At 45.3% G+C, this 288358-nt stretch overlaps 3 protein-coding genes across 5 annotated transcripts; 2 read left to right on the forward strand and 1 right to left on the reverse strand.

Annotated features, from left to right (window-relative positions):
• Positions 1-4496: 4496 nt before the first annotated feature.
• Positions 4497-141029, reverse strand: lrrc2 (leucine rich repeat containing 2). Of its 3 annotated transcripts, XR_011593421.1 has the most exons (10): positions 140926-141014; positions 115944-116095; positions 115359-115590; positions 113209-113365; positions 82064-82200; positions 68215-68360; positions 59417-59569; positions 45247-45383; positions 42340-42579; positions 4497-4703 (listed from the first exon to the last, which is right to left on the reverse strand). XR_011593421.1 is itself a non-coding variant. In XM_070881946.1 (9 exons), the coding sequence occupies exons 2-9, from the start codon at positions 116066-116068 to the stop codon at positions 42530-42532; spliced, it is 1137 nt and encodes a 378-aa protein (XP_070738047.1). In that variant the 5' UTR covers positions 116069-116095; positions 140926-141014; the 3' UTR covers positions 29515-42529. The 3 variants fall into 3 exon arrangements, 2 of the variants coding, with proteins under 2 accessions (XP_070738047.1, XP_070738048.1); XM_070881946.1 differs by lacking the exon at positions 4497-4703 and having other exon boundaries at positions 29515-42579; XM_070881947.1 differs by lacking the exons at positions 4497-4703; positions 115944-116095 and having other exon boundaries at positions 29515-42579; positions 140926-141029.
• A 2776-nt stretch (positions 141030-143805) lies between these two features.
• Positions 143806-181128, forward strand: LOC139229076 (cryptic protein-like). Its single transcript, XM_070861071.1, has 7 exons — positions 143806-144115; positions 167677-167788; positions 172242-172288; positions 172388-172558; positions 175459-175573; positions 175672-175784; positions 180697-181128. Exons 1-7 carry the CDS (start codon positions 143806-143808, stop codon positions 180813-180815), a joined length of 987 nt encoding a protein of 328 aa, XP_070717172.1. The 3' UTR covers positions 180816-181128.
• Positions 181129-185641: 4513 nt separating this feature from the next.
• On the forward strand, positions 185642-216966 carry LOC139228956 (protein FAM240C). Its single transcript, XM_070860579.1, has 4 exons — positions 185642-185692; positions 188446-188511; positions 190852-191000; positions 211873-216966. Exons 1-4 carry the CDS (start codon positions 185690-185692, stop codon positions 212006-212008), a joined length of 354 nt encoding a protein of 117 aa, XP_070716680.1. The 5' UTR covers positions 185642-185689; the 3' UTR covers positions 212009-216966.
• The last annotated feature ends 71392 nt before the right edge of the window (positions 216967-288358 follow it).

Raw genomic sequence — 288358 nt, forward strand, 5'->3', positions numbered from 1 at the left:
AAAGCAGTGTATTTAAGATTTATTTTAATGGCAGCAAGACCAAATGTGGTTAAAATGCTATTGATTTAGCTTTGAAGTGATTCCACCACAGCCTACATAATAAGCAATCTGTTTCAGTAATTAGTAAGCACTTCACATCCATTGTGTTGAGAGATCTCTGATTCTGGATGTCTGGCATCATCATCATCATCATCATCATAGACAGTCGGAATCGAGGAAGACATGCTTCCACTCCTGAAGTGAGTTCTTTGGTGGCTGAACAGTCCAATACCAGAGCCACAGACTCTGTCACAGGTGGGAGAGATAGGCGTTGAGGGAAGGGATGGGTGGGACTGGTTTTCCGCATGCTCTTTCCGCTGCTGTGCTTGATTTCTGCATGCTCTCGGCGTTGAGACGTGAGGTGCTCAGCGCCCTCTCATAGAAAATAGGTGCAGGAGTAGGCCATTTGGCCCTTCGAGCCTGCACCGCCATTCAATAAGATCATGGCTGATCATTCACCTCAGTACCCCTTTCCTGCTTTCTCTCCATACCCCTTGATCCCTTTAGCCGTAAGGGCCATATCTAACTCCCTCTTGAATATATCCAATGAACTGGCATCAACAACGTTCTGCGGTAGGGAATTCCACAGGTTAAAGGAGAAACTGAGTGAGGAAGTTTCTCCTCACCTCAGTCCTAAATGGCTTACCCCTTATCCTTAGACTGTGCCCCCTGGTTCTGGACTTCCCCAAAATCTGGAACATTCTTCCTGCATCTAACCTGTCCAGTCCCGTCAGAATTTTATATGTTTTTATGAGATCCCCTCTCATCCTTCTAAACTCCAGTGAATACAGGCCCAGTCGATCCAGTCTCTCCTCATATGTCAGTCCTTCCATCCCAGGAATCAGTCTGGTGAACCTTCGTTGCACTCCCTCAATAGCAAGGACGTCTTTCCTCAGATTAGGAGACTAAAACTGAACACAATATTCCAGGTGAGGCCTCACCAAGGCCCTGTACAACTGCAGTAAGACTTCCTAGCTCCTATATTCAAATCCCCTAGCTATGAAGCCCAACATACCATTTGCCGCCTTCACCGCCTGCTGTACCTGCATGCCAACTTTCAATGACTGATGTACCATGGCACCCAGGTCTCGTTGCACCTCCCCTTTTCCTAATCTGCCGCCATTCAGATAATATTCTGCCTTCGTGTTTTTGTCACCAAAGTGGATAACCTCACATTTATCCACATTATATTGCATCTGCCATGTGTTTGTCCACTCACCTAACCTGTCCAAATCACCCTGTAGCCTCTTAGCGTCCTCCTCACAGCTCACACCGCCACTCAACTTAGTGTCATCTGCAAACTTGGAGATATTACACTCAATTCCTTCATCTAAATCATTAATGTACAATGTAAATAACTGGGGTCCCAGCACTGAGCCCTGCGGCACTCAACTAGTCACTGCCTGCCATTCTGAAAAGGACCCGTTTAACCCGACCCTCTGCTCCCTGTCTGCCAACCACTTCTCTATCCACGTCAGTACATTACCCCCAATACCATGTGCTTTAATTTTGCACACCAATCTCTTATGTGGGACCTTGTCAAAAGCCTTTCGAAAGTCCAAATACACCACATCCAATGGTTCTCCCTTGTCCATTCTACCAGTTACATCCTCAAAAAATTCTAGAAGATTTGTCAAGAATGATTTCCCTTTCATAAGTCCATTATGACTTGGACTGATCCTGTCACTGCTTTACAAATGCGCTGCTATTTCATCTTTAATAATTCATTCCAACATTTTCCCCACTACTGATGTCAGGCCAACTGGTCTATAATTACCTGTTTTCTCTCTCCCTCCTTTCTTAAAAAGTGGTGTTACATTAGCTACCCTCCAGTCCATAGGAACTGATCCAGATAGACTGTTGGAAAATTATCACCAATGCATCCATATTTCTAGGGCCACTTCCTTAAGTACTCTGGGATGCAGACTATCAGGTCCCGGGCGGGGATTTATTGGCCTTCAATGCCATCAGTTCCCCTAACACAATTTCCCGCCTAATAAGGATTTCCTTCAGTTCCTCCTTTTCACTAGACCCTCGGTCCCCTCGTATTTCTGGAAGGTTATTTGTGTCTTCCTTTGTGAAGACAGAAGCAAAGTATTTGTTCAACTGGTCTGCCATTTCTTTGTTCCCCATTATAAATTCACCTGAATCTGACTGCAAGGGAAGATGTTTGTCTTCACTAATTTTTTTCTCTTCACATATCTATAGAAGCTTTTGCAGTCAGTTTTTATGTTCCCAGCAATCTTCCTCTCATACTCTATTTTTCCCCTCCTAATTAAACCCTTTGTCCTCCTCTGCTGAATTCTAAATTTCTCCCAGTCCTCAGGTTTGCTGCTTTTTCTGGCCAATTTATATGCCTCTTCCTTGGATTTAACACTATCCTTAATTTCCCTTGTTAGCCACGGTTGAGCCACCTTCCCCGTTTTATTTTTACTCCAGACAGGGATGTACAATTGTTCAGCCATATGATCTTTAAATGTTTGCCATTGCCTATCCACCGTCAACCTTTTAAGTATCCTTTGCCAGTCTATTCTAGCCAATTCACATCTCATACCATCGAAGTTACTTTTCCTTAAGTTCAGGACCCTAGACTCTGAATTAACTGTGTCACTCTCCATCTTAATCAAGAATTCTACCATATCATGGTCACTCTTCCCCAAGGGGCCTCGCACAACAAGATTGCTAATTAGTTCTTTCTCATTACACATCACCCAGTCTAGGATGGCCAGTCCTCTAGTTGCTTCCTCGACATATTGGTCCAGAAAACCATCCCTAATACACTCTAGGAAATCCTCCTCCACCGTATTGCTACCAGTTTGGTTAGCCCAATCTATATGTAGATTAAAGTCGCCCATGATAACTGCTGTGCCTTTATTACACGCATCCCTAATTTCTTGTTTGATTCTGTCCCCAACCTCACTAATACTGTTTGGTGGTCTGTACACAACTCCCACTAGCGTTTTCTGACCTTTAGTATTTTGTAGCTCCACCCATACCGATTCCACATCATCCAAGCTAATGTCCTTCCTTACTATTGCGTTAATTTCCTCTTTAACCAGCAATGCCACCCCACCTCCTTTTCCTTTCTGTCTATCCTTCCTGAATGTTGAATTCCCAGCCTTGGTCACCCTGGAGCCATGTCTCCGTGATGCCAATTATATCATATTCATTACTTGCTTGCGCAGTTAATTCGCCCACCTCCGAATACTCTTCGCATTGGGGCACAGAGCCTTCAGGCTTGTCTTTTTAACACACTTTGTCCCTTTAGAATTTTGCTCTAATGTGGCCCTTTTTGCTTTTTGCCTTGGGTTTCTCTGCCCTCCAGTTTTACTTTTCTTCTTTCTATCTTTTGCTTCTGCCCCCATTCTACTTCCCTCTGTCTCCCTGCGTAGGTTCCCATCCCCCTGCCATATTAGTTTAACTCCTCCCCAACAGCACTAGCAAACACTCCCACGAGGACATTGGTTCCGGTCCTGCCCAGGTGCAGACCGTCCGGTTTGTACTGGTCCCACCTCCCCCACCGGTTCCAATGTCGCAGGAATTTGAATCCCTCCCTTCTGCACCACTCCTCAAGCCACATATTCATCTGAGCTATCCTGCTATTCCTACTCTGACTAGCACATGGCACTGGTAGCAATCCTGAAATTACTACCTTTGAGGTCCTTTTTAATTTAGCTCCTAGCTCCCTAAATTCGTCTTGTAGGACCTCATCCCATTTTTTACCTATATCATTGGTACTTATATGCACCACGACAACTGACTGTTCACCCTCCCCCTTCAAAATCTCCTGCAGCCACTCCGAGACATCCTTGATTCTTGCACTAGGGAGGCAACATACCATCCTGGAGTTTCGATTGCGGCCGCAGAAACGTCTATCTATTCCCCTTACAATAGAATCCCCTACCACTATAGCTCTCCCACTCTTTTTCCTTCCCACCTATGCAGCAGAGCCACCCATGGTGCCATGAACTTGGCTGCTGCTGCTCTCCCCTAATGAGTCATCCCCCCCAACAGTACCCAAAGTGGTGTATCTGTTTTGCGGAGGATTGCCGCAGCGGACGCCTGCACTACCTTCCTTCCACTGCTCTTCCTGTTGGTCACCCATCCCCTATATGGCTGTATAACCTTTATCTGCGGTGTGGCCAACTCACTAAATGTGCTATTCATGACATCCTCAGCATCGTGGATGCTTCAGAGTAAATCCACCCGCAGCTCCAGTGCTGCAATGCGGTCTGTCAGGAGCTGCAGCCGGATACACTTTCTGCACATGTAGTCGTCAGGGACAATGGAAGCATCCCTGAGTTCCCACATAGCACAGGAGGAGCATGACACGTATCTGAGCTCTCCTGCCATGACTTAACCCCTAGATTAACTTAATTTAGCAACAACAATGATAAAGGTTACCTGCTGATAAAGGAAAAGAAAAAGAAAAACTACTCACCAATCACTTACCCCCTTGGCTGTGATGTCACCCTTTGATTTCTTTCTACTTCTTTGCTTTCTCTCCCTGCTGCAGCTGCACCAGCTGCCCTCCCCAAGGTGCCGCTCCACCTCCTCGATGTCCCGCTGGCCTCCCGACGACGTTGGGCCTTTTATAGGCCTCCCCACGCTGCCGCTCCGCCTCCTCGATGCACTTCCTCCACTCTTAGTGCTGCAGTGGCAACCTAAGTGATGTGAGATGTCCTGGATTAGGTTTGAATCCACATCACTCTGACTGAGAGACAAGTGTGCTACCAAATGAGTTGATTTAGCTTCTTACACCATGATTAACGTTTTTAGTGGCCTTACAGTTGTGCTTTGGTTATACGAATGAATCTACAAACTGATGATTTTTTAAAAATTGCACTGCGTTTGTAGTATTTGTATAAAATGAAAGCTCTGGAGTAATAGTATAGGTTACCTTTGTCTCAAAATATGTGTTTCAGAAAATATATGGGAGTGCCTGAGTAAGAATGTAACTTTAACCAGAGATTGTGTTTGACAAAGCTCATAATTTGCTGGCACAGCAGTAGGCGTGGTGAGATAATATTTGTCTTTTGCAGCATAACACACAATAATGTTAATGAGTGCAGCTAAAGGTTATGATTTGTACAAACAAAATACCACTTCTATTGTATCTAAAAGCTACTGTTAAACCACAGTAAGTTGGACTTCATCCCATTTTCAGAAAATGTAGCCAAGTTAGTAAGTACATCCAGCTTTTATTTTACAAGTTTCATCTGTAAATTATTTACCTGACACAATTTACTTGGAAACTGCCTTGTTAAAGCAGAATTCCTTCAATTTGTATGGACAGCATTTTGTAGCTCAGTGCATAATGGTTGCAGTTAAAAACTCAATCTATCCTTGGTTTGGTACCGCAGTGATTTTGTTCATTTGTACACTGTGCTACAATGTGATGGAGGTGAACTTGTTTTCCCTTGAAATTTCCCCATGCAGTGAGTTATCAACCTCAGGCTATATGTGGAAGGCAACACACAAAGGTGAGATATGGAAAGGAAATGCTTCTGCTGAGGAAGGGTGAGAAAATAGGACAGTGAGTCAACCTGTGTCACAGTTACAGAATTCTGTTGAAAGGAGCATCACCAGAGACCTGAGGAAAGGCCATCAGTTGAGCAGTGAAGCATGGCTTAGACATTTTTTTTTTTAAGTTGGGGGGAATGTTAAAAGCTGAACCTCTCATATCAGAAAACTTGATGGCATTATTACAACAATGTGTTAAAATGTCTATAGTTAGAAGAATTAAACAAAAAAGAAATTAAGCATAAAGGTATAAACATAGAGGTTGTTTACTAAAATACATGATCAGAAACACTAAATGGCATGAGCTTAAAAAAATGTGACAAACACAATTCTACCTGTTAAGTGTGTACGCGTCTCTTGTGATTCACTGTAACAGTGATCCCAATGCTGTCAGACACTTCATTTGGAGAAAGAGAGGGAGAGATGCAATAAATCTGGAAATTACCTATGATGTTATGCTTGAGGATGCTTGAATAATTCACTTTATATAACATTATTAAGTTCCCACTTCCATTATGGGATTGAGTTTGTTTCTGTTTTGCAGATAAGAGGGTTGAAATTGCCTGTTAACACTGGAAAGCAGCAGCCATGCTGCGGAGTGCAATGGCCGCTGACTTTTCGTGTAATGGCCGCCATTATCAAAACTCCACTCCTGCGGTATCCTGGCAGTGACCCGCTTCCGCACCCCCCCACCCCCCCACCACGCCACTGCTGCCAATCCATGCTAAATGCTTCATCGCAGTGCGCACCGCCGATCTACCTCCCCGCCCCCACCCCGACAGCGAAATTCCGCTGTGAAAATCTTCGGCCCGCCCGGCGGTGCCAAAATCTGTTTTTCCCGGTGGTCCAGTGAGGCTGAGGCCTTCTGCAATGCCAGTGCGGCTTCCCTTAAAGGGGAGGATGCACTGCTGCTGCTGCCATGTTTTTTGTTGGCAGCCGACAATTATGCCCCCGGGGCTGGAGGAGATTACAGAGATAGGGAGGGGCAGGGCAATTGAGGGATTTGAAAACAAGGATGAGAATTTTGAAATCGAGGCATTGCTTAACCAGGAGTCAATGTAAGGCAGTGAGCACAGGGGCGATGGGTGAGCGGGACTTGGTGCAAGTTAGGACACGGGAAGCCGAGTTTTGAATGACCTCAAGTTTACGTAGGGTAGAATGTGAGAGGCCAACCAGGAGTGCATTGGAATAGTCAACTCTAGAGTTAATAAAGGCATGGCTGAGGGTTTCTGCAACGGATGAGCTGAGGCAAGGGCAGGCAATGTTACGGAGGTGGAAATAAGCGGTCTTTGTTATGCTGCGGATCTGTTGTCGGAAGCTCATTTCCGGGTCAGATATGACACCAAGGTTGCGAACAGTCTGGTTCAGCCTCAGACAGGAGTTGGGGAGCGGGATGGTGTCAGTGGCTCGGAAACGGAATTTGTATGGAGCGAAAACAATGGCTTTGGTCTTCCCAATATTTAATTGGAGAAAATTTCTGCTCAGTCAGAACTGGATGTCAGACAAGCAGTTACACAATTTAGAGACTATGGACGGATCGAGGGAAGTGGTAGTGAGTTGGGTGCCATCAGCGTACATGTAGAAACTCACACTGCGTTTTCGGATGACATCGCCAAGGGGCAGCATGTAGATAGGAAATAGGAGGGGGCCAAGAATAGATCCTTGGATGACAGCAGAGGTAACGATGTGGGAGCTGGAATTGAAGCCATTGCAGTAGATTCTCTGGCTATGATTACATAGATAAGAGTGGAACGAGGCAGGTGCAGTCCCACCCAACTGAACGACGGTGGAGAGGCGTTGGAGAAGGATGGAGTGGCCAACCATGTCAAAGGCTGCAGGCAAGTCAAGAAGGACAATGGAAGTATAATTTACCTTTGTCACAGTCACAAAGGATGTCATTTGTGACTTTGATGAGAGCCATTTCGATACTGTGGCAAGGCCGGAAACCTGATTGGAGGGATTCAAATATGGAGTTGCGGGAAAGATGGGTATGTTTCTGGGAGGTGACCCTCAATCAACGTAACAAAAACATTATCTGGTCATTATCACATTGTTGTTTGTGGGAGCTTGCTGTGTGCAAATTGGCTGCCGTATTTCCAACATTACAACAGTGACTACACTTCAAAAAGCATTTAATTGGTTGTAAACGCTTTGAGACACCCGTTGCTTGTGAAAGGCGCTATATAAATCTAAGTAGGAAAAATAAAAAAGCAAATTATTATTTAACTGGGGAGAGATTACAGAATGCTGCGGTACAGAGAGATCTGGGGGTCCTTGTACATGAAACTCAAAAAGTGAGCATTTAGGTACAGCAAGTAATTAGGAAAGCAAATGGAATATTAGCCTTTATTGCAAGGGGGATGGAGTATAAAAAAAAGGAAGTCCTTCTACAACTGTACAGGTGTTGGTGAGAGCACACCTGGAGTACTGCATACAGTATTGGTCTCCTTATTTAAGGAGTAATATACTTGCACTAGGTTCACTAGGTTGATTGCTGAGATGAAGGGGTTGTCGGATGAAGAAAGGATGAGCTGGTTGGGCCTATACTCATTGGAGTTTAGAAGACTGAGAGGTGATCTTATTGAAATGTATAAGATTCTGAGGGGGCTTGACAGGGTAGATGCGGAAAGGATGTTTCCTCTCGTGGGGGAATCTAGAACTAGGGGGCATAGTCTCAGAATAAAAGCGTCGCCCATTTAAAACAGAAATGACAAAGAATTTATTCTCTCAAAGGGCCATGAATCTTTGGAATTCTCTACCACATAGAGCTGTGGAGGCTGGGTCATTCAATATATTTAAGGTGGAAATAGAAAGATTTTTGAAGGATAAGGAAGTCAAAGGTTATGGGGAGAGGGCAGGAAGTAGAGTTGAGGACAAGATCAGATCAGCCATGATCTTACTGATGGTGGAGCAGGCACGAGGGGCCAGATGGCCTACTCCTGCTCCTATTTTTTATGTTCTTATTGTCTTTTTTTTCTCCCATGGCTCAGAGAATTTAACCAGAGAGTAAATCAGGAACGTCCCATTTCAATTCCTAGTCTGTCCTCAGATAGTTTGATCTCCAGTGGGATTGAGGTAGGGGTACCACAATTGCCATCAGAATCTCTGGATTAGGGAAGAGAATATTGGCCAGTGTTCCTGATCCTGGTAACTAAGCAGTGACCCCTTGGTGGAAAATGAACATGTGTGGATGTTGAGTGAGGACAAAATCTGGCATGGTTGTGACACTTATCATAGAAACATAGAAAATAGGTGCAGGCCCTTCGAGCCTGCACCACCATTCAATAAGATCATGACTGATCATTCACCTCAGTAACCCTTTCCTGCTTTCTCTCCATACCCCTTTATCCCTTTAGCCATAAGGGCCATATCTAACTCCCTCTTGAATATATCTAATGATATGCCATCAACAACTCTGCGGTAGAGAATTCCACAGGTTAACAACTCTCTGAGTGAAGAAGTTTCTCCTCATCTCGGTCCTAAATGGCTTACCCGTTACCCTTAAACTGTGACGCTGGTTCTGGACTCCCCCAACATCGGGAACATTCTTCCTGCATCTAACCTGTCCAGTTGCTTCAGAATTTTATATGTTTCTATGAGATCCCCTCTCATTCTTCTAAACTCCAGTGAATACAGGCCCAGTTGATCCAGTCTCTCCTCATATGTGAGTCTTGCCATCCCGGGAATCAGTCTGGTGAACCTTCGTTGCACTCCTTCAATAGCAAGAACGTCCTTCCTCAGATTAGCAGACCAAAACTGAACACAATATTCCAGGTGAGGCCTCACCAAGGCCCTGTACAACTGCAGTAAGACCCCCCTGCTCCTATACTCAAATCCCCTGGCTATGAAGGCGAACATGCCATTTGCCTGCTGCACCTGCATGTCAACCTTCAACGACTGATGTACCATGACACTCAGGTCTCGTTGTACCTCCCCTTTTCCTAATCTGTCGCCATTCAGATTATATTCTGCCTTCATGTTTTTGCCACAAAAGTGGATAACCTTTCATTTATCCACATTATACTACATCTACCATGCATTTGCCCACTCACCTAACCTGTCCAAGTCACCCTGCAGCCTCTTAGCATCCTCCTCACAGCTCATACCACCACCCAGCTTAGTGCCATCCGCAAACTTGGAGATATTACTCTCAATTCCTTCATCTAAATCATTGATGTATATTGTAAATAGCTGAGGTCCCAGCATTGAGGCCTGCAAGTCACTGCCTGCCATTCTGAAAAGGACCCATTTATTCCGACTCTCTGCTTCCTATCTGCCAACCAGTTCTCTATCCACATCAATACGTTACCCCCAATACCATGTGCTTTAATTTTTCACACCAATCTCTTGTGTGTGACCTTGTCAAAATCCTTTTGAAAGTCCAAATACACCACATTCACTGGTTCTCCCTTGTCCACTCTACTTGTTACATCCTCAAAATATTCTAGAAGATTTGTCAAGCATGCTGACTTGGACCAATCCTGTCACTTCTTTCCAAATGCGCTGCTATTTCATCTTTAATAATTGATTCCAACATTTTCCCCACTACTGATGTCAGGCTAACCGGTCTATAATTACCTGTTTTCTCTCTCCTTTTCTAAAAAGTGGTGTTACATTAGCTACCCTCCAGTCCATAGGAATTGATCCAGAGTCGATAGACTGTTGGAAAATGATCACCAATGCATCCACTATTTCCAGGGCCACTTCCGTAAATACTCTGGGATGCTGCCTATCAGGCCCCGGGGATTTATCAGCCTTCAATCCCATCAATTTCCCTAATACAATTTCCTGACTAATAAGGATTTCCTTCAGTTCCTCCTTCTCGCTAGACCATCGGTCCACTAGTATTTCCGGAAGGTTATTCGTGTCTTCCTTTGTGAAGACAGAACCAAAGTATTTGTTCAACTGGTCTGCCATTTCTTTGTTCCCCATTATAAATTCACCTGATTCTGACTACAAGGGACCTACGTTTGTCTTCACTAATATTTTTCTCTTCACATATCTATAGAAGTTTTTGCAGTCAGCTTTTATGTTCCCAGCAAGCTTCCCCTCATACTCTATTTTCCCCCTCCTAATTAAACCCTTTGTCCACCTCTGCTGAATTCTAAATTTCTCCCAGTCCTCAGGTTTGCTGCTTTTTCTGGCCATTTTATAAGCCTCTTCCTTGGATTTAACACTATCCCTACTTTCCCTTGTTCGCCACATTGAGCCACCTTCCCCGTTTTATTTTTACTCCAGACAGGGAATTGCTGAAGTTCATCCATGTGATCTTTAAATGTTTGCCATTGCCTGTCCACCGTCAACCCTTTAAGTATAATTCGCCAGTGTATTCTAGCCAAATCACATCTCATACAATCGAAGTTACCTTTCCTTAAGTTCAGGAACCTAGTCTCTGAATTAACTGTGCCACTCTCCATCTTAATAAAGAATTCTACCATATTATGGTCACTCTTCCCCAAGGGGCCTCGCACAACAAGATTGCTAATTAGTCCTTTCTCATTACACATCACCCAGTCTAGGATGGCCAGCCCTCTCTTCGACATGGTTCTTCGACATATTGGTCAAGAAAACCATCCCTTATATACTTCAGGAAATTCTCCTCCACCGTACTACTACCAGTTTGATTAGCCCAATCTATATGTAGATTAAAGTCGCCCATGATAACTGCTGTACTTTTATTGCACGCCTCCCTAATTTCTTGTTTGATGCCATCCCAAACGTCACTACTACTGTTTGGTGGTCTGTACACAACTCCCACTAGCGTTTTCTGCCCTTTGGCATTCCGCAGCTCTACCCATACAGATTCCACATCATCCAAGCTAATATCCTTCCTTACTATTGCGTTAATTTCCTCTTTAGCCAGCAACGTTACCCCACCTCCTTTTCCTTTCTGTCTATCCTTCCTGAATGTTGAATACCTCTGGATGTTGAGTTCCCAGCCTTGGTCACTCTGGAGCCATGTCTCCATAATCCCAATTATATCATATTCAATAATAGCTGCCTGCACAGTTAATTCGTCCAACTTATTATGAATACTCCTCGCATTGAGGCACAGAGCCTTCAGGCTTGTCTTTTTAACACACTTTGTCCCTTTAGACTTTTGCTGTAATTTGGCCTTTTTGATTTTTGCCTTGGGTTTCTCTGCCCTCCACTTTTACTTTTCTTCTTTCTATCTTTTGCTTCTGCCCCCATTTTAATTCCCTCTGTCTCCCTGCATAGGTTCCCATCCCCGTGCCATGTTATTTTAACCCCTCCCCAACAGCAAACACTCCTCCGAGGACATTGGTTCCGGTCCTACCCAGGTGCCGACCGTCCAGTTTGTACAGGTCCCACCTCCCCCAGAAACAGTTCCAATATCCCAGGAATTTGAATCCCTCCCTCCTGCACCGCTCCTTAAGTCACATATTCATCTTAGCTATCCTGCAATTTCCACTCTGACTAGCACTTTGAGGTCCTGCTTTTTAATTTCACTCCTAGCTCCCTTAATTCGTCTTGTAGGACCTCATCCCGTTTTTTACCTATATCGTTGGTACCTATATGCACCAGGACAACTGGCTGTTCACCCTCCCCCTCCAAAATGTCCTGCAGCCGCTCCGAGACATCCTTGACCCTTGCACCAGGGAGGCAACATAACATCCTGGAGTCTCGATTGCAGCCGCAGAAATGTCTATCTATTCCCCTTACAATAGAATCCCCTACCACTATAGCTCTCCCACTCTTTTTCCTGCCTTCCTGTGCAGCAGAGCCATCCATGGTGCTGTGAACTTGGCTGCTGCTGCCCTCCCCTGATGAGCCATCCCCCCCCAACAGCACCCAAGGCGGTTTATCTGTTTTGGAGGGGGATGACCGCAGGGGACCCCTGCACTACCTTCCTTCCACTGCTCTGCCTGATGGTCATCCATTCCTTATCTGCCTGAGTAACCTTTACCTGCGGTGCGACCAACTCACTAAGCGTGCTATTCACAACTTCCAGAGTGAATCCACGTGCAGCTCCAGTGCCACAATGCACTTCCTGCACATATCGTCGTCAGGGACACTGGAAGCATCCCTGGCTTCCCACATAACACAGGAGAAGCATGACACAGGTCTGGGCTCTCCTGCCATGACTTAACCCTTGAAGGAATAACCCAGAAATACTCCCTGTTGAACTTCAGCCATGAAGAATGCCCACTTGGGCAAGGTACCAGAGGGTGCTTATGGAACTTCACCTCAGCATTGAGGCCGAAATGCACCCCCGCCAGAAACGGGTCGCACCTACTATTTTTGATGTGTTTTGGTCTTCAAAATGAATGCGGCGGCCCATCTTGCGAATTTCAGCTCTTTGTCGTTTTTTTTCGAGTGGTATAGAAGTCGGTCATAATGGGGATGGAAGTAGGGGCGGAAACGGAGAAACCGTCATAATGGTGCCGGAAGTGGAAGCGGGTTGGACTCTCCACCGCTGACAGTCATCAGCACCGGGCTGATGACATAATCACGCTGTCATGTCAACACGTCTCTCCCCTTCAGTTAAAGGGGAGAGCCACTGCGAGCTCTGCAGCTTTTTAAGTTTTGTCCACTGGGCCACCAGAGAGGGTTTCGGCCGGGCCAATGGCCTGGCACCCAAGAGTGGGTGCAAGGCTCCTGTTGGCAGTCCGGCCGAACCCAGGGACATAATTGTCGGGCCGACCTGGCAGTCGGCCGACAAAAAAAAATAAGATGCTGGCCGCGGCAATGCGCCCTCCCCTTTAATGGAGGCCGCACCGCCATTTTACACACAGTGCAAACACAGTGCACCAACAGAAAAAATTGTTGGGAGCATCGTGCGGCAGCTGGAAGATTTTCTCCGGTGAATTTTGCTTGCGGTGGTGCACGTTTGATGACGCCTGTAGGAGGTTCGGCAGCAGTGGGGCGGAAGTGGGGGGAGCGGGGCGGATATGGTGACCGCCAGAAAAACCACCATTGGGAATTTTGCAAGCAGCGGCTATTCGATTACAAATCGGCGACCATTCAACGCCGCCATGTGGTCGCCACTTTCCGTCGGTAACAGGCCTTATTAGGAAGGCTGAATTTCAGCCCCATTGTCTTCAGTGGGGTGTGGGAGGCAGGGGGAGGGGAAAATTGATAAGAAAAAAAATTAATACAGGGTATGTATATTGGTCAGGATACTGCCACAGCACATTGCAGCAGCACTCTAGTTGCTGGACATTGATTTCATCCTCCGTTACAATAAATTTTTGATCTCAGCTGTGTTGCTATGCAGAGAATTAGCACTTCCCTGCAGGGAAGGAGGGGAATTGGACAGGGATTACTCTTGTGCTCATTCCAGGGATTTCTAGTTTGTGTGGACCTTCCTTGAAGTGTGGGGCCAGAAAAGGAAAGCCAGCATTACAATTTTTACATAATCACATGCACAAGCCAATTGAATTTGTGTTGCTCTGAAATTCGTTCTGCAACATAAAAGGGCAAATTCTAGAATATTGGCAGCAAGGATTTCTGGGTCAGCAAGTTTCTACAGTGAATAGTTGTGTCATATAAAGCAAGAAGGTCTCTGGTTCAATACCCAGCCATTGTAACAGATACAGATGCTCTTCATTAGTTCATATTTTATACACCGGTTAGCCTGACATCGGTAGTGGGGAAAAGTGGAATCAATCATTAAGGATGAAATAGCAGCGCATTTGGAAAGCAGTGACAGGATCGGACCAAGTCAGCATGGATTTATGAAAGGGAAATCATGCTTGACGAATCTTCTGGAATTTTTTGAGGATGTAACTAGCAGAGTGGACAAGGGAAAACCAGTGGATGTGGTGTATTTGGACTTTCAAAAGACTTTTGACAAGGTCCCGCACAAGAGATTGGTGTGCAAAGTCAAAGCGCATGGTATTGGGGATAATGTACTGACGTGGATAGAGAACTGGTTGGCAGACAGGGAGCAGAGAGTCGGGATAAACGGGTCCTTTTCAGAATGGCAGGCAGTGCCGCAGGGCTCAGTGCTGGGACCCCAGCTCTTTACAATATACATAACGATTTAGATGAAGGAATTGAGAGTAATATCTCCAAGTTTGCAGACGACACTAAGCTGGGTGGTGGTGTGAGCTGTGAGGAGGATGCTAAGAGGCTGCAGGGTGACTTGGACAGGTTAGGTGAGTGGGCAAATGCATGGCAGGTGCAGTATAATGTGGATAAATGTGAGGTTATCCATTTTAGGGGCAAAAACACAAAGGCCAAATATTATCTGAATGGCTGCAGATTAGGAAAAGGGGAGGTCCAACGAGACCTGGGTGTCATGGTTCATCAGGCACTGAAAGTGGCATGCAGGTACAGCAGGCGGTGAAGAAGGCAAATGGTATGTTGGCCTTCATAGCTAGGGGATTTGAGTATAGGTGCAGGGAGGTCTTACTGCAGTTGTACAGGGCCTTAGTGAGGCCTCACCTGGAATATTGTGTACAGTTTTGGTCTCTTAATCTGAGGAAGGACGTTCTTGCTATTGAGGGAGTGCAGCGAAGGTTCACCAAACTGATTCCAGGGATGGCTGGACTGTCATATGAGGATCAACTGGGCCTTTATTCACTGGAGATTAGAAGGATGAGAGGGGATCTCATAGAAACGTATAAAATTCTGATGGGACTGGACAGTTTAGATGCGGAAAGAATGTTCCAGATGTTGGGGAAGTCCAGAACCAGGGGACATAGTCTTAGGATAAGGGGTAGGCCATTTAGGAGTGTAATGAGGAGAAACTCCTTCACTCAGAGAGTTGTTAACCTGTGGAATTCCCTGCCGCAGAGAGTTGTTGATGCCAGTTCATTGGATATATTCAAGAAGGAGTTAGATATGGCCCTTACAGCTTAGGAGATCAAGGGGTATGGAGAGAAAGCAGGAAAAGGCTACTGAGGGAATGATCAGCCATGATCTTATTGAATGGCCTACTCCTGCACCTATTTTCTATGTTTCTATGTTTCTATGTAATATTAATATAAGTAAGCCACAACACATGTTCCATAGTAAATGAGCTAGATAAATGCAGTTCACATTTGTTAATTAGCATCACTGTTGTCAATAAGTTAGACATTTAAATACTTTCAAGTCTGAAGTCACAGTAAAATCTGTCACACAGAATAACAAAATCCTAATTATGAATCCAGGAGGCCGAACTAAAATCCATCAGTTCCTCAATACTGTGGTAAGTGGACTTTTCAAAGTCATTGTAAGGAAGCTGTCAGGCTTATGTGTCTAACACCCAATTCTGTACCAACAGCTACTGTGAAGCCATTCAGAAAAACTGGAGTAAGGTACCTGAAGACTAGCATCTCTCTGACTGAGTCTGAATCAAATTATATCAGAATTTCACTTGATGCTAATTATCATGCTGACTGGATTAATTCCATCAAAATCTTCTTTCACCTTTTCTGTCAAAAAGGTAGCCATTATTGCCAGGTAATTCACTTTGAAACAATGTTATGCATGCAAATTCTAGAATTCAGTAACAGCAGATCTCGAAGAATCAAATCACAATTCTATTTCTGTACACACCAGGATTGTCAAGACCCACCACAACCATTTGTTAAAGTATGTTTTTTTCCGTCAAAGAAACCTACCCTGTCTGTTGATTTGTGCCTTACTACATAATAAGTAGGATTCTGAATGTTGAAATGCCTCATCTAACTGATTAGAACTCTTCAAAATGATCATTGCTGTTTGCTTCCAAACTAAAGAATACAGGACTATCAATAAATGGCACTGAAGATTTGAATAACATGCTGATCAGTAATCAGTTTGATTTCTGTATTGTTTTGTAGTCCACGGCTTGGTTACGCTTTAGGGTTCAGTCATTCAATTTAAAAATTGATGGCAAACTATTGAAACATTTTCCCATATTTAACAATTTTATGTAAAAATAATGGAATCACAGGGAAGATTTTGTAGTGAAATTAAGGGTCAGGTGAATTACCTAGGATTACATAGGATATACAACACAGAAACAGGCCATTCGGCCCAACCAATCCATGCCGGCGATAAGGCGCCACTCAAGCCTCCTCCTGTCTTTCCTCATCTAACTTTATATCCCTCTATTCCCTTCTCCCTCATATACTTATTCAGCCTCCCATTAAATGCAACTATACTAATCGCTTCAACCACTCCTGTGGTAGCAAGTTCCACATTCTCACCACTCGCTGGGTAAAGAAGTTTTTTCTGAATTCCCTATTTGATTTCTTGGTTACTATCTTATATTGATGGTCCTAGTTTTGCTCTTCCCCACAAGTGGAAACTATGTCTGTATCTCCTGTATCAAATCCTTTCATAATTTTAAAGACCTCGATTAGATCACCCCCCAGCCTTCTCTTTTCAAGAGAAACGAGACCCAGCCTGTTCATCCATTCCTGATAGGTATACCCTTGCATTTCTGGTATCATCCTTGTAAATCTTTTTGGTACTCTCTCCAGTGCCTCTATATCCTTTTTATAATATGATGACCAGAATTTACGCAGTACTCCAAGAATGGTCTAACTGAGGTTCAATACAGGTTTAGCATAACTTCGATACTTTTCAATTCAATCCCTCTCGAAACAAACCCCAGTGCTTGGTTTGCATTTTTATGGCCTTGTTAACCTGTGTCGCTACTTTCAGTGATTTATATATTTGTACTCTGAGATCCCTTTGCTCTTCTACCCCATTTAGATTCGTATTTTCCAAGTAATATGTGACCTCCCTATTTTTCTTTTCCAAAATGTAATACCTCACATTTATCTGTGTTGAATTTCATTTGCCAATTATATGCACATTCTTCAAGATTATAAATGTCTTCTTGTAATTTGTTGCAGTCCTCCTCAGTATTGACAATTGCCACCCCCCAATTTGGTATCATCTGCAAATTTCGAAATTGTGTTTTTGATTCCAAAGTTTAAATCGTTAACAATAGTCCCGGCACTAATCACCACTGGAACACCACTACCTACTTTCTGCCACTCTGAATAGTTACCCTTTACCCAGACTCTCTGCTTTCTGTGTTGACGCCAGCTAGTTATCCATTCTGCTACTTGTGCCCTGACTCCACATGTCTGACCTTATTCATTAGTCTATTATGTGGTACCTTAGCAAAGGCCTTTTGAAAATCTAGTTAAATTACATCTATTACATTACCCATGAATACTCTCTCTGTTACGCCGTCAAAAAATTCAGTTCAAGCAAGACTTTCCCTTTTGAAATTCATTTTGGTTTCTAGATGTTCTTCTACTTTCTCCTTTAGTAGGGATTCCATTATTTTCCTACCAGCGATGTTAAGCTGACTGGTCTATAGTTCCCTGGACATCTTCTATCTCCCTTCTTAAATATAGGTATTACATTAGCTATCTGCCAGTCCTCTGGCACTACACCTTGTTCTAACGAATTATTAAATATGTGTAGTAATGCTTCTGCTATCTCTTCCCTAGATTCTTTTAAAATCGTAGATGTAAACGGTCCAGACCAGGGTTTTTTTCTTCTTTGAATTTGATTAGTTTATTTAATAGGCCATAAATCCCAGCCTCCCGGGCCCTTACGAAGTTTCTACGGACCCTGGAAGACATCGGAAAAGCCGGTTTTCAGCGCGCAATGCACATGCGCTGAAAACCGGCTTTTCCGATCTGTCAAACTGGAGCTTGACAGATCATCTGCAGATTGGGAGCGAGGATATTTGCTTGGGCAAGATTGAGGGATTTATGCATATTTTGCCCAGCAAATGTCCTCAAAATTCTTGCACCTGATAAAAGCAGGCGCATAGCCTATTTTTACAGGCGCAAGTGTTTTAAAACATACATAAACACAATAAAATGAAATTAAATAAACACATTTTATTGTTAAAAACTCTGCCCACTATGGTAAGTTTATTTAAAACTATAATTTAAAAAACTTTTAAAAATCGGATACATTTTTTTTGATAAGACATTAATAACTTTAATTTAAATGAATCTTAAATATGTAGTGTATATTTTCTATTTTTTATTAGTGTTTGGGGAGGGGTTCTCAATCATAATAATGGGAACTCCAACTTACGGAGTTCCCATTATTATGAATGAGAAAATACTGTATCTTGATTGGCTGCCCAGAGCCATGTGACTCCTGCTCCAGCTTACGGATGTCCCAAAGTGCATGCGCTGCGACGTGCAGGGAGTGAAGACCTCAAGACTGAGATCACGAGTGGGCACAGCAGGAAGAGTTAAGTGCGCGTTTATTTTCCTTTTTTCAGTCGTTTGCCCGCAGGAAGACCTCGACCGGGAATTTTAGGCCAATATATCTCCTCTTAATTTTAAATGTGATTATATCATTTCTAATCTGATCTTCCGATGTCATGCTCACCTGATCTGTCTCCCTGGTAAATACTGAAGCAAAGTAATTATTTAATATTTCCACCATTTCGCTATCGCTACCTGACCTTCCCTTGGTGGCCCTACTCCCATCTCAACTTTCATTTTTTATTTGTTTATCCACCTGTAGAATAGTTTACTATTTTGTTTTATATTCCTTGATAATTTAATTTCATAGTTCATCTTTGCCTTCCTAATTGTTTTATTTTTTAACTTCTCTCCTAATCTCTTCATATTCTCTCTTGTCATGCTCTCCCCTGCTGTCCATGTATTTAGTGTAAGCTTTTTTCCTTACCCACAATTTTTCCCTTTATGTCATTATCGATCTATGGTGTCTCATTAATGTTTAGCTTATTCTTGTTTTTTAGCAGAATATATTTTTTCCACATACTGTTGGACACCGTTTTAAATAGTCCCACTGCTGATCTACATCATTGTTTGCCAATATTGTTATCCATTTTATTTTCCCAAGTTCTATTCTCAGCCCTGCAAAATCAGCTTGTCTCAAATCTATTGCCCTGGTCTTTGTCATACTGATGTCCTTTTCAATTATTACCTTAAACATATTATATGATGGTCACTGTTGCCTAGATGTTCCCCTACTTTTACTTCTTTTATCTGCTCTGGTTCATTCCGCATTACTAGATCCAATAGCAAATAGAAACATAGAAACATGGAAAATAGGTGCAGAAGTAGACCATTCGGCCCCTCGAGCCTGCACCGCCATTCAATAAGATCATAGTTGATCATTCACTCAGTACCCCTTTCCTGCTTTCTCTCCATACCCCTTGATCTCCTTAGCCGTAAGGGCCATATCTAACTCCCTCTTGAATATATCCAATGAACTGGCATCAACAACTCTCTGCGGCAGGGAATTCCATAGGTTAACAACTCTCTGAGTGAAGAGGTTTCTCCTCATCTCAGTCCTAAATGGCCTACCCCTTATCCTAAGACTATGTCCCCTGGTTCTGGACTTCCCTAACATTGGGAACATTCTTCCCGCACCTAACCTGTCCAGTCCCGTCAGAATCTTATACATTTCTATGAGATCCCCTCTCATCCTTCTAAACTCCAGTGAATAAAGGCTCAGTTGATCCAGTCTCTCCTCATATGACAGTCTAACCATCTCTGAAATCAGTCTGGTGAACCTTCGTTGCACTCCCTCAATAGCAAGAACGTCCTTCCTCAGATTAGATGACCAAAACAGAACATAATATTCCAGGTGAGGCCTCATTAAGGCCCTGTACAACTGCAGTAAGACCTCCCTGCTCCTATACTCAAATCCCCTAGCTATGAAGGCCAACATACCAATTGTCTTCTTCACCGCCTGCTGTACCTGCATGCCCACTTTCAATGACTGATGAACCATGACATCTCGTTGCACCTCCCCTTTTCCTAATCTGCCGGCATTCAGATAATATTCTGCCTTCGTGTTTTGCCCCCAAAATGGATAACCTCACATTTATCCACATTATACTGCACCTGCCATGCATTTGTCCACTCACCTAACCTGTCCAAGTCACCCTGCAGCCTCTTAGCGTCCTCCTCACAGCTCACACTGCCACCCAGTTTAGTGTCATCCGCAAACTTGGAGATATTCCACTCAATTCCTTCATCTAAATCGTTAATGTATATTGTAAAGAGCTGGGGTCCCAGCACTGAGCCCTGCGGCACTCCACTAGTCATTGCCTGCCATTCTGAAAAGGACCCGTTTATCCCGACTCTCTGCTTCATGTCTGCTAACCAGTTCTCTATCCACGTCAGTACGTTACCTCCAATACCATACGCTTTGATTTTGCACACCAATCTCTTGTGCGGGACCTTGTCAAAAGCCTTTTGAAAGTCCAAATACACCACATCCACTGGTTCTCCCTTGTCCATTCTACTAGTTACATCCTCAAAAAAATTCCAGAACATTCATCAAGCATGATTTCCCTTTCATAAATCCATGCTGACTTGGTCCGATCCTGTCACTGCTTTCCAAATGCGCTGCTATTTCATCCTTAATGATTGATTCCAACATTTTCCCCACTACTGATGTCAGACTAACCGGTCTATAATTACCCCTTTTCTCTCTCCCTCCTTTTTAAAAAAGTGGTGTTACATTAGCTACCCTCCAGTCCATACTCCCTTGTTGGGCTTCTTACATATTAAGTTAGAAAGCAGTTCTGTACACAATGTAGAAACTCCATTCCCTTATCCCCTTTACCTACCTCTTCTAGCCAATTAATATTGGGGTAATTGAAATCCCCCATGATTATTATTTTATGTTTTTTACACATTTCCCTAATTTGTTTGCATATTTATTCCTCCACCTCCCTTCCACTATTAGTTGGTCTGTAGTTGTAATTCGTGTGATTGATCATTTAATATGTTTTATCTCTTTGTACATATTCTACTTTTGTCTTGCTGATGGTTGCGTCACTTTTTTCTACGGCCATTGTGTTATCTCTAATATGTAAAGCTACTCCACCTCCCCTATTTCCCTCTCTATCTTTTTTAAACATGTTATACACTGCAATGTTTAATTCCCAGTCCTGATTGTTCTGTATCCATGTCTCAGTAATCCCTATTACATCTGGTTCCCTGCAATGTATTATTCTCTTCAGTTACTCATTTTATTATGGACACTGTGTGCATTGCTGTACAGAGAGTTTAACTCATTTTTAAAAGCAGTTCCTCTCAATTTATTGTTAACCATCTTTTTAAACTCCTGTTCTGTAACACTATTCCTTGGCCATCAGTGTTTTCCCTTACTTTATTCTTTCCTGTGCTCTCCTTTCCTGTTTTGTTTATATTTCGGCTGGTTTCATTTGTTGTAGCTCCCTCTCCCTGTCTTACTAGTTTAAAGTCTTTGCCACCTCCCTATTTACCCTTTCCGCTAGGACATGGGTCCCATTCCGGTTCAGGTGGAGCCCGTCCCATCGGTACAGCTCCTTTCAGTCCCAGCACTGGTGCCAGTGTCCCATAAAAAGGAACCTCTTTTTCCCACCACTTTAGCCACGTGTTAATTCCCCTGATCTGACTGCTTCAGTGTAAATTTGCGCATGGCTCGGGCAATAATCCAGAGATTATTACCCTCAAGGTCCTGCTTTTAATTGTGCTCCTAACTCCTCATACTCCCTCAGCAGGACTTTCTCCCTGTTCCTACTTATGTCATTTTTTTCTGACATGGACAACGACAACTAGATTTACCTCCTCCCTTTCTAAATTCCTCTCCAGCTGCCTCGAGATATCCCCTACCCTTGCAACACACTCTTCGGCATTCTCATTTGTGGCTACAGAGGATGCTATCTATTCCCCTAATTATAGAATACCCTATCACTACCACACTTCTATTCTGCTTCCCGCCTCCACCCTCCCCCCTCCCTCTGCCCTTGGACAGCCTTCTCACCATGGTGCCTCGGTCTGCATTGTGGGTAGGGATGGCATCAAACGGGAAATTAGGGATGTATGCAATAAAGGTACAGCAGTTATCATGGGTGACTTTAATCTACATATAGATTGGGCTAACCAAACTGGTAGCAATACGGTGGAGGAGGATTTCCTGGAGTGTATAAGGGATGGTTTACCAGACCAATATGTCAAGGAACTAACGAGAGAGCAGGCCATCCTAGACTGGGCCTTGTGTAATGAGAGAGGATTAATTGGCAATCTTGTTGTGCGAGGCCCCTTGGGGAAGAGTGACCATAATATGGTAGAATTCTTCATTAAGATGGAGAGTGACACAGTTAATTCAGAGACTAGGATCCTGACCTTAAAGAAAGGTAACTTCGATGGTATGAGACATGAATTTGCTAGGATAGACTGGCAAATGATATTTAAAGGGTTGACGGTAGATAGGTAATGGCAGACATTTAAAGATCACATGGATGAACTCCAACAATTGTACATCCCTGTCTGGCGTAAAAATAAAACGGGGCAGGTGGCTTAACTGTGATTAACAAGGGAAATTAGGGATAGTGTTAAATCCAAGGAAGAGGCATATAAATTGGCCAGAAAAAGCAACAAACCTGAGGACTGGGAGAAATTTAAAATTCAGCAGAGGAGGACAAAGGGTTTAATTAGGAGGGGGAAAATAGAGTACGAGAGTAAGCTTGCAGGGAACATAAAAACTGACTGCCAAACCTTCTATAGGTACGTGAAATAAAAAACGATTAGTGAAGACAAATGTCAGAATCAGGCGAATTTATAATGGGGAACAAAGAAATGGCAGACTAATTGAACAAATACTTTGGATCTGTCTTCACTAAGGAAGACACAAATAACCTTCCGGAAATACTAGGGGTTCGAGGGTCTAGCGAAAAGGAGGAACTGAAGGAAATCCTTATTAGTCAGGAAATTGTGTTGGGGAAATTGATGGTATTAAAGGCTGATATTTCCCCAGGGCCTGATAGGCTGCATCCCAGAGTACTTAAGGAAGTGGCCCTAGAAATAGTGAATGCATTGGTGGTCATTTTCCAACGTTCTATAGACTCTGGATCAGTTCCTATGGATTGGAGGGCAGCTAATGTAACCCCACTTTTTTTAAAAAGGAGGGAGAGAGAAAAACGGGAATTATAGACCGGTTAGCCTGACATTGGTAGTGGGGAAAATGTTGGAATCAATGATTAAAGATTTAATAGCAGAACATTTGGAAAGCAGTGACAGGATCGATCCAAGTCAGCATGTATTTATGAAAGGGAAATCATGCTTGACAAATCTTCTAGAATTTTTTGAGGATGTAACAAGCAGAGTGGACAAGGGAGAACCAGTGGATGTAGTGTATTTGGACTTTCAAAAGGTTTTTGACAAGGTCCCATACAAGAGATTAGTGTGCAAAATTGAAGCACATGATATTGGGGGTAATGTATTGACGTAGATAGAGAACTGGTTGGCAGACAGGAAGCAAAGATTAGGAATAAACGGGTCCTTTCAGAATGGCAGGCAGTGACTAGTGGGGTACCGCAAGGTTCAGTGCTGGGACCCCAGCTATTTACAATATACATTAATGATTTGGATGAAGGAATTGAATGTAATATCTCCAAGTTTGCAGATGACACTAAGCTGGGTGGCAGTGTGAGCTGTGAGGAGGATGCTAAGAGGCTGCAGGGTGACTTGGACAGGTTAGGTGAGTGGGCAAATGCATGGCACATGCAGTATAATGTAGATTAAATATGAGGTTATCCACTTTGGTGGCAAAAACAGGGAGGCAGAATATTATCTGTGTGGTGATAGATTAGGAAAAGAGGAGGTGCAACGAGACCTGGGTGTCATGGTACATCAGTCATTGAAAGTTGGCATACAGGTACAGCAGGCGGTGAAGAAGACAAATGGCATGTTGACCTTCATAGCAAGAGGATTTGAGTATAGGAGCAGGGAGGTCTTACTGCAGTTGTACAGGACCTTGGTGAGGCCACACCTTGAATATTGTGTACAGTTTTTGGACCCCTAATCTGAGGAAGGACATTCTTGCTATTGAGGGAGTGCAACAAAGGTTCACCAGACTGATTTCCGGGCAGGCAGGACTGACATATGAAGAAAGACTGGATCGACTCGGCTTATATTCACTGGAATGTAGAAGAATGAGAAGGGATCTCATAGAAACATATAAAATTCTGACCGGATTGGACAGGTTAGATGCAGGAAGAATGTTCCCGTTGTTGGGGAAGTCCAGAACCAGGGGTCACAGTCTAAGGATAAGAGGTAAGCCATTTAGGACCGAGATGAGGAGAAACTTCTTCACTCAGAGAATTGTGAACCTGTGGAATTCTCTACCACAGAAAGTTGTTGAGGCCAGTTTGTTAGATATATTCAAAAGGGAGTTAGGTATGGCCCTTACGGCTAAAGGGATCAAAGGGTATGGAGAGAAAGCAGGAATGGGGTACTGAAGTTGCCTGATCAGCCATGATCATATTGAATGGTGGTGCAGGCTTGAAAGCCGAATGGCCTACTCCTGCACCTATTTTCTATGTTTCCCCGCAGTCTTTCTCCTTGTCCTCATAGCGAGTACATCGTACTGTTGGACAAGGCCAGTGTCTGTGGGACCTCCTTCTCAACCTCTCCTAAGGCTCCCTAACAGGCACATCCTCCCTTTCTTAAACCTGTGCTTTCCTCTGGGGTGTGACCGTTTTCTGAATGAAACTATCCAGAAATTCGTCCCTCTCCCTTATATTTAACTCACACTCCAGCTCAATGACTCTGAGCCGGAGTGACTGAAGGCAAAGACATTTCCTGCAGATGTTAGAATCCAGGACAATCTCCCATATACTACAGTCCCGACACATAGCCTGCCCTGCCATCTCGAGTCTTTTTTATTTATTTGCTTGTTGATAACCTGAATTAATTTATAGTTATTAAAGTTTTTATTCAAGTGATTATCGATTGTTGCATTATTTCATTCATTTATCTAGTTAAGTTATTTATTTAATAAAGTATTAGTTATAGTTCCCCAGTTCTTAGTTTAAACCATTGCCTTGCTTAGAGAAAAATAATGTTGTAATACTCACCAACCAATCACCTGCTTGCTGTCCTGTGGAGGCAAAAGCAGTAGCTCCTTCCCTTTTGCTTCGAATTCCCACTCTCTCCAAATTCCCAAGTTTAACACTTTGTTTAAGTGCACTATTTAAGATTACTTTGTGCAGACCACGATTACTCGTGCCGACCACTCCACACAATATTAGTGTATGATCTTCACTAAAACAGTGAGCCTCGGTAGTCATTGGAAGCCCGATCCTTGCTTTAAATGAGCTTGCAATGGCATGTTGGTGCCATCTATTTCACCCTGCACTTTGGAGAAACCAGTAGCACAATAAAACTGCCTGGCAGTGCTGCATTGCTGACATGCCAACTGGATGAATTCTCCAGCTCTCCTAGAAAGTGTGTCAGTTACCCACCGATGGCCCATGGGCGATATTACACAGATCATCCTCTGCTGCTGGAAGTAAGATTGTGGCATAAAAGTTCAATGCAGTCGTAACATTCACAGCCGGAGACAGAGGTGGCCGGAGATGATCTTGGCCGCAGGTCTTCATAGAATAGCTGCCATAATCCTCATATTGCCTCACAGCTGAAGCAAACTCTTCTAACACAGAGCTCCTCCTTAGGGTCTTCATAGGATCTATGTGGCCTATAAATTCTTTGAGTGGGCAGCAGGGGAATTAATATCTTGTAGGCAAGGCTAGCTTCCCGACAGAAAAGGTAAAAGAAGCTTACGATTGAAATAGTTCAGTCGGCAAGATGCTTAGCTTCAATTGAGATTGTGACATAATTTGATTCAGACTCACATTCAGAGAGATGCTAGTCTTCTGATTTTTTTATTCCAGTTTTTCCTCAAAAACTGTCTCACTTTCCTTTCAATCATCCCACACTGGTCCTCCTTCTCCTCCTCCTCCATTAAAATAACAAACAAGGGAATTCCCAGAATTCCATATCTGATACTCAGAGCCTCTTATTTTGGGTGGGGACATAAATCTCCCAGTAATCTCAGAGGCCCTATGGCTGTCAGTGGCCAGTCCTGCATTTTACAAACTCTATGGGCTAGATTTTACACTTTTGTGCATATCACCCAAAAATGGGCATTATTTCCAGTGTGGGCGGTAAAAATGGGTTTTCGGATCGCCAGCTTCTCGCCCATTCTCAAAGCACCTAGTCTCCATTTTTAAAATTGGGCGTTACCGCGAGCGATATGAAATGGGCGGTAGCGTTAAATCTCTCTGACCTTCTGCTGTAAAGTGTCGCCATCCTTAGCAACGGCATGGCAATGCTCGATTCCCGCAATTCAGGAAGTCAAGGGTCGGCATGACATGCGCAGAAGAGGAGACAAAGAGGGAGGGAGCTGAGAGGGACTGAAAACGTGTGTGGCTGTGATGTGTGCTTATTTGGCTGTGGTGGGAGGCACGAGGGAGATTTACCAGCAGCAAAATGCCTACTAAGCACCAAGAACATAGTTGGCACCGAGTTTTTGTCCAACAAATAAGATATAACATGGAAGGGATGGAGGAGGCCCTGGAGCTGGTAGCCAGGAACACTGGTGGCAGAGGGCTCCCAGTGGTCCCGGAGCGCCGCAGTGCACCCCAAGGTGCTGCACCCCCATTGCCAACCACACGAGAGCCAGCAGCAACACCTTGGCTCGGAGCACGTTCCCACCTCGGGACCGTCCTCTTCCGTATTCGTCCAAGCAGCCTTTCGGCCATCATCCGCCCCCCCCGCAATGAAGCATCGCCTGAGGAGCTCCTCGGCCAGACGTTTTGGAGTCAAGAGGGGAGGAGAGAAAGGTTGGTTATTACAGAAATACTGACGATTTCAGACAAATGTTCGGTTTAAATGTTTTTTATTTAACAAAACCTTGTTGCACATTGGCTCAGTAGCTGCACCATTACACGCTGGTGATTCCTTAACATCAAAGGGTATAATTACACTTAACTTTAATCAACTTAAACTTTAACTGTCACCAAGGTGATGCCCACCATTGATGTATGACCTGCACACCCAGCAGTGTGTCAGCCTTGTAAATAACACCAACGTTCTCTCAGGCAAAGCACTCATTGATTTCTCCTGACGTAAGGCTCTTGCAGCTATCATGCCACCACGGGCCCTTTCGTGCGGTCTACAGGGGGGTGGGGGCATGCTGAAGCGTCAGCCTGATTGTCTGGGCCGATGTCAGCGTCTGCCTCCTCGTCCTTCTCTTCCTCTCTCTGGTGAGGTGGACTGTCAGACTCTTCGGGCAATTCTTGTCCCTTCCTGATAGCCAAGTTGTGCAGCATGGAGCACACCACCATGAATTGAGCTACCTGCTCAGGGTGGTATTGGAGCTCGTCTCCTGAGTGGTCCAGGCATCTAAAGTGCTGCTTAAGCACTCCAATGGTTTTCTCCACGATATTGCGAGTGGCTCTGTGGCTCTCATATCGCCTCTCGGCCTCGGTGTGGGTGTCATGCAGGGGGATCATCAGCCAGGTGGCGAGGCCATATCCTTTGTCACCAAGCATCCAGCATTGACCTTGTGGCTGATTATTAAACAAGTCAGATACAGTGCTCTCACGCAGGATGTGTGCATCATGGATGCTGCCCGGAAATTTAGCATTCACTGCCAGTATAATTTTCTGCTGGTCAACAACCAGTTGGACATTCAGGGAGTGGAATCCTTTGCAGTTCCTGAACATCTCTGCATCCTGAAAAGGTGCCCGCATCGCGATGTGCGTACAGTCTATTACTCCTTGTACCTTGGGGAAGTTTGCATTCTGGAGAATCCTAGAGTCCTCTCAGTCTGTGCCTCACTGGTCATAGGGAAGCTGATCAAGTCCATCCTGCATGCGTACAGGGCTTCAGTGACCTGTCTAATGCAGCAATGTGTGGCATGCTGAGACAGACCGCAAATGTCGCCAGCTGAGGCCTGAAAAGAACCCGACGCATAGAATGACAGTGCCGCGGTGACTTTGACCTCGATGGACAGTGCAGTACTGATGGTGTTGGCAGGCTGCAGATCTGCCTTTATCAGCTGGAAGACCTCAGTAATAACCTCTTTGTGGAAGCGCAGTCTCCGAAGGCAGGTGGTGTCGGGCAAGTCAAGGTAAGACTACTTGTCCCTGTACTTGCGGGGGGTGTAACGTCTCGTCCTCATCAGTCTGGCACGTCTTACATTGGGCACATAATGCTGTGGAGTGTACCTTTGGCCATCTCGAGGCTGCAGGATGTAATTGGTCATCAAGAGAAGGTGAGAAAGGACAGGCCCCATTGCAATAGCTCTCTGTTTTCCACCAGTTGGTCACAAATAATGAATGTCCCGATGAAGACACCTATTAAATTCCAATCGGATACAGTATGGTGAAGATGTTTGTACAGATGTTCACATCAACTCCAACGACCTCCAGAGTACATCCAAACTCCCCCAAGGTTGAAGCACAGCAGCCTTTTAAAGGATGCGACCTGTGATGTAGAACATGGCGTCCATAACGTTGTGATTAGTTCCAGTTAGTTCCACATTTTACGGACGTTTTTTGGGGGAACGATATTGTGGGCGATATGTGTGCGAGGTGGTGAAAGTGACGCTGGACGATCTCATGGCCGTTAGTTTCGGCCATTCTGATGGATTCCGCCCAAAAAAAGTGGGCGGGCGGTATTATTTTTTCCCGGTGTTATGCACATGGGAAAAATAACGCTCGGCAATAAGTTTCCGAAAAATGCCCGTCAGTTTCCATTTTGTGGCTAAATGGGTGATATATGGGGGTTATACATCATTTCAGCGGTAAAGTGGACGTTAAGCATGCAAAAAAAGTGGAAAATCTAGCCCTATGTCATCTCCAGTAATCACTCTTGAAAGTTTCTTCAGGCTGTAGACTTCAAAGTAAAGCATTTCCATCAGTCTCAACTGATATGGGCGACAGGTATTATCTGTTATTGAACTCTAAATTATCCTTGGTGCAAGCCATCAGAATGGGGAACCCTAATATCATGTCTTCTCATTATAATGTATGCTAATGAACTACCAGCAGTATTGGTGAATGTACATATGGCAGGCATCAGATCACCTTGCAAACTATCACGCAGCCATTAGGGGGTGAAAACCCAGTGGAAATGGATCCAAGCCCAGAATCTACCCACAAAATTTCTAGTATACCACTTTCAAACCCTAAACATACCAAAAATGGCAAGCAAATTGAAGGCCATGAACAATATTTTTTAATAGCATCACTGAATATCTCCATGGAAAAGAGGAGTATTTTTACAGTACTGTAGTTTTGCTGCCTTAAAATTAAAAAAAAACATTCACACTTGAGTAGGTTAATAAATCAATCTGTGCCTCCTGTCTTTTGTGGCACACTGCAAAAGAGAATTGCACTGACAAACAAGGAGATCATATTTGTCCAATGGTAAAATGAATTTATGCATTGATTGCAATACAGTTTTGATGTGCCACATATATAACATTTATCGCCAAGTGATTGACAAACTAACATGTAAAATACCCTAGGAAAGCTTAGGCATTTTTTTTTGTATACATTTAATTGAATTCCAACTATTAAAGAATAAAGCAGGATATTTTGCAGTAAGCACATGGCAGTTTATATAAAGGCAAAATACTGCAGATGCTGGAAATCTGAAATAAAAACAGAAAATGCGAGAAATACTCAGCATGTCAGGCAGTATCTGTGGAGAAATGAACAGCGTTAACGTTTCAAGTCCATGACCTTTTGTCAGAACTGGAAAAAGTTAGAGATGTAACAGATTATAAGCAAGTGCAGGGCAGGGAAAGGGGGAGAGGAGGAAAGAAAAAAAAAGGAAGGTCTGTGACAAGGTGGAAGGCAGGAGAGATTAAATGACAAAAGATATGATAGTACAAAGCAAAAGGAGATGGTAATAGGACAAGTAAAGAAAAAAAATGGGTCTAGAAGAGGTATAAATGGGCATAGCAGAACCATCAACAGCTGCCATCTGAAAAAATAGGGGCAAAGGTTATTGTCTGAAATTGTTGAACTAGATGTTAAGTCCAGAAGGCCTAATAGAAAGATGAGGTGCTGTTTCACAAGCTTATGTTGAGCTTCGTTGGAACAGTGCAAGAGGCCAAGGACAGAGAGGTCATAGCGGGAGTCGAGCATAGACTTAAAGTGATAGGTGACCGGGAGCTCAGGGCACGCTTGCGGACTGAATGGAGGTGTTCAGCAAAGCCGCGTTTGGTCTCCCAAATGTAGAGGAGACCACGTCGTGAGCAGCGAATAAAGTATACTAAATTGCAAGAAGTACAAGTAAATCGTTTTTTCGCCTGGAAGGAGTATTTAGGGACCTGGATGGTGGGAAGGAAGAAGGTAAAAGGGCAGGTGTTGCATCTCTTGCGCTTGCACGGGAAGGTGCCACAGGAAGGGGATTTGGGGGTAATTGAGGAGCAGATCAGGGTATCGTGGAGGTTACAGTCCCTTTCGCAATGCTGAAAGGGGAGTGGAAGCTCTGTTTTGTGGTGGGATCATGCTGGAGGTGGCAGAGGATGATCCGTTGACTGTGGAGGCTATTAGGTGAAAGGTGAGGATAAGGAGATCCCTATCGTGGTTCTGAGAGGGAGTGGAAGGGGTAAGAGCAGAAGTGCCGGTAATGGAACGGACATGATCAGGGGCCATGTCAACCACGGTAGAGGAAAATCCTCGGTTGAGGAAAAGGGAAGACATATCGGAAGCACTGGTATGGATGTGGCATCCTCAGAACAGATGCGACGGAGATGGAGCAATGGGAAGAATGAAATAGAGTCGTTACATGACGTTACAGGGTGGGAGGAAGTGTAGTCTAGGTAGTTATGGGAGTCAGTGGGCTTATATGGATGTTTGTCGATAGCCTAGCCCTAGAACTGAAGACAGAGAAGTCAAAGAAGGAAAGGGAAGAGTCAGAGGTGAACCATGTGAAGGTGAGGGAAGAGTGGAAATTGGAAGCAAAGGGAATGAAATTTTCCAGTTCTGGGCGAGAGCAGGAAACCGCACAGGTACAATCATCACGGCAGTTTATACTATCAGTTATTAATGTTAAGCGGAGTCAGTATGTTTCTAAGTAATTTTCATACATTCCAATACAAAATTTATCATAAACAATCATCATAAATATATTCTACTGTGAAAAAACTGCAAAAATAAATCTTAGAAAGAAAGATTTGTATTTATATAGCGCTTTTAAGGACCACCGGGCATCCCAAAGTGCTTTACAGCCAATGAAGTACTTTTGAAGTGTTGTCACTGTTATAATATAGGAAACACGGCAGCCAATTTATGCACAGCAAGCTCCCACAAACAGCAATGTGATAATGATCAGATAATCTGTTTTTTGTTATGTTGATTGAGGGATAAATATTGGCCTGGACACTGGGGATAACTCCCCTGCGCACAACAAGCTCCCACAAACAGCAATGTGATAATGAACAGATAGTCGTTTTTTTAAGTGATGTTGATTAAGGGATATATATTGGTTAGGACACCCGGGAGCTCTCCCCTACTCTTCTTCAAAATAGTGTCATGCGATCTTTTACGTCCACTTGAGAGAGCAGACGCCGGGACCTTGGTTTAACATCTCATCCAAAAGATGGCACCTCCGACAGTGCAGCGCTCCCTCAGTACTGCACTGGAGTGTCAGCTTGAATTTTGTGCTCAAGTCTCTGGAGTGGACCTTGAACCTACAACCTTCTGATTCAGAGGTGAGAGTGCTACCAACTGAGCCACAGCTGACATAGAAAGCTTATAATATAATTGCAAAATTAAGTTGCTACATGTTAATTGTAATATAATAAAACTTTGCAAAATGTTAAAAGATATTCAAGCATATCGAGTATTATTCTTTATTTGATATCTTTTGCAATTCAGTTTTCTTCTATTTTCTCCTCTTAAGCTACCTCTACTGAAGGCAATAGAATGTAGGCCCCTATTTTCCACAATAAAGATTTCTGGTGCCCATGTACATTAACGTATGTCCCCCGCAACCCCCCACCCGCCATTAGCGGCAAAAAAAAATGGCAGTTTCCACGACCTAAAAGTTATTTTTAGCGCCGCACTATCCGAGTCCATTTCGGGGGGCGGAGCTTATCGTGTGCGTCGAAAAATCACTGCGCCTGCGCTGTAAAGAAAAAAGTCACTGCCAGGGATTGCAGTGGGTTGGGTCGGGTGCGTGGAAAAGGCTCTAATGGATGTTGCAATTTGCCTGGAGTTTGTTCTTCAGTGGAAAAGGCTCTTCTGTAAGTTTCTTTTTTCCTGGTTTATTTTTACCTGGAGTTTGTTGTTCAGTCTGGCGTGGAGGACCTTTGGCCAGGGATAGAAGTGGGCCAGCACCAATTTCATTAACTTAAGGTAGGCTTCTAAAAACAGGCTCTTAGGTCTCTGTGCGCCATTTAAAAAAAAATGGGGAAAATGGCCTAAATCGCCAGAAACAGCGCGGAGACCACTGTTCTACATAGACCAGCGCGAATATATCTGGAGCCAAAAACTCTGGCGCTGATAGTCGGCGCCGGCGCCAGCACTTTGGTGAAAATTTAAACTGACCCACCTCGCCAAAAAAATCACTGGCCGCCAAATAATCGGCGCCCAATGATGGCGAAAATAGGGACCTTAATTCTATAGCTGGCAGCAACCCTCTGGTAGCTCATCCAAATGGCTATTCTTTATGTATGAGCCTGGATGGTGAGTGTTATTGGGCTATCACAGTCAACATTAATCCTGTCCTCATCTGACATTCTCGCACATACACTTCCAATAAGAGGTTACTCGAGGACAATCAAAACTGGGAATCTCCGCCAATGTTCCTCCCCTCATAGCGACATTGAAGCCAATTATAACACCACCATTGCTACCTTCTGAGACTGGCAACCTCAACATGGGCCAAAAATTGAACATGGGGGCTCCCTAGTCTGTATGACCATGTTGAACCGTCTTTATAATTTCACTTCACACAGCACACAAATTCAATCTTTTCCAAAGAAGAGATCCACTTATTTTAGTAAAACAATCCATTTAGTCTGGAATAATAAATTTTGATGGAGAGTGTTTATTAGTGGTATAAAGAAATGATTTCGTTTCGCTTACCTGTGTGTTATGGTATTAAACAAGGTTCATGAGCCAAGTCAATGGCACCATGGGTGGCTCAGCTGCATGGGGGTGGGGGGGGGAGGAATAAGAAGGGAAGAGCTATAGTGGTAGGGGATTCAATAGTAAGGGGAGCAGACAGACGTTCCTGCGGCCGCAGACGTGACTCCAGGATGGTATGTTGCGTTCCTGGTGCCAGGGTCAAGGATGTCACTGAGCGGCTGCAGGGCACTCTGGGGGGAGAGGGTGAACAGCCAGAGGTCGTAGTCCACATCAGTACCAATGACATAGGTAGGAAGAGGGATGAGGTCCTGCAGGCAGTTTAGGGAGCTAGGAGAGAGATTAAAAAGCAGAACCTCAAAAGGTAGTAATCTCTGGATTACTCCCAGTGCCACGAGCTAGTGAGTACAGAAATGGGAGGATAGAGCAGATGAATACGTGGCTGGAGAGATGAGGCAGGTGGGAGGACTTTAGTTTCCTGATGCTTCTGGGGGAGGTGGGATCTGTACAAGCCGGATGGGTTGCACCTCAACAGAACCCGGACCAATATCCTCGCAGGGGGGTGGGCAGAAGGTGGTGGCTGCTAGTGCTGTTGGGGAGGGTTTAAACTAGCTTGGCAAGGGGATGGGAACCTGAAAATAGATTCAGTAGGGAGGGGAGTAAAGCAGGAATTAGAAAGCAAAAAGAAAGAAAGTAAGTTTGAAGGAGAGAGGAAACCAGCAGGAAAAAAGGGTGAAAAAACAAACTTAAAGGTACTTTGTCTAAATGCACGTAGCATTTATAACAAAATAGATGAGTTGACAGCACAAATTGAGATAAATGGGTATGATCTGATTGCCATTACAGAGACGTGGTTGCAAGGTGACCAGGACTGGGAATTAAATATTCAGGGGTACTTGACAATCCGGAAGGACAGACAAAAAGGAAAAGGAGGTGGGGTTGCTCTATTGATAAAGGATGGAATCACTGCAATAGTAAGAAATGATAGTGGCTCAAATGATAAGTGTGTTGAAACAGTTTGGGTGGAGATAAGGAACAATAAGGGGAAAAAGTCACTGGTGGGCATAATCTATAGGCCCCCTAATAGTAGCAACTCTGTTGGTCAGAGCATAAACCAGGAAATAGTGGTGGCTTGTAAAAAGGAAACAGCAATAATCATGGGTGATTTTAACCTCCATATTGATTGGACAAATCAAATTGAGCAGGGTAGCTTTGAGGAAGAGTTCCTAGAGTGTATAAGGGATGGGTTTCTTGAGCAGTATGTAACAGAACCAATCAGGGGGCAGGTTATCTTAGATCTGATCCTGCATAATGAGACAGGATTAATAAACAATCTCCTAGTACAAGGATCCCCTCGGAATGAGTGATCATAGCATGATTGAATTTCAAATTCAGATGGAGGGTGAGAAAGTTGGATCTCTAACCAGCGTACTAAGCTTAAATAAAGGAGACTATGAAGGTATGAGGCAGAGTTGGGTAAAGTGGACTGGGAAAATAGATTAAAGTGTAGGACGGTTGATGAACAGTGGTGTACATTTAAGGAGATATTTCACAACTCTCAAGAAAAATATATTCCAGTGAGGAGGAAAGGGTGTAAGAGAAAAGATAGCCAACCGTGGCTAACTAAAGAAATAAAGGACAGTATCCAATTAAAAACAAGGGCATACAAAGTGTCCAAAACTAGTGGGAGGACAGAAGACTGGGAAGCTTTTAAAAGCCAAAGAACGACTAAAAAAATGATTAAGAAAGGAAAGTCTATGAAAGTAAACTAGCACAAAATATAAAAACAGATAGCAAGAGTTTCTATAGGTATATAAAAAGGAAAAGAGTGGCGAAAGTAATTGTTGGTCCCTTAGAGGACGAGACCAGGAAATTAGTAATGGGGGACATGGAGATGGCAGAAACTCTGAACAAATATTTTGTATCAGTCTTTACGGTAAAGGGCACTAACAAAATTCTGACAGTGGATAGTCAAGGGGCTATGGGGAGGAGGAATTTAACACAATCACAATCACTTAGGAGGTGGTACTCAGTAAGATAATGGGACTAAAGGCAGATAAATCCCCTGGACCTGATGGCTTGCATCCTAGGGTCTTAAGAGAAGTAGCGGCAGGGATTGTGGATGCATTGGTTGTCATTTACCAAAATTCCCTGGATTCTGGGGATGTCCCAGCAGATTGGAAAACTGCAAAAGTAACGCCCCTATTTAAAAAAGGAGACAGACCAGTTAGTCTAATATCTGTGGTTGGGAAAATGTTGCTCCATTATTAAAGAAGCAGTAGCAGGACATTTGGAAAAGCAAAATTTGGTCAGGCAGAGTCAGCATAGATTTATGAAGGGGAAGTTGTTGTGTATCTGTAAAGCATGCACTCCCATGTTCCGCCACTAGGGAGCGCATCCCCTGAAGTGCCAAAGGATTCCAGCATCCCTTGGGAGCACTGTATATAAGCCGGCCCCTAAGGCCTGTTCCTCACTCTGGAGTGTCTTAATAAAGACTGAGGTCACTGTTACTTTAAGCTCCCTGTGTGCAGTCTCATCTGTGTCAGGAACACAATAACTGGCGACGAGAATACGAATCCAAAGCAAAGATGCAGCAAACTGTGGGCACCCTGGAGAAGTTCTCGGTGGGTGAGGACTGGGAAGCCTATGTTGAATGATTAGACTAGTCATTGTACCCAACAAGCTGGACGGAGAAGGAAGCGCTGCAAAAAGGAGAGCGGTCCTCCTCACGGTCTGCGGGGCACCGACCTACAGCCTCATGAAGAATTTTCTGGCTCCGGTGAAACCCACAGATAAGTTGTATGAGGAGCTGTGTACACTGGTTCGAGAGCATCTTAACCCGAGGGAGAGCGTGCTGATGGCGAGGTATCGGTTCTACACGTGCCAGTGATCTGAAGGTCAGGAAGTGATGAGCTATGTCGCCAAGTTAGGGCGACTTGCAGGACAATGTGAGTTTGATGGCTACCTGGAGCAAATGCTCAGAGACTTTTTTGTACTGGGCATTGGCCACGAGACCATCCTATGAAAACTTTTGACTGTAGAGACACCGACCCTCAGCAAGGCCATTGCGATAGCACAGGCGTTTATGTCCACCAGTGATAACACCAAACAAATCTCTCAGTACACAAGTGCTAGCAATGTTCATAAATTAACTGGAACTGTGTTTGTGAGCAGAAATGTACAGGGCAGAAACCATGAGTCTGCAACTGCCAGCAGGCCTCAGGTGACCCAGATGACTGAGAGTCTGCAACAAAGGATGAATGCAAGGCAATTCATACCTTGTTGGCATTGTGGAGGCTTCCATTCAGCCTATTCATGCCACTTCAAAGGGTATGTTTGCAAGAGCTGTGGAACAATGGGGCACCTCCAACGAACTTGCAGACGAGCTGCAAGCTCTGCAAAACCTGCTAACCACCACGTGGCAGAGGAAGATTGGTCCATGGTGGATCAAAGCAATTTCGAGCCTCAGAGAGAGGAGGCAGATGCTGAAGTACATGGGGTGCACACATTTTTGATGAAATGTCCACCTATAATACTAAATGTAAAATTGAATGGCTTACCCATAGCCTTGGAACTGGACACTGGTGCTAGCCAATCCATCATGAGTAAAAAGATGTTTGAGAGACTGTGATGCAACAAGGCACTCAGACCAGCCCTGAGCCACATCCACACAAAACTGAGAACGTACACCAAAGAGCTTATCACTGTCCTGGGCAGCGCCATGGTCAAGGTCACCTACGAGGGCACGGTGTATGAACTGCCACTCTGGTTTGTCCCGGGCGATGGCCCCACACTGCTTGGAAGGAGCTAGCTGGGCAAAATACGCTGGAACTGGGATGATATCCAAGCGCTACCACATGTCGATGAGGCCTCATGTACCCAGGTTCTTAACAAATTTCCTTCCCTTTTTGAGCCAGGCATTGGAAACTTTTCCGGGGCGAAGGTGCAGATCCACTTGGTCCCAGAGGCACGACCCATCCACCACAAGGCACGAGCGGTACTTCACATGATGAGGGAGAGAGTGGAAATCGAGCTGGACAGGCTGCAACGCGAGGGCATCATCTCCCCAGTGGAATTCAGCGAGTGGGCCAGCCCAATCGTGCCATCACTTTTGAGTACTGGAACAGTCAGGATTTGCGGCGATTATAAAGTAACTATTAATCGTTTCTCGCTATAAGACCAATACCCGCTACCTGAGGCAGATGACCTATTTGCGACGCTGGCAGGAGGCAAGACATTCACCAAGCTCGACCTGATTTCGGCCTACATGACGCAGGACTGTTCATTTGGGGAGAAAGATTGCGGCGGACGGCAATCGGCCCACAGACGCCAAGACAGAGGCTATCAGGAACGCGCCCAGGCCACAGAACGTCATGGAGTTGCTGTCGTTCCTGGGACTCCAACTATTTTGGTAACTTCCTACCGGGGTTAAGCACCCTCTTAGAGCCCCTACATGTGTTATTGTGTAAAGGTGAGAACTGGGTATGGGAAAAAAAACAAGTAATTGCTTTTGAGAAAGTCAGAAACATTTTATGTTCCAACATGCTGCTTGTATTGTATAACCTGTGTAAAAGACTTGTGCTAGCATGTGGTGTGTCGTCGTACGGAGTCGGGTGTGTATTACAATAAGCTAACATTGCGAGGAAGTTGCAACCTTTCGCCTATGCCTCCAGGAGTCTATCTAAGGCCGAGAGGGCCTACAGCATGATTGAGAAAGAGGCAATAGCGTGTGTGTTCGGGGTAAAGAAAATGCATCAGTACCTGTTTGACCTCAAATTTGGTCTGGAAACCGATCACAAGCCCCTCATATCCCTGTTCGCTGAAAACAAAGGGATAAATACAAATGCCTCAGCCTATCAGCGTATAACTATACCATCCGCCACAGGCCAGGCACCGAGAACTGTGTGGATGCTCTCAGACGGCTACCATTGCCCATCACGGGGGTGGAAATGGCGCAGCCTGCAAACTTATTGATGGTGGCGCAGCCCGCAGACTTGTTGGTGGTCATGGAAGCGTTTGAAAATGATAAATCATCTATCACGGCCCGCTAAATGAGGACTTGGACCAGCCAAGATCCTCTACTGTCCCTAGTAAAAAAAACTGTGTACTGCATGGGAGCTGGGCCAGCATCCCCATTGAAATGCAAGAGCTAATCCAGCCGTTCCAGCGGCGAAAGGATGAGCTGTTGATTCAGGCAGACTGCCGGTTGTGGGGTAACCGCATAGTGCTACCCAAAAAGGGCAGGGCGACGTTCATCTCGGATCTCCACAGCACAGACCCAGGTATAGTAATGGTGAAAGCAATAGCCAGATCCCATGTGTGGTGGCCCGGTATTGACTCTGACTTAGAGTCCTGTGTATGGAAATGCAGCGTGTGTGCTCAGTTGAGCAATGCGCCCAGAGAGGCACCACTAAGTTTGTGGTCCTGGCCCTCCAGAACTTGGTCGAGGATCCAAGTCGACTATGTGGGCCCGTTTCTCGGTAAAATGTTCCTGGTGGTGGTGAATGCTTTTTCAAAATGGATTGAATGTGAAATAATGTCGGGAAGCACTGCCACTGCCACCGCCACCATTGAAAGCCTGAGGGCCATGTTTGCCACCCACGGCCTGCCTGACATACTGGTCAGTGACAACGAACCATGTTTTACCACTGCCGAATTTAAAGAATTCATGACCCGCAATGGGATCAAACATGTCACCTCGGCCCAGTTTGAACCAGCCTCCAATGGGCAGGTAGAGCGGGCAGTACAAACAATCAAACAGAGCCTCAAACGAGTCACAGAAGGCTCACTCCAAACCCGCTTGTCCCGAGCACTGCTCAGCTACCGCACGAGACCCCACTCGCTCAAAGGGGTGCCCCCGGCTGAGCTATTCATGAAAAGGACACTTAAAACCAGACTCTCGCTGGTTCACCCCAACCTGCATGATCAAGTGGAGAGCAGGTGGCAGCAACAAAATGTAAACGATGGTCGAGCCACTGTGTCATGGGAAATTGATCTGAATAACCCTGTGTATGTGCTAAACTATGGACATGGTCCCAAGTGGATCGTGGGCACAGTGATAGCCAAAGAAGGGAGTAGGGTGTTTGTAGTCAAACTAGACAATGGACACATTTGCAGAAAGTACTTGGACCAAACGAGGCTGCGGTTCACAGACTGCCCTGAACAACCCACAGCAGACACCACCTTTTTCGAGTCCACAACACACACGCAAAGGATCAACGGCACCACCCCGGACCAGGAAATCGAACCCATCATGCCCAACAGCCCTGCAAGGTCAGGCTCACCCAGCAGTCCTGCAGGGCCAACAACACGCCAGCCCAGCGAGGGCACAGTCAACACAGCAGAACAGACATTTGTACCGAGGCGGTCCACCAGGGAAAGAAAGGCTCCCGACTGCCTCACGTTGTAAATAGTTTTCACTTTGACTTTGAATGGGAGTGATGTTGTGTATCTGTAAAGCATGCACTCCCATGTTCCGCCACCAGGGAGTGCATCCCCTGAAGTCCCAAGGGATCCCAGCATCCTTGGGAGCACTGTATATCAGCCGGCCCCTAAGGCCTGTTCCTCACTCTGGAGTGTCTTAATAAAGACTGAGGTCACTGTTACTTTAACTTCCCTGTGTGCAGTCTCATCTGTGTTAGGAACACAATAGAAGTCATGTTTGACAAATTTGCTGGAGTTCTTTGAGGATGTAATGAACAGGGTGGATAAAGAGACGTGGTGTATTTGGACTTCCAGAAGGCATTTGACAAGGTGCAACATAAAAGGTTACTGCACAAGATAAAAGTTCATGGGGTTGCAGGTAATAGCATGGATAAAGGATTGGCTAACTAACAGAGAACAGAGAGTCGGGATAAATGGTTCATTCTCTGGTTGGTAACGAGTGGGGTCCTGCAGGGATCAGTGCTGGGACCCCAACTATTTCTAATCTATATTAACGACTTGGAAGAAGGGATTGAGTGTAACATAGCCAAGTTTGCTGATGATACAAAGCTGGGAGGAAAAGCAATGTGTGAGAAGGACACAAAAAATCTGCAAAAGGACATAGATAGGCTAAGTGAGTGGGTAAAAATTTGGCAGATGGAGTTTCATGTCGGAAAGTGTGAGGTCATGCACTTTGGCAGAAAAAATCAAAGAGCAAGTTATTATTTAAATGGAGAAAGATTGCAAAGTGCCACAGTACAGCAGGACCTGGGGGTACTTGTGCATGAAACATAAAAATATGCAGGTACAGCATGTGATCAGGAAGGCCAATGGTATCTTGGCCTTTATTGCAAAGGGGATGGAGTTATAAAAGCAGGGAAGTCTTGCTATAGCTATGTAAGGTATTGGTGAAATACTGCATGCAGTTTTGGTTTCCATATTTACAAAAGGATATACTTGTTTGGGAGGCAATTCAGAGAAGGTTCACAAGGTTGATTCCGAAGATGAGGAGGTTGACTTATGAGGAAAGGTTGAGTAGGTTGGGCCCATACTCATTGGAATTCAGAAGAATGAGAGGTGATCTTATCGAAACGTATAAGATTATGAGGGGGCTTGACAAGGTGGATGCAGGGAGGATGTTTCCATTGATGGGGGAGAATAGAACTAGAGGGCATGATCTTAGAATAAGAGGCTGCCAGTTAAAATAGAGATGAGGAGAAATTTCTTCTCTCAGAGGGTTGTAAATCTGTGGAATTTGCTGCCTCAGAGAGTTGTGGAAGCTGGGATATTGAATAAATAAAGACAGAAATAGACAGTTTCTTAAACAATAAGGGGTTATGGGGAGCGGGCAGGGAAGTGGAGCTGAGTCCATGATCAGATCAGCCTCGAGAGTATGGCCTACTCCTGTTCCTATTTCTTCTGTTTTATGTTCTTATGATAATTTACTTTACATTATTTAAATTGGAGAATAAGATGACAATTTCTAATTGATCTCATTACAAAGCATCTGCTACAAATGTTAATTTATTGTGACATTATTGAAAACATGAACATTATGGACATATTTTTGGCACTGGTAGGTCGTAAATAGAAAAGCAATAAAGGGGTTTACACTTACCAGTGGTAGTAAAAAGGCACTTCCACCAGGCTTCTGCTTTTCCTGCTCTCATAAACAGCATTCACAGAGAAATTCCATCCAAACACATTGGCATTCATAGTGACCTGCCATCCTAATTTCTCCTCTGTTCAGTAATGCTACTGTTAACTGAGACAAGACTGGTTAGTATATTGTTTTATGCCAGACTCATTTTGCTGGGAGCCACTCGATTTTGAAAGTCCAATTATTGTCCATTCGGAGAAAAAAAACTTGACAGATAATTCAAAAATGCTTGCAATACTGAGCTTACTGCAGAGCTGCTGTGAAATATGACCAGTGAATGAATAAAGTCATTTATGCTTGTCTTTGCAGACTATAAGAGAGCAGAGAAATTATTGAAGGGGGTAATAATGGACTTTCCTCCACTTGAGAGGATTAATAGATGGTGGAAAGTTACCTTAAGTATTGAAATCGTTTTAGGAACTTTTGAGAGGATCCTAAATTATACTGTTGGATTTTTAACATTAATTAATGTCTCGTATAAAGAGGAATAAAGGTGTGAGTAATTGCCCAATGCAGATATAAATACTCTTATTTTACAATAAATGAAAAGAAGAAAATATCATGTATGAATATATGGCTTCAGGTAACATCCTAAAATATCTTTCTAACTGTGACTAGATTCTGCTGCAACATTCTGAATTAAAAATCAAGCCAAGAATGGCACCAAAAGTATTACTTCACAATCTTTCCATTATAACTAAAATAACTATTATACATCCATGTTAGAGACATCCAGATGATGTTATTGCTCACCATTAACATTTGGTCATGTAACTCTCCGAGCATTTTCATTCAATCAACAAACCACGTACTGGTCAGTCACTGAATCGTGCCACAAGTAAAAGCAACGTACCCGCAGCAAAATCATGTTCCAACTGTCCTCTATATCTCTAAATCTGACGCAAGTGCGTTCTAATATTCCATGGCAAGCTGTCTGTATATCATTTCATTAATGGAGTGGATAGTTCTTCACAAAGCATCACGCATCTTCTGTTATCTTGAGATCCTGTTCATGTTTTGATGAATTTTGGTGGTGCATGTTGTCAGAGCTGTAGGCTCATGGATACCCTTGTAGTATAGGCAGGAACTGTTTCTGCAGCAAAGCAAAACAAAGATTGTTTGATACTATCAGCCAATATTGCTGGTGTTGATGGATTGGGGATCATTTTTAATTTTTTCACCTGGGCAGTAAACAGATGGAGTAGATTGCCTGCCCTTATTGAACCCGTCCGATTTTCATTCCCAGGATGGGTCACAAATTGCACAGAGTAATTTTTTATTGAAGTGAATTAAGATATATTATGACGAGAACCAGTGATAAAATTTTGCACCAATATATTTGTTACAATGTTCCAAATAGCTCCAGGTGATGTACACAGTCTCATTAAGTTAAACTACTTTTCTAAATCCTAGAACCTAGCCATCCACAAAGTACAGTATTTAAATATCCAGCACAAGTTGGAAGACATGCTAATGTTTTTTTTTAAAAAGGGGGTTTGGTCATGTAAAAATAAAAGCAACTACTGCTGAGAAATCTGGTAACTGCTACCAGGACTGGGGAGGGTAAATATGGAAGCCAACCAACCCCACCCCCTGTTTCCAACCACTCTGATAAACTGCTCTTAATTACTAAGAGGGATCTTAATGTCCTCCACGCTACAGAAAGCGGGCAGGATGGAAGTGAAAATGAAAATGGTACACTGTTTCCGCCCACGGTCTTTTTTACACTGCTGTTGTTTTATGGACTAATAAGCAGATAGTCTGCCATTAATACTTAGCTTAACATAAGTAATTGGAGTAGTAGCAGAGGTCTTAAAAAGCAAGTACAAAACTTACCTTGTTAAGTTCCTCCAGCCCCTACAAAGAAAATCCGGGCCGCTATTGCCCCAGACTCACCCCATCCTTTCTCACTCTTGGTACACTCCCAACCCTCACCACCTTGATGACTTTCCTGAGGGCCAACTGGCAGCATCCAGACTTCCCGATATTCCCCAGTCAGGACCCAGCGAGCTGCCTCTGGACACTAATTTTAGGCAGGCAGCTTGCTTGCTGCATTTAAATGAACCTCGGCTGTTAAAATAGAATTAGAATTCCCCTCTAATCTTTGTTTCCTTCCTTTTAACCAGTTTTTAATCTAATTTGCTGCACTCCCCCAATTCTGTACTCCATAAGCTTTTCTAATAGTCTCCTATGTGATACCTTGACAAAGGCTTTTTGAAAGTCTATGTACACTACATCAACTGCATTTCCCTCATTTATGATGTTTGTCACTTCCTCAAAGAATTATATCAAGCACAATTCTCCTTTCTGAAATCCATGTTGGTTGCTTTTAATTATTTTCTCTTCATTTAGATATTCAGTAATATCATCTTTAATTAAAGATTCCAAAATGTTCCCTGCCACAGATGTTAAGCTAATTGGCCTATATTTACCCAGGTTGACTCTGTTTCTCTTTTTGAAAATGAGTATTAAATTGGCCAATATCCACTCGTTATGCACCCATTCACTCACAATAGAACTGTGAAGTATAATTTCTGTTATTTCTTCTTCCATTTCCCTTAGGATCATTGGAGGCATCCCATCAGATCTCAGCACTTCGTCCTCCTTTAGCTTAACTAAATTATCCAATCATTTCCTCTTATTTATTCTAATATCTCTCATCTCGCTATTAACCAATTCAGAACTTACCCCTCCCCAATATCCTTTTCTTCTATAAACACTGAAGCAAAGTGCTTGTTAAGTATCTCCGCCAATTTCTGCTTAGCTGGCACGGGCGCGACGGGCTGAATGACCTTCTTCCATGCTGTAACCATTCTATGATTCTATGATCCTACTAACTCACTGTGCTGAAATTGACACTCATTGCACCATCTCCTAATCTAACTCTATTTCCTAGAAGTTAAAACTATGGGACTTAGTTCCTCCCTTTGTCTTTCTCTCCTACAAGTTGTTGAAGACTTTAAAACAAAAGTTTGCTGATGCCTAACTACTCCTTCTTGATTTTACTCACCTTTTCTACTCTTTTTACCCTTCCAGTTAAAAACCAAACCTGCGATATGGGTCTTTACCTAGTTTCTCAATGGAAAGAAAGCTCCAATTTGCATGCAAATGAACAAAGCTATGGCAGCAAAACTTAGGGTTGGATTTTCCAGTCCTTTGCACTCCAGGTTCACCGAGCAGCACCATGCGGAAGAGCTGCGCCCGGTGTGCAACACCTCTGGTTGCGACACCAGCACTAGTTTTGAGTCTTGCCCGATCTGTTTGCCCGGAAATGCGCCCACAATGACCGCCTGGGAAATCAGTGTGGTCCTGTTGGCGGAGAGGAAAATAATGGACTCCAAAAGTAAGTGTGATTGTTTTATCTTTCAATTTTTTTTGTGTGATTTGTGTTGCAGTGGCGTGGGCTATGTTTTGGGTATGTTTTTGTGTTTATTTTTATTAGGTTCCCCCCACCCCGCCCCCCCACTCCAGGCCTCTCTGAGCGGTCCCTGGCTGGCTGTTCCGCTTGGGAGTTTCCCATCCTAGCGCCAAGAGTGTACAACGTATCCCTTAGTGTTGTGTCCCCTGACACAGGACCCAGATGCCCAAACTTAACAATTAAGACACAAACTATTCCCAGCTGCTAACTTTCCCACCCCGTCGTCATTATCGTCCCGAAAACATAAGCACCTAAAATCCATCCCTTTATCTTTACACCACTACTTCCCCTTACTGTTATTTATAGGCAGACAATGTATTGTAAAGATAATCCAGCAGTTACCTCTTTCTTTCAGATCCTGAAAGTACATTTGCATCAAGTCTTTTTCAAATTCTTCTCGATCTTCATCATTTTCAAAGATTTCACCGAGCATCTCGTCTTCAAAACTGTCAAGTGGATTTTCCCGCAGATCAATATATCTGTTCATAGGAAAGGGCAGCGGTTTAATCTATTCGGCTTATAGATTGGCCTCTTATTCAGTACAATCATTTCAGCCCAAGGACAACGCTGCAGGGGTTACTCAGTGCAGTGTCCTAGGCCCAACCATCTTCAGCTGCTTCATCAATGACATTCCCTCCATCATAAGGTCAGAAGTGGGGATGTTGACTGATTATTGCACCGTGCTCAGTTCCACTTGCAACTTTTCAGATAATGAAGCAGTCCGTGCCCACATGTAGCAAGTCCTGGACAACATTCAGACTTGGGCTGATAAGTAGCAAGTAACATTTGCACCACAAGTGCCAAGCAATGACCATCTCCAACGAGAGAAAATCTAACCATCGCCCCTTAACATTTAACGGCATTACCATCGTTGAATCCCCCACCATCAACATCCTGGAGGTTACCATTGAACAGAAACTTAACTGGATCAGCCACATAAATACTGTGGCTACTACAGCAGGTCAGAGGCTGGGTATTCTGTGACAAGTGACTCACCTCCTGACTCCTCAAAGCCTTTCCACCAACTACCAGACACAAGTTAGGAGTGTGATGGAATACTCTCCACTTGCCTGGATGAGTGCATCTCCAACAACTCTCAAGAAGCTTGACACCATCCAGGACAAAGCAGCTCGCTTGATTGGCACCCCATCCATCACCTTAAACATTCACTCCCTCCACTACCGGTGCACCATGGCTGCAGTGTGTACCATCTATATGATGCACTGCAGTAACTCACCAAGGCTTCTTCGACAGCATCTCCCAAACCTGCAACCTCTATCACATAGAAGGACAAGGGCAGCAGGCACCTGGGAACACCACCACCTTGAAGTGCCCCTCAAAGTCACACACCATCCTGATGTGGAAATACACTGCCATTCCTTCATCATTGCTGGGTCAAAGTCCTGGACTTCCTCACCAATGTTTCTGCTAAGCTGCTGCATGTGTTGCCGTATAGTAATCTAAAAGGTTCCTCGCAGGCCGCTCTCCGCTTTTACAATGTACATACCGCACATGCGCAGAAATCTAAAGGGACCATGCGTTAAAAACAAAGCAGGCCATGCAGAACAAAGCTCAGCTTAAAGGGAACATTGCTTCCTACCTAACAGCATTGTGGGAGTACCTTCACCGCACAGACTGCAGTGGTTCAAGAAGACGGCTCACCATCACCTTTTCAAGGACAATTAGAGATGGACAATAAATGCTAGCCTTGCCAGAGACACCCACTTCCCGTGAACGAATAAAAAAAGCAAAACATTAAGCACTTTTTTCTGGAGGATGAAAAAAAGAAGAACCATTTCTATACTGCAGAGTTTCAAAAAAGGCACATGACCTCACTGTCTGACTGCCAACTCTCCTTCAACTAATGCCATGGGACTTTTTATCAAGAGAACCGAATGATGGGGCCTCAGTTTAACATTTCAGTTGAATGATGTGACCTTCAACATTACAGCACTCTCTCAACACTAGATTATCTCTCTTCAGCCGAGATTATATACACAATTGCTGGAGTTGGTCTTGAGCCCACAACCAAATGAATCAGAGGCAAGAGTGCTATCAAATGAGCCAACCTGTAAACAATAGCAGAGGCAAAAGCAACGTTAACAATAGCCAAAAGAAAGTGCCAGCACCAGAATAACCTTCACAAAGCCTCCAACTGCTTGCTCACCTCCACTTCTGATACCGTGCCTCCTACACAACTCTTCAAATCAACAGGTGAAAGATATTTAAAAACAGAATTAAATATTGTTGATGTAGATTTGCAGAGTTACAGGAAGGCATGACACCAGTAGATAGTGGTAATAATGTTGTACATAGAATGTTCAACACAGAAACAGGCCATTCGGCCCAACTGGCCAATGCCAGTGTTTATGATCCACACAAGTCTCCTCTCACCCGTCTTCATCTAAACCTATCAGCATAACTTTCTATTCCTTCCTCGTGCTTATCTCGCTTCCCCTTAAATGTATCTGTTATTTGCCTCAACTACACCTTGTGGTAGCGAGTTGCACACTCTCACCACTCTTTGGTTAAAGAAATTTCTCCTGAATTCCCTATTTGATTTATTAGTGACTATCTTATACTTATTGCTGGATTTCCAGCATTTTATGTTTTTATTTCAGATTCCAGCATCCGCAGTATTTTGCTTTTATATTTATTGCCTTAGTTTTGGTCTCCCCTACAAGTGGAAACAACTTCTCTGCATCTACCCTATCACATCCTTTCATAACTTTAAAGACCTCTATCAGATCACTCCTCAGCCTTCTCTTTTCTAGAGAATACAGGCCGAGCCTGTTCAATATTCCCTGATAGTTATAACCACTCAGTTCTTGTATCATTCTAGTAAATATTTTTGGCATCTTCTCCAATGTCTCTATATCTTTTTTATAATATGGAGACCAAAATTGTGCACCGTTCTCCAGTTCTGACGTAAGGTCATCGACCTGAAACATTAACTGTTTCTCTCTCCACAGATGCTGCCTGATCTACTGAGTATTTCTAGCGTACAAACATAGAAACATAGAAAATAGGTGCAGGAGTAGGCCATTCGGCCCTTTGAGCCTGCACCACCATTCAATAAGATCATGGCTGATCATTCACCTCAGTACCCCTTTCCTGCTTTCTCTCCATACCCCTTGATCCCTTTAGCTGTTAGGGTCATATCTAACTCCCTCTTGAATATATCCAATGAACTGGCATCAACAACTCTCTGCGGTAGAGAATTCCACACGTTAACAACTCTCTGAGTGAAGAAGTTTCTCAGTCCTAAATGGCTTACCCCTTATCCTTAGACTATGTCCCCTGGTTCTAGACTTCCCCAACACCAGGAATATTCATCCTGTATCTAACCTGTCCAGTCCTGTTAGAATTTTATATGTTACTATGTGATCCCCTTTCATCCTTCTAAACTCCAGTGAATACAGGCCCAGTTGATCCAGTCTCTCCTTACATGTCAGTCCTGCCATCCCGGGAATCAGTCTGGTGAACCTTCGCTGCACTCCCTCAATAGCAAGAACATCCTTCCTCAGATTAGGAGATCAAAACTGAACACAATATTCCAGGTGAGGCCTCACCAAGGCCCTGTGCAACTGCAGTAAGACCTCTCTGCTCCTATACTCAAATCCCCTATGAAGGCCAACATACCATTTGCCTTCTTCACCGCCTGCTGTACCTGCATGCCAACTTTCAATGACTGATGTATCATGACACACAGATCTCGTTGCACCTCCCCTTTTCCTAATCTGCCGCTATTCAGATAATATTCTGCCTGTGTTTTTGCCACGAAAGTGGATAACTTCACATTTATCCACATTATACTGCATCTGCCATGCGTTTTCCCACTCACCTAACCTGTCCAAGTTACCCTGCAGCCTCTTAGCATCCTCCTCACAGCTCACACCGCCACCCAGCTTAGTGTCATCTGCAAACTTGGAGATATTACACTCAATTCCTTCATCTAAATCATTAATGTATATTGTAAATAGCTGGGGTCCCAGCACTGAGCCCTACGGCACCCCACTAGTCACTGCCTGCCATTCTGAAAAGGACCCATTGATCCTGACTCTCTGCTTCCTGTCTGCCAACCAGTTCTCTATCCACGTCAATACATTACCCCCAATACCATGTGCTTTAATTTTGCACACCAATCTCTTGTGTGGGACCTTGTCAAAAGCCTTTTGAAAGTCCAAATACACCACATCCACTGGTTCTCCCTTGTCCATTCTACCAGTTACATCCTCAAAAAGTTCTAGAAGATTTGTCAAGCATGGTTTCCCTTTCATAAATCCATGCTGATTTGGACCGATCCTGACACTGCTTTCCAAATGCGTTGCTATTTCATCTTTAATCATTGATTCCAACATTTTCCCCACTACTGATGTCAGGCTAACTGGTCTATAATTGCCCGTTTTCTCTCTCCCTCCTTTCTTACAAAGTGGTGTTACATTAGCTACCCTCCAGTTGATAGGAACTGATCCAGAGTCGATAGACTGTTGGAAAATGATCACCAATGCATCCACTATTTCTAGGGCCACTTCCTTAAGTACTCTGGGATGCAGACTATCAGGCCCTGTGGATTTAAAGCCTTCAATCCCATCAATTTCCCTAACACAATTTCCCACCTAATAAGAATTTCCTTCAGTTCCTCCTTCTCACCTAGACCCTCAGTCCCCTAGTATTTCCAGAAGGTTATTTGCGTCTTCTGTTTTTATCATAGTACTCTAAATGTGATCTGGACATGGTTCTATACAAGTTGAACATAAGTTCTCTGCTTTTCAATTCTATCCCTCTATAAATTATCCCCAGTGCTTTGTTTGCTTTCTTTTTGGCCTTATTAACCTGCGTTGCTACTTTTAGTAATTTGTGTTCCTGTACCCTTGGGTCCCTTTGCTTCTCTACTCCACTTAGATTCTTATTTTCCGAGGAGTATGTAGCTTCCTTATTCTTCCCACCAAAATGCACCACCTCACACTTATCTGTATTGAAATTAATTTTCCAATTACATGTCAATTCTGCAAGTGTATTACTATGAATAAGAGGATGATCAGAATGACATATAAAAGTAATATATTTTTATTCTGCCTACCCAGGGAAATTCCACCAGATGTGCCACTTAGAGGCCCAACAGGACCCAAGTCTCCTGGGAGCAGGCATAGGACCTGTTGCAGGCCTAACTTAGGCCCTGACGCTGCAAAGGCAAAGGGCAATCGATCCTTGAAGGAGTGGGTACCATTACTGCAGGGGCCATACATTACCGCAATCTGGAATAATTTAAAAAATCCTGGCATTTTTCTTCAGCGTGATTTAGGCTTCCCCTTTTGGAGCAGCAGGATGCCAATTTGAGTTTCAGCTACCTCCGCGAGGTGGGCACCACTATTGTTACTTCTAGAGACACTGATCCCTGCACAAATTATTTCAATCATCCCATTCCTGTGATTTGGGATGGGCTCATTGGTAAGTGAAAGTACCAGGTGTAAATTCTGCCCCACTGCACAGTGGAACAATGGTGCCACAAGATTTTTAGGGCTAGAAACTGTGTCATCCTAAGGAAGCAAACTGTGCACCTTACAATATAATGCTCAACTAAATCTAACTGCATTACTCTTAATTAACCATGATAAAGAGAGGGAAGCTAGATTATGAAAGTAAACTAACACAGAATATAAGAGTTTCTACAGGTACATAAAAAGGAAAAGAGTGGCTAACGTAAATGTTGGTTCCCTAGAAGATGAGACTGGGGAATTAATAATGGAGAACAGGGAAATGGCAGAGATGTTGAACACATATTGTTCTTCACAGTAGAAAACACTAAAAACATCCCAATAGTGGATAATCAAGGGGCTATAGGGAGGGAGGAACTTAATACAATCACTATCACCAAAGAAGTAGTACTTGGTAAAATAATGGGACTAAAGGCCGACAGGTCCCCTGGACCTGATGGCTTACATTCTAGGGTCTAAAAAGAAGTGGCCGCAGAGATAGTGGATGCATTGGTTGTAAACTACCAAAATTCCCTGGATTCTGGGGAGGTCCCAGCGGATTGGAAAACCGCATGTGTAACGCCCCTATTTAAAAAAAGAGGCAGACAAAAAGCAGGAAACTATAGACCAGTTAACCTAACATCTGTCATTGGAAAAATGCTGGAGTCCATTATTAAGGAAGCAGAAGCGGGACATTTGGAAAAGCATAATTCAATCAAGCAGAGTCAGCATGGTTTTATGAAAGGGAAATCATGTTTGACAAATTTGCTGGAGTTCTTGAGGATGCAACGAGCAGGTGGATAAGAGGGAACCAGTGGATGTGTTATATTTGGATTTCCAGAAGGCATTCCATAAGGTACCACATAAAAGGTTACCGCACAAGATAAACGTTCACAGGGTTAGGGGTAATATATTAGCATGGATAGAGTATTGGCTAACTAACAGAAAACAGAGAGTCGGGATAAATGGGTCATTTTCCAGTTGACAAATAGTATCTAGTGATGTGCCGCAGGGATCGGTGCTGGGGCCTCAACTATTTACAATCTATATTAATGACTTGGATGAAGGGACCGAGTGTAATGTAGCCAAGTTTGCTGATCTTACAAACATGTGTGGGAAAGCAATGTGTGAGGAGGACACAAAAAATCTGCAAAGGGATATAGACAGGCTAAGTGAGTAGGTAAAAATTTAGCAGATGGAGTATAATGTGTCAAAATATGAGGTTATCCACTTTGGCAGAAAAAATAGACAGCAAATTATAATTTAAATGGAGAAAAATTCCGAAGTGCTGCAGTACAGAGGGACCTGGAGTCCTTCTCCATGAAACACAAAATGTTAGTATGCAGGTACAGCAAGTAATAAGGAGGGCAAATGGAATGTTGACCTTTATTGCAAGGGGGATAGAGTATAAAAGCAGGGTATTGGTGAGGCCACATCTGGAGTACTGCATACAGTTTTGATCTCCGTATTTAAGGAAGGATATATTTGCATTGGAGACTGTTCAGAGAAGGTTCACTAGGTTGATTCTGGAGATGAGCGGGTTGACTTATGAAGATAGGTTGAGTAGGTTGGGCCCTTACTCATTGGAGGTCAGAAGAATGAGAGGTGATCTTATCGAAACATATAAGATAATGAGGGGGTTCGACAAGGTGGATGCAGAGAGGATATTTCCACTCATAGCGGAAACTAAAACTAGGGGACAATGGGCTAGAACCTCCACTTTTTTTGCATTCTTAATGCCCACTTAACACTCATTTTACTGTTGAAATGACATATAACGGCCATATATCGCCCATTTTGGCACAAAATGGAAACTGACAGGCATTTTTCAGAAACTTATCGCCGAGCGTTACTTTCCACATGTGCTTAATGCCGGAAAAAATATTACCGCCTGCCCACTTTTTGGGGGCAGAATCGGCAGAATGGGCGAATTCAACGCCCATAATATCGCCCAGCGTTACGTTCCGCACGGAATTAATGCCGAGATTCAATATTAACGCCTGCTCACTGTTTTTTGTCATAAAGAACATATTTACCCAAACTAGTGGCCATGGAGATTACCCATCGTCAATTTCACCACCTTGCAGAGATATCGCTCACAATATCGCTCGCCCAAAAAAACGGCCACAAAAAGTGAAACTAACCGGAACTAATCACAGCGTTATGGACGCCATGTTCTTGATCACATGTCGCGTCCTTTAAAAGGCTGCTGTGCTTCAATCTTGGCGGAGTTCGGATGTACTCTGCAGGTCATTGGAGTTGATGTGAACATCTGTAAAAACATCTTGACCACACTGTGACCGATTGGAATTGAAGAGGTGTCTTCATCGGGACATTCCTTGTTTGTGAGCAATCGGCGGAAAACAGAAAGCTACTGCAATGGGGCCTGTCCTTGCTCACTCTCTCTTGGTAACCAAATACATGCAGCAGACTCGACATCGCTGAAGGAATGCTCCACTGCATTATGTGCCCAATGTAAGAAGTGACAGACAGATGAGGAGGATCAGACATTACACCTCCCGCAAGTACAAGGAGAAGCATTCTTACCTCGATTTGCCTGACACCACCTGCCTTCGGACACTGTGCTTCCACAAAGAGGTTATCACTGAGGTATGCCAGCTGATAAGGGCAGATCTGCAGCCTGCCAGCACCATCAGTACTGCACTCTCCGTCGAGGTCAAAGTCACCACGGCACTGTCGTTCTACACCTCAAGTTCTTTTCAGGTCACAGCTGGCTACATTTGCAGACTTTCTCGGCATGTCACACATCGCTGCATTAACAGGTCACTGAAGCCTTGTACACATGCAGGAGGGACTTGATCAGCATTCCTATGACCAGGGAGGCACAGAGTGAAAGGGCTCCAGGATTCTCCAGAATTGCAAATTTCCCCAAGGTGCAGGGAACAATAGACTGTACACACATCGTGATGCGGGCACCTTTTCAGGATGCAGAGGTGTTCAGGAACCGTAAGGGATTCCACTCCCTGAATGTCCAACTGATCATCAACCACCAGCAAATTATAATGGCAGTGAATGCTAAATTGCCGGGCAGCATCCATGATGCTCACATCCTGCGTGAGTGCACTGTATCTGACTTGTTTAACAATGAGCTACAAGGTCAATGCTGGATGCTTGGTGACAAAGGATATGGCCTCGCCACCTGGCTGATGACCCCATTGTGTGACACCCAAACAAAGGCCGAGAGGTGATACAACGAGAGCCACAGAGCAACTCGCAATATTGTGGAGAAAACCATTGGAGTGCTGAAGCAGCGCTTTAGATGCCTGGACCACTCAGGAGGCGAGCTCCAATACCACCCTGAGCAGGTAGCTCAATTCGTCATTGTGTGCTCCATGCTACACAACTTGGCTATCAGGAAGGGACAAGAATTGCCTGATGAGTCTGACAGTCCACCTCACCAGAGAGAGGAAGAGAAGAACGAGGAGGTGGACGCTGACATCGGTCCAGATAATCAGGCTGACGCTGAAATCATGCCCCCGCCCCCCCTGTAGACTGCAGGAAAGGGCCCATGGTGGCATGATAGCTGCAAGAGCCTTACGTCAGGAGCTCATCAATGATCTCTTTGCCTGAAATAACATTGGTGTTATTTACAAGGCTGACACACTGCTGGGTGTGCAGGTCATACATCAATGGTGGGCATCACCTTGGTGACAGTTAAAGTTTAAGTAGATTGAAGTTGAGCGTGATTATACCCTTTGATGTTAAGGAATCACCACCGTGTAATGGTGCAGCTATCTGAGCCAATGTGCAACAAGGTTTTGTTAAATAAAAAACATTTGAACCGAACATTAGTCTGAAACCAACCCTTTCGCCCGTCCCCCTCTACCCCTTCCCACCCCTCTACCCCTACCCACCCCTCCCCCTTCCCACTCCTCCCCCTTCCTCTCCTGACTCCAAGCCGCCTGGCTGAGGAAGTCCTTAGGCAATGCTTCATTGGGGGGGGGGGGGGGGGGGGGGGGGTGATGGCCGAAGCACTGCTTGGACGGATATGGGAGAGGACCGTCCCAAGGTGGGAAGGTGCTCCGAGCCAGAAGCAAGTTGTTGCTGCTGGCTCTCGTGTGGTTGGCAATGGGGGTGCATCACCTTGGGGTGCAGTGCGGTGCTCCGGACCACTGGGAGCCCTCTGCCACCAGTGTTCCTGGCTACCAGCTCCAGGGTCTCCTCCATCCCTTCCATGTTATATCTTATTTGTTGGACAAAAACTCAGTGCCAACTATGTTCTTGGTGCTTAGTAGGCTTTTTGCTGCTGGTCAATCTCCGTCGTTCCTCCCACAACAGCCAAACAAGCACACACCACAGCCACACATGCCTTCAGTCCCTCTCTGCTCCCTCTCTCTCTGTCTCCTCTCCTGCGCATGTCATGATGACGCTTGACCTCCTGAATCGAGGGAATCGAGCGTTGCCATGCTGTTGCTAAGGACACTTTACGGCAGAAGGTCAAAAAAATTTAACGCTACTGCCCATTTGCTATTGCTCGCGGTAACGCCCATTTTCAAAAATGGAAACTAGATGTTTTGAGAATGGGCGAGAAGCCGGCGATCAGAAAACCCTTTTTTAACGCCCATGCCAGAAATAACGCCCATTTTTGGGCAATAAACACAAAAGTGGAGGTTATAGCCCATAGTCTCAGAATAAGGGGCCACCCATTTAAAACTGAGATGAGGAGAAATTTCTTCTCTCAAAGGGTTGTAAATCTATGGAATTTTCTGCCCCAGAGAGCAGTGGAGGCTGGGTCATTGAATATATTTAATGCAGAGATAGACAGATTTTTGAGCGATAGGGGAATAAAAGGTTATGGGGAGGGGCAAGGAAGTGGAGCTGAGTCCATGATCAGATCAGCCATGATTTTATTGAATGGCGGAGCAGGCTCGATGGGCCGGGTGACCTTTCCTGCTCCTATTTCTTATGTTCTTATGTGTGTGCTGTTGTAACATGTGGCAGCCCTGACAGAACAAAGTAATATAGTTTCAAAAATGATAAAAGTAAAGCAAATTTTAGAAATATTGTACCTGTTTACTTATAATTGATATATGCCAAAGCTGCTTTGAAAACCGAAATATAGGAAGAAAAGGAGTATTCCTGATTTTCTGCTAGATTTGCAATTTTTGATCATGCCAGCTACAATAATTTTTCTTAGCTTTTTTTCTTCCATAGCTATTTTCAGTTCATTTATTTTGCAGGAATGCTACTTAATGCAGTCAGTAAAGGGTTAAGTTCACTCTTTGCTTGAATATACTCTTTGGTGATATACACTATATTGTGGGACATTCCTCTCTGATCAGTAACAAAGCCAACAGAGCGAAGGCAACTTTGATAAATCATTTTACCAAAGTGCAATGCTGCTTTTTATGGAATACACAAGGCCAAACAAAACAAATCAAACAGAAAGAAAGTGATAAATCTATTTGACTGACCGGCTGAAAATAAGGTTGCTAAAACATCCAAGCTAATTCTTAAAACAGCAATTTGTCAATTTGTGCTGTGCCAGTGTTACCATAGAAACATAGAAACAAATTTACAGCGCAGAGGGAGGCAATTTCGGCCCATCGTGTCCGCGCAGACCGTCAAAGAGCCACATGGCCCTCAGTCAGCAGCCCTGAAGGTTACGTATAAACCAATGAACAATGGCAGATAGGTAAAGAGCATCTGGCCCAACCAGTCCGCCCGACACAACTACGATACCCCATGTATTGCAACATTTTTTACTTCACCCCACCCGGAGCCATGCGATCTCCTTGGAGAGGCAAAAAAACAGATTAAAAACCTCGGCCAATTGAGGAAAAAAATCTGGGAAAATTCCTCTCCGAACCATCCAGGCGATCGAAACTAGTCCAGGAGATCACTCTGGCAGTATTAGATTCCATGATGTACTCACCATCGTGTCTGCGCCAGACAACCAGTCTAATCCTACTTACCAGCTCTAGGTCCATAACCCTGCAGGTTACGGCACTTCAAGTGCACATCCAAGCACCTTTTAAATGTGGTGAGAGTTTCTGCTTCCACCACCCTGCCAGGCAGCGAGTTCCAGACCCCCACAACCCTCTGTGTAAAGAAGCTTCCCCTTAAATCCCCTTTAAACCTTCCACTAACCACCTTAAACCTATGCCCCCTCGTAATTGATCTACATATAGATTGGGCTAACCAAACTGGTAGCAATACGGTGGAGGAGGATTTCCTGGAGTGTATTAGGGATGGTTTTCTAGACCAATATGTCGAGGAACCAACTAGAGAGCAGGCCATCCGAGACTGGGTGATGTGTAATGAGAGAGGATTAATTAGCAATCTTGTGCGAGGCCCCTTGGGGAAGGATGACCATAATATGGTAGAATTCTTCATTAAGATGGAGAGTGACACAGTTAATTCAGAGACGAGGATCCTGAACTTAAAGAAAGATAACTTCGATGGTATGAGACATGAATTGGCTAGGATAGACGAGCGAATGATACTTAAAGGGTTGACGGTGGATAGGCAATGGCAAACATTTAAAGATCACATGGATGAACTTCAACAATTGCACATCCCTGTCCGGCGTAAAAATAAAACGGGGAAGGTGGCTCAACCGTGGCTAACAAGGGAAATTAGGGATAGAGTTAAATCCAAGGAAGAGGCATATAAATTGGCCAGAAAAAGCAGCAAACCTGAGGACTGGGAGAAATTTAGAATTCAGTAGAGGAGGACAAAGGATTTAATTAGGGGGGGGAAATAGAGTATGAGAGTAAGTTTGCAGGGAACATGAAAACTGACTGCAAAAGCTTTTATAGATATGTGAAGAGAAAACAATTAGTGAAGGCAAATGTAGGTCCCTTGCAGTCAGATTCAGGTGAATTTATAATGGGGAACAAAGAAATGGCAGACCAATTGAACAAATGCTTTGGTTCTGTCTTCACTAAGGAAGACACGATAAACCTTCCGGAAATACTAGGGACAGAGGGTCCAGCGAGAAGGAGAAACTGAGGGAAATCCTTATTAGTCAGGAAATTGTGTTGGGGAAATTGATGGGATTCAAAGGCGATAAATCCCCAGGGCCTGATTGTCTGCATCCCAGAGTACTTAAGGAAGCGGCCCTAGAAATAGTGGACGCATTGGTGGTCATTTTCCAACATTCGATAGACTCTGGATCAGTTCCTATGGATTGGAGGGTAGCTGATGTAACCCCACTTTTTAAAAAAGGATGGAGAGAGAAAACGGGGAATTAAAGACCGGTTAGCCTGACATCGGTAGTGGGGAAAATATTGGAATCAATTATTAAAGACGTAATAGCAGCGCATTTGGAAAGCAGTGACAGGATCGGTCCAAGTCAGCATGGATTTTTGAAAGGGAAATCATGCTTGACAAATCTTCTAGAATTTTTTGAGGATGTAACTAGTAAAGTGGACAAGGGAGAACCAGTGGATGTGGTGTATTTGGACTTTCAAAAGGCTTTTGACAAGGTCCCACACAAGAGATTAGTGTGCAAAATTAAAGCACATGGTATTGGGGGTAATGTATTGACGTGGATAGAGAACTGGTTGGCAGACAGGAAGCAAAGAGTAGGAATAAACAGATCCTTTTCAGAATGGCAGGCAGTGACTAGTGGGGTACTGCAAGGTTCAGTGCTGAGACCCCAGCTATTTACAATATACATTAATGATTTAGACGAAGGAATTGAGTGTAATATCTCCAAGTTTGTAGATGACACTAAGTTGGATGGCAGTGCGAGCTGCGAGGAGGATGGTAGGAGGCTGCAAGGGACTTGGACAGGTTAAGTGAATGGGCAAATGCATGGCAGATGCAGTATAATGTGGATAAGTGTGAGGTTATCCACTTTGGTGGCAAAAACAGGGAGGCAGATTATTATCTGAATGGTGACAGATTAGTAAAAGGGAAGGTGCAACGAGACCTGGTGTCATGGTACATCAGTCATTGAAGTTAGGCATGCAGGTACAGCAGGCAGTAAAGAAAGCAAATGGCATGCTGGCCTTCATAGCGAGGGGATTTGATTATAGGAGCACGGAGGTCTTACTGCAGTTGTACAGGGCCTTGGTGAGACCACACCTTGAGTATTGTGTTCAGTTTTGGTCTCCTAATCTGAGGAAGGACATTCTTACTATTGAGGGAGAGCAGCGAAGGTTCACCAGACTGATTCCCGGGTGGCAGGACTGACATATGAAGAAAGACTGGATCGACTAGGCTTATAGTCACTGTAGTTTAGAAGAATGAGAAGGGATCTCATAGAAACATATAAAATTCTGATGGGATTGGACAGGTTAGATGCAGGAAGAATGTTCCCATTGTTGGGGAAGTTAAGAACCTGGGGTCACATTAGAAGGATAAGGGGTAAGCAATTTAGGACCGAGATGAGGAGAAACCTCTTCACTCAGAGAATTGTGAACCTGTGGAATTCTCTACTACAGAAAGTTGTTGAGTCCAGTTCATTAGATATATTCAAAAGGGAGTTAGATGTGGCCCTTACGGCTAAAGGGATCAAGGGGTATGGAGAGAAAGCAGAAATGGGGTACTGAAGTTGCATGATCAGCCATGATCATATTGAATGGTGGTACAGGCTCAAAGGGCCGAATGGCCTACTCCTGCACTTATTTTCTATGTTTCTATGTTTCATGTGCACCAGTAGAAATTCTGTTAGTGACTAACGTGCGGGAGTAGCCTCATAGCTAACAATAGTTAGCAAGAATTTAAATCTCAGCTTTGACTGACACTGGATAAGCTTTGTCAGCCAGAATCTTTACAGTAAATGGAAACTAACACAGCAGTGACATGGACCAGTTTAGGAGGTCGGAGTAATCTATTGAAACTGGCTCCACCTCGCACCCCTCAGAAGCAGGTAGGTCAATTAGTCGTACAGTAGCATTCAGAACATCATGGAGGTACCAGACCTTACAGTTGAAGGGCCACATGGTGACTGTAAGCAAAAGTGGGAGCTTAAAGCGAGAAATAGAGGGCAATAAATGGAGAGGGAGAGAGTATTTCATTATTTACAAAAGTGAAATAAAGAAAAATTATATTGCAGCACTTACTTTAGATTGGGGTCAGTCATCAGAGCAGTTGGTAACATCTTTATGTCCTCGCCACTGACAACTAACATCTTTAGGTTAGTCATCCTGCACAAGACTTTGGACAGGTAGGTCAGCTTGTTCTTCTGAAGGAAAAGGGACTGTAGCTCATTGAGTCTGTGTATAATATGAAAAATACACATTACAAAAAGAACACAATATTAGCCCAAGCTTCCCAATCACAGTAAAGGAGAATACTATCCTGAGTAGCTCAGTATTCTTTACCTAATAGAAGTTTAAAAAAATTATTTGCATCCAAAAGAAAATCTGGATGTTTTTATTTAAAACAATGGCCTAGAAATTCAGGAGTTTACTGCTGGCCATTAATGGTGGTTGCCTTGTTTCCTCCCGCTTCTGGCAGGTCCCATGGCCGTCGCCATTTTGGACAGGTCCGTAGCAGTGCTGATGCCTACAGATATTTAGATTAGGCCGATCATGATGTCAGTGAGTGTGCAACGCTCACTTGACATCCAATCTGCCATTTTCGCTTTCGTCGCTCCACTTACCGGCCCGTGTTAATCATGACCTGCTGACCAAGCATTAGTAGCAGGAAGGAGCCTCCAGCAGCGCTATTTAAAAGGATCATCATCAACACTTTGCAGCATGGTTTTTCAGTTTGATTGGCTCTCTGTCATTTTCTGCGACTCTTGCAGCTTTCTAAGCTCCTGAGGTGACAGGGAGTGTTGGTGCAAGTGGAGAACATCTTCATTGTCATTTAAAAGCTTCTGCTCACGATACTTGTTTACAGTCGTGGGGGCTATACTTTTAGTTCCCCTCGCACTTGAGTATCATCGGGAGATGGAGCCAAGGCAGCAAAGAAGAGACGATGCATGCAGAGGGAGGAGGAGAAGGGCCAGGAGGGCTCTCAACAGGAGGCCTTTCCTGTTGTGTATCTGTAAAGCATGCACTCCCATGTTCCGCCACCAGGGAGCTCATCCCCTGAAGTCCCATGGGATCCCAGCATCCCTTGGGAGCACTGTATGTAAGCCGGCCCCTAAGGCCTGTTCCTCACTCTGGAGTGTTTTATTAAAGACTGAGGTAACTGATATTTTAACCTCCCTGTGTGCAGCCTCATCTGTGTTAGGAACACAATAACTGGTGATGAGTATACGAATCCAATGCAAAGATGCAGCAAACTGTGGGCATCCTGGAGAAGTTCTCGGAGGATGAGGACTGGGAAACCTATGTCGAATGGCTAGACCAGTACTTTGTAGCTAACAAGCTGAATGGAGAAGGAAGCGCTGCAAAAAGGAGAGTGGTCCTCCTCACGGTCTGCGGGGCACCGACCTACAGCCTCATGAAGAATCTTCTGGCTCCGGTGAAACCCACAGATAAGTCGTATGAGGATCTGTGTACACTGGTTCGGGAGCATCTTAACCCGAGGGAGAGTATGCTAATGGCGAGGTATCGGTTCTATACATGCCAGCGATCTGAAGGTCAGGAAGTGGTGAGCTACGTTGCCAAGCTAAGGCGACTTGCAGGATAATGTGAGTTTGATGGTTACCTGGAGCAAATGCTCAGAGACTTTTTTGTACCGGGCATTGGCCATGAGACCATCCTACAAAAACTTTTGACTGCAGAGACACTGACCCTCAGTAAGGCCATTGCGATAGCACAGGCATTTATGTCCACCAGTGATAACACCAAACAAATCTCTCAGCACACAAGTGCTAGCAATGTTCACAAATTAACTGGAACTGTGTTTGCGAGCAGAAATGTACAGGGCAGAACCCATGAGTCTGCAACTGACAGCAGGCCTCAGGTGACCAGATGACTCAGAGTCCGCAACAAAGGATGAATGCAAGGCAATTCACACCTTGTTGGCGTTGTGGAGGCTTCCATTCAGCCTATTCATGCTGCTTCAAAGGGTATGTTTGCAAGAGCTGTGGAACAATGGGGCACTTCCAATGAGCTTGCAAACGAGCTGCAAGCTCTGCAAAACCTGCTAACCACCACATGGCAGAGGAAGATCGGTCCATGATGGATCAAAGCAATTTCGAGCCTCAGAGAGAGGAGGCAGATGCTGAAGTACATGGGGTGCACACATTTTCGACGAAATGTCCACCTATAATGCTAAATGTAAAATTGAATGGCTTACCATGGACCTGGACACTGGTGCTAGCCAATCCATCATGAGTAAAAAGATGTTTGAGAGACTGTGGTGCAACAAGGCACTCAGACCAGCCCTGAGCCCCATCCACACGTAACTGAGAACATACACCAAAGAGCTTATCACTGTCCTGGGCATCGCCATGGTCAAGGTCACCTACGAGGGCACGGTGCACGAACTACCACTGTGGATTGTCCCGGGCGATGGCCCCACACTGCTTAGGAGCTGGCTGGGCAAAATCCACTGAAACTGGGGTGACATCCGAGCGCTATCACATGTTGATGTCATGTACCCAGGTTCTTAACAAATTTCCTTCCCTTTTTGAGCCAGGCATTGGAAACTTTTCCGGGGAGAAGGTGCGGATCCACTTGATCCCAGAGGCACGACCCATTCACCACAAGGCACAAGCGGTAGCTCACATGATGAGGGAGAGAGTGGAAATCGAGCTGGACAGGCTGCAACGCGAGGGCATCATCACCCCAGTGGAATTCAGTGAGTGGGTCAGCCTGATTGTTCCAGTACTCAAAAGTGATGGCACGGTCAGGATTTGCGGCGATTATAAAGTAACTATTAATCATTTCTCTCCACAGGACCAATACCCGCTACCTTAGGCAGATGACCTATTTGCGATGCTGGCAGGAGGCAAGACATTCACCAAGCTCGAGCTGACTTCAGCCTACATGACGCAGGAGCTGGAGCTTTGAAGGGCCTCACCTGCATCAACACGCACAAGGGACTGTTCATCTACAACAGATGCCCGTTTGGAATTCGGTCGGCTGCAGCGATCTTCCAGAGAAACATGGAGAGCCTACTCAAGTCGGTACCACACACGGTAGTCTTTCAGGACAACATATTGGTCACGGGTCGGGACACCGCTGAGCACCTACAAAACCTGGAGGAGGTCCTCCAGCGACTGGATCGCATAGAGCTGTGGCTGAAGAGGTCGAAATGCGTCTTCATGGCAACAGAAGTGGCGTCTTTGGGGAGAAAGATTGCGGCGGACAGCATTCGGCCCACAGACATCAAGACAGAGGCTATCAGGAACGTGCCCAGGCCACAGAACATCACAGAGCTGCAGTCGTTCCTGGGACTCCTCAACTATCTTGGTAACTTCCTACCAGGGTTAAGCACCCTCTTAGAGCTCCGACATGTGTTATTGCGCAAAGGTGAGAACTGGGTATGGGGAAAAAAACAAGTAATTGCTTTTGAGAAAGCCAGAAACATTTTATGCTCCAACAAGCTGCTTGTATTGTATAACCCGTGTAAAAGACTTGTGCTAGCATGTGATGCGTCGTCGTACGGAGTCGGGTGTGTATTACAACACGCTAACGTTGCGGGGAAGTTGCAACCTGTCGCCTCTGCTTCCTGGAGCTCGTCTCAGGCCGAGAGGGCCTACAGCATGATTGAGAAAGAGGCATTAGCATGTGTGTTTGGGGTAAAGAAAATGCATCAGTACCTGTTTGGCCTCAAATTTGAGCTGGAAACCGATCACAGGCCCCTCACATCCCGGTTCGCTGAAAACAAGGGGATAAATACTAATGCCTCAGCCCGCATACAAAGGTGGGCACTCGCACTATCAGCGTATAACTATACCATCCGCCACAGGCCAGGCATCGAGAACTGTGTAGGTGCTCTCTGTCGGCTACCATTGCCCACCACGGGGGTGGAAATGGCGCAGCCTGCAAATTTGTTGATAGTGGCGCAGCCCGCAGACTTGTTGATGGTCATAGAAGCATTTGAAAATGATAAACCATCTGTCACGGCCCGCCAGATTAGGACTTGGACCAGCCAAGATCCTCTGCTGTCCCTCGTAAAAAACTGTGTACTGCATCGGAGCTGGGCCAGCATCCCCGTTGAAATGCAAGAGCCAATCAAGCCGTTCCAGCGGTGAAAGGACGAGCTGTCCATTCAGGCAGACTGCCTGTTGTGGGGTAACCGCGTAGTGCTACCCAAAAAGGGCAGGGAGATGTTCATCTCGGATCTCCACAGCACACACCCGGGTATAGTAATGATGAAAGTGATAGCCAGATCCCACGTGTGGTGGCCCGGTATGGACTCTGACTTCGAGTCCTGTGTACGGCAATGCAGCGAATATGCTCAGTTGAGCAACGCGCCCAGAGAGGCACCACTAAATTTTTGGTCCTGTCCCTCCAGACCATAGTCAAGGATCCATGTCGACTATACGGGCCTGTTTCTCGGTAAAATGTTCCTGGTGGTGGTGAATGCTTTTTCAAAATGGATTGAATGTGAAATAATGTCGGGAAGCACCGCCACCGCCACCAGTGAACGCCTGAGGGCCATGTTTGCCACCCACGGCCTGCCTGACATACTGATCAGTGACAACGGGCCATGTTTCACCAGTGCCGAATTTAAAGAATTCATGACCCGCAATGGGATCAAACATGTCACCTCGGCCCCGTTTAAACCAGCAGGCCGAGCGGGCAGTACAAACCATCAAACAGAGCCTTAAACAAGTCACAGAAGGCTCACTCCAAACCCGCCTGTCCCGAGTACTGCTCAGCTACCACATGAGACCCCACTCGCTGACGGGGGTGCCCCTGGCTGAGCTACTCATGAAAAGGACACTTAAAACCAGACTCTCGCTGGTTCACCCCAACTTGCACGATCAGGTAGAGAGCAGGCGGCAGCAACAAACTGTAAACGATGGTCGCGCCACTGTGTCATGGGAAATTGATCTGAATGACCCTGTGTATATGCTAAACTATGAACATGGTCCCAAGTGGATCGCGGGCACAGTGATAGCTAAAGAAGGGAATAGGGTGTTTGTAGTCAAACTAGACAATGGACAAATTTGCAGAAAGCACCTGGGCCAAACGAGGCTGCGGTTCACAGACTGCCCAGAACAACCCACAGCAGACACCACCTTTTTCGAGCCCACAACACACACCCAAAGGATCAACGACACCACGCCGGACCAGGAAATCGAACCCATCACGCCCAACAGCCCAGCAAGGCCAGGCTCACCCAGCAGCCCTGCAGGGCCAACAACACGCCAGCCCAGCGAGGGCACAGCCAACACACCAGAACAGACATTTGTACCGAGGCGTTCCACCAGGGAAAGAGAGGCTCCCGACCGCCTCACCTTGTAAATAGTTTTCACTTTGACTTTGTGGGGGGGGAGAGGGAGTGATATTGTGTATCTGTAAAGCATGCACTCCCATGTTCTGCCACCAGGGAGCTCATCCGCTGAAGTCCCAAGGGATCCCAGCATCCCTCGGGAGCACTGTATATAAGCCGGCCCCTAAGGCCTGTTACTCACTCTGGAGTGTCTTATTAAAGACTGAAGTCACTGTTACTTTAACCTCCCTGTGTGCAGTCTCATCTGTGTTAGGAATACAATATTACCCATCTAGGGTCTTCTGAGATCACTTTTCCTATCTCCACTTAAGTGAGGAGCATGTATTAGGAGGCTCCACTTCACCAAGGAGGTGGTCACAGAATTTTGCCACCTCCTGCAACCAGACCTGCAGCCTGAGAGCAGGGCGATAATGGTGCTGCCAGTGGCCCTCGAGGTCACTGTGGCCATCAATTTTTTCACCACCAGATCCTTCCAGTCTGCAGCAGGAGACATAGCTAATATCTCCTAGTTGACCGGGAGGTCACAGAGGCTCTCTGCAAAAATAAAGAAAAACTTACATTTATAAAGTGCGTTTCACGACCACCAGATGACTCGAAGTGCTTTACAATCAATGAAGTACTTTTGGAGCATAGTCACTGTTGTAATGTGGGAAATGCAGCAGCCAATTTGCGCTCAGCGAGCTCCCACACATAGCAATGTGATAACAACCAGATAATCTGTTTTTGTTATGTTTTTTGAGGGATAAATATTGGCCAGGGCACCAGATAACTCCCCTGCTCTTCTTTGAAATAGTGCCATGGGATCTTTTACGTCCACCTGGGAGGGCAAACAGGGCCACGGTTTAACGTCTCATCCGAAAGAAGGCACCACTGACAGTGCAGCACTCCCTCAGCACTGCACTGCAGTGTCAGCCTAGAATTATGTGCTCAAGTACCTGGAGTGGGACTTGAACCCACAACCTTCTGACTCAGAGGTGAGTGTGCTACCCACTGAGCCACAGCTGAAGGAGAAGCGCACATGTGGTTTTTTTTAATGAGCGTAGGCTTCCCAGTGGTGCAGAGCGCCATCAACTGCACCCACATGGCTTTGTGGGCACTGCATACCAATCCTGAGATGTTCTGCATACTGCAAAGTCGACCACTCACTTAATGTGCAGATGTTGTGTGACCATGCCCAGTGCATCCTTGTGGTCAATGCCTACTATCCTGGCAGCAGTCACGGTGCCTTCATCCTGAGTCAGTCCAGTGTCCCAGCAATCTTCCAGCCACCATGATTCATGAGACTGCATGAGAGCAGTCTAAGCTTCCACCGCACCACTGAGACATTGGGTTGCTTCCGTCTGTGCTGAAATGGAAGCAGTTACATCGCCCATCACAAGCAGCATCATGGCTGGGTTGACTAGGTCTCTCCTGAAGTTGTCCATCATTTCTATCCTGGAAATCATGGGCTCAAAGCTCTGTGCAAAGCCCGTCCAATGGGGGAGTCGGAGTCCTCCATGCTCCTTGACATTACCAAGAGGTTTTTGGCAAGCTTGCTATTGCTCCTAGCATTTCGGTGTGCATAGCCATCACTCTTCTTCTGAAGGCTGCCCCATCGAGGTCATCATCTGAGTCATGTACAGCAGAACACATGTGTGAACTCGCCCTCGGGGAGCTGGTCCTAAAACTATCTTTTTCCCCTGGCCTTGCATGCACCCCATTCATGCCCGGTGCCTCACCATGTGCAGATCCTGCCTCTATACTACCCTCTACATTCCGCACAGTCTCAGTTCCTGAGCTGGTGTCTGTAAGTGGCAGATGTAATGATGGTGTCTCTTCTGCTTCTCCTTCACTCTCCTCCACAGCATGAGGGACAGGCTGGCCTGCTGGCAGTTATTGGATATCTGAAAGCAGGAAGACATAAAAATCGGGTTGTGGTGCGTTGAGTCGGGGAAATAGCAAGATATCCAATAATATACCATCAGCAGCTTGTAAGTGAGAATGAGGGGGATGAGGGGGAAGTGGGATGTGAGCATAAGTGTTTGAAATGAACATATCATCGTTATCAGCAAGGGCTTCCACCTCTCCCATTGCCATGGCCTGAGTCACTGCCCTCCAATGATGTTGAGCACAGACTCCTCCAGGTGGCTGAGGGTCTGTACAGTGGCTACATACTGTCTGCTGTTGTTCCCAACGGTTATGAGCAACTTTGGCGTGCAAGAAAAATGGAAGTGCGTCAGTGAGTGTAGTGCAATGTGCTTTGGTGATGTGCCTGCCATACTTGCATAGCTGTCAGTGTGTGCAAGATGTGAAGTGTGGGTGTGAGTGTTGCAGCAGTGGTAAGGTTGTGAGGGTGAAGTGAAGCTGTGATTGTGAGGTTTCAGTGGTGATAGGTAGAGATTGTTGGTAGGTGAGTGATGGGCAGTGTGTGAGGTTTGTAGTGCAGATGATGGGATATGGCATTTGTTGAAGCCTTCACTCACCATGACCAGCTGTGTGAAGTCATTAAACTTATTTTAGCATTGGATCCATGTCCTTGGAACAAGACTAGTGATGGTGATGGAGTTAGCTAACTCCTGCCAGAGCCTTCTACTGATAATCTTCAATGGCTTCCTGCCACCCTGTGGGAACAGTGCATTCCGCCTTCTTTAATTGCCACTACCATGGCCTCGAGCGCAGTATCTGAAATCCTTCGTGCTTTCTCTCTAGGTTGTTCTGTTAGGGCTTCAGCAATGATGTGCTTCTGCAACAAAGCACCTCCCTTTAAGTAGTACAGAGTGCCTAAGCCAAATATTACTGGCCATTAGACTGCACCCGATATAGGCCCATCTGTTGGGCACTAAGCCAAGGTGTGATGCTTGCAGCAGTGGCAAGTGTGTGAGGTGGTGAGGTTTGAGTCGTGATTGATAGAGTTGGTAGGTGAGTGATGGGGATGTGATACATTGAGCACAGGCTGATGGTGTAGATGGTGAGAGACGGCTTTTAAAGATGCATTCACTGACCTTGGCCACTCGTGAGAGGTCATTGAACTTCTTTTGGAGCTGGATCCAGGACCTCGGGACAAGACAACTGGCAGTGACAACTTCGGCTTTCTGCTCCCACTGTCTTCTGACTGTGTGTCTAGAGGTCCTCCTGGTCCCCAGCGAGAAGACGACATATCTCCTCCTTTCTACCCCCTGCGATAAGACTTCAAATGCTGCATACGAGAAACTTGGTGCTCTTTCTCTGCCATTCTTTACATACAGTATCCTTTTCAAGCAGTTCCAGCAGCTGTTGAATGCAGAATGCACCTCACCATTAAGAGGTGAAAACTGTGTTTAAGATGTGGATAGTCGCTTTAACTAGAGCTAGCCTCACACAAACTTCAGCCCCCTGCTGACTCCCAGCCACTCAGCAGTGCACTCAGCGCTGGGCTGAATGCAGCAATCATGGTCATTAGCAAGCACCACAAAGGTCACATGCTGCCTGCATTACATTGAACGGGTGAGGGCATGCATCGTAATCCCCATGCCCGTTCTCATGCCTAATCGAATTTTTAGCCCCAGGTGTTGCACAACTCTCTTTTCATGTTCACCTGTCTAGATCCTGAGGCAGGTCCTTCAGTTTATTGCTGCTAATGTCGAGGCTCTTGAGGTTTGACATCCGAAGCACACAGATAGGCATGCTCTGAAACTGGTTTGAGGATAGATCTAAGTAGCTGAGTTTTTGCAGATCACGTAGCTGAAACAGAAACAAAATACAAATGATTTTGGTTGCACTGCACTACAAACATGGCAGAAGCCTTCTACCGATGTGTGGATTAAATTATTCTAATCGCTGAATAGATCATTAGTCTTTTTATATTAATTTAGCTTTTGTGCTCTTTTTTTCTTTAAACCTGACAGTAAAAAGTAAATCTGAGACCTATCCCCTTACTCTCCCCTACACAGAGCAGCATCAATACAGGAAATGATAAAGATGTACAACCGGAATGGGAACCACACACCAATCATCGAGACTGGGAAGTCACTTAAAATGTTAGCCTCTGATAGGGCTTGAATCTGAAACCACAGTTAGACCCACCAGCTTTTCTGCATTGATCAGAAGTCTCCTTGAATGTTTATCTCTGAATGCAATTTTCCACATTCAGCCATGACCATTTTTTTCTCCTTATTCCATAGACATATTTATATATTGGGCATTCCCGGGACATTTACGTCATTAGGCCTGGCCATTCCTCTGGGTCTGAAGAAGCTTCCTATTCAATTGTTTTAACAAAACGATGGCAATGCTGGCTGCAGCTGTGCTGCTTATTGTATTGTGGCCAGTGTCACCACTAACAGCGTCATGGTAGCACAAGCTAGACAACTTTGTTAAATTATGCTTTTGGTACCATCCCAACCCATTTTTATTAGGCAAGGGCATCAAGGGTCATGGAGCAACGGTGGGTAAATGGTGTTGATGTACACATCAGCCATGAACTAATTGAATGGTGGAGCAGGCTCGAGGAGCTCAATGGCCTACTGAATCTTTCCAACATGAATCTTTGCACCACCACCCCCCCCCCCACAATGTTCTCCCCTCCTCTTCCTCAGGTGCTAAATTCTTCTTGTAATGCAGTTCCACAGGTGCTGGCAGCCCTCTGGTGCCTTACCCAAATGCTCATTCCTCACATGTGAGTCAAGGTAGGGAGTGCCAGCAGGAAATTGAACTGTGGGCATCATAACTAAGCCTGGTCCTGTTCTCGCCTGATGTCCACACGTGCGAATGTTGCAGCTGGGAAACTGGATAGTGATCAGGAGCAGGAACCCTTTTGGAATTTTCCATTTCCTAGTCCAAGTGTACCATCCCTGCTGAGAGGCCAGTTCAGCAGGAACTGAGGAGGTCTGCGTAATGCTCCACAAGGCCATGCTTTTGTCCCTCAGCCATCAAGGAAGCAAGCACTTTCATTTACAAACATACAATTACAAAGATGACAGGTGGGAAAAGACTAGCTGGTCCAGTTGTTGTCAGAATCAAGTATGTATTGTCCTTACACAATACCACAAATCCATACGAGGCACATTCTATGGACAAGGTCACTCCATGACCTGAACCTTTATTCACAGGACCAAGAAGTGATGACCCTGCGTGGGACCTCCCTTTATATACCTGGATGACCAGGTGAGGAGTGTCTCCCACAAGTTCACCCCCTGTGGTCAAGGTGTGCATTTCTTACTTATATACAGTATTGCAGTGTTGTTTCATAAAGGTTACATACATGACATCACCACCCCCTCAACATCTTATTGGGATTATAGATTAAGTCTCTCGGGTGGTCTGCGCTCACTCGTGGAGCGCCGCAGTTGGGACTCTGGTTGTTGAGCCTTGGTATGCGTGTCTGTCACCTGTGGTGATTCCGACCTGTCCGGGCTGACCGCAGGGACTGTGCATGCTGCTGAATGTTCTTGTTGCTCGTTCACTGGCGGTGGTGTGAATACCATCTCATGATCTTCCTCAGGTTCCTCAGTGTCCATGCTGAACCTTTTTTTTTTACTTGGTCCAGATGCTTGTGGCATATCTGCCCATTGTTAAGTTTAACCACTATGACCCTATTCCCTTCTTTGTCTATTACAGTACTCTCAAGCCATTTGGGCCCCAAAGCGTGATTGAGAACAAATACGGGGTCATCAATTTCTATACATCTCCCCCTTGAATTTCGGTCATGGTACTCGTTTTGGGACTGGCGCTTGCCCTCAACAATGTCAAACAGGACAGGATGAATGAGGGACAGCCGAGTTTTGAGTGTTCGTTTCATGAGTAGTTCCACAGGCTGGACCCCCGTGAGCGAGAGCAGTCGGGACCTATAGGCCAGCAGGAGGCGCGATAGGCAGCATTGAAGGGAGGGTCCTTGAATCCGGAGCATGCCTTCTTTTATGATTTGGACCGCACGTTCCACCTGGTCATTGGAGGTCGACTTGAACGGTGCTGTCCTGACATGGTTAATGCCATTACCCGACATGAACTCCCGGATTTCGTAGCTTGTGAAACATGGGCCATTATCGCTAACAAGAATGTCCGGCAAGCCGTGGGTCGCAAAGACTGCAGCAACCCTCCTGCCCAGAAACTCGACCTCGAGAGCCAAAATCACACACTTCTTGAGTCGCAAGCCTACCCGGTCCAGTCGGCGTAGCACCTCCTCTAGGTTGTGGAGTGTTCCTCGGTGTCATGACCGGTGATGAGGATGTCGTTCTGAAATATGATCGTTCCGGGAATGGATTTGAAAAATCGCGGCCGCTGACCGAATGCCAAACGGACACCTGTTGTAAACAAACAGTCCCTTGTGCGTGGTGATGGTGGTCAGTAGTTTAGATTCGTCGGCCAGTTCTTGGGTCATGTAGGCTGAAGTGAGGTCCAACTTGGTGAACAGCTTGCCGCCTGCCAGCGTGGCAAAAAGGTCCTCCGCTCTCGGGAGTGGGTATTAGTCTTGTAGGGACACCCGGTTAATAGTGACCTTGTAGTCGCCACAGATCCTGACCGAGCCATCCGCTTTTAGGATGGGAACGATGGGGCGCGCCCAGTCGCTGAATTCAATGGGCGAGATGATGCCCTCTCTCAGCAACCGGTCCAACTCGCTCTCAATTTTCTCCCGCATCACATACGGCACAGCTCTGGCTTTGTGGTGCACTGGTCTGGCATCCGGGGTGATGCGTATCACTACTTTGGTACCTTTGAACGTCCCGACGCCAGGTTGAAATAGTGAGTCAAATTGCTGTAGGACCTGTGAGCATGAACTTCGCTCCACAGATGACATGGCTTGCATATCCCCCCATTTCCAGTTAATCTCAGCTAACCAGCTTCTCCCCAACAATATGGGATCATTGCCTGGGACAATCCAGAGCGGCAGCCGGTTCACCGATCCATTGTGTGTTACCGCCAACATTGCACTGCCCAGCACTAGAATGATTTCTTTGGTGTACGTCCGTAATTGCGTCTCAATGCATTCTAGTTTGGGTCTGCTGGCTTTGAATGGCCACAGCTTTTCGAATTGTTGAACACTCATGAGTGACTGGCTGGCCCCCATGTCCAGCTCCATGCATACAGGGATGCCATTTAATAGGACTTTCATTATCATAGGTGGCATTTTGGTGCATGAGCTGTGAATGTTTGCCACATGAACCTGCTGAACTTCAGCGTCCACTGATTTGCCCCAAGCGTCCTCCTGCCTCGCAGACCCCTCATCTGGTTCATCCGCCTCGTGTATTAGCCTGGTTACAGACTTTCTGCACATTCTGGCTAAATGGCCACTGAGGTTACAATTTCTGCAGATGAACTGTTGAAACCTACAAGTCCTGGCAACATGTCTGCCCCCACACCTCCAGCATGAACTGAGATTCCCATTGTTGTGAACAAAAGAGCTGTTACAAGGCATTCCTTGCTGATTGTCCCTTTGACTGCTCTTGAGCACCCTGTTAGTGGGTGTCAATGGCCCCATCCCGGGCCGCATTGTCCAATGGGGGGGGCGTAAATGTCTGTTCAGCCTGCCATTGTCTCTGTTGGAAACTTACTCTTGGGTCTATTGCTGCCTGGAGTGTGTCGAACTGCCCTTGCCTGCCTGCGGGGCTCTATGGCGCGTTTATGATATTGACTCCCTGATCCATCGCCACGTTGGAGGCAGAATTGCGCGCGTATATTATCTTGGTTTCCTCCTCCCCCGCCATAAAAGTCTGAACCATCAACGCCGCCGCTTCCAAGGTCAAGTCCTTGGTCTCAATTAGCTTTCTGAAAATCCCAGCCTCACCGATGCCCTCAATAGAGAAATCCCTTAGCATCTCCCCCCTGCAGGCTTCTGTGAACTTAGTGGCTGGCCAAGCGCTGGAGGTCCGCAACGAAATCCGGTATGCTCTGTCCTTCCTGACGTCGGTGTGTATAGAATCTGTGTCGGGCCATGTGTACGCTGCTCGCCAGTTTGAGGTGCTCACCGATTAGTTTGCTGAGCTCTTCAAAGGTTTTGTCCGCCGGCTTCTCGGGTGCTAGCAGGTCTTTCATGAGTGCGTAAGTCTTAGTTCAGCAGATGAGCCCTTCGCTTGTCGGCCGCTTCGTCTCCCAGCCAGTCCTTCGTGACAAAACTCTGCTGGAGCCTCTCAATGAAATCGTCCCAGTCCTCCCCAACACAGTACTGTTCATCTGTACTGCCGGTGGCCATTCTCGTGGGTCGTTGATTCCCGTTTCTCGTCGCCACTGTAAAGTCCTTACACAATACCATAAATCCACACGAGGCACATTCTATGGACAAGGTCACTTCATGACCTTTATTCACAGGACCAAGAAGTGATGACCCTGCGTGGGACCTCCCTTTATCTACCTGGATGACCAGGTGAGGAGTGTCTCTCACAAGTTCACCCCCTGTGATCAAGGTGTGCATTTCTTACATATATACAGTATTGCAGTGTTGTTATATAAAGGTTACATACATGACAAAGCACACCTAAGTAAAGTGTAATATTGGTTAGAATATGTTATAATTCCAATATTCCTTTGACTCTGACTTAAATAGATAGGCTGGATGCACCACAGGACAAAGAAGCCATCTGCATAGCTCCAGTGGACATTTGTTTGAAAGGTGAATCTTGACATCTTACTTGCACCTTATTTAGATATTGGATAGTTCCATACAAAGGTAAAACCCTTTTCATCTCCAACAAAATCTAGTAAACACTGTACACCCAGCACTTGTTCATTTATATCACTTGAATGTTGACTTTACCTGCATCAGTGTTTCAGTACTTTCTACCTTCTGTTTTCTATTTGAATCCTTCAGAACAGAGCTATTGATTTTGTAATGAAATATTGTTTTGAGGAAATATAAAATATCACATTCAGAATACAAAGTAAACACAACTGATGTTTTATCAACAGTTGAAGTTTCAGTTGAATAAAGGTGGTGCTTTGCATCCTTTTTCAATTAGAGTGTTTGATTTATGGGCGTGCTTTTACTTAAAATAATTTATTCCTCTTTGCCTTTGTTACTTTTACTGATGTGGGTATTATTGGCTATAATGTGTAATTCCTGTGTTGTATTGAGTCTTAAATGAACTATACCAACTGTACTTCAAAACAATCAAAATTCAAACTTATACAATGATAATATTTTATGCTAGCCCTAATTCTGAAGCTGACTTTTATATCTGGGTTTTTCTGGACATCTGAACCTAGATTCTCAGATTGCGTTCGGCCAATTTACAAATGGAAATCAGGTGAACCTGGCCAGAAAATTGGGTGGAGTTCAGTAAAGCCAGCTCTCCACTCATTACATTGTATGCCAATATCTACCATGTAAAACATGGGGCGTTGCATTAAAAATATATAAATTACTCCCCCAAGGTCCTGGCCACAATTTTGTGGTGGTTGTTTTGTGCAAGACACTTGCTCATAATTGCACCTTGTTAAATGGGCTTCCAAGGTTGCTAATAATGGAATATTGAAATTCATTTAAAGGGAATAGTAATGTTAACATAAGTGTCCTTCAACCATTTCTTGACCACTGTTATCTTCATTTTTTTTCTGCCGGCACTTCAAATCTCATGAACTTTTGCACCAATTGTTATGCTGCGTCTTGTTTTGCCAACAATACCTTATTGCCACTAACAGGTTCCCAGATGAGAATCCTCTGACTTTTTTCAGGAATAGGACGACCAACAGGAGATGGTAGACTACACCAGAAGAGTCCTATGACTATCTGATGGTACCCACACAGACAGAGATGCATATATCTCATTTTGGCACTCCAAGTGCCAATGGAAGCTCCTCTTCCCAAAGTTGGGATGGCACAAATATGATGTATTAATGCTTGATTAACTGCAATGCCACAGAAGCATGACAATCACCGCAAACTGTCAGTGGTACTATGTGAAAGAAGGCACACTAGGGTTATCAATGGCCAACAGAACCTGATTGGCTGTACCCGCGATGCCACCAACTACTGTACAGACAACAACCATTGGGAACTATCTTCACAGATTCTGCCCTAAAGTGATGCCAGTCTGTGCCTAGTGTTTAGCACCCCAGTGTTTCCCTTTAATGAAACTGTATGGCTTGTGTTCCAGATCCTAGTCTATTACTCCTTCTAGGTGCTCCCCTTATGGCTGGTGTCAGAGAGATGGCTGTGTGTTGTATCTCAGTTGAAGTCTCTTGGGGATGAAGTGGCTCTCAGCTCTTTTTGCTAGTTATTAGATGACTCAGCTACTGGCTCTGCAGTGTCTTGCACACTTCCTGCCACATCTGCAGTCATTAAAAGGGGAGGGGGTGATATAAGGGTCCAAATATATTGTTGGTCTGCTCCATCCTTGCCCCAGTTACACGGCACTGCCTCATAATGCTTACTGATCCACGTGACAGCAGAGTAGATGGCACCAATGTGATCTGTGAAGCCCTCAGTAATGGGTCTCTCCATGTGATATTTGAGCATGTGGAAACCAGCGGAGAGAGTCTAGGACCGGTGTGAACATTGATGAGAAATGCTATGACTGGCATTAAGGACTCTAGCTGTGGGAGCTCTGTTACAAATAACTGTGGACTTGCCAAATGCTCCATGGTGGTCTGCAGTTCTGAAAATCCATCCCATTACCACTGCACAGATGTGGATATTGGTCTCCTACACACTAGCCTCCAGCAGCTGCAGGTTTTCAGCAGAGTCTTCAATGATTCTATAAATGTCCTATGCTCAGAAAGTGTCTTCTTTTAAGAGCATGCCTTGTAAAGCCTGGATCCCAGGGATCAACAGCCAAGGATGATTGTGAGTTGGCCTTCGAAAGCAGGGTCTCTTTCCTCTTTCAGCACGACCACCTGTTCCTGCTCAGATGTACTCTGTGCATCACTTGGTGCACCCACCTCTACCTCACTTTAAGTTCTCCAAGGTGGATGCATCGTAACTGGTGCTTACGAGGGTAGGACTGAGTGATACTGGATGCTGTGAGGTGCTGGCCAAGTGTAGGGCCACTCGGCCCTGGCACACCAGAGAAAGGGAACAATGCTGTCACCATGACAATCTATAAAATAAATGTTGAGCAGAATAAATCTGCATTACAGCATGCATGGAAAAGAGGTGGAGACAGGCTTGAAGCTGCAGACTTCCATTACTTCATGGCTGTGCCAGGCCTTTGCCACACAGTGGCTGCAAGTGCCCTTGTAGCAGATAGCACTACTTTAGCTCTCCGAAGACCAGGACCCAGTGAGTGCCAGCCAAGTGTTTTATAGCCTGACATATGATTAGTGGCATCTTAGCAGGTTATGCAGGCATATACTTTTGTTTATGAAGTGTCAGTGAAAGCATGACATGCCAGGGTGTACTTGTGTCTTCACCACTTTGGTGCAAAGTTCTCTCTAATTTTTTTTGGGGTGCAGCCGCGCAGCTTTACGGGAACATTACTTAGGTGGTCATCTGGTGGAGCAGATTGCCTGCCCATTGTAGAATCCACTTGATTTTCATTCCTTTGAAATCAATGGAAATTAAAAACATGCGTTTTTTATAATGGGCGTGAGATATGCCCTCTCGATTCACCTCTCAACTGGTAAAGGCGAAGGTTACCCCCATTGTTTTTAAGAATGTGATTAACACTGAACGCATGAATGTCAGAAAATTACTTGCTTGACAACCCAGTCCATATTTAATACTAAAATGGTGCTTGTTTCCGGTGGGAGCTTTCTGTGCACACACTGAAGCCCACTGGAATTTGGATCTCTGCCCTTTTTCTGATTCGTTACATTGTGTAATGGGTGCACTAAGGACGCAACAGTCTTAAACACTGACTCCATATAGTTTTAAATGTTGTATCTAGTTGTGAATTTTCTCCAAAGTGGCAAACATTTTAAAAGTGTGATCTATGCAGTTAGTCCAAGGCTGTTTTTGGAACTAATACAGAACTGCCCTCTGCAGGTAACTAATGCCAGTCACATGCTGTTACACTCAGATCTTCAATGAAACGTAGTTCTGATTGAATAACAACAACTTGCATTTATATAACGCATGTGTCATATATCTTACATTATTATATATAACTGTATCCTAACATGCTATACATGACTGTAATAAGATATGACCTGTAACCACCAGCATACCTTACCACCCGGGGTGCACTTGCAAGAGACAGGTATATAAGGGCAGGTCTCAGGCAAGTGCAGCATTACAGAGCTGTGAAATAAAGGTGCAGGTCCAAAGTGACCTTGACTTCATTACATGCCTCGTGTGAATCTGCACTGAGGGGACAGGACTTTACAGTGGCGACGGGTTACGGGATTACAGAATCCACAGAATGGCAAACAACGGATCAGATGAAAAGTACAATGCGGAAGACAATTGGGAGGACTTTATAGAAAGGCTCCAGCAAAGCTTTGTAACCAAAGACTGGTTAGGCAACGATAAGGCAGACAAGAGAAGAACCCATCTCTTGACCATCTGTGGCTCGAAAACATACGCTTCAATGGCACCCGAGAAACCAGCAAGCAAGTCGTTTGAAGAATTGAGCACACTGGTAAGAGACCACCTGAAGCCAGCGAGCAGCCTACACATGGCCAGACACAGGTTCTACAACTACAGATGCTGTGTGGGCCAGAGCATACCCGACTTCGTGGCGGAACTTCGGAGGTTGGCTAGTTTATGTGAGTTCTCCGATGAACTGAGAGAAATTCTGAGAGACTTTTTCATTGAAGGCATATTCCGAAAGCTCATAGAGACCAAGAACCTGACCTTAGAGGCAGCAGCACTGGTTGCACAGACATTCTTGGTAGGGGAAGAAGAAACGAGATTGATTTACAATGCAGGTACGACAACTAACGAAATATTGGAACAAGAAGTTCACAGCACTAAACAAGCTGCTACCCCCATACACAGACAAAACCGGGAGAACAGGTTCTCAACAGCAGGCAGAAGCCATCAAGGGCTACAGGAACGGCCGTTCACACCTCATCAACCCACAATGCGAGCAATCAACTACAAACAGAGAAGCTCAAGAGAGATCAGCCAGACGCAGCTCATTCTTTGGAAACTCGTTGAACAATGGAACAGGTCTGTGCTGGAGGTGTGGGGGTGGGCACTCGGCAAGGGGATGTCGATTTCAGCAGGCTGTTTGCAGAAATTGTGAATATACAGGGCATTTGGCCCGCATGTGCAAAATAACAGCAGCTCGGCTGGTATACGAATCGGATGGGTCGGAAAGCGGATCAGAAGATGGTGGGGACAGTACCCGGGACACCGGTGTACAGCGGGTCAACACAATCAATAGCCGCTGCTCCTACAACAGGACGCCTCCTATAATGATGAGGGTCCTACTCAACGGGATATCTGTCAACATGGAGCTGGATACGGGAGCGAGTCAATCTCTCAAGGGCGCTCAACAATTTGAACAACTGTGGCCGCATAAAAGAGACAGACCAAAACTCACAAGGGTCGACACCACACTAAGGACCTACACCAAAGAAATGGTACCAGTCCTCGGCAGCGCCATGCTCTCTGTCACACACAAAGGGACAGTGAACCAACTTCCCTTGTGGATTGTCCCCGGAGACCCCCCAGCACTGCTGGGGAGAAGCTGGCTGGCAAAACTAAACTGGAAATGGGATGATGTCCATGCCATGTCATTAGCGGAATGGACCTCCTGCTCAACAGTTATAAAGCGATTTGAACATCTCTTTCAGCTAGGTGTGAGCAATTTCAAAGGGGCCAAAGTCAAAATCTACATCACACAGGATGCTAGACTGGTCCATCACAAGGCCAGAGCTATACCCTGTGTGATGAGGGAAAAGATTGAACACGAACTAGACAGGCTTCTGCGGGAAGGCATAAAATCACCTGTGGAATTTAAGGACTGGGCAAGTCCCATCGTCCCAGTCATGAAGCCTGATGGATCCGTACGAATCTATGGGGACTACAAATTTACCATAAACAAAGTCTCCCTACAGGACCAGTACCCGCTGCCCAGAGCGGAGGACTTATTTGCCACATTGGCTGGAGGTAAACTTTTCTCAAAATTAGACCTCACATCTGCGTATATGACGCAAGAATTGACCGAGGAATCCAAGCTACTCACCACCATCAACACACATTGAGGCCTTTTCATGTACAATCGATGCCCATTCGGCATCAGGTTGGCAGCTGCCATATTCCAGCGCAACATGGAGAGTCTGCTCAAGTCCATCCCGGGCACGGTTGTATTTCAAGACGACATACTTATCACGGGCAGGGACACCGACTCCCATCTCCGTAATTTGGAGGAAGTACTAAAGCGGTTGGATCGGGTAGGCCTACGAGTCAAGAAATCCAAGTGCCAGTTTCTCGGACCCGAGGTTAAATTTTTGGGCAGAAGGATTGCCACTGATGGAATCCGCCCAACAGAGTCCAAAACAGAAGCAATTCGCCTGGCACCCAGGCCCCAGAATGTCTCATAACTGCGCGCCTTTCTCGGGCTACTCAATTACTTTGGGAACTTTATGCAGAATTTAAGCACGCTGCTGGAGCCTCTCCACATTCTACTCAGAAAGGGGTGCGATTGGTTTTGGGGGGACGCCCAGGAACGCGCCTTCAATAAGGCACGCAACCTTCTGTGTTCCAACAGTGTTTTGACTTTCTTTGACCCAGGTAAAAAGCTAGTTCTCACATGCGATGCGTCAGCGTATGGAGTCAGGTGCGTTTTGCAACATGTCAATAGTGCGGGCAAATTACAACCCATAGCTTATGCCTCCAGGTCACTTTCGCGGGTGGAGCGCGGGTACGGAATGGTAGAGAAGGAGGCGCTCGCGTGCGTGTACGGTGTCAAAAAGATGCACCAATACCTTTTCGGGGCCAAATTCGCGTTAGAAACCGACCACAAGTCCCTAACGTCCCTCCTATCTGAGAGCAAGGCAATAAACACCAACGCCTTGGCGCGAATTCAACGGTGGGCACTCATGCTGGTGTCCTACGACTATACCATAAGGCACAGACCAGGCAAAGACAACTGTGCCGACGCGCTTAGCAGGCTACCCCTGGCGACCACGGAAGGGTCTGACGAACAGGACTGTGAGATAGTCATGGCAATCAATGCCTTTGAGTCCACAGGTTCGCCCATGACGGCTCGCCAAATCAGAGCCTGGACGACCAGCGACCCCACGTTATCCTTAGTAAAAAGATGTGTCCTAACCGGTGACTGGGCAGAGGCTCGTGATGCCTGCCCCGAGGAATTAAAACCCTTTCACAGGCGCATGCATGAGCTATCACTACAAGCAGACTGCCTGATGTGGGGCAACCGAGTAGTCATGCCTCTGCGAGGCAGAGAGACATTTGTCCAGGAGCTCCACCGCGAGCACCTGGGGATCGTTCTCATGAAGGCCATAGCCAGATCCCACGTCTGGTGGCCTGGTATTGACGCGGATCTGGAGCTCTGCGTCCGAAGGCGCACCATTTGTGCCCAACTCAGCAATGCCCCCAGGGAGGCTCCACTGAGCCCCTGGCCCTGGCCTACCAAACTGTGGTCGCGGGTGCACGTAGATTATGCGGGCCCATTCATGGGCAAAATGTTCCTCGTAGTTGTAGATGCATTTTCAAAGTGGATCGAATGCACCATTTTAAACTCGAGCACAACCTCCACCACTGTGGAGAGCCTCGCAACCATGTTTGCAACGCACGGAATCCCTGACATATTGATCAGTGACAATGGTCCGTGCTTCACCAGTGCAGAATTCCAAGACTTTATAATTGACCACGGCATAAATCACGTCAAGACGGCACCGTTCAAGCCGGCCTCCAACGACCAGGCGGAGAGAGCAGTGCAAATCATTAAACAAGGCATGCTTAAAATCCAAGGTCCCACGCTGCAGGGTCGCCTGTCGTGACTGCTGCTGGCATACAGATCTCGTCCACACTCATTGACTGGGATCCCCCCCGCGCTACTGTTGATGAAAAGGTCTTTAAAAACAAGGCTCTCGTTAATCTTCCCAGACATGCACGAAATCGTTGAGGCAAAGCGCCGTAAGCTGACTGAGTACCATGACAGAAATTCAAGGGGGAGATGGACTGAGATAGGGGACAAAGTGTTTGTACTAAACTATGGCAGGGGTCCCAAATGGCTTGCAGGAACAGTAACGGGCAAGGAAGGAAACAGGCTACTGGTAGCACAAATGGACAATGGCAAAACCTGCCGGAAGCATGTAGACCAAGTCAAAAGCAGATTTACCAACAACACTGCGGAACCAGAGGCAGACTACAATGTGGAACTCGCACCATACCTGGTGGACAGAGGGAACAACCTGAGGAAAGGGCAATCCCAACAGACAGCCCAGGCGAGTCAACAACAATCACACCAATCGAAACAGACAGCCCAGGCGAGATACCAGCAACCACACCCAAAAAAACAGACACCAAGGCAAACAACCGAACCACAACTCAGACGCTCCACGAGAGAGCGTAGACTCCCTGAGAGACTGAACCTATAAAGACAATAAGACCTTGGGGGAGGGTGATGTCATGTATCTTACATTATTATGTATAACTGTATCCTAACATGCTATACATGACTGTAATAAGATATGACCTGTAACCACCAGCATACCTTACCACCAGGGGTGCACTTGCAAGAGACAGGTATATAAGGGCAGGTCTCAGGCAAGTGCAGCATTCCAGAGCTGTGAAATAAAGGTGCAGGTCCAGAGTGACCTTGACTTCACTACATGCCTCGTGTGAATCTGTACTGAGGGGACAGGACTTTACAGCCTTTATAAGCGATAAGGGGATAAAGGGTTATGGGGAGTGGGTGGGGAAGTGGAGCTGAGTCCATGATCAGATCAGCCATGATCTTATTGAATGTCGGAGCAGGCTCGAGGGGCCGTATGGCCTACTCCTGTTCCTATTTCTTATGTTCTTATGTTCTTATGTAAAATGTCACATGCTGCTTCACAGGAGCGTTATTAAACACAGAGCCATATTAGGGCAGGTAACCAAAAGCTTCGTCAAAGAGATAGTTTTTAAGCAGCATCTTAAAGGAGGAGAGAGGTAGAGAGGCAGAGATGCTTAGGAAGGGCATTGGCACCTGAAAGCATGGCCACTAATAATGGAGTGATTAAAATCGGGGATGTGCAAGAGCCCAGAATTGGAGGAGTGCCGAGATTTCAGAGGATTGTAGGGCTGGAAGGGAGAATTACATAGTGCTTAAAAATACAGAAATAGGAAGGGAGAATTACATAGTGCTTAAAAATAACATGCGATGATATAGGACACATTGGAAATCACAATAGGATAATCAATACAGCAGTATCACAATGATACACCACAACGCAAAGTGCAAGCACTTTAAATAGCTTCAATTGAACAACTGAACCAATATACACTTCTGTATATGCACACATTTTCAATGGCAGCAGGTTATGACATGTACAGAGCTTGATCAAAAATCATCTGCATCATGTAGATCCTTAGTCATATAATACAAAGATATTACCTCAAATGGGAGCTCTGACAGTTCCAGGTTATTCGACAGATTCAGTTTCTCTAGGTTCTCGCAGTCCCCAAGCTCCAGTGGAATGGAAGTGAGTTTGTTGAAACTAACATTCAGCTCTTTCAATTTGGTCATCTTGCCTGTCAAAACACAATCAGACCTACTGTCAGCATCTTAAATCTTTACTGTAAGGAAGCATCTGGCAGGTCCGGTTTACTCAGCGAGTAATTGGATGGCAGGATTTTCTTTATGTTTAGATTTTTTGTCGTTTACTCGCCTTCTATCCTGCATTTCTACTGGGCACAGCTCCATGGGCATCCGTCACCTTGGTGCCGGCCATGGCTCAGTTGGAAGCTCTCTCCCCTCTGAATTAGAAGGTCATGGTTTAAGCCCCACTCCAAAGACTTGAGCACAATAATCTAGGCTGACACTTCAGTGTGGTACTGAGGAAGTGCTGCACTGTTGGAGGTGCCGTCTTTCAGATGAGATTTTAAACCGAACCCCATCTGCCCTTTCAGTTGGACGTAAAAGATCCCATGGCACTATTCGAAGAAGAGCAGGGGAATTCTTCCCGGTGACCTGGCCAATATTTGTCCCTCAACCAACATCACTAAAAACAGATTATCTGGTCATTAACACATTGCTGTTTGTAGGACCTTGTTATACACAAATTGGTTGCTGCGTTTCCTACATTACAACAGCGAATACACTTCAAAAGTATTTCATTCGCTGTAAAACACTTTGGGACATCCTGAGATTGTGAATGCACTATATAAATGCATGTCTCCCTTTCTTTCTTTGGGTACTCCATCCAAGTGGCCATCATTCATGTGTTGGGTTTGAGCATGAATGTTGATAGGCTATTTGACCCTATGGGGCACCATATCTAACCCCACACTCATCCTCATTCGAAAACCACAGGACACTCTTCTAGCAAGTGTCACTGGATGGCAAATAGAGCAGAATCCCTGGCTAATTCCTCCCCCGCCACACCCCCCCCTCCCCTTCCCAAACCAGGGGTACTTAGGCCAATTGGAGGGGCATTACTGATGCCTAGGCGAGGAACAGATAACTCAGCACAAATTGGGAATCAGACCTGGAACCTTTTGGTCTATATGGCTTAGTATGAAAGCAGACAGGATTATTAAAAAAAATATTAAAAATAATGAATATCCTCTCTCAAAGTTAGTGGCATGTAATATTGGGCAGGGTGTAAAACCACCATTTCAACCAATCCCGTGAGTTTCCTACCTGATGAGTTAAGTTTCAGAAGATTGTATTAAACAAGAATGACATTGGACTTCTCCTTAACTCCTCCCATCTGTCTCAGATCCAGCATCCTCCTTTTTACAGAAAGACCCCAGAGATCTATGTCCATAGGCTGAGGAGGCTAGGGTTGATTTCTGTGGAGCCTCTAATCCCCACTCAGATTTCACCTCTGACTCTTCTGGCACCATAAGGGTAATGAATGAAAGATGTCAGGCATATAAAGAGACTACAAGGATCAGTTACAGGGAGCAGGTAGTTTACTGTGGCTGCTCTGGTGAGGTTGTTAGACTTCTTCCTGCACTACAAAGGTGTCCTGGAGTTCAAGGAGGTGGCACTCACTGCTATAGCTATCTCCCTCCACAAAATGCATACAATGTTCTTGGCCGGTCTCCAGCTTCTAAACCCAAACAGACCATCCCACCTGATCTCTATCGCCATTAGGAAGGACAATCAGGTCTAACTGCTTGAAGTTTGTCACTGATTGTTTTCAATCTGGCTGCCATCCTGCACCCAGGTTGGCTGATTCCTCCAGTCCTGCTGCTGGCCCTTTATGCAGAAGCATCTTTTACATCCTGGTTGTAATCAGGTTTGCATTTCCTCCAGGGAGTTCCCAATTTAAAATCCTCTACCCCTTCCCCCCACCCCACCTCTCCCTCGCCATTTCCTCATCCATGCAATGATGCAATCGGAATTTCGGGCCAACAGTTTCTTAAATCTGCATTTATATAGCACCCTTCAAGACTTTAGGATGTCTTAAAGCAATTTACATTTAATGAAATACTTTGTGACGTGTCGTCACTGCTGTAATGTAGGAAACGCAGCAGCCAATTTGGGCACCGCACGGTCCCACAAACAGCAATATGATAATGGCTGGATAATTCGTTTTTTTTAGTGATGTTGGTTGAGGGATAAATATTGGCAGAACTCCTGTGCGCTTCTTTGAAATAGTGGTTTATTTTTTGTAAACGATCAAGTCCCTTTTTTATATCATGTATTGAATGATTATATATATGTTATTTAATTTTTAAAAACTGAAACTAGAAAAAGATTTGTTCTGTGGGAAATCGCTAGAATAGAAGTTCATGATGCAGTCATGTAGCAGTTGGTGAATGCAATACTGGAGTAGGCTGACTGACATTTGTGTCATGGAACAGTGGAAAATGTTAGGCTGACTTTGATCTTTTAAAAATTATAATAGAACCCTTCAAGGAATGCATGTTGTAGCAAAGATTAAATGATAGTAACTGATTAGTGTACAACTGTTTAAAAAGCTGCCAAAATGCTTGAATCGTGTGATGCTTTCCACAATTTCAGGAATTCAAAAACGCAGTTCAAGAAATAATCCATGAATAAAGCATTGATATTCAAGCCAAAGTGTGTCATGGACGAAGATACATTACTGCTAACAATGTGATTGGAAAACTTGCCCTGTGATTCCTCAAGTGCAAAATAAATGACTAAATCTTAGCAGGAAATAGATAACATAGCAATTCAGAAAGCTTAATTGAATCCGCACAGCATGCTTTGATCACAGGAATAAGAAATAGTGAGAAATTCACAGAAATTAAATTAAGAGACAAGTAATGAAAGGATTACACTCCCCCGTGGAGATTTTGCTCTAAATTGTGCATATGATAAATTGGACAGATGTATGAGAGATTACCTAAATTAATATCCTTTGAGATCAGTAATGCAGAGTGAAGGGTAATAATGTGAGATAGTACAACAAGGTTAACCTGTCATCATGACATTTATACTCTGCTGGCAGATTTAGCCCAAGGGAGAGAGATTATTGACTCTGTTATTAGCTTATGCTAGAGAGGGAGCTCCAAAACATAAATCAAAAGAACACAGTGATAAAATTGAACCTAATAACAATTGCACAAACCATTCCTTTTCTATCAATAAGCTATGCCCCTGCAGCACAACCAGCACAAGTATTCAAATTAATATCTGACAACAGCAAACTTCATTTTAATTTTTTTTAAAGAATTAACTACTGTATACTGAATAATTATCTCAATTGAACAATTTTGGAATAATATCAATGACATTTAGCAGTCTTGTGAGAGATAAATGTAGAACTGGCTTGTGTACTGAGATCTGGTGAAATATGTTGCATGAGCAATAGACAGTAATATTAGCCCACAAATCACTGTTTATGACATTAGTGTAGAAGTGGTTAACACATTTGTGTGGGATTCCTGGGCATTAACACATTTAAAATAACCAGGTTAACAACTCTGCTAAAATAGCAGACGGAGGAAAATGATGCCCATCGATTAAACATTCCAACAATAATTCCTAGGCTATTATTCTTTGAAAATGGAATGGAAATGAAAAGATTCAATTAAAGCAGCATGGCGTAGGTCCCCATATGTCATATTGGTTAAACACACTGTAGGAAACTGAACCAGACTAAACAGGTTCAATCCTTAGTTTGTGGTAAACCAGCTCAGCCAGAGCAGCACGTGGAGTGCTGCAATTGGCCTCAGCATCCCAGGGATAGGGAAGGGAAACTTTCCTGCTTCTTATTGCTATTCAGTGCTCCCTGCTAAAAATATGCACTTTGATGTGTGGTGAGGACAGAATTGGGCTTGATGTCCCCATGTGGCATTAACCCTCTGATGCTCATTGTCCGGGTTAACACATGAAAAATGACCACCTGACTTCTCCCTCCAGGTCCCATCTGCGTAATCATGAGTGGCACCTGGAGTACTGCAAACCTGCCTGGCTCAAAGCTCAGCTAACAGTTTGCTACAGAGGATTGACTCAGCTCCAATTTCCCATCATCAGCTCTGCCACCTGGGAGCCAACTGGAACCCAAACAGAACTCATTTATCTTCTTCTGGTAGGGTAGTGGTTATTAGACAGCTGACTAACACAGATGTGAGCCTTCTCTTGGCTGATAGCAAGCAACAGACACTCCTCCCAAGTGGCATGGTGAGCAGTACAAATCCCCATAAAATGTGTGAGGTTATGCCTTCCTCCTGACTACTGCATGTTCACATTCACTGCCCCTAAAAAGGGTGGTTTTACCAATCTGAAATGTTGCAGGGGGAGGGGGGAGGGATTTTAACATCCAAAAACGGGTGGGGTTGGGTTGGGTGGCATGTAAAAATGTAAAAAATCTGAAACCTCCCCCCACCCTTCCAGTTTTAACAGAGGTGGGACTGGGGACGGGCAACCAACCTGCTCACAGGAGGCGGATTTGTCATTTAAATATTATAATGAGGTTGTGTGCCTCAGAATTAACTACCATTTTAAATTTAACCTTGGCCGGCTGGGTTTCCTGGGCCTCGAGAAACCCAACAGCTAAAGGGAGGTGAGGACTGCTTACCTGCTGGATCTAGTTTACTTGCTTTGTCCACCTCCCGCGATTGGACACTCCCTCGACTTTTCTGATCTCCTTGATCTCAATCCTTCTGATCTGCCCCCCTGACTCTTCCGATCTCCCTTACAAGGCTTTCCAATCTCCTCAATGAGGCCTTTCCGATTTCCCCCCAACTCTTCCGATCTGCCCCCCCCAGCTCTTCCAATCTACCCCCCCCGACTCTTCCGATCTACCCCACCACTCTCACCTGAGGCCCTTCCAATTCCCCGCCAAGGCCCACAATTCACCCAACCCAAGGCCTCCAATCTCCTCCACCACCGACCCTTCCGATCTCCCCCACCCCCGAGGCCACCGAAACTTCCCTCTCTCCTCTCCACTCCACAGCTGTGGCCTAGTGCCGAAGGCTTACCCACCCGATAGCTAGCCAGACTCTCCATTTGGCTGGCTCTGGTCGGGAAACGGAGAAAATGTTAATCAGTTCCTGCCGTTAACATCGGCAGGACCTGAGGGAAACTCATTCTTCCAGGTTTCCTGTACTCAAAACAGCGAACCTGCTACCTTCAGGCTCCACCCCTGCTCCGCTCCCACTCTGCCTCCAAGCTTATATCCATCTGTAGACTTTCACCAGAGCTACTTGCTTCTCAGCAACCCTATCAAGTTAACTGCTAAACATTTGATAAGTGAGGCTGTGTTCAGATACCAAACCTCGATGATGATGATGATGATGATGATGAATAGCTTCCAGTAGATGTCATCCAAACCAAAGGCCTTACAATAGCGATAAGGTCTCTTTTTTTCAGGTAAAACATTTATTTCTACCTGTTAAAATTATTTCAAGGCTACTGAAATAGCCTTTTCTATTTGTTCTGTTCCTAACCCTAATTGATGATTGAAATAACAATAACTAAAATCCTTTATTTTTAGAAATTGAGTAAATTGGGGGTAATATAAGCTCCTTCCTGCAACAGGCAGAACTAGTGCTGGACAATGCAATTAGTTATGTGTGTCAGCTGTATGCTCATTAACAGTATTGAACATGTATCAGAGACTTATCCTTGTGAAATGTAGGAAACATTATTACATATGCAGTAATGTTTCCTACATCACAACAGTGACTTTAAACAGTGACTTCATTGGCTGTAAAACGCTTTGGGATGTCTGGTGGTCACTAAGGGCGCTATATAAGAACTGGAATAGGTCATATGGCCCCTCGAGCCTGTTCCCCCATTCAATAAGATCATGGCTGATCTGATCATGGACTCAGCTCCACTTCCCCGCCCGCTCCCCATAACCCCTTATCCCCTTATCGTTTAAAAAACTGTCTATTTCTGTCTTAAATTTATTCAATGTCCCAGCTTCCACAGCTCTCTGAGGCAGCGAATTCCACAGATTTACAACCCTCTGAGAGAAGAAATTTCTCCTCATCTCTGTTTTAAATGGGCGGCACCTTATTCTAAGATTGTGCCCTCTAGTTCTAGTCTCCCCCATCAGTGGAAACGTCCTCTCTGCATCCACCTTGTCAAGCCCCCTCATAATCTTATACGTTTTGGTAAGATCATCTCTCATTCTTCTGAATTCCACTGAGTAGAGGCCCAACCTACTCAACCTTTCCTCAGACGTCAACCCCCTCATCCCCGGAATCAACCGAGTGAGCCTTCTCTGAACTGCCTCCAAAGCAAGTATATCCTTTTGTAAATATGGAAACCAAATCTGCACGCAGTATTCCAAGTGTGGCCTCACCAATATCTTATATAGTTGTAGCAAGACTTACCTGCTTTTTTACTCCATCCCCTTTGCAATTAAGGCCATGATACCATTGGCCTTCCTGATCACCTGCTGTACCTGCATACTATCCTTTTGTGTTTCATGCACAAGTACCCCCAGGTCCCGCTGTACTGTGGCACTTTGCAATCTTTCCCCATTTAAACAATAACTTGCTCTTTGATTTTTTTCTGCCAAAGTGCATGACCTCACATTTTCCAACATTATACTCCATCTGCCAAATTTCTGCCCACTCACTTAGCCTGTCTATGTCCTTTTGCAGATTTCTTGTGTCCTCCTCACACATTGCTTTTCCTCCCATCTTTGTATCATCAGCAAACTTGGCTACATTACCCTCAGTCCCTTCCTCCAAGTCGTTAATATAGATTGTAAATAGTTAGGGTCCCAGCACTGACCCCTGCGGCACCCCACTAGTTACTGATTGCCAACCAGAGAATGAACCATTTATCCCGACTCTCTGTTCTCTGTTAGTTAGCCAATCCTCTATCCATGCTAATATATTATCCCTAACCCCGTGAACTTTTATCTTGTGCAGCAACCTTATATGTGGCACCTTGTTAAATGCCTTCTGGAAGTCCAAATACACCACATCCACTGCTTCCCCTTTATCCACCCTGTTCGTTACATCTTCAAAGAACTCCAGCAAATTTGTCAAACGTGACTTCCCCTTCATAAATCCATGCTGACTCTGCCTGACCAAATTTTGCTTTTCCAAATTTCCTGCTACTGCTTCTTTAATAATGGACTCCAACATTTTCCCAACCACAGATGTTAGGCTAACTGGTCTATAGTTTCCTACTTTTTGTCTGCCTCCTTTTTTAAATAGGAGTGTTAAATTTGCGGTTTTTCAATCTGCTGGGACCTCCCCAGAATCCAAGGAATTTTGGTAAATTACAACCAATGCATCCACAATCCCTGCCACTACTTCTCTTAAGACCCTAGGATGCAAGCCATCAGATCCAGGGGATTTATCTGCCATTATCTTATTGAGTATCACCTCCTTAGGTGATTGTGATTGTCTTAAGTTCCTCCCCCCATTAGCCCTTGACTATCCATTGTCGGAATATTGTTAGCGTCCTCTACCGTAAAGACTGATACAAAGTATTTGTTCAGAGTTTCTGCCATCTCCATGTTCCCCTTTCCCCGGTCTCGTCTTCTAAGGGACCAACATTTACTTTAGCTACTCTTTTCCTTTTTATATACCTATAGAAACTCTTGCTATCTGTTTTTATATTTTGCGCTAGTTTACTTTCATAGTCTATCTTCCCTTTCTTAATCATTTTTTTAGTCATTCTTTGCTGGCTTTTAAAAGCTTCCCAATCTTCTGTCCTTCCACTAGTTTTGGCCACTTTGTATGCCCTTGTTTTTAATTGGATACCATCCTTTATTTCTTTAGTTAGCCATGAATGGCTATCTTTTCTCTTACACCCATTATAACTTACTCGGGGTGGGATCTCCTGCGCCCGGCGTGGGAGTTCCGCTCTGGCCGCTGAATTGGGCTTACCGCTCCTCAAATGAAGTGGAGCACAATCTCGCATGCTCCACTTCCTTTAGGAGCGGGACCAGTGGCACTAACGGGGCGCGATCGGGAGCGCTATGCCGATGCTCTGTGTAGCGCTGATACACTTCAATGCCCCTCCCCTTCGTTTAAAGGGGAGGGCTGCAGCGCACTCTGCAAGGCCCCTGATGGCGGTGTGGTACTGGGCCAGCACCCGGCACCCAAAATGCAAAAAAAGAGGTAAATGAGTTGACCCAAGATTCAGCAAAAAATGTAAGATGGCGGCGCGGAGCGCTGGCGTCCTCCCCTTTAACTTCTGCCCCGCGAGTGGATGTTGGACAGCTTTGTGACTAGCAAAGCCGCTGTTGACATCCGCTCACGCCAGACTCACAGGCCGTGGGGCAGAAAGGAGTCACCGCACACGGCAATGACATCATCATCGGTTGCGTGGTGGCCCGGGGCTTGGCACCGCCATGACAGCGCCTCCAATGACTCCCGAGAAATTTCCTGAGTGCCAGTAGTGCTCCCCCCACCCCCCGCCCCCCTCCCACCCCAGGGCGAAATGTGTCTTGCCCCCCCCGGAGGCGCTAACGGATCTCTCAAAAAGTGGCAATTTCGTCTCCTTAGTATTCCATTTGATAATGCTGGCAAACATTCCATGAGGAGGAATGGTTGTATAGAAATCTGTAACAGTGGTAGTAGTTTTTGTCCTCAAATAAAATATTTTGTTATTGTTATTTCAGTTAGCAATTACAAACAGAGCAAGTAGATATGGTAACCATAACAACAGTAACTTTAAAATACTGCTAACTGGTAGAAATGCATTCACTCAAAAAGGAAAACTCATCTGTGACGTAAGATGTTCGTCAAGAATAACACCTTTGATAAAATCAACGCTGGAATCCTGGCATACTGGGGGGGTGGGGAGCCTGTAAGGTTGAGAACTCAGATCAGACCATTAAACATTCAGGATGCCTTGGGACTGAGATTAGCTCCAAACCTTCTCCACTGCCCCCCATCCCCCCCCCACCCCCCACACCCCCACCCCCCCACCCCCCACCCTCGTCCTCCGCCAGACCGGTGTGTCAGCACTCTTCCACGTCAAGCTCGAAGGGCTATCCGGTCTCCACCTAGCTCATGACTCCCCTCTCCAACCCCAACACTCCTCCCCAGCACTCATAATGAGAGCCATGCTGCCACCATGACCATTATCGAGCAGACCATGGGCTTATTGAAGCAAAGGTTCCGCTGCCTAGACTGCATGGGAGGAACCCTCCAGTACTCACCATAGTGGGTGTCCCATTTTGTGGTGCATTCAGCTGTACAACAGACCCCTCAACACACTTCTTAAAGGGACACATGCAACTTTCAGCTAAGTTTAGATTATTGCTTCTGAACTAGTTTCTTTACATTTTATTTGAGAAGTGGCTTGTTGTAAGACAGTTTAAAAATTGTTAAAGTGTGAAGGGAGTGCAGGGAGTGTTTCAGGATGTTTGCAAGGCTTTGGCTCTTAAATGAAGGCTTCTGAGAACACCACTTGCTCCCAGTCCTGGGGGCTCTAGATGCAGTTGCCCTTGGACTTCAGCATGTCACGGAGCTGGAGCAGAGGCAGTAAAGAAGACAAGCTGCTCACAGAAGCAGGAGGAGGAAAAACAGGAGAAGAAGGAGGAAGAGGAAGAAGCAGAAGAGGAAGAAGCAGAAGAGGAGAAAGCGGAAGGAAGGAGGCAACCCAGATAGCCCCCTTCTGCCCGGGATATCTGGGATCGAATCATCCGCTTCCAGTACCAGTGAACACAGTCCCAATTCCCCTTTCAACATTTGTCTCACACCTTACCTTCCCTCTGTTACTGACCATCATATTGGCCACAATGCTGAAATAGAAGCCACCACAAAGCAAACTTTCCAATCCAACTTTATCCATATATGCAAAAGGACATAGACAGGCTAAGTGAGTGGGCAAAAATTTGGCAGATGGAGTATAATGTTGGAAAGTGTGAGGTCATGCACTTTGGCAGAAAAAAATCAAAGAGCAAGTTATTATTTAAATGGAGAAAGTTTGCAAAGTGCCGCAGTACAGCGGGACCTGGGGTACTTGTACATGAAACACAAAAGGATAGTATGCAGGTACAGCAAATTGATCAGGAAGGCCAATGGTACCTTAGCCTTTATTGCAAAGGGGATGGAGTATAAAAGCAGGGAACTCTTGCTGCAGCTATACAAGGTTTTGGTGAGACCACACCTGGAATACTGCGTGCAATTTTGGTTTCCATATTTATGAAAGGATATACTTGCTTTGGAAGCAGTTCAGAGAAGGTTCACTAGGTTGATTCTGGGGATGAGGAAGTTGACTTATGAAGAAAGGTTGAGTATTGGAGTTCAGAAGAATGAGAGGTGATCTTATCGAAAGGTATAAGATTATGAGGGGGCTTGACAAGGTGGATGCAGAGAGGATGTTTCCATTGATGAGGGAGACTAGTACTAGAGGGCATGATCTTAGAATAAGGGGCCGCCCATTTAAAACAGAGATGAGGAGAAATTTCTTCTCTCAGGGGGCTGTAAATCTGTGGAATTCGCTGCCTCAGAGAGCTGTGGAAGCTAGGACATTGAATAAATTTAAGACAGAAATAAACAGTTTCTTAAACGATAAGGGGACAAGGGGTTATGGGGAGCGGGCAGGGAAGTGGAGCTGAGTCCATGATCAGACCAGCCATGATCTTATTGAATGGTGGAGCAGGTTCGAGGGGCCATATGACCTACTCCGGTTCCTATTTCTTATGTTCTTATGTTCTTATGCATTCAATATCACATCAAAAAATCAACTAATCAGCATTGTGTATTCCCTGAGTGAGTGTATTTGCCTATCCTTGTGCTCTTACCTAGTGTTACCCCAGTGGCTGCAGCATGGCTGGTGGAAGGCTTCTGACTTTCAGTGGAGGAGGCTGCAGATGGCCTTGCAGGAAAATCTCGAGGAGCTGGTGGCTGAGAATGTGAAATTGAGTGACTGTGTTTCTTCTTCTTTTTCACTCTCCTTTCCCGCTTCTTGGCCAACCACTACTGGACAAGCTGGATTTCTTGGGTGTCTGAAATGAGGAAGGCACTAGGGTAGGGTTGTGGTGAAGGAGGCTGGGAAAGCAAGAGGTGCATGCTTACACCATGTGCAGCTTGTAAATCAGAAGATATTGTGGGATGAGGGGGAAGTGGGACATGAGACGGAGGATAACATATAAGGATACTGGCATCTTGTATACTATCAGCCCCACCACTGGCCAAGGGCTCAGCCATGTCCCTGCCAAGAATGACCAGCACCGTCTCCTCCAAGAGGGTGAGGTGAAGCTAGGAATGTGAAGTGTGCCTTGTGTTTGGTAGAGATCGTTGATAGGTGAGTGATCAGGGAGGGGAGATTGTGCATTGAGCAGTGTGTGAAGCTAATGGTGCTTTTGGTAGGAGATGGCTTTTGAAGATGAATTCACTAAACTTGACCACGGGTTTCTGAGGTCATGAAACTTCTTTTGGGCACTGGAGCCAGATCCAGGGGGAAACACTGCTGGCAGTGACTGCCTCGGCAATCTGGCCCCAAATACTTCTTTCTGGAGGTCCTTCTGACCCCCTGTGGATAAAGGACCTCTCATAGAAACAACATAGAAATTTAGAGCGCAGAAGGAGGCTATTTCGGACAATGGCGGACCGGTAAAGAGCATCCGGCCCAACCAGTCTGCCCCACACAACTGCGATACCAATGTATTGCAACATTTTAAACTCCACCCCACCTGGAGCCATGCGATTTCCTGGGACAGGCAAAAAAAACAGATAAAAACCCAGGCCAATTTGAGAAAAAATCTGGGAAAATTCCTCTCCGACCCAACCAGGTGATCAAAACTCGTCCAGGAGATCACTCTGGCCGCATTAGATTCCCTGAAGTACTTACAATCGTATCTGCGCCAGCCAACAAACGTTATCCACTCTAATCCAACTTACGAGCTCTAGGTCCATAACCCTGCAGGTTACGGCACTTCAAGTGCACATCCAAGCACCTTTTAAATGTAGTGAGGGTTTCGGCCTCTACATCTTTCCAGGCAGTGAGTTCCAGACCCGCACAACCCTCTATGTGAAGAAGCTTTGCCTCAAATCCTCTCTAAACCTTCCACCAACCACCTTAAACCTGTGCCCCCTTGTAATTGACCCCTCCACCAAGGGAAATAGGCCCTTGCTATCCACTATATCCAGGCCCCTCAAAATTTTATACCCTCAATGAGGTATCCCCTCAGCCTCCTCTGTTCCAAGGAGAACAAAGCCAGCTGATCCAATTTGTCCTCATAGCTAAGATTCTCCATTCCAGGCAGCATCCTTATAAATCTCCTCTGCACCCTTTCCAGTGCAATCACGTCCTTCCTATAATATGGTGACCAGAACTGCACACAGTATTCCAGCTGTGGCCTAACCAGTGTAGTATATAATTTAAGCACAACCTCCCTGCTCTTGTATTCTATGCCTTGGCCAATGAAGGCAAGCATTCCATATGCCTTCTTAACCACCTTATCCACCTGGCTGGCTACTTTTAGGGATCTATGGACAAGCACTCCAAGGTCCCTTTGTTCATCGACACTTCTAAGTGACCTTCCATTTCATGTGTATACCCTTTCCATATTAGCCCTCCCCAAGTGCATTACCTCATACATCTCCGAATTAAATTCCATTTGTCACTGTTCTGTCCACCTGACCAGTAGATTGATATCCTCCTGCAGTCCATGACTTTCCTCTTCATTACCAACCACACAGCCAATTTTAGAGTCATCTGCAAACTTCTTAATCATACCTCCTATATTGAAATCTCATCATCATCATAGGCAGTCCCTCGGAATCGAGGAAGACTTGCTTCCACTCTTAAAAATGAGTCCTTACGTGACTGAACAGTCCAATATGAGAACCACAGTCCCTGTCACCAGTGGGACAGATAGTCGGTGAGGGAAAGGGGGGTGGGACTGGTTTACTGCACGCTTTTTCTGCTGCCTGCGCTTGATTTCTGCAAACTCTTGGCGATGAGGCTCGAGTTGCTCGGCGCCCTCCCAGATGCACTTCCTCCACTTAGGGCGGTCTTTGGCCAGGGACACCCAGGTGTCAGTGGGGATATTGCACATTTTCAGGGAGGCTTTCAGGATGTCTGCCCACCTTTGGCTCATTTGCCGTGAAGGAGTTCAGAGTGGAGCGCTTGCTTTGGCAGTCTTGTGTCAGGTATGCGAACGATGTGGCCTGCCTAGTGGAACTGATCAAGTGTGGTCAGTGCTTCAATGCTGGAGATGTTGGCCTGGTCGAAGACGCTAATGTTGGTCCGTCTGTCCTCCCAGGGGATTTGTAGGATCTTGCGGAGACATCGTTGGTGGTATTTCTCCAGCGACTTGAGGTGTCTACTGTATGTGGTCAAGGCCTCTGATCCATATAGGAGGCAGGTATTACTACAGCCCTGTAGACCATGAGCTTGGTGGCAGTTTTGAGGGCCTGGTATTCAAACACTCTTTTCCTCAGGCAGCCAATGTATACCACAAAAAGTAAGGGACCCAGTACTGAGCCCTGTGGAACCCCACTGGAAACATCCTTCCAGTCACAAAACATCCATCAACCATTAACTTTTGCTTCCTACCTCTGAGTCAATTTTGGATCCAACTTGCCACCTTGTCCTGGATCCCATGGGCCTTTACCTTCGTGACCAGTCTGCCATGTGGGACCTTATCAAAAGTTTTGCCGAAGTCCATTTACACGACATCGTACGCACTACCCTCATCGACCCTCCTGGTTACGTCCTCAAAAAATTTAATCAGGTTAGTCAAACACGATCTTCCCTTAACAAATCTGTGCTGACTATCCCTGATTAATCCTTGCCTTTCTAAATGTAGATTTATCCTGTCCTTCTGGATTTTTTCCTATAATTTTCCCACCACTGAGGTTAGGCTGACAGGCTTGTAATTACTTGGCCTATCCCTTTCTCCCTTCCTAAACAAGGGTACCACATTAGCAGTCCTCCAGTCCTCCGGCACCATGCCTGAATCCAAAGAGGACTGGAAAATGATGGTCAAAGCCTCTGCTATTTCCTCTTTTGCTTCGCTCAACAGCCTGGGATGCATTTCATCTGGGCCTGGGGACTTATCCACTTTCAAAGCTGCTAAACCCCTAAGTTCCTCCTCTCTCACTATGTTTATTTCATCCAGAATCCTCGATAGCAGTATCTGCATTGCCCCTTTCCTTTGTGAAAACAGATGCAAAGTTTTCATTAAGAAGCATACCCACATCTTCCACCTCCACACACAGATTACCCTCATGGTCTCTAATAGGCCATACCCCTTGTTTAGTTATCCTCTTGCTCTTAATATATTTATAGAACATCTTTGGGTTTTCCTTGATTTTACTTCCCAAGAATTTTTCATGCTCTCTCTTAGCATTCCTAATATCCTTTCTAATTTCACCTCTGAACTTTCTATATTCCTCCAGAGATTCTACAGTATATGACAAGTAGCTGTTTCCAGTCCACTGTGGCCAAATGACTTCAGCGCTTCACAAAGTTAGCTTTCCCCAATTTGGGACTTTTATTTCTGGTCTATCCTTGTCCTTATCCATAACTACCTTGAATCTGACTGAATTATGGTCACTGGCACCCAAGTGTTCTCCCACTGATACCCCTTCCACCTGTCCAGTTTCATTCCCCAAAACTAAATCCAGAAGTCCCATGTTGGGCTTGTTACATGCTGACTAAAAAAGTTCTCTTGAATGCATTTTAAGAATTCCGCACCCTCTATACCCTTCAAACTACATTTGGCCCAATCAATATTAGGATCGTTGAAATCCCCTACTATCACTGCCCTATGGTTTTTGGACTTCACAGAAATTTGCGTACATGTTTGCTCTTCTATCTCCCTCCCACTGCTTGTGGGTCTATAATACATGACCAGCAGCATGATCGCCCCTTTTTTATTTTTTAGTTCGACCCATATGGCCTCATTTGATGATCCCTCGAACATATCATTCCTCCTCACAGCTATAATAGTTTCTTTCATCAATACCATGACCCCACCCCCTTTTTACCCCCATCTCTGTCCTGTCTGAAAATCCTGTAATCAAGAATATTGAGCTGCCAAACCTACCCCTCTTTCAGCCATGTCTGTGATGACTATAATGTCATACTCCCAAGTGTCTAGGGAGTAACTGAAGGAAATCCTTATTAGACAGGAAATTGTGTTAGGGAAATTGATGGGATTGAAGGCCGATAAATCCCCGGGGCCTGATAGTCTGCATCCCAGAGTACTTAAGGAAGTGGCCCGAGAAATAGTGGATGCATTGGTGATCATTTTCCAACAGTCTATCGACTGTGGATCAGTTCCTATGGACTGGAGGGTAGCTAATGTAACGCCACTTTTTAAAAAGGGAGGGAGAGAGAAAACGGGTAATTATAGACCGGTTAGCCTGACTTCAATAGTGGGGAAAATGTTGGAATCAATTATTAAAGATGAAATAGCAATGCATTTGGAAAGCAGTGACAGGATCTGTCCAAGTCAGCATGGATTTATGAAAGGGAAATCATGCTTGACAAATCTTCTGGAATTTTTTGAGGATGTAACTAGTAGAGTGGACAAGGGAGAAGCAGTGGATGTGGTGCATTTGGACTTTCAAAAGGCTTTTGACAAGGTGCCACACAAGAGATTGGTGTGCAAAATTAAAGCACATGGTATTGGGGGTAATGTACTGACGTTGATAGACAACTGGTTGGCAGACAGAAAGCAGAGAGTCGGGATTAACGGGTCCTTTATAGAATTGCAGGCAGTGACTCATGGGGTGCCGCAAGGCTCAGTGCTGGGATCCCAGCTATTTACAATATACATTAATGATTTGGATGAAGGAATTGAGTATAATATCTCCAAGTTTGCGATGACACTAAGCTGGGTGGCGGTGTGAGCTGTGAGGAGGATGCTAAGGGGCTGCAGGATGACTTGGACAGGTTGGGTGAGTGGGCAAATGCATGGCAGATGCAGTATAATGTGAACAAATGTGAGGTTATCCACTTTGGGGGCAAAAACACAAAGGCAGAATACTATCTGAATGGCGGCAGATTAGGAAAAGGGGAGGTGCAATGAGACCTGGGTGTCATGGTACATCAGTCATTGAAAGTTGGCATGCAGGTACAGCAGGCGGTAAAGACGGCAAATGGTATGTTGGCCTTCATAGCTAGGGGATTTGAGTATAAGAGCAGGGAGGTCTTACTGCAGTTGTACAGGGCCTTGGTGAGGCCTCACCAGGAATATTGTGTTCAGTTTTGGTCTTCTAATCTGAGGAAGGACGTGCTTGCTATTGAGGGAATGCAGCGAAGGTTCACCAGACTGATTCTCGGGATGGCTGGACTGACATATGAGGAGAGACTGGATCAACTGGGCTTGTATTCACTGGAGTTTAGAATGATGAGAGGGGATCTCATAGAAACATATAAAATTCTGAGGGAATGGACAGGTTAGATGCAGGAAGAATGTTCCCGATGTTGGGGAAGTCCAAAACCAGAGGACACAGTCTAAGGATAAGGGGTAGGCCATTTAGGACTGAGATGAGGAGAAACTTCTTCACTCAGAGAGTTATTAACCTGTAGAATTCCCTACCGCAGAGAGTTGTTAATGCCAGTTCATTGGATATATTCAAGAGCGAGTTAGATATGGCCCTTATGGCTAAAGGGATCAAGGGGTATGGAGAGAAAGCAGGAAAGGGGTACTGAGGTGAATGATCAGCCATGATCTTATTGAATGGTGGTGTAGGCTTGAAGGGCCGAATGGCCTACTCCTGCATCTGTTTTCTATGTTTCTATGTCTACCTGTGCTTTCAGCTCATCTGCCATATTCACTATACTCTTTGCATTGAAGTATATACCATTTAGCACAGGAAGACCTCCTTGATTACTACTTACTAACCCTTGTTTCTTTTGTCTTACAGATTCACTTTCTGCATTCTTGCTTTTCAATTTCAGCTATACTTCCTTCCCTACTAAATTTTTTCTCAGGTTCCCATCCCCCTGCCAAGCTGGTTTAAACTCTCCCGAACAGCACTAAAAAAATTCCCCGTGAGGATATTGGTCCTGGCGCTGTTGAGGTGCAACCCGTCTGTTTGACAAGGCCCCATCTCCCCCAGAAGCAGTCCCAATGCCTCAGAAATTTAAAGCCCTCCCTCCTGCACCAACTCTCCAGCCACGCATTCATCCTCTCTATCCTTCTAGTCATTAGCATATGGCACCGGTAGTAACCCGGAGATTGCTACCTTTGAGGTTCTACTATTTAATGTTTCTCCTCGCTCCCTAAGTGCTGCCTGCAGGACCTCATCCCTCTTTCTACATATGTCATTGGTCCCGATATGGACCACGACCTCTGGCTGTTCACCCTCTCCCCCCAGAATGCCCTGCGTCTGCTCTGTGATATCCTTGGCCGTGGCACCAGGGAGGCACCATACCATCCTGGAGTCATGTCTAAAGCCGCAGAAACACCTCTCTATTCCCCTAATTATTGAATCCCCTACCACTAAAGCTCTTTTTTTCTTTGTCCCTCCCTCCTGTGCAGCTGAGCCACCCATGGTGCCTTGGACTTGGCTCTGGCTGCACTCCCCAGAGGCACCATCGCCCTCACCGGTGCTCAGAAGATCAGTTGGGAAGCGAGCTGGACTCACGGGGGAACTCCTGCACTACCTGCCTAGCATTCTTCCTCCGTCTGGTGGTCACCCACTTCTCCTCTGCCTGCATGCTTTGAAGCTGTGGGGTGATCGCCTCCTGAAACGTGCTATCCACGTTGCTCTCAGCCTCGCGGATGCACCGAAGTGACTCCAGCCGCTGCTCAAGCTCCAAACCGTGGAGCTCGACTAGTTGAAGCTGGAGACATCTCCTGCACACATGGTTGTCTAGGCAGCGCAAAGCATCCACAACTTCCCACATGCCACAGGACATGCCCTGCCATCCCCCTAATTAGACTTATCTGTTATAAAGGGGAAAGAGAGATACATATCAATCAACCAGCCAATCACTTACCTACCCGGACGAGGCCTGTGAGTGGGCAGAGGTCGAATACGCAGTTTGGAGTCTAATCCGAAATCAGTGGGGCACAGGGGAGTAACGCACTCAGCAGTGGGAGGCCTGGAGGTTGGCGAGGAGCGGGAGGCCCGGAGGTCGGCAAGGAACAGGAGGACCTGAGGTCGGTGAGGAGTGGGAGGCCCAGAGATCAGAGAAGAGCAGGAGGTCTGAAGGTCGGTGAGGAGCGGGAGGGGCTCCAATTTTGATCCCCTGCAACATGGCCTTCAGTGCTGCATCCAAGATTCTGGGTGCTCTTTCCCTGACTTGTTGAGCCATTTGGGTTAGTGCTGAAGCACTTTTTAAGATTCATCACTAGAAGACAGCTCACCTTTAAGAGGTGCAGACTGCCTTTAAGAGGCACAGGCTAGCTTTAAGTCATCATCATCATAAGCAGTGCCTCGGAGTCGAGGATGACTTGCTTCCACTCTAAATGTGAATTCTCAGGTGACTGAGGTGTCCAATGCGGGACAATCACAGGTGGGGCAGACAATGGTTGAAGGAAAGGGTGGGTGGGAAGCCTGGGTTGATGCACACTCCTTCCACTGTCTACGCTAGGTTTCTGCTTGTTCTCAGTGATGGGACTTGAGGTGCTCAGCGACCTTCCGGATGCTCTTCCTCCATTTTGGGTGGTCGTGGGCCAAGGATTCCCAGGAGTCGATGGGGATGTTACACTTTATCAAGGAGGTTTTGAAGGTGTCCTTGAAGCGTTTCCTCTGCCCACCTGGGGCTCGCTTGCCGTGTCAAAGCTCCACGTAGAGCACTTGCTTTGGGAGTCTCGTGTCGGGCATGAGGATGATGTGGCCCGCCCAATGGAGCTGATCGAGTGTGGGCAATGCTTCGATGCTGGGGATGTTGGCCTGAGGTAGAACACTGACCGTGTGTCTATCCTGCCAATAGATTTGCAGGATCTTGCAGAGGCAGCGTTGGTGGTACTTCTCCAGCGCTCTGAAGTGCCTGCTGTATATAGTCCACATCTCTGAGCCATATAGGAGGGCAGGTATCACTACTGCCCTGTTGACCATAAGCTTGATGCCGGATTTGAGGTTCTGGTCTTCAAACACTCTCTTCCTCAGGTGACTGAAGGCTGCGCTGGCGCACTGAAGGCAGTGTTGGACCTTGTCGTCAATGTCTGCTCTTGTTGACAGTCGGCTCCCGAGGTATGGAAAATGGTCCACGTTGCCCAAGGCCTCGTGGGCAGTGCTGTGTGGTGGGGTCAGTTTGATAGAGGACCTTTGTCTTACAGATGTTTAGCGTAAAGCCTATGCTCTCGTATGCCTCGGCGAAGGTGTTGACGATGGCTTGGAGTTCGGCCTCCGAGTGTAATCCTTAAGTAAAGGTTAAATAAAGCTAGATTCACACAAACATTGAGTACTTGGGCCGCCTGCTGAGTGCGCAGATGTCAGCAATGCATTCAGCGCTGGGCTATGTGCGGCAATCATTATAATTAGCTCCTGGTTATCGAATTTCACCCCAACTAAATATTCATAATTAATCTTTAGCAAAACAACAATTTTTAATTGTTAATTAATAAAATAAGTACATTTGTTAACTGTGTGAAAAATTACCCTTCCTTAGAGATAAAGACCCCAATCTTAATTGGGTTGGGTTTTACAAGCGAGGGAAATGTGGTCGGGAAACTATTGTTTTACCTCCACAGCGTGTGACTATTTTTTCCAGCGGGTTCCCTTGACAAGCTTGGCTCCTTGTCATGAGGTGAACACTGCGGAGGAGGCCACAGACCAGGAGCAGGTAGGGGGCCTGCTGTTGGAGTCGTGATAGCGGGCAGTGGTGGTCCGAATCCTGGGGGGGGTGCGCGGTGATCCTGGAGGGTGGAAGCAGGTTTGCTTGGGGGGCCAGAGGAAGCACTTCTGCTCCTCCTAGCCCACAAACACTGCTGGAAAAGCACTTGCCTCTTCCATGCACGAGGCCCGGGATGGCCAGCGTTAAAGCTGGAAGAGAGATCAAATCTGAGGCACGCAACTTCATTGTAATATTTAAATGACCAACCCACTTCCTGGGAGAGGGTTGGTTACCCGCCGTTAAAACCGGAAGTTGGTGAGTTCGAGGTGGGTTGGCTTTGAGTTTGAAATTTTAAAAATTTTCACACCGCATGAGATCCAAACCCACCTGCATTCCATTTTGTTATATCTTTGCACTGTACTTTATTTATGTTTCAATTAATCCTTCCAAGTTTGGAGAGATTATTCTCAAGAGCTTACAAATTTGTATGTTGTCAAAATGCCAGGAGACTGGGGAATTCTTAAAGTCTTGTGCAAGGAATATTTCACCTGAATTTGATTACATTGTTACATATACTCCAAATGCAAGACCTGAGCAAGTTCTTGCCCCGTACTGTCCAATACGTTAGGCACTAATTGGACTAATTGGGAATCCAGAAGTAGATCATTGCATTTCCGATTAGCATATAAAAAATGAGTAATAGACAATATTGTTGGCGTGTGATCTCAATACTCTTATTCACACAGGAAAGCACGTGTACTTTAATTTTTTTGTGCATTTGTTTGTAAAATGGTAAGATGAAAAGCAGAGAGTGCGAATGTTTTTAGTTGTTGTGAGTGCTTTACTCGTTGGTAACTGAATAATGGTAAATGTTTATTCAGTAAATATATACGAGAAGTACATTTACCTGTACTGTGTGAGTGTATGTAAGGCATTTCTACTAATATTAGTGAATGTGGCTAAAACAATGTCATCATAGCCACACCTGTGGGCAGTCAGTCATTTCTATTGGACACACTGTGCGAGCCCATCTGAACTACAAGTGCCACACTATGTCATTGTGATGTGGAGATTTTAGAGGCATATAAGCTCCAACTTCCCAAAGTACAGAGCCAGGACAAAGGGAAAGTCATCAGATCAAGGAACGTTAGGAAAAAAGAACTGCACTCCAAAAGAAACATAAATATGTTTTGATACATCGCTGGTGCAGAGTTGGACTATTTGCTCAGTGACCGGCCAGCCATTGTCCACGTAAGTCTTATGGTTGATGCAAGTAGTATTGGGGTCTGCTTGCATCAGCATAAGCCTTAAATTAAACCTTTATATATCCAAAATTATGCACATACACTTTATTAAATGAGTTTATGCAAATATTGACCCAGATTATTGTTTTAATGATGTGTGAAATTATCAAAAAATTAACTTTTTATTGAGTTTGGTAGACTGAAGGTAATTATGATTCAAATTCAATTCTGTTAATTATATGGTTTTTACATTTTGGGATTCCATTGCATATCATTAGGGGATTTCCTTCGTAGATGATTGAAATGCAATTCTCCTTTGTCATTGGAGGACCGGGCCCATGTGATTCGAGGATGCTTCCGAACTGCTTGCGTCCCTGGGATCCAAGGGCCATTACGCTGCCTTCTGCCTCGAGGTCTGAGACAGCAACTGTTCGCAGCCTGGTTGCCAGTACTCCGGAGGTATGCCTCCATCCGCAATTTCTAGGCCATTGTCTACATGAACTCTGGTCACCTTAGCAAATGGACCCAATGTGAGGGCAAATAGGAAGGAAAGAAAATCATGTGACTGTATAAAGCTTGCAAAACAGATGTTAGCTAATCAATTTTGACCATTGTTGAGTACTCACTATATAAAAAGAACACCCATTTTATATAGTGACCCGACCACAGGATTGGACTTGACTGGGATGCATCTTGCAGTGAAATAATCTATCAATGTTCATTATTAAGATTTGTGTATGAAATATGGCTACTTGGGTGAGGTACTGTGGTTGACAATCTAAGAAGGAGCCTTTTCCCAGCAAGTAATCAATATTTCAGGGAAAGGAAAGAAGAAAATTGGTGCGATAAAGGAATAAAAGTATATAAAAAATATAATTTGGAAATGGGCAGTACTGCAGGCTTCAAGGTATCGAAAATCTTTCTGGGATCACTGAAATAGATCGAGGCCATCAATGGGTCAGTAGGTAAAGAGATGTGTAGCTGAGCCATACGGCCCAGAATGTCCTAGGTTTGATTCTCTCAGTCTCAGCTGAATGAATTAGTTTTAAGGCAGAACATATAGCATTTCAAGTGGTCAGAGAGCCCAAGGGCTGGGGTGGAGCAAAACAATCCATGTTCATGCTCAAAGCTATTCAGTGGTCCTTGCTGGAAACCCCATGTGTAGACATTGGTGAAGACAGCATCGGGTTTGTGTGTAATGCCTCCCATGAACAAGTGGCTTGCCATCACTCACGAGCTTCTCACATGAAGAATAATGCCTTGGTTGAGGCACTGGAATGCCACTGGCACCTGTGGAACCATACCCCAGCAAGACTCAGGTGAGAAGCAGCAAGAAAAAGGGGATTAAATTGGCAAATAAAAGGTCCTTTTTGATAGCTGGTGGTCCCGAGGTGTGGTTTTATTGAATGAAGCCAGTCAATGTCAATTTTGCAGTGGAGGCATCAAACAGACCCCTTATTTGCATGTGCGGAGAGTAATGCCTGTTTCAGGCATGGACTTTGTACAACATTTTATTTTCATTTCCCAATATGGCAAGTGGTACACCTCTGGTCAAAAATATGCATGTACATCCTGCCAGCCATATTGGGTGCTTAATAGGCTGGTTAGTGCCTGGAAAACAGGCAATGTGTGGCCTCATTTAAAGGCTCAAGAATGGTATGTCAACAACATGGTCTCTGTTTTTGTCCCAAGTTGATCTTATATGCAATATTCTTTCATACCTTTGCAGCCTTGGAACACAACCTTTAAGCTGTGCGGTCAATGATAGTTGTGTAAACATACCATTTCACAATTTTTTATCCACATATCCATTCCCTAAAAACCTCCCATGTAATACCTGAGCTAGAAGCTCTTTAACAAACACAAAGAAATGGGAGTGTTAGGACAGCCTGGACAATTTGTCAATTTTAGAGAAATGTAAAATCAAAAGCCGGCTTTTTACTGTTCATGATAACATGAGTGAAACATCTCTGCTTGTTTGAACTGAACTTACAGAACGGATTTGAAAGTTTATTAAATCAGCATTTTATAAAAAAATCAGCTTATAAACAGCCTCCGTTCCAGTTCTTTCCTTTGGCAGGCTGGCTGCTACAGAAACCAACTGTGCCAAACTTTGACCAATAGCACACTTTAAGGCTTTAAACATAGGCCTATCTATTCCCAGATTGACTATCAGCTTTAACTGTTTATCATCTATCATTCGAGCAAGATCTCGAGTTGTGTCTACAGTGCCAGAGCAATAAATTGGGAAGAAATAACTTTGATCTGTTGCCAGCTCATGCTTGAATTAGAATTTATTTACAGCACAGAAACAGGCCATTCGGCCCAATTGGTCCATGCTGGTGTTTGTGCCCCGGCATGGATCCTCCTCCCACCCCTCTTCATCTAACCTTATCAGCATAACTTTCTATTACTTCCTTGTGTTTATCTAGCTTCCCCTTAAATGCATCTATGCTATGCGACCAAGTGGTATCTTTAACAACGCACATTGAAGCAGGCTCCCAGCGCCAGCTCAAGACCTCTGTGGCACCTGTGAACCTGTCAGCGGCATATGACACAGTATAGAAGCATAGACTGCTTTTCAAGCTCTCCACCATTTTACCCTGCAGAACAACGATCCATCTTCTCAACGCCATGCTCAGCAACCGACGCTTCCGTGTGTACTATGGCACCCAGAAGAGCAGATATAGGACATTGGACAACGGATTCCCACAGGGTACTGTCCTAGCACCCATATTATTCAACATTTACACCAATGACCTGCCTAAAACAGTTGATGACATTACCTTGGCCGCGCAAAACATGAATCTATCCATCACCGGAGATGTTGACCAGTGATTTACAGACGATGGAGGCATACCGCCGCTGCTGGTGACTTTGGCCAAACCAGCAAAAGACCGTCACCTCGACTTTGCACATCAACACCATTCAAGCAAACCAAGCTTTGAAAGTCTCCTTTTGTGGCGCAGAGGCAAACCATGCCAAAAAACCTTCCTATTTAGGAGTCATGCTTGCTTGCACCCTGTCATATAGACAACATCTCCAGAACCTTGGGAAGAAACTAAAGAGCAGGGTCAATTTGATCCAGAAACTTGCCGGATCCACATGGGGAGCAGACACTCAAACCCTCTGTACAGCAGCACTTGGTCTAGTGCACTCTACAGCAGAGTACTGCTCTCTGGCACAGCTATCAAATCCGCATGTCAAATCCTTTGATGTCCAACTGAATTCTACCATGAGAATTATCACCGGTACGGTTTTATCGACATCAATACCATGGCTGCCCGTGCTTGCAAACATTGCACCATCACACCCAGGCTGTGAATATGCAGTCTCCAGAGAATACAACCACTACATCAGCAAAAGACATGCCAATCCACCAACCCATTTCAAATCTAGAAAGCCATTTTAGACCGTCGCCAAAGCCCTTCAGCGATCTCTCCTCAGCCTTGATGACTGATGGTGAAATGCTTGGAAGAAGTGCAACATACCAATTGAAATCATTATAGAGAATCCCACAGTACAACCTGAAGGATCAAACCTTCCTCGCAAACAGTGGACAACCACCAACCACCTCAGAACTGGTCATGGTGGATGCTGCCACCTTCTCCATAGATGGAAGATTAAAACATCCCCATCATGTGACTGTAGAGCTCCTTATCAAACTCTGGAACACATCATTGAGCACTGTCCTTAGAGGAAATTCTCAGGCAGCCTACAAGATATCCACGCTGTTACAGCAGAAGCTTTGGCCTAGATATCTGACTTAAATATTGACGTTTTATTTGCTTTGCTACTACCATACAAAAGAAGAAGTATGCTATTCACCTCAACCACTCCATTGTTCCACATTCTAACCACTCTATGCGTAAAGACGTTTCTCCTATCTCGCAAGTCTGAATCAGTCTTCTTAGTTAAGCCAACCCAAGTAGTCACTTATCTAGCTGACCATCTTTTTTATTTGCTGGATTTTCCCCATGGATCCTACCTGAGCAGCAGCAGGAAATGAGGTACAATTGGGCAGCAAGACCTGCCCCAACATTAATTTCCCTCTCCCCAACCACTGCAGATACCACCACTGGCTGGCCACTCCTCACCCTCTAATGCAAATGTCAGTGAGGAGGTAGGGCCCAGGTTCCTGCCAAGTTTTCCTGTTGTTTGCCTTGTTCCGATTGTTCCCTGGATTGGTCAGGAGAAACCTGATAGCAGGAATTCAGCTGGGATTAAATCCGACCCTAGAAAAGTCCAGTCCCACTTCAAAGAGAGAACAGATTTTAGATCATCAAAGTTCAGACAAATGGTGAAGACCCGATGTTCTCAGGTCTGCTGTCGGCAGGGAGTTCGGCAGCCAACCTCACATAGCCGGGCATTGCTGGGCAGTGTCCCTGTGATTTCAAGATATATGCAGTCTGTGGGTGGTGCTCCCTGCTGGCAGCATAGGCTCGGAAAATTGGTTCTTTAGTGCACTTGTACTACGCTCCACTTCATACTATTCTTAGGAAGATATTAACTTATTTAAAATGGCTTAACAGCTGCATAAAAATAGTACACAGTGGAATGTACTATGAGCATGTTAAGTGTTAAGTATTTATGCTTGGGGTCACCATACACCAGGGGGCGCTACTGTTGGAGGTCATCGGGCTGTACGCGCGTGTGCATGGTCACTGATATATAAGCGCGGGTACCATGTCACGCGGGTTTCTTAGGGCGCGAATAAAGTTGGATCAGGTTTACACCTGAGGCAGTTTACAGTAACAAGTCTTTTGAGTCATTACATTCATTATATTTGGCGACGAGGTAACTTAAGAACCTTCGCATATACAATAGGCACTATTGGAATTCTGGCGAGATTCACGGATGGCAAGGATTGGGCGGATTTTATCGACCGCCTAGATCAGTATTTTGTGGCCAACAAAATGGAGGGAGAGGCTGACGCAGTTCGGCGCAGGGCGGTTTTCCTCACCGTTTGTGGTCCAAAAATTTATGGCCTAATGAAGAATCTTCTCTCGCCTTTACATCCAACGGACAAAGAATATGGGGATTTTTGTGCTTTGGTGAGTGACCATCTTAAGCCAAAAGAGGGGATCATCATCTCACGCTATCGCTTCTACACGCATGTTCGTGCTGAGGGCCAGGATGTGTCGGGATTCTTCGCCGACCTGCGACGTCTTGCTGAGCCGTGTACGTTCGGGAACGTGTTGGAAGATATGCTACGAGATTTCTTCATGATAGGCATCAACCATGATGTAATTCTTCGGAAGTTATTGGCCGAAGAGAAGTTGGATTTAAGCAAAGCCATCGCGACTGCCCAGGCTTGCATGACGACTGATGATGATTTGAGGCAGACATCATCGAAGAGTCGGAGCTCCACGGCAAGTACTGTAAACAAGATTGTGTCATCGATTGCAACTTGACTGCTTATGCGAAACCTGTAGCTGCTCAAGGTACGGCAAATGGTACGAATCCGATTTCACCCTGTTGCCGTTGTAGGGGCAATCATCGGCCACATCAGTGTCAGTTTAAACAGTACTCCTGTAATGGCTGTTCGAAAGTGGGGCATCTTCAGAAAATGTGCCCACAACTGAGCAAGCGTGCTTCCGCTCATCACGTTGCTGATGATAACCAATCCAATGCTGGCCCGGATACACAACCTGAGGAGGAAGTGTATGATCCGTATTCGTTCTTGGGAAGGAGCCAGCCAATAATCGTCAATGTGAAGCTGAATGGCGTGCCTGTATCAATGGAGCTGGACACGGGTGCAAGTCAGTTGATAATGAGCCAAAGGACATTCGACAAGCTGTGGGACACTGAGGCTGTGAAGCCTAAGCTGAGTCCAGTCAATGCCAAGTTGTGTACTTACACTAAGGAACTCATACTGGTGATTGGCAATGCAGTAGTCAAGATGTCATATGGTGTGGTTCATGATCTATCATTATGGATTGTCCTAGGTAATGATCCAAAGCTGTTCAGCAGGAATTGGCTCGAGAAAATCAAGTGGAATTGGAATGATATTAAAGCGTTGTCATCGGTGGATGACACTTCGTGTGCTCAAGTGTTGAAGAAGTTTCCTTCTTTGTTTGAAACGGGCGTGGTAATTTTATTGGAGCCAAGGTGCAGATTCACCTGGATTCTGATGCAAGGCCTGTCTATCATAAAGCTCGGTCTGTTCCCTACATGATGAGGGAGAAGATTGAAATTGAGCTTGACAGACTCCAATGTGAAGGGGTCATATCACCGGTCGAGTTTAATGAGTGTGCCTGTCCTATTGTTCCTGTGTGAAGAGTGATGGCACAGTCAGGATTTGTGGAGACTACAAGGTTACGATTAACCAATTTTCAAAACAGGATCAGTACCCGTTACCGAAGACCGATGACCTGCTAGCTGTTGGAAAGTCGTTCACTAAACTGGATCTGACGTCGGCCTATATGACACAGGAACTTGTCAATACTTTGAAGAAACTCATCTGCATCAACACCCATAAAGGACTGTTTGTCTACAACAAGTGTCCTTTTGGAATTCGTTCGGCTGCAGCCATATTTCAGCGGAACATGGAGAGTCTATTGAACTGTCGAGTTTCAAAATGACATTCTGGTCACAGGTCGTGACACTACTGAACATCTGAACAATCTTGAAGTCCTACATTGTCTGGACAAAGTGGGACTCAGGCTGAAACATTCGAAGTGTGTCTTCATGGCACCTGAAGTTGAATTCCTGGAGAGGAAGATAGCTGCTGATGGCATCAGGCCTACTGATTCGAAAACCAAGGCCATCAAAAATGCACGCAGGCCTCAGATTGTGAAGCTGTATTCATTCCTTGGGCTACTTAACTACTTTGGTAATTTCTTACCCAGATTGAGCACTTTGTTAGAGCCACTGCACGTGCTATTCAGAAAAGGCGACAACTGGGTCTGGGGTGTGCCTCAAGATAGAGCCTTTGAAAAATCTAAGAATCTGCTCTGTTCAAACAATTTCTTTGTTCATTATGATCCGTGTAAGCGCCTTGTATTGGCCTGTGATGCTTCATCATATGGGGTTGGCTGTGTACTCCAACAAGCAAATGAGTCAGGTAAGCTACAACCTGTTGCGTATGCTTGGAGAAGTTTGTCAAAGGCGGAAAGAGCTTACAACATGGTAGAAAAAGAAGCTTTGGCCTGTGTGCATGGGGTCAAAAAGATGCATTAGTACCTGTTTGGTCTTCGTTTTGAACTCAAAACAGATTACAAGCCACTCATTTCATTGTTTTTGGAAAACAAAGGTATTAATACCAATGCATCGTTCTGTATCCAAAGGTGGGCGTTGACATTGTCTGCCTATGATTATGTTATTTGTCATAGACCGGGCACTGAGAATTGTGCTGATGCACTGAGTCGTCTGCTGTTGCCCACACCTGAAGTGGAGATGCCTCAGCCTGCAGATCTACGGTTAGTAATGGATGCTTTTGAGAGTGAAGGAACTCCTGTCACTGCTCAACAAGTTAGGATCTGGACCAGCCACGACCCTATTTTATCGGTTGTGAAACGTTGTATCCTCAGTGGTGATTGGTCTGCAATACCTATGGAAATGTGTGATGAGACAAAACCTTACAACCGTCGCAAAGGTGAACTGTCCGAGCAGTCAGATTGTTTACTGTGGGGTAATTGTGTTGTTATGCCTAAGAAAGGTAGAGAAAAATTTGTACGTGAACTACACAGCACTCATCCTGGTATTGTCATGATGAAAGCCATTGCTAGGGCTCATGTATGGTGGCCTGGAATTGACTCTGATCTGGAATCATGTGAGCAACAATGCAACACTTGCATGCAGCTATGTAAAGTACCAGCGGAATCTCCGCTGAGTCTTTGGTCGTGGCCATCTAAACTATGGTCGAGGATCCACATCGATTTTGCGGGCCATTTCCTGGGAAAGATGTTTTTTGTTGGGGTGGATGCATATTCAAAGTGGATAGAGTGTATTATTATGTCATCCAGTACATCTACGGCTACTATTGAGAGCCTTCGTGTCATGTTTGCTACTCATGGTTTGCCTGACATTGTTGTGAGCGACAACGGATCTTGCTTCACAAGTCTGGAGTTTCAAGAGTTCATGAAACTCAATGGTATTAAACATGTGAGGTCAGCCCCATTCAAACCTGCTTCTAATGGTCAAGCAGAGCGTGCTGTTCAAATGATCAAACAGAGTATGAAACGTGTAACTCAGGGTTCACTGCAGACTCGCTTGTCCTGTATATTGCTCAGTTACAGGACTAGACCTCATACGCTTACTGGGGTCTCCCCTGCTGAACTACTGATGAAGAGAAATCTCAAGACCAAGCTCTCTCTTCATCCAGATTTGAATGATCATGTTGAAAACAGATGTCATAGTCAGCAATGGTATCATGATCGTGCTGCTGTGTCACATGATATCTCTGTCAATGATCCGGTTTATGTACTGAACTATGGCCAAGGAGGGTAACAGAGTGTTTATTGTCGTGCTCAAGAATGGGCAAACATGTTGATCAGATAAAACTGTGGCACACGGATGAACTGGAACCACTTGAGGAAGATGCAGTCAGTGACCAACCAACCAATGTTCATTCACCAGAGGACTTTGTTGTCATTATTGAAACTGGACCTCCAGTCCCTGATGTGGTCATTACCACTCCCATCAGATTGGTTACTCAGCCTTCAGTCACAACTGACTCAGAACACTCGCCTAGAACTGAAGTTGAACTGAGATGACCATTTTAATTTGTAAAAAGACTGATATTAAGATCTTGAAACGGGATGTTGTTATGTATTTATGCTTGGGGTCACCAGACACCAGGGAGCTCCACTGTCGGAGGTCATCGGGCTGTACGCGCGTGTGCACGGTCACTGGTATATAAGCGCGGGTACCATGTCACGCGGGTTACTTTGGGCGCAAATAAAGTTGGATCAGGTTTACACCTGAGACAGTTTACAGTAACAAGTCTTTTGAGTCATTACATTCATTACATTAAGCATTTGTACCTGAATTTTGTCAATGGGAAAATATACCTCAGACTGTTTACACTTAATTTGCGTCCTTTTCTAACTCATGACCAACTAAATTTTTTTAAGTGAAATATTTTAGCTATAAGGAAAGATAATTTTTTTAACATTTCTTTTTCTCAGCGTCAGGAGAAGCCTGGTACCAGGGATCTCGCTGCGAGCTTGCCCTGCATGTCTAATTAAACCCCACCCAGGAAAATTCCAGTCGTTGTCAAACAATACTTGCAAACTGATTTTGTAATCAAAGTTCAGATGCTGAAGGGCCGATTTTCTCAGTTTGCATTGTTAGCAGGAAGCCTCAGCATCCAATAATGGGTGCTTTTTTAACCCACCCCCCCATTCGACCCTCACCCCTCAATTCACCCCTGCACTCCCAATTCGGCCCCTGCACCATCCCTCCCCCACATTTTGCCCCCTACACCCTTCCCAATTCGCCCCCCACCCGATTCAGCTTCCCGCACCCCTGTTTCGCCCCCCATACCCAAACAATTCAGCCCCCGCTTCCCCCCACCCACACCTCGTCCCCGATTCCTGCCCCAAGCTAAAGTTTGGGCTGTTATTTTGTGAAAGTTTGTTTTATTTTCTATTCACCCTCCCCTTAAAGTCTCCTTGTGGGATGTTTTACGATGTTAACGGCGCTATATAAATACAAGTTGTTGTTGTTTTCGTTGTTGTGTGACACAATTCCTGGCTGTAGGACAGGCTTGGGGCCTGTTTCCAGTTTCCATTAATACCCACTAACCAAAAGCCAGAATTTACACAAGAGCAGCTGAGAGAGACTGGCAATCCCATGTCCCCCCCTCTTGAGGGAAACTCTTGGCCTCTGCTCAACTACTTTGTGCAAGAATGGAATTATGGGTAGAGAACTCCGCTGATGAAGCTGGAGTCTCTCGGCCTGTGTCAGGCTGTCTTGTCTTTATGATGTTTTTGCTGTGATGAATAAAATGAACAGAATGAAATATGTTGGGTAAGGAACATGCATTTCACTCCATAAAATCTCAGATAAGTGATTCATGTCTACTGCAGTGTTAGTGAATTATGTAGGAGTGCTTCATGAATAAAGAACAGGTTTCTCTGTCCACTATGCAACAGCATATCATATTTTAAAGGAACAAGTATCAAAAATATGAAAACATGGGGTTTAGATAATAAATTCAAGTTCATGGCTTCTGAATTCAATAGAAATGGTGCGTACCTATTTCGGCTGGAAGTTCCTTGATATAATTCCTGGCTAAATCCATCACAATCAGATCCTGGAATATGACAATAAAGGATGGAATGATCTCTATGCTTGTTTTCTTAATATGCCACTCTTTAAGGTAAGTCTTGTCCTTTAAGGAATCAGGAAGTTCCTGCAGAAAAAATAAGATACAATCACATTATAAAGTAACATTTCTACAGTGCAATACTCTACCTGGAAATGATTTGAACACTTACAAATCATTTTAAACAATCAATTCACCTCCTTCAAGCTTTTACTATGGTAACCTTATGGAACATACAGGCCCATAGGTGACAAATAAATCTATGTTCATAAATTCTCTAGTAAAATAGCTACATTTTTATAGGTTGCGTATTGGGACCCAGAGGTAATCTGCGCTCTGCAACCGTAAAAGCAAATCTATTATTATCCAAGTATTTTCAAGGCTCAGTGAGATAGGCAATATAGCCACTAAAATCATTTTAGAAAAATGTTTTGAGCTATTTCATTAGTTGGCTTTGTGCCACTTACTGGCTCTTTATTGGTTACTTTTGCCGTGTTTTCTTTTATATATTTTTCAGTTGCTCACTGATAGTATAGTACTCATATTAGAGCCATTCAGCATCACAACATTACTACTGATTAGTTATCGGTCCTTGTTTTATTTATTTGAGCCAATCATGATTTATTTCCTTTAGATATTTTCCATGTGTGACTCTTAAGGGTTGATATTAACCCAGTGGGAACAGTGCGGGCAGGGGAGAGGGGATTACCTCCTGCATTATGGGAAAGGTGACTTGGAGAGCCCAACAGGGCAAACCCTCCTTGCATCCCCAGCTCATGGAGTAGCACATCCACCTTTCTAGCTGTCAAACAGGCTTGAGAGCTGTGCCCCCTCACCAATTGATCACAGACTTCATTTTCTGCCTCAACATAGGGTTCACCCATGCTTTGCTTTTAGCATTCCACCTCCCCCACACCCCAATATACAACATTTGGAAAGAATCAAAACATTTGAAAAAACTTTTTCAGCCCTTTTAAATTGTGGAAATTTCTCCCATCCCCGAGGCAATACCACTTACCTTTAAAATTTTCCCACAAGGACTTGTGGATATAGAGCATCTGATATTCCAATTGACCCTGCCCCATCCACGTCCCTCATTAGTGCGTTCTCTGTACCTGGGCCAATTTATGCAGGGAATACATTCTAATTCTTTAAATGACCTGATTTTGTGAACCCAGGCGAGAGTGCTAGTGGAGTTGCATGTTGTGCTTGAAGTGGTCTTGACACCATGCACTCATATGTTTCAGGCAAGATTCTAGATATTTCGGTTACCATTTGATTACAGTTATTTTTTGAATGAATTAATTTTGTGCTTAATAAGGTGAAGAATGTCAGTGCTGAGGAACAAAGCATATTCTCATTTCAGGCATCAAGTGTCATCATCCAGCACTGTCAGAATAAGAACATAACATAAACTATATATAGATATAAAACTTCTCTGAACCAACATATGTATTAATCCCAACTGGCAGATTACAGCCCCTATGGCATTATCTTGATATTTCCCTACAGTTTGTGTGTGTGAGGATTTAATTTGCTCAACTCACTCCAATTAGAGCCAGAGTGATTTTCATCCCATCAATCCAGACTGGATTTGAAACTTCTCTTGATTATCTTGATCCATTCCTTTTTTTTAATTCATTCACAGGATGTGGGCGTCGCCAGCAAGTCCAGCATTTATTGCCCATCGCTAATTGCCCTCGAGAAGGTGGTGGTGAGCTGCCTTCTTGAATACAACTCAGTGGCTTTCAGAGGGCAGTTAAGAGGAGTCACATTTAGGCCAGACCGGGTAAGGACGGCAGATTTCCTTCCCTAAAGGACATTAGTGAACCAGATGGGTTTTTATGACAATCCGGTGGCTACTATTTACTGATACTAGCTTTTTATTCCAGATTTATTTAATTGAATTTGAATTCCACAGCTGCCATGGTGGGATTTGAACTCATGTCTCCAGATCATTAGTCCATGCCTCTGGATTACCAATCCAGTAACATAGCCACTATGCTACCGTAACCTTTCGGTGCCAGAAAAAATATCATTAATGTATTTTCGAACAGGACATTTTTTTTTTTACACACACCTTCCACTCTATTCCTTGCAGTTCAAAAATAAATCTTTTCTCCTCGATTATGATATTCTTTTTCGATTCTGGTAAAAATAGGTTTCTACATCCAACAAGCTCAGTGTCCCTTTCATTTAAAAGGTTCAGCCGAACATCCACATCAGCATTCATTAGATTTTTTCTCTGCTCACTATAATTCTTAATGGCTCTCCTTCTACGTTCAAGTCTTAGTGTCCACTCCTCATTAATCCTTTAATAAAAGAATATAAAATGAGATGAGATTTTTAAATTTTCCCAAAAATTGGTGTAGTTTCAAAATCATATCTTAAAATGTTAGTAGACAGAAGTTCCATAACATCATTGTAAACCAGTGTTGCCTTTCACCAGCCTATAAACTATTTTAAAACTATCAAACTTTTCAAAGCATTATCAGCTTATAGGAAATGTGCATTTTTTTAAAATCAGAGATGAACAGGTTGCTATTGAATTTACTTTAACAAACAATTTGGACATTGTTTAAGCAGCAAAAGATAAGTATCTTAGAATTCTGGTAAGTATTTTTGATCCATGAATTGCTTTGGTACAGCACCAAACACAGCTTACTTTGCCAATGCACTTTTCTCCTGCCTTTCTCTTTCTCTTTTCTGTCGTTCTTTATGTTTTTTTATTCTTCCTTCCCATAAATTTCTTGCAGAAGACAGATCAAAAACTACAACAACAGGAGCCATTTTGGCGCCTTCTACTCTCCTTTTTATCTGTTGATAGAACAGTCTGCAGTTAGAAAAGAATAATCTTCGAACAATTTCAATTATAAATACAGAATTTTAATTAATGTCATGGTTATTTGTTGTTGAAACTTATGTTGGATACAGGATTATACCTTTTTTTCTCTGATTTTTCTACTCGGCAATTTCTTAATGAGTTAATGTGGCCGCAGACGTGACTCCAGGATGGTATGTTGCCTCCCTGGTGCCAGGGTCAAGGATGTCACTGAGCGGCTGCAGGGAATTCTGGGAGGAGAGGGTGAACAGCCAGAGGTCATGGTCCATATCGGGACCAATGACTTAGATAGAAAGAGGGATGAGGTCCTACAGGCAGAGTTTAGGGAGCTAGGAGAGAGATTAAAAAGCAGGACCTCAAAAATAATAATCTTCGGATTACTCCCGGTGCCGCGTGTTAGTGAGTGAGTACAGAAATAAGAAGATAGAGCAGGTGAATGTGTGGCTGGAGAGATGGTGCAGGAGGGAAGGCTTTAGATTCCTGAGGCATTGGGACTGCTTCTGGGGGAGGTAGGACCTGTACAAGCTGGACGGATTGCACCTCAACAGAGCCGGGACCAATATCCTCGCGAGGGGGAGTTGCTCATGCTGTTGGGGAGGGTTTAAACTAGCTTGGCAGGGGGATGGGAACCTGAGAATAGATTCAGAGGGGGGGGGGGGGGGAGTAAAGCTGGAATTGGAAAGCAAAAATGTAGAAAATGAATTTGAAAGTCAGAGGAAACAAGGGCAAACTAGTCAACAAGGAGGTCTGGCTATACTAAATGGAATATACTTCAATGCAAGGAGTATAGTGAATAAGGCAGATGAGCTGAGAGCACAGGTAGACACTTGGGGTATGATATTATAGCTATTACAGAGATATGGCAAAAAGAGGGGCAGGTATGGCAGCTCAACATTCCTGGTTACAGGATTTTCAGACGGGATAGAGATGGGGGTAAAAAGGGAGGGGGGGTTGCGGTATTGATTAAAGAAACTATTACAGCTGTGAGGAGGGATGATATGTTAGAGGGATCATCAAACGAGGCCATATGGGTCGAACTGAAAAACAAAAATGGGGCGATCACACTGCTGGGCGTGTACTATAGACTCCCAAATAGTGAGAGGGAGATAGAAGAGCAAATATGTAGGCAAATTTCTGAGAAGTGCAAAAACTATAGGGCAGTAATCGTAGGGGATTTCAACTATCCTAATATTAACTGGGACAACATTAGTGTGAAGGGTATAGAGGGTGCGGAATTCCTAAAATGCATTCAAAAGAACTTTTCTAGCCAGCATGTAGCAAGCCCAACATGGGAGGGGGCGGTTCTGGATTTAGTTTTGGGGAATGAAGCTGGGCAGGTGGAAGGGGTATAAGTGGGAGAGCATTTAGGTGCTAGGTAGTTATGGAAAAGGACAAAGTTAGACCAGGAATAAAAGTTCTAAATTGGGGTAAGACAAATTTACTAAGCTGAGAGGTGACAGCCACTTGAAGATAAATCAGTGTCAGAGCAGTGGGAGGCATTCAAGGAGGAGATCCGCAGGATTCAGGCCAAATATGTGCCCTTAAAGAAGAAGAGTGGGATGAACAAATCCACACCCCCCAGATGTCAAGGACATACAGGGTAAGATAAAGAAAAAAAGAGAAGCTTATGACAGACACTGAGGGCTAAATACTGCAGAATCTCTCGAAGTATAGAAAGTCCAGGGGTGAGATCCAAAAGGGATACTAGGAAAGCAAAGGGAGAGCATGAAAAATTCTTAGCAACTAAAATCAAGGAAAACCCAAAGATGTTTTATAAATATATTAAGAGCAAGAGGATAACTAAAGAAAGGGCCATGAGGGTAACCTGTGTGTGAAGGCAGAAGATGTGGGTATAGTTCACAAAAGAGAGGGGTGATGCAGACTGATATCGAGGAGAAGGAGTGTGAAATATTAGATGAAATAAACATAGTGAGAGAGGAGGTAGATATTACGGGGTTTAGCAGCTTTGAAAGGGATAAGTCCCCAGACACGGATGAAATGTATCCCAGGCTGTTAAGTGAAGCAAAAGATGAAATAGCAGAGGCTTTGACCATCATTTTCCAATCCTCTCTGGCTTCAGGTGTGGTGCCAGAGGACTGGAGGACTGCTAATGGTGTACCTTTGTTTAAGAAGGGAGAAAGGGTTAGAGCAGGTAATTACAGGCCAGTTAGCCTAACCTCAGTTGTGGGAAAATTATTGGAAAAAGTCCTGAAGGATTGGATAAATCTACACTTAGAAAGACACAGGTTAATCAGGGATAGTCAGCACAGATTTGTTAAGGGAAGGTCGTGTCTGACTAACTTGATTGAATTTTTCGAGGAAATAATCAAGAGAGTCGATGAGGGCAGTGCGTAAGATGTAATGTATATGAATTTTAGCAAAGCTTTTGATAAGGTCTCACGTGGCAGACTGGTGATGAAAGTAAAAGTCCATGGGATCTAGGGCAAAGTGGCAAGTTGGATCCAAAATTGGCTCAGAGACAGGAAGCAAAGAGTAATGGTTGATGGGTGTTTTTGTGACTGGAAGGCTGTTTCCAGTGGGGTTCCGCAGGGCTCAGTGCTGGGTCCCTTGCTTTTTGTGATATACTTCAATGATCTAGACTTGAATATAGGGGTATGATTAAAAAGTTTGCAGACGATAAAAAAATAGGCTGTGTGGTTGATAATGAAGAAGAAAGCTGCGGTCTGCAGGAAGATATCAATCAACTGGTCAGGTGGGCAGAACAGTGGCAAATGGAATTTAATCCAGAGAAGTGTGATGTAATGCATTTGGGGAGGGCTAACAAGGAAAGGAAATACATATTAAACGGTAGCACATTGAGAAGTGTAGAAGAACACAGGGACCTTGGAGTGCATGTCCACAGATTGCTGAAGGTAGCAAGCCAGGTGGATAAGGTGGTTAAGAAAGCATATGGAATGCTTGCCTTTATTAGCCGAGGCACAGAATATAAGAACAGGTGGGTTATGCTTGAACTGTATAAAACACTGGTTAGGCCATTGCTAGAGTACTGCATGCAGTTCTGGTCACCGCATTACAGGAAGGTTACGATTGCACTGGAGAGGGTACAGAGGAGATTTATGAGGATGTTGCCGGGTGTGCAGAATCTTAGCTATAAGGACAGATTGGATCGGCTGGGTTTGTTTTCCTTGGAACAGAAGAGGCTGAGGGAAGACCTGGTTGAGGTGTATAAAATTATGAGGGGCCTAGTGGATAGAAAGGGCATATTTCCCTTAGCAGAGGGGTCAACAACCAGGTAGCATAAATTTAAAGTAATTGGTAGAAGGTTTAGAGGAGATTTGAGGGGAAATTTCTTCATGCAGAGGGTTGTGGGGGTCTGGAACTCATTGCCTGAAAGGATGGTAGAGGCAGAAACCCTCACCACATTTAAAAAGTACTTGGATGTGCACTTGAAGTGCTGTAACCTGCAGGGTTACGGACCTAGAGCAGGAAAGCGGGATTAGGCTGGATAGCCTCTTGTTGGCCGGCGCAGACACGATGGGCCGAAATGGCCTGTTTCCGTGCTGTAAACTTTTATGATTCTATCATTCTATGATTAATTCTGTGCCGATCTTGTCAATGGGAACTTATACTAGGCCTGGATGGGAACTACCTATGGCTCTCCATGCAGTGTCTAGCTGAAGTACTGTGGCACTTCAGCGCCCAGTGAGTCCCGCCTGGTTCATTCCAGAGCTGGCTCGAGCCCTGACTCTGATTCACATTGAAAGTTCAGATCGGTGTGAAACAGAAATCATAGCACCAATGTGAAGCTTGTAATGTAAATATGCCCTAAGCCTTCAAGCTAGAGTATCATAAGGCTTGCTCTGGAGCCAAATTGGCTTTGATCAAATGGTGTAACAGCTACTCATTCACTATGGGTTCTATGATTTTTCAGTGTGTTACCTACTATGGGATATCGGGAAATTGTGCTCAAAATGTGTCAAAAATTGCGCTGGTTAGGTTATAGTTTAAGTTTCCACTAAATACATTTGCATAATCACAAACATAAAATTTTCCATGAACCAAGGAAATCAGGATTGGACATAATGTTTTTTTTGGTTTTTCATCAAAACATATTCCTTTCAGTATTTAAGAGAGGTAACCTGGTGCAGTTTTATTAATTCAGTTGAAAATGGGTTTATCACAAAAAATAAGCCTTTTTAATAAGTGTCCAGTTCTCCACCTGTGAGTAACCTCATTTTAAATCACTAAAAATGACTTAAAATAAACTGGACTGAACTATTTACACGTTTCAATGGTGTATAAATGTAAGTATAATGTAGTAATTAACAATTTTTTGGTATGTAAACTCTGTTAAAACGTGCCTGTATGCCTAAGAAAATAAACGCAATTTGAAGAGCCTTCCCTAACCAGGGCAACCGCAGAAACTCATAGGACTGGATTTTCGGCTTTTGACATTTCGGTGCAGTAATGGCAGTCCTGATACCGTCTGGAAAAGGTTTGCGTCCTCGCCTGCAAATTTCGCCAAAAAATGAGATTCCATGATCAGGGGCGCTAAATCAGACGTTAAACAAGGAAGTTTGTACGCCCCAGCCAAAAATCACGGTGTTAAAAAAAGGTGCCATTTTGTGCACGCACAGACGCGTTTCAATTTTCACTGGCGCAGTCGGGACTTTAGATCACGTGGTTTCTTGCGCGCATGTGCAGATGACCCGGCCTACTTCGGCAGAGATGGCACAGCAAGAAGACGGGCAGCGTGCCAGAAGATTCTCTGCAGAGGCTGCTAGGCCTTAGTGCAGGCCGTTGAAAGGAGGTGATCTGCACTCCATCTGATTGGGGGAGGGAGGCCGTTGCCCAGCATTTTTAAGAGAATCTGGTGGGAGATTGCCCAGGAGGTGTCAGCGGCAGACACGGTGGCCAGAACTGGCACACAATTCTGCAAGAAGTTCAACGACCTCACGAAGTTTGTCAGGGTGAGTATCCTTCACATTTATGTAGGCTTGCCATACTTCCAAGATCAATGTCTCACACAATGTTAAGCCTTTGATGGAGCTACCCCTTCTCAATGTGTTGCAGGCCATGGTGTGGGTTGTAGAATGCTGCAGAAAGCTGAAGGCTCACTTCTCCAGCCATTGCCTCTGCATTCAAGATGCATATACCCTCTTGTACCCTAATCTTTGTCAAGCATCCTCGCACACCATTCCCACTGCTAATATGTCCCGAGGGAGCTCCCCTGCTAAACAGCTCCTCGGCCCTCAACCTCCCCCTCCCACTGTCTAAACTTCCCCAAGCCCCAGTCCTAGCCCTATTGGAACTGAATAGGGGGTCTTAAAGACTTAAATTCCCACCCTAACCCCACCCCCGCGAATCCCAAAAGTTCAGGCCTACCTCAGGTCTCCTGCCGCACCACACATCGGCGACTCCCGGCTGGACCACCTGCGGTGACTTGGCGCGACTTGGGCCTCCCAGCTGGACCTCCTGCAGTGACTCGGTGCGACTTGGGCCTCCTGGCTGGACCTCCTGCGGCGACTGGGCGGCTGGACCTGGCTATCAGGCCTCCACCTCCTCCCCCCCGCATCTGGACCTCTCCTTCCCCACTGATGGCCTGGTCTCCTCTCCTTCTTCAGCACATGGTGAGTACAATGGCTGTGATCCCCCCTGCCCCCCCCATTCTGAACCCCAGTGCACTACTGGCCCCCCCAATACCTGCCCCCAACCAAGCCTTGGACCACCTATCATCAAGGGCTCTACCCAGCACTGAGCCTGCGGCCAACACCTCGCCGTAGGCCCCTATAGCAGTGCCTGGTCTCCAGTCATCCTGGACCCTCTTGCCACTGGACCAAGACTGTACTCAGCTAAGCCCGTGTGGTAGCCGGTGTGCAACGATCATCCCACATTAAAAGAACTCACACGCAGGCATCTTCCACTCCTCTAACATGAAGTTCGGGACCTGGAACATCAGGACCCTCATGGACAACCCCAACAGCGACAGACCGGAACGCCGCACCACCATAGTTGCCCAGGAACTTAGACGCTTTGATATCGACATCGCCGCCCTAAGCGAGACCCGGCGGGGAGGGGAAGGCCAGCTCAAGGAACAAGGTGGAGGTTACACCTTCTTCTGGAAAGGGAAACCAGAGGAAGAACGCCGTCTCCACGGAGTTGGCTTCATCATCAAAAACGAGTTGGTTGACCGCCTCAAAGACTCCACCTGCGGGGCTAACGAACGCCTCATGACGCTTCGACTCACCCTATCCCGGAACCAGTGTGCCATAGTCATCAGTGCTTATGCCACAACACTCGATGCAACAGATGAGGTCAAAGAGGGTTTTTACTCCAACCTCGAAAAATCCCTGACCTGCGTCCCCGCGTGTGACAAACTGATCCTCCTCGGCGACTTCAACGCCAGGGTCCGCAGGGACACAGACCTCTGGGGAGGCGTGACTGGCAGAGAGGGGGTAGGGAAAACCAACTCCAGCGGTAACCTACTCCTGACAAAATGTCTAGAGCATGAACTTGTCATCACCAACACCTTGTTCCAATAGAGGGACAAATACAAGGCATCGTGGCAACACCCTCGCTCTAAGCACTGGTATCTGCTCGACTATGTAATCGTCTGAGCCAGGGATCGCAAGGATGTATGCATCACCCGCGCCATGACAGGAGCTGACGACTGCTGGACGGACCACCGCTTAATCCGTTCCATCATTGACATCAACATAGCCCCAAAACGAAGGGGGCAGCAGAAGCAGTGTCGCAAAAAAGTCACTGCCGAGGCACTTAAGGACCCAGCTAACCTGGCATGTCTTGATGACCCCAAGATGCAGAATGCCCACAGTGCTTGGTCTGCCCTCCAGGCTTCCATAACCAGTGTCTGCAAAGAGACGCTCGGTCACTCAACCAGGTAACACCAGGACTGGTTTGATGAGAATGATCAGGAGATTCAAGAACTAATAGATTGCAAGCGCAAGGCATTTCTGAGCCTTAAACAGCAACCCAACTCGGGAGCAGCAAAGCAGCATTACAGACGGCTAAAGGCTAAAGTCCAACAAAAAACCCGGGACCTAAAGAACAGGTGGTGGATGGAGAAAGCACAGGAGATACAGCAGCTGGCCGACAGCCATGATGTGCAAGGATTCTTCATCGCAGTCAAGGACACATACGGAGCAAACTCCCAAGGCCCCACCCCACTCCTGGCCAAGAACGGAGAAACACTCATCAAGGACACCGAGGCAGTCAGGGCCTGCTGGAAGGAACACTTTGAAGATCTCCTCAATCGAGACTCTTCCATAGCATGCTACCCGCCACCACCTCAGTGAGACCCCAACACTGCATGAGGTAGAAAAGACAGCTAAAAAACAACAAGACTACAGGAGCGGATGGAATCCCTGCTGAGGCACTGAAGTATGGCGGAAAGGCACTACTGGCGCGAATACATGACCTCACCCCTCTCATCTGGAGGGAGGAGAGATGCAGTGATCGTGACCATCTTTAAAAAAGGGCACAAGTCCGACTGCGGCAACTATAGAGGAATCTCGCTGCTATCAACGACTGGGAAAATCATCGCTAGAGTCCTCCTCAACCGTCTTCTCCCCGTGGCCGAGGAGCTCCTCCCGGAGTCACAGTGCGGATTTCGTCCATCTGGGGCATAACGGACATGATTTTTGCAGCGCGACAGCTGCAGGAAAAATGCAGGGAACAGCGCCAGCCCTTATACATGGCCGCCTTCGACCTTACAAATACCATTGACACTGTCAACTGCGAGGATCTATGGAGCGTCCTCCTCCGTTTCGGATGCCCCCAACGACATGCAAGCCGTGATCTTTACCAACGGATCCATCACAGACCCATTTCACGTCCGGACCGGGATCAAGCAGGGCTGCATCATCGCCCCAACCCTCTTCTCAATCTTCCTCGCTGCCATGCTCGACCTCACAGTTGATAAGCTCCCCGCTGGAGTGGAACTAAACTACAGAACCAGTGGGAAGCTGTTCAACCTTCGCCGTCTCCAGGTCAGGTCCAAGACCACTCTAACCTCTGTCGTCGAGCTACAGTACGCGGACGACGCCTGTGTCTGAGCACATACAGGGGCTGAACTCCAGGACATAGTCGACGCATTTACCGAGGCGTATGAAAGCATGGGCCTTACGCTAAACATCAGTAAGACAAAGGTCCTCCACCAGCCTGTCCTCGCAGCACAGCACTGCACCCCGACATCAAGATCCACGGTGTGGCCCTGGACAATGTGGACCACTTCCCCTACCTCGGGAGCCTCCTATCAACAAGAGCAGGCATTGACAATGAGATCCAACACTGCCTCCAGTGTGCCAGTGCAGCCTTTGGCCGCCTGAGGAAAAGAGTGTTTGAAGACCAGGCCCTCAAAACTGTCACCAAGCTCATGGTCTACAGGGCCATAGTAATACCCGCCCTCCTGTATGGCTCAGAGACGTGGACCATGTACAGGAGACACCTCAAGTCGTTGGAGAAATACCACCAGTGATGTCACCGCAAGATCCTGCAAATCCCCTGGGAGGACAGACACACAAACATTAGCATCCTCGTCCAGGCCAACATCCCCAGCATTGAAGCACTGACTACACTTGATCAGCTCTGCTGGGCAGGCCACATAGTTCACATGCCAGACATGAGACTCCCAAAGCAAGCGCTCTACTCGGAACTCGTCCACGGCAAATGAGCCAAAGGCGGGCAGAGGAACCATTACAAGGACACCCTCAAAGCCTCCGTGATAAAGTGCGACATCCCCACTGACACTTGGGAGTCCCTGGCCATAGACCGCCCTAAGTGGAGGAAGTGCATCCGGGAGGGCACTGAGCTCCTTGAGTATCGTCGCTGAGAGCATGCAGAAATCAAGCGCAGGCAGCGGAAGGAGCATAAGGCAAACCAGGCTCCCTGCCCAACCTTTCCCTCCAGGACTATCTGTCCCACCTGTGACAGAGACTATGGTTTTCGTATTGGACTGTACAGCCACCTAAGAGTATTAGTATTAGGCAGTCCCTTGTATCGAGAATGACCCGCTTCCACACCAAAAAGGGATGACTTCACAGGTGTTTCAATAAGGGACTTGACATTCCAGGTCCCGAACTACATACTGAAGGGTGGAAGATGCCTGTGCATGTATTCTTTTAACATGGGGTGGCCGTTGCACACCAGCCATCACACGGGCTTGACAGAGCTAGGTCTTGATCCAGTGGCAAGGGTTAACCAAGACAACTGGAGACCAAGCTCTGCTGCACGGACCTAGTGCGCACACATGCTCCTACTATCCATAGATCGCAGTGTGGGTTGGCCGTGCTGCCTCTGTGCTCTCGCCTCTTCTAGGCCCCGATCACGATGCTCCTGGGCCCCGATCTCTCACTGCTCCTCCGCCCCTAAGCCACCTAAGAACTCATGCTAAGAGTGGAAGCAAGTCTTCCTCAATTCTGAGGGACTGCCTATAATGATGATACCATCACCCTGAACCGCTATGCTACCTCCTCTCACCTACTCCCAAACTTTGAAAAACCTCACTCGATAGCCGCACAGATTGAAGTGAAGGCATTTGCACATCCACACAGTGGCAGCTATTGAACTATGGAAGACATGTGTGGCACAACAGGAGGTGGACCCTTACTGAACCCTTCTTATTGTTCTTATTGCAGTCCAAGCTCTCCCACAACAGAGGGGAGATGGACAGTCTGAGCTGTTGGAGCTCACTGATGTGGAGCAGTGAGTCTTGGCCCTCATGGGCACCCCAGTTCGGACATTGGCCGGGGCCGATAACGAGCCCACTTCGGGTAGTGAGGGTATGTAAATAGAACGGGCCTGATGTGAATTCATTAACCCCTAATATGAAATGGCCCAGCCCCTTTACATGTGCATGTGCATGTGCAATGCCACCTTCCTGTTATCATCCTGTCCCCTCCCCTGCTGCTAACCACACATCTGTTGTTTTCTGCTTGCAGATGACCAGCCGCAAGTGCGACAGCCTTGTCAGGAACCATTTACATCTGGCCATGGGGGAGACGATGAGGGAGGGGATGAAAGTCTGCTGCCTGAACCTCAGCCCAGCAGTTGCCCCGTCTGCCGACACTACATCTGGGATGAACCCGATTTCCTGGGGTTTGAGGACTCTGAGGCTCCTGGCCCCAATGGCCTACAGCAATGCCGAGCATGAGGGGAAGCTCAGAGGCCAGCTTCCCAGAGGGTGAGTAGTCCCACTGAAGAACAGGCAGACGTGGACCTGGACTTGGTGGCAATGTCCAGTGAGAACACAGAGATGCACCGCGAGCTCATGGGTGCATTGGGTGGGATCCCCTTGCTGCGAGTGTTGCGAAATGCTGCCTCATGCATTGTCCCTGCATCTCAGGACTCCTGCGAGCCCATCCTTGCTCACTCACAGAGGCAGGTGGCCCCCAGCAACGACATGGCGTGCCAGAGTGTGTGGCGCGTGCAATGGGTGATGTCGCAGCAGTGATCGCATCGCAAGCACAAGCTATGCTCCAGTTTGGTGATGTCATGCGGTCACTGACTGGTGCCACCCTCTCTGTCTTCCACATTGTCCAACGGGGAAGTGATGGTGCTGAAGAAGGCCAACAAGTTGTGGTGACACATCGTGCTCCGTATGCTGAGGCCCAGCCCCGTGTGAGTGTGAGTGGTTCCCAGGAACCGGAAGGTCCTGTTCTTTCTCAGATTGACAGCATTCCGGCTCCCAGCACTGACTGTCCCACCTTGCACCTTACGCAGTCCACACCACGTGCAGCTGGTGTGCGACAACATGCAGCGCATCCTTGCAGTCAATGCTCGCTATCCTGGAAGCGCGCATGATGCCTTTATCCTGCAGGAGAGCACTGTGCCTCGACTGTTTCAGCCACCACTGCAAGGCCGAGGCTGGCTGTTCGGGGACAAGGGATACGGCCTGGTGACCTCCCTCCGCAACCACACCACAGAGCCGGATGAACGCTATTATGAGATATATATGGGCCTCAGCATACGGAGCACAATGTGTCACCATAACTTGTTGGCCTTCTTTAGCACCATCACTAAATATATTCAAAAAGGAGTTAGGTGTAGTCCTTACTGCTAGGGGGATCAAGGGGTAAGGCGAGAAAGCAGGAATGGGGTACTGAAGTTGCATGTTCAGCCATGAATTCATTGAATGGTGGTGCAGGCTTGAAGGGCCGAATGGCCTACTCCTGCACCTATTTTCTATGTTTCTATGTTTCTATGAGAGCCATGCCACCACGTGCAACATCATAGAGTGGACAATAGGAGTGCTGAAGCAACGATTCTGATGCCTGGACCGCTCTGGAGACAGCCTTCAATACTGCCTTCAACAGGTCTCGCTATTCATTGTGGTATGCTGCATGCTGCACATCTTGGCTATCATGAGGGCCCAGGCCTTGACAGTGGTGATTGCAGGGCCACTTCAGGAGGACGAGGAGGAGAAGGAGGAGGACCAGGAGCATGCCGACGCCCCGAATGAACAGCAACACAACGAGGACCAGCAGCATCCACGGCAGAGGCAGCATGCCAATGTTGGTGGCGGCAGGGCTATTCGGCGGCGGCTCATAAGGGAACGCTTCGCTCAAATGGAGTGTGCTGAGGGATGCAGCTAATAATGAGCTCGTATTGTGGCACAGTAATGCCACCTATCCATTACAAGTCAACAGTCATGCACCAGAGGCTGAAGGAAACGTTCAACGTTATATTTTACTGGAAACATATCCCTCAAACAACCCCAAAAACCCCACCCCCCTCAGAAAACACAATGGGCCACCCATCCCTTCAAATAATACAACAGATGAATAACATTTACAACATATGTACACAGACCCCACCCCCTCAAAGAAAACAAAATGGGGCATCTACCCCTTCAAATAATACAACAGATGAATAACATTTACACCTTTTCTACATAGGGCCCATGGCGTCACTTTTCATCAGTGGGTCTTGCGTAAACATTTCCCACCTCTCTGCGTCACCCCCCTCCCTCGCCTACTGCTCCTACTCAATGGGTCCTCAGTGCCTGCAGCAAGGCCATTTGAGGGCTGTTGTGTGTCTGAGGGAGACAGGACAGATATCCTAGCATGACGCACTGGACCAGCTCTGGGCCTGGAAGGCCCGGCTGCTGATAGCACCGTCTGTGAATGGGCGGCAGCAATGTGCGATGGCTGGGGTGCAAAGGTGGAATGGTAGTGTCGGGAGATTGAATGTGATGTGATATGGTGGAATTCTGCATTGGGATGGAGAATGAAACAGTTAATTCAGAGACCATGGTCCAGAACTTAAAGAAGGGTAACTTTGAAGGTATGAGGCGTGAATTGGCTAGGATAGATTGGCGAATGATACTGAAGGGATTGACTGTGGATGGGCAGTGGCAGACATTTAGAGACCGCATGGATGAACTACAACAATTGTACATTCCTGTCTGGCGGAAAAATAAAAAAGGGAAGGTGGCTCAACCGTGGCTATCAAGGGAAATCAGGGATAGCATTAAAGCCAAGGAAGTGGCATACAAATTGGCCAGAAATAGCAGCGAACCCGGGAACTGGGAGAAATTTAGAACTCAGCAGAGGAGGACAAAGGGTTTGATTAGGGCAGGGAAAATGGAGTACAAGAAGAAGCTTGCAGGGAACATTAAGACGGATTGCAAAAGTTTCTATAGATATGTAAAGAGAAAAAGGTTAGTAAAGACAAACGTAGGTCCCCTGCAGTCAGAATCAGGGGAAGTCATAACGGGGAACAAAGAAATGGCGGACCAATTGAACAAGTACTTTGGTTCGGTATTCACTGAGGAGGACACAAACAACCTTCCGGATATAAAAGGGGTCGGAGGGTCTAGTAAGAAGGAGGAACTGAGGGAAATCCTTATTAGTCGGGAAATTGTGTTGGGGAAATTGATGGGATTGAAGGCCGATAAATCCCCAGGGCCTGATGGACTGCATCCCAGAGTACTTAAGGAGGTGGCCTTGGAAATAGTGGATGCATTGACAGTCATTTTCCAACATTCCATTGACTCTGGATCAGTTCCTATGGAGTGGAGGGTAGCCAATGTAACCCCACTTTTTAAAAAAGGAGGGAGAGAGAAAACAGGGAATTATAGACCGGTCAGCCTGACATCGGTAGTGGGTAAAATGATGGAATCAATTATTAAGGATGTCATAGCAGTGCATTTGGAAAGAGGTAATATGATAGGTCCAAGTCAGCATGGATTTGTGAAAGGGAAATCATGCTTGACAAATCTTCTGGAATTTTTTGAGGATGTTTCCAGTCGAGTGGACAAGGGAGAACCAGTTGATGTGGTATATTTGGACTTTCAGAAGGCTTTCGACAAGGTCCCACACAAGAGATTAATGTGCAAAGTTAATGCACATGGGATTGGGGGTAGTGTGCTGACATGGATTGAGAACTGGTTGTCAGACAAGAAGCAAAGAGTAGGAGTAAATGGGGACTTTTCAGAATGGCAGGCAGTGACTAGTGGGGTACCGCAAGGTTCTGTGCTGAGGCCCCAGCTGTTTACACTGTACATTAATGATTTAGACGAGGGGATTAAATGTAGTATCTCCAAATTTGCGGATGACACTAAGTTGGGTGGCAGTGTGAGCTGCGAGGAGGATGCTATGAGGCTGCAGAGCGACTTGGATAGGTTAGGTGAGTGGACAAATGCATGGCAGATGAAGTATAATGTGGATAAATGTGAGGTTATCCACTTTGGTGGTAAAAACAGAGAGACAGACTATTATCTGAATGGTAACAGATTAGGAAAAGGGGAGGTGCAAAGAGACCTGGGTGTCATGGTACATCAGTCATTGAAGGTTGGCATGCAGGTACAGCAGGCGGTTAAGAAAGCAAATGGCATGTTGGCCTTCATAGCGAGGGGATTTGAATACAGGGGCAGGGAGGTGTTGCTACAATTGTACAGGGCCTTGGTGAGGCCACACCTGGAGTATTGTGTACAGTTTTGGTCTCCTAACCTGAGGAAGGACATTCTTGCTATTGAGGGAGTGCAGCGAAGGTTCACCAGACTGATTCCCGGGATGGCGGGACTGACCTATCAAGAAAGACTGGATCAACTGGGCTTGTATTCACTGGAGTTCAGAAGAATGAGAGGGGACCTCATAGAAACGTTTAAAATTCTGACGGGGTTAGACAGGTTAGATGCAGGAAGAATGTTCCCAATGTTGGGGAAGTCCAGAACCAGGGGTCACAGTCTAAGGATAAGGGGGAAGCCATTTAGGACTGAGATGAGGAGGAATTTCTTCACCCAGAGAGTGGTGAACCTGTGGAATTCTCTACCACAGAAAGTTGTTGAGGCCAATTCACTAAATATATTCAAAAAGGAGTTAGATGAAGTCCTTACTCCTAGGGGAATCAAGGGATATGGTGAGAAAGCAGGAATGGGGTACTGAAGTTGCATGTTCAGCCATGAACTCATTGAATGGCGGTGCAGGCTCGAAGGGCCGAATGGCCTACTCCTGCACCTATTTCTATGTTTCTATGTTTCTATGTCCTCCTGAGAGAGGACATCACGTTCCATTTCGACCGATGGCCTGCCACTCCCCCGGGGCAGAGCCTCAGCATCCGGAGCAATGTGGGCGAGCGCAGATTGCTGGCCTACTTTGGCACCGTTAGCTCCCCGTTGGACTGATGGGGCTCCAGACACAATGGTAGCAGTCAGTGCTTGCGTGGCATTAATTTGACCCTGCATCAGAGCAAACAGTGTATTGATGCCAGTACGCTCTGACGACATGGCAGAATGCAGGTGTCGCGTGATCTTGGTCTACCTCTCAATGGCTACTGCTGCATCAGGTGAATGGAAAGGGTACTCACCCTGATGACCATAGTAAGGCCGTTGAATGTATTGCAACATTGGGTCGCTGTTGTGGGCACTGAGCTCCAGGCTGTAACGTGCTCAACCACCTCCCTCCAGAGCCTTCTGAAATCCCAAGGCGCTCGCATTCATCCCCTTTCCAGGCTGGAGGGCACTCCAGCGACTCTCCACTGTCTCCAGCAAGGCATCAAGGGCAGTGGGCAAGAAACGGGGAAATAGCTGCCATCCTCCTTGCTCCTCCATTTTCGTGCTCTGAAGACCCTGTGGAGATGGAACTGCGCATGCGCAAACTTGAGTTGCCGCGCCTTTAAGACTCGGCTGTTCCCGGGGTCTGACTTGTAATGGGTCCACCACATTTACTGACCAAACTTGCGTTATCACGCCCTCTAGCTGGAACGGCTGATTTAGCACCCCTCTCAGCTCTTCAACCGAATCTGACGAATTTCTCGGCGGAAGACACAAACGTTTTCAAGGCACTAAAATTACGACTCCGCCTGGGTTACCGCCCCAAATAAGGCGCAACCAAATTTCTCCACCAAAGTGTTCAAAATAAAGATTTCAATGTTTGACAACTCATTAGCAGAAATTCTACATGTATATTGACTAAAACACTCAAGTACTTACCCTTGTGTGTTGTTATTTGGTATGATTGGATAAAGATGAGGATGAGTATGAGGGGTGGTTAGTGAGATGGGGAAGTGATAATGTATATATAGAGAGAGAGGGATGGGTGGGTTGCAAGGTAAGTTGATGTGAGTAAGGGCAGGGATAGGGTAGGGAAGGCAGAATGATGGGGATGTGATGAGTGGCACAGTAGGATGAGATTGAGTGCGGCTTTGCAGTAACGTTTCATGATCTACTGAGATCATTGAAAGGTTTACACCACTGCAGCCAGGTCCTCCTGACGACATCCCTACTTGTGCCCTCCTGTGCAATGAGCAACCAAGCTGCATTGGTGTCTTGGGGATGTCTCTTCTGTCCATTGGAAGGGAAGAGGACTTCTCTATGTGCTCTGGAGAGAGTCGTGGGAGAGCCTGGGTGCAGCCGTGCACCTTTGTGCAGTGCTTGTCAGTGTATGCAGCAGCTCAATGCTGTGGAACACTGACAGAACAACTGTCAAAAAAAAGTTGGCCATGGTCTCTTTCAGGAACCCATATGATGATGCAAACCGTTATGTTGAGAGGATGGGATGGAGCCGGGAGCATGTTCCTCACATGCCACAATGTCGTCCGCACCGGTCTCACCACTGTTGCCGAAATCGTGGCCTCTGTGTCTCCCCTATCAAATTCCTTTATCATTTAAAAACCTTGATTAGATCACCCCTCAACCATTTAAATTCAAAGGAATAGAAATAACCAAGATTATCCAACTTTTCTTTATAATTTAACCCTTTGAGGCCCGGTATAATTCTGATGAATCTGCGCAGTACTTGCACCAAGTCCAATATGTCCTTCCTAAGGTGCGGTTCCCAAAACTGAAAGCATTTGAGCTCATATCTAGGTTGATACTTCAATACAGTTTTGAGGGAGTCTCAGATGCTGTTCTTCAGGTGAATTGTTAAACGAAGCCCCATTTCTGTTCTGTACAGGTACATGTTAAATGTCCACAACACAAAGAAAGGAGTTCTCCCAATAACTAACATCATTAATGAACAGATTAAGTATTGTAAGGTCTTCTGTGTAGAAACTTTTTGCTCCCTTTGCTTATGTAACAACAATCACTGCACATCAAAGTCATTCATTACATATGAAGCCTTTTGAGTTGTGCTAAGCCACTATATAAATGCAAATCTCTCATTTTTTTTCTTTCAAATAAAATACAGTTTATACTGGTCACAGAATTTTTCTACAGTTAACCTTTCTCCAGTAATTGTATCCCAAGGTTAACACCCTTCTGTCAATGTCAAACTACTATGTCAGCTGTCAGTTCAACTGCCAGCTTACCTCATAAACCTGGAATGGACAAAAGCAGCAGTGCCTCGGCCAAATAATTCTGTTCAGAATTTCGGTATTGGTCGCCTCAGTGGTTCAGCAGGCTTACTGCAGTGAATAGCTGAGCGGCAAAGTTCCAGGTATGATTCTGGATCTGTCCTGAATTAGCTAATCTCTCTTGGGGTTGGCAGAAGGGAAACTACAATTGATCTTGGACACTCTGGGTTAAGGAAGGGAAAATTGGCCAGATTTCCCATTCCTAATTGCTAAGCAGTGAGCCCCTGCAAGAAATATGCATGTGTGGACTAGGCTGAGGACAGGATCAGCTTGGCTGTGATGTCTTTCTACAGTTGAATATGCTGCTGATACTCACTATCAAGGTTTTGACAAAAGAACAATGATGACTTGAGCCAGGTATCTGGATGGAGCCAACATGAAGTCAATGCTTTCAAGAGGGGAGAGAAAATGGCAGAGAAAGGTAAAAATTATTTAAAAGAATGTTTGGTCCATTTGTCTTTAATTACAGAGAGCGTGGATTTATTCCAAGGCGCTAATCTATTCTTGGGGTTCAAAAGGATCAAGTGTCAAAACGGAAAAAATGGAAACATAAGCGCTCTTCTCACATTTACAGCACATGTTTAGATCACTCTTTAATTTTATAATTTTGTCTCCTAAAGTCCCAGGTTTGACCCTTCGTCCGGGCTGAGTTATTCAGTCTCCACCCGGACAGAGGTTGGGCTGCTACAGTTGTCCTCAGTGGTCCTCAGCATTATTTTTGCAAGGGAGAGCAAATAAATCAGCCAGGGTTCCTAATCCTGATCCAGTGAAGGGTCTTCACCCTCAACAAAAACCTATATTTTTTTCTTTCAGATGCTGATGCACGTTCTATGTATTTCCAGCATATTACATCTTTATTACTGCTCCTGATTGCTGCCTGAAGGCTCCTGTGGCCCAGAAAAATGGTGGAAGAAAGGCAGGTAGATCCCAGGGAGGCAGACCATGTACCGATAGGGGATGCCCATCCCAAGCACCATCCTACACCTCCCCCATTCCAAGCAGCTCTGGTGAACCCATCTTACATTACCAGCACCTGGTGTCCAAGAGAAGATGGGAACAATGTTAAGAACATAAGAACATAAGAAATAGGAGCAGGAGTAGACAATTTGACCCTTCGAGCCTGCTCCGCCATGCATCATCATTATCATCATCATAGGCAGTCCCTCGGAATGGAGGAAGACTTGCTTCCACTCTAAAAATGAGTCCTTAGGTGGCTGAACGGTCCAATACGAGACAGCCTCTGTCACAGGGTGGGACAGATAGTCGTTGAGAGAAAGGGTGGGTGGGACTGGTTTGCCACATGCTCTTCCCGCTGCCTGCTCTTGATTTCTGCATCTTCTCGGCGATGAGACTGATCTGATGACAGAGGATGGGATGAGCTTGGATCTAGCCTGGAGGTGGCGATGGTTGAACAAGTTCCCACTGGTTCTATCTGTGTCTGCACACTCAGATGCCGAACTCCAAGCCATCGTCAACACCTTCACCAAGGCGTACGAAAGCATGGGTCTTACACTAAACATCTGTCAGACAAAGGTCCTCCACCAACCTGCCCCGCCACACGGCACTCCACCCCGGTCTTCAAAATCTACGGTGAGGCCTTGGACAACATTGACTATTTTCCATATCTTAGGAGCCTACTATCAGCAAGGACAGACATCAATGATGAGGTCCAGCACCGCCTCCAGTGTACCAGCGCAGCCTTTGGTCGCCTGAGGAAGAGAGTGTTTTAAAGACCAGGACCTCAAATCTGGCACCAAGCTTATGATCTACAGGGCAGTAGTGATACCCGCCCTCCTATATGACTCAGAGACGTGGACTATATACAGCAGACATCTCAAAGCACTGAAGAAGTACCACCGCTGCTGCCTCTGCAAGATCCTGCAAATCCACTGGGAGGATACACCAAGTTCTCGCTCAGGCCAACATCCCCAGCATCAAAGCATTGACCACGCTCGACCAGCTCCGTTGGGCGGACCACATCATCCACATGCCCGACATGAGACTCCCTAAGCAAGCGCTCTACTCGGAGCTCCGACATGGCAAGCGAGCCCCAGGTGGGCAGAGGAAATTATTCAAGGACACCCTCAAAGCCTTCTTGATAATGTGCAACATCCCCACTGGCATCTGGGAATCTCTGGCCCAAGACCAGAGATTAAGGGTTACGGGGAGCGGGTGGCTAAGTGGAGCTGAGTCCTCGGCCAGGTCAGCCATGATCTTGTTGAATGGCGGAGCAGGCTCGAGGGGCTAGATGGCCTACTCCTGTTCCTAATTCTTATATTCTTATGTTCTTATGACCGCCCAAAGTGGAGGAAGAGCATCCGGGAGGGCACTGAACACTTTGAGTCTCATCGCCGACAACATGCAGAAATCAAATGTAGACAGCGGAAGGAGCTTGCGGCAAACCAGGCTCCCCACCCACCCTTTCTTTCAACCACTGTCTGTCCCACCTGTGACAGAGACTGTAGGTCCCGTATTGGGCTGCTCAACCACCTGAGAACTCACTTTAAGAGTGGAAGCAAGTCTTCCTCGATTTCAAGAGACTGCCTATGTTGATGGCTGATCTGATCATAGGCTTAGCTCCACTTCCCTGCCCGCTCCCCCATAACCCTTTACTCTCTTATCGCTCAAAAATCTGTCGATCTCCACCTTAAATATATTCAATGACCCAGCCTCCACATCTCTCTGGGGCAGAGAGTTCCACAGATTTACAACCCTCTGAGAGAAGAAATTCCTTCTCATATCAGTTTTAAGTGGACGACCCCTTATTCTGAAACTATGCTCCCTAGTTCTAGATTCCCCTGTGAGTGGCAACATCCTCTCTGCATCTGCCTTATCAAACCCTTGTTTAAGGTCAAAAGTTGTTAAAATCAATGGTAAAAAGAAAGACTTGCATTTATATAGTGCCTTTCATGACCACAAGACATCTCAAAGTGCTTTGCAGCCAATGAAGTACTTTTGGAGTGTAGTCACTGTTGTAATGTGGGAAATGCGGCAGCCAACTTGCGCATAGCAAACTCCTACATACAGCAATGTGATAATGACCAGATAAACTGTTTTTGTTATGTTGATTGAGGGATAAATATTGGCCATGTCACCGGGGATAACTCCCCTGCTCTTTTTCGAAATAGTGCCATGGGATTTTTTACGTCCACCTGAGAGGGTAGACGGGACCTTGGTTTAACGTCACATCCGAAAGACAGCGCCTCCAACAGTGCAGCACTCCCTCAGCACTGCACCTAGATTTTTGTGCTCAAGTTCCTGGAGTGGGACTTGAACCCACAACCTTCCGACTCAGAGGTAAGGCTAGAAGACTGTAAACTGCTTAGTAGAAAGTTCAGCAATTGTTCCTCAAGCTTGGGTTGAGCATTATCGGAACAGTATCGAAGGCCAGGGAGAGAGAGGTCAGAGTGGGACAGAGAATTAAAGTGGCAGTCAGCCAGAAGCTCAGGGTCACAGCTGCGGACAGAAAGGAGGTGATCAGCAAAGCAATCACCCAATCTGTGCTTGGTCTCTCCAATGTAGAGGAGACTGCATAGTGAGCAGGCTTGAGGGGCTGTATAGCCTACTCTTGCTCCTATTTCTTATGTTCTTATGTAGGTGCTCTTCCCTGCCCATGGCGGAAGAAACCTCCTCAGGACACCAACGCAGCTTGGTTGCAGATTGTACAGGAGGACACAAGCAAGGATGTCATCAGGTTGAGCTGGGTGCAGTGGCGCAAACCTTTCAATGGTCTCAGTAGATCACGAAACGTTACTGCAAAGCCACACTCAACCTCACCCTGCTGTGCCACCCATCACACCCCTATCACTTTGCCTTCACCACCCTACTCCTGTACATCCTTACTCACACCAACTTATCTTGCACCTCCACCCATCCCTCTCTCTCTATCTACATTATCACATCCCCATCTCACTAGTCACCCCTCACACTCACCCTCATCCTTGTCCAATCATACCAACTAACAACATACAAGGGTAGGCACTTGGATGTTATTGCCAATGCTGATGTAAAGTTTCTGCTAATATGTTGTCAAACATTGAAATCTTTATTTTCAGCACTTTACCCTTTGGAAGTGGCTTAGTAAGTTACAATGAATAGTGAGACATACCGATAGCACCCCCTCCTCCTCCCCCGCCAATGGTGATGTGTGTGAAAGGAATGGCTTGGGCTTTATGATCTTGGTGTGGGGTGGTGCCAATCTGGCGCATCATGTGGCAGCCAGGATGTGCAGCATCAAGTGACGTAAATGTAACCATGGTGAGGCCAAACCTGCCGTCCTGTCTCACCCTGGCCGTTCCCCCTGGTACGGCCCTCATCTTCACTCCCTCAAGTCCAAGGGGCGCAGACTTGAATGGATATGGCAGCCAACTGGTTTAACCATTCACCGCCAGATCTGGCTGGACCACATAAAGCATTATTGGGTCCTGCTCTCATCTGCCAAATTGCTCACTATTCCAGAATCATTCTGGAATGTAAAGATAAAAGCTGAATTCTATTCTCTGCTGCTAGCCATCTACTTCAGCCTTCTCTCCCCTGTCCCCTCCACCCTCACCTCCGACAACAAGTGTGAGGAGCTCATGGACTTCTTTGTCTCTAAGATTGAGACCATCCATTCTGCTGCCTCTGTCTCTACCCTTCCTTCCCCTAGCCCACCGGGCGAAACTTCCTCTAAGGACCTCCCCTGCCCTAGCCCTGACCTCACATCTTTCTCCAGTTTCTCTCTGATTGTCCCTCTTGACCTTTCCGAGCTCATCTTGTCAATGAGACCCACTTCCTGCTCCCTCGACCCTGTTCCCACCAAACTGCTGACCACCCAACTTCTGTTTCTGGCTCCCATGTTAGCTGACATTGTTAACGGTTTTCTCTCCTCAGGTACTGTCCCCCTCTCCCTCAAATCTGCCGTCATCACCCCTCTCCTCAAAAAAACGACCCTTGACCCCTCCGTCCTTGCAAACTACCACCCAATCTCCAAACCCCTTTCCTCTCCAAAATCCTTGAGCATGTTGTCGCGTCCCAAATCCGTGACCATGTTTCTCACAACTCTATGTTTGAATCCCTCCAATCAGGTTTCCGCCCCTGCCACATTACTGGAGGAGCAGTAATTTTCTCCAATTAATTATTGGGAAGACCGAAGTCATTGCTTTTGGTTCCCGCCACAAACTCCGGTCCCTAGCCACTGACTCCATCTCTCTCCCTAACATCTGTCTGAGGCTGAACCACACTGTTTGCAACCTTGGTGTCATATTTGGCCCTGAGATGAGCTTCCGGCCACATATCCATGGATGTCAGACAAGCAGTCTGACAATTTAGGGATGGTGGAAGGGTCGAGAGAAGTGAGGTAGAGCTGGGTATTAGCAGCGTACATGTGGAAACTAACGCTGTGTTTTCCAATGATGTCATCAAGGGGCAGTATGTAGATAAGAAATAGGAGGGTGCCAACCAAGGATAGATCCTTGGGGGACACCAGAGGTAACAATGCGGGAGCAGGAAGAAAAGCCATTGCAGGTGATTCTCTGGCTATGATTAGATAAATAAGAATGGAACTGGGCAATTGCAGTCCCACCCAGCTATCCACTCTGTTACATTTCTTCTGACTTTGCATTCCCTGACCTTATTCATTAGTCTATTATGTGGTACCTTATCGAAGACCTTTTGGAAATCTAGATAATTTACATCTACTGCACTATCCTTGTCTACTCTCTCTGTTACCTCTTCAAAGAATTCAATGAGTTAATCAAGCAAGACTTTCCCTTTTGACATCCATGATGACTATTAATTTTTATATTTTTGGTTTCTAGCTGACTTCAGAGTGGCAGGAGGTGGAAAAGTGGGCTCCCACAAAATTCAGTGCTGGGAACAATGTTGTTCATAATTTATATTAACGATTTAGACTTTGGAATCTAAAACATAGTTTTTAAATTTGCGGATGACACCGAATTGGGGGGGACAGTCAATACTGAGGATGACTGGAACAAATTACAAGAAGACATTAATAAACGTGCAGAATGGGCATATATTTGGCAAATGAATTTCAGCACATATTATCACAGGTATTACATTTCGGTAAGAAAAATATGGAGGTCACATTGGAAAATAAGGATCTAAATGGGGGAGAAGAGCAAAGAGATCTCAGAGTACATATGCACAAATCACTAAACGTAGTGACACAGGTTAATAAGGCCATAAAAAAGCAACCAAGCACTAGGGTTTATTTTTAGAGGTATAGAATTGAAAAGTAGAGAAGTTATGCTAAACTTGTATTGAACCTTGGTAAGACCACAATACTCCATTGTGTATAATTCTGGTCACCATAAAGGCACTGCAGAGGGTGCAAGAAAGATTTACAAGGTTAATACCAGAAATGTGAGGTTATAACTATCAGGAAAGGATGAACAGGCTGGGGGGGGGGGGGGGGGGGAATTGCCTTGCTCCCGATTGGGGGCAGTAACCTTCTGGGGCTGGGACTTCCTGTGCCCAGCGCAGAAGTTTCACCCCTGCCGCGGAATTGCCCTTACCGTCCCTGAAAGGAAGCTTCCTTTGGGGGCGGTAACCGGGGCGCTGCTGGTGCATTGAGGGAAGCGCTACACGGAAGCTCCGCATAGCGCTAATGCTCTTCAACTCGATTAAAGGGGAGGGTCGGTTCGCACTCTGCACATCCTCTGATGACCTCCACTGGGCCACTAGGGTAGCGTGCGACTGGGCCAGCAGCCGGGTACCGAGGATGGAGTGCCGGGCTGGACCACGCTAGGGCTGCCATGGTCAAGCCGACCCAAGAGTTGCCAGACAAAAAAAGATGGCAGCCCGGGGCGTTGCGGGCCTCCCCTTTAAGGAGCTCCCCGAGAGCGGTTGTCCGCCAGCGTCGCGACCCGCGAAGCTTGTATTGACATCTGTCTATGCCAGCCTCGAGGCCCATGGGGCAATTTCCTCCGTGGGCTATTAAAGGGTTGACATAGGGGTCGCTGTGATGACATCATCACCGTTTGCGCAGTGGCCTGGGGTGCTAACCACAGGGTGCGGCGTGGTGCTGCCGGGACAGTGCCTCCCAAACCTCCGGGGCAATTTCCCGGGAGGCGGTAGCGCCCCCGGCTATAAAAAAGGGCAATTTCGCCCCCAGAGTATTTCCACTTGTGAGGAAGAGAAAAACTAAAGGCTGTCAATATAAGATATGCACCAAGAAATCAAATAGGGAATTCAGAAGACACTTCTTTATTCAGAGAGTGGTGAGAATATGGAACTTGTTACCACAGGGAGTGGTTGAAGCGACTAGTATCGATGCATTTAAGGGGAGGCTAGTTAAGCACATGAGGGAGAAGGGAACAGAGGGTTATGCCGATAGAGTTAGATAAGGAAAGACAGGAGGAAGCTCGAGTGGAGCATAAACGCCGGCATGGACTGGTTGGGCCGCATGGCCTGTTTCTGTGCTGTATATCCTATTTAATCATAAAGACCCTGAAACCACATTCCTTACTAGATTAACATTAATTGGACAGAGAGATATACACTACAAAACTGCATACTTTTCTCTAGGCCATCTGTATCAGATTTATATACACATCCCACCGTGACGCCATGAACTCTTAGCCCAATAGTCTAATGCGGATTAACACATTAAAAAGTTAAACAAAGAGGGATTGGATACCATATTCCAACATTGCTGCCAGAATTAAATTCCTTTCCCTCCAAACTTTTCAGCCAACACATGCAAATCTAAATCAACCACATTAGCACAAGTTTTAGATTTTCCCAAATAATTTTCAGTCACAGTCCGGATTGATTCCAATCCAGATTATTCCAGTTCCAATTTAAAATTAAGATTAAAACTAGGAATTGATAATCCCACTTCAAGTAACATAACATCATAGCATTTCCTTGGTATCAAACTCTCTGATTAAGCATAAGCCATGATGCTGAATCCCAGTTAATTAAATTAGGCTGAATTGAGCTTTGAAATACAATATAACGTGATCATTGTCATCATCAGAACATTACAACATAATATCAGCTTATCTGTGTTAACCTTTTTACTTACCAAATTGAAAACAATGTTTTGCTTGCTGAACTTTCCAGACTTTTCTGTTTCAGTTCAGTTTTGATACGTACCTCAGTGTTTATAGTTTCTCTGTCATGCATCCTCTGCTTGGTAGGTCAGAGTTGCCAAACCTCCAGTGTGACTCTACTCTCGGTTGCTGTAATGTACTATTTTTGTATTCTGTTGATCCAATCTGAAAGCTGTACACCAGATACACGTGTTCCATGAAACATCCAAAACACGTGGATCAAAACAGAGCCTCAAAGGTCAAACTGTCAACTGAACTGACATGGGGATATCAAGCTGAGAAACAATCATGGCATGCTGTGCTTTCTTGTCATATCCCATCTGAGATTACACATTTTTATCCAGATCCGTTTCATAGCTTTTGCAATGTTGCACAGTAGCTTGACATTGCAGAAGCCATTGCAGCATTATTGAGAATATGTTACTCTTGAATATTGTGCCAGCATTCAATGATTTAAAGCACACAAACAATATTGATGTTTATTATGAGTTCCATTTTTTTCTAAATGGATCAGTGATTTCTGTGTGGCTGATTTTCCTGGTTAGTAACTTGTTGCGGACAGGGAAGGATTATTTTGCGGTGAGCTGTTCCACTGGTTTCGCTTTACAGCCATGCCATTTCTGGGATTTTCTACCAGAAATGATGTTAGGTGTGTTGTATTAGGAGTGATTAATTGCCTTAGTCAAAAAGGTAATTTTTTTTTAATTGAATTACTTTTTTAAAATTCCTTCAGCTGACGTTGCCTGTCACCCTAGGCTGTCACATGTGTGGCAGTAATCAGATGCCACACCAAGTCCAGGGACAGCCCTACACATATAAGTTACCCTGACCATGGAAATAGGCTTGGGTTCGGGTTCCAGGCAAAGACCAGGCAGAAGTCCCACCTCCTAAAGTTCTAATTCCATTATACCTGACAAGAAAATCAGCCCTTTGTTTTTTTTAGTGATTTATTTTTGATTTTATGAAAACAGAAACTTGTACTTTAAACGAACACAGCAGAAAAGTTACAAACATTGCGTAGAGCAAAACTCATAGGTGGTAATTTCTTTAACTCAATCAAAAAGCTCCAAAGGGCAATAGAAGACTTACAGTTTAGGGAAGTCCTACGGCCCAGTGGACCTTTTGCTCATATTGATGTCAATGCTACTGAGGCTCTTCCATTATGTGTTAGAGATACGTGGGTAACAAATCTGATAGTGACATTAGTGTGTGGCAGAACTTCTCAGGGAAGATTTCACACTCTTGGAATGTGAGAGCAAGTTCTGGAACAAGAGAAGTCAGCACATCCACCTCAACCAAAATGGCACTAATATCCTTGTGGAGAGGTAAATAGTGCAGCAGTGGGGGAAGCTTTAAATTCATATGACAAGGAGATAAGTAGAGAGGGAGAGCAGAAGATTTAGCTGAAAAGAATGCAAAAATATTACCAGACGAGAAAAAAGCTCACCAATAGTGAAAGATATATTTTTTTTACATCACTGTTGTAGAAGGGGCTAGGGATATCAAAAAGTTAATTAAAAAAAGCTTGGACAAAGAATAATGGTCAACATTCACAATTGAGTAGTAGATACATGAATACACAAAGTAATCAAAATCAAACAGGAAAGATATGACATAGTAACTAGAATGGGGGCATGACTTAGTTTTGGACAGAACTAGGAACTTAATAAAGAAAGAAAGAATGAATCTGCATTTATACATTGACTTTCATGATCTCACAACGTCTCAAAGCACTTCACAATCAATGAAATGTAGTCACTGTTGTAATGTAGGGAAATGCAGCAGCTGCTTTTACACAGCAAGATCCCACAAACAGTAATGAAGTAAATGACCATATAACCTGCTTTTGTGGTGTGGTTGATAGATCAATGTTGGTCAGGACACTGGGATATTCCCTGATCTCCTTCAAATAGTGCCTTGAAATCTTTTTCCCATCCACTTGAGAGGTCAGATTGGGTCTTGGTTTAACATCTCATCCAAAAGATAGCATCTCTGAACAATGCAGTACTCCTGCAATACTTCACTGAAGTGTCAACCTAGATCATATGCTCAAGTCTCTGGTGTGGGGCTTAAACCAGCAGTGAGAATGTATTAATGGATATCTTAGTGGTTACCGTCACAATAAAGGGATTGTCAGTCAAGCGGCAATAACTCCTCTTACGATTCACGCATAAGTGGTTTTTATAATAACAAGCTTTATTATAGTGACTGATTTAGTTTTGCATTTATATTAAATTACATACAAATATTATAACCTGGTTCTCAGGCTCCAACTACCTTGAGAACGTTCTCTGACCCAGGAGACCATACAAATCCTGGAGTGAGCAGTTCCTGGCCTCCAAGCCCTTCGTGCAGCTGTATGACTTTGGACCTTGAGAACAATATCTTTACAGGGGACATGGTTCTATTCTTATATTATAATACAACCTTGGTCTGTGCTCACCTAATACAAAGGGTGCACGTTTAGCTGAGGCAGCATTTTTAGATGTTTACCCAGCTTCTAATTTTTCTGCCTTTGCCTTTGTATTACAAGCTTTGTTGAAAATACAATAAATGCTTCGGCAAAATGTTTATCCCGTTCCCTAGATCTGGAAGTTTTCATTCTCTGCTCTTGCATTTCCAAATTGTCTATTGTTTATACATAGATATAGGATTAAGATTTCCTTTTCTTTCACATTTGCTCTACGACTAAAAATGCTAAAAGAAAGGAATGCTGAGATTTATTGACTTTTTTAAAATCATCTTAAAATATTCTAACAGTGTGCTACCACTGAACCAAGGCTGACACCCAATACATCGGAGTTCAACAGCGGTGTTAGTAAAGGATTTTATCATATTACTAGAACACAAGAATGTTCTACAAAGTTGCATTTGATGCAACCTATATGAATAGAATTAAGGAATATGAAGGGAAATGGTTCAGTTATATTGGTGTACAATACAGGCCACTCAACAGTGGAGATGAGATTGAGAATGAGATCTGCAAACAGTTCAGAGAGGTACCCAAGAGCAACAGAGCATTGATATTGGTTAATTCTAACCATCTCAAGATAGGTGGGAATATATCTACTGCAGAGATTCTAGAGGATTATAAGAAGTGCAGGAGTGCAATTAACAAAGATATCAGGAAAGCAAAGAGAGAGCATGAAAGAATGTTGACAAGTAAAATCAAGTAAAGATGCTTTATAAATACATTAAGAGCAAGAGGATAACTAGAGAAAGAGTGGGGCCTATTAGAGACCAAAAAGGAAATCTGTGTGGAGGCAGAAGATATGGGTATGATTCTTAATGAATACTTTGCATCTGTTTTCACAAAAGAGAGGGGTGATGCAGACTTTGCAATGAGGAAGGAGGCGTGTGAAATACTAATGAGATAAACAAAGTGAGAGAGGAAGTATTAAGGGGCTTAGCTGCATTGAAAGTGGGTAAATCCCCAGGCCCGGATGAAATGTATCCCAGGCTGTTAAGAGAAGCAAAAGAGAAAATAGCAGGGGCTCTGACCATCATTTTACAGTCCTCCCTCCCTACAGAGGACTGGAGGACTGCTAATGTTGTACCTTTGTTTAAAAAGGGAGAAAGGGATAGACCGAGTAATTACAAGCCTGTCAGCCTAACCTCACTGGAGGGAAATTGATTGGAAAAATTCCTGAGGGACAGGATAAATCCTCATTTGGAAAGATCTGGATTTGTTAAGGGAAGATCATGATTGAATTTTTCGAGGCGGTAACCAGGAGGGTCAATGAGGGCAGTGCGTATAATGTAATGTATATGGATTTTAGCAAAGCTTTTGATAAGATCCCACATGGCAGAGTGGTTATGAAAGTAAAAGCCCATGGGATCCAGAGCAAAGTGGCAAGTTGATACAAAAATTGGCTCAGAGGCAGGAAGCAAAGGGAAAAGGCTAATGGGTGTTTTTGTGACTGGAAGGCTGAATCTAGTGGAGTTCCGCAGGGCTCAGTGCTGGGTCCCATGCTTTTTGTGGTGTATATCAATGACTTGGACTTGAATGTTGGGGGCATAATTAAGAAGTTTGCAGATGATGCTAAAATAGACTGTGTAGTCGATAATGAAGAAGAAAGCTGCAGATTGCAGGAATATATGAATGTACTGGTCAGGTGGGCGGAACAATGGCAAATGGAATTCAATCCAGATAAGTGTGAGATAATACACTTGGGGAGGTCTAACAAGGCAAGGGAATATACATTAAATGGTACAACACTGAAAAGTGTAGAGGAACAAAGGGATCTTGGAGTGCATGTCCACAGATCCCTGAAAGTAGCAGGCCAGGTAGATAAAGTGGTAAAGAAGGCATATGGAATACTTGCCTTTATTAGTTGAGGCATGGAATACAAGAGCAGGAAGGTTATGCTTGAACTGTATAAAACACTGGTTAGGCCGCAGCTGGAGTACTGTGTGCAGTTCTGGTCACCACATTACAGGAAAGATGTGATTGCACTGGAAAGGGTGCAGAGGAGATTTACAAGAATGTTGCCTGGACTGGAGAATTTTGGCCATGAAGAAAGATTGGAGATGTGGGGTTTGTTTTCTTTGGAACAGAGGAGGCTGAGGCTGAATGAGGTGTATAAAATTATGAGGGGCCTGGATAGAGTGGATAGGAAGGATCTGTTTCCCTTGGCAGAGGGGTCGACAACCAGGGGACATAGATTTAAAGTAATTGGGGGGCGGTTTAGAGGATATATGAGGGGAAATTTCTTCATCCAGAGGGTGGTGGGGGTCTGGAACTCACTGCCTGAAAGGGTGGTAGAGGTAGAAACCCTCACCACATTTAAAAAAATACTTGGATGTGCACTTAAAGTGTCATAACCTACAGGGCTATGGACCAAGAGCTGGAAAGTGGGATTAGGCTAAATAGTTCTTGGTCAGCCAGCGCGGACACGATGGGCCAAAATGGCCTCCTTCCGTGCTGTAAATTTCTATGATTCTATGATTCTATGTGGTCAAAGTAGGGAAGGATTTTTACAATGCATCCAGGGCAACTTATTCTTTTAAGGTGAAAATGGGGTGCATCAAATATTGATGTTAGTAAAGGGTTCTATAAATTAAAATATGCAAATAAAAAGAGCTGCACATGATAAAGCCAGGACTAACAATATCAAAGAAAATCATGAGGAGTATAGAAAGTGCAGTGAAAGCTACAAAGGAAAGTTAGAAGGAATAAAAGGGAATATTTACTGGTCAGGGAGAACTCTGATGCTCTTTGTGGTGTCCCTACACCTTGCTTCTGAATCAGACGAGGCATCTACTGCAGACACGGTCACAGCGTGACCTTTCTTTATTCCCAGGACCAAGAAGTGATGACCCTGCGTGGGATCTCCCTTTAAATACCTGAGTGCCCAGGTGAGGAGTGTCTCCCACAAGTTCACCCCCTGTGGTCAAGGTGTGCATTTCCAGGACATATATACAGTGTACAGTGTGGTTGCATAAAGGTTACAGTTACATGAAGGTTACAGTTGTATGAAGGTTGCATACATGACATCACCTCCCCCCTCACGTCTTTTTGTGTCAAAGGTTAAGTCTTTCAGGTGGTCGACGCTCTCTCGTGGAGCGCCACAGTTGGGGCTCTGGTGGCTGAGCCTTGGCATGCATATCTGTCACCTGAGGTGATTCCGGCCTGTCCGGGCTGGCCGCAGGGACTGTGCATGTTGGTGAATGTCCTTGTTGCTCGTCCACTGGCAGTGGTGTGGGTAACATCTCATGCTCTTCCTCAGGTTCCTCAGTGTCTATGCTGAACCTTTTCTTTACTTGGTCCAAGTGTTTGTGGCATATCTGCCCATTGTTGAGTCTGACCACTATGACCTTATTCCCCTCTTTGCCAATTATAGTGCCCTCAAGCCACTTGGGTCCCAAAGCATGGTTAAGAACAAATAACGGGTCATCAATTTCTATACACCTCCTCCTTGCGTTTCGATCATGGCACTTGGTTTGGGACTGGTACTTGCCCTCAAAAATGTCTGCCAGGGCTGGATGAATGAGGGACAGTCGCATTTTAAGCGTGCATTTCATGAGTAGTTCCACTGGCGGGACTCCCGTGAGCGAATGCGGCCGGGACCTGTAGGCCAGCAGGAGGCGTGATAGGCGGTGCTGAAGGGAGGGTCCTTGGATACGGAGCATGCCCTGTTTTATGACTTGGACCACACGTTCCGCCTGGCCATTGGAAGCCGGCTTGAACGGCGCTGTCCGGACGTGTTTGATGCCATTACCCGACATAAACTCCTGGAATTCATGGCTGGTGAAGCACGGGCCATTGTCGCTGACCAGAATGATGGCAAGCCGTGGGTCGTGAAAACCGTGCACAGACTTTCCACTGTGATGGATGTCGTGCACGAGTTTAATATGATGCACTCGATCCATTTCGAGTATGCATCGATAACGATCAGAAACATTTTTCCCATGAACGGGCCCGCGTAGTCTACGTGAATATGTGACCATGGCCTGGTGGGCCAGGGCCACGGGCTGAGTGGGACCTCCCTGGGGTCATTGCCCAGCTGGGCACATGTCGTGCACCTACGAACCCAGTGTTCCAGGTCTGAGTTAATACCCGGCCACCATACATGTAACCGGGCAATGGCCTTCATTAGCACGATGCCAGGGTGCTCGCTGTGGAGTTCCCTGATGAATGCTTTCCTTCCTTTCTGGGGCATGACTACCCAGCTGCCCCCTAGCAGGCAGTCAGTTTGGATGGAGAGCTCATCCATCCGTCTGTGAAACGGTCTGACCTCCTCGGGCGCCCAATCCCCAGTCAGAATACATTTCTTTATCATGGATAGGAGGGGGTCTCTGTTGGTCCAGATTTTGATCTGCCAGGTTGTGATGGGGGACCCTGCGGTGTCAAAAGCCTCGACGGCCATGACCATCTCAGCGCTTTGCTCTGACGCCCCCTCATTGATGGCCAGTGAAAGCCTGCTGAGCATGTCAGCGCAATTCTCGGTGCTTGGCCGGTGCCGTATGGTGTAGTCATACACAGCCAGCGTGAGAGCCCATCGCTGTATGCGAGCTGACGCATTGGCATTGACAGCCTTGCTGTCGGAAAACAGGGATGTTAACGGCTTGTGGTTCGTTACTAACTCGAACCGCCTACCGAAAAGGTACTGGTGCATCTTTTTCACAACATAAACACAAGCGAGTGCTTCCTTTTCGACCATGCCGTATCCACGCTCTGCCTCGGAGAGCGACCTGGAGGCATAAGCCACCGGTTGGAGTCAGCCATCATCATTACTCTGCTGCAACACGCACCCAACCCCATAGGATAATGCATCACATGTTAAAACCAGTTTTTTACAGGGGTCGTACAAGGTCAACAGCTTGTTAGAACAAAGGAGGTTCCGCGCTCTATTGAAAGCCTGTTCTTGACCGTCCCCCCAAAACCATTCACAAACTTTATGCAAGAGCACGTGTAACGGCTCCAATAATGTGCTTAAGTTCGGCAGAAAGTTCCCGAAGTAGATCAAAAGTCTAGGAATGATCGCAACTCCGATGTGTTGCCAGGCCTGGGCGCCCGACGGATCGCCTCCGTTTTAGCTTCGGTGGGCCGGATCCCGTCTGCAGCAACTCTCCTGCCCAAAAACACACACTTGGGCTTTTTCAACTGCAAGCCTACCCGGTCCAGTCGGTGTAGCACCTCCCCCAGATTTTGGAGGTGTTCCTCGGTGTCTCGACCCGTTATTAGGATGTCGTCTTGGAATATGATTGTTCCAAGAATGGATTTGAGCAAGCTTTCCATGTTCCTCTGAAAGATAGCGGCCACCGAACGAATGCCAAACGGACACCTGTTGTAGATAAATTGCTCCTTGTGCGTCGTGATAGTGGTCAGAAGCTTGGATTCTTCAGCCAGTTCCTGAGTCATGTAGGCCGAAGTGAGGTCCAACTTGGTGAACAGCTTGCCACCTGCCAGCATGGCAAAAAGGTCCTCCGCTCTCGGAAGTGGGTATTGGTCCTGCAGTGTCACTCGGTTGATGGTGGCTTGTAGTCACCACAAATCCTGACCGAGCCTTCCGCTTTGAGAACAGGAACGATGGGGCTTGCCCAGTCACTGAATTCAACTGCCGAGATTATGCCCTCTCTGAGCAGCCTATCCAATTCACTTTCAATTGTCTCACGCATCACATACGGCACCGCTCTGGCTTTGTGGCGCACTGGTCTGGCGTCCGGGGTGATGCGTATCACTACTTTGTGCCCTTGAAAGTCCCGACACCAGGTTGAAACAGTGCCCCAAATTTCTGTAGGACTTGTGAGCATGAGCTTCGCTCCACAGATGAAATGGCCTGCACATCCCCCCATTTCCAGTTCATCTCGGCTAGCCAGCTCCTCCCCAAAAGTGTGGGGCCATTTCCCGGGACAATCCAGAGTGGCAGCCGGCTCTCTGACCCATTATGTGTTACCACCAAGTTTGCACTGCCTAGTACTGGGATGATGTCTTTGGTGTACGTCCGTAGCTGCGTGTCAATGCGTTCCAGTTTTGGCCTGCTAGCTCTGTGTGGCCATCGTCTCTCAAATTGTTGGGCACTCATAAGGGACTGGCTGCCTCACGTGTCCAGCTCCATGCGCACCAGGATGCCATTCAATAAAACTTTCATCATCATGGGTGGCATTTTGGTACATGAGCTGTGGACGTCAGCCACATGAACCCGCTGAACTTCAGCATCCATGTCTTTGCCCCAAGCATCATCCTGCATTGCAGACCCCTCATCTGGTTCCTCTGTCTCATAGATTAGCCTCGCTACAGCCTTCCTGCACATTCTGGCCAAGTGTCCACTGATGTTGCAATTCCTACAGATAAATTGCTGGAACCTGCAGCTTTTCGCAGTATGTCTACCCCCACACCTCCAGCATGAGCTGAGGTTATTGTTAACAAAAGGGCTGTTACCAGGCATTCCTCTCTGATTGTCCCTTTGGTTGTTTCTAAGCGCTCTGATGGTGGGGTGTCAATGGTCCCATCACGGGATGCATTGTTCCTCGAGATGGCGTGAATTGCCGATCCCCTTTCCATTGTCCCTGTTGCGGGTCCACCCCAGAGTCTGTTGCTGCCTGGGCGGTTTCAAAATGCCCTTGCCTGCCTGCGGGGTCCCGAGCCGCGTTCACAATGTTAACTCCCTGGTCCATCATCACGTTGGAACCAGAGCTGCGCGGGTAAATTAGCTTGGTCTCCTCTTCCCCTGCCATGAAGGTCTGAGCTATCAACGCCGCCCTTTCTAAAGTCAAGTCCTTGGTCTCTATGAGCTTTCTGAAAATCCCGGCATGACTGATGCCCTCAATGAAGAAATCCCTTAACATCTCCCCCCTGCAGGCGTCTGTGAACTTACAGAGACTGGCCAAGTGCCGCAGGTCCGCAACGAAGTCCGAGATGTTTTGTCCCTCCCGACTCCGGTGTGTGTAGAACCGGTGCCGGGCCATGTGTACACTACTCGCCAGTTTGAGATGCTCACTGATCAGCTGGCTGAGCTCTTCGAAGGACTTGTCCGCCGGCTTCTCGGGTGCGAGCAGGTCTTTCATCAGCGCGTACGTCTTTGGTCCGCAGCTGGTCAGTAGATGCGCCCTCCGCTTGTCAGCTGCTGCCGCTTCCAGCCAGTCCTTTGTAACAAAGCTCTGCTGGAGTCTTTCCACTAAGTCATCCCAGTCCTCACCCACACAGTAATGTTCCTCTGTGCTACCGGTGGTCATCCTTGTGGTTCGGTGATTCCCGTTTCTCGTCGCCAAATGTGGTGTCCCTGCACCTTGCTACTGAATCACACGAGGCATGTACTGCAGACACGGTCACAGCGTGACCTTTCTTTATTCCCAGGACCAAGAAGTGATGACCCTGCATGGGACCTCCCTTTAAATACCTGAGTGCCCAGGTGAGGAGTGTCTCCCACAAGTTCACCCCCTGTGGTCAAGGTGTGCATTTCCAGGACATATATACAGCATACAGTGTGGTTGCATGAAGGTTACAGTTACATGAAGGTTACAATTGTATGAAGATTGCATACATGACACTCTTCTTCAAAATTGTGCCATGGCATTTTTTACATCCACCTGATCTGGCAGACAGTTTAATGTCTCATCCGAAGGACGGCACCTCCAGCAGTGCAACACTCCCTCATTACTGCACTGAAGAGTCAGCCTAGAGTATGTGCCCAAGTCTCTGGAGTGGCAGACCCATAGACTGTACCTCGAGGAGCGGTGGACTGTAACTGGAGGAGCTGTACCCCCAATCATTTGGGACTCGTATGCGCCCCCAGCAGCCAGAGCCTTAAGAAGGACTCCCCGCACACCATGGCCAAAAACACCGTGGTCACCAGTGCTCCAATTTAAATTGTTCAGCCCCGGGAAAGAGACCAGATGCAAAAGGGCACCTAAGGTCAGAGACCAGCCCGTGAGCAGGGACACCCAGCCGGTAGCCTCGGGCAACGAGGGACCCTCAGAAGAGATAGCGGTGGACCAGCCACCAAGTGGGAGTCCCCAGCCCCTGGCCCTCGACCAGGCAGAACAACCCCCAGGGGAAGAAGCGAACAAGGCAGTCACCCGCAAAGGAGCGGTGTGCTGCACACCAGAGGGGACATTCCCCCGATAGTGTGGGACTCGAACCCACCTCCGATCAGGACACTCCGGGTCCGGCGGTGCAGGCCGACCTATTACCGACCTCGCTGGACACCCAGCGCAAGAAGAAGAAAGAAAGAAGGCAGGAATTAACCTGGCCACCCGGAGACGGGTGGCAGATGTACATATATAGCAATATGAATTTAAGAATGTTTAGTAGTAATTTAGAGTAATGTAAGATTATGTGTGATATAAGTATATATGTATTACTTACTGGGGTAAGGAAAATAATCTACCTGTGCAGCTATTTAAGAGGGAGTAAGAAGAATCTACTGGTATGGCTATTAAGGAAGCATCGGTAAGATAAGAGTAAAACGGTTATGAGATAAAAGTTAGAAGCAGACATGAGTCCACAAGGAACAAAATAAGACAGCCAGTCAATTAAAGACCATGAGCCCAAATTGGAATTCGGTCACCTTTGTCAAGCCAGAGAGCTTTCTCAGGGCTGGACAATCAGTTTATGTGCCCCTACAGGAAAGAGGATGCCATGAGAAGGATCCTGTTCCTGCTCGCCCTGATAAGGATGAGCAGCGGCGACCGAGCAGACGTGGAAGAATCCCTAATTTACGGGTGTTCAGGAGGATGAGCACCGATCGTAACCGCCGGAGGTGGCACTCGCCATTTATGCCCACAAGGGAAGGTGGCCAGGGTGGCTGGGATTTAATTCTACCCGCTACTCCAACCAGGAAGGTTTTACCTATGGGGAGGCCTCAGTTCCATGCCCCTGGATTACGGATTATCGCTGCCCGAGTCAGTGTTACAGAAGGAAAACGTGTATGTTTAACTTGCAACGGAAACATTCCCCTGGGAAGATGGTGGTGGCTCAGAAAACTCAGCAAGGATGCATGGGACCAGGAATCGGACTGGGAAAGACTCGGTAATGACACGTACCGCACCATCACAGGGACACGGGGAGGAGTAAAAGTGTGTTGGGACAAATGGTGGGAATCCGAACAAGGAATTTACGTTTGCATATGGGGATCAGAGAATATTTGTCCCGCAGGCATATCGATCGCCTTCGCCAGGCAATGGCAAGATGAAGGGGAAGCGATGGGGTGGGATTCTAGCCTACACGGGTGTGCAGTCCCACACTCCCCACTCCCAGTTAATGTCACCGAACTAAGAGCACACATTAAGAAACCCCTGCCCACAACCCCGCCAATATGCACAGTAATAGAAAGGTGTCCTACCACCACCAAGGGACCTGGGATCGGATTAGTATTGGTACCGACTGAAAAAGTTTATACCGGGGGTACATTATGCAGTAGTTTCAGTAATTTTAAACCTTACGGAGGTACACCTACCTGCACTGTGCCCGAAGGAAACAGAGCTGCTATACCAGGTCCTACTTAGAGATATGTTCAAGAAATTTTGTGAGTTAGACTTTGGAAATGTAGACAAAGCAGACCTATACACCCTAAACGCTAGGGACACCATGGGCTCGGGAGAACCTAGAAGGGGAATCATAAACAATGTTTTCACTACCTACAATACAGCATCCTCTGTAATAAATAGCCTAGATGACATAGAACTGCAAACACAGATAAACAGTTTAAAGAACCAATTGAGGAAAATCCTGAAACAAGAGAACACAGTAGTAGGCTCAGAGCTACACGAGGACCAGGCTATGACTGTCCATTTAAAAGAAATAGTGGCTGAGCTGGAAAAACATGCACAGACAGTGAATGCACTCATATGAGAAGATAGAAATACTTTGGACCAGGCTGCACAGAACGAGGTGTGCGTGCTGTATGGGGCATGGTTGTTGGGCGAGGACCGCAACAACCTGGAGGATTTAAAACAAGATTTAGTCCCCTCTTGGCTTAGGAACAAGCACCTCACAGCCCTCTATCCCTACAGCAATTCACTAAGCCCGTACCAGCTCCGCCTAGCCTCTGAAGCCTATCCTGTCCCAGTAGACTATGGGGAATCTAACCACACTATTATGGGGATAGTATTAAGGATGCCGGTCATGGGTGGGACAGCCCGACCTGCATCGGTATACCGGGTGGAGAACATTGGAGTTATTCAGGGAGGTGCCCACATTCGTTTTGCAGCGGTCCCACCCTATATCATAAAGTGGGAGCACGCTGTAACGGGTACTGACCTCTCCGGGTGCCGGAGCCGGGGTGCACACATAATACTGTGTCCCCAGTACTTGAGTGCCCATTCGGAGTCACAGTGTGGGTTTAAAGCTGCTGGTGCACAGCCTGTTAACTGCACCATGGAGGTAATGGTACCAAACCACGTCTCTCCACAGATAGCATACACAGGGGGTGGGACATATTGTGTCACCACCAGTGCGCCCCACTACCAACATGGACACTTCTGGTGTCTGGTAAGTGACAGCAGTTTTTGCTTCAAACCTGAGGCATCAGTTCAAGTGGTCCAGGAACGGATTGTCCCCATTCCTGAACCCTCCACTGTCCACCTCACTGTGAAGGAAAGCATTACAAACCTGCAGGATTATGTTGTACACTTTGGCTATGCAATTCCCCCTCTACCCGAACATCTTACCGCTCTGCTAAAAGCTGTAATAATCTCACAAAAACACTTCTACACTCTAGAACAGAAAACAATTGAGATAGGGAAAAAGATTCTCATGATCACCATTCCGCCTTGGTGGGACCTTTTCAGAAATATAGAAGTCCCAGTCTGGATCCAAATCACTTCCCACACTTTAGTCATCTGTCAACTCGCGATTATTCTTTACTTATGGTATCTCATTTGCTGAGTGAAATGCAGAGGCCGTCAAATCAAGCACCAAAGGGTGCTGTACACTCCTTGGCCGAACTTGGGAATCGCACAGGGAGGGGTGAACCATACTACAATGTTTAATTTGTGTCTGATTTTACCTGCTGTAAAATGAAAAATATCGATTATTGTAAGAGTATTACTTAAAATGTGTTCGATTATGAACCTTTATTTTACTGAACTTAAAATGTGTTTGACTATGGACCTTTATGTTACTTGAGAATGTATTTTGACTATGTACCTTTATTTTTACTTTACTTAAACTGTGTTTGACTGTATACCGTTATTTAACTGTGAAAACTGAGTAAAGGAGGGGCATCGTATCTCCTCTATGCTGTAACCGAATTATAAGTTTGATTCGCCTGTAAATTGCATTGCATTTCAATGGGGGATGCATGTTAATGTTTAGCTAGTGTAAATGAAGGGAAGGTTGACTCTCGGGAGCATGAATTTTGCTTACCTTGACTGACACTCAAGAGTGTGGAGTGTCAACAGGGGGGACAGAAAGGATGCAAAATTCACGAGACCCCCCCCCCCCCCCCCCCCCCCCCGTGTTTGGGCTCATTCGAAAGGAAATTTAATTTGGGACTATCTACTGGAAAGTTTGGAAAGTGCTTATGGAAGAAACTACAAACTTTAATCGAATTTTGGATTTTAAAAGACAGATTCAAGGCTGTGGGTGGGCCTAAAGAACTAACAGGAGACAACTTGATTATTGGACTTGTCTGGGTGTTGGGACTAACGTAACTTGTCTGGAGAAATGGGTATTCGAGAATCCTTCTCCAAAAGAGACATTAACATTACAACAAATAAGCCAGAGATAGCCAACCATCAACATGAATCTGGAAAACCATTTCAGCATATAAGAACATAAGAATTAGGAACAGGAGTAGGCCATCTAGCCCCTCGAGCCCCAATCCATCCTGTATGCGACAAACTAAGTACAAAAGGACATTGCGATTACCAAGCTAATATTTCCATCAGGAAACAGTTTTCGAACATCAACCCACCCAAAACTTATTAACTTTTAATGAGCCTGCCAAAATATTACAAAGAAGAGTCAAGCCCACCAAATTTAAACAAAGAATTCTGAACTGATTTGGCGCGAAGATTAGAACAACTCAAACCGTATAACTGTCCCCTGTTTGAACAGAGGTTAGGTTGCTAGGTAGCTACAAAGTTGCTACTACCTCAGGAGACACTGGATGACATACTTTGCCATACAACTGAGACCACGCTTGTGTCATCAACAAGGAGAGAAACCAACGTGACAGTTGTAAACTAACTTCTCTAGCCTCGAAGTCCTGAAGTCCTGAAGGAAGAACATCACCATCGCAGCAACAACTGACCACAGCCAACATGGTATAACGAAAAACCACCGCGATTGACCAAACTCGAAACAAAACTCCAACTGGAAGAAACCGAAGGATCGAAAAGTTTCCACTCTACAATCTAAGGCCTGACTATCAACAGGTGAAAACATTACCTATAGAGACTTTGAACGTATTTCTAACAAAGAAAACCGGGTACTTACCCCATAGATCCAAAACGTGCCTTACCGCATCAGTGGACTCAACCCAACTGAAGATTACGCAGCTAGAAGTCTTCTCCGACGTTCGGGGTATGGCAAGCAGAACCTACAGATTTCAACGAACCCCAAAATCGTGGGCTACCTCTAACTGACCAGAAAGGATTGGTAAGCTTAGTCCCTGCCTGCCCTGGAGTCTAATCTAGCTAGAATTAGGTATTGGGAGGTGGGAGGTGTAATTTTACTGTACCCCCCCCCCTTTAAATGTGTAATGTATTGTTCTTTATTCGAGTGATTATAAGTTTGACATTGTATTTTCTTGCCTTCAATAAAGTCAAAAGTTCTTTTCCACCAAACCAGTTGTCCTTTGCACTTTATCACATCCCCCAAATAAACCCAGAGTCTAGAACCCAAGGGAGTGGGAGCGATTCGAACCGCTCAAGTTGGTCAGAGGTGAACCTGACCCCCGGGACCACCCCCCCCCCCCCTTACACTTGGCAACCTTCTGACTCAGAGGCAAGGGTGCTACCATCTAGCCTACGGCTGACACCTTTGGTAACTTGTAATCTGTATAAACAATATAGAAACCTTGGTTTGTTTTGGTGGAATGGGCACAGTGCAAGCTGGCAAAATTTACCTTAAAGTACAAGATTAACTCTGTAACTTTTAAAAGTTAAATGGTGTACATGCTACAATATGTAAGGTTACAGAGAACTAGGGTGTTCTATGTTGGGTCCAGATGCTCGTCAGGGTAAAATACTCATGTATTATGCAGCTCTCCATCTAGTGGCTCCACTGAGTGCGACAGAACCCAAGTGCTCTTGAGGACAGTCTGGGGCTTGTAACCAGGCCATGATCATCTGACTGGAAATTAAGCCAGTGTTTGAAACTTAACTTATTGGGCTGTCCAGTTAACTCTTTGATACTCAACGGAATAAAAGCCATGTTGAAAAAAATATGTTTAAAATCTTTCAAATCCTCTAGTCAAAAAGCTCAGATGTGCAAAGGGGGTCATTTTAACCTAAGCCGTCTGGTGGGAAATTGACAGGATCAGACTTTATTTTTCATTGAAGTCAAAATAAAAATAAAAAAGAGAATCAAATCACTCCAAAAAAAAGTAATAAACCTTTTGCCCGCTACAAAGCTCTATGACTATGAGAAGTGATGAAAGTCTACAATTAACAAAACAGAAATAGATCCAACCAAAGCACAAAGATCTATCTGTCATTTTTTCCTCACAAATTCAAATATTGTTTAAAATAATGGGCTCGAGTTTGGTGATAGCTAAGTTCCGCCCAAGTACCGGTCAAAGGACTGCTAAGATCCTGACAATACTTTGGGCGAAGGTTTCACGGAAAAATGTGGGAAAGACCGCCCGGCGGCAAAAATGGGCCACGCACTCCGATTCTGGGTGGCAGCTCCCATTCTCGGTGGCAAAATGCAATCCTCAGCAAAGTACTGCCAAGGATTGAGTCAGGCCCAGGAAGGGGGGAAACTGATAAAATAAAAAAATGTTCAAAACAACAAAAAAAACACCAGAAATCCTTCAGGGGAGCCCATCCATCTAAATCCCTGCAAAAGAAATAAAGAAAAGAAGTGGACGACCTTTTTTTTCAGGTCTTCATACTTACCGTTGTGGTAAGACCTGCATCCACGCGACGGTCTTTTCCCCTGTTGGAGCGGAGGACCGCCCGGACCAAACTGGCAATGCAGTGGGCGGGAGGGCTTTTGTGGGCATTGCACGCCGGCACATGCCAGTGAACGGTACCCAGCGGTCTTCTCTCCCCGCTGGCGGGAGGACTCCACCAAACTCGCTCGGAGAGGAGTGCACCCAGAAACAAGAGAGACCACCGAGAAAACTCGGTGGCAGCGGACAGCAAGTCCACCAATTTCGGGCCCAAGGTTTCTAACATTATAAACAAATTTACATATCTCACAATAATATAATCAAACATACTGATAACATTTTCTTTTCTGTATTTAATTACCTTCATTAAAGTTTTTACACAAGAGCCTCGGACTCTCCAAAAACACGGGCTGGAATAAATAGGGGAGAATTTCCTCTTTGTTGAATCTCGGAAATATGCAGTTCTAAAATGCAAAGAGGAAATGGGGACATTGCACCTGGTCTCTTCCCCAAAACACTGCACTGGGGTTTCCAGATCTGACATAAGGGGGCCTGTGTTTGGAGTAGGTGCAGGCCCCAAATTAGTATTACAATGAGGTTGCAAGGGGCATTCCCAGCCCTCATCTAAATTTCCTCTGCATCCGCCCTTTGAACACCCAAGCAGACAATTGCCAAAGAAACCTAATATTAGAGCTTGCACTGGGCTCCTGCAAACTAGAGGGTGTGAAGGGGACCTGGGCACAGCCTGATGGTTGTTCAAGGAAAAAAGATAAAGGCCTGGTTTTGCCGGTTTCCCCACCTCCAGGATGATATTTGATCCTTGCGGCCTTCGACAGCAGCAGCCAGAAGGCCCGATGCCTCTTAGGCCTGCGGTGATGCTCCTGTTTTCAGCCACGTGATCGCAGTGCAAGGCTCAGGTGGGGGTTGAGTCTGTGCTAGAAATGCATCCAGGGTATGCAAGTGGCCTGAGCCAGGAAAACTAAGTGGGGCCGAAATTGCCCTCCGCCTGAAATGGGGCGCACACAACCCGTTTCGAGTGTTTTCACCGCCGCGGTGGTTGAGGTGGCCTCTTGAGTGAAATTCTGCTCTTTGTTTTTTTTACCAGGCGGACCGGAAGTTGTTCATAATGGGGGCGGAAGTGGGGCGGTGAGTACAGCAGAGAGACGGAAGTTGGGGGGTGGGTGTGTAGTGACCACCGCTGTCAGTCATCACAACGCCGTGTCACCACCGCTCTCCCCTTCACTTAAAGGGAAGAGCCTGCACGATTTCTAAAGTTTATTCCACTGGGGCACCAGGGAGGGTTTCGGCCGGGTGAGCGGCCTGGCACCCAAGAGTGCCAGACTGCCTGTTGGCGGACCGACCGAACCCGGAGGGATAAATGTCGGCCCGACATGGCTGTCAGCCGACAAAAAAAACATGGCGGCAGCAGCCCCTCCCCTTTAATGAGAGCCACACTGCCTTTGCAGAAGGCCACAGCCTCACTGCACTGCTGGGAAAAAGCAGGTTTTGGCACCATCCGGCGGGGGGAAGATTTTCACAGTGGAATTTTGCCATGGGGAGGATCATCGGCGGTGCGCACTGTGATGACGCACTTAGCACAAATCGGCAGCAGCGGAGCGGTAAGGGGTGGGTGGGGGGGGCAGGTCACTGCCGGGTACAGCAGGAGCAGAATTTTGATAATGGCAGCCATTACACGAAAAGTCGCCGGCCATTGCACTCCGTAGCGTGGCTGCTGATTTCCGGTGTTAAGAGGCCTTAAGGAAAGGGGCAATTTCGGCCCCAGTGTCTCCCTCCCCTTACAGGCATAGCACATGCCAGCTACACTGTCTATGTGCACCCAGCAGAGGCTCAAAGAGGAAAATATTTTTCTCGTGGCTATCACTCTGCCTGCTAAAAAATGGTGCATCAATCTCAGCATGTGCAGTGTGGAGAATCTCCTAGCGTGCATTAGTAGGATTTTCTCTGTGCAACTGGGAGCATGTTTTTCCTCAGGCCATGACACAATTCATGGATTTGTTTGTTTTTTCCCCCAACGTAATTTGAAAAGAAAACGGAGTATAAAAAGCTTTTTTCAGGTTTCCCATGAAAACTGTTGCCAAGTTTATTTTTACTTTAGAGAGGCAGCTATGAGAGATAGACAATAACGATTTAAGCACCTGTGAATCATAGAATGATAGCACAGAACGAGGCTATTCGGTCCATCTTTATCTTCCCCCTGGCTTTTTGTGCTTTGTTTTATACATTTAAATTTAAAAAAGAATCATCATTTACATAAACATTTATTTATACAACTATGGGGAAGTGAGGGTTGGAATTGTGAGGACAATAGCAGGTGTAGAGTGTGCAAATGACAACAGAAGGAGGTATAGTGAAGTAATTGCTGTGATTGGAGGAGAGTTATGGAAAGTGGGGGAGGCTCAGATTTGTGACCATCCAATGTATTTTGGGGCATTTAAATCAGCCCAAGTACCAGCAAAATTAGCTCCATTTCGTACCTTCGCATTGGCTAAGCCCCTGGTCATAAAATGTTCCTCTATTGCCCACCATCCCCCACCCGCAAAAGGAATGTTTGCCCCTCCAAGAAAGATAGTGTACAGCAGCAGCTCACTGCTATACTTTTCAACGTGTTTTTTTTCACAACATAGAGAAATATTATTCTCAACACAACATAAGGGTACAAGTATCAGTACGTGCCGAGATTCTATCTGTCCCCGGTGTTGCGAAGGATGGGTCTGGCCAGGCTGCCGCGGAACGCTCCAACCAGTTGGACCATGCCTGACCACCTGTCCTTCGTGGAAAAGTTTTCAAGAAAAACACCTTTGACCACAAGGCCATGGTCAGCACGCAAGGTCCTGGATGCCCTACAGAAGAAGGAGATGATGGATCCTCTTGGGCGGTTCCCCGAGCAAACTGTCGAACTCATTTGGTAGAATGTCTCATCGCCAGAGCTTTCACACGAGCACCAAGACATAGCTTGGTTGGCGGTGAGAAGGGCCCTACCTGTCAGATCCTTCATGCACAGCCGGGGTTTCAGAGACACGGCACTCTGCCCCCAAGTCGGCTGTGGTGTGGACGAGACTGTCATCCATCTCCTTCGGGATTGCTCCTTTGCAAGGCAGGTCTGGAAGGAGATGCAGTGGTTGCTGTCATCCCAAGCAGCTCCGTAACACAGGACTCTGTGCTCTGCAGACTGTTCCCAGGGACGCACACCGAGACAAGACATCATCTGCTGCTGGAAAGCCATCAACTCGGTGAAAGACGCACTTTGGTCTTCCCGAAACTTGTTGGTCTTCCAGAACAAGGAGATGTCCACGGCCGAGTGTTGCAGACTGGCGCAATCCAAGGTCCAGGAGTACATGCTGAGGGACGCACTAAAGGTTGGTTCAGTCGCCGCAAAGGCACGACGGGGAAGAGTCACAGTTTAAGGCCCTTCCGCCACGGTAAACCCAGGGGATGGAATCAGATCCCCCTCGGGCTGTACTTGTTAATCTTCTTGTATACATAGAGCACCATGTACTGAAAAACACCTGTGTTGTGCCATGTATAATGAAAGTCTCTGCACTGTTTAGTAACTTGTAAAGAAATGTAAATGTATCCCCATCCAGTCCGTGTACTGCTTTCATCAGCATAGTGCTACATGTAACGTGATTCGTGATCGGTATTGAAATGTATCCTGGAATGTAATGTAAACCTGTTCTCATCTGCTCCATGTAATACCCTTATTTTCACAGTACTACATGTAACGTGATTTACGAATTGTACTAAACTGTACCTTGAAATGAAATGCAACCTAGTGCATTGTATGGAACTGCTGTCGGCATCCAAACAAATTGTATGGAATTGCTGACCGCAAAATACTGAACTATTTTCCAATGTATTGTGAAAATTTTATATGAATAAAGTATATTTTTGAAAAAAAAATAAGGGTATGAAAATACGAATAGATACTAAACTCGGATGTTTTTTGAAACTGTGAGTTTATTATTTCATTAATTTCAAAAGTGGCTTTCACTCAAATATTGGTGGTAATTTTAACCCCCCAGCACAAGTGGGAGAGGGATGGAAACTCGAGCCAGAATAAAGCATCAGCACCCAAGTAAAGTATGAAAAAGCTTTTTTGACATTGACACTTTTGTATAGTACTTATGCAAATCCCATGGTCAGTTCTAAGCTCACTATATTCAGTAGTTTCCAGGCACTGTGCATTGTTCTGATGAATGTGTGGAGACTGCATGTAAATAGTTGCCATTCCCAGTTCTATCAGACAGAAGAACTAGTTCAACTGGAATTCAGGGTTTCTTGAAGAAATCCAATACCCAAACCCCTGTGAAAGTGCCTCTCTAATGGCACATCCCATTTTCTTGCTTAGCAGAAGCCAGCTCAATATTAGGGAAATGGCATCAGATAATGTTAATAAACGTTTTTCACAACAGTACAATAATTACCACTGTTCGATATTTCCAAGTCCATATGCCCTCTTGAATGCCATTTATAGAAACATAGAAACATAAAAAATAGGTGCAGGAGTAGGCCATTCAGCCCTTCAAGCCTGCACCACCATTCAATAAGATCATGGCTGATCATTCACCTCAGTACCCCTTTCCTGCTTTCTCTCCATACCCCTTGATCTCCTTAGCTGTAAGGGCCATATCTAACACCCTCTTGAATATATCCAATGAACTGGCATCAACAAATCTCTGCGGCAGGGAATTCCACAAGTTAACAACTCTCTGAGTGAAGAAGTTTCTCCTCATGGGATTGAAGGCCGATAAATCCCCGGGGCCTGATAGTCTGCATCCCAGAGTACTTAAGGAAGTGGCCCTAGAAGTAGTGGATGCATTGGTGATCATTTTCCAACAGTCTATCGACTCTGGATCAGTCCCTATGGACTGGAGGGTAGCTAATGTAACACCACTTTTTAAAAAAGGAGGGAGAGAGAAAGCAGGTAGCCTGACATCAGTCATGGGGAAAATGTTGGAATCCATCATTAAGGATGAAATAGCAGCACATTTGGAAAGCAGTGACAGGATCGGACCAAGTCAGCATGGATTTATGAAAGGGAAATCATGCTTGACGAATCTTCTGGAATTTTTTGAGGATGTAACTAGCAATGTGGACAAGGGAGAACCAGTGGATGTGGTGTATTTGGACTTTCAAAAGGCTTTTGACAAGGTCCCGCACAAGAGATTCGTGTGCAAAATCAAAACGCATGGTATTGGGGTACTGTACTGAAGTAGATAGAGAACTGGTTGGCAGACAGAAAGCAGAGAGTCGGGATAAATGGGTCCTTTTCAGAATGGCAGGCATTGACTAGTGGAGTGCCGCAGGGCTCAGTGCTGGGACCCCAGCTCTTTACAATATACATTAATGATTTAGATGAAGGAATTGAGTGTAATATCTCCAAGTTTGCAGATGACACTAAACTGGGTGGCAGTGTGAGCTGTGAGGAGGACGCTAAGAGGCTGCAGGGTGACTTGGACAGGTTAGGTGAGTGGGCAAATGAATGGCAGATGCAGTATAATGTGGGTAAATGTGAGGTTATCCATTTTGGGGGCAAACATACGAAGGCAGAATATTATCTGGATGGCGGCAGATTAGGAAAAGAGGAGATGCAATGAGACCTGGGTGTCATGGTTCATCAGTCAATGAAAGTGGGCATGCAGGTACAGCAGGCGGTGAAGAAGGCAAATGGTATGGCCTTCATAGCTAGGGGGTTTGAGTATAGGAGCAGGGAGGTCTTACTGCAGTTGTACAGGGCCTTGGTGAGGCCTCACCTGGAATATTGTGTACAGTTTCGGTCTTCTAATCTGAGGAAGGACGTTCTTGCTATTGAGGGAGTGCAGCGAAGGTTCACCAGACTGATTCCAGGGATGGCTGGACTGTCATATGAGGAGAGACTGGATCAATTGGGCCTTTATTCACTGGAGTTTAGAAGGATGAGAGGGAATCTCATAGAAACGTATAAGATTCTGACGGGACTGGACAGGTTAGATGCGGGAAGAATGTTCCCGATGTTTGGGAAGTCCAGAACCAGTGGACGTAGTCTTAGGATAAGGGGTGGGCCATTTAGGACTGAGATGAGGAGAAACTTCTTCACCCAGAGAGTTGTTAACCTGTGGAATTCCCTGCAGCAGAGACTTGTTGATGCCAGATCATTGGATATATTCAAGAGGGAGTTAGATATGGCCTTTACGGCTAAGGGGATCAAGGGGTATGGAGAGAAAGCAGGAAAGGGTGCTGAAGGAATGATCAACCATGATCTTATTGAATGGCGGTGCTGGCTCGAAGGGCCAAATGGCCTACTCCTGCACCTATTTTCTATGTTTCTATGTTTCATCTCAGTCCTAAATAGCCTAACCCTTATCCTAAGACTGTGTCCCCTGGTTCTGGATTTCCCCAACATCGGGAACATTCTTCCTGCATCTAACCTGTCCAGTCCAGTCAGAATCTTATTTGTTTCTATGAGATCCCCTCTCATCCTTCTAAACTTCAATGTATAAAGGCCCAGTTGATTCAGTCTCTCCTCATATCCAGCCATCCCAGGAATCAGTCTGGTGAACCTTCGCTGCACTCCCTCAATAGCAAGAACGTCCTTCCTCAGATTAGGAGACCAAAACTGAACACAATATTCCAGGTGAAACCTCACCAAGGCCCTGTACAACTGCCGTACGACCTCCCTGCTCCTATACTCAAACCCCCTAGCTATGAAAGCCAACATACCATTTGCCTTCTTCACCGCCTGCTGTAACTGCATGCCAACTTTCAATGACTGATGTACCATGACACCCAGGTCTCGTTGCACCTCCCCTTTTCCTAATCTGCCACCATTCAGATAATATTCTGCCTTCGCGTTTTTGCCCCCAAAGTGGATAACCTCACATTTATCCACATTATACTGCATCTGCCATGCATTTGCCCACTCACCTAACCTGTCTAAGTCACCCTGCAGCCTCTTAACGTCCCCCTCACAGCTCACACCGCCACCCAGTTTATTTGCTCCCCTAAGTTTTCTACCCTCCCTTCTCTCCTGAAAGCAGTTAATTAGGCTGGGACACTGCTCATTATCTAATAGCTTGCCCAAGTCACTATTCTTCATGTGTGAGGCTGGACAGTTAATTGTGGCAGGTTGCTCAATTAAAGAGGACTTCACATCCATGGAGCCATAGATGTTTTTGCACAGAATAAGACCTTTTGACCCACCGAGTCTGTGCTGTCTCTTTACTAGAGAAATCCAAAACTAATCCCACTGCTGCAATCTCTCCCATAGTCCTATGTCTTCCTTTACTTCAAATACTTAACATTGCCCTTTAAATAAACAGTGTCTTTACCTCAACCACTTCCTGTGTGGCAAAGCATTCCACGATTCAACTATCCTCTGAGTAATTAAATGTCTTTTAACCTCTCTCCTCACTCACTGAGTGAAAATGTTAATTTTTTTAAATAAGGTCTCTTCTTAGCCTTTTCTTCTCCAGTTGAAATAGTCCCATTATCTCAAGTCACCCCTCATAACTATAGTTTCCCATTCCTGCCATCCCCTAGTGAATCTATGGTCTCTCATCATCATCGTCATCATCGTAGGCGGTCCCTCGAACGAGGATGACTTGCTTCCACATGAGTTCACAGATATTTCAGTGAAGGACCCGGTATTCCAGTCCTGAACTCCAGTTGAAGGGGTGGAAGATGCCTGTGCATGGATTTTTTTAACGTGTGGTGACCGTTGCACATCAGCCACCACACGGGCTTAATAGAGCTAGGCCTTTATCCAGTGGCAAGGGTTAACCAGGACGACTGGAGACCTGCTCTGCTGCACACACACACACACACTCATACTCACACACATACACACACTCACACACACACACATACACACACACTCTCACACACACTCACACACACACACACACACACACACATCATCATCATCATAGGCAGTCCCTCGGAATCAAGGAAGACTTGCTTCCACTCCCAAAGTGAGTTCTCTGGTGGCTGAACAGTCCAATATGAGAGCCACAGACTCTGTCACAGGTGGGACAGACATTCATTGAGGGAAGGGATGGATTGGCCTGGTTTGCCGCGTGCTCCTTCCGCTGCCTGCGCCTGACCTCTTCGCGCTCTTTGCGTTGAGACTCGAAGAACTCAACGCCCTCCTGGATGCACTTTCTCCACCTCGGTGGTCTTCGGCCAGGGTCTCCCAGGTGTCAGTGGTGATGTCACACTTTACCAGGGAGGCTTTGAAGGTGTCCTTGTTACGCTTCCGCTGCCCACCTTTGGCTCGTTTACCATGAAGGAGCTCCGCATAAAGCATTTGCTTCGTGAGTCTTGTATCTGGCATGCGAACTATGTGGCCTGCCCAGCGAAGCTGATCGAGTGTGGTCAGTGCTTCAATACTGGGGATGTTAGCCTGGACGAGGACACTGATGTTGGTGCGCCTGTCCTCCCAGGGGATTTGCAGAGACATCATTGGTGATATATCTCCAGCGATTTGAGGTGCCTTTTATACATCGTCCATGCCACAGATTCGTACAGGAGGGCGGGTATTACTACAGCCCTGTAGACCATGAGCTTGGTGGTAGATTTGAGGGCCGGGTCCTCAAACAGTCTTTTCCTCAGACGGCCAAAGGTTGCACTTGTGCACTGGAGGCGGTGTTGAATCTCCGCATCAATGTCTGCCTTTGCTGATAAGAAGCTCTCGAGATTTGGGAAATGGTCCACGTCGTCGAGGATCGCGCCATGAATCTTGATGATTGGAGGGCAGTGCTGTGTGGCGGGGACAGGCTGGTGGAGGTCACACACACACACACACTCACACACGTACACACACACACACACGCACACACTCTCACACCCACAGACACACACACACACTCACACGCGCACACATTCTCACACACACACACATTCACACACACACGCACACACTCTCATACACACTCACACACATACATACACTCACGCACGCACGCACACACTCTCTCACACACACACACACGCGCTCACACACACACACGCACTCTCACACACACACACACACGCGCTCACACACACACACGCACACACTCACACACATACACACACACACACACACACTCGCACACGCACACATTCTCACACACACACACATTCACACACACACGCACACACTCTCATACACACTCACACACATACATACACTCACACACGCACGCACACACTCTCTCACACACACACACGCGCTCACACACACACGCACACACTCTCACACACATAAACACACACACACACACACACTCTCACACACACTCTCAAACACACACACACTCACACAAACACCCACACACACGCGCACACACACACACAAACACACACACAAACACACACACACACACAAACACCCACACACACACACTCACAGACACACACACAAACACCACATCCACACACACTCACACCTGCACACACACACTCACACAAACACCTGCATACACACACTCACACACACACAAACACCCACACCCACACACACTCACACACACACCCACTCTCACACACACTCTCACACACACACACTCACACGCACACCCACACCCACACAAACACCCACACCCACAGACTCACACACTCTCACACAAACACCCACACACACACTCACACACACACACAAACACCCACACCCACAGACTCACACACTCTCACACAAACACCCACACCCACACACACACACCCACACACACACACTCTCACACACACACCCACACACCCACACACACTCACATACTCACACATGGTCTGTATGGCTTTAGGGGAAGTAGTTGGGGAGTGCCCCGCTTGGACCACTAACTTTTAAAAGGCGCCAGGCGCTAATCTATTTCTACTTAAAAAAATTCCGGGGTAGCACTTCACAAAGGAAGTGGAATGTTAAAACAAGCACTCCACTTCCTTCCTGGAGAGCACGAGACAGCAGGCGGGTATGCTAAGTTGAGCAGTGCTGCACTCTGGGCCATGCAGCACAGCTGTGTTGAAAGGCTCCTTCCCTCCCTTATAGGAAAGGGCCATCGCTGCAGGCTCTGCAAAATAAAAACTTATCTTCTCCCCGACAGCAGCCGTGATCTGACCCAATCAGCCCGATGTATTGCAGCAGGGTGCCGGGCTGATCGATCACGGGCAAACAAGAGCGGCAACAAACCTGAAAGAGAGCAGTTAAATTTTTCTTTGAACATACCTTGGCACCTTGCCTTTAAGCATCGCCCAGAAGCGCCCAGCCTCCCGATGATCGCCTCCTGCAGCTGCCTGTGTTTTCGCCTAGCGATGCTACAGAGGGCGGAACCCAAGTTCGGGTCCGAGCTGTTACTGGGTATGATGTGCATGCCGACGATGTCACAATTTCTGGATGTCGATGTTATCGCCGCGCCCAGTCGATAAGTGCTTAGCACCCCGTTATCACCACCCCCCCCCCCCCCACGGCCCCCCCACCAGCCAGAGGAGATAATGGGAGGCGCTAAGGAGGTCAATTTCTAGGCCTTAGTGTCCTTTCTATACTGGGTAGGATTGCCAACCGTCCTGAACTGTACTGGCTGTACTGGAGTCTCTGGGTATCAAAGATTGATGTCCCGCTGCAAGCAAAAAACCACAGAGAATAAGCAGTATGTCTGCGTTTCAGCATAAACAAAACATTTCATTACAACAACAACTTGTATTTGTATAGTGCCTTTAACATAATAAAACATCCCAAGGCGCTTCACAGGAGTGTTATAATACAAAAATTTGACACTGAGCCATATAAGAAGAAATTAAGGCAGATGTCAAAGAGGTAGGTTTTAAGGAGCGTTTTAAAGGAGGAAAGAGAGATAGAGAGGCAGAGAGGTTTAGAGAGTGAATTCCAGAGCTTAGGAGCTAGGCAACTAAAGGCATGGCCACCAATGGTTGAGCAATTATAATCAAGGATGCGCAAGAGGATAGAATTAGAGGAGTGCAGATATCTCGGGGGGTTGTGGGGCCTGGAGAAGATTACAGAGCTAGGGAGAGGTGAGGCCATGGAGGTATTTGAAAACAAGGATGCGAATTTTAAAATCTCGACTTAACCGGGAGCCAATGTAAGTCAGCAAGCACAGGGATGATGGGTGAGCGGGACTTGGTGAGAGCTAGGAAAGGGGCAGCCGAGCTTTGGGTGACCTCAAGTTTATGTAGGGTAGAATGTGGGTGGCCGGCCAGGAGTGCTTTGGAATAGTCAAGTCTAGAGGTAACAAAGGCATGGATGAGGGTTTCAGCAGCGGATGAACTGAGGCAGGGGCGGAGATGAGTGATATTACGGAGGTGGAAATAGGCATCTTAGTTATGCCGCGGATACGTGGTCGGAAGCTCATTTCAGGGTCAACTGTGACGCCAAGGTTACGAACAGTCTGGATCAGCCTCAGACAGATGCTAGGGAGAGGGATGGAGTCAGTGGCTAGGGAACGGAGTTTATGGCGGGACCAAAAACAATGGCTTTGGTCTTCCCAATATTTAATTGAAGAAAATTTCTGCTCATGACAATTTAGAAACAGTGGAGGGGTCAAGAGAAATGGTGGTGAGGTAGAACTGGGTGTCGTCAGCGTACATGTGAAAACTGTGTTTTCGGATGATGTCGCCAAGAGGCAGCATGTAGATGAGAAATAGGAGGGGGCCAAGGATAGATCCTTCAGGGACACCAGAGGTAACGATACGGGAGCAGGTAGAGAAACTGTTGCAGGTGATTCTCTGGCTACGATGAGATAGATAAGAATGGAACCAGGTGAATGCAGTCCCACCCAGCTGGAGAAGCATTGGAGGAGGATGGACTGGTCAACTGTGTCAAAGGCTGCAGAGAAGTTGAAGAGGACAAGGATGTCATTTGTGCCTTTAATGGGAGCCATTTCGATGCAGTGGCAAGGTTGTAAACCTGATTGGATGGATTCAAACATGGAGTTCCGGGAAAGATGGGCACGGATTTGGGAGGGGACTACACATTCACAGACTTTGGTTAGAAAAGGGAGGTTCAGGATGGGGCAGTATAGCTTGCAAGGATGGAGGGGTCAGGGGTTGTATTTTTGAGAGCGGTGATGATGGCAGATTTGTAGGAGAAGGGGACAGTACCTGAAGAGGGAGAATCGTTAACAATGTCAGCTAACATGGGAGCCAGAAAAGGAAGCTAGGTGGTCAGCAGGGTACAGGGACAGGGTCGAGGAAGCAAGAAGTGGTCTCATGGACAGGATGAGCATGGAGAGGTCATGAGGGGAGATTGGAGTGAAACTGGAGAAAAATGTGAGTTCAGGACTCATGCACAGGGGAACCTAAGAGGAGGTTTGGCCCAGTGGGCTAGGGAAAAGGAAGCGAAGTAGCAGAGGCAGCTGATTGGATGGTCTCAATATTAGAGACAAAGAAGTCCATGAGCTCCTCACACTTGTTGTTGGAGGTGAGGGTGGAGGATACAGGGGAGAGGGGTTTAAGAAGATGGTTAACAGTAGAGAAAAGAAGCCAGGGCTTATCTTTGCATTCCAGAATGATTCTCGAATAGTGAGCAGTTTCGATAGACAAGAGCAGATCCCGATAGTGCTTTATGTGGTCCAGCCAGTTCTGGCAGTGAATGGCTAAACCAGTTGTCCGCCATATCTGTTCAAGTTTGTGTCCCTTGGACGTAAGGGAGGGGTCGAGACTCAGGGCAGAAACTCCCTATACTAGGAGTTCCCACTTCCCTGATCTCAGTGGGACACACTGTAGGTTGGTATACCCAGAAGTATGGGTGGACTGGCTTCCAGAAGTCCATGAGCGGGCCCCACCAGGGGTGGGTGCAAGCCCTGAAAAAACATTTACATTTTATTACTTTCATTTATTATTTACCCCCTTCTAAAGCTAATTTATGATTTTGCAAAATACCTGGCGAACTCTCACTTCATATGCAAAACTGGGAAGGGAGAATTACTAAAGAGACAAAAAACATGTTAAAAGATGGAAAACTATTTACCATTTATGCTGAAGAGAAACAAACATTTCAAAAACTTTGGAAGATTTGATCACGGGGGTGAAATCCAGTGAAGGGATTCTGAAGCTAATTATTTTCCCGAGGAAAATGAAGTGTGAACATGAGTAAATACAGATGAAATGTGTTCAACTAATTAGCACATTTACTGAGTTAATGACAGAGCTTGTTTGAACATTGCCATATCAGTTGCCAATCACGTAAAGTTTGAGATAAAAAGAAAAAGTGCAAATGGTAGAAGGCTGGCTGCCTGCTTCTTTTTCGTGGCTTTGTCCGCACCCGGGGGCCCTGGAAAAGAAGTGCACGGTGTTTACCAGGAAGCTTGAGGCCTTTCAATGACTGGTGGGCACCACAGGGACTGGGGTGTGTAGCGGATAAGGAAATAATATTATTTAATTTATTAAGCTTCCTTCCTTTTGTATGAGTTGGGTTTTATTAGTTGTGCCTCTCTAAAAAGGGAACACTTGTTAGATTTATTTTAGTTGGGTTCTGGTCATTATCACATTGCTGTTTGTGATGGTTTGCTGTGCACAAGTTGGCTGCTGCGTTTCCTACATTACAACAGTGACTATACTCCAAAAGTACTTCATTGGCTGTAAAACACTTTGAGACGTCTGGTGATCGTGAAAGGTACTATATAAATCCAAGTCTTTCTTTCTTTCTTGATGACACTGGGGCAATCCAGGGTCTCCTTGCAGGTAAACCAAAAGAGACCAATAGTAGAAGGCCCAAAACCTTCTATGGGCAATAAGTGTGGCCTCCTCAGTGTTGCCCACTGGAAACAAGTTATTTCTTTTTATCTACACTGTTTGATTTATTTCCACCATTTCAGGTTTATTTTGAACAGCTTGTCCACGTGTACTGAATCATGCTAATTGAATAAGACAATGATGTTGCATGAAATATATTCAGTCAAAACAACAGCAGTAGGACTTGTAGATAATTGATTGCATTATCCCCGGAGAAAGGGATTTATAAAACTCTAAAAGACAATGACAAAACAAACAGCCAGCGAGTATGCTTCTCCCGAAATACAACACTTGATTAAATTGATAGCGGAAAGTGGCAATTATTTAACTGGAAGTTAAAATGTATACGGTATAAACTGAATTAAACTGTAAATATTTACACTGCAGTCAGCGTTTGCAACATTAGATACCAGTAAAAATGTCAGCTCTGATATTTTAATTTGTCTGCCGAACCAATAGTTGCATAATTTAATTTAAATGCCTTATCAAATATTATTCTCTATTCAGAAACACTATGAAGCCCTGCCTTTCATAAATTAATGAAAATATATCATGATCATAAAATAACTATATTTTACGTTTCAATTTAAAATTCGAGTCTGTGTGGACATTTGATAAGAAAGTGGAAAACATTTGTTAAATGAACCTAAAGTCTAAAGTACTTTTTGTAACTAGAAAGGAAGGAATGTCACGTTGGGAGTATCAATAAATATCAGTGAATTGGTTCTTATCTTTTGTTCTTAAAGCGGTTTGTTGAATATTGATTGCATTCGTTCATTTGATACAAAGGATTGGTATTCAAGATTCGCTGCTGGGAAGGTGAGAATTACCTGATAATTGTTAATGGGTTGGTGTTACTGACTGTCTGGAGCTCAGAATTCATTTCGCTCCAGCCAGGAACAGGCTTTATGTTCCAGAAACAATGTCAACATATGTTGTTCTTTAATGCGGGTAATGGAATTTTCAGCAGTTGCCAGGTAAGCCCGTGTGTCTTTAAAACATAATTAAATATAATAATGGTAACCACTGAGTGTGTGGTAGTAACCTTATCCCTGTTCTTGCAGATTTCTTCTAGTGCTATTACCCTTCCAGGTTGTGGGATTAGGGAATGGTAAGTAGCAACTCGTTCTATTGATTGATCTACTGTATTGACTAGCAATTAGTTCTCGGTAAAAGTTCCGCGGAACATCTTCTGTGTTGTCTGTTTCAGACTGTGGAGGCGATGAGAATTGTGATCAGCAGATTTCAAAGTCCGCCATTCAGAAGCCTCTCGGGAAAAACCCCAATTCTCTAACTGAGTTTAACCTGTTCAATAGCAAACGTCAAGAACCAAACTCTTCGGACACTGCGAACATCATTCGCTTCATTGGGCTGACGGACAGTAAGTTACATGCCCGTCAGTTACAGAACTAAACTTGAGCCTCCTTATTTTACTTTCTATAGCTTTTAAGCCGACAGATTACTTATTTCGATATTGTCACCGATAAGGGTCCGAATATAGCGCCATCATATGTTTCATGTTTATAAGATGTCCCAGTTATGTTTCTCTGCAACGGGTTTCTCAAAAAAGCAACTGTATTCCCTAACGTCAACCTTCATGTGCTTATTTTAACTTGTCCGTTAGCTAATTAAAACACTTGTGCAGGACATGAGTTTAATTTCTATATCTCCAGATTTAAATTCTGGCCATGCTGTCAGAATGTGTATGGGATGGCCTGTTGTCCAACAGAGCCAGTGGGCTTGTGTTATAGCTTAAGTTCCTGACTGGCCAACCAGCAGAGGCACTCTGCAAGTATTCGTACAGTTCTGCTCATTGGTCCATGAATGCAATTTAAACTTTAATGGTTGTAAAGAGCCGTGGGCTTTTCGCTAATAAATAAACATTGCACAAGAGGTTCGGGGTAACTTCAGTTTGATTGTACCTGCCACAAGACTTCTTCTCCAAGATGGTCTCTGCTTGATCTCAACTCTAAGTACACAGTCTGTGTTAATCTGCTCATCTGCTGCTGAAATCCTTATCCATGCCTTTATCACCTTTTTTAGACTTGACCATTTCGAATGCACTCCTGGCTGGCCTCCCATGTTATACCCTCCATAAACTTGGTCATCCTAAACGATAACTTGTGTTTTATATAGCGCCTTTACCATAGTAAAAAGTCCCGAGGCACTTCACTGGAATGTTCCCAAACAGAATTTGACATGGAAGCATATAAGGAAATATTGGGGCAGATGATCAAAAGTGTGCTTGAGGTAGGTTAAAGTGTGTTTTAAAGAAGCAAGGAGGTGTAGGACCTTGGCAGCTGAAGGCATAGCCACCAATTGGGTGGGTGGGGGGGGGGGGGAGAGAACGTGAGTGTGTCAGCATAGTCCAGTCTATAAAAATGTAGTTTTGAACCAACAACTTGCATTTATATAACACCTTTTTTAATGTAGTGATCATCCCAATTCATTTCACAGGAGTGTTATCAAACACCAAGCCACAAAAGAAGGTAATAGGACAGGATAGAGGTGGGATTTAAGGAGCATTGTAAAGAAAGAAGTGGAGATGCTTAGGCAGGGAATTCCAGACTGGGGGGGTCCTCGGCAGCTGAAGGCACGGTCAACAATTGTGGAGTGATTTAAAATCATGGATGTGCAAGAGCCCAGAATTGGAGGAGTGTCAAGATCTGAGTTTTAGGGCTAGAAGAGGTTAGAGATGGGGAGGGGTGAGGCCATGGAGGGATTTGAAAACCAGGATGAGAATTTTTAAATCGATGCATTGCTGGACCAGGAGCCAAGGGCCAATGTAGGTCAACGAGCACAGGGTTGATGGATGGACTGGACCTGGTGTGAGTTAGGATATGGACAGCAGAGTTTTTGATGATCTCAGTTTCTGGAGGGCAGAAGATGGGAGGCTGTCTAGGAGAGCATTAGCATAGTCAAGTCTAGAGGTAACAAAGGCATGGATGAGGGTTTCAGCAGCAGATGAGCTGAGGCAGAGGTTGAGTCTGGTGATGCTGCGGAGGTGGAAATGGCTGATAGCAATGGTGCAGATATGTAGGGCAGCTCATACCGGGGTCAAATATGGCACCAAGGTTGTGAACAGTCTGGTTCAGCCTCAGACAATTGCCAGGGCGAGGGATGGAGTCATTGGCTAGGGAATAAAGTTTATGGTGGGGACCAAAGACAATGGCTTGACTCTTCCCAATATTTAGTTGAAATGTCTGCTCATCCAATACTGGATGTCTGACGAGTAGTCTTGACAACTTGAAGATAGTGGAGAGCTTTTTTTTAGTGTACATGTGGTACCTGATCTGTTTTCGGATGATGTTGCTGAGGGGCAGCATTTAGATGAGAAATAGGAGGGGGCCAAGGACCAATCCTTTGGGGACTCCAGAGGTAATGATGCACAAGTGGGAAGAGAAGGCATTGCAAGTTAATTCTCTGGCTGTGGCTGAATAGATAAGAAGCGAATCAGGCAAGGACAGTCCTACCCAGCTCAACGGCAGAGGGGAGGCATTGGAGGCGGATGGTGTACTCAAGTGTGTCGTAGGATGAGGAGGGATAGTTTACCTTGGTCACAGTCGCATAGGATGCTATTTGTGACTTTGATAAAAGCTGTTTTGGTACTGTGGCAGGGGCAGAAGCTGATTGCGAGGGATTTAAACATGGAATTCCAGGAAAGATGGGTATGGATTTGGGAGGTGACAGCATGTTCAAGGACTTTGGAGAGGAAAGGCAAGTTGGAGATGGGGTGATAATTTACAAGGACAGAGGGAACCTGGGTTAGTATTTTGAGGAGAGGTGATGACAGCAGATTTGCAAGGTGAGGAGACAGTACCTGAAGAGAGATAAGTATTAACAATATCAGCTAACTGGGAGCCAGGAAGGGAAATTGCTCTCTGCTGTCTGTGTCCTAACTCTCACCAGGTCCCATTCACCCATCACACTTGTGCTCGCTGACCTACATTGGCTCCCAGTTAACCAATGCCTCAATTTTAAAAATCTCATCCTTGTTTTCAAATCCTTCCATGGCCTCACCCCCTCTGATCTGTGATCTCCTTCAGCCCTTTGGTCATTTGCCCTAATATCTCCTTGTGTAGCTCAGTGTCAAATGTTAATGCTGCCTTGGGACATTTCAGTATGTTTAAAAGTGCTATATAACTGCAAGTTGTTAATGAAGAGATTTTGGCTTCACACCAGTAGTCTATAGTGTATACAACTGGCCTAATTGTCTTTCAGTTCTTGGTTATCATTTTTATATATTGAGATTTTGCATTAATTGGTTTTGCTGGCCTCCAGGCAAGACACTGGATAGGAGTTGCTGCAAAAACGGTGGAACATGTATCCTGGGCAGCTTCTGCGCGTGTCCGGTCCACTTCATCGGCCGATACTGTGAGCTGGATGAGCGCCTCAAGTAAGATGATGTGTCACTCCTAATGCTTTTTTTTCTTTCAAATATTGTGTTCTGATAATTTCTACTTAAATTGTATGTCACATTTCTGTTCTTGACAGGGGGTGTGGCAAATTTCTAGATGGCCAGTGGGTTTTGAAGAATTGTACCTGGTGTAAATGTAGCTATGGACGCTTACACTGCATTGAAGCTTTTGGAAAGGTTGCAAACTGTGGTAAGTGTTGAGATCAATTTCCCTGCTTCCCCCTTTCCTTAATCTCTAGGAAATACTGGCGTACCACCAGTAGTACCTGTTCTGGAACTGGGTGCCAAGTACCTCCAGCGGCTTTGTCCAACTGCCTATTCTTTACGCCCGAGTTTAAACTCTAGGCAATAGGTGTCAGCAAGATATTTTATTTTTCCACCAATATTCTCTCCTCCTTCTGAAGGTGTTCTCCTTCACTCTGGTATAATTCAACGGGCTTGTTACCCTTCAGTTCCTCATCCAAGTGGCAATCTTTATGTGAGCCTAGACAGAGTGCCTTGGGATGTTCAACAAGAGAATGTCGCAGCTAAGTAGAAGTCCATTGCTGACACACTTTCATTTTTAGCAGGGAACATTGAATAGCAGTTATAAATGGAAACCATGGCCAAATGTCCTCCTTTAAACCATGCCTATTATTGTAACCGTACCAACCCCAGTTGAGATCTGCAAACTTAGTGGGGATCAAACCTAGGAACTTCTGGCCTTTATGACTGCGTGGGGGGGAGGGAGGAATTGCTGCATTAGTGGCTCCAGGGGGCGTTAATGGGGCGAAAGACAGCTTTTACCCGGAGGAGGAGGAGGAGGAGGAGGAGGAGGGGGGGGGGGGTGCGCTACTGCCTTGTGGGAAATGGCCCCAGAGGTTTGCGGGATGTGGGTGCTATCACAGCAGCCCTGGGCTGCTGTGCAACCACTGATGACTACATCACCGTGCGCGTTGACCCCTCCACACCGCGCCAACCCCTTTACTGCCCCTGTGGGGGAAATTGCCCTGTGGACCGCAAGGCTGGCATTGGTGGATGTCAACCCCAGCTTCACTGGTTGCGAAGCTGGTGGACATCAGCTCCCAGGGTGCTGTTTAAAGGGGATGCATGCAGTGCCCCGGGCTGCCATCTTTGGCGGTCCTAGCATGGATCGGGCCGCCATTGTGCAGCCCACCACTCTGTCTTTGGTGCTGAACTGCCAGCCCAGTCTTGCACGTTCCTGGTGGCCCAGTGGCGGCCACCAAAGGGCCGTGCGCAGCAGCTCTCCCCTTTTAATGGAAGGGGAGGGACGTTGTAGCACTTCAGCGCTACACGGAGCATATATTCTGCATGAATGATGCCAATTACAAACCCATTTAAATGTACCATGTTTAGTTAAAGGTAAGAATTAGTCACAATTGTACTTCTGAATGAACGAGATATGGGAGGAGTAGTAGGGCCACTATAGTTTGGCTCTTGAGGTATTCCTGCTATGATGCCTATTGAAATATGTATGAAGAAAATACTTGGCTGAGGTAGTGGAGGGCTGCCTGTGCCTGTGCAGCCAGGGCCCCAGGTGGGCAGTGGAAATGCTTTAAGGACACCCTCAAAGCATCCTTGATAAAGTGTAACATCCCCACTGCCACCTGGCAATCTCTGGCCCAAGACTGCCCAAAGTGAAGGAAGAGCATCTGGGATGGCGTTGAGCACCTCTCGTCTCGTCGCCAAGAGCATGCAGAAACCAAGCGGAAGGAGCGTGCGGCAAACCAGACTCCCCACCCATCCTTTCCTTCAACCACTGTCTGTCCCATCTGTGACAGAGACTGTAATTCCTGCAATGGACGTTACAGCCACCTGAGAACTTGCTTTGAGTGGCAGCAAGTCTTCCTTGATTTCGAGGAATTGCCTATGATGATGATGAACCAGAACTCCACGTGGTTCTCTGCCTTCCAACAATAACTTGCAGTTAGAGTGGCTTTAATGTAATAAAAGTTCCAAGGCACAAGGAACAGGTGTATAAATGGTAAAGTTCTCCATTAACAAAGACAAATACATTGCCTTCTAGTAATAGTGTAGTGCTGCATTCACCTTTTTTATAGCACCGTGCCAGTGACATTCTACCATCCTACCGTCAGCAATACTATAGGAGAGGTGCTAAGACCTCACTGCAGGAGGCAGCAGAGCTGCAGCAAATGCGCACATACTTTTGTTTCATTTTGGGCTGCGGGCCAGCCATTAAGGGCAAGGATTCGGCTTCCTGATTTTGTTTTATAACCCTCCTGTGAAGTGCCTTAAGATGTTTTGCTACATTTAAAGGTGCTATGTAAATACATGTGGTTGTTAATTAATGCTGCAGGTTATGATAGTCAAAGTCAGCAGTGCTGTGAACTCTAGCCTGCAGTATGCATGGGGAGACTTGTTCAGTACTAGGAACATAGAAGTGATGGTCATGACTCATGCTGGGTCTCAATCGGTATTCGACCATTTCATAACTGGCTTCGAGTTGGCCAGTTTCAACCAGGGCAGCCATATGATCAACTAGCCTCAGTCCCATTAACTGGCAGAGGAAATAGAGGGTAAGGCAGAAGGCATAACACCAGCATTCCTGCTGCTCATCACTATCTAGTGGCACTTGCTTGAAAATGGAGTCTGGACCACTGGGCCATTCTTTGTGGAAGCCTTGCAATGATGATCAACAGCCTATTGTAGGGATCACCTCAGGAAAATCAGATCTGGTCCAGACTCTTCCATTTTCAAGCAAGTGCCACTAGATAGTGATGAGCAGCAGGAATCCTGGTGTTATGCCTTCTGCCTCGCCCTCTATTTCCTCTGCCAGTTAATCGGACTGAGGCTAGTTGATCATATGACAGCCAGTTTCAACCAAGGCAAACTCAAAGCCAGTAATGAAATGGTCCATTACCGACTGAGACATTGGAGTTCTGTGTTCGTACAACAACTTGCATTTATATAGCACCTTTTTAATGTAGCAAAATGTCATAAGATACTTCAGAGGAGTGCTAACAAACAAAATTTGACAGAGCCACATTAGGATCGATGAACAAAAGCTTGGTTAAAGAGGCAGGTTTTAAGGAGCATCTTAAAGAAGGGCAGAAAGGGAATGCCAGAGCTTGGTGCCGAGGCAGCTGAAGGCATAGTGTCAATGATGGAGCAATTTGAAAATTGTCTGATGTGCAAGAGGCCAGAATTGGATGAGCACAGATCTCTGGGTGTTATGGGGCTGACTGAGATGGATGAGGCCATGGAGGGATAACGAGAATAAGAATTTTAAAATCGTGGTGTCGCTGGACCAGGAGCCAATGTAGGTCCGTGAGCACTGGTGAATGGGACTTGGTGCGAGTTAGAACATAAGAACATGGAGCAGGCCATGCGGCCCCTTGAGCCTGTTCTGCCATTTAATACGATCATGGCTGATTCGATCATGGACTCGGGTCCACTTCTGCCTGCTTCCCATAACCCCTTATTCCCTTCTGTTAAACTGTCTATCTGTCTTAAATTTAAGACCATGTCTCAGCTTCCATAGCATTGAGGCAGCAAATTCCACAGATTTACAACCATCAGAAGAAATTTCTCCTCCATTTTAAATGGGTGCCCCCTTATTTTAAGATTATGCTCCCTAGTTCTTGTCTCTCCTATCAGTTAGGGTATGGGTGGCAGCAGAGTTTTGGATAGGGTAGCATTGGAATAGTCCAGTCTAGAGGTAACTGGCATGGATGAGGGTTTCAGCAGCAGATAGACGGAGTCTGGCGATGTTGTGGAAGTGGAAGTAGGTGGTCTTGTTAATAGAGCAGATTTGTGGTCCGAAGCTCGTCTCGCGGTCAAATATGACATCAAGGTTGGGAATGATTGGTTCAGACTCCGACAGTTGTTGGGGAGTGGAATGGAATTAGTGGCTAGGTTAGAGTTTGTAGAAGGGTCTGAAGACCATGGCTTTGGTCTTCCCAATATTTAGTTGGAGGAGGTTTCTGCTCATCCAGCACTGGATGTTGGACAAGCAATGTGACAAATCAAGGACAGTGGAGTGGTCGAGAGGTGGTGGTGAGGTAGGGCTGGGTGTCGATGTGGAAAATAATGTGTTTTCGGATGATATTGCCATGGAGCAGCATTTAGATGAGCAATAAGAGGGGGTCATGGATAAATCCTTGGGGGACTCCAGATGTAACCATGTGCAAGCAGGAAGGGAAGTCATTACAGGTGATTCTCCGACTATGACTATAAGAATGGAACCAGGTGAGTGCAGTTGCACCCAGCTGGATGATGGAGAGGCAAATGGTGTGGTCAACCATATTGAGGGCTGTAGAGAAGGATGACTAGGGATATATTGCCACAGTCACATTGGATGTCATTTGTGACTTTAAGGGCTGTTCCAGTACTGTGACAGGAACAGAAAGCTGATTGTTGGAGGGAGTCAAACATGGAGTTGTAGGGAAGATGAGCATGGATGTTGGAGGAGACAACACGTTCAAGGGCTTTGGAGAGGAAAGGGAGGTTGGAGATTAGGAGATAGTTTGCAAAAGCAGGAGTCGAGGGTGAGTTTTTTTTTATTGAGGGGCTGATTTGAAAGGTAGGGTGGGGGGTAGTGGGTTGAGACACAGTACCTGAGGAGTGGGAACTATTAACATAAGCTAGTATGATGAGCAGGAAGGGGAGAAGATTATGTGCAAGGACATTTTCTTTGTTCTGAGTGAAGAAAATCCTGTTGTGTAAATAAACCATTCACACCAATCAGTGCCGCACCTAAACTTTGACCCTTCCCCCAAACTGAAGCATTCAGTATGCATCGTTTCAGAACCACTTCCCATTGTTTGGGAAATGGTTCCATCTGTCTCCTATTGAGATTCACTTGATGGCTGCTGTTTTTATTCAGTCAGATGTCTTGTTGCAAACCTGCTACCCTGATAGTTACATGAAAATGTAACTTTGGGAATAGATTTCCTGTGTGCTAGGTACAGTGAAATTATAATCATAAACCTATTCCTTGTAGGCATGTTTGCAATTTATGATGCTTAGGCTGTGCAGGGATTCTTCTCATTTCCCTTCCTCCCCACCCCCTTATTTTGTTCTCAATAAAACGCCTTGCTTGTTAAATGTTAAGTGATGTCCTAATTTCTTTTGCACTTTAGATCCAGACCAGGATGATTACTATGGCAGTGAACATGATTCATTGACTGGTGATGGCTCCAGCCTGATGCTAATGAGATGCTTGCCTGTGGTGTGCCTTGCCATAGCATTTGTACTATAACCTAATGGAAGTATTTCATAGGTCTTTGAGTTGCTTCAGTTGGTGAAATTTTCTTCCCTCTCCATGGATGCCAGTCAACCACCAGTAACTGACACAAATGACTACTCATAAGAAAGCCTAGCTGGTGAATTTTGGCAAGCTATTCAACTACAAGTGCATCATAGTTGAGCTTTATTCTACTCTCCTGTGTCCACAAGCAGGTATTTCTAGTGTGGGGAGCTGGATAATCAGGAAATAGCTTCAATGGAAAATGTTGCTGTGGCTGAAAAGCTAAATTCTTTCAGTGAAGAATTAAAACTATAAAATAGATGTAAATACTTACACTGCTATAAATGTTCATTTTAATTTGTAAATAAAGCATTTTTACCAATTTTAATTGCAAGTATCTTGATTGCTAAAGTTTGCTTTAATGACTTGTTTAAATGGCTAATGTTTATGTACAATGGGCATAAATCCAGTAATAAAGTGAAATGAAATTATTCTATCATTCCTATCTGCATTTACTTGGAATTCAAAGCTGTTTCTTCTGGAAATATTGAGCTGCACCTGAAGATGGCCAGTATTTCACACTCAACTTTGTATAAAGATTCATATTCAAAGTCTAAGTAGTACTGCCACCTAGTGGATGATTACAAATGCTCCCACTTTCTGGTAGGTGTGCATTTCAAAATAAATAAAATCATTTTAAAATAAATGCAGAAATGATTTGCCCGGGTGCAGTGCATTGTTGGACACGAGCCTGGGTCACTGAATCCACACTACAACATTGTACTTCTGTCTCCAACCTGCGCTCATGGAGCCTTGCAATTTGTGCCTTGTGGTGTTCTTGGGTGGTATTCAAGAACATACTTTTTAATGTACTGATTTAAATTATTTTCCTTCTTTGTGAATTTCGGCAGCAAGTTGATGGTAAATTAAACACTTTTTCTAATGCAGGAATATAAACTTTAGATCAATAAATCTCCACGTCAATTATAGCATGGATAGATGAAGGTATGTGGGCCCCCAACCCCCGAATTAATCAGTGACAAATCTTCAACTGAGTGAAATTTTCCATTTACTACCACTGCCAAATCAGGGGCAGTCTTAAGTTATCAGCTTGTCTGGAGTTAGACTGTCCAAGCTCATTCTATTTACAGCCAGTAAACACAGGAGCCTTTCATCCAGTGAGTGAACAGGATTAAAACTGGAGTTTTGGGATGAAAAGTCAATTTGCTCTACTACCCAGTTTCCCATTTAAAATATCCACAGCTAGGGAAGGATGGATCAGTTAGAGTTGTAGGAAGCAGTATTTGGTGAAGCACAGAGCAATAGTCTGGAGGTGGAATTGTAGGCCAGCATGCTAACTTAAGGCCTCCTTTAGCTGCAGAATCTGCCAACAAATGTATTTGACTGCTCAACATCAGTGTTCATGGAGTCATTTGAACATTTATTCAGATTGGATGTATATGTGGAGGAGTCCATAACTATCTGTGCAGTGCTGTATAACTACCTTGCTTCCATCGCTAGGTGGCAGACACTCAACAGCCTTGCTTCATCCACTCATTGGGGGAACACTCAATCTGGAGGGGGGGGAAGGGGAGGGGGAGGCCAATTTTGTGCTGTGGGATCATGTCTACTAGGAACTAGATTGAAACTTGCTACATTCATTTCATGAAGAACCCGTTACAGGCAGCAGTTTGAGGAAACTTTCATCTCCTCACACGGATAGATTTCAACCCAGATCCCAGAAGCGAAAGACTAACTTGAGTTCTTTTGAAGTAACGAGAGGATTGATGAAGGTAGTACAGTAGACATGTAGATATAGATGTGTGTGTAAAGTACCACATAACAGACTTATTTGGAAAGTGGTAACTTGGGTATGCAATTTGTTAAGGGAGAGGAGGCAGCGAGTGGTGAATGAATGTTTCTCTGACTTCAGAGGTATGGAGTTCCCTAGTCAGTCAGTAGTGGGACCAGTGCTTTTCTTATCTATAAATGACCTGGACTTGGGTATAGGGTCTACAATTTTGAAGTTGATATAAAACTTGGAAATGTAGTAGAGAATGAAGAGAATATTAGCAGACTTCAGGAGGACTGACTTAGGCTGGTGAAATGGCCACTGGCAGATGGCTAAGTGTGAAGTGATGGATTTGGGAAGGCACCACATGGTGAGGCAGTATAATCTTTTTTTAAGGGGATGCAAGAGCAGAGGGACTTGTACATATTCACAAATCTTTGAAGGTAGCAGAGCAAGTTGATAAGATGGTTAAGAAAGCGTATAGGATACTTGACTTTGTAAATCGGGACATTGAATACAAAAACAAGAAAGTCATGACAAACCTTTACAAATCACAGATCAGGTCTCTGCTAGAGTATTTTGTACAATTATTTAGGAAAGCTGTCAATGCCTTGGAGAGGGTACAGAGGATGAGGGACTTCAATTATGTGGAGAGATTGGAAATGCTGGGATTGTTCTCCTTAGATTCTCCTTTTAATTCTGGCCTTTTGTGCATCCCCCAATTTTAATTGCTCCACATTGGTGGCCATTCCTTCAGCTGCCAAGACCCTAAGCTGTGGAATTCCCTCCTGAATTCAGCCACCTCTCTACCTCTCTTTCCTTCTTTTAAGATGCTCCTTAAAACCTACCTCTTTGACCTAGCTTTTGGTCATCTGCCCTAATATCTCCTTATGTAATGCGGTGTCAAATTTTGTTTTATAATGCTCCTGTGAAGCGCTTTGGGATATTTTACTACATTAAGGGTGCTATATAAATACAAGTTGTTAGAACAGAGAAGGCTATGGGGCGATTTAATGGAGGTATTCAAATTTATGAGCAAGGAGGGAGAAACTGTTTCCTCTGGCAAGTGGGTTGGTAACCAAAGGGCATAGATTTAAAATAATTGGCAAAAGAACTCTAGGGGAAATGAGAATTATTTTTAACAGAGGGTTGCTGTGATCTGGAACGCATTATCTGAAAGGGTGGTGGAATCAGATTCCATTGGCACTTTCAAAAATGCAATTGGACATGTACTTGAAGAGGACTAATTTGCAGGGTTATGGTGAAAAAGCTGGGGTATGGGATTAAATAGAAGAGCTCTTTCCCAGAGCCGGCACAGACAAAATGGATCAAAAAATCTTCTGTGCTGTAAGATTCCATGACCTGGATTTTAGCCCGAAGTCATGTTCCATGTTGGTGGGTGGGTGGGATCCTGCTGTTTTGAGGTCAACAAACCCGGAAGTGTGGGTTTCCCGAATGTCCTGCAGTTTTTAACTGCAGGGCTCTTTTAAATTGTTTTCTGTCGGTTTCCTGCCCAAAGGCAGCCTGATAAACAGACTAGAGGCCTGTCGGGCGGCAAAGCCTGCAGCACAAGACGGCAACCGATGAAAGCAGGTAGGTCTAGTGGGGGGGGTTCCCCGTTGTGGTGAGGGGATCCTGATCACAAGGTGTCTGTTGGTGGTCAGGGGGAGCAGATGGTAGTTGGGGGCGGTCTGATGGTGGAGTGGGAGCAGAAAAATCACTGTGGGGAGGGGTTGCTGGGTAGCTTGTTGGGCTGGGAGGAAACCCTCCTGGTCCACAAACAGTGTTGTAAAGACACACCTCATGGATTCTCACCTCCTTTCACTTACTAGCTTTCTCTCTGCCTGGCAAACCCAGGCAACTTAAGTTAAAAATAAAATGATTGTTAAAATGAAGGCAGCCAGCCTCATTATAATAGTTAAGTGACTGGCCCGCTTGTGGATTGGTCATCTGCCCTACGACCCGCCTCTGTTAAAACCAGAAATGGGCAGGTTAGGTCCCTGTTTCAGATTTTTTAAATTTTAGCCTTTCACCCAACCCCAACCCACCCATTTTTGAGTTAAGATTCAGCCCTTTGATTCTATAATTGAAAAATTGATTTCATTTTTACACTGCTGAAAATCTTAAAATCCACTTGAATTCATCTATAATCATGTGACGCAGTGTGCACCATCTGAACGATGCACTGCAGCAACTTGCCAAGGCTTCTTCAACAGCACCTCCCAAATCTGTGACCTCTACCATCTAGAAGGATAAGGGCAGCAGGCACATGAGAACACCATCATCTCCAAGTTTCCCTCCAGGTCACAGACCATCCTGACTTGGAATGATATCGCCGTTCCTTCATCACTCGGTCAAAATCCTGGAACTCCCTCCTGAACAGCATTGTGAGCACCTTCACCACACTGACTCCAGTGGTTTAAGAAGCTACCTTCTCAAGGGCAGTTAGGCATGGGTAATAAATGCTGGCCTTGCCAGTGATGCCCACATCCCAGGAAAGAATATTTAAAAATTCCTACATGTCCATTGTTCTATGTGTCATCACTCTTCGATATCCAATCTTTGTATGATCACTTTCAGATGATCATTATTCTCTAACATCCAAAGAAATTAACTTTCGGAAACTTGGGCAGCAATTTCATCTACCTTGGTGGGTCAGATGCGGCAGGGGTATGTGGTGGGTCCCAACCTCGCTGCTGGCTCCAGCCCGTTCTGTACAAATGATTTTCTATTGATTGGACTTGGTAAGCCAGCCCAGCGCTTTTCCCAGACAATTGAAGGAAGCCTGTCTGATGATGTCATTTGATGACGGGTCATCAGCCGGTTTCCATAAAGGAACCATGTCCATATTCATTTTGACAGTTGTGCTGTTCGTGTTCTACAGCATTGAATTGCTGCAAACACTGACAAGCATTACACAAAGGTGCACGGCTGCACCCAGGCTCTCCCACAATTCCCTCCACATGCTTATGGAGTGAATCACAACACGCAGGGAGGTTCTGTCACCTGAAATGAATTCATGGTCACACAACTCCCGATGTCCTTACCTAACGTGATCCCTGAGCAGCATGAACCTTGTGGACAACCGAGTAAAATGGTAAGTTCAGCTCAAAATTCTTTTTAATAGGCTCTTAACAAGGTCATAATGACCTAAAATGCCTCCCCCCGCTGCTGCATGTTAGGTCTGTTCAGTAATGACAGACCCAACATCTGGGAAAGTAGCGTGGCGGCAGGTTGACAGTGGGGTCCCAACCTGCTGTCAATCATTTTAAATTTAACAGCTGACCTGCCACCAATCCTGTTCTCTGAGCGCCGGAAAAATTCCAGTCTTTATCTCTGTGTAATCATTCTTGGAAACTAATAGGTAGGTAATCACTCCTACTCCTGCTCCTAATTCTTATGTTCTTATGTTCCATATGCTTCAGATAGCCACATCTAAGTAATGCTGAAAATTCATTATTACCATAATCTATTGTAACCCTGTTGAGCCATATCTGTTTCTCCAATTTTCTTAAGAATTTAAAGATGTTTGTTACAAAATACATAGACAGAAGTTACAAGCCAATTGCCCACCCACAATGAATTTGAACAACAGTGAAAGATCAAAGTAAATTTTGAAAAGGTTTGGCATGTTTTCTGAAATCAGACACTGAGCTATAGAGATTTAACCTATGTCTGGGGACTTTATTACAATGCATTAGTATTACCCTTTTCTCTTTCAACATTCACGTTGTTTCACAGCTGACTTTTACTTAACTGCAGCAATGCACTAAAAATCACATGTAAGCTAGACAGATACTAAAGTATTCTAAAAGCATACTAAAGCATACCGAAAATGATAATACTTGGTTTTGAGTAAAAGGCACTCCACATTTTCTTATAGCTTCCATGGATTAGTAATGTCAGCCATATAATAGCCATGGGATTGATGTCAGCCTTAGATCAGTGGTAGCATCTTGCCTCTGAGTCTGGCTTCAAGCCCCACTTGAGACTTTAACACGTGATCTAGGCTGACACTTCAGTGCAATACTAAGGGAATGTTGAAATATTGGTAGGTGCTGTCTCTTGTATGAGACATTAAACAAAGACCCATCTGCCTTCTCAAGTGTTTGTATGAGATCCCATGGAAACTAGAGCACGAGTTTTCCTGGTGTTTTGGCCAACATTAGTTCCTCAATTAGCAGGTTATCTGGTCATTATCTCATTGCAAACTGGTTGCTACAAAGCACTTTTGGGATATCCTGAGGTTATGAAAGGTGTTATATAATAACTTACACAGCAGAATTCCATGCACAACTTAGTAATGATACCAAATATGTCATATTCTTTAACCTCACACTCTTCTATCTGCATGCCTGTGGGTGGATGTGTATGTGTGATGTCCTCCATAGTTGGATAGCCTAGCAACATTCACTGTCAAGACGCACACATAAATAATGCCCACTTGGGACAAAGTGCTAGAGTGTGACTGCTGGTCCATGACACTATACTCCAGTGAGCCAATGCCTTCAGAAAAGAGGAGAGAAAACTGGAGGGGAAAATTGAAAGAAAAACTTCTTTGGTGACTCAGTGGGGATAATTTAGACTTTGTGTAATAGTGTAAAATGGATGAAAAGTAAAATCAGCATCACATTTTATATCTTTTCAATAGAAATAAAAATCGGGAGAGATAAGAAATGGGCTGCCGATTCGCTATCACCGGTTTTGCACTATCGCACAAAGTCAAAATTACCTGCAGTGAGTAAGTACACCACATGGTGTGACAGGGAGCTATACAAACCAGGGAGACCTCAGGTTCAATCGTTGGTCTAAGTTGTGTGAGCTGAATTAATCAGCTAGTGATGTGGATATAATTGTTAGTCTCAGTGACCCAAACTAGGGAAGGGAAAAATCACTCCCAATTGCTATTCACTAACCATGCTGGAATATATATTTTTTTATGGACATCAAGCCCCTTTTACAGTTGAACAACCTGCTGACACTCATTCACCGTCCGGGCTCACACAAGAAGAATGACTTTAGCTGAATTACTACTCGGGCCTACGAAACTGTACCCAATGCGAGTCAGTACATTCAGAAGAGGAGAAAGCTGCAGGAGGAAAACAAATTAGTGCATAAATATTAATCTTTTACACAAATAAAATGTAGTCCTATATCATTTAAAATGTCATCCATCTTATAAGACAGTAAACCTGAAAACTGGTTGCAAACCAAATTTCCTTGGTGTGTTACATTTCACTTGTGTTATGGTGACAGAAATATAAGAACTAAAATGATAGCTACAAATCAATTGGAGCATTTGAATCTCTAACATAATTTGACATGTGCAAGGATGCTGTTGCAGTCCTTTAATGAGTGACCCGGTGACATTTAACAGTCAAGTTCTGAAGTCTCACTTGAAGATATCACGAGTCAGGAATCAAATTTATTTTCTCTGCCAGTTTCCATGTAATGCGATATTCCGTCATGAATTGTTATACAAGCAATTTCACACTTCCAGTTCCTGTTAGGCCAAAAGCAAATTTGAGCAAGTCCCATGAAAGCTGCACTGAAGTGAATGATGTGCTTTTCAAAGAAATATCCATTCCATCTCTGCCAAGTTATGTTTGGCTTGCAGGAGTTTAATGACATCTGCCAGTAACTATCCCACCCCATGGGCAATGTTTCTGGAGCCCACAGCCTATAATATCATCACACATACTATGCTGCAAAATGCATGGAATGATACAAGCCCTCTATTCAAAATAGACTTTGTCACCAGCTCTCATATAAACAGGGCGGAGACACAACATAAAGAAACATTGCTCGTGTAGGTTGACCACTACCCACTCTGGTTACGTCCCTAAACAGATAGGCATCACCGCAGTTCGAGGAACAATCATTTCACTAGAGGAACAATTTTTTCTTCTGCTTCTGGTAAGTGAATTGTATTTTAAAATGCTATTTTATGTATTTTGTTAAATTAACTCCCTTAATGCTGTGCTCCTCTATGGATCTCATTACTGTACTTCAAAAATTTGGCCATGTCTTTAAACATTTCAAGGTATTTATAGTGGATCACAATTGTTTCCAACTATTTCTACTAAGTGAGTTTGTATGATGTAAGGAGATCTTTGAATAAATGTGCTGTTGTTAAGAGCGAGTGTCAAATATGGCTGCCACATATTCTCAGCTGGAAGCCTGTCCTGATTTAAGCCAATCTTTCATCATATTAGATCCATCAACATTCTAGGAAATATGTACAGTAAATCATGTAGTGAGACTGCATTTCAAATTACAGGGTTGTAAATTCAGTAAAAATATTTTCTAAAGTTATATATTTGTGTCATAAATCTTATAAAATAAAAAGAATTTAACACTTTTTAAAGTGCAGGCTTGCTGTCAAATTAAGTGTTGTACAAATTCAAAGTAAAAAAAAAAGACTGACTAAAATAACATGCAATCCTTCTGATGCTTTAACTGAATTTAAATTAAGACATAATGATGATTTTAACTTATACTGATGATAAGTAACAATACTTGTAAATGGATTTGTAAATGAACAAATTGTGTTTCAAATAAAGAATCAAACTGGTGTTCAACCTATACAGTGTATGTCTGCAGGATACTCTAGAAGATGGTACAACATTTAGAAATGAGCATCAGTTCATATTAACAAAAAAAATCAATCTTACACTGAAACCATGCTTGCAAAAGATAAGGTGGTGTTAATTAAAATAGGTTTTATTTAGTGAAATGTTTAGAACTGTTGATGTTTTTAAGGCTGACGAGATTTTTTCTGGCATTATTTAACGTGAGTTTTTAGTTTAAATTATTTTCGTTCAGTGCATGGGTGCGTAGAATATTAAAAAGAAATCAGCACAAACATTTAAGAACAATGATGGAATATTCTGTAACTCATAATCTAAATTGCAATCGACTCGCTCCTCTAATGGTTCAATTGGCTAAGGCAGTGATTAACTGAGCCACACAGACCAAGAAGGATCCAGGTTCAGTCCCTGGTCTGTGCTGCATTGGCTGATCTTAGCTAGGGCAGCAGCTGGTACGCTGGAGCTGTCCTCAGTGCCTGTGGAGTAGTGAAGCAACAAAATGATCAGGGTTCCTATTCCTGATTGGTATCCAGCTACTGGAAGTGTGTACGTGAACATTAGGTGAAGACAGGATCGGGGTTGGCTGCAATCTACCTTGTGCTGTTTGTGCTGCACTTCAGGACTAGCTACTTAGGTGAGGTACCTTAGATTGACTGTAGAATGTACCTCAGCAGGTCACTGTGCAGGGTATGGAGGAAGGGAACAAAGTAGTGGAAAAGGGAGGGGATGGGAGGAAGTTGCAATTAAATCTTTGATATATGGAGTGATTTTATTAATTTTCAATAAAGTCATATTTTCTGTTACGTTTTCCTTTGCTAAAATTATACTTTTAAATGGTTCATGTAGGAACACAAACAGAACCAAATCAGAGGGTAAGAATGAAGTTGGAAAAAATAATTCTCAAAAATCTAATTGATAGAAGCACAGGAATATAAAAGCAACAAGGAGATTTTCTATTCACATACACCAGCTGTACAACTGGAGGTTGGTGAGGGTGGGGGGAGTTGGGGGGCAGAATTGGATGGCAAGTCGGAAAATGGAAATTGGGGAATCAGGAGATTCATTCTGCAAACCTCATTGAAGCTTCAAAAATATGGTAATTGGACAGGGTTTCTCTCCAGTGCATTTTCCATAATTTACGACATCATGTCTGTGTGCCTTCAAAGGTAGGTGGTAAAAGAAAAAAAGAGAAAACACTGAAATGCAAAAAAGAACAAGGACCTAAGTAAATACAGCAAAAGCAAACCAAAAATGCAAAATTAAAATATCCAAGTTCACTGTCACTTGCAAAATGAAGGAACACATAACCTGAAGAAGACGAAGAAACTACTTAATTTTCTACTTCTCCCTCTATAATAAGTAATGATCATTTTGCATTGCACTGAAAGATGCTGTTCCAAGGTTGGAATTTGATTAACTTTAAGCTGCTTGTAATCTGTGGCTATATCTCACTAGAAGCGCTGCTCAGTCATTTGGTGCAAAAAATGTACCATTTCCAGCGCATCATTCCTTAAACTGATAAACATGGGCATCAGCAAGATACAAAAAAGACTAAAATTGTGTTAGTAGAACCCTGAGAAAAGCAGGGTTCTGTTGCTGTGAAGATTGTCATAATGTACAGCTGTTGAATCACGAACTTCAGTCACAGTGTACTTATTTCTTCTAGGAAATGGACAGTTTGTCTTTCTTGTCCAATCGGGAGAGAGCAGCTGGCCCTAAATATGATCTGAAAACTATCTGGGAGAAGAAAATTGAGAAGCAGACGGAGTGGCTGGAGCAGGAAAGGTTGAGGTTGAATAAGAGTGCCCTTAGTAGGTGTGTTGTTTGATTATTTTGTAAATAAATTGTGCTTCAAGAGAGCATAGAGTTGACGTCTAGAAAATGTGTTTTATCACTTCACTGATAAAATTGCTTGTCCCTCTGGCTTAGGCTTTATAATTTACAGTTACTTTATATATTGCCAAAACTTAATGAAAATAATCAGTGAAACAAAGTGCAATGGAGCACCACTGTAAATTGTGATGGAATGAGGGATTACGAGTTCATATCCAGAGGGATGAATTTCTGCAGTGGTTCTTCCCTCCATCTGCCATAACTTTGGCAGAAGAGCTGCGGAAAAACGGTGTAAACAACATTTCCACTGAAGTTATGGTGGACAAGTAGGAGACATTTCCCCCCATGATAGAAAACAGGTGCAGGAGCAGGCGATTCGGCACTTCGAGCCTGCACCACCATTCAATATGATCATGGCTGATCATGCAACTTCAGTATTCCACTCCTGCCTTCTCTCCATACTCCCTGATCCCTTTAGCCGTAAGGGCCACATCTAACTCCCTTTTGAATACATTCAATGAACTGGACTCAACAACTTTCTGTGGTAGAGAATTCCATAGGTTCACCACTCTCTGGGTGAAAAAGTTTTTCCTCATCTCGGTCCTATATGGCTTACCCTTTATTCTTAGACTGTGACCCCTGGTTCTGGTCTTCCCCAACATCGGGAACATTCTTCCTGCATCTAACCTGTCCAATCCCGTCAGAATTTTATATGCTTCTATGAGATCCCCTCTCATTCTTCTAAATTCCAGTGACTATAAGCCTAGTCGATCCAGTCTTTCTTCATATGTCAGTCCTGCCATCCCGGGAATCAGCCTGGTGAATCTTCGCTGCACTCCCTCAATAGCAAGAATGCCCTTCCTCAGATTAGGAGACCGAAATTGCACACAATACTCAAGGTGTGGTCTCACCAAGGCCCTGTTCAATTGCAGCAAGACCTCCCTGCTCCTATACTCAAATCCTCTCACTATGAAGGCCAACATGCCATTTGCTTTCTTAACTGCTTGCTGTAGCTGCATGCCAACTTTCAATGACTGATGTACCATGACACCCAGGTCTCGTTGCACCGCCCCTTTTTACTAATCTGGCACCATTCAGATAATAATCTGCCTTCCTGTTTTTTCCACCAAAGTGGATAACTTCACACTTATCCACATTATACTGCATCTGCCATGCATTTGCCCGATCACCTAACCTGTCCAAGTCACCTTGCAGCCTCTTAGCGTCCTCCTCACAGCTCACACTGCCACCCAGCTTAGTGTCATCTGCAAACTTGGAGATATTACATTCAATTCCTCCATCTAAATCATTAATGTATATTGTAAATAGCTGGGGTCCCAGCACTGAACCTTGCGATACCCGACTAGTCACTGCCTGCCATTCTGAAAAGGACCCATTTATTCCCACTCTTTGCTTCCTGTCTGCCAACCAGTTCTCTATCCACATCAATACATTACCCCCCAATACCATGTGTCTTAATTTTGCACACTAATCTCTTGAATGGGATCTTGTCAAAAGCCTTTTGAAAGTCCAAAAACACCACATCCACTGGTTCTCCCTTATACACTCTACTAGTTACATCCTCAAAAAATTCTAGAAGATTTGTCAAGCATGATTTCCATTTCATAAATCCATGCTGACTTGGACCGATCCTGTCACTGCTTTCCAAATGCGCTGCTATTACATCTTTAATAATTGATTCCAGCATTTTCCCACTGCCGATGTCAGGCTAACCGGTCTATAATTCCCTGTTTTCTCTCTCCCTCCTTTTTAAAAAGTGGGGTTTCATTAGCCAGCCTCCAATCCATAGGAACTGATCCAGAGTCCATGGAATGTTGAAAAATGACCACCAATGCATCTACTATTTCCAGGGCCACTCCCTTAAGTACTCTGGGATGCAGACTATCAGGCACTGGGGATTTATCTGCCTTCAATCCCATCAATTTCCCTAACACCATTTCCGGACTAATAAGGATTTCCCTCAGTTCCCTCAGTTCCTCCTTCTCGCTAGACCCTTGGTCCCCAATAGTTTTGGGAGGTTATTTGTGTCTTCCTTAGTGAAGACAGAACCAAAGTATTTGTTCAATTGGTCTGCCATTTCTTTGTTCCCCATTATGAATTCACCTGATTTTGACTGCAAGGGACCTACATTAGCCTTCACTAATCTTTTTCTCATATCGATAGAAGCTTTTGCAGTTAGTTTTTATGTTCCCTGCAAGCTTACTCTCATACTCTATTTCCCTCCTCCTAATTAAATCCTTTGTCCTTCTCTGCTGAATTCTAAATGTCTCCCAGTCCTCAGGTTTGCAGCTTTTTCTGGCCAATTTATATGCCTCTTCCTTGAATTTAACACTATCCCTAATTTCCCTTGTTAACCACGGTTGAGCCACCTTCCCCGTTTTATTTTTACGCCAGACAGGGATGTACAATTGTTGTAGTTCATCCATGTTATCTTTAAATGTCTGCCATTACCTATCTACCGTCAACCCTTTAAGTATCAATCGCCAGTCTATCCAACCAATTCACGTCTCATACCATTGAAGTTACTTTTCTTTAAGTTCAGGACCCTAGTCTCTGAATTAACTGTGTCACTCTCCATCTTAATGAAGAACTCTGCCATATTATGGTCACTCTTCCCCAAGGGGCCTCGCATGACAAGATTGCTCATTAATCCTCTCTCATTACACAAGACCCAGTCTAGGATGGCCTGCTCTCTAGTTGGTTCTGTTATGTCTTCAGATACTCTAACAATGACTCCACGAGACAATGTATTGTGCTTGAACTGTAGTGACCTTAGTCCACTTAATGTAACTCCAGAGTGAGGATCATACATGGAGGCCTTTTATACTAGGCCTGGCACACCTGTACAGGTAACCTACAAGTCTCTCACTGCAGTGCCCTCTGGTGGCACACCTTTTAATAGTGCACCCAATAACCATGTAGGATACATGACATCACTCTCCCCCAAGCCTTCAGTGCAAATCACCTTTGCATTGACTGTGCTCTGGGCTTAGCTCTATCTGGTTGACCCTTGGCGGGTCGTTTCCATCTTGGATGAGTAGGTGGTGTTTCATTGGCAGTAGAGTTACTGGTGATTTCTGTTTGCGTGTCCATGACCACTCCATTCTCTCCCCCGCCACATAAAGATTGTGTCATTGGCTCATTACATTCATATACATTCAAGTCCCCAAAAAAATTTTGCATTTACAGTATTGCATCCGTGGTACATTTTTGGAATATTCTTGGAGTCAGTGCTGGGGTCAGCACCAGTGCATGAGGACATGTTAGTGCCAGGACTGCTGGATGCTGTCCAAGTAGTCAGGTAGTGGCGCCGTGCCCAGTGCTGGCAGTGGGAACCCGGTTGGCTCAAGTTGCCTGCTCTCGGGGCTTTTGCCGTTGCTTCTAGAGTTGGGCAGGTTCACAGATGCCTGTGACCTCCCTGTCCTCTCCTTGAGCCCTGGGTCACTGTTGCTCCCTGAGGAGCAGTCGTCTAGCAGTGCACAGGGAACTGCTGACTCGTTTACCTGGGCGTTATTTGGTTTGGGATCCTGGCTGGTCCCAGTCCCATTTGGGAAACCCGTTGCAGGTGACCCTTCGTTCCCGGGTGTAGCCTTGGTGGCGATAGGGTCTGGGGGCTGCACCTTAGTGCAGTTTGCTCTTTCAGGCTCGTGGCGGTTGGTGCCATCGGGTACCTGAAAGGTGGAGCCGATCGGGGGCAGGGTATCGATACCGTTGCCCTCCTGACATCGCTTACTCTGCAGCTTGTATATATTAGCTGCTTGTGGCCACACTGGTCCCAGGGACGCAGGCTACAACATTGGGTAGCTCGCTGGACCTGTGTGCTCCCGATGGGTATTTGCCCGCTGCATTGACTGTATGCAGCTGAAATTCTACATCGCACAACGTTTCATTACTTATTGTACATAACCTGTCGCTCCGATTGCAATCGCATGACTTTTCCTTGCTTATTGCATATACACAACTCTGATCATCAATTACATATTTTACATCTAACTCACAGTTGCTGTTACATTGATTGAGAGTGTGGAACTGTCCCTTTAAGTGTGGTGAGTTGCAGGCCTCCTTTAAGAGAGCCTTGCTATCTTTACCCCAATCCTCTACTTCGCTTGGTGCCACGTGTTGCTCCATCAGTGCTGTACCTCGTGGTCCGGCCGCCGCCATCTTTTTCTTCAGCGCCTCACCTCGTGGTCTGGGCGCCATCTTTTTTTTATCCACGATGTCGATTGCTGTGATCCTCTTCTCCCCGGGTTCCTCCACTGAAGCTGGGAAGTTGCCTCTGGGTCTGATTCCCTTCCTCCAGAGTCCTGTCACTGGAGCCTGGAAGGTGCGTTCAGGTCGTCTCAGCTGGATCATCTCCACGCAGTCGTGCTGTGCCTCGGGTGCTGTGTTGGCCTGCTCTCTGGTGCCGGATCCAACCTCAGGTGGGGGTTTGCTTTGCCTCTGAGCGCGGGAGACATCGATCGCTGGAGGGATGAAATCTTTCCAGCTCCAATGGATCTTGTCCATCCACCTTCTTCCGAGTAGCGTTGGTCCATCACCTGCAACAATCCACAGAGGTAACTTGCGCACCGCGCTATCCTGGAGTACCTTTAATGCCGTACTACCAACGACTGGGATAAGTTCATCGGTGTAGGTGCGCAGCTTTGCCTGAACCGGGACCAACTTGGGCCGTTCAGCCTGATTGTTCCATAGCCTCTCAAAAGCTTATTGATTCATTACTGACTGGCTCACCCCTGTGTCCACTTCGATGAAGACTGGAACGGCGTTTATCTCGACTTCCATCCTCAACGGAGAACATTTGCTCGTGCAGCAAAACATGCTATATAGCTCATCGTGGGGCTGAGCTGCCTCTTTGACTATCGTTTCATAATCCGCGCTGGATTCATGGCCATCTGCAAACTCTTCATCAACTCTGGAGCATCCGCGATACCGAGGATGTCGTGAATAGCATGTTTAGTGAGTTGGTCACACCGTAGGTAAAGGTTACTCAGGCAGGTAGGGAATGGGTGACCATCAGGCAGAGCAGTGGAAGGAAGGTAGTGCAGGGGTCCCCTGCGGTCATCCCCCTCCAAAACAGATACACCGTTTTGGGTACTGTTTGATGAGATGACTCATCAGGGGAAGGCAGCAGCAGCCAAGTTCATGGCACCATGGGTGGCTCTGCTGCACAGGAGGGCAGGAAAAAGAGTGCAAGAGCTATAGTGATAGGGGATTCTATTGTAAGGGGAATAGATAGACGTTTCTGTGACCACAATCGAGACTCCAGGATGGTATGTTGCCTCCTTGGTGGAAGGGTCAAGGATGTCTCGGAGCGGCTGCAGGTCATTTTGGAGGGGGAAGGTGAATAGTCAGTTGTCGTGGTGCATATAGGTACCAATGATATAGATACAAAATGGGATGAGGTCCTACAAGCTGAAATTAGGGAGCTAGGAGTTAAATTAAAAATCTCAGGATTGCTACCAGTGCCATGTGCTAGTCAGAGTAGAAATAGCAGGAGAGTTAAGATGAATACATGGCTTGAGGAATGGTGCAAGAAGGAGGGATTCAAATTCCTGGAACATTGGAACCGGTTCTGGAGGAGCTGGGACCAGTACAAACCGGACAGTCTGCACCTGGGCAGGACCGGAACCAATGTCCGAGGGGGAGTGTTTGCAAGTGCTGTTGGGGAGGGTTTAAACTAATATGGCAGGGGGATGGGAATCTATGCAGGGAGACAGATGGAAGTAAAATGGGGGCAGAAGCAAAAGGTATAAAGGAGATAAGGAAACGTGGAGAGCAGAGAAATCAAAGGCAAAAATCAAAAAGGGCCACATTGCATCATAATTCTAAAAGGACGAAGAGTGTTAAAAAAACAAGCCTGAAGGCTCTGTGTCTCAATGCGAGGAGCATTCGTAATAAAGTGGATGAATTAACTGCGCAGATAGCTGTTAGCGGATATGATGTAATTGGGATTACGGAGATATGGCTCCAGGGTGACCAAAGCTGGGAACTCAACATTCAAGGGTATTCAATATTCAGGAAGGAAAGACAGAAAGGAAAAGGAGGTGGGGTAGCGTTGCTGGTTAAAGAGGAGATTAACGCAATAGTAAGGAAGGACATTAGCTTGGATGATGTGGAATCTGTATAGGTTGAGCTGCGGAACACCAAAGGGCAGAAAACACTAGTGGGAGTTGTATACAGACCACCAAACAGTGGTAGTGAGGTTGGGGATGGCATCAAACAGGAAATTAGGGATGCGTGCAATAAAGGTACAGCAGTTAGCATGGGTGACTTTATCTACAAATAGATTGGGCTAACCAAACTGGTAGCAATACAGTGGAGGAGGATTTCCTGGAATGTATAAGGGATGGTTTTCTAGACCAATATGTCGAGGAACCAACTAGAGAGCAGGTCATCCTAGACTGGGTCTTGTGCAATGAGAGAGGATTAATTGGCAATCTTGTTGTGAGAGGCCCCTTGGGGAAGATGGACCATAATATGGTCGAATTCTTCATTAAAATGGAAAGTGACACAGTTAATTCAGAGACTAGGGTCCTGAACTTAAAGAAAGATAACTTTGCTGGTATGTGACATGAATTGGTTAGGGTAGACTAGCAAATGATACTAAAAGGGTTGATGGTGGATAGGCAATGGCAGACATTTAAAGATCACATGGATGAACTTCAACAATTGTACATCCCTGTCTGGCGTAAAAATAAAACGGGGAAGGTGGCTCAACCATGGCTAACAAGGGAAATTAGGGATAGTGTTAAATCCAAGGAAGAGCCATATAAATTGTCCAGAAAAAGCAGCAAACCTGAGAAATTTAGAATTCAGCAGAGGAGGACAAAGGGTTTAATTGGGGGGGGGGGGGGAATAGAGTATGAGAGTAAGCTTGCAGGGAACATAAAAACTGACTACAAAAGCTTCTATAGGTACGTGAAGAGAAAACGATTCGTGAAGGTAAATGTAGTTCCCTTGCAATCAGAATCAGGTGAATTTATAATGGGGAACAAAGAAATGGCAGACCAATTGAACAAATACTTTGGTTCGGTCTTCACTGAGGTAGACACAAATAACCTTCCGGAAATACCAAGGCACCATGGGTCTGGCGAGAAGGAGGAACTGAAGTCTATCCTTATTAATCAGGAAAATTTGTTAGGAAAATTGATGGGATTGAAGGCCGATAAATCCCCAGGGCCTGATAGTCTGCATCCCAGAGTATTAAGGAAGTGGCCCTAGAAATAGTAGATGCATTGGTTGTCATTTTCCAACATTCTATAGACGTTGGATCAGTTCCTATGGATTGCAGGGTAGCTAATGTAACCATACTTTTTAAAAAAGGAGGGAGAGAGAACACAGGGAATTATAGACCGGTTAGCCTGACATCGGTAGTGGGGAAAATGTTGGAATCAATTATTAAAGAAGTAATAGCAGCGCATTTGGAAAGCAGTGACAGAATCAGTCCAAGTTAGCATGGATTTATGAAAGGAAAATCATGCTTGACAATCTTCTAGAATTTTTTGAGGATGTAACTAGTAGAGTGGACAAGGGAGAACCAGTGGATGTGATGTATTTGGACTTTCAAAAGGCTTTTGACAAGATCCTACACAAGAGATTAGTGTGCAAAATTAAAGCACATGGTATTGGGGGTATTGACATGGATAGAGAACTGGTTGGCAGACAGGAAGCAAAGAATAGGAATAAATGGGTCCTTTTCAGAATGGCAGGCAGTGACTAGTGGGGTACCGCAAGGTTCAGTGCTGGGCCCCCAGCTATTTACAATATACATTAATGATTTAGACGAAGGAATTGAATGTAATATCTCCAAGTTTGCAGATGACACTAAGCTGGGTGGCAGTGTGAGCTGTGAGGAGGATGCTAAGAGGCTGCAGGGTGACTTGGACAGGTTAGGTGAGTGGGCAAATGCATTGGAGATGCAGTATAATGTAGATAAATATGAGGTTATCCATTTTGGTGGCAAAAACAGGGAGGCAGAATATTATCTGAATGGCGACAGATTAGGAAAAGGAGCAGTGCAACGAGACCTGGGTGTCATGGTACATCAGTCATTGAAAGTTGGCATGCAGGTACAGCAGGCGATGAAGAAGGCAAATGGCATTTTGGTCTTCATAGTGAGAGGATTTGAGTATAGGAGCATGGAGGTCTTACTGCAGTTGTACAGGGCCTTGGTGAGGCCACACCTTGAATATTGTGTACAGTTTTGGTCTCCTAATCTGAGGAAGGACGTTCTTGCTATTGAGGGAGTGCAGCGAAGGTTCACCAGACTGATTCCCGGGATGGCAGGACTGACATATGAAAAAAGACTGGATCGACTAGGCTTATATTCACTGGAATTTAGAAGAATGAGAGGGGATCTCATAGAAGCATATAAAATTCTGACGGGATTGGACAGGTTAGATGCAGGAAGAATGTTCCCGTTGTTGGGGAAGTCCAGAACCAGGGGTCACTGTCTTAGGATAAGGAGTAAGCCATTTAGGACTGAGAGTACTTAAGGAAGTAGCCCTAGAAAATGTGGATACATTGGTGATCATTTTCCAACAGTCTATCGACTCTGGATCAGTTCCTGTGGACTGGAGGGTAGCTAATGTAACCCCACTTTTTAAAAAGGAGGGAGAGAGAAAACAGGGAATTAAAGACTGGTTAGCCTGACATCGGTAGTGGGAAAATGTTGGAATCAATTATTAAAGATGAAATAGCTGCACATTTGAAAAGCAGTGATGAGATCAGTCCAAGTCAGCACGGATTTATGAAAGAGAAATCCTGCTTGGCAAATCTTCTAGAATTCTTTTGAGGATGTAACTGGTAGAGTGGATAAGGGAGAACCAGTGGATGTGGTGTATTTGGACTTTCAAAAGGCTTTTGACAAGGTCCCACAGAAGAGATTGGTGTGCAAAATTAAAGCACATGGTATTGGGGGTAGTGTACTGACGTGGATAGAGAACTGGTTGGCAGACAGGAAGCAGAGAGTCGGGATAAACGGGTCCTTTTCAGAATGGCAGACAGTGACTAGTGGGGTGCCGCAGGGCTCAGTGCTGGGTCCCCAGCTATGTACAATATACATTAATGATTTGGATGAGGGATTTGAGTGTAATATCCCCAAGTTTGCAGATGACACTAAGCTCGGTGGCGGTGTGAGCTGTGAGGAGGACGCTAAAAGGCTGCAGGATGACTTGGACAGGGTAGATGAGTGGGCAAACGCATGGCAGATGCAGTATAATGTGGATAAATGTGAGGTTATCCACTTTGGTGGAAAAAACACGAAGGCAGAATATTATCTGAATGGCGGCAGTTTGGAAAAGAGGAGGTGCAACGAGGCCTGTGTGTCATGGTGTATCAGTCATTGAAATTTGGCATGCAGGTACAGCAGGCGATGAAGAAGGCAAATGGTATGTTGTACTTCATAGCTAGGGGATTTGAGTATAGGAGCAGGGAGGTCTTACTGCAGTTGTACAGGGCCTTAGTGAGGCCTCACCTGGAATATTGTGTTCAGTTTTGGTCTCCTAATCTGAGGAAGGACGTTCTTGCTATTGAGGGAGTGCAGCGAAAGTTCACCAGACTGATTCCCGGGATAGCAGGACTGACATATGAGGAGAGACTGGATCGACTGGGCCTGTATTCACTGGAGTTTAGAAGGATGAGAGGGGATCTCACAGAAACATATAAAATTCTGATGGGTCTGGACAGGTTAGATGCAGGAAGAATGTTCCTGATGTTGGGGAAGTCTAGAACCAGGGGACATAATCTAAGGATAAGAGGTAAGCCATTTAGGACTGAGATGAGGAGAAACTTCTTCATTCAGAGAGTTGTTAACCTGTGGAATTCCCTACAGCAGAGAGTTGTTGATGCCAGTTCATTGGATATATTCAAGAGGGAGTTAGATATGGCCCTTTTGGCTAAAGGGGTCAAGGTGTACGGAGAGAAAGCAGGAAAAGGGTACTGAGGTGAATGATCAGCCATGATCTTATTGAATGGTGGTGCAGGCTCGAAGGGCCAAATGGCCTACTCCTGCACCTATTTTCTATGTTTCTATGTTTCTATGAGGAGAAACTTCTTCACTCAGAGAATTGTGAACCTGTGGAATTCTGTACCACAGAAAGTTGTTGAGGCCAGTTTGTTAGATATATTCAAAAGGGAGTTAGATCTGGCCCTTACGGCTAAAGGGATCAAAGGGTATGGCGAGAAAGCAGGAATGAGGTATCGAAGTTGCATGATCAGCCATGATTATATTGAATGGTGGTGCAGGCTCGAAGGGCCGATTGGCTTACTCCTGCACCTATTTTCTGTGTTTCTATGTAACACAGTGAGTCATATTTCTTTTACACATTCACTGGAGGTGGCCCTTTTTGCTGCAGCCTTTACATACGTTGTCTTTAAAACAGCTCTGGTGAGCCCTATGATTCCCTCTGCAATGCTAGCATGGTGCTACTCGATTAGCCCCCCACGGCGGACTCTGAGTTAAGGGACTCGGGGGCCTGTTTTCTCTCTCCTCTGCGAAGATTCACGTTGAACAGTCCAGCCTCTAAAAGGCACTACTCTGTGCACCGTACTTGCCGGGTTTGAGTCCTGACGATGAGTCATCCGCCTAGTGCCGCAGGTCGAGGTCATGAATGCTTGGATCACAGAGATGGCCTTCTGCAGTGTGACTGTGATATCCGCAGATAGTAGTTTATGAAGAAAGCCCTCATGGCCGATTCCGATGACAAAGATATCCTGCAGCGCTTCGATGAGGTGGTCGGTGAAATTACACGGTGCCGCCAGCCTCCTGAGGTCTGCAGCATATTTTACGATCTCCTGGCCCTCGGGCCGTTGGTGTGTGTAAAACCGGTGTCTAGCTGTGAGGATGCTTTCTTTAAGCTTCAGTTGTTCTTGGATCAGCGTTACAAGCTCCTCATATGTCTTGGTCGTTGTCTTCGCTGGTGCCAGCAAGTCCCTGATGAGGCCTTAGACGGTGGGCCCACAACTGGTTAGCAGGATAGCTCTGCGCTTATCAGCCAGTGTGGCTGGATTGTTGCCTGCCAGGTCGTTTACTATGAAGAAATGGTCGAGCCTCTCCCCAAAGGCTTCCCAATCATCACCATTGGCGAACTGCTGCAACGTACCAAGATTAGCCATTTTCGTGTGAAGGTCCGTAATCTTGTCGCCAATTGTTATGTCTTCAGATGCTCTAATAATGACTCCACGAAACAGTTTGTTGTGCTTGAACTGTAGTGACCTTAGTCCATTTAATGTAACTCCAGAGTGATCATACATGGTGGCCTGCCTTTTATACTAGGCCTGGCACACCTGTACAGGTAACTTATAAGTCTCCCACTGTGGTGCCCTCTGGTGGCATACCTTGTAATAGTATAAGCAGTAACCATGTAGGATACATGACAGGTTTCTCGACATATTGGTCTAGAAAACCATCCCTTATGCACTCCAGGAGATCCTCCTCCACAGTATTGCTACCAGTTTGGTTAGCCTAACCTAAATGTAGATTAAAGTCACCCATGATAATTGTTGTACCTTTATTGTTAAGTTTGTCAACATCCTTCGCCTGCTTCACGATGACGTTACACGAGGTAGGCAAAATCATAAAACAGCTCAAGAATAACAAGGCTACGGGTGCAGATGGAATCCCTGCTGAGGCGCTAAAGTATGGTGGAGAGGTGCTGTTGGCGCGGATACATGACCTCATCTCTCTCATTTGGAGGGAGGCGAGCAAGACGGGAGATCTGAGAGATGCAGTGATTGTGACCATTTTTTAAAAAGGGGACAAGTCCGACTGCGGCAACTACAGAGGAATCTCCCTGCTATCAGCCACTGGGAAAGTTGTCGCTCGAGTTCTCCTCAATCATCTTCTCCCTGTGGCCGAGGAGCTCCCCTCGGAATCACAATGCGGATTTCGTCCCCTATTGAGCACAACAGACATGATCTTTGCAGCGCGACAGTTGCAGGAAAAATACAGGGAGCAACGCCAGCCCTTATACATGACCTTTTTCGATCTTACAAAGGTCTTTGACACTGTCAACTGTGAGGGTTTATGGAGCGTCCTCCTCCGTTTCAGATGCTCCCAAAAGTTTGTCAACATCCTTCGCCTGCTTCACGATCACATGCAGGCCGTGATCCTTACCAACGGATCTATTACAGACCCAATCCACGTCCGGACTAGGGTCAAACAGGGCTGCGTCATCGCTCTAACCCTCTTCTCAATCTTCCTCGGTGCCATGTTCCACCTCACAATCAACAAGCTCCCCGCTGGAGTGGAACTAAACTACAGAACCAGTGAGAAGCTGTTTAACCTACGCCGCCTCCAGGCCAGGTCCAAGATCACCCCAACCTCTGTCGTTGAGCTGCAGTATGCGGACGACGCCTGCGTCTGCTCACATTCAGAGGCTGAGCTTCAGGATATAGTCAATGTATTCACTGAGGCATATGAAAGCATGGGCCTTACGCTTAACATCCATAAGACAAAGGTCCTCCACCAGCCTGTCACCACCGCTCAGCACTGCCCTCCAATCATCAAGATCCACGGCGCGGCCCTGGACAACGTGGACCATTTTCCATATCTCTGGAGCCTCTTATCAACAAAGGCAGACATTGAAGCGGAGATTCAGTATCGCCTCTAGTGCGCCAGTGCAGCCTTCGGCTGTCTGACGAAAAGAGTGTTTGAAGACCAGGCCCTCAAATCTACCACCAAGCTCATGGCTGTAGTAATGTCTGCCCTCCTGTATAGATCTGAGGCATGGACGATGTACAGAAGACACCTCAAGTCGCTGGAGATATATCACCAATGATGTCTCCGCAAGATCCTGCAAATCCCTGGGAGGACAGGCGCACCAACATCAGTGTCCTCGACCAGACTAATGTCCCCAGTATTGAAGCACTGACCACACTCGATCAGCTTCACTGGGCAGGCCATATAGTTTGCATGCCAGATATGAGACTCCCTAAGCAAATGCTTTATGCAGAGCTCCTTCATGGTAATCGAGCCAAAGGAGGACAGCGGAAATGTTATAAGGACACTCTCAAAGCCTCCCTGGTAAAGTGCGACATCACCACTGACACCTGGGAGACCCTGGCCAAAGACCGCCCGAGTTGGAGAAAATACATCCGGGAGGGCGTTGAGCTCTTCGAGTCTCAACGCAAGGAGCATGAAGAGGCCAAGCGCAGGCAGCGGGAGGAGCACACAGCAAACCAGCCCCACCAACCCCTTCCCTCGATGAATGTCTGTCCCACCTGTAACAGGGTCTGTGGCTCTCATATCGGACTGTTCAGCCATCAAAGAACTCACTTTGGGAATGGAAGCAAGTCCTCCTCGATTCCGAGGGACTGCCTATGATGATGATGATTGCAGGCATCCCTAATTTCCTGTTTGATGCCATCCCCAACCTCACTATTACTGTTTGATGGTCTGTACACAACTCTCACTAACGTTTTCTGCCCTTTGGTGTTTTGCAGCTCTACCCATATAGATTCACATCATCCAAGCTAATGTCCTTCCTTACTATTGTGTTAATCTCTGCTTTAACCAGTAACACTACCCCACCTCCTTTTCCTTTCTGTCTATCCTTCCTGAATATTGAATATCCCTGGATGTTGAGTTCCCAGCCTTGGTCACCGTAATCCCAATTACATCACATCTGTTAACCGCTATCTACACAGTTAATTCATCCACCTTATTAAGAATGCTCCTTGCATTGAGACTCAAAGCCTTCAGGCTTATTTTTTTAGCACTCTGTCCTTTTAGAATAATGTCGTAATGTGGCCCTTTTTGATTTTTGCCCTTAATTTCTCTGCCCTCCACTCTTACTTTTCTCCTTCCTACCTTTTGCTTCTGGCCCCATTTTACTTCCCTCTGCCTCCCTGCATAGATTCCCATCCCCCTGCTATATTAGTTTAAACCCTCCCCAACAGCACTAGCAAGCACTTCACCTAGGACATCGGTTCTGGTCCTGCCCAGGTGCAGACCTTCTGCTTTGTACTGGTTCTACCTCCCCCAGAACCGGTTCCAATGTTCCAGGAATTTGAATCCATCCCCATTTCACCATTCCTCAAGCCACATATCCATCTGAACTATCCTGCTATTCCTACTCTGACTAGCATGTGGCATTGGTGGCAATCTTGAGATTACTACCTTTGAGGTCCTACTTTTTAATTTAACTCCTAGCTCCCTAAATTCAGCTTGTATGATTTCATCCCATTTTTTACCTATATCGTTGGTACCTATGTGCACTACGACAGCTGGCTGTTCACCCTCCCCCTCCAGAATGCCCTGCAGCTGCTCCGAGACATCCTTGACCCTTGCACCAGGGAGGCAACATACCATCCTGGAGTCTCGTTTGCGGCTGCAGAAATGCCTAACAATAGAATCCCCTCTCACTATAGCTCTCCCACTCTTTTTCCTGCCCTCTTATGCAGCAGAGCCACCCCTGGTGCCATGAATTTGGCTGCTGCTGCTGCCTTCCCCTGATGAGGCATCTCCCTTAACAGTATCCAAAATCGTATATCTATTTTGGAGGGAGGTGACCACAGGTGACCCCTGCACTACCTTCCTTCCCTTGCTCTTCCTGATGGTCACCCATTCACTATCTGCCTGTGTAACCTTTACTTGTGGTGTGACCAGCTCACTAAACATGCTATTCACGATGTCCTCAGCATTGCGGATGGTCCAGAGTGAATCCATGCGCAGCTCCATTGCCGCAATGCGGTCTGACAAGAGCTGCAGCTAGACACAATTCCCGCACACATAGTAACCAGGGACACTGGAAGTGTCCCTGACTTCCCACATAGCACAAGAGGAGCATGACATGGCTCTGGGCTCTCCTGCCATGACTTAACCCTTAGATTAACTTAATTTGGCAACAATGCCAAAGCTTTCCTACTGATAAGAAACCTTTGGCATGTCACTGCAGAAACACATATTGTTTAATGGGGATGGGGGAGCTGATTTGTCCCTGGGCCTATTACTTCTTAGGTTGTCTTATCAAATAACGTTATTTTGTTGTTATTGCATTGAACAAGTATTTATGGGACCAATTCCGTCGGCTGTACATCGAGAGCTATCATGCCAAAGGCACAAGGAAGGTCACAGTGCAGAGGAGGGAAGAGAAGCCATTGTTGGGGATGCAATGGCTGCATTGGGATAGGTAGCAATGGAAAATGTGTCAAATAGGGTCACATGCCTGCACGCAATGTTCCCTCTAATTTCTTGGGGGTGCGCGGCCCCTTTAATGGGCTGCATGGCCCATTCAAATTCCTGTGCATACGTGGTTTTTCCATTATAAAACTGGCAAGTGGCCTGCATTGGATTTCTAGACCAGAGCTTTCTCTGGTTACCTAGTAATAACAGTGTAACTAATGCAATGTAATTTATTGGTAATTATGTAACTGATCTTCAATATTCCATTGGAGGAACGCATCCATATTTCCTGATGGTGCTGAAAAGCTTCATAATTGCTCTCGTTTTAGCACTGGACTTGAGATTTTCACAGGTTCTAGTGTAAAATCTAAACCATGGTTGGACCATTATTAAGCCAGCGGTGATTAGATTTTGCTAGAAAAGGATAAATGGGAAGAGATTAGACACCTTCTACAAGATCAAGAAATAGCAGCAATATTTTTCAGCTAATATAGACAGTCTGTGATGTAGAGAAAAATACCCAGAGCTGGGGCTCACACCAGCATTTCTCTGAACAGCACATTCTTAATTTTGGTTAACCCATCAATAAAGTTAAGGGGAATGAATCTGAATCACTCACTCACTTTCTACAGAGTCGTGTATGTAGAATGGTATGAAAAAAAACATCATCTTATACAAAAACAATGCATGACATAGAAGGGTGGAAATAAATGTAACCCTCGGAACATCACTCAGGAATGATCTCATCATTTGTGATTGGGCTGTGGCTATATCTTTGACATGACTATGTCACTCGATAAACTCTAATGAGTATCTCAACAGAAAAATGGTCAATTAAAGGCTAATTCCACAACATACGACGGGAAACATGGAGATAAAGACCAAAAATTCCATAGTGGCTGCTCTCTCAATGAAAGAGTGGTGGAGCAGAATATTTATCCAATCCTGTCCCAAAATGATGGTTCTTGACACTGATCTTTAAGATTATTGTCATTTTCCGCGCTCCTTGCCAAGGGTAGTTTTAAGGAGTTTAACATCATTTAATATCAGTCCTGTTTATACCCGCTGTCCTGCCATTATACTATGGCAGAGCTGTGTAGAGTTCACTTCCTCCCAGTTAACTGGTTAAATGAAGCTATCTATCTGTGTAGTACACTCCACTGGCTTATCCACTCTTCATGCAGGTGGGTCCTTACTTGTCCTGTTGGCTCAGACTCTGTTGGTGTAATGCTCACTCTGCACCCTGAGAATACCCCCAGAAATTTGTTCAACAGTTTTGGAATTGTCATGTTTGATTCCTCCTCTGTGCAGAACTGGGGAGGAGCTGGGGAGCTACTATTGACCTGAGTGCCCTCAGGCTAAAGAGGAGACAATTTAACCGATATCCTCTGACGGAAAATACACAAGTATGGATGGTGGATGAGGATTACCTACTGACACTTAGGGGAGGAAATTTGTTTGGGGGCTAATAAGGGCGCTGATGATGGTGGGGTGATAAATTTTGCGCGGGGAAATGTTTTGCATCTGCAGCCACAAAATTCATCAGCTGGGTTCTGGGTGTGGAGCGGAGCGCTAAGGGAGGCGTTCCACACCTCTTTTAGGGTGCTAGACTGGCTGAGAAACTGAAAATCCCAAGCTAAAGAGCCGGCCTTGGACTGCCCTCAGAGAGGCTTCCCTGGGGGAAAAAATTGGCCCAAATACCACCAAAAGCATTCCCAGTACCTTACTGATGCCACATAACTATAAATGGCAAAAATTTAAAAAAAACTATCACACTTACCTCAGATTGACATTCTTTCCTTCACTGCCGCCGATACAGCTCGAACCGCCCACTTTCCCAGGTGGTTCCACTAGGGCGCACAACGAGGTGCTACGGATCCCCCAGAAAACAAATTTAAAAACAGTGTTGAAACCAGGGGTGTTGCACATTGGCTCGCCTCTCCCGGACAGTACTGCTCTGCACCTCTGCAAAACCGGCACCGAAGCACTGGAAGATGGCCGCCTGCCTGGAAATGGTATCCGCCACCATCACTGCCCCTCCGGGATGCGAACATAGGCAGCAACAGACTGAATTTCCACCCCTTACATCTGGGCTCACATGCAAAGAATGACCAATTGGGTAAAATACCAGCAGACTGCCAGAGTTCATGGATTCTCATCTCATCAAAAGTCAACACCTTTAGCATAGAAGAGGAGTGCATTGGATAAAATATGATTTTTTTGTATTTTTATCTTTATAAAAAAAATAAGACTTGTATTTATATAGCACCTTATCACTCCTCTCCACATATTTCAACAACTGTTGTTCTGCAAGGAAACACAGTAAGATGCCATTAAAAGCAATGAGATGATTAACCAGTGAATCTGTCTATGATAGTGCTGAGGAAGGAAGGTTTGTCAGGCTTCTTTGAAATAGTGCCGTGGGATCTCTCATGTTCACCCAAGCTGCCATTAATGCCGCACTCCCTCAGTACTGCACTGCAGTGCCAGCTTAGATACATGGTTTGGTCCTGGAGTCGAACATGAATGCACAATCTCTGGGTCAGAAGCAATAATGCTATTAATTGAACTAAGTTTACAGTAATTAAATTGCAGGTCGAATTTAGTATTATGGGGTTAATTTTACAGTAATAATGCTATTCCCAATGCCTAAATAACTTTATAAATGGAATACTGCGATTGTTTTAGAGTCATGATGTGAGAGTTGAAGGGCTAGAAATTCTGTTGCGCTGCGTTTGGGGCGATAACTTTTGAAATCTCAGAAAAGTTTTCTGTTCCTGGGAAATTCAGCTTTAGCATTCCAAGAGGGAAGTGGAGCACAAAATCAAGCATTAACCACTTCTCTTGGGACGATAAAGTGCAAGAGCGGGGTGGTAGTAGCAGAGCGCTGATCAATGTGGAGTGTAATGATACCGGCATCAGAGGCTGCATCCCTCATTTAAAGGGAAGGGCCAATGATGGTGCACAACTTTTGCTTATTTCTGCATTGAAAGACCCAAACACTCTCAGAGAGTGGAGGGCTTGGACATCTTGCAGCAATGAGGGATAGAAAACTTTCAGCAGGCAGCAGACTGGTGCAAAGAATAAAGTTTGGCCTACCTGAAACTGTCTTTAATTAGCAATCCCCAAGCAGCCAGTCGAGGTGACAATGCCTCATCTTCCTGCTGTTGTTCACGCCTGGCGATACAGCAGGGGGCGGGAAGCAATTTCACATCCAAGACAGAACAAGGCGCTGTGCACTTTATAATGTCACAATCTGGGCGGCACTAGAGGCCAAGGCAGTAAGTGTTAGCGCCAGCATTAAACCGGCAGTGAATTCGCTGCCCCCGGTCGATAATCCCTTAGTGCCCCATTACCGCACCCCCCCAGATGCTAACGGGAGGTGCAATGCAGCCAGATTTTCCCCCTGAAAACTTTTAAAAAGCAGCTGGCCCAGGGTGTCTAGAATTTCCTGAAACTGTTACTAGCCTGAGGGCTAGGACTCCACTTATAACCATCAACAACCAGTTACCAACACTGTCTCTGCGATGGCAGTGAAGTTATTATGGTATTGCTTCTGTGCATGGTTTAAAACAGTCACACCAGGAAATGAAAGTTATTCCAAACTGGGTGAATGAGGTCTTCATAAATAGACCCAAAAGGCCCAATTCAGATCACTGAGGCTTTCAAATGGCTCAGTCCATAGTCTTAGTGAGTGTACTGAGTGGAAGAGTAGGTTGTCAGCAGGGATGCACTAATGCAGCCTGCTGATATTGGAAACAACATCGCCTGCTAGTTGAATACCCGAGTGAATTCCCGGACCCTGGTACCAAGGAGACGGGTCGTGCCTGCGCTGTACAGCCGTCACCTGCTGTTGGTGGTGGGAAGACACAGTTAGAACCTCTGAGCAGGGCAGGTGACCATGGTGTCTCCATCACAATTCACAATTCATGCTCCATTCACTTATGTAAATGACAAGTAATGAAGACAGCAAACAAATAGTGCTACCTCCTCAAGGTGGCAGTTAGTTAAGTGTAGATAGTAATGCTGCTGCATAGCTTTAATGGATGGGGGTGTGGGGTGGGGTTGTTGTACTGTGGGTGTGGAAGCAGAGCCCTAAATGATCTTGGTGCCCAGGACCCCAAGAATTCTTCTGATATGCAGTAATTAATAGCCGCCATATTAGATTGTGTCTCAATAAAAAGACAGCCTGGTCACAACCATAGAATATACTCTCTCTATCATATCTGACAATTTCTGAGTACTTAGATTAAGAGTGCTACCTATAATCATTGATTATTAGATCTTCCAAACAGGCATGAGGCTCACAGAGAAACAAAATACTAAAAACTTTTAGTCATAGAATTCAGCAGAAATTCTAGAGTAGTAGAACTTCAAAATTTGATAAGAGTTGTTGTGATTTGTGTGATCTTCTCAGGAATTTGCTTCTCCATTAGCTCGACTAATTTATACAGTGAATATCTAAACCATATGACCCAAGAAGGTGCGAGGTTCTGGGTATGTTGAGATCCGTAATCTCGGTCCTGGTGGTGGTAAAGGTGCCACAGTTAATCTCGCACTCTGGGTTAGAGAGCGGAAAATTGCCTAGTAAGGAGTCAACAGCTTCAAGAGAAGAAAGAGGAGCAAAAGAGGTGAGAAAGAAAATAAACAGACATGTATAATAAGAGTTTAACTTTAATGACATACAATACGTTTGCCAATTTCTTTTAGCACATGATAAATATGATAAATACAGAAAAAATACATTCAGAAGGAAAATTGTAACTTTTGCCAAGAGTGTACAACAGGTGATATTGGATCAGCCATCTGATATATGCCTCCCCCGATTTTCCTTTCTAGTGAATGGAAATGAAAATTGGGAGAAGTATATAACGGACAGCTGATACGATACCGTCTGCGCCAAAAGTTAAAATTACCCCCATAGTCTTTAACTTTTAGGTTTAGTATTGCCCAAGGGAATGAATACATTTTCCCAAATATTTAGAAAACAATCAAGAATAACAATAATTGCAACAACTTGTATTTATATAGCACCTTTAACATAATAAAATGTCCCAAGGCGCTTGACAGGAGCGTTATCAAACAAAATTGGACACCGAACCACATAAGGAGATATTAGGGCAGGTGACCAAAAGCTTGGTCAAAGAGTAATTTTTAAGGAGCGTCTTAAAGGAGGAAAGAGAGGCAGAGAGGTTTAGGGAGGGAATTCCAGAGCTTAGGGCCTTCATAGCTTAAGGCACGGCCACCAATGGTAGTAGAGTAATTAAAATCAGGGATGCTCAAGAGGCCAGAATTAGAAGTGTGCAGATATCTTGGAGGGTTGAAGGCTGGAGGAGATTAGAGATAGGGAGTAATTTGAAAGCAATGATCAGAATTTCAAAATCGATGCGTTGCTTAACTGGGAGCCAATATAGGTCAGCGAGCACAGGGGTGATGGGTGATAGGGACTTGGTGCGAGTTAGTACACGGGCAGCAGAGTTTTGGATGACTTCAAGTTTACGGAAGTTAGAGCCAGGAGTGCGTTGGAATAGTCAAGTCTAGGGGTAACAAAGGCATGGATGAAGGGTTTCAGTAACGGATGAGCGGAGGCAGGGGTGGAGTCTAGGGATGTTCCGGGGATGAAAATAGGCGGTCTTAGTGATGACGCGGATTTGCAGATATACGGAATATACAACACACTGAACAAAGTATAATATGTTCTACTTGCAGACTCATCAATGAATGGAACGTCAGACTTGAAAGCAAAAAAAAGATGATGCAAACCTTTCCCGAAGATGACACCAAGAGACAGAAATCTGTGGTATCAATTGAAACTCCTGTTCAGCAAGTACCATCCAGTGCTTAATCATTGAAGATGCAATCAGACCAATTTAGGACAGTTAGACATCAATGTTATTTCAAGGGTGCAGATTATATAATCAGTCAGACATGCCTACTCACTGTGTACATATTTAGATTTAGAACATGGCAACTTGGGTTTACTGTAATGCATGGTCTTACTCGTTGTGAAAATAACTTTATCAAACCTGCTTGTCCTCTAATAATTCGCTGAATTTACAGTGAAATATTAGTAAGTATTCTTTGTTGCTTTATTTAGTGCACCCTTATTTATATAATAACTTTGAATTTCCTGTAGTTTCATAAATACTAATGACAGGTCATGGAACATGTTATGTATTTTGGGCTGTAAATGTGACAACATATTTATTGGTAACAAAATGTGGTCCTTAACAAGATAACGGCTAAAATGAGTCAGCTAAGTAAATGCAGTTACCTGTACAATGATTTTGACAGAAAATGCATTTTTATTATAATTTTGTATTTGATTAACAGACATATTTACAGGAGTGACATTCAGTATAACTAGAAAACAGTAGGAAACCTTCCAAATGATCACCTGACTAGGGAGAAATGGCTGTGAGAAGCCCAAGTATTGCCGGCAGTGAATGTGGATGTAGGAAGTATATGGAACGTGACGGTGTTAGCAATGGAGTATGGAGAAAGGGTTTTTGATATATGGTTATGAAGATAAGTGAAAGGTATCCTGTATATTATCAAATACGTAGATTCACACGGAGTTAACTTGGGAATCAAAGTAGGACAAAGAAAATATTGGAAATGTAGCGTGTTTGCTGATCTGCAGCTTCTTCAAACTGAAATTTCCGGAATTATTCAAACAACGCACTGAGGAGACACAAAGGTTGGTGCTCAAGCCCACTGTTAACAGTCGTGCATTATTGTTCTGTTTCCATTTGTACTTGGATTGACTGAGCTCATCCTAGGAACATTGTTAAGTATAGACTGCCCATTCAAACAGGTAGTTTCAAGACTGGGAGGACGTTAACGAAGCATTAGCAAGTACGAGTGATATTTTATTCCAGGTAACGACAATGTCTGGTGGGATAGAGGTGTCGGGAGTGTATTTCTTTACTGGTGTGATAGCAGAGTGTTTACACCTACAGTGATTACACTGCACATTTTACAGGTCAGGAATGAATCAGTGCCAGATTTGTCTCAGACCTGAATCAAACTCATTATAAAGAGTGCAGTAACCTTTTCATTACCCAACCAAAGAAAAAACTATGATTGTAGAATGTTTGTTTCCCTTTCCTCCCCTTCTCTTCTAAAGTCAGTGCCACAGTATGGTTCCGTGAGCGCTGACAGCCATTCGTCAAGTGCGAGCCTAGCCAGTGAGCGTTGCCAAGTTATTTGACCATGGAGAACGGCCAGACTTAATCCTGTCCTCGTCCAACATCGCCACACGTGCACCTTCCAACAAAGGTCACTGGATAGTGATAAGGAAAGGGATTCTTGGCAGAGTTTCCCCCTCCCTAGCCCAAGGACGCAGACGCCAATTGTAGTAGCTCACGGAAGAGTTTGGGATGTATTTCATTTTGGAGGAGGACGATGCACAATTTACGTTGTTCTTAATAAAGATGGCAGATGCAATAATAAAACTGATTTGAAACAAATACAGCCCATAGTGACACAGCCAATCACCTGCTACAAAACAAAACACTTTAACAGGTTATGGGTATTATATATCTAAATAACAGAAAGAATGGTAGATTACGATATTTGAAACCATGTCTGAAGCATTGACAGGTAGCTTTTCACAAAATTCCTCAGCTGAACTAAGTTCTTTCCTTATGTTCTCATTGCTTATCCTATTTTGTTATTCTTCCCACCTGCTTTTACAACAAAAAAAATCCTTTACAAAGCTGCCTACAGCTGCTTCTAGCTTTCTGGTTTAACCTTTTGGAGCCAATTAAAAAAACACTCAGAGTGAAATACAGTACTATCAATATTAGGGTTTTGTCTTTTTTCATTTTTGAAGAAAAGCATCAATGTTGGTGTTACTTGACCCAGATGACTCCTAACCATCACTGACAATTCTCCAATCAGAACTACCAGGTCACAGTCTGTTTATACTTCTCCTTTACAAACACCTCATATTTAAGCACTTTGAAAAACCACTCATCATGTTGGAAAATTGATTTTAAGAACATAAAAACTAAGCTGGATAGGCAATTTGGCCCTTTGACCCTGTTCCACCATTTAATAAGATCATGGCTGATCTTCTACCTCAAGTCCACCTTCCCACACTATCCCCATATCCCTTAGTTTCCTTAGTTCCCAAAATTTATCGACCTCTGTCTTGAATATACTCAACGACTGAGCATCCACAGCCCTCTGGAGTAGAGAATTCCAAAGATTCACCACCCTTAAGTGAAGAAATTTCTCCTCATCTCAGTCCTAAATGGCCAACCCTTTATTCTGAGACTGTATTCCTCTATTCTAAATTCTCCAGCCAGGGGAAACATTTTCTCAACATTAACGCTGTGAACCCCCTTAATAATTATATGTTTCAATAAAATAATAATTACATAAATTAAGTTTATATTTGTGTGTCAATTTTACCCCTCTCAACCTCATTTTTCTTAGTTCTACATGTTATTGTGTTATTCCTTCACTGACTATATTGCCTATTCCAATGTACTCTCTAAGAATTATACCAGTGTTGCTGTGATGCTATCTGAACTACACGTTCTGTAAGAATGGTGACAATCACCTCACCCTCTGATTGCCCCACCATGTCAATATTTAAGAATATGTTAGATGAGTGGTCACAGTGAAGCAGTCTATGGATATGGGAACAGAGCAGGCACATGGGATTGGGACTACTGCTCGTCTGGACAATAAACACCAACATGATTGGTTGGGCCGAACAGCCTGTTTTTGTGTTGTCATTTCAATTAAAACATTTGTGTCCCCTCTGCTGAGCACTTTCTCACCTCAGCTAAAATAAGGAGCTCACCATTCGAGATGCCCAGATGTTATAGTGGGTAAACTTATTGTCTGGTTTGGTGCCAGAATGTCCCAAATTCAATCCCTAGTCTGTGCTGAATTTGTGCTAGGGCAATGGTGTGACACCACAAATCGCAACAGCATTTTTGGACTAAGTAGAGATAAAATTGTATATGGTTCATGTGCATGAATGGTAGGTAGCCTAAGGCCTGGAATTCCTTCCCTAAACCTCTCCCCCTCTCTACCTTTCTTTCCTCCTTTAAGAAGCTTGTTAAAACCTTCCTCTTTGACCAAGCTTTTGGTGATCTGCCCTAATTTCTCCTTATATGGCTCAGTGTCAAATTTTCTGTCTTATAATACTCCTGTGAAGCATCTTGGGATGTTTTACTATGTTAAAGGTGCTATATAAATACAAGTTATTGATTTTGTTAGGTGATGACACCACTGGGCTTGGCTATACTGCTCCCCACAGTTAAATAGCCCATGGATACTCATTGTTTAAGCTTACACATGAAGAATGGTCATTTGGTAAGATACTGGAGGGCTGGCAGTATCACAAGAACTGTATGTCAGTATGAGCCACAACATTTAAAGGGATGAAGGTTAAAAAAACAGATGGAAAAACAAATAAAAGGAACTCAAAATTTGCGAATCATGATGTAGAAACAGAGTCCTGCCAATCTATGAGACTCTATATCAGCGTAATAACACAGTCCATGGCAGGGTTGACTTTTGCCATCTCCCACAATCTAAAATTATGAAAATTTAGGTTAGAAACTATCAGACATATTCATTCTAGCACTCTGCTTGCTTTTAATCTGGCAAAACTCAAATAACTTGTATTGCGTTTCAACAATGTATATTAATATACATATTTAAATTATCATATCTGTTAATTTAAAAGATCCCTTATAAATGTTATGGAGCGAAATAAAAATGGTTCAGTTGCGTGAGATTTGCTCTGCAGTTACTGTATTGGTACACAGTGATTACTATGATGTATAAGCAGAATAAGCAATCAATGGTGATGTTTTTTTATTATTATATTGCGACATAGGACAAGGCTACAGCAACATGTCATCAGGGGTGATATCTTCCTCACTATGACTGAAGGGAAAGGTTATAAATAATCTTAAGAATTATTTTCTGCCCCTGGTTTGTAAGTTTGCACAAGGTGCTACCACTGACCTTAGTACCCGTAGGTTAGGGAGGCAAAACTAAGCAAAGGACTCTACTCTTGATCACTATCCTTTGAGTTAGCTTGGAAAGTGTGTGAGTGTGTGGATGTCAAGTGAAGACAAGATCTAATTTGCCTCTAATGTCTCCCAATGTTAAATGGTTAATGCCTGACTTGACCTTTTTGTACCCCACATTTTATTGATTATATATTTTCATTGAAAGCCTCATCTAATAAATAGACAAATAATTTACCAGCATTTAGATTTATACTAATTGTGAGGTCCTGGTGGGACACTGATACATGTTACTTTAGCTCCATTTATATGTGGCTAAATAAAATTAATTTACATTTTTTGCACTACTGTAACAAGCTATGAACTGTGGAAATATTGTATAAACTAATTATTATGTTTTGTTTCATCTGTTATAGATTGCTTTGTATGATTTGATATTCAAATCAGATGGAAATACAGTTGAACTCTTGCATTAAGTGGCAATCTTCTGGACTGAATTGAAATGATTATTAAATTTGAAAGGGATATGGACATTTTCTGTTATAATGGCAGTTTTAACTATAATTGTGACCACCTTTAAAGCATGGTTGTGCATTGAAAGCACAGGTTCAAACTGACTTTTGCTGCTTACCAGGCATTTTTACTTTTACTCCTGCCTGCACCAGAAGGTGGCTGCTTCATCCAGGTGCATGACCAATTTAACTGCAATGATCCACATTTTAGTCTACCTTATTAACACTGTATCCGTATATATAAAAAAGGAGAAACATTATTGACAACTCAAATAAAAATAATCACTTAAGGACTGGATTGTTGTTTCTTTTGAAGGTGGACTATATTCGGAACCATATATCACAGTACTGTTTCTATTGTGCTATTGTCACAGTGAAACTTAGACATAATAGGGAAGGAACAAAAATCAAAACTCTGCAAATGCTGGTAAACTAAAACTAAAATCAGAAAAAAGCTGAAAATACTCGACCGATCAGGCAGCATCTGTGGAAAAATAGAAGTGGACCAAAGGAGCTTGTGGTATTATTCCCAAAGGAGCTGGAAAATTAGATATTATATAATATAATGTCACAAATAACTGCCACCTGTTAATAAAATTACTGGAAATGTGAGGCTCCCTTCACCTATACATTTTATTCAGCTGAGAGTACATTCACACTTTGGTATATTATGAATTTTTTATATAGTTGGTTAATTAATTTTGCTTCCATAGTGGCCTTAAAAAAACAAGTGAAATATACCAACGGCAAGAGAGATCCACTGGATTGTGTTTCAGATACTGTAGAAATAAAATAAGTAGTAGAAAGGGACAGATACGCGGGAAAGGTGTGTCAGTCGGTGGTTTCAATGCTGTTTTGCACCCTGTCACAAATGAACTTCTCAACATTTTGATATCATTTTAATGCTAATGCTTAGTTGTGCCAATTCAAGGGCTCGTTAATGGCTCTTTATACTGGTGCTGCTTTTCATTCGGTGTAATAAAGTCTCCGCTAACACCTGTTGCTACATGCCTGAGTTGAAGTTATTAAAATGCCTAGATAGGTGTAAAAAAATGTTGATGAACATTACACATGTGCTGCCAAGCATTGCCACAAGAGATAGAAGTTAGTGCAGGAGAAAAGGTTGCATTGAAGATCTAAAATCACTTGCACCGACTACTCCAGGGGCCAGCCACAAATACCTGTCATGAATGAAGATACAAAGACTGTGAATGTCCAGGGAGATGGTGCGAAACTGTGCCAACTCTTGAACAATTAACTGTAGGGAAAACCTTCAGTAAGCATTGCCTTTCCAATGGTAGCCAAGGTAAAAACATCTTTCAGTTTCTATGTGACTGGTAGATTCCAGGTCCCAACAGGGGATATCACAGAAATGAATCAGTATTCAATCCAGAGAGCCATTAAACATTTTGATTGATGTACTGTTGTCCATGTGCTCCAGTACATCAACTTTGGCTCAGAATAGCCCCTGCAATTGCAAAGGTAGCAAGGCTACGACCAAATTGCATGGCTCCTTAGCTATACTATTATTTAGGCACTGTCTAACAACACCACATTATCACAATATTATTGACCAAAATGTCCACAATAGTTGACAAGGCCTAATGCATTCTTTGAGGCAGAGTTTGACTATCAGGCAGCCGACGGGTGGAGCGGGCCAGCTGGAAACCCGGTTCATTTTGTGGGCCAGGCCTCTTTACCATGCCATAGGTGCCCCGCTCCAACTCACTGGCTTCGAGCCGGTACATAATTAGGTGGCTCAGGGGTCAACCCAGCCAGCAGCATGGCATTTGTTAGAGGAGTTATGTTAGGCTGGGAGGATGTACTGAATGGGACTCTCTAGAGCTTTGTGTTGTAACCACTACTGTTCCTAATTTACATCAGCCACTTAGATTCAGAAACTAAATGCAAACTGATGGTGTTTGCAGATGATATCTAACTAGGAGGGATAGTGAAAATAAAGAAAGATTTGGATTTATATGACACCTTTCATGACCACCGGGACAATGAAAAGGACAGCTATTTGCACGAGGAAAATACTCTGATTGGCTCTCCATTATCACATGACCTGATTGCTGATTGCTCCCCTTGGAGGATAAGCCACACCCAAGTGTTTCATGGAATGTGTAATTGGAATCACCCACTCCAAGTTCTGAGTGACTTTGCAAAGTGTAATTCAAGCCATTCTGACTTCAGACCCCAGAAAGAATAGAGCTCCCCAACCCAGCACAAGTTCCTGACACCCTCAGCCCAAATTCCTGATCCCATCCCAGCCCAAGTTCATGCCTCCCCCTGCCAAAGTTCCTGACACCCCCCACCCCCAGCCGAAGTTCCTGACCCCATCCCAGCCTAAGTTCCTGACCTTACCCTCCCAGTCCAAGTTAATACCCCCCAAGCCCAAGTTTATACTACCCCCCAGCCCAAGTTCCTGACCCCATCCCAGCCCAAGTTCCTGACCTTACCCCTTGCCATAGATGAGGCATTGTGTGTGGGTCATGGATTGTTAACAGGTTTATTGGGTATGAAGTGAATAGTGACAGTGTCGTGACTTCTGGATTTCATCCCCTCCAATGATATCCCTTGTCACACACACACTGAGCTTTCCAAGAAATTGGGTGTGGGTGTAAAGGGGGTTGGAAGAACATGATCCATCTCCCCTCCAATCCCCTCTCCTGCTTCCCCTCTATCTCTCCCGAGTCTCTTTCTTTCTCCCCTCCTCTCTCTATCCACCCCCCAACTCTCTCTCTCACCTCCCGGCTCTCCCTCTCTCTCCCACTACTCCGATGTTTTCTCTCCCATAGAAGGCTGTGAAAATGTTCCAACTAATGCAAAAGCTGGAATCAAATCCAGCTTCAGGCTCCAGTGGCAGAAAATGTTTCAGCAGCGATGAGTTCCACGCGGGCTCACGGTTTGGCTCCCACTTCCGACTTTTGGCGTCATCGTATGTCGTACTGCGCATGCATGCCCGAATTATGGGCCCATGCTCAAAAAGGGGCGGGGTCTAATGCGCGCATGCGCAAAAGGACACACAGAAAACGAGTACAAATAGTCACTCTGCAGCGAAAAGCACTTTACAGCCGATTAAGTACTTTTGGAATGTAGTCACTGTTGTAATGTAGGAAACGCAGCAGCCAATTTGCCTACAAACAGGAATGTGATAATGACCAGATAATCTGTTTTCTGTTATGTTGATTGAGGAATAAATATTGGCCAGGACACCGGGGATAACTCCCCTGCTCTTCTTCGAAATAGTGGCATGGGATCTTTTACATCCACTTGAGAGAACAGAACAGACAGGGCCTCGGTTTAACGTCTTATTCAAAAGACAGCACCTCCTCCAACAGTGCAGCACACCCACAGTACTGCACTGGAGTGTTAGCCTAGATTTTTGTGCTCAAGTCCCTGGAGTGGGACTTGAACCCACAACCTTCTGACTCAGGCAAGAGTGCTACCCAATGAGCTACGGCTGACAGTGGAACCAGAGGAGGCAGCACAGAAATTACAGAATGAGTTGGACAATATGCAAGTGGGCAGATCAATGACTGATACAATTTATAGCAAATAAGTGTAAAGCATGGTACATAGATAAAAAAAATGAGTAACACATGTATTCCATGAATGGTTTTGAAATATCTAAAAAAAGAAATTGCAAGAAACGTAGGGGTCTTAGTGGACTCAACGCTTAATATATACAACCAGTATAGAGCAGCAATCAACAGTATAGAGCAGCAATCAACAGAGCAAATGGGATGTTGAGCTATGTAACAACAACAGTAGAATATAAATCAGAGCAAGCTGTGGTTAAACTTCATAGTGCTCTGGTCAAACCACACTATGAGTCACTGTGTCAAGTTCTAGTCACAGAGACACAAGAGCGTCATTCAAGCACTTGAGACATTGCAGGGAAGAGCCATGAAGTTGACCCCTAGTGTCAAAGGTTTGCGATATAAAGAAACTTGGGCTTATCAGCCTTCAAAGGACAGCTGGAATTCTACCCTAAAAAAACAGGTCAGTTTGGGACATGGGGCAGTTAAATTGTAAAAAATTAGATTTCTGACCTGGTTTTAACGCAGGTGCGACGTGGGGGTGGGACCAACCCGCTCCCAGAGGGCGGTACGTCAATTTTAATATTGTAACGAGGCTGGAAGTCTATTTCTTCACCTCCATGTTGAATTTAACTGCATGTGAATGGGTTTCACACAATTCGTGAAACCTGGCAGTTATACCGAGGTGGGGACTGCTGCATCCAGGAGGTAAGTGGCTTTATACCTACCTCCTCGATCCAGAGTCCCTACTTAACCCACTCGCCACAATTTGGAGATCCCCTCACGAGGCCTTCGATTACCTTTCCAGGCCTCCGATCCCCACCATGAGACTTCCGCCCCACTCCACCAATGATGCTGAGGCTGGCCATAATGCTTTGGTGGGCAACCCCGATCCTCTCTCCCCCCGCTGATCCCCAAGCCCCCCGCTCCCCGGCCACCCCCTCCCCCTGCCGATCCTCCAACCCTGCCACCACTGATGCTCCGGCCAAACCCCCTCACTGTCGAGCCCTCTCCCGCAATCCCCAATCCTCCACTACTGGTCATGTTTTGCTACAAGCTACAGGACATGGCTTTTATTGTTTATTGTTCCTTTTTGAAATTGGTTAGGCTGCAACATTTTGTAGATCTTTCCCCCACACCATCAATATCTTTCAGGGTAATGTATTTGGAAATTAAACTACCAATAAAGAACTGACACAGAGGCTGTACATTTTGTCACTTACAGCCTTTATTTCATGTCTCTGCCGTATTTAACCTCACGTTCACATAGCAACATGCCTGACCGGGGGCAGAGTCTTAACATCCTTAAAGTGACAGTAACAATCTGCTGGATATTACAATGAGTTCAGGACCAAGTATTCAAAGGAAATTAAGGTAAAACAAATGGAATACAATAAAGTATTTAAAAGTAACTGAGGAGGAAAAGTAGAAACAAATAATGAAGTTAAAATTATAGCAATTATTTAAAGGTTTAAAATATATTTAATAAAGAATCATTTTAAACTGAGAGTTTACAAAGGCTATAACATGACTTGATGAATGCACTAAAATTATAGATGAAGTTCACAACAGATGGTAATACCAAAATGCTTCAACACACCCAGTTTGGATACAAAGCCAGTTGTCTCTACTTTACTATCCCTGGTAAGGGAGAATGACATTTCTGGGTTTTTCCATCCTGTTTTAGCCTTAAAGTCAACTGGGTGGCACGTTGGCTATATTAGATTTTTTCAGATGGATCTGATACTAAGCTCAGCTAAGCTGTGGTTGGCCCTTGGGCATTTTGGGTAACATGAGTTAGAGAGCAGGTGTTAACTATAACGCACAGAGAGAACTAGTTTCACTTGTACTTGTTCCCAACTAGATTAATCACCATGATCCAAACCTGTGTTATGTCAGGGGAGGCAATTTAACTCAGAGTATTCCAAGCTCGCTACCACAGTATTCATATACAGAATGAAAAAGATAAATTTAAAAAATTGAACTAAATTGCAAGAGTAGAATAAGGAGATGCAGGTTCAAACTAGGAGAAGGTAAATTTGGGACTGATATCAGGAAGTTTTTCTTCAAAAAAGAGTGATCCATACATGGGATGGATTCTTGGAGACTGTGGTGGAGGCCCTTTTTCTGAAACATCTGTGAAAAACCATATTGGATATGAAAATATTCCTGGCCATAAATGTCCTTTAAAATTTATGATACTCAGCAAAACTTCATTGGTATATTTGCCCATGGCATGGTGTTGATTGGTGTGATCTAGCTGCTTTCTACACCAGATAGTGACTGATTCCTAATTAATATTACATACATAAATGTTGAGATGGGGGCCTTAATTATGTTGCTTGCTTAACATGTGATAAGTAATCTGTTACCTCTGGTGTTCCCCCAAGAATTTATTCCTTAACCCCTTCTATTTCACATCTACATGCTGCTGCCTCTCTAAAAATGCCCTCCCTAAAAATGTTCCGCCTCTCAACTTCTCTTTCCTCCTTTAAGACATTCTTAAAACCTACTCTCATCTGCCCTTATGTGGTTTGGTGTCAAATTTTGTTTGATAATGCTCCTGTGAAGTGCCTTGGGATGTTTTACTGCATTTAAGGTGCTATATAATGCAAGTTGTTGTTGCTGTTATAATGTGCTCGGATAAGTGAACTAATGTGCTCTTGATTTCTCACCACATGCGCAGTGAATTACTGGTGGAATTTTCTACAGATATAAAATTGGAGAAATTATACTACAGGATGACACCTTAAAGGAGCTGTGCATTGAGCATATGGAATGTGCATTGCACTGAAGGTGTCACCCATTTGTACAGTAGAAGTCTGGAAAGATTTGTTCACCTGGTTAATATTTACAATTTTAAGCACTTATTAGGCATAAAGATCCTCCAGAATTCCATCATAGATACATCAAAAACATTTTGATGGGCAAAATTAAAGTTATCCTCTACTTACTGCAGTAACCCTGAGACATGGTTTATATTTCACCAGTTCAGACAAATTTTTAAGATGTCGCTGCCCCCCGTAATATCTACTTAAACTTGGCTTCAATTTTTTTTCTCGTGAGCACCCCATGTGTGCCAGTTCCTGGGGCATTGCGGCATGGAAAAAGAGGCAGCGATCCATAATACTCCACCCTTTTCTGTGCATGATGTATATTTCCAATCATCTTGGAGGTGAGTGCTGCAAATTCTTGTTTAAAATCCCTAGACGCTTCATTGTGATATTCAAATGATGTAGGAGTAGCATAATAAAGCCTATATTTATTTCCAGCCTTTACATCTGCTCCAAAATGCTTCCAAACCATGCCCACATAAATGGGGATCCAAGGTTGCTAGGCGCTAAGCTGTATGTAGAAGTAAGTTTAAAGGGCCCAGTATGGAAATTCATTCAACAGTTTTAAGGCCATTTCTAAACCCTTTTTCATTTTTTTTCTCTCTGCTAGCATTTAGGTTCTCACGAGCCTTTGTGCCTTTATCATAGAATCATAGAATGGTTACAGCACAGAAGAAGGCCATTTGGCCCATCAAGCCTGTGCAGGCTCTCTGCAAGAGCACTTCAGCTAGTCCACTCCCCCGCTCTTTCCCCGTAGTACTGCAATTGTTTTTCCATCAGGTACTTATCCAATTCCCTTTTGAAAGCCATGATTGAGTCTGCCTCCACCACCCTTGCAGGCAGTGCATTCCAGATCATAACCACTTGCTGCGTAAAAAAGTTTTTCCTCATTTCGCCTTTGGTTCTTTTGCCAATCACCTTAAATCTGTGTCCTCTGGTTCTCGACCCTTCTGCCAATGGGAACAGTTTCTCTCTACCTACTCTGTCTAGAACCCAGTACCATTATTGTTTCCCAATGTAAGTTCCACTATCTGAAGAGCTTTGAAGAAGAGGACCAACAAAGGGATGCCAGTCAGGTTAGGTTCCATGAGGAGTGCTTTGTGCCCACCTGCTGGTATCTGCACATCCACATCTGCAGAGAGAGGGGATAAAATGTCGCTTTGGTATATGACAAGTGCATGCAGACCTCCAACTTTAAAGGTCGGCTTTGACAACACGGGTAAAAAGGATGAAGACCTGACCAAGCAATATGCTCGATGTTTCTTACAAAACACAACCCAATCACAGCATGTTCTGCTTTATGTTATATTGCACTACATTACATAGCATTACATCGATACAAAAGCAGTATATAGCATTACATTGTATTTTACAGCACAAAAACAGGCTATTCAACCCAACAGGTCTACGTCTGTATTTATGTTCCACATGAGCCTCCTCCCACCTTACTTCATCTTATCCTATCGACATATTAAAATCATGAAAGATGGCTTGCTCGTCAGCCAGCAAAGCCTGATCAACTGCACCTGTCAAGATGTCACCAACCATATTTGCAGGCATTGGCACAGACAAGGTAATTAATATCAGTGCTGAGGAATGGGATATTTCTTCACTTTGGGCACTAATCTCATTAACAAGCATTCTGAGGTCAAGAGTGCCACATGCCAATTGTAGAGAAATGCTCTCTCTCTCTCTCTTTCTTTCTTTCCCAGTAACTTGCCTTAACTTGGATAGTAATGTAATAATAACTTAAGTATTGTAGCCCTCTCAGGGCCACTCCATATAAATGTTTCAGTTTTCCTTCTCAGCAATCCCTGAAGCGTGTAAGTGAGATTATCAATTTTGTGCCAATTTGTGAGGAAGCCAGAACTGCTCTTAAATGTGTTGAACTACTTCATGTGGTGTGCTCTTATTAAGCATCATGACATGTTATATATATTCAGCTGCTGAGAAGCTGTACATCATGTGCAGGGATTTTGTTCTCAGTATGCCAAAGACACATACAACCATTCTGTACTCAGCATGTGACACCAGGCGATAAAGCGCTACAGATATCCTTTTCTCCAAGGGAGAGGCCAAACCCAGTTCAAGTTAGGTCATGTCAGGCCTCACCACATCCATTGAATGTTTGAATGAGTTTCAGGAGAGCCATTACATTTCTGTTGGCCTTTTGGGAGAAAATTGAGGGTGAGGGATGTCACCTCCATTTTATGGTATGGTATTGTTACATCTACATTTACCTTGCAACACACAGCTGGAGTTTCCAGAGTGCATGGCAAGTATAACAAAGTTCACACAAGTTGAACAAATTACCAATGTACCTAGTTTTGACCTAAGATCACACATGCCCTGGTTGACGACCGTTCTTTGCAGGTTTCGCGCCTGTCGGCTCGATTGAGGGAAACACAGTGCCAGCAGTACTTTGGAGCATAAGAACATAACAACATAGAAATAAGAGCAGGAGTAGGCCACAGGGCCCATCGAGTCTGCTCTGCCATTCAATAAGATCATGGCTGAACTTCTACATCAATCCCACTTTCCCACCCTATCCCCATATCTCTTGATTCCCTCAATGCCCAAAAATCCTGAATATATTCATTAACTGAGCATCTACAGCCCTCTGGGATAGAGAATTCCAAAGATTTACAACCCCCTGAGGGAAGAAATTTCTTCTCATCTCAGTCTTAAAAGGCCAACCCCTTATCCTGAGACTATGCCCCCTAGTTCTAGACTTTCCAGCCAGGGAAACAGCCTCTCAGACTTTACCCCAGCAAGCCCTATAAGAATTGAATACATTTCAATGAGAGCACTTCTCATTCTTCTAAACTCCAGAGAATATAGGCCCATTCTACTCAACACAGCATACAGCCTGAAAATAAACCTGAGAATTGTTTGCCAGAGTTACAAAAGAGCTTTTAAAGTATTTATTGCTAGAGCCAAAGGGCATGTGAGTCCATGGGGATATTTTTGCCACAATCCAATTTTAAGGGGTTCTGAGTACCAGGCATGGGATTTTCAATGAACATATTTGCAATTTTAATGGCGTAGTACAGGACTGAGGAAAAGAGAGTGCTGCAGCACATGAGGAAGTACGCCTTCCAAGGAATTGCCACCTGCCCCCCACCCCCCCACAAAAGAATTTACAGACCACGCTGATTGTATGAAGATATCAGCGAGGAACTGTGCAAGAGAAGAGTGCGATTCACCAAAGAGGAGCTATGCCAGCTACTAAATTAGGTGACTTTTTCTCTCAATGTAATTAACTATGTCTTGGTGTCCACCACAGCTGATTCCACAGCTGGACACTCCTCTTAAAAATGTATCCTGCACACACAAAGATCAGGAAATAGCATGTTGCACCCCACTCCCAAAATGAATTGCTAAAAATAAGGTCCAACCTGTTTGAATGCTGACATTTCTGACTCCCAGAAACTGCGCCATGGCAGAAATTGGGCTGAGCTCCCTTGGGACAGAACTCCCGTCTATCTTCCGCTACCACCCATCTGATGGACGCTGCTGCATTGGGCAGCAGAAAATCTAGGCTTTGCTGTCTAAGCTTATACATGACGAATGGGCACCTGATCAAAGCGCTGGAGAAGTACCACCAGCGGTGCCTCCGCAAGATCCTGCAAATCCACTGGGAGGATAGACGCACCAACGTCTCTATTCTCGCCCAGGCCAATATCCCCAGCGTCGAAGCATTGATCACACTCGACCAGCTCCGTTGGGCGGGCCACATCATCCGCATGCCTGTCATGAGACTCCCTAAGCAAGCGCTCTACTCGGAACTCCTTCATGACAAGCGAGCCCCAGGTAGGCAGAGGAAACGTTTCAAGGACACCCTCAAAGCTTCCTTGATAAAGTGCAACATCCCCACCGGCACCTGGGAATCCCTGGCCCAAGACCGCCCAAAGTGGAGGAAGAGCATCCGGGAGGGCGTTGAGCACCTTGAGTCTCGTCACTGAGAGCATGCAGAAAACAAGTGCAGACAGAGGAAGGAACGTGCGGCAAACCAGGCTTCCCACCCACCATTTCCTTCAGCCACCCTCTGCCCTACCTGCGACAGAGACTGTAATACCCGCATTGGACTGTACAGTCACCTGAAAACTTACTTTTAGAGTGGAAGCAACACTTCTTAGATTTTGAGGGACTGCCTATGATGATGATGACTGGAGGACTGCTGGTGTCTATGGAACCACACCCCAGCAAGCAGCCAGTGCCTTTGAAAGAAAAAAGGAGAAAATTACTCAGCACCAGAAATGTTCAGCAAAATCACTTTGCAGCTGTTGTGTGACAAAAAATGTGTGAGTCATTTTGAAAGCTATCCATTAGTCAAAGGTTTCATATTTGACCCGGTTATGTGATAGCATTTTTGTAACCCCTGCACCCTTAATAGGAACAGCAGGAAATTCCACAAGATCCTTGAATGTGATGCCTCTGCTGTACAATTACCACTGGTTATAACATATCCTGTGGAAGTATTCATGATTCACATTACCAAACTGCAGTAGACCAAATCTAAAACTTCTGATAAACCTAACCACTTGAAAAAAAGATCAATGTGTTCAATCTTAAAAATGCATCCAAAAATTCAAGTGAACCTAGTTGCAAGCAAATACGAGTCAAAAATTGGTAATCAAAAAATGTTGGGTTTCATCAGCAAAACTATTTTGGAAGGAATAAGTAATGAAAGCACACAACTGTCTTAACAAAATATAACACTAAAAATATCTGGAATGCACTGCCTCAAAGTGTGGTGGAAGCAGATTCAATAGTAACTTTCAAAGGGAAAAGAGTAGGGGAGTGGGACTAATTAGATCGCTCTCTCAAGTGCTGGCACAGGTATTGCGAATTGCCTCATTCTCTGCTGTATAATTCTATGTAATAGTTGACATGAATTGCAGTGCCTCTTACTCCTCTGGAATGTCATATGTTATGCAGGTATCTCTGCTCAACAGCACAGAGAAAGATGAAATGCTTCCTGTGCCAAAGGAGACGATTTGCTGCATGTGTTACAACAGAGCTGTAATGTGCTGTTTGTGACATTTGTAGGTTTAGCCTACTTTTGGGCTTCATCTTTTCAGGGATCACTATTAGGTTTACCCCGAAAATCAGAAGGTTTATTTATGACTACCACCACTTGATCACAAAGTCCGTCTACTTCCACCTCCGTAACATTGTCAATCACCGCCTCTGATTCAGCCCATTTGCTGTTGAAACTCTCATCCGTGCTTTTGTTACTTCCAGATTCAACTATTCCAATGCTCTCCTGGCCGGCCTGCCATTTGCCACCCTCCATAAAATTCAGCTTGTCAAAATCTCCGCTGCCCATATCCTATCTACACCAAATCCAGTTCACCCGTCACCCCTGTGTTTCCTGGGGGTTGTGGCCTGGACCCTGAAGTCATTATTTCCTCTGAGAATTTTCTCGACCCCTATAAAGATGGCTATTGGACTACATTCCAGCATATTTCCAGGGGGCTCCATTCCACTGTGGAGTGGGAACCCTCCACCCTGTGGCCTCCCTGGACAGGCGGGGCCCAGGGTGCGTGGTAACCTGCCAGGATTATTTAAAAGAAAAAACCTCCTCCTGACCAAGGAAACTTTGGCCAGATCAGCAGCAAAGGTTCCTGAGGGATGATGCTGATACAATACTGAGATCAAAGGCCTACCAATTTTCAGCCTTAGTAATTGTTTTTTTAAATTCATTCATGGCAGGGCCAGCATTTATTGCCCTTCTCTAAATGCCCTTGAAAAGATGATGATGATCAGCCTTATTGAACTTTTTGAACCACTGCAGTCCATGTGGTGAAGGTATTCCCACAGTACTATTAGGGAGGGAGTTCCAGGATTTTGACTTACTGACAATGAAGGAATGACGATATATTTCCAAGTCAGTGACTTGGAGGGGAACTTGCACGTTGTGGTATTTCCATGTGCCTGCTGCCCTTGTTGTTCAAAGTGGTAGAGATTGTGAGTTTGGAAGGTGCTGCCGAAGAAGCCTTGGCGAGTTGCTGCATTGCATTTTGTAGATGGTGCACTCTGCAGCCACGGTGCACTGGTAGTGGAGGGAGTGAATGTTTAAGTTGGTGGATGGGGTTGCAAATCAAGCATGTTGTTTTGTTCTGGATGGTGTCGAGCTTCTTGAATGTAGTTGGAGATGCACTCATCCAGGTAAGTGAAGAGTATGCCATCACACTCCTGACTAGTGCCTTGTAGATTGTGGAAAGGCTTTGGGAAGTCAGGAGATGAGTCACTCATCACAGAATACCCAGCCTCTGACCTGCTCTTGTAGCCACAGTACCTATGTAGCTGGTCCAGTTAAGCTTCTGGTCAATGGTGACCCCCAGTACATTGATAGTGGGGGATTCGACGATGGTAATGCCAGTGAATGTCAAGGGAAAGTGGTTAGACTCTCTCTTGGAGACAGTCATTGCATGGCACTTGTGTGGAGCAAGATTTACTTGCTGGAACAGTGTTTAACAGTTTTGTCATGGTTACAGCTGTGACAATTTGTTTTACAGTAGACATTCATCATAGAACCACCAGTATGAATTTAGAATTAAGGTTTGTTGAATATTTAGCTAAATTTGTGATATGAGAGATTCAAATAAAATAGTATTACATTTGTTGGGGCAAAATTTACAAAACATGAAAATGTGAAACTACTTAATTCATTTTATCGAATACATTTCCTAATATTGTAAGGGACTTAAAAGTAAACAACAATTTATTTGAACTGCAAACATATATGAAACAATGACATGGATTAACATGAAATACTAGTATAAACAGAAAGTATTAATGTTTGGTAGTTATTTTCTGGTTAGAATCAGGATCAGGTTAGATTAGAAAAAGACACTGAGGATTCTAGTTACCATTGGGTGTATAAAATCCATAAAACATATTACATTACACCTTTCTTACAAATCTGTGAAGCAGCTTGGGAATTCTTTATAATGTTAAAGGCACTACATAAACACAAATTGTCTTTCTTCTTTATGCAACATTGTCAGCTTCACAAAATTCCAGATGTATAACTGTTAGGTCATTATTTTGAGTTTATATTTCCCTTAAAATACCTTAAAAATAGATGTTAACCAGCCACTTCAGATTTCTTTAAGTTACTGTGGCTGTCTCTACATTATATATGAGAAATAACAGTGGAATATTTAGCTATTTTACCAAATTTCCTGCAATCAAATCCTATCATAATGGCACAGAAATTCCTGGAGACTTCCACCATAATAATGGTGCATCTATGTCAATTTAAGGCCCAAAAGTCCCAGGAAATTATGACTTTAGTGACTTACACTGTTACTTATGCCACACTGTAATTTCCTGGGACTGCTTTGCTGTTCCACCTTTACCCTAGCCGAAATAGTGAGAAATTAATTATCATAACTCTGCCCCTATTACAATGAACGGCGACCATGAATTTCCTGAATTAATGTTACTTTTATTGCTGCTGCCGCTCAGGCTGTAATATAATAGCACTGGTGATCCCTTGGTGACTTGGTAGGGCCATGAGTTATTGCTCCAAAATCAGATTTCTTTTGCTTGGCTCCCAGAAAGCCTGATCTCGAGCTGTGCACTATCTTTTTGCAGGTGTTATTTCATATAATAACTTCACTTAAACTTTATTACAAAATTGGATGCTAGAAAATAATTTAAAAATTAAACCCAGATTAAAGCATTTAAAAAATTGGAATCACACACAAAAAACTTCACAAATGTCAGCTGTAACAAAGATACATTTATATTTCTCAACCTGATAGGTTGAGGGATGATCAGATCTAACTTCAATACTTAATGGTTAGATATCAAATTAAAATTGTCTTCGCCTATTGAATATATTTTCCAATTGAATGATGTACAGTCTCTCATCTGACAGCTGGGAACTACGGACAAAAATCCTCAGAGCTCCCAGTCCCCTTTCACAACAGGTCCCTCCAAGAAATGGCTGTTCACAACAGCATCTTGCCGATCAGGGAGATTTCCATCTTCTTTCCCAAGGTAGTGGAGCTGAACCTTGATGGGCAGGTGTATGAGACCAAGTTGGTGGTTAGTGGCTCTGATCCTCTCCTTCTGAACCTGTTTTCCAGGAACAACATCAAGGTGCTTTCCAGGGACAAAAGTGTCCATTATTTTATATACCGGGACAAATTCCTCTTCAGGCTTGTCCTGGATTATCTCAGAGGCAAGCAGCTGGTCCTGCCTGCCACTTCTCAGAGAAGGAAAGGCTGCCGAGAGTGGCTGAGTACTTCAAGCTCAGCGAGTTGATCAAATTTCTGACAACCCAAGGTCATCCAGCAGAGCTCAGTGACTGACGAGGCATTATGCCAGAGTGACATAAGGAGAATTCCCAAAGCAGCGATCTGTTGGCCAAGAATGCTTCTTACTCCAGGGCAGCAGAGAAGAGATCAGGGTTTATAACCATCGGCTCCTGCACCTTAGCCAAGAGCAGAGGGGGAAGGCGGTGTTGCTTTTTCCCTCCAATACTTGTAGTAGTTTGTGTTACAAGTAAATATTTAATTTAATCTACATGTAGCTTAAACTTGATCTAGTAATTAGTTAACAAATCTAAACTATAAGCTAATTTAGTTAAATACATAAACTTTAATTAATTAAATAAATAAAACAAGGTTATATAAGGATGGCAGTGTAGGTGGTGTGCCACAACTGCAGCATGTGGATGTTTGTGGAGAGCATCACGATCACATCTGCAGTAAGTGTCTGCATCTCGAAAAAGTTCAGCTCACAGTTGTTGAGCTGGAGTCCAAGGTGCAGACATTGCTGCGCATCAGAGGAGGAACGTTGCCTGCACACTTTGATCATGGAGGTAGTCACACCTTTACATTAGGTAGTGGTACAGGTCTGGTCAGTGGTCAGGGACAGGATGGTGTGACTGCAACTCAGACAAGTAAGGTGCAGTCCTGGGGGAGCCTCAGCCTTTCTCATTATCCAACAGGTACAAGGTTCACACAACACAAAAGCAAAATACTGCGGATGCTGGAATCTGGAATAAAAACAGAAAATGCTGGAAATCTCAGCAGGTCAGGCAGCATCTGTGGAGAGAAAGCAGAGTTAACATTTTGGGTCGCTTACCCTTCATCAGAACTGGAGAGTGAATGGATTCTTAACAAGCACTGAAAGGGGGAGGGGAAGGAAGAACAAAAGGGAAGGTCTGTAATAGATTGGAAGACAGGAGAGATTAGAGAGACAAAAGGGATGATGGCCCAAATTCAAATGGTAATGCCAGGAGTTAGAAAAACATTAGTCAAGATAGGGGGTGAATGGCGGGATAATGACCAGCTGCCATTAGAGACAAGGAGAAGAAAATAAAGAACCAGGCTCTGGGCAGCGGGGAAGGCAGCCAAAGATTGGCAGCGGTTACGCTCTGAAATTGTTGAATTCAATGTTGAGTCCAGAAGGCTGTAAAGTGCCTAAATGAAAGATGAGGTGCTGTTCCTTGAGCTTGCATAGAGCTTCATTGAAACAGTGTAGTAGACCGAGGATGGAGAGGTCAGAGTGGGAATGGAGTGGAGGATTAAAGTGACAGGCGACTGGAAGCTAAGGGTCACATTTGCAGACTGAATGGATGGGGACGGGTTGGGCCTCTGCTTGAGGAAGAAACAGAGTGCCCTCAGGCCATCCTGGTGGGGGATGGAAGTGTAGAGGGTTTGGACGTCCATGGTGAAAAGGAGATGGTTGGGGCCGGGAAACTGGAAACTATTAAAGTGATGGAGGACGTCGGAGGAGTCACAGATGAAGGTGGGAAGAGAGTGGATAAGGGGAGAAAAAATAGAGTCGAGATAGGAAGAAATAAGTTCTGTGGGGCAAGAACAGGCGAAAATGATGTGTCCACTGGGGCTGTCCTGTTTGTGCATCTAGGGAAGGACTAGAAGCGGGCTGTGCGGGGTTGGGGAACTATGAGGTTGGTGGCTGTGGAAGGAAGATTGCCAGAGGAGATGAGGTCAGTGACGATCTAGGAAATTATGGCTTGATATTCAGTAGTGGGGTCATGGTACAGGGGGAGATAGGAGGAGGTGTCAGAGAGCTGGCGGTCAGCCTCTGCAAGGTAAAGGTCGGTTTGCCAAACAACAACAGTGCCACCCTTGTCAGCAGGTTTAATGACAATGTTGGGGTTGCATCGGAGCGAACGGAATGCTGCAAGTTCAGAGTGAAGTAGGTTGGAGTGAGTGAGGGGAGCAGAGAAATTGAGACAACCAATGTCCCGTCAGCAGTTTGCAATGAAGAGGTCTAGAGAGGGTAAGAGGCCAGAGGGAGGGGTCCAGGTAGAGCGAGGGGTCGAGAATAGAGGTACAAGGTTCTTGCTGACTGTATGAAGGAGGGCAAAGTCTACAAGGTGGATGAGCAAACTGATTACGGCACTGTGGTACAGGAGGCCCTTCAAGAAGTGCCTACAGAAATAATGGATGCATTGGTAGTAATCTACCAAAATGCCCTGGATTCTGAAAAGGTCGAAGCAGATATGAAAACTGCAAATGTAAGGCCCCTATTCAAGAAATGAGGGAGACAGAAAGCAGGAAACTATATACCAGTTGGCCTAACATCTGTCACTAGGAAAATACTGGAGTCCATGATTAAGGAAGTAGTGGCAAGACATTTAGAAAATCATAATACAATCAAGCAGAGTCAGCGTGGTTTTATGAAAGGAAAATCATGTTTGACAAATTTGCTGGAGTTCTTTGAGTATGTAACTAATATGTCCTTACTATACAGTATAAATGCACACGAGGCCCATACTTGGGAGAAGATCACTCTGTGACCAGTTACCCTTATTACCAAGGCCTCAAGAGGCAGACGGTGAGTGGAGCTTCCCCTTTTATACCGGAAAGTCCAGGTTAGGAGTGTCTCCCACAAGTTCACCCCCTTGTGGTCAGTGTTCTCAAGGTGTACAACTTAGGTCAGCTTATACATGGGTTACAATGACAGTTGAATACGTGACATCACCTCACCCCCAAAGTCTTATTGGGATCACAGGTTAAGTCTCTCTGGTGCTTTACGCTCCCTTGTAGAGTGCCTGAGTTGGGGCTCCGGTTGTTGGGCGCTGGCCTGAGTGTCTGCTGTTTGCGGTGCCTCAGGCCTGTCCGGACTGCCCACAGTGACTCGGCTCTCCTCCACTTGGTTCTGGTGTTCGGTCACCTGTGGTGGAGTAAACTCTACGCTGTGTTCTTCCTCTGCTTCTTCTATGGGGTTGCTGAACCTCGTTTTAGTTTGATCCACGTGTTTGCGGCAGATTTGTCCATTGGTAAGTTTAACTACCAAAACCCTATTCCGCTCTTTGGCAATCACAGTGTCTGCAAGCCATTTGGGCCCTGCAGCCTAATTAAGGACAAAAACAGGATCATTGACATCAATACATCGCGCCCTCGCATTCCTGTCATGGTGGTCACATTGTGACTGATGCCTGCTCTCAACAATTTCTTTCATAGTAGGGTGTATAAGGGAGAACCTGGTTTTGAGCATCCTTTTCATTAGCAGCTCTGCGAGTGGAACCCCTGTGAGCGAGTGTGGTTGGGATCTATTGGCCAACAGGAGGTGTGATAAGCGGCTTTGTAGGGAACCTCCTTGGATTCTGAGCATCCCCTGTTTGATTATCTGCACTGCTTGTTGCACCTGGCCATCTGAGGCCGGCTTCAACGGTGCCGTTCTGACATGGTTGATACCATTGCCTGCCATGAAGTCCTGGAATTCAGTTCTTGTGAAACACAGGCCATTGTCGCTGACCAAGACGTCCAGTAGACCATGGGTGGCGAACATTGCCCGTAGACTTTCTACCGTGGCAGAGAATGTGCTTGAATTTAAAATGGCACACTCAATCCATTTGGAGTAGGCGTCTACTACAACCAAAAACATTTTTCCCATGAAAGGACTTGCATAGTCCACATGGATGCGTGACCATGGCTTGGCGGGCCAGGACCAGGAGCTAAGGGGGGCTTCCCTGGGTGCGTTGCACAGCTGAGCACACGTGTTGTACCTGCGAACACAAAGTTCCAGGTCTGCATCTATCCCTGGCCACCAAACGTGTGACCTGGCAATTGCCTTCATCATGACAATGTCCGGGTGCTCTGATAAACACCTCTCTGCCCTTCTGGGGCATGACTACTCAGTTTCCCCACAGTAGGCAATCAGCTTGAATCGAGAGTTCATCCTTGCGCCTATGAAACGGTTTAAACTACTCAGGGTATGCCCTGTATGTGGCTGCCCAGTCCCCATTCAGGACACATTTCTTAACTAAAGACAGTAGCGGGTCTTTATTTGTCCAGACTTTAATCTGACGGGCTGTCATAGGTGAGCCTTCGCTTTCGAAAGCTTCAACAGCCATGACCATCTCAGCATCATGCTCAGCTGCCCCCTCAGTGGTGGCTAGTGGTAGCCTGCTGAGTGCATCGGCAAAGTTTTCAGTGCCCGGTCTGTGCCAAATTGTGTAGTCATAGGCGACTAACGTAAGTGCCCACCTCTGTATGCGGGCCAATGCATTCGCATTTATTGCCTTGTTGTCAGCCAAAAGGGACATTAGGGGTTTGTGATCTGTATCCAGCTCAAATTTCCTGCCAAACAGGTACTGGTGCATTTTTTTTCCTGCATATACACATGCTAGCGCTTCCTTTTCTACCATCCCGTAGCCCCTTTTTGCCCGGGACAGACTTCTGGAGGCATAAGCTACCAGCTGTAACTGACCATTGGCCTTCACATGCTGCAACACAAACCCGACCACATAGGACGATGCATCACACGTTAAAACTAGTTTCTTACACGGGTCATAAAACGTTAACAGTTTGTTGGAGCATAACAAATTGCGTGCTCTATCAAAAGCCCTCTCCTGGCTGTCCCCACAGACCCAATCACTACCTTTGCGTAGGAGCACGTGTAGCGGCTCTAGCAGCGTGCTCAATTTGGGAAGAAATGCTGCCAAAATAGTTCAGGAGCTCCATGAATGAACGCAGCTCTGTCGGGATACGGGGTCTGGTTGCTCTCTGAATCGCTTCCGTTTTGGACACAGTAGGTCTGATCCCATCTGCTGCTACCCTCCTCCCCAAGAATTCTACCTCTGGAGCTAAGAAGATGCACTTTGCCTTTTTCAGTCGCAGACCTACCCGGTCCAGGCTGCGTAGCACCTCCTCCAGGTTGTGGAGGTGTTCTTCAGTATCGTAACCCGTGATGAGGATGTCGTCTTGAAAAACCACCGTCCTTGGAATCGACTTGAAGAGGCTTTCCATATTTCGCTGAAAGATCGCGGCGGCCGAACGAATCCCGAACTGACATATGTTGTACTCAAACAACCCCTTGTGTGTCGTGAAGGTGGTCAGCTTCTTTGACTCACTCGTCAGCTCCTGGGTCATGTAAGCTGAGGTCAGGTCCAATTTTGAAAAAAGTTTGCCAATGGATAGCATCACAAAGAGGTCCTTCGCTCTCGGTAGCAGGTACTGGTCTTGGAGTGACACCTGATTGATGGTGGCCTTGTAATCGCCACATATCCTGACCGATCCATCCGCCTTGAGCACCGGCACGATCGGCCTCACCCAGTCACTGAATTCGACTGGCAAGATGATGCCTTCCCTCAGCAGGCGGTCCAATTCACATTCTATCTTTTCCTGCATCACGTACGGCACCGCTCTGGCCTTGTGGTGTACTGGCCTGGCGTCCGGATTTATGTGAATCACTACCTTGGTCCCCATGAAAGTGCCGATTCCGGGTTGAAATAATGAATCAAATTTGTCCAGGACCTGTGAGCATGATACTCGCTCCACAGAAGAAATTGCATTGACATCGCCCCATTTCCAGTTCATGACAGCAAGCCAACTCCTCCCCAGTAGTGCGGGACCGCCCCCGGGACAATCCAGAGTGGCAACCTGTTCTCCGAATCTTTGTGGGTCACGACTACCGTGGCACTGCCTAGCACCAGAATGATCTCCTTTGTATATGTCCGTAGCTGTGCATCAATCGGCAATAATTTTGGCCTCCTGGCCTTGGACACCCACAACGTTTCAAACTGTTTGATACGCATCAGGGACTGGCTGGCCCCCGTGTCCAGCTCCATTAATACTGGGATGCCATTAAGGAGCACTTTCATCATTATCGGTGGCGTCCTGGCATATGAACTGTATCTGTGCTCCACATGAACTTGCTGAACTTCAGCTTCCAGCGATTTCCCCCAGTATTCATTTGGCCTCGTAGGGCTTACATTGGGCCCGTCGTCCTCGTACATCAACCTGGCTGCAGGCTTCCTGCACATATGCGCCAAGTGACTGCTGATGTTGCAGTTTCTGCAGGTATATTGCTGATACCTGCAAGCTCTGGCTGGGTGTTTGCCTCCACACCTCCAGCATGAGCTAGAGGCCCCGTTGTTGGAAACAAAAGGTCCATTACCAGTCGATCGTCTCTGACTGTCTCTGTAACTGTCCTTAAATGCACCATTAACAGGTGTTGATGGCCCCATTACTGTCCGCATTGTCCATTGCGATGGCATGAATCGCCATTCAGCTAGCCATTGTCTCTCTTGAATTTCCCCTTTGGGTTCGACTGCATGCTTGGGCATGTCCGATTGCCCTTGTCTGCCTAGAGAAGTGTGTGCCGCGTTAACAATGTTGACTCCCTAGTCGTTTGCCGCATTTGAGCCAAGATTTTTGCCATAAATCATTCTGGTCTCTTCCTCCCCTGAGATAATTGTCTGGGCTATCAGAGCCGCCGCTTCCAAGGTCAAGTCTTTGGTCTCAATTAGTTTCCTGAAAACCCCAGCGTGCCCGATGCCCTCAATAAAAAAGTCTCGCAGCATCTCCGCTCTGCATGCATCTGGAAACTTACATAGGCTCGCCAGTCGCCGGAGATCTGCTACGAAGTCTGGAACACTTTACCCTTCTCGCCGCCGGTGCGTGTAAAACCGGTGTCTCGCCATATGCATGCTGCTCGCCGGTTTAAGGTGTTCCCCGATCAACTTACTGAGCTCTTTGAATGTCTTGTCCGCTGGCTTCTCTGGCGCTAGAAGGTCCTTCATCAGGGAGTACATTCTAGATCCACAAACCGTCAGGAGATGAGCCCTGCGCTTGTCGGCCGAATCCTGTCCCAACCATGTCTTAGTGACAAAACTTTGCTGTAGTCTCCCAATCATCACCAACACAGTACATCTCTTCTGTGCTGCTAGTGGCCATGCTCACGTGGTTTAAATCCCAGTTTCTCGTCGCCAATAATATGTCCTTACTATACAGTATAAATGCATATGAGGCCCATACTTGAGAGAAGATCACTATGTGACCAGTTACCTTTATTACCAAGGCCTCAAGAGGCAGACGCTGGGTGGAGCTTCCCCTTTTATACCGGAAAGTCCAGGTTAGGAGTGTCTCCCATAAGACTGCCCCCTGTGGTCAGTGTTCTCAAGGTGTACAACTTAGGTCAGCATGGGTTACAATGACAATTGAATACATGACAATAATGAGCAGGGTGGATAAAGGGGAACCAGTGGATGTAGTGTATTTGGATTTCCAGAAGGCATTCGATAAGGTGCCACATGAAAGGTTACTGCACAAGATAAGAGCTCATGGGGTTGGGGGTAATGTATTATCATGGATAGGGGATTGGCTAACTAACAGAAAACAGAGAGTCAGGATAAATGGGTCATTTTTAGGTTGGAAAACTGTAAGTAGTAGGGTTCCACAGGGATTAGTGCTAGGGCCTCAACTATTTACAATCTATATTAATGACTTGGATGAAGGGACCGAGTGTAATGTAGCCAAATTTGCTGATGATACAAAGGTGGGTGGGAAAGCAAGTTGTGAAGAGGACACAAAGAATCTGCAAAGGGATATAGATAGCTTAAGTGAGTGGGCAAAAATTTGGTAGATGGAGTATAATGTGGGAAAATGTAAGGTTATCCACTTTGGTAGGAAGAATAAAAAAGCAAATTATTAGTTAAATGGAGATAGACTACAAAATGCTACAGTACACAGGGATCTGGGGGTCTTGTACATGAAACACAAAAAGTTAGCATGCAGGTGCAGCAAGTAATTAGGAAGGCGAATGGAACGTTGGCCTGTATTGCAAGGGGGATGGAGTATAGGAGGAAGTCCTGCTACAACTGTACAGGGCCAGGTATTGGTGAGACCATACCTGGAGTACTGCGTACAGTTTTGGTCTCCTTATTTAAGGAGGGATATACTTGCATTGGAGACAGTTCACAGAAAACTGATTCCTGAGATGAAAAGGTTGTCTTATGAAGAAAAATTGAGCAGGTTGGACCTATACTCATTGGAGTTTAGAAGAATGAGAGGTGATCTTATTGAACCGTGTAACATTCGGAGAGAGCTGGACAGGGTAGATGCAGAGAGGATGTTTCCCCTCGTGGGGGAATTATGAGCTAGGGGGCATAGTTTCAGAATAAGGAGTCGCACATTTAAAACGGAGATGAGGAGGAATTTCTTCTCTCAGAGGGTCTTGAATCATTGCTATTGAGGTTGGGTCATTGAATATATTTAAAGGTGGAGATAGACAGATTTTTGAACGATAGGGGAGTCAAGGGTTATGGGGAGCGGGCAGGAAAGTGGAGTTGAGGCCAAGATCAGATCAGTCATGATCTTATTGAATGGCGGAGCAGGCTCGAGGGGCCAAATGGACTTCTCCTGCTCCTATTTCTGAGGTTTTTATGTTCTTAAGTGGGGGAAGTGAAAATAAATGCTTAGTTGTAGGGGACAATATAGTCAGAGAGATAGATAATGTTCTCTGAAGCCACAACCGGGAGTTCTGAAGGCTGTGTTGCCTGCCCAGTGCCAGGTTTAAGATATCTCCTCCCGGCCGGATAAGAATTTGGAGTGGGAGGGGGAGAATCTAGTTGTCATGGTCCATGTAGGAACCAACTACATAGGTAGAACTAGGAATTATGTTCCGCTGAGAGTGTTTGAAGTGCTAGGGTCCAAATTACAATGCAGAACCTCAAAGGTTATTGGCCAGACCTTCGGCTTCATTGTTGTCGATTTTTTCGGCGTTACAGTTGGTTTTTCACCCGCCGAGAGTTTCCAGGTAAGTTTTTGAGCATTATCGCCCACATCTGAAGTCGCCCGCCGGGACCAGACTGCCCACGTGCAACGCCGAGAACAAACGCCAGGGCATAAGTTTGGGTTCAACCGGCGACGTCCAGATCGCCGAGAGACCCACCTTGTAAAAGCTGCTTTTACAGGGCGGTAAGGGGAGGACCCTGCAAAGAAAGGTAAGTTAAAGGTTATTTAATTATCTTTTAAAAAATTACTATAGCGATTAGTGTTAAAACTGACTTGGGAATGCTTTGCATATGTTTTTTTTTAATTATCATTTTTTTCTTTAAGTTTTCGCCCCTTCGTAGGCCCAACCGCAGCCTCAGGCTAAAATTTTGTACTTACCATCCATTCTGGTAACAATCGCCCATTTGGCTAACTTTGCACTTACCCGCCGAGAAAACCGTCGAGAATGAGTGTGCAATGCCCATTTTTTTTGCCGGGCGATCAGTTCTACTTACCTTTACCCTCAAAACGGAAATTCTCACCCGCTTTTTTCGCGAGCGTTTGCGATTCTTCTCAGCAGGCAATCGGGCGTTGAGGGCCTTTATGGAAAGTCTGGCCCTATAACTTCAAAGTCATAAACCAAGGTTTTAAATTTAGATTAGGCTGACTTTGGAGGGATAAGGTAGGAATTGATCACAATAGAAAAGCAAAATACTGCGCATGCTGGAAATCTGAAATAAAAACAGAAAATACATGAAATACGCAGCAGGTCATACGCAGCATTTGTGGAACGAGAAACAGAGTTAACGTTTCAGGTTGATGACTTTTCATCCAAGTTCTGCCCCTAGGTGTGTAATTACAACCTTGCTCAACAAAGGAAGGCAAAGATGGTATACAACTAAAAGAAAGGGCTTATAAAAAGGCAAAGAACAGTAGAGATCCTACAGACTGGGATATATATATATAAAGAACAGCAAAGGGATACAAAGAAAGTGGTAAGAGCTGCAAAAAAGGAGCACAAGAAAAAGTTTGTGAGATATCAAGGAAAGCACTAAAGGATTTTACAAATATATTGAGAGAAAGAGAATGGCTAAGATTAATGTGGGCCCCTTATTGACAGTCACAGGTGATATCGTAATTTGTAATCAGGAAATGGCAAACTTACTAAATATCTACTTTGTATCGGACTTCACAGTGGATGAGGATAAAGTACCAGATATAAAAGGAAAATAGAAATAAATCAAGGGGAGGGACCAACTAGATTCAATATGCATAAAAAATGCTAATGGAAAAAATAATGAGATTAAGGATAGACACATCTCTAGGACCCAAGGGTATTAAAAGTAGGTGAGGAAATTGTTGATGCGTTAGACATCATGATATTCCAAAACACTCTCAATGCAGAAATTGTCCACTTGAATATTTTGAGGATGTAACAAATGTGGTAGCTAAGAGAACGTCTATGGATGTTATTTATATAGTCTTTCAAAAGGCATTCAACAAGGTTCCACGCAAGAGACTGTTAACAAAAATGAAAGAGCATGGAATTGGAGGCAGCCTATTGGCTTGGATAGGAAATTGGTTAAGAGGTAGGACACAGGGAGTAGGGATAATGGATACGTACTCAAATCGGCAGGATGTGACTAATGGTGTCCCCCAGGGATCTATACTGGGGCCCCAGCTTTTCATTATATTTATAATTGACTTGGATGAAGGAATAGAGAGCCATATAAATTTGCCAATGACACAATAAATAGCGTGGACGAGACAAAATGTTGCAAAGGGATATTAATAGATTATATGAGTGGGCAAAACTATGGCAGATAAGAGTTCAATTTGGGAAACTGTGAGGTTTTCGACTTTGGACCCAAGAAAGATAGATCAGGGTATTTTCTAAATGACGAGAAGCTAGGAACTGTGGTGAGCACAGAGATTTAGGGACCTAACTAGAGAAATCACTAAAAACTAGTGGCCAGGTACAAAAATAATTTAAAAGCCGAATGGAATGTTGGCCTTTATCTCAAGTGGGCCAGAATACAAAGGTTGGAAGTTATGTTACAGTTATTTAAAGCTCCGGTAAGACCGTATTTAGAGTGCTACATTCAGTTCTGGGCACTACACCTCAGAAAGGATATATTGGTCTTGCAATGGGTGCAGAGCAAATTCACCAGAATGATACCGGGGCTAAAAGGGTTAAATTATGAGGACAGATTGCATTGACAAGGTTTGTATTCCTTGAAAATAGAAGACTAAGGGGTGATCTAATTGAGGTGTTTAAGATGATCAAAGGAGTTGATTGGGTAGATAGAGAAAAACTATTTCCTCTGGTGGGGGAATGGGTATAGCCTTAAAATTAAAGCTTGGCCGTTCAAGAATGATGTCAGAAAACACTTCTTCACACATTGGTGAGTGGGAATCTGGGACTCTCGCCTTCAAAAGCTGTTGAGACTATAATAGAAAATTTAAAAACTGTGTTTGATAGATTATTGTTAGGCAAAGGTTACAGAACCAAGGCAGGTAGATGGAGTTAAGCTACAGATCAGCCATGATCTAACTGAATGGCAAAACAGGTTTGAGGCACTGAATGGCCTACTCCTGTTCCTATGTTGCTATGTCTTGATGGTCATTGTCTGCCACTTATGCAGAATGTAGATCCTTTGCAGTTTGTATTTCAGTTCACTGCTGGTCTAGTGGACTGTTGTCCACAGTCAAACACTAACATCAGAGAATCCTAACTGTAGGTTCTCTGGTTCCAAAGTCTAAATTTACCCTACTGTTCTGTGAATAGTGCTAATAAATGTCCACAAGGTATTAATAGCTTGGAAGAAACACTGATGGGATTTTCTGTATCACTGGTGCAGCATATTGCTACATAGCTATAATCGAGAAACAAGGAACACAGATCAAAGCTGGACTTTAGTGTTAGTCAAGCCTGGTATTTACACATGTCTGATCCGAGAGCGATAGCACCCCTGGAGAGGTTGGCGGCTTATTAGCATCAACATTCTTTTATTACAAATTAAAAATCTAATTAGTAATGGGTGTTATCTGATGGTATCAATGTTATCACATCAGTTTCCACACATCAGACAAGAATAGTTTACCTTTAAAGGCTTTATGCTGTTCCTTGCATCTGCTGCAAATCTCCACATTAAGTACAAGCTTTGATTTTCTCATTAATGAAAGAAGAGCAGCATTGGACTGTCATTAATGTAATATCCTGAATAAAGTCCATGGGGCCAAAATTGCCCATCGCTAGAAACGGGGCCCACACACCCCATTTCTAATGTTTTTACCTCCGTAGTGGATGAGGTGGCCGAGAGTGAAATTCCACTCTTCGGCTTTTTTGTTTCGGCGGACCGGAAGTCGCTCATAATGGGGGCGGATATGTGGCGGTAAGCACAATAAAGGGGTGGAGGTTGGGGGGGGGTGGGGGGGGGGGGGCGGGGCGGGGTGTGTAGTGTCCGCTGCTGTCAGTCATCAGTGTAGCGCTAATGACGTCATCACGGCGCCACGTCACCACGGCTCTCCTCTTCACTTAAAGGGGAGAGCCTGCAAGATTTTTTAAGTTAATCCGCTGGGCCACCGGGGAGGGTTTCGGCCGGGCCAGCGACCTGGCACCCAAGCGGCCCGGCCGAACCCAGGGGCATAATTGTCAGCCCGACATGGCAGTCGGCCAACAAAGAAAAAAAACATGGCGGCAGCGGCAGTGCGTCCTCCCCTTTAATGGGAGCCGCACCACCATTGCAGAAAGCCACAGCCTCACTGCACCATCTGAACAAAGCAGCTTTTGTCACCGCCCAGTGGGAGGAAGATTTTCTCGGCGGAATTTCACCGTTGGGGGGCATATCGGTGGGGCACACTCTGATGATTCACTTAGGACGGATCAGCAGCAGCGGAGCAGTAGGGGGGGAGCGGGTCACCACCAGGATACCGCAGGAACGGAATTTTGATAATGGCAGCCATTACATGAAAAGTCAGCGGTCATTGCACTCCGCAGCATGGCCACCGATTTCTGGTGGTAACAGGCCTTCAGGAAAGAGGGCTCATCTCCTGGAGTCCCAAGGAATTATGGGATCCCTTGGGAGCACAGGTATTTAAGGAGGCTTCACTGGTTGGAGAGGCACTCTGGAGACCTGCAATAAAAGACTATGGTCACACTTTACTTTGAGCTCACAGTGTTCAGTCTGACTCTTTCTCCATACACAACAACTAGCGATGAGATACAGATAGCAAACCCAAAGATGCAGAGAACAGTGGGCATCCCGGAGAAATTCACGGAGGGAGATGATTGGGAAACTTTTGTGGAGCGACTCGACCAATACTTCGTGGCCAACGAGCTAGATGGGGAAGAGAGCGCTGCCAAACGAAGGGCGATCCTCCTCACCGTCTGTGAGGCACCAACGTATGGCCTCATGAAGAATCTGCTCACTCCAGCGAAACCCACGGAGAAATCGTACGACGATTTGTGCACACTGGTCCGAGAGCATTTGAACCCGAAAGAAAGCGTTCTGATGGCGAGGTACCGGTACTACACCAACAAAAGGTCTGAAGGCCAGGAAGTGGCAAGTTATGTCGCCAAGCTGAGACGCCTTGCAGGACATTGCGAATTTGAAGAACATTTGGAGCACATGCTCAGAGACTTTTTCGTACTTAGCATTCGCCATGAAACCATACTTCGAAAACTTTTGACTGTAGAAACCCCAACCTTGAGTAAGGCCATAGCGATAGCCCAGGCGTTCATTGCCACCAGTGACAATACGAAGCAAATCTCTCAGCACACAAGTGCTGTTACCAGTACTGTGAACAAAGTGATGTTGTTTTCGAATCATAACGTACAGAGCAGGTCACACATACCTGCAGCTACACGTCCGCAGATGTCTCAGAGTCCACCATCAAGGGTGATGAATGCAAGGCCATTAACACCTTGTTGGTGCTGATCATCGTTTCCATTCATGCCGATTCAAGGAGTATATTTGCAAGGACTGTAGAACAATGGGACACCTCCAACGAGCAGGCGAGCTGCAAAGCCTGTTAAATCTGCAAATCACCATGTTGCAGAGGAGGACAGATCCACGGAGGATCATGACGAACCAGAGCCTCAGATCGAGGAGGCAGAGGTACATGGAGTGCACACATTCACCACGAATTGTCCCCCGATAATGCTGAAGGTTGAACTAAATGGACGCCCAGTGTCAATGGAGCTGGACATGGGCGCGAGCCAGTCCATCATGGGCAAAAAGACTTTCGAAAGGTTGTGGTGCAACAAGGCCACAAGGCCAGTCTTAATTCCAGTTCGCACGAAACTAAGAACTTATATGAAAGAACTGATTCCTGTAATTGGCAGTGCTACCGTAAAGGTCTCCTACAATGGAGCGGTGCACAAGCTACCACTCTGGCTGGTACTGGGCGATGGTCCCACACTGCTCGGCAGGAGCTGGCTGGGAAAGATACACTGGAACTGGGACGACGTCCGAGGCTATCACTCGCTGATAAAACTTAGTGTGCCCAGGTCTTAAACAAAATTCCTTCGCTGTTCGAACCAGGCATCGGGAAATTCCAAGGAGCAAAAGTGCAGATCCACCTAATTCCGGGAGCGCGACCACCCATCACAAGGCGAGAGCAGTACCGTACATGATGAGAGAAAGGGTAGAGATCGAGCTAGACCGGCTGCAAAGAGAGGGCATCATTTCCCCGATCGAGTTTACCGAGTGGGCCAGCCCTATCATCCCAGTCCTCAAGGGAGACGGCACCGTCAGAATCTGTGGCGATTACAAAGTAACTATCAATTGTTTCTCCCTGCAGGACCAATACCCACTACCAAAGGCCGACGACCTCTTTGAAATGCTGGCGAGAGGAGAGACGTTCACGAAGCTGGATCTGGCTTCAGCCTACATGATGCAGGAACTGGAGGAATCACCGAAGGCCCTCACCTGCATCAACACGCACAAAGGTCTTTTTGTTTATAACAGATGCCCGTTTGGAATCTGATCGGCGGTGGCGATATTTCAGAGAAACATGGAAAGCTTACTGAAGTCAGTCCCGCACACCGTGGTCTTCTAGGACAACATCTTGGTCACAGGTCGGAACACAGTCAAGTATCTGCAGAACCTGGAGGAGGTTCTTAGTCGACTCAACTACGTGGGGCTCAGATCAAAGTGAGTTTTCCTGATGCCTGAAGTGGAGTTCCTGGGAAGGAGGATTGCGGTGGATGGCATCAAGCCCACCAACGCAAAGATGAAAGCAATCGAGAATGCACCAAGGCCACAGAACGTAACGGAGCTGCGGTCGTTTCTGGATCTCCTGAACTGCTTTGGTAACTTCTTACCGGGTCTCAGCACACTGCTAGAACCACTGCATGTCTTACTACGAAAAGGGGATGAATGGGTTTGGGGCAAAAGCCAAGAATATGCCTTTGTAAAAGTGAGAAAATTGTTATGCTCAAACAAATTGCTTGTGTTGCATGATCCATTTAAGCATTTGGTACTTGCATGTGATGCGTCGTCAGATGGTATCGGCTGTGTATTGCAACAAGCTAATGATTTCGGGAAACTGCAACCGGTTGCTTATGCATCCAGGAGTTTGTCTAAGGCTGAGAGAGCCTACAGCATGATTGAGAAAGAAGTGTTAGCGTGTGTCTATGGGGTAAAGAGAATGCATCAATACCTGTTTGGGCTAAAATTCAAATTGGAAACTGACCATAAGCCACTTATATCCCTGTTCTCTGAGAGTAAAGGGATGAATACCAATGCATCGGCCCGCATCCAGAGATGGGCGCTCATGTTGTCCGCATACAATTATGCCATCCGCCACAGGCCAGGCACAGAAAACTGCGCCGATGCTCTCAGTAGGCTGCCATTGCCCACAACGGGGTGGAAATGGCGCAGCCCGCAGATCTGGCCATGGTTATGGAAGCATTTGAGTGAGCAATCACCCGTCACTGCCCGGCAGATCAAAACCTGGACAAGCCAGGACCCCTTATTATCTCGAGTCAAAAGCTGTGTGCTTCACGGGAGCTGGTCCAGTGTCCCAGTGGAAATGCAGGAAGAGATAAAGCCGTTCCAGCAGCGCAAAGATGAAATGTCTATACAGGCAGACTGCCTTCTGTGGGGCAATCGAGTAGTGGTCCCCAAGAAGGGCAGAGACACCTTCATCAATGACCTCCACAGTACCCACCTAGGCATCGTAATGATGAAAGCGATAGCCAGATCACATATGTGGTGGCCCGGTATCGATGCGGACATAGAGTCCTGCATTCACAGATGTAATACATGCTCGCAGTCAAGCAATGTACCCAGGGAGGCGCCGTTAAATTTATGGTCTTGGCCCTCCAAACCGTGGTCTACGGTACACCTCGACTATGCAGGCCCGTTCTTGGGTAAAATGTTCCTTGTGGTTGTAGACGCGTACTCCAAGTGGATTGAATGTGAGATAATGTCGGCTAGCACGTCCGCTGCCACTACTGAAAGACTGCGGGCCATGTTTGTCACACGCGGCCTACCCAATGTCCTGGTGAGTGACAACGGGCCATGTTTTACCAGTGCTGAGTTCAAAGAATTCATGACCTGTAACGAGATCAAACATGTCACATCTGCCCCGTTTAAACCAGCGTCCAATGGTCAGGCAGAGAGAGCAAGCAAGGCTTGAAGAGGGTAACTGAAGGCTCACTGCAGACTCGCCTATCCTGAATCCTGCTTAGCTACCACACGAGACCCCACTGATTCACTGGGATCCCACCTGCTGAACTGCTCATGAAAAGAGCACTTAAGACGAGGCTCTCGTTAGTTCACCCTGATCTACATGAACAGGCAGAGAGCAGGCGGCTTCAACAAAGTGCATACCATGATAGCGCAAATGTGTCACATGAGATTGAAATCAATTATCCTGTATTTGTATTAAATTATGGACAAGGTCCCAAGTGGCTTCCCGGCACTGTCATGGCCAAAGAGGGGAGCAGGGTGTTTCAGGTCAAACTTTCAAATGGACTTATTCACCGGAAACACTTGGACCAAATCAAACTCAGATTCACGGACTATCCTGAACAACCCATCTTGGACCCTACCTTTTTTGATTCCCCAACATACACACCAGTGGCAACCGGCACCACAGTTGACCTTGAAGCAGAACCCATTATCCAGAGCAGCCCTGCAGGGCCCAACACACCAGGCAGCCCAGCAAGGCCAGCTGCACAGTAGCCCAGCGAGGGCCCAACAAATGATTCGACAACACCAGCTTTCACACCGAGACGATCAACCAGGGCAAGAAGGGCCCCACATCGACTCACATTGTAAATAGTTACACTATTGATTTTGAGGCGGGGCGGGGGTGGGTGGGGAGCGGTGGAAGAGAGTGTTGTTATATTTGTATACTTGTATTTACTCTGTACAGCCACCAGAGAGCTCATCCCCTGGAGTACCAAGGGATCCCATAATCCCTTGGGAGCACAGGTATTTAAGGAGGCTTCACAGGTTGGAGAGGCACTCTAGAGACCTGCAATAAAAGACGGTCACACTTTACTTTGAGCTCACAGTGTTCAGTCTGACTCTGTCTCCATACACAACAGGCTGGGTTTGTTTACTTTGGAACAGAGGAGGCTGAGGGGAGATTTAATTGAGGTGTATACAATTATGAGGGATTTAGATAGTGTGGATAGGACGGACCTATTTGCCTTAACAGAGAGGTTAATAACCAGGGGGTATAGATTTAAAATAATTGGTAGAAGGATTAGAGGAGAGTTGAGGAGAAACTTTTTCACCCAGACGGTGTTGGGGGTCTGGAACTCACTGCCTGAAAAGGTGGTAGAGGCAGAAACCTTCATCGTATTTAAAAAGTACTTAAATATACACTTGAAGTGCCGTAACCTATAGGGCTACAGACCAAGAGCTGGAAAGTGGGATTAGGTTGTATAGCTCTTTTTTGGCCAACACAGACATGATAGGCTGAATGACCTCCTTCTGAGCCATAAATTTCTATGATTCCATGATTCTACTGGACCAGTAACCAAGATGTGAGTTCAAATCCTACCAATTGAAATTGTGAAATTTGTAGGATCATATTAGAAGATAACCATGAAAACTGCTGGATTGTTATGCAAACCTAACTAGATCAGGGAGGGGAGCCTACCACCCCTAACTCATATGGCCTGCATGTGACTCCAGTCCCACACTGTGTTGTTGACTCTTAGGGGGAAATTTTAGCAGCCAAGAGCATGTGGGTTGGGCTCAAGTGGGTGGTTAAATTTGCCAAAAATGGACGTGTGACTGGAAGCCAGTTCCATCGTGCTCATTTCCAGGTTGAACTCAGGTGCATTTGGCTGCATGAGCATAACTCCTCCAGAGAGCCAGGTTAGCAATTTGACTCAGGCTATTTCAACGAGATTTTCACCAACATTTAAATTTAATACCACATGCATGGGTTTCCGGACTTCCAGAAAGTCACCAGTGAAAGGAAGACAAGAAGATTGTACGTAAATTTATGGGGATGAGAAGTGGTAGCACTTTGAGTAGAGTTCCCACTACCATGTCCCCTTGCACCATCACCCCTCTCATAGGCCAGCCACACTTCACTCCTACCGCTCTGCAGGGGAGAAGCTTGGAACAGATCAGTGACGTGTTGTCAGGCCAAGGCTAAGGTATCTGTCACCCTATTTAAGGCAGCAGAAATGTTGGCATCCAGAGTCTGCACAGCTGTGGTCATGGCTTGCATGGACTCATTTGATTGATGTTCCACGGAATCTATCCATGGAAAAAGACCCATCCCTACAACATCAACCCAGTCATGCTGGACTCCTCCATTCTCTCTGCAATCATGGACAGTGAGTGGAGTCACCAGATGAAAACCCAACTAACTGCCTAACTGGACCCACCGAAGTGCGAGTATCTGAGCTGGTGCATGGTAAGTATGAGTCCTCCGGGAGGTCCAGTGACTGCTACCGTACACAGGAAGGCCCTGGCGGAAAGAAAAGATATGAATTAGTACTGGTAAGCTAAGAATGTTGCAACTTAGTATTATTGAAGATGCTGCTGCAACCAAGACTACATGACTGAATGTTGTATGACATGTGGGTCGATGATATTTAGTTGTGTCACCAGGTGTCTGAGAGGTTCCAATCTCCACATCTCCAATGATCAGGGACGTCAAAATACCACTGATCTCCATCGCCCCTTCCTGTCAACCACAGAATCTGTAGAAGAACACCTCCACTCCTCGGATTCTCCCTAGTGATCTGTGCTCTCTTCTCCTGCAATAGGGGAAAGAGCAGACCAAGTGACTGTAATGGCATGTGTTCACCTGATGGATGGAGTGCATTTGCTGAGGGTAACTATCAAATTGAATAAGGATGAGAGTGAGTGGTGGTGGGGGAAGCATAAATGTTGATATGAGGATGTGCATGGAAAGAGGGTAGGTGCATTGCAAGGTAAGTAGGGATGCGGAGTGATGTGATGGAAGAGATTTGATAAGGCAGAGTGAGGAGCGATGCGCACAGCAGGATGTAGGTGAATGTGCAACTGTACTCACCTTTCCTGATCTGGTTAGGTCATTAAAGCGCTTCCTGCACTGAATCCAGGAGTGTGCCACAATGCTCCTGCTGCTGACCTCCTGGGTCACATCCAGCCAGGCCTTCTTTGTTACAGCAGTCAGTTTCTTCTTCCTGTTGCTAGGAAGTGTATCTCTCTCCAGCTCCTCAATGACACCGGCACCATATTAAGTGACGCATCGTTAAATCTTGGCGCAGCCCTTGACCGTCCTGAATCCATCACAACACTTCTCCCTCACTTTGCTGTGATTCCTAACTCCTCCAAATTCCACCCTTGGATTGGCCTTTTAAATGCTCCAGTTGAGATCACATCTTGTGCGTTCTCAAAATGTCCGCTATCGCACATTTGACACCAAACCCAGAAGTAATATTCTAATGAGGTGGCCCTGTTGAGATGCACCGAAACTTCTTCCAGGTTATCCACATCCCCCGCCTGTGACCATGCCTCGGATTCATTATCAGGCCCTTAATATCATAATGTCTATTAGGGATAGGTAATAAGTATTGCCTTGCCAGTGTTACTAACATACCAAGTGTTGTAGATAGAAGAACTCCACGAGGCTGAGTACTGTGAGCTAAACTTAGTGTGACCTTAGCCTTCTTTATTACAATTAGAGTGCCTAAGCAACATGGCAGCTAATCTTTTATACTGGCCCTGCACGTGTGTGCAGGTGACCATTAGGACTCCCAACAGTCGCACCCTCTGGTGGAAAGTATTACATAGTTACATACATAACACCACTCCCCCCCCCCAAAGTCTTCGGTACAAGTTATTTACAAGTTGAGGTGATCCGGAGTCCTTTGCTCTCTGGTTGATTGTCTAAGTTCAAACCCTGGCGTGTGTGAGTTGGTCGGACCATTGCTGCACTGCACCGCGGCTGGTCTGACCAGACTGTCAGGAACAGTGGGTTCATCCTCGTGATTGACAGCGAGGTCGATTGCTGGTTGGATGTGTGTTGGTGGATCGTCGATAGTGATGTCCTCTTCAAGTCGTTCCTGGTTGTCAGTAAATCGCAATTTGGTCTGATCTAAATGCTTTCTGCACGTTTGGTCATTTAACAGTTTGATTATAAACACCCTATTCCCTTCCTTGGCCAAAATAGTGCCAGCAACCCACTTGGGACCATGACCGTAATTTAGGACAAACACAGGGTCGTTATCAATGTCATGAGAAACAGCTGCGCGATCGTGCTACATGTTCTGCCGGTGTCGCCGGGTTTCCACGAGATCATTAAGATCTGGGTGGACTAGGGAGAGCCTGATTTTGAGGGCTCTCTTCATTAACAATTCTGCCGGGGGAACCCCGGTGAGCGAGTGGGGTCGCGTCCGGTAACTGAGCAGAATGCGAGACAAGCGGGTCTGCAGGGAACCGTCCAGCACGCATTTCATGCTTTGCTTGATTGTTTGGACTGCCCGCTCCACTTGACCGTTAGATGCGGGCTTAAACCGAGGCAGATCTGACATGCTTGATGCCATTGCAGATCATAAATTCGTTGAATTCCGAGCTGGTGAAACACGGTCCATTGTCGCTGTCAAGGACGTCGGGCAAGCCATGTGTGGCGAACATGGCCCGGAGGCTTTCAATGGTGGCTGTGGACGTGCTGGATGACATGATTACGCATTCAATCCAATTGGAGTAAGCGTCCACACTACTAAAAACATCTTTCCTAGAAAGGGGCCGGCAAAATCTATGTGGATCCTGGACCACGGTTTGGAGGGCCATGGCCACAGACTCAGTGGAGCCTCCCTTGGTGCATTGCTCAGTTGCGAGCAAGTGTTGCACTGATGCACACATAACTCCAAGTCCGAGTCAATGCCGTGCCACCAAACATGCGACCTGGCAATTGCCTTCATCATGACAATGCCTGGGTGGGTACGCTGTAGGTTGTGTATAAACGTTTCCCTGCCTTTTTTGGCAAAACCACGCGATTACCCTATAAGAGAGAATCCGACTGGATGGACAGTTCATCTTTGCGTCGGTGAAACAGCTTAATTTCATCTTGCATTTCCCCGGGAACGGCCGACCAGTTCTCATTTAGGACGCAACACTTTACTAATGATAGCACAGGATCCTGGCTGGTCCAGATCCTGATCTGGCGAGCTGTGACGGGTGACCCCTCGCTCTCAAAAGCATTCTTGACCAGTAGCAAGTCTGCGGGCTGCGCCATTTCAACCCCAGTGATGGGCAATGGTAGCCGGCTGAGAGCATTGGCACAGTTTTCAGTGCCTGGTCTGTGGCGAATAACATAGTCATAAGCAGATAGTGTTAGTGCCCATCTTTGGATGCGGGACAAAGCATTGGTCTTTATACCTTTGCTCTCTGAAAACAGCGAAATGAGCGGCTTGTGGTCAGTTTCAAGCTCAAACCGAAGTCCAAATAGGTATTGGTGCATTTTCTTATCCCCATATACACATGCTAATGCCTCTTTCTCGATCATACTATAGGCTCTCTCAGCCTTAGACAGACTTCTAGACTCGTATGCAACCGGTTGAAGGTTGCCCGATACATTGGCTTGCTGCAACACACAGTCCACCCCGTACAAGCTAGCACTAAACGTTTACATGGATCATAGTGTACAAGTAACTTATTTGAACATAGCAGGTTTCTGGCTTTATTAAAGGCTATCTCTTGAGATTTGCCCCAAACTCTTATGTAGCAACATGTGCAAAGGCTCTAACAACGTGCTCAACTCAGGTAGAAAGTTACCAAAATAGTTGAGGAGTCCCAGGGACGAACGCATCTCCGTCACATTCTGTGGTCTGGGTACATTGTTGATGGCCTCTGTCTTTGAGTCCGTGGGCCTGACACCATCTGCTGCAATCTTCCTCCCCAAAAATTCAACTTCTGACGCCAGGAAAGCACACTTGGAGTGTTTCAGCCCGAGTCCCACTCTCTCTAGGCGACTTAGAACCTCTTCCAGGTTGTGTAGATGTTCGATGGTGTCACGATCAGGATGTCGTCTTGGAACAACGGTGCGCGGAACAGATTTCAGCAAACTCTCCATGTTTCTCTAGAAAATGACTGCAGGCGAGCGAATCCTGAAAGGGCACCTGTGGTGTATTAACAGCCATTTGTGTGTGTTGATGCACATCAGTCTTTTCGTAGATTCAGCCAGCTCCTGTGTCATGTAGGTGGAGGTTAGGTCCAACTTGGTGAACGACTTCCTCCCCCCCCCCCCACTAACGTTGCGAACAGGTCATCTGCTTTTGGCAGCGAGTAATGGTCCTGTAGTGAGACTCGGTTAATCATTACCTTGTAGACTCCGCAGATTCTGAAAGTGCCATCGCTTTTCAACACCAGAACAATCGGACTGGTCCACTCGTTGAACTCGACTGGCGATATGATTCCTTCGTGTTGGAGTCTGTCCAGTTCGATCTCGACTTTCTCCCTCATCATGTACGGAACTGCCCGAGCCTTGTGATGGATGGGCTGTGCATCAGGGCCTAGATGGATCTGTACCTTGGCGCCTGTGAAGTTGCCGATGCCTGGTTCGCATAGCGAGGTGAACTTGCTCAGCACTTGAGCACACGAGGTGTCATCCACTGAAGATAGTGCTTTGATGTCGTTTCAATTCTATCTAATCTTTTTTAGCCAGCTTCTGCCGAACAGCGTTGGGCCATTACCTGGAACAATCCACAATAATTGAAAGTGCGGCAGTAAAGGTATCGTATGATGGAGCTGTGCATGACCTATGACTGGTATGAGCTCTTTGGTGTAGGTTCGCAGCTTTGCATTAATTGGGCTCAGTTTGGGCCTTTGTGCTTTATTGCCCCACAGTTTCTCAATAGCCTTCTGGCTCATTATTGACTGACACACGCCCGTGTCCAACTCCATGGATACTGGAACTCCATTTAATTTGACTTTCAGCATTATAGGAGGGCTCTTGGTGGTGAAGGTATGTACCCCATACACTTCTTCCTCGCGTTGAGTTGCCTGTGCTGCGTAATCCATGCCGGATCAATCATACCATGGACCACGTGGTGTGTCGCAGCACGTTTGCACATTCGCTGGAGGTGCCCCATCGTTGCACAGCCTTTGCACATGTAGTGCTTGAATCAACATTGATGGGCCCGATGATTATCCCCGCAGCGCCAAGACGGTGCTAATGGATTCACATTCACCACCGATGGCGGACTCTGAGACATCACAGGTCTTGCAGCCGCAAATGTATATATGCAGTTCGGCCTGCTAGCAACGTTATTTTATGCACAGTACTTGCCAGTGAGCTTCGATGTTGAGAAGATATCTGTTTGGTGTTATTGTCTGTAGCTATGCAAGTCTGGGCGATCGCGATGGCCCTGCTCAGGTCTAGGGTATTGGCAGCCAGCAGCTTTCGAAGAATGACCTCGTGGCTGATGCCCAGCATGAAAAAATCCCGCAGCATTTGCCCCAACGCAGCTCCAAAATCGCAAGGTCCCGCGAGGCATCTCAGGTCGGCGACATAGTTTGCCACGTCCTGGCCCCCGGAGTGATGGTGCGTGTAAAAATGATATCTGGCCATGAGGATACTCTCCTTCGGTTTGAGGTGGTCCCGAACCAGCGTGCCCAACTCTGTATATTCTTTCTCCGTTGGTTTTGTCGGTGCGAGTAGATTCTTGATGAGGCCATATGTTTTAGGCCCACAGACGGTGAGGAGAACCGCCCTGCGCTTGGCCGCGTTAGTGTCTCCTTCTAGCTCGTTGGCCACGAAGTACTAGTAGAGAAGCTCGACCAAGGCTTCCCAATCATCACCCTCTACGAATCTCTCTAATATTCCAATGGCAACCATGGTTGCATGAAGGTTCGTATTCTGTTACTCGTCGCCAATTGTTGTATATAGAACTCCATGAGGCTGAGTACTGTGAGCTAAACTTTGTGTGACCGTAGTCTTCTTTATTACAACTCCAGAGTGCCTAAACAATATGGCAGCCAACCTTTTATACTGGTCCTGCACGTGTGTGCAGGTGACCATTAGGACTCCAACAGTCGCGCCCTCTGGTGGCAAGTATTATATAGTTACATACATAATACCAAGAACAAATAAAATAAACTGTAGGGGTAAACCACATATCCTCTCATCATGTTGGTTTACATTTACAATAATAGAATTGTTAGTTACACCATTAACAATCGTTAGCTTAGAATTTGCAATGATAAGAAAGAGAACAGCTTACATTTCCTCAGTGCTCTTCATATACAGAAGGATTTCTACAACTGCTTTACAATAAGGAGGAAAAAACAGTGGACACCAGAGGGCAAAAGGGAAAATGCAGAATGCTAGGGAGCAGGGGCTAAAGCGCAGTCAAAGAAAAAGATTTTGAGAAGATTTTTGAAAGCAGAAAGGGGACAAGGCAGATGGAGTGAGGCAGACAGTTCCAGAGAACAGACATGTAACAGATAAAAGAATGGTGGTGGCAACAGAAAACAAGGAAAATTGGGGAGGAATTTTAACCCCGCACGATGGACAATAGAGGGACGGGGGATTGTAAATTCCATAATTGGAAACCTCCAACACGCCCACTTCCGGTTTTAACAGAACCGGCTTGAGAGGCAGGCGATTAACCTGCTCTCCAGAGGTGGGTCAATCATTTAAATATTTTACTGAGGCTGTTTACCTCAAATTTTAGGACAGTTTTAAATGTAATAGTTTCGGGCAGGAATTCCTAGGTTAAAGGAAAACCAGCTGCTGGACGGAGGTCAGAACATAAGGTTCCTCCAGGCTCCAAAGGAAGGTTTTTAAAAATGTAACTTGTACTGGTGGCCACAGGGGCCACTGAAGAATCCTGAGTAGGGCAGGCCTGACACTCAACATCATCGTCATCACAGGCAATCCCTCAGAATCGAGGAAGACTTGCTTCCACTCTTAGCTGGCTGAACAGTCCAATATTAGAGCCACAGACTCTGTCACAGGTGGGACAAGTGGGACAGATAGTCGTTGAGGGAAGGGGTGGGTGGAACTGGTTTGTCTCACGCTCTTTCCGCTGCCTGCGCTTGATTTCTGCATACTCTCGGCGATGAGACTCTAGGTGCTCAACGCCCTCCCGGATGCACTTCCATCACTTAAGATGGTGTTTGGCCAGGGACTCCCAGGTGTCAGTGGGGATGTTGCACTTTATCAGGGAGGCTTTGAGGGTGTCCTTGTAACATTTCCTCTACCCACCTTTGGCTCGTTTGCTGTGAAGGAGTTCCGAGTAGAGCGCTTGCTTTGGGAATCTCGTGTCTGGCATGCGAACTATGTAGCCTCCCCAGCAGAGCAGATCAAGTGTGGTCAGTGCTTCAATGCTGGGGATGTTGGCCTGGTTGAGGACGCTAATGTTGGTCCTCCCAGGGGATTTGCAGGATCAACAACAACTTGTATTTATATAGCACCTTTAATGTAGTAAAACATCCCAAGGCACTTCACAGGAGTATTATGAGATAAAAAATTTGACACCGAGCTGCATAAGTAGAAATTAGCGCAGGTGACCAAAAGCTTGGTCAAAGAGGTATATTTTAAGGAGCATCTTGAAGGAGGAAAGAGAGATAGAGAGGCGGAGAGGTTTAGGCAGGGAGTTCCAGGGCTTGGGGCCGAGGCAACAGAAGGCGCGGTCCGTCAATGGATTATAATCAGGGATGCCCAAGAGGGCAGAATTAGAGGAGCGTAGAAAACTCGGGGATTGTGGGGCTGGAGGAGAATACAGAGATAGGGAGGGGCAAGGGCATGGAGGGATTTGAAAATATGGATGAGAATTTTGAAATCAAGGCGCTGCTTAACTCATCACTGACTAAGTTCTGGATGGGGTCCTTCATAAGAACATAAGAACATAAGAACATAAGAATTTGGAGCAGGAGTAGGCCATTTGGCCCCTCGAAGCTGCTCTGCCATTTAATAAGATCATGGCTGATCTGATCTTGGGCTCAGCCCCACTTCCCTGCCCACTCCCCATAACCCTTCACTCCCTTATCGCTCAAAAATCTGTCCGTCTCCACCTTAAATATGTTCAACGACCCAGCCTCCACAGTTCTCTGGGGCAGATAATTCCACAGATTTACGACTCAGAAGAAATTCCTCCTCATCACATTTCTAAATGGGCGACCTATTATTCTTAACTATGCCCCCACAAGTGGAAACATCTTCTCTGCATCTACCTTGTCGATTCTCCTCAGTATCTGATATGTTTCAACAAGATCACCTCTCATTCTTCTAAATTCCAATGAGTATATACCCAATCTATCTTCATAAGTCAACTCCTTCATCTCAGGAATCAACCTAGTGAACCTTCTTTGAACTGCCTCCAATGCAAGTATATTCTTACTTAAATATGGAGACCAAAACTGTATGCAGTACTCTAGGTGTGGCCTCACCAATACCCTGTACAGTTGTAGCAGGACTTCCCTGCTTTTATACTCTATCCCCCTTGCAATAAAGGCCATCATTCCATTTGCCTTCCTGATTACTTGCTGTACCTGCATACTAAAACTTTTGTGTTTCATGCACAAGGACCCCCAGGTCCCTCTATACTGCAGCATTTTGTAGTTTTGTTCCATTTAAATTATAATTTGCTTTGCTATTTTTCCTGCCAAAGTGGATAACCTCACTTTTTCCCACAATATACTCCATCTGCCAAATGTTTGGCCACTCAATTAGCCTGTCTATATCCTTTTGCAGATTTTTTGTGCCCTCCTCACAACTTGCTTTCCCATCCATCTTTGTATCATCAGCAAATTTGGCTACATTACACTCAGTCCCTTCATTCAAGTCATTGATATAGATTGTAAATAGTTGAGGCCGTAGCACCGATCCCTGTGGCACCCCACTAGTTACCGTATGCCAACCAGAAAATAACCCATTTATCCCCACTCGTTGTTTTCTATTAGTCAATCCTCTATCCATGCTAATATATTACCTCCAACCCTGTGAGCTTTTATCTTGTGCAGTAACCTTTTATGTGGCACCTTATTGAATGCCTTCTGGAAATCCAAATCTACCACATCTACTAATTCCCCCTTATACATCCTCAAAGAACTCCAAAAAATTTGTCAAACATGATTTCCCTTTCATAAAAGCATGCTGACTCTGCTTGACTGTGTTATGCTTTTCCAAATATCCTGCTACTGCTTCCTTAATAATGGATTCCAGCATTTTACCAATGACATAATCATCATCATCATCATCGGAAGTCCCTCGGAGTCAAGGATGACTTGCTTCCACTCTAATAGTGAGTTCCCAGATTACTGAAGAGTCCAATGCAGGACCTACAGTCTCTGTCACAGATGGGGCAGACAGTGGTTGAAGGGAAGGGTGGTCGGAGAGTCTGGGTTGACACACGTTCCGTCCGCTGTCTACGCTCGGCTTCTGTTTGTTCTCAGTGATGGGACTCGAGGAGCTCAGTGCCCTCCCAGATGCTCTTCCTCCACTTTGGGCAGTCGTGGTCAAGGAGGCTTTGAGGGTATCCTTGAAACATTTTGTCTGCCCATCTGGGGCTTGCTTGACAAAGTGCAACATTCCCACTGACTCCTGGGAATCCCTGGCCCACGACGAGCCAAAGTGGAGGAAGAGCATTGAGGACAGATGTTAGGCTAACTGGTCTATAATTTCCCGCTTTCTGTCTGCCTCCTTTTTAAAATAGGGGCGTTACATTTGTGGTTTTCCAATCCGCTGGGACCTCTCCAGAATTCAGGGAATTTTGGTAGATTACAACCAATGCATCCACTATCTCTGCAGCCACTTCTTTTAAGACTCTAGGATGCAGGCCATTGTCCGCCTTTAGTCCCATTATTTTACAGAGTACTTTTTCTTTAGAGACAGTGATTGTTTTAAGTTTCTCCCTTCCTATAGCCCCTTAATTGTCTGTTATTGGGAAGTTTTAGTGTCTTCTACCATGAAGACCAATACAAAATATTTGTTCAAAGTCTCTGCCATTTCCCTGTTCCCCATTATTTATTCCCGAGTCTCATCCTCTAAGGGACCAACATTCACTTTAGCTACTCTCTTCCTTTTTATATACCTGTAGAAGCTTTTACAGTCTGTTTTTATATTTCTTGCTAGTTTACTCTCAAAATCTATCTTCCCTCTCTTTATAATTTTTTTAGTCATTCTTTGCTGATTTTTTTAAAATTCCCAATCCTCTGGCCTCCCACTAATCTTGGCAACTTTGTATGCCATTTTTTTCAATTTGATATACTCCATTATTTCCTTGGTTAATCATGGATGGTTCTCCCTTCTCTAAAAGTATATCCTTCTCACTGGAATATATTTTTGTTGAGAGTTATGAAATATCTCCTTAAATGCCTGCCACTGTTTATCAACCGTCTTACACTTTAATCTCTTTTCCCAGTCCACTTTAGCCAACTCTGCCTTCATACCTTTGTAATCGCCTTTATTTAAGATCAGGACACTGGTTTGAGATCCAACTTTCTCACCCTCCAAATGAATTTGAAATTCAACCATGCTATGGTCACTCTTTCCTAGAGGATCCTTTATTATATGATCATTTATTAATCCTGTCTCATTGCACACTAACAGATCCAAGATAGCCTGCTCGCTGGTTGGTTCCACAATGTACTGTTCAAGGAAACCATCTCGGATACACTCTATGAACCCTTCCTCAAAGCTACCTTGGCCAATTTGATTTGTCCAATCAATATGAAGATTAAAATCGCCTATGATTATTGCCATACTTTTCTTACAAGCCTCCATTATTTCTTGATTTATATTCCGTCCAACAGTGTAGCTACTGTTAGGGGACCTATAGACTACGCCCACCAGTGACTTTTTCCTCTTATTATTTCTTATCTCCACCAAAACTGATTCTACATCTTGATCTTCTGAGCCACTATCATTTCTCACTACCGCACTGATCTCATTCTTTATTAACAAAGCTACCCCATCTTCTTTTCCTTTCTGTGTATCCTTCCGAAATGTCAAATACCCCTGAATATTTATTTCCCAGTTTAGTCACCTTGCTCCACGTCTCTGTAATGGCTGTCAGATCATATCCTGATCATATCTATTTGTGCCGTCAAGTTACGAATGCTGTGTGCATTCAGATAAAGAGTTTTTCATTTTTTTCTCTTTACCATTTTTCCCTGCTTTGACTCCACTCTGGGGCCAAATTTGTTGCACGTTGCGCCTGCAGCCGCCAAGGATCCGTTAGAAATGTATATTTTCTGAGTGATTCCTCCGCCTAGCTGCCATCCAGGTTCCGCTCGGTGCGAAATTGGTCGCGGAGGGATCCGCCGGCGTGATGTCATGCCGCCCGCTCATGCCGGATGCTGCAAATCAGCCATTTTGGTGAGGGATGCTGGCCTCAGACCGACCTGCCGCCCGCCAGAAGGACCGCTCGCAAAAAGCAGGTCTGACCTGGCGGTGAGTCGGGCGACAGGGAGAAGGGCTCCGAGTGCTGCAGCGCTGCACATCGCGGCTATGGTGCAAATGCTAGACCATCATGAGTGGGACTGCTGGAAAAAGGTTAGGCGGATGTTGCTTTACTTTATTGCCAATGGTCATGTTTAATTTGGATGTGATAAAAACGACTGAAATGTGTCTAGGCCGATGGAAACTTTTTTCTTTGACCTTGCTGAAAGATCTTTATTGAGAAGCTGAATGGCGAAGGCAAAATAATTATGAATAAGTGAAAAGTTACATTTTGTCCATCCAAGCTGATCAATTAATTCTGTGACACAGTCCTTCAAGAAGTTCTCAGGGAAGCATTACATATCACATAGAGGGTGTTAGGGTTAGAATTATCTACTGTAAGCCAGAGACAGCTGCAGACTCTGACAACATTTGTATGGGAGGAAAAGGGCATAAATTTACAGCTATTAGACTTTAGGGGCAGAGCGATTACAAACTGAGGAAGGACTACGGTCAATAGAACACAGTAAGGGACAAGCGCCACAGTGACTCAGTGGCCTACTGTTGAGGTTTCAACAACTGTCACTATCGCCTTGTTAATGTGTCTTTCTTTGTACTGCAAGGAAACTACATAAAATCTGTTCTGATTCATCAAAAAAGACCTGTATCCAGCGTGCCTTGTTGTGATGATGGGCATAAGTCTATCTGAGAGATGTAATTAATCTGACACATCGAATAACCCTCACAGCACATAAAGCGTGTTGCAATGGCCTGATGACCGTACCCATCATACAGTGCAGTCATATGTGGATGAGAAGATATTCCTGATAAAGCAGATGACCTGAGGGACAGATATGTGTTTCGCACAAGGCATCACACATGACATTAAAATTAGACACTCACCAAGAGAGGGTCAACAATGTGTGTATTTACAAGTGCACAATAACAAAGGTTACATAACATTATTACATTTACAAACATTATCACCAACACCCACCCCTCAAACCCGGTACCACCACCTCTCTTCCGCCCCCCTTGATGCGAAGCCCAAGCTCCACTTCCTCGACCTGCCTACACCGTGGCGTCCCGCTCCCCTGCCCCTCTCTGCCTCTGGTTGACGAGGTTGTGCGGGCGGACAGCGGGATGTCTGCAGACATGTGTGTCTTGGTAAGAAGGCAGGGAGCGCAACCGAAGGTAGCAGGATCTCCTGCTCCTCCGGTCCTGTCTGCCTGGAGGGTGTGGGGTCAGGGGCTTGAACTGCACGTCCAGAAGCCATCTCTTGTCTCATCGTCTCAACGGTCTCGGTTGTGCGTACCAACAGAGTGATGAGCCGGTCCATCTTGTCATCATGCTGCTAGGTTAAGGTGGCCATACTGACAGCTATCCCAGTCATGGTCTGGAACATATCGTGACCTATCTGCACTGCAGGCTGAACTCCAAGTCACAGTCAACGTATTTACTGAGCTGTACTAAAGCATGGGCCTTACGCTAAACATCCACAAGGCAAAGGGCCTCCATCAGCTTGTACACGCCGCTCAGCACTGCCCCCCAGTCAGCAAGATCCACGGCTCAGCCCTGGACAACATGGACCATTTCCCATAGACTCCCAAAGCAAGTGCTCTACTCGGAACTCCTTCACGGCAAACAAGCCAAAGGTGGGCAGAGGAAACGTTACAAGGACACCCTCAAAGCCTCCCTGATAAAGTACAACATCCCCACTGACACCTGGGAGTCCCTGGCCAAAGACCGCCCGAAGTGGAGGAAGTGCATCCGGGAGGGCGCTGAGCACCTTGTGTCTCATCACCGAGAGCATGCAGGAATCAAGTGCAGGCAGTGGAAAGAGCTTGTGGCAAACCTGTTACATCCCGGGAATCAGTCTGGTGAACCTTCGCTGCACTCCCTCAATAGCAAGAATGTCCTTCCTCAGATTAGGAGACAAAAACTGCACACAATACTCCAGGTGTGGTCTCACTAAGGCCCTGTACAACTGCAGCAAGACCTCCCTGCACTTATACTCAAATCCCCTCGCTATGAAGGCTAGCATGCCATTTGCTTTCTTTACTGCCTGCTGTACCTGCATGCCTACCTTCAGTGACTGATATACCATGACACCCAGGTCTCGTTGCACCTCCCCTTTTACTAATCTGTCACCATTCAGATAATAATCTGCCTACCTGTTTTTGCCACCAAAGTGGATAACCTCACATTTATCCACATTATACTGCATCTCCCATGCATTTGCCCATTCACCTCATCGGTCCTGTCACCCTGCAGCCTCTTAGCATTCTCCTCATAGCTCACACTACCACCCAGCCTAGTGTCATCTGCAAACTTGGAGATATTACATTCAAGCCAAAGTTCCTCGAGCTGTAGACACTTACTGCAGATGTGGTCAGCATGGACCTCAATGGGGTCAACCAGCTCCCACATGCAGCAGCAGTAACACATCGCCTGGCCTGCGATCACTAATATATTTAATTAATTAAGTTTTCAAATTTGGTTTTTAATCCAGGCTCTTAATTTAAACCAATGCCCCAGAAGAGAGAGAAAAACTCACCAACCAATCACTTCCCTGTTTTTCTGTGACATCACACTTTGATTTTGAGTGTTTTTACTTCTTATTTGCCCAGGTCAGTTGGTGCTGGTTGGGCTCGCTACCTTGATGATGCTTGCCGCTGCTCCTGACTCTCCCTTTATGCTGCTTACAGCTGCTCCCAACTGAACCAAATTGGTCTGAACTTTGTCTTTCTCAGGTCTCGTCAAATAGGCCTGAAGTGCTGGTGTATGGATGACAACAGGATGGAATTTGGTTAATGTTTACCCTCAGTCTACAGACAATGATTTTGTTACAATATATTCTGTTGGAAAAGGAAGCTGATATTTTATCAGGGTAGATTAGATAAAGGCTGCTGCTGTTTTTCAGTGTGAAGCTGGATAATTTATTTACAACTATCTGCTTTAAACAGCTGTACGAACTATTCCAAGCAATGCGCCCTGCATTAGGAGCTTGATGTAATGACTGCTTAATGGCTGTTTAACAGCTGCCTATGTGTGTTAATGACTATTGATAGGCAGTCATTGGTGCCTAATGTGCATTTAGGCTTTCTGGTGTTCAGGATAAACCAAGAGATAACAACTCCCTCAGTTGAAGAATGTTGAAATACGTGTTTATTTGTTAACAATGAAAAAAGATCTAAAATACATTCTTTAAATTTGATTATTTCATAATAAGTTGCACGATATTACATTTAATAACATCAGTCTAGTTTCTGAGCTTCCTCTAAAGTTAACAGAGAATATAACTGAAGGGGATCATTATTTGAACCGGAATTAATGGCTGCCAGTCCATGTGTGGTCACAGTGTTGTAAGTCTGGTCAGGTGAATAATGCCAAAATATTTTTGACAGAGAGCACTGAAAAATAGCACAGACTGAAAAAAATGGTCAAAATAAGAATTGAAAATCAGTGACAATAAATACTGAAAAAAATATATAAATAAAAAGGAGAAACAGCAAAAAGTAGTAACCTGTAATAGAAAACAGAAAATGCCAATACACAGCAGGAGCCTGACTTTTACCTTGACAGATGCTGGCAAACCTGCTGTCATCATGGGACAGATAGTCGTTGGAGGAAAGGGTGGGTGGGACAGGTATGCCGCGCGCTCCTTCTGCCTGCGCTTGTGTTCTGCATGCTCTCGGTGGCGAGACTCGAGAGGCTCAGCGCCCTCCCAGATGCACTTCCTCCACTTAGGGCGGTCTTTGGCCAGGGACTCCCAGGTGTCAGTTGGATGTTGCACTTTATCAAGGAGGCTTTGAGGGTGTCCTTGAAACGTTTCCTCTGTCCACCTGGGGATCGCCTGCTGTGTAGGAGTTTCGAGTAGAGCGCTTGCTTTGGAAGTCTTGTGTCCGGCGTGCGGACAATGTGGCCTGCCCAGCGGAGCTGGTCGAGTATGATCAGTGCTTCGATGCTGGGGATGATCGAGAACACTGACGTTGGTGCGTCTGTCCTCCCAGGGGATTTGCAGGATCTTGCAGAGGCATCATTGGTGGTATTACTACAGCGATTTGAGGTGTCTACTGTATATGGTCCACGTCTCTGAGTCATACAGGAGGACGGGTAACACTGCAGCCCTGTAAGTGCCAGATTTGAGGTCCTGATCTTCGAACACTCTCTTCCTCAGGCAGCCAAAGGCTGCGCTGGCGCACTGGAGGCGGTGTTAAATCTCGTCGTCGATGTCTGCCCTTGCTGATAATAGGTTCCTGAGGTATGGAAAGTGGTCCACGTTGTCCAGGGCCGTGCCGTGGATCTTGATGACTGTGGGGCAGTGCTGTGTGGCGGGGTCAGGTTGGTGGAGGACCTCGGTCTTGCGGATGTTTAGTGTAAAGCCCATGCTTTCGTACACCTCGGTGACCTTACAAAGGCCTTTGACACTGTTAACCGTGAGGGACTATGGAGCGTCCTCCTCCATTTCGGCTGTCCCCAAAAGTTTGTCGCCATCCTCCGCCTGCTCCACGATGGCATGCAAGCCATAATCCTGACCAACGGATCCACCACAGACCCAATCAACGTCCGAATAGGAGTCGAGCATGACTGTGTCATCGCGCCAACCCTCTTCTCGATCTTCCTCGCTGCAATGCTCCACCTCACACTCAACAAACTCCTCGTTTGAGGGAACTAAACTATAGAACTAGTGGGAACCTGTTCAACCTTCATTGCCTCCAGGCCAGATCCAAGACCGTCCTATCCTCTGTCGTTGAACTACAGTACGCAGACGCCGCTTGCATTTGCGGACATTCAGTGGCTGAACTCCAAGTCATCGTCAACATCTTCACCGAGGTGTACGAAAGCCTGGGCCTTACATTAAATATCTGCAAGACAAACCTGATGTACATTTCCAGTAGCTTCAGTTTTGATGTTAGCCTATACATCTACCTATATTAAAAGCCTGGTATAAGTGTGCACTTACTGTCAAGTAACACTTAATTACTCGCTCCAGTCACATCTACTTTTTTAATGCTATTTCCACCACACCTGTCTCTTACATTTTTCTGAGATGGCTAAAGTTATATATTCGCTTCATTTATTCCCGATTGAATTCTCCAAGCTTGGTTTCAAAGGTAATTGCCATTGTTGCTTATTCACCTCTGAGATCTGCCAGTTGCGTCTCCAAAATGGATGCTCACCTTGGAGATCTTTTGGATGAGACATTAAACCAAGGATCCTTCTGTTCTCTCAGGTGCACGTAAAAGATTCCATGACACTATTTTGAAGAAGAGCAGGAGAGTTATCCTTGGTGTCCTGGCCAATATTTATCCCTCAATCAACATAACAAAAACAGATTATCTGGTCATTATCACATTGCTGTTTGTGGGAGTTGCTGTGTTCAAATTGGTTGCCACGTTTCCCACATTACAACGGTGTCTACACTCCAAAAGTATTTCATTGGCTGTAACGTCCGGCAGTCGTGAAAGCTGTTATATAAATGTAAGTCTTTATTTATTTATTTTTTTACAATCGACCCTGCTGTCTGCTCCCTCCCTGCCTCTGACTCTTGTGGTTACTGTCTCTTCTCCTACCATTTCTGACTTCTTCCCCCAACCCAGGTCCCCTGACCCAACTGTGAGCCCTCATCATGACTACCACCCTACCAGTTGTCAGCCGACTGCCGATAGGTCCCCTTGAGTGCTGCAAGTTACATTCACGGCCTTTACCAGAATCTGGCTGACAGTTCTTCTGTCCTTTCAATGCACTTAAAGATTTTGAAGTAAATAGCAGTTTTGATTTTAAATAATAGAGGTATCCACAGCCACTGCTTGAGGTACCCTTTAAGAAATCCTGCCCCCACTGCTGTTCCCACCCTTCAGTGATCCCTTACTTACTGCTACCAAATCCTGAACCCTAACACCCTTCCAGTAAGATAGGAGAGCGGGACCAGTCATGAAACCAGGGTCCTAAGCTTAAATAAAGGAGACTACAAAGGTATGAGGACAGAGTTGGCTAAAGTGGACTGGGAAAATAGATTAAAGTATGGGACAGTTGATGAGCAGTGGCAGACATTTAAGGAGATAGTACATAACTTGCAACAAGAATATATCCCAATAAGAAGGAATAAGAGAAGGGATAACCATCTGTGGCTAACTAAGGAAATAAGGGATGGTATCAAATTGAAAACAAGGGCATATAATGTGGCCAAGACTGGTGGGAGACCAGAGGATTAGGAGCCAGCAAAGAACAACTAAAAAAAGAGAGGGAAGATGGATTATGAAAGTAAACTAGCACAAAATATAAAAACAGATACATAAAAAGGAAAAGAATGGCTAAAGTAAATGTTGGTCCCTTAGAGGATGAGACTGGGGAATTAATGAGGAACAGGGAAATAACAGAAACGTTGAACAAATATTTTGTATCGGTCTTCACGGTAGAAGACACTAAAAACATCCCAATGGTGGATAATCAAGGGGCTATAGGGAGGGAGGAACTTAATACAATCACTATCACTAATGAACTAGTACTCGGTAAAATAATTGGACTAAAGGTGGACAAGTCCCCTGGACCTGATGACTTACATCCTAGGGTCTTAAAAGAAGTGGCTGCAGAGATAGTGGATGCATTGGTTGTAATCTACTAAAATTCCCTGGATTCTGGGGTGCTCTGAGCGGATTGGAAAACTGCAAATGTAAGGCCCCTATTCAAGAAATGAGGGAGACAGAAAGCAGGAAACTATAAACCGGTTAGCCTAACATCTGTCTTTGGGAAAATGCTGGAGTCCATTATTAAGGAAGCAGTAGTGGGACATTTTGAAAAGCATAATTTAATCAAGCAGAGTCAGCATGGTTTTATGAAAGGGAAATCATGTTTAACAAATTTGCTGGAATTCTTTGAGGATGTAACATGCAGGGTGGATAAGTGGAAACCAATGGATGAGGTGTATTTGGATTTCCAGAAGGCATTCAATAAGGTGCCACATAAAAGGTTACTGCACAAGATTAAAGTTCACTGGGTTTGGGTTATATATTAACACGGATAGAGAATTGGCTAACTAACAGAAAACAGAGAGTCGGGATAAATGGGTCATTTTCCGGTTGGCAAACAGTAACTAGTGGGGTGTCGCAGGGATCAGTGCTGGGCCCTCAACTATTTACAATCTATATTAATGACTTGGATGAAGGGACCGAATGTAATGTAGCCAAGTTTGCTGATGATACAAAGATGGGTGAGAAAGCAAATTGTGAGGAAGACACAAAAAATCTGCAAAGGGATATAGACAGCTAAGTGAGTGGGCAAAAATTTGGCAGATGGAGCATAATGTGAGGTTGTCCACTTTGGCAGAAAAAAATAGAAAAGCAAATTATAATTTAAATGGAGAAAAATTGCAAAGTGCTGTAGTACAGAGGGACCTGGGGGTCCTTGTGCATGAAACACAAAAAGTTAGTATGCAGGTACAGCCAGCAATAAGGAAGGTAAATGGAATGTTGGCCTTTATTGCAAGGGGTTAGAGTATAAAAGCAGAGAAGTCCTGCTACAACTGTACAGGGTATTGGCGAGGTCACGCCTGGAGTACTGCTTATAGTTTTGGTCTCCGTAATTAAAAAAGGATATACTTGCATTGGAGGTTGTTCACTAGGTTGTTTCCGGTGATGAGGGGGTTGACTTATGAAGATAGGTTGAGTAGGTTGGGCCTATACTCATTGGAGTTCAGAAGAATGAGAGGTGATCTTATCAAAACATATAAGATAATGAGGGGGCTCGACAAGATGGATGCAGAGAGGATATTTCCACTCATAGGGGAAACTAAAACAAGGGGACATAGTCTCAGAATAAGGGGCCGCCCATTTAAAACTGAGATGAAGAGGAATTTCTTCTTTGAGGGTTGTAAATCTATGGAATTCTCTGCCCCAGAGAACTGTGGAGGCTGGGTCATTGAATATATTTAAGGTGGAGATAGACAGATTTTTGAGCGATAAGGGAATAAAGGGTTATGGGGAGCGGACAGGGAAGTGGAGCTGAGTCCCTGATCGGATCAGCCATGATCTTATTGAATGGTGGAGCAGGCTCGAGGGGCCGTATGTCCTACTCCTGCTCCAAATTCTTATATTCTTATGTTCTTATGATGGAATTCACCTCATCCCTCAGCTGTATTTTAAATAATTTTTATATATTACAAGTTTCCCCAAGTAAGAAATCTTCTCCCAGCATGACCAGATTTGCCATCCTTGAACCTCTGTACTTCCCCGCTACCTCTTGACACACTCATCCCACCCCTCCCCCACACTGAACACCTCTAACTTCTGTCACACTGCTGAGAAAACTCATATCACCTCATTTTATCAGCGACACCTCTCAATCCCCCTCCCAATGTTCCCACACCCTGTCACCACCTTCCCTATGCTAATTCTAATGCTGGCACACCCAGCACTTCCTCCCAATGCTTCCATCCCTCAGGGTTCCTCCAGTTTCTCCATTATCTGACACCCTTCTCTCACTTCTACCATCTTATTGCTCCCACGCCCTGCAATTCCCTTCTCAGTTCTCCCAGACTCTTGAGATGCCCCGATTTTACCACATCCTATGACCACTCCCTTTCCCAAACTCCAGGGCCAGCCTTCTGACCTATACATCCCCAACTTGGTTTTTGTTCCCTGGAATGAGCTCAAAATTCCTTGTGTGCATTTTTGACACCTTTAAAATAATAAAAGTGCAAAAAACATATTTAAGAAATTTTGGGCAGGAGTTTGGTCAAACCTAAGTTCTGCCCCTGTACCGTCGAAAGGACCGCTAAGATCCTGACGGCACTTTGGCGGACGTTTGGTGGAAAAGTGGAGAAAAAAACTGCCCGACGGAAAAAATGGGCCTTACATGTCGATTCTGGGCAGCAGCGGGCGGTAGGTCAGATTCTGGGCGGCAAATGTGATCGTCAGCAAAGTAACGGTGAGGATAGAGTCAGGCCCAGGGAGTGGGGGGGGGGAACGGGGAAAAAAAAATTATTTAAACTAATGGAAAAAAAAATCTATTACAATTCTTCAGAGGACCCTATCCACCAAAATCGCTGCAAAAGAAAAGAAAACAAGTGCACTAACCTTTTCTTGCAGGTCTTGATACTTGATTGGTGAGGCCGCACCTGGAGTACTGCGTGCAGTTTCGGTCACCTTACTTAAGGAAGGATGTACTAGCTTTGGAGGGGGTACAGAGATGATTCACGGCTGATTCCGGAGATGAGGGCGGGTTACCTTATGATGATAGATTGAGCAGACTGGGTCTTTACTCGTTGGAGTTCAGAAGGATGAGGGGTGATCTTATAGAAACATTTAAAATAATGAAAGGGGTAGACAAGATAGAGACAGAGAGGTTGTTTCCACTGGTCGGGGAGACTAGAACTAGGGGGCACAGCCTCAAAATACGGGGGAGCCAATTTAAAACCGAGTCGAGAAGGAATTTCTTCTCCCAGAGGGTTGTGAATCTGTGGAATTCTCTGCCTAAGGAAGCAGTTGAGGCTAGCTCATTGAATGTATTCAAATCACAGATAGATAGATTTTTAACCAATAAGGGAATTAAGGGTTATGGGGAGCGGGCAGGTAAGTGGAGCTGAGTCCACGGCCAGATCAGCCATGATCTTTTTGAATGGTGGAGCAAGCTCGAGGGGCTAGATGGCCTACTCCTGTTCCTAATTCTTATGTTCTTATGTTCTTATCGTTCAGGTAAGACCTGCCTCTACAAAGCAGTCTTTTCTGCTGCTGGAGTGGAGGACCGCCTGGACCAATCTCGTTGGGGAGCGGGTGGGAGGATTTTTGTCAGCATTGCACGCCGATGGACACCAGTGGATGCTCCCCAGCAGTCTTCTCTCCCCGCCGGCGTGAGGGACTCACCAAACTCGCTCGGCGGGGAGAGCGCCCAGAAAACAGGGAGACCGCTGAGAAAACTCAGTGGCAGCCGCTGGTAAGTCCACCAAATTCGGGCCCAAAGTTTAAGACGGTTTCCAGCTACAGAAGATAACCTTTGAGACTGCCAGTTGTTCCAGACCAAATTCTCCCAGATCTTATGGACCCTGCTGCCAAACCTTCACAGCACTACCAGAGCCACAATACCCCCGAATTTCTACAGGGCCAGCGGTGCATACCTGATATAAGATGATCAGAAGAGCAAATTGGCTATTGGGAAATCTGCCTGAATGTGGATATGCCAAATCGCAGACCAGGAATTTCTGTTGAGCCTGTTTGGGACGGAATTTCCATTCATTCCAAACATGTTGGAGGGGACAGGATGGGGGTTGGTTGGGGGGGCGGGCGGGGTGAGGAGCGGGGGTCAGGGCATTCCCACACCTGTTATTTCCTCAATATCCTAGATGCCGGGATGAACCTGACACACAAGTCTGTTGGCCTAACTGGAATCCAGGCCTGTTTCCTGCCCCGGACCTCCAATAAAAATAGCAGGTCCATCATTAGTATCGCCCCCCTTGTAAATGGGACCATCTGAACTTAAATAAAATAACTATTTATACCAATGTTGCCAGTTGCCAAAAGAATGGCTGACCAGAGTGACTTTTCTCACCACCCGCTTCCTTGGCATATGTCCAAGATGCTCCAAAATTAGACTTTGTAGATTTAAAGTGGCAACACTTAACCTTCTATAATGCTCCTCTCCTTATAAAACTGTCCTTAACCTTCTTTAATTCGCCTGTCCTCATAAAATTGTATATCCTCTGACTTATTGTGAGCAGCACCATGGGAGATTTTCCAGTATATATAAAATCTGCTCCGATAATTCAATAATTTTTGCGCTAAAATATTTGAATTGTCTAACAATTTGAATTAAGCAACTTTGAATTAAAAGGAGTAGATTGTAAATTTTGCATCATTGGTAAGTTGCACTTGTGTAAAATGTTATGACACTGATGATTGAATAATTGATTTTGTTGTTCATTTGGTTAATGGGACACTCCAATAAAACAGCTTCTCTTGTATTAATGTACGCAGGCTAAATATAACCAGGCTCAGTACTGTTGCCAGATTGACTTGCTCCGATCATAAGAGTCTAAATCTGGCTCTTTCATTTCTGCTGGTAGAATTACAGAACCATAGAAAAGTGACATAAAGCCATATTTTGCGGGGAGCCAAAGCAGACATCAATCTCTCACAATCCAATCTACACAAGCATCAGTGCAAAAGTACCTATAGAGTGATCAACTATGGAATAGACTTGTAAGTGGGGTAGTGAAGACAGAATTCTGGAATCATTTAATAAAGAGCTGATGGGAACTGATAAGTCTTTCTGGATCAATAAGCTAAAATGGGCTGAATTGCTTTCTTAATATATATCTATATTGTGATCTAGCGAAAGCAATCACAAAATTACTTAATTACGGTTTAAACTACTGAATTTCACTACAGGAGTATGAAAGGAGTAATGCTTTCATTAAAAGAGTCAGACATTTAATTTTTTTCATGTCTTATGTCTTCATAATGCAGATGCAAAGGAGTAAATCATGTCAAAACTCACTGCTCGTCACTTGCACATGACATCACCACGATGAAAATAAATCACATCTTTTCTGGCACATTATCTCCCCCCACCGCAAACCCCCCAACTCCCACCCAAACAAAAGAAAAAGGCTCACCAAACATTAAGTCTGATGACGGAGTTTATCCAGTGATTAGCTAAAAGATGCACAGATCAGGAAAGTCTCAAATTCAAATCCGAATACTGAATTCATCGATCTCAACTGTGGTAATAGTCTGGATGCGAGAGAGGGAAAAATCAGCCCAGGCTCCATCTTTTGATTGCTATATAGTGATCTTGGCTAGAGGGGCATGTCAGGTAAGAACAGGATCCAAAAACAGGAAACCAATAAATAGATGAACTCAATCAATTTACTTCAAATAGTAAATACATTTGTTTTTTTTATTGAAAATAGTATTTCTTTAAAAGCAATGCTAATATATTGGAAAGTAATATTCAAATTTGAATCTGTATCCCCAATGTCACCCTGGGAAATAGTGTTACCTTCTGAACTTGCATACTAATACTTTAGAAATCTGCAAATGAGTGACAACAATCTCTATTTATGAAATACCATCCGTGGCTGCTGTCATGGTGTTGATAGATGTTATAGCTTTCTTGAACTGATGAACTAAACGACATAGTGTATCATAGCTGACACCTGTGAGCACCAATTCTGTCAACAACTTGACAGAGTGCAGCCATAATTGGGAAGTTCCTCTCATTAAATGGACCTCTAGAGGTTAGCCGCTTTCGCTCTGGGATTCCTACCAAAAAGCTGGGAAGAGTCATTTTTCCTGCCTTGGGTTCTGTGTAATGTGGATGCCAGATTACTTTAATGGTATGATTTGTCATCACTATATCAAGAATAAGGTTACAGAGTGTGAAAGTCAGAAATAGTCCTATGAAGCATTACATCACTGGCTCAGCTGGTTAAGTCCACGAGTAGCTGAGGCATACAAACTAAGATGGTATCAGATTGAATCCCTGCTCTGCGCTATTTTGAAGATCATGGGGCACTGGTGGTTGATGCTGCTCAAGCTCCTTCTCCTCCTCCAATTCTTGCTACCCAGATGGTGGTAAGGGCTGGTCCTTTATTATCGCAAAGTTATCTCGCAAGCAGCACACTCCCACAAATCTAGAGATACGTTCAGGGCTGTATTGTAAAGCTCCATCCAAATAGTTCAGGCAGCAGTGCTGCCGACGGTCTGGTCAATGATACTTTGGTGGCTGCATGGCTCTTATTGTGGAACACCTCTGCGGCTGTGCCAGATTCCTGACAGCAGTCATACCGGAAACGGTCATTTAAATTTTTTTCGTTCATGGGATGTGGCAATCGCTGGCAAGGCCAGCATTTATTGCCCATCCCAAATTGCCCTTGAAAAAGGTGATGTTGAGCTGCCTTCTTGAACTACTGCAGTCCGTGTGTCAGGGAAGAAGTTCCAGGATTTTGATCCAGCGACGATGAAGGGACGGCGAAATACTTCCAAGTCAGGATGGTATGTGACATAGAGGGGAACTTGGAGTGATGGTGTTCCCATGCACCTTGTCCTTCTCAGTGATAGAGGTTACAGATTTTGGAGGTGCTGCCAAAGAAGCCTTGGCAAATTGCTGCAGTGCATATTGTAGATGGTACACACTATAGCCATGGTATGCTGGTGATGGAGGGAGTGAACGCTTAAGGTGGTGCATGGGGTGCCAATCAAGCAGGCTGCTTTGCCCTGGATGGTGTCGAGCTTCTTGAGTGTTGTTGCAGCTGCACCCATCCAGACAAGTAGAGAGTATTCCATCACACTCCTGACTTGTGCCTTGTAAATGGTGGAAAGGGTTTTCGGGGTCAGGAGGTGAAACACTTGCCGCAGAATACCCAGTTTCTAACCTGCTCTTGTTGCCACGGTATTTATGTGGCTGGCCCAGTTAAGTTTCTGGTCAATGGTGACCCCCCGGAAGTCATTGCAAGAATTCTCCTGAATCGCCTTTTTCTTGTGGCTGAAGATCTCCTCCCAGAATCGCAATGCGGATTCCACCCATTAAGGGGCAAAATGGACATGATCTTCACCGCGCGGCAGATACAAGACAAATGCAGGGAAAGGACCAACCTTATAAATGGCCTTCTTAGACCTCACAAAAGCCTTCGATACTGTCGACCGTGAGGGATTATGGAGCGTCCTCCTCAGATTCGGCTGCCTTCAAAAGTTTGTCAGCATCCTTTGCCTGCTCCACGATGACATGCAAGCCATGATCCTGACCAACGGATCCACCACAGAGCCATTCCACTTTCGGACCGGGGACAAGCAGGGCTGTGTCATCACACCAACGCTCTTCTTGATCCTCCTTGCTGCAATGCTCCATCTCATCCTCAGCAAGCTCCCCGCTGAACATAAGAACATAAGAACATAAGAATTAGGAACAGGAGTAGGCCATCTAGCCCCTCGAGCCTGCTCCGTCATTCAAAAAGATCATGACTGATCTGGCCGTGGACTCAGCTCCACTTACCCTCCCGCTCCCCGTAACCCTTAATTCCCTTATTGGTTAAAAATCTATCTATCTGTGATTTGAATACATTCAATGAGCTAGCCTCAACTGCTTCCTTAGGCAGAGAATTCCACAGATTCACAACCCTCTGGGAGAAGAAATTCCTTCTCAACTCGGTCTTAAATTGGCTCCCCCATATTTTGAGGCTGTGCCCCCTAGTTCTAGTCTCCCCGACTAGTGGAAACAACCTCTCTGCCTCTATCTTGTCTATCCCTTTCATTATTTTGAATGTTTCTATAAGATCACCCCTCATCCTTCTGAACTCCAACGAGTAAAGACCCAGTCTACTCAATCTATCATCATAAGGTAACCCCCTCAGCTCCAGAATCAGCCTAGTGAATCATCTCTGTACCCCCTCCAAGGCTAGTATATCCTTCCTTAAGTAAGGTGACCAAAACTGCACGCAGTACTCCAGGTGCGGCCTCACCAATACCCTGTACAGTTGCAGCAGGACCTCCCTGCTTTTGTACTCCATCCCTCTCACAATGAAGGCCAACATTCCATTTGCCTTCCTGATTACCTGCTGCACCTGCAAACTAACTTTTTGGGATTCATGCACAAGGACCCCCAGGTCCCTCTGCACCTCAGCATGTTGTAATTTCTCCCCATTCAAATAATATTCCCTTTTACTGTTTTTTTCCCAAGGTGGATGACCTCACACTTTCCGACATTGTATTCCATCTGCCAAACCTTAGCCCATTCGCTTAACTTATCTAAATCTCTTTGCAGCCTCTCGGTGTCCTCTACACAACCCGCTTTCCCACTAATCTTTGTGTCATCTGCAAATTTTGTTACACTACACTCCGTCCCCTCTTCCAGGTCATCTATGAATATTGTAAACAGTTGTGGTCCCAGCACCGATCCCTGTGGCACACCACTAACCACCGATTTCCAACCCGAAAAGGACCCATTTATCCCGACTCTCTGCTTTCTGTTAGCCAGCAATTCTCGATCCATGCTAATACATTTCCTCTGACTCCGTGTACCTTTATCTTCTGCAGTAACCTTGTGTGGCATCTTATCGAATGCCTTTTGGAAATCTAAATACACCACATCTATCCGGACACTTCTATCCACCATGCTCGTTATATCCTCAAAGAATTCCAGTAAATGAGTTAAACATGATTTCCCCTTCATGAATCCATGTTGCGTCTGCTTGATTGCACTATTCCTATCTAGATGTCCCGCTATTTCTTCCTTAATGATAGTTTCAAGCATTTTCACCACTACAGATGTTAAACTAACCGGCCTATAGTTACCTGCCTTTTGTCTGCCCCCTTTTTTAAACAGAGGCGTTACATTAGCTGCTTTTCAATCCGCTGGTACCTCCCCAGAGTCCAGAGAATTTTGGTAGATTATAACGAATGCATCTGCTATAACTTCCGCCATCTCTTTTAATACCCTGGGATGCATTTCATCAGGACCAGGGGACTTGTCTACCTTGAGTCCCATTAGCCTGTCCAGCACTACCTCCCTAGTGATAATGATTGTCTCAAGGTCCTCCCTTCCCACATTCCCATGACCAGCAATTTTTGGCATGGTTTTTGTGTCTTCCACTGTGAAGACCGAAGCAAAATAATTGTTTAAGGTTTGAAGTGGAGCTAAATTACAGGACAAACGGGAATCTGTTCAATCTCCACTGTCTCCAGGCCAGAACCAAGATTGTCCCATCCTCCATCATCGAACTACAGTATGCAGACGACGCCTGCGTCTGCACACACTCAGAGGTCGAACTCCAAGCCATCGTCAACACCTTCACCGAGGCGTACGAGAGCATAGGCCTTATACTAAACATCCACAAGACAAAAGATCCTCTACCCACCTGCCCCCACCACACAGCACTGCCCCCCAATTATCAAAATCCACGGCGCGGCCTTGGACAACGTGATACAATTTTCCATACCTCGGGTGCCTACTGTCAACAAGGGCAGACATCGATGATGAAGTCCAACACCGCCTTCATTGTGCCAGTGCAGCCTTCGGTCACCTGAGGAGGAGTGTGTTTGAAGACCAGGATCTCAAACCCAGCACCAAGCTCATGGTCTACAGAGCAGTAGTGATACCTGCCCTCCTATATGCTTCAGAGACATGGACCATGTACAGCAGGCATCTCAAAACACTGGAAACGTACCACCAATGCTGCCTCCGCAAGATCTTGCAAACCCATTTTGGCAGGATAGATGCACCAATGTCAGTGTCCTTGCTCAGACCAACATCCCCAGCATCAAAGCTCAATCAGCTCTGCTGGACGGGCCACATCGTCCGTATGCCTGACACGAGACTCTCAAAACAAGCGCTCTACTCGGAGCTCTGACACGGCAAGCGAGCCCCGGGTGGGCAGCGGAAACGTTTCAAAGATACCCTCAAAGCCTCCTTGAAAAAATGTAACATCCCCACTGATTCCTGGGAATCCTTGGCCCAAGACTGCCCAAAGTGGAGGAAAAGCATCGGGGAAGGCACTGAACACCTCGAGCCTCTTTGCCGAGAGCAAGCTGAAGCCAAGCGTTGACAGCGGAAGGAGCGCGTGGCAACCCAGGCCCCATCACCCACCCGTTCCTTCAACCACCATCTGCCCCAACTGTGACAGAGACTGTAGGTCCCATATTGGACTCAAGCACCTGAGCACCCATTTTTAGTGTGAAAGCAAGTCATCCTCAACTCCGAGGGACTGCCTATGATGATGATGATGAATTATGTGGCTGGCCCAGTTAAGTTTCTGGTCAATAGTGACCCCCAGGATGTTGATGGTAGGGGATTCAGCAATGGAAATGCTGTTAAATGTCAAGGGATTGGTGGTTAGACTCTCACTTGTTGGAGAAAGTCATTGCCTGGCACTTGAGGCGTGAATGCTACTTGCCACTTATCAGCCCAAGTCTGAATGTCGTCCAGGTCTTGCTGCATGTGGGCATGGACTGCTTCATTATCTGAGGAGTTGCGAATGGCACTGAACACTGTGCAGCCATCAGCGAACATCCCCACTTCTGACCTTATGATGGAGGAAAGATCATTGATGAAGCAGCTGAAGATGGTGGGGCCGAGGACACTGTCCTGAGGAACTCCTGCAGTGATGTCCTGTGGTTGTGATGATTGATATGACTCCAACCAGTTTAAAGTTTTCCTCCTGATTCCCATTGACTTCAGTTTTACTAGGGCTCCTTGATGCCACACTCGGTCAAATGCTGCCTTAATGTCAAGGGCAGTCGCTCTCATCTCACCTCTGGAATTCAGCTCTTTTGTCCCTGTTTGGACCAGGACAGTAATGAGGTCTGGAGCTGAGTGGTCCTGACGGAACCCAAACTGGGCATCAGTGAGCAGGGAATTGGTGAGCAAGTGCCGCTTGATAGCACAGTCGATGACACCTTCCATCACTTTGCTGATGATTGAGAGTAGACTGATGGGGCAGTAATTGGCCGGATTGGATTTGTCCTGATTTTTGTGGACAGGACATACCTGGGCAGTTTTCCACATTGTCGGATAGATGCCAGTGTTGTAGCTGTAATGGAACAGTTTGGCTAGAGGCGCGGCTAGTTCTGAAGCACAAGTCTTCAGTACGACAGCTGGGATGTTGTCAGGGCCCATTGCCTTTGCTGTATCCAGCGCGCTCAGCCGTTTCTGGATATCACATGGAGTGAATTGAATTAGCTGAATACTGTCTTCTGTGATGGTGGGACCTGAGGAGGAGGCCGCTATGGATCATCCACTCGGCACTTCTGGCTGAAGATGGTTGCGAACGCTTTAGCCTTGACTTTTGGACTCACATGCTGCTCTGCCCTCAATGAGGATGGGGATATTCATGGAGCCTCCTCCTCCAGTAAGTTATTTAAAGGTCCACCACTATTCACGACTGGATGTGGCAGGACTGCAGAGCTTTGATCTGATCCGTTCTTTGTGGGATTGCTTAGCCCTGTCTATAGCATGCTGCTTCTGCTTTTTAGCATGCATTTACTCCTGTGTTGCAGCTTCCCGGGTTGGCACCTCATTTTTAGGTACGCCTGGTGCTGCTCCTGGTGCTCTTCTGCACTCCTCATTGAACCAGGGTTGGTCCCCTGGCTTGATGGCAATGGTAGAGTGAGGCATATGCCAGGCCATGAGCTTACAGATTGTGGTGGAATACAATTCTGCTGCTGCTGATGGCCCTCAGCGCCTCATGGATGCCCAGTTTGAGCTGATAGATCTGTTCTGAATCTATCCCATTTAGCATGATGGTAGTGCCACACAACACGATGGAGGGTGTCCTTAGTGTGAAGACCGGACTTCGTTTCCACAATGACTGTGCGGTGGTCACTGCTACCAATGCTGTCATGAACAGATGCATCTGGGACAGGTAGATTGGTGAGGACGAGGTTAAGTAGGTTTTTCCATCGTGTTGGTTCTCTCACTACCTGTCGGAGGCCAGTCTGGCAGCTATGTCCTTCAGGACTCGGTCTGCTCAGTCAGTAGTGGTGCTACTGAGCCATTCTTCATGATGGACATTGAAGCCCCTACCCAGAGTACATTCTGTGCCCTTGCTACTCTCAATGCTTCTTCCTAATGGTGTTCAAAATTGGGCGGCAGGAGATTTTCTTGCCCATGCTTGACCTGAAGCCATGAGACAGATTAGAAAGTTAAATGCATGGCTCAAAGAGTGGTGTGGGAGGGAGAGGTTTTGCTTCATGGGGAACTGGCACCAGTACTGGGGAATGAGGGAGCTGTTCTGTGGGGATGGGCTCCACTTGAACGGGGCTGGTTTCAATGTCTGAGCAAATCGAATAACTAGGGCTGTAGACAGGGCTTTAAAACTAATGAAGGGGGTGTGGAAGGATTCAAGAAAGAGCAAATTAAACATCAGCAAGAGAATGTTAAGGCTCTAAAGCAAAGCAGAGTTTTGGGTAAAATTAAGCAGAGTGGGTCAGGAAGGGACAGACAGAATAACAAAGGTAATAGGGCATCACTGACTATGGTGACTGTAATATAGCGCCACCGAATGGACTACTGCTCCAACTAGTGGACTACTGTGGTAATGTAGCCACTGCTATTTATACAATAAAGCAAGTTCCAGTTTGAAGCCATCTTGAGTCTGTGTGCTTTAGTGATGTCATAAGAAGATATTACATTGGTGACAAGGATGGGATAATCAGATTCCCTAGCTGAAATTTGTGTTGGTGGATGATTCTTTCCAAACAGCAGAGATTTTGAGAGATTCTTTGTTTTGCAGCACAGCTAAAAATTCAAGGTAAATTACAAGCACACTTGGCTGAACTGAAGAGTCCAGATGGCCGCACCTATGGGAATAATAGGACACTTGGGTGAGTTCCATCGCAACTGAGAGACTTTCAGAGCATATGTGGAGTGCCTAGAAATGTTTTCCACTGCAAATAGTATCGTTAAAGTCCCGGTGTTAGAAAGAAAATGGGCTATTTTCCTGACTGAAGCAGGCCCCTGAAAAATGTGCTTGTTCCCATCAAGCTGAAGGACACATCACTGAAGGAGATTAAGTTAGAACAGCACTACAGTCCTAAGCCCCTGGAAATTGCTGAAAGTTATCATTTTGGAATAGGAGATGAATTCATTGATGAGGGCATCAGTGAGTACATTGTAGCTTTAAAAAAGCTATCCATTCACTGTCATTTTGGAAACTTTCAGGACCGAGCATTGCGTGACCGTTTTGTTTGTGGGATGAAAAATGAAGCAATCAGAAGAAAGTTATTGACAACCCCTAACTTGACTTTTGATTTAGCTTGTCAGAAATTTGTGTTGATGGATATGGCCGACCAATATTTCTGAGAATTTCGAGCCATTTCCAGTCATCAGACAACTGAGGTGAATCGCCTGCAGATTAAAAGTAAAAGGCAGTTGGGTCCCAAGGTCTCAGCAACTAACCACGGTAACAGTGCATTGAAGTTGTGCTATCGGTGCCAAGGCAACACATTGCTCAAAGATGTCTATATGTGAAGGTAGAATGTTTATTCTGCAAGAAGACAGGGCATCTTGCAAAGGCATGTCGACTGAAGAGTAAACCGATGTTCAGTGCTAGAAATAGAAATTGCCAGAGACTACATAGCATTGAAGAGAAGCAACAGGATGAGGTGGTTCTGGAGATACACATCATGAGGAGCACAAGGGTATCTTACAATGATTCACGAAGTATCGTCATCCAAGTAGATGTTGCAGGAACCAAGATACCCATGGAAATCGACACTGGTGCATCCGTGAGTGTAGTACCAGAATCGCATTATCTCAACAAGTTGGGTGATTTTCCAATGGAGAAATCAAAGGTAGAGCTGTGAGGCTACTTAGGAGAGAAAATCCCTGTGGTAGGACATATCACCATACTGGTGAAATACAAGGATCAGTTTCAGAGCTTGCCTTGATAGGTAGTAATTGGTTGGTATCACTGAAGCTGGATTAGAGTGAGATTTTGCATGTTGGAAACGAGATTTACATCGAAGAATATATCTAAAGGTGTTCCGTGCAACAGGCAGTCCGATCCAAGGTTTCAAGGCAAGTGTCAGAGTACAGAAGGATGCTAGACCAGTTTACTGCAAGCCACATCCCGTACCATACGCACTCAGGAGAAAGTTGAGCAAGAACTCAAAAGACTAGAAACTGAGATCATTATCTCTAAGATAGATCTAAGTAATTGGGCTACACCCATTGTTGTTGTACCTAAGTCAGCTGTTAATGCGGATGCTATGTCCAGGTTGCCATCCCCATCACAAATTACACCCAATAAGGAAGAAGTGTTCTATTTTTCATACAATGATGAGCTACAGGTCATAGCTGAAGAGATTGGTAGAGCAACCAAACGTGATCCAGTTATGTCAAAAATGGTCAAATCAGGTATCGAAGAAAGAAATTCAACCATACTTCATTCGTAGGAATGAATTGTCAGTGGATAAAGATTGTATCATGTGGGGTGCAAGAATAGTTATTCAAAATAAATTCAAGTCCAAATTGTTAGGAGAACTTCATGACCAGCACCTAGGAATGTGCTTGACCAAGAGTTTTGCATGAAGTTACTTATGGTAGCCAGGTCTAGATAAAGATATAGAGTACATCATAAGTCAGTGTACAACATATCAAGCGTTAAGCAAGAAACCACCATCAGTACCATTACAGCCATGGAAATGGCCTCCCAGGTTGTGGCAAAGGTTACATATAGATTTTGCTGAGCTCGAAGGAGAACAACTGTTCATTGTGATTGATAGCCATTTGAAATGGGTAGAGGTGTTTCCGATGCAGAAAATAACACAAGTAAAACACTAGGCAAATTGCAAAGATTATTTTCTTCATATGGCCTTCAAGAAGAAATTGTGTCTGATAATGGGCCGCAATTTTGTTCAGAAGAATTTGCACAGTTCATGAACAGAAATGGTGTGAAACAAAACCCAGTTGCACTGTACCACCCTGCGTCAAATAGTATAGCAGAGTGCACAGTACAAATGGTAAAACGTGCCCTCATCAAGCAAATGTTGGATCCAATTCAAAAGAAACGGCAGTTATTGTTGAACCATAAACTAGCAAATTTCTAATTACTTCTCGTAATACTCCTCATACAACTACTGGTAGAACACCAGCAGAGTTGTTTCTCAAACGACAGCCATAAACCAGGTTCTCATTGTTAAAGCCAAAGCTGGCACAGTCAGTAGAAGAGGAACAGTTAAGACAGAAAGAGAATCATGATAGAGGTAGAATAAAAGAGAAAAGTGTGAAATTCAACCAGAAGGTTACAATGAAGAACCATCACCATAAATGGTTAAAGTGGTTACCAGGAAGAGTAGTGAAGATATGTGGCTCTCGCACATATTTGGTCAAGATGTTTGATCATGGATAGGTTAGGTTTGTTCACATTGATCATATTTTACCGACAGATGTGGAAGGAGTTGAAAATTGGAATGATATGATTATTTCTGATAAGTCAGATAGTCTTGTTACAAGTAGAATACCAGCAGCAAGTCCTACATCAGATGTACTGGAAACAAGTGCAAGAGAAAGTCAGAATTTAAGTCTGAGTCCGAGTCAGGTAGACAAACAGTCTGAAGTTGTAGAGAGTTCAAATATAGATCAAGGGCATGCCTTGGGGAAAACCTCTCCTTAGGCTCAGCCTAGAATGAGTCTAAATTTGACACCATGTTTGGAAGGTTCTGTTCATGAGCGAAGGTATCCTCTTCAAAACAGAAAACCAGTGCTTAAGTTTGATTTGTAAATATGGCAAAATAAGTCCATATCTTTTGTTGTGTATAATTTGCAATTAATGTATGAGGATTATTTTGTTATGGTTACTTCTTCATTAAGGAGGGAGACGTGTAATATAGCGCCACCTAGTGGGCTACTGCTCCACCTAGTGGTTTACTGTGGTAATGCAGCCACTGCTATTTATATAATAAAGCAAGTTCCAGATTGAAGCCATTTTGAATGTGTGTGCTTTAGTGATGTACAAAGAAGATATTACAGTAATATCAGGGAAAAATATAAAAAAGTCAAAGCTAAAGACACTATATCTGAATACATGAAGCATTCGCAACAAAAAAGATGAATTAATAGCGCAGATAGAAATGAATAGGTTTGATCTAATAGCCATTACGGAGACATGGTTGCAGTGACCAAGGTTGGGAGCTAAATATTCCAGGATACTTAACTTTTAGAAGAGATAGCTTGGAAAATCAAAGTAGTAGAACCAGTTTGGGTGGAGCTAAGAAACAATAAGAGGCACAAAACATTGGTGGGAGTTCTTTATAGGCCCCCCAGACAGTAGTGGTAATGCAGAGCACAGTATAAATTAGGATTTAGAGGTGCATATAACAAGGTTAATTCAGTAATCATGGGGGACTTTAATCTACATACAGCCTGGACAAACCAAATATGCATTAATAATGTAGAGGAGCTATTCATGGAATGTATACGATATTTTCCTCGAACAGTATTTTGAGGAACCAACTAGGGAACAGACTATTTTAGATCCAGTATTGTGCAATGAGAAAGGGTTCATTAATAACCTTGTAGTAAATGGGGCCTTTAGGAAAGAGTGACCATAATATGATAGAATTCTATAATAGGGCTGGATTTTCGGGTCTTCTCCGCTCCATTTTTCATCCCAGAGCGGTGGCAATGGTGGCGGTGAGGTGTTTTGGCCAGGCAGTCAGCCTCCAGCACCCCGCAGCGATCCTCGGGTCCGGTTTTGCAGCGGCGTGGAGCAGCACCACCTGGAAGAGCTGCACCGGTGCGCTACGCCCCTGGTTGTGGAAGGATGCAAAGTTTGACTCTGGTCAACCCGCCTGCCGGAAAGTTCGCCTTGCACTGACCGCCTGGGAAAGCAGGGTGGTCCAACCATCCCATCAGCGAAGAGGTGAGTAATGGACTCCTAAGGTAAGTGTGATTGGTTTTTCTTTTAGCAAGTTGTGATGTGGTGGCATTGACAGTGTTTGTGGGTTTTTTTAGGTTTCCCCACCACCCCGCCACCTCCCCCCAGGCATCTCTCAAAGCGCGCCCGGCCCGGCTCTGTAGCTCAGGAGTTTTGCATCCTACTGCCCAAAAGAGATGTACAATACCTCCCTTAGCGAAAGCAGGGCCCAGTTGCCCAAACTTAATTACTGAGGCGCAAACTTTCCTGCCTCACCGCCATTATCGCCCCAAAAACATCAAAGCCGAAAATCCAGTCCATTGAGTTTGAAAGTGATTTAGTTAAATCCAAAACTAGGGTCTTAAATCTAAACAAAGCAACCTATGTAGGTATGAGGGGTGAGTTGGCCAAGGTAGATTGGGAAACTGCATTAAAAAGGTATGACAGTAGATAAGCAATGGCTAACCTTTACAGAATTAATACATAATTTACAACAAACATACATTCCTTTAAGGCAAAGAAACACAGGAAAAGTGGTCCAACCATGGCTAACAAGAGAAGTTAAAAATAGAATTAGATCAAACGAAGAGGCTTATAATTTTGCCAAATAGAGCAGTAAGCCTGAGCATTGGGAGGACTTTAGAATTCAGCAAAGGAGGACCAAGAAGTTGATAAAGGAAAAGTAGAATATGAGATTAAACTAGCAAGGGACATAAAAAGAGATGGTAAAAGCTTCTATATGTATGTAAAAAGGAAAAGATTAGCGAAAGTAAATATGGATCCCTTACAGGCTGGGATAGGAGAAATTATAATGGGGGCAGGACATACCCAGGGATGGTGATGGAGCAGTTTTGGATATTGACTGAATGGTATGATTCTGTGAGTATGACTGTCAGGCTGTTGCTTGACTCGTCCGTGGGACAGCTCTCCCAATTTTGGTTAAGTCACCAGGTGTTAGTGAGGAGGACTTTGCAGGGTCAACTGAACTGGGTGTGCCATTGTCGTGTCCGTAGCCTGTGTCGAGGTCAGGTGGTCCATCTGGTTTTATCCTTCATATTGTTTCTTGTAGCAGTTTTTTACAACTGAGTGGCTTGCTCGGCCATTGCTAGGCCAGAGGTCAGTTAAGAGTCAATCACATTGCTGTGGGTCTGGAGTCACTTGTAAGCCAGATCAGGTAAGGACAGGCTGGTGGAGGACCTTTGTCTTACGGATGTTTAACGTAAGGCCCATGCTTTCGTACGCCTCAGTAAATACGTCGACTAGGTCCTGGAGTGCAGCCTCTCGGAGCTCCTTCACGGCACATGAGCCAAAGGTGGGCAGCAGAAACGCTACAAGGACACCTTCAAAGCCTACCTGATAAAGTACGACATCCCCACTGACACCTGGGAGTCCCTGGCCCAAGACCGCCCTAAGTGGAGGAAGTGCATCCGAGAGGGCGCTGAGCACCTCGAGCCTCAACGCCGAGAGCATGCAGAAATCAAGTGCAGACAGCAGAAAGAGCGTGCGGCAAACCAGTCCCACCCACCCCTTCCCTCAACGACTATCTGTCCCACCTGTGACAGAGTCTGTGACTCTCGTATTGGACTGTTCAGCCACCAAAGAACTCACTTCAGAAGTGGAAGCAAGTCTTCCTCGATTCCAAGGGACTGCTTATGATGAGGATACCGGGTAAGGACAGCAGATTTGCTTCCCTAAAGAACATCAGTGAACCAGATGGGTTTTTATGACAATCCGATAGTTTCATGGTCACCATTATTCACACTAGCTTTTTATTCCAGATTTTAAAAAATGTAATTAACTGTATTTAAATTCCACAACTGCCATGGGGGAATTTGAACTCACATCTCTGGATCATAAATCCAAACCTCTAGATTACAAGTCTTGTAACTTAGCCACTATGTTACTGGACTAGTAATCCAGAGGTCTGGACTAATGATCCAGAGACTTGAACTCAAATCCCACCACGACAGCTGGGAAATTTAAATTCAAGTTAATTAAATAAATCTGGAATAAAAAAGCTAGTTTCAGTAATGGTGACCATGAAATTATCGGATTGTTGTAAAAACCCATCTGGTTCACTAATGTCCTTCAGGGAAGGAAATTTGCCAGCCTTACCTGGTCTGGCCTATATGTGACACCAGACCCACAGCAATGTGGTTGACTCTTAACTGCCCTCTGAAATGGCCTAGTGAACCACTCAGTTGTAACAAACCGCTACGAAAAACAATAATACTACATCCGGACAGACCACCCGGCATCGACCTCGGCAATAACCTCGGCACCGGCTATGGACACGACAATGGCACACCCAGCCCAGTCGACCCTGCAAAGTCCTCCTCACGAACATCTGGGGACTTGTGCCAAAATTGGGAGAGCTATCTCAAAGACGAGTCAAGCAACAGCCTGACATAGTCATACTCACAGAATCATGCCTTTCAGCCAATGTCCAAGACACCTCCATCACCATCCCTGGATATGTTCTGTCCCACCAGCAAGATAGACCCACCCGAGGAGGTGGCACAGTAGTATACAGTCGGGAAGGAGTTGTCCTAGGAGCCCTCAATATTGACTGAACCCCATGAAGTCTTGTTGCTTCAGGTCAAGCATAGGCAAGGAATCCCCCTGCTGATTACTACCTACCACCCTCCTTCAGCTGATGAATCAATACTCCTCCATGTTGAACACCACTTGGAAGAAGCTCTGAGGGAGAAGGGCACAGAATATACTCTGGGTGGGGTACTTAAATGCCCATCACAAAGAGTGGCTCGGTAGCACCATATTGACTGAGCTGGCCGAGTCCTGAAGCGCCAACAAGGTGTCAATTGCCTCGCATTAACGCTTGATGGCGGACTCTGGGTCATCTGAGGTCGTGCAGCTGCAGGCGTGTACATTCTGCCATATGCATTCCTGCCTGAAAACGACGTTACTTTGTGTACAGTACTTGCTGAAACATCTTTATGCTGCGAAATTTGTCTGGTGTTATCTCTGGTGGACATAAATGCCCGGGCTATCATTATGGCTTTGCTCAGGTTCAGTGTTTCAACAGTCAATAGTTTGCGAAGGATAGCCTCATGGCCAAAGCCAAGCACAAAAAAGTCTCTTAGCATTTGCTCCAGGAATCCATCGAATTTGCAATGCCCTGCAAGGCGCCTTAGTTCGGTGATGTAGCTTGCCAATTCCTGGCCTTCAGACCGTTGACTTGTGTAAAATCGATACCTTGCCATCAAAACGCTCTCCTTCGGATTTAGGTGCTCCCGGACCAGCGTACACAGTTCTTCATAGGATTTGGTTATTGGTTTCACCGGAGCAAGAAGATTCTTCATGAGGCCATAGGTTGTTGCCCCACAGACGGTGAGGAGGATCACCCTTCGTTTGTCAGCATTCACACTCCCTTCCAGCTTGTTGGCCACGAAGTATTGGTTGAGTCACTCCACGAAAGCCTCCTAATCGTCCCCTTCTGAGAATTTCTCCAGGATATATGAGGAGAGACTGGATCGACTGGGCCTGTATTCACTGGAGTTTAGAAGAATGAGAGGGGATCTCATAGAAACATATAACATTCTGACGGGATTGGACAGGTTAGATGCAGGAAGAATGTTCCCGATGTTGGGGAAGTCCAGAACCAGGGGTCACAGTCTAAGGATAAGGGGTAAGCCATTTAAGACCGAGATGAGGAGAAAAGTCTTCACTCAGAGAGTTGTGAACCTGTGGAATTCTCTACCGCAGAGAGTTGTTGATGCCAGTTCGTTAGATATATTCAAGAGTGAGTTAGATATGGCCCTGATGGCTAAAGGAATCAAGGGGTATGGAGAAAAAGCAGGAAAGGGGTACTGAGGTGAATGATCAGCCATGATCTTATTGAATGGTGGTGCACGCTCAAAGGGCCGAATGGCCTACTCCTGCACCTATTTTCTATGTTTCTATGATACCAACAGTTCTCTGCATTTTCACGTGATGGTTCGTTATTTCATCGCCAGTTGTTATGTCTTGAATAAAGCAATGTGACTGAGTACTGTGGACGTGAATAAGTGTGATCTTCGTCTCTTTATTCTAACTCCAGAGTACTGGTACAGCATGGGAGGCCTGCTTATATACAGTGCTCCTAAGGG

This window comes from Pristiophorus japonicus, chromosome 1 (assembly GCF_044704955.1).
Source record: "Pristiophorus japonicus isolate sPriJap1 chromosome 1, sPriJap1.hap1, whole genome shotgun sequence".
NCBI lineage: Eukaryota > Metazoa > Chordata > Chondrichthyes > Pristiophoridae > Pristiophorus > Pristiophorus japonicus.

What these genes read in the sequence shown, in the direction of transcription:
- lrrc2 (XM_070881946.1), bottom strand. Translation starts at nt 116,068, where the DNA reads ATGGCTCCTGTTGTTGTAGTTTTTGATCTGTCTTCTGCAAGAAATTTA. An exon ending in CTGCCTCAGGATCTAGACAG is followed by an intron (nt 59,570 to 68,214) that starts GTGAACATGAAA and finishes TATTATACACAG; the next exon opens with ACTCAATGAGCTACAGTCCC. An exon ending in ATGACTGACCCCAATCTAAA is followed by an intron (nt 45,384 to 59,416) that starts GTAAGTGCTGCA and finishes TCCTATGAACAG; the next exon opens with ATATATTGATCTGCGGGAAA.
- LOC139229076 (XM_070861071.1), top strand. Translation starts at nt 143,806, where the DNA reads ATGTTCTACAAAGTTGCATTTGATGCAACCTATATGAATAGAATTAAG. An exon ending in GCATGAAAGAATGTTGACAA is followed by an intron (nt 144,116 to 167,676) that starts GTAAAATCAAGT and finishes CTTGCCTTTAAG; the next exon opens with CATCGCCCAGAAGCGCCCAG. An exon ending in TGGAAAGGTTGCAAACTGTG is followed by an intron (nt 175,785 to 180,696) that starts GTAAGTGTTGAG and finishes TTTGCACTTTAG; the next exon opens with ATCCAGACCAGGATGATTAC.
- LOC139228956 (XM_070860579.1), top strand. An exon ending in AATTTTTTCTTCTGCTTCTG is followed by an intron (nt 188,512 to 190,851) that starts GTAAGTGAATTG and finishes TATTTCTTCTAG; the next exon opens with GAAATGGACAGTTTGTCTTT. An exon ending in AATAAGAGTGCCCTTAGTAG is followed by an intron (nt 191,001 to 211,872) that starts GTGTGTTGTTTG and finishes TTCTACTTGCAG; the next exon opens with ACTCATCAATGAATGGAACG.